This window comes from Gorilla gorilla, chromosome 1 (assembly GCF_029281585.2).
Source record: "Gorilla gorilla gorilla isolate KB3781 chromosome 1, NHGRI_mGorGor1-v2.1_pri, whole genome shotgun sequence".
NCBI classification, from domain to species: domain Eukaryota; kingdom Metazoa; phylum Chordata; class Mammalia; order Primates; family Hominidae; genus Gorilla; species Gorilla gorilla.
This window is the reverse complement of record NC_073224.2, coordinates 69,754,063-70,042,420: the sequence shown is the minus strand read 5'-3', so window position 1 is coordinate 70,042,420 and position 288,358 is coordinate 69,754,063. Positions and strand designations below refer to the sequence as shown.

Genomic DNA, 288,358 nt, shown 5'->3' with positions numbered 1-288,358 from the left:
GGGAAGTGATATAGTGATATAGTTCAGTGATATAGTTTGAATATAAGTCCCCACCAAATCTCATGTTGAATTTTAATCCCCAATGTTGGAGGTGAGGCATGGTGGGAAGTGTTTGGGTCATGGGGCCGGATTCTTCGTGTCATGGAGCTGTCCTCCTGATAGTGAGTTTTCCCGAGATCTTATGGTTCATATGTGTGTGGCACCTCCCCCACCTCTTGCTCTCTCTCTTGCCTCGGAAGACACTGGCTCCCACTTTGCCTTCCGCTGTGAGTAAAGCTCCCTGAGGTCTCCCAGAAGCCAAGCAGTTGCTGGCACCATGCATGTACAGCCTACAGTACCATGAGCCAATTATACCTCTCTTCTTTATAAATTACCCAGTCTCAGGTATTTATCCATGTTTAGTTAAAAAAAAGTTGGGGGACAAGGTTAGGAGTAGATTACATTTAAAATGGATTAGTGCCAAATACAACCATATGTTGTAATTGTTTAACATTTTCCTGGCTTTAAATCTTGGCTCCACCAGGTCAGGAGTTGGTCACCTTGGACAAGTAGCTTCTCCTTTTTTAGCCTTACTTTACTCATTTAAATTCTTCACCATAATCTTATGAAATAATTAACTGTCAATTTATAATTCCTTTTTATTTTTGTTTTTGCAAAATAAGCCTTCTTATAAAGTAATGGTTTTAGTATTAAATGTGATGATGCATGAAAAATACCTGATGCATAATAGGAAGTCAAAGGATGGAAATACATGTTCTTTTTTCTCAAATACTATTTGACTTAGTCAGTTTGGTACTGAGGAGTAAAGAATGGGAGGAAGTAGCATGTTCCATATTCTGAAGCCAGAATCTTTAAGACCAGTGTAGGTAAATGCGTGAAATAGAAACTTCAAGAGACACTCTGAAGCAAAAAGGTTTTGCTCTGGTGAAATGTTATAGTAATTTGTATATCATCTCTTTAAGCTCAAATTTCCATACAACCCTGATTCTTGCCTTCATTTGTACTCATGTTTGTTTTATTTTCCCATAGCTATGGTCTAAATGTTTATGTTCACCTGCTCCAAATTCATACGTTGAAATCAGATCTCCAATGTGATAGTATTTGGAGTTGGGGTCTTTGGCAGGTGATTTGGTCATGAGGCAGAGCCCTCATGATTGGGATTAATGCCCTTATTAAAGAAGCTCAAGAGATCCCCTTGACCTTCCATCATGTGAAGGAATAGCAAGAAGGTGTCATCTAAACCATTACAAAACCACAGTGTGTCAGATACTCTTCTAAGGGTTGGGGCTATATAAATGTAATGGTGGATTTGAAGTAGTTTCAGAACTTCTGGAACAGGATGAATGACCCTTAGTGAAAAGTTGCAAATTCAGGGCAGGAGTTTTGGGTGGGGTAGGGATTGGAGTTGCAGGAAACAGATTTGAGCATACAAAAGTGAGAGCAGCTTTGGCTAACATATATGTGAGAGCAGATTCACTAAGGGACACAGGCAAAATCAAGCCTCCGAGCCATTTGTGTCTTACTCAAATTTCAAATGATAGCAAAAGATTAATATCCACACTATATAATAATTCCTAAATATAACCAAGATCGATAACTCAATAAACATACAGGCAAAATAAATAGACATTTCACAAAACAAATACAAATGGCCCATATATATGTGAAAGAAAATGCTCTAACTCTTTAGTTATCAGGTATATGCAAATTACAAACCCAATGCCATACCATTTTACAGTCATCAGATTGTCAAAAAGTCAATGCCTTGAGAGCAAAAATGTAGAACTAATCTGTTTGGAATTATAGAATCTGAGTCTGTAATTTGATTTCAATAAAAGCCACTAAAATATCGAAACAAATAATTTTGAAAACATACTGTTTGAAATAAACAGTTTTGAAAACATGCTGTTCTTACATGCTATTCACTACACTTTTTGCCACTAGAGCAAGATCTATTTCTGTTTTGTTTTGTTTTATGTTTGTTTTTGCTGTTTTATCCTTAGCCTTTGGTACAATCCGTACACATAGTGAGTGCTCAATAAATCTTCATTGGATGTGTAGTTCACAAATATTAGCTTCAAATGAAAGAAGCCCAACTTTACACATTTTGAATGGTAATGTGGTACCTCTGCGAAGAGGTTTTTCAACTAATCTGTATTTTTCCTTTCTTATTTGAACATAGGGAGAACATGGAAAGTGGAAAATTCCAAATCTTAGGAAATGGATTTTTAAAAAAATCATTTGATTAATAAAATTGCATGCTTTTAATAATCTCAGTCAAAAATTTATTGTTATACCAACATGTTCTAGAAGTTCTTAATAACAGTTTATGGATTAAGACAAACTTTAATAACAGATTGTGGAAAGCAAATGGTTTCAATGTAGTTCTGTGTAATTGCCCACATACGATGTTTTGATTTTTTCATTCTGGTATAGTACATGCAGCAGTGAATTATATCTCACTTACATGCCCCTGTCAGAAATTTCTGTGTAACTTCGTTTACTTAACTTCTCTGGATCTTTGTTTTCTCAAACACAAGATGATGTTGGACTGGTGGAAAAAAACTTGTCTATTGTATACTTATTGTATAAAATGAATTTAGTTGAGTTTTTTTTTGAGGCCCTTAAGACAGTATTGCAATAATTAAAGGTGTTTCTAATAATAATTTAGATAGAATTCTATCATTAAAGCACCCCATCCCTTCTAAGCATCCATCCTCTGAGTTTCCATTCATTTTAAATCACCTTTTTGGGCCCCTGAGGAAAATTTGGGCCATTTAGGCCTCCAGGTATTTGTAAGTGTTGCCTCTCCTCTTACGTTAAAAAATTCTGCAATGAAAGTTTTATTGAAGTCAAAATGTAAATTTCCAGTTTATTCATTGGTCTATGATACATCTCTGATAGTTTTATTTGACATTGTCCAACTTTCTTTCCTGCTGCCCCCACCTAACCCAAATTTATGTGTCCTTTAAAATTTGACTCATATGTCACATTCTGCTAGAATACTTATCCCATTTTGCTTTCTGCTCTTATTTCTCCACTGACATTCTTTCATGTGACTTTATTTTTGTGACCTGACCTGTCAGCAATCATTGAATTGAAAACTTCATAAGGGCAGATGTCATACCTTGTTCACTGTTCAATTCCCATATCAAATGCATTCTGACACATAATGAGCACTCAACAACGTTGAACGGTTAAATTAATGAATGAAACAGGCAAACTGAGTCTTTGTTGTTTAAAGAGACTTTTCTTTGGTACTCTTCTCTTTCCAAATACTGACCGAATGTGCCCTTTATTTCTTCTAGGCCCTATAATTTTTACCTATTGGAAAGACAACTCTGCTAAAATTAAAAGGTAAAATTTATGTTCCAGCCCAAGGTATTTACGGAATGAATGAATGAATGAATGAAACAACCAGTCAAACCTTTCTCTAAATGCTATGACACTTTTAAATTTCTTATGTCATCTGTTCGTGTTTTATTACTGAATTACAAGCAAATGACGTTGGGATGAACGTGGTCTGTTCTGAATACAATGAGGATTGTGAATTTGTTTGGGTAGCTAACTAGTGTTAATGAGCACTCCAACCTCTAGGGGGAGCTCATGGAAACATAACCCTCTTCTAGGTCTGGGCTTTTTTTTTTTTTTTTCTGAGAAAAAAATGTTTAATTGATAGCATAGAAGTAAAACATTGTGTGATTAAACTGGCAACAACAACAAAGGTGAAGTTCAAAATGAAGTCAATTGTAAGTGTAAGAAGTGTAGCAAGGGTACAAAATTAGACATTTGGGAAAGGGAAATATCAAATTCCCAAATTTTTCCATTTAATTTAGCATGTGGTTGAAGTCGTTGTAGCTAAATGTTTAAATATGGTTAGCACATTTCAAGACAGGAAAAGGAACAGCTTGATTGGAATGGGACATATCCCAAAGGCTGAAAATCATCTAGTAACAGGCTGGAGTTTGGGTTATAGCTTTATTACTAACCAAAATATTAATTCTAGTTGGAAGCTTAAACTCCAATAAGACACAAGCCTGAATCTACTATGGTTGCTTCTGGCCCTAAATTCTTGTTCTAGTCATCATTTTTGGTTTAAGAGAGTGACTCTCATTGTCATGCTAAGGTGAAAAAGAACATTCGAGTATATTGTGGTGTAGCAAGAAAAGCATATAAAACCACTATTCTAACATCATTTTAACTACTACCTTGCCAGATGAACTTTGGGAAGTCTGCCTGATCTTTCTGAGCTCCTCGTCTTTTTTTTTTTTTTTTTTAAATAAAATGAAAGTAATGTTCCCGCTTTCCTGCTTAATTCAAAAAATCATTATGGTATAAAATGAGAGAATGGAATGTGAACACCCCAACTATAAGCTGTTCAATAAATGAAAGGTATTAATCTTTTCCAGGCCAACCACACTTTTAACAAAACATGGAGAGACTTCCCTGATGGAGCGGTACAAACTGAAGATTCATTGTGTACTAATTAATGGGCTGGCTAAAAGAGTGAGAGTTTCAGTTTATATGATTATTTCCTTTTTAAAAATTTTTTTTATTGTACTTTAAGTTCTGGGATACATGTGCAGAACATACAGGTTTGTTACACATGCCATGGTGGTTCGCTGCACCCATCAACCCGTCATCTACATTAGGTATTTCTCCTAATGCTATCCCTCCCCTATTCCCCCACCCTCCAACAGGCCCTGGTGTGTGAAGTTCCCCTCTTTGTGTCCACGTGTTCTCATTTTTCAGCTCCCACTTATGAGTGAGAACATGCGGTGTTTGGTTTTCTGTTCCTGTGTTAGTTTGCTGAGAATAATGGTTTCCAGTTTTATCCACGTCCCTGCAAAGGACATGAACCCATCCTTTTTATGGCTGCATAGTATTCCACGGTATATATGTCCCACATTTTCTTTATCCAGTCTATCACTGATGGGCATTTGGGTTGGTTCCAAGTCTTTGCTATTGTGAACAGTGCTGCAATAAACATACATGTGCATGTGTCTTTATAGTAGAATGATTTATAATCCTTTGTGTTTATTCTCAGTAATGGCATAATGTCAAATGGTATTTCTGGTTCTAGATCTTTGAGGAATTGCCACACCATCTTTCACAACGCTAGAACTAACTTACACACCAATAGTGTAAAGGCATTCCTATTTCTCCACATCCTCTCCAGCATCTCGTTTCCTGACTTTTTAATGATCGCCATTCTAACTGGCGTGAGATGGTATCTCATTGTGGTTTTGATTTGCATTTCTCTAATGACCAGTGATGATGAGCTTTTTTTTCAGGTTTTTTGGCTGCATACATGTCTTCTTTTAAGAAGTGTCTGTTCATATCCTTTGCCCACTTTTTGATGGGTTTTTTTGTTTTTCTCTTGTAAATTTGTTTAAGTTCCTTGTAGATTCTGGATATTACCCCTTTGTCAGATGCATAGATCGCAAAAATTTTCTCCCATTCTGTAGGTTGCCTGTTCACTCTGATGATAGTTTCTTTTGCTGTTCAGAAGTACTTTAGTTTAATTAGATCCCATTTGTCAATTTTGGCTTTTGTTGCCATTGCTTTTGGTGTTTTAGTCGTGAAGTCTTTGTCCATGCCTACGTCCTGAATGGTATTGCCTAGGTTTTCTCCTAGGGTTTTTATGGTTTTAAGTCTTATGTTTAAGTTTTTAATCCATCTTGAGTTAACTTTTGTATAAGGTGTAAGGAAGGGGTCCAGTTTCAGTTTTCTGCATATGGTTAGCCAGTTTTCCCAGCACCATTTATTAAATAGAGAATCCTTTCCCCATTGCTTGTTTTTGTCAGGATTGTCAAAGATCAGATGGTTGTAGATGTGCAGTATTATTTCTGAGGCTTCTGTTCTGTTCCATTGGTCTATATCTCTGTTTTGGTACCAGTACCATGCTGTTTTGGTTACTGTAGCCTTGTAGTATAGTTTGAAGTCAGGTAGCATAATGCCTCCAGCTTTGTTCTTTTTGCTTAGGATTGTCTTGGCTATGCGGGTTCTTTTTTGGTTCCATATGAAATTTAAAGTAGTTTTTTTCTAATTCTGTGAAGAAAGTCAATGGTAGCTTAATGGAAAGTCAATGGATAGCATTGATTCTATAAATTACTTTGGGCAGTATGGCCATTTTTCACAGTATATATTCTTCCTATCCATGAGCATGGAATGTTTTTCCATTTGTTTGTGTCCTCTCTTATTTACTTGAGCAGTGGTTTGTATTTCTCCTTGAAGAAGTCCTTCACATCCCTTGTAAGTTGTATTCCTAGGTATTTCATTCTCTTTGTGGCAATTGTGAATGGGAGTTCACTCATGATTTGGCTCTCTGTCTATTATTGGTGTATAGGAATTCTTGTGATTTTTGCACATTGATTTTGCATCCTGAGATTTTACTGAAGTTGCTTATCAGCTTAAGGAGATTTTGGGCTGATATGATGGGGTTTTCTAAATATACAATTATGTCATTTGCAAACAGAGACAATTTGACTTCCTCTCGTCCTATTTGAATAACTTTTATTTCTTTTTCTTGACTGATTGCCCTGGCCAGAACTTCCAATACTATGTTGCATAGGAGTGGTGAGAGAGGGCATCCTTGTCTTGTGCCGGTTTTCAAGGGGAATGCTTCCAGTTTTTGCCTATTCAGCATGATATTGGCTGTGGGTTTGTCATAAATAGCTCTTATTACTTTGAGATACATTCTATCAATACCTAGTTTATTGAGAGTTTTTGGCATGAGTGGGTGTTGAATTTTGTCATAGGCCTTTTCTGCATCTATTGAGATAATCGTGTGGTTTTTCTTATCGGTTCTTTTTCTGTGATGGATTATGTTTATTGATTTGCATATGTTGAACCAGTCTTGCATCCCAGGGATGAAGCTGAGTTGATTGTGTTGGATAAGCTTTTTGATGTGCTGCTGGATTTGGTTTGCCAGTATTTTATTGAGGATTTTCGCATTGATGTTCATCAGAGATATTCACCTGAAATTTCTTTTTCTGTTGTGTCTCTGCCAGGTTTTGGTATCAGGATGATGCTGGCCTCATAAAATGAGTTAGGGAGGATTCCCTTTTTTCTATTGTTTGGAATAGTTTCAGAAGGAATGTTAACAGCTCCTCTTTGTACCTCTGGTAGAATTCAGCTGTGAATCTCTCTGGCCTTGGCCTTTTTTGGCTGGTAGGCTATTAATTACTGCCTAAATTTCAGAACTTGTTTTTCGTCTATTCAGGGATTCGACTTCTTCCTGGTTTAGACTTGGGAGGCTGTATATGTCCTGGAATTTAATGATTTCTTCTAGATTTTATAGTTTATTTGCATAGAGGTGTTTATAGTATTCTCTGATGGTAGTTTGTATTTCTGTGGGATTAGTGGTGATATCCCCTTTATCATTTTTTATTGTGTCTATTTGATTCTTCTCTCTTTTCTTCTTTATTAGTCTGACTAGCTGTCTATCTATTTTGTTGCTCTTTTCAAGAAAAAAAAAAAAAACGGCTCCTGGATTCACTGATTTTTTTTCAAGGGTTTTTCGTGTCTCTATCTCCTTCAGTTCTGCTCTGATCTTTCTTAGTTATTTCTTGTCTTCTGCTAGCTTTTGAATTTGTTTGCTGTTGATTCTCTAGTTCTTTTAATTGTGATGTTAGGGTGTTGATTTTAGATCTTTCCTGCTTTCTCTTGTGGGCATTTAGTGCTATAAATTTCCCTCTAAACACTGCTTTAGCTATGTCCCAGAAATTCTGGTATGTTGTGTCTTTGTTCTCATTGTTTCAAAGAACTTGATTATTTCTGCCTTAATTTTGTTATTTACCCAGTAGTCATTCAGGAGCAGGTTGTTCAGTTTCCATATAGTTTTGTGGTTTTGAGTGAGTTTCTTATTTCTAAGTTCTAATTTGATTGCACTGTGGTCTGAGAGACTGTTTGTTATGATTTCCATTCTTTTGCATTTTCTGAGGAGTGTTTTACTTTCAATTATGTGGTAAATTTAAGAATAAGTGCAATGGGGTGCTGAGAAGAATGTATATTCTATTGATTTGGGGTGGAGAGTTCTGTAGACGTCTATTAGGTCTGCTTGGTCCAGAGCTGAGTTCAAGTCCTGAATATCCTTGTTAATTTTCTATCTTGTTGATCTGCCTAATATTGACAGTGGGGTGTTAAAGTCTCCCATTATTATTGTGTGGGAGTCTAAGTCTCTTTGTAGGTCTCTAAGAACTTGCTGTATGAATCTGAGTGCTCGTGTATTGGGTACATGTATATTTCAAAGAGTTAGCTCTTCTTGTTGCATTTATCCTTTTACTATTATGTAATCCCCTTATTTGTCTCATTTGATCTTTGTTGGTTTAAAGTCTGTTTTATCAGAGACTAGGATTGCAACCCCTACTTTTTTTTTGCTTTCCATCTGCTTACTAAATATTTCTCCATCCCTTTATTTTGAGCCTATGTGTGTCTTTGCACATGAGATGGGTCTCCTGAATACAGCATACAGATGGGTCTTGACTCTTTATCCAATTTGCCAGTCTGTGTCTTTTTTTTTTTTTTTACCTTTTTCCAGCTTTATTGAGGTAAAATTGACAAATAAAAATTAAATATATTTAAGGTATACAACATGATGTCTCAACATATGTATACATTGTGAAATCATTACCACAATCAAGTTAATTAACATATCCATCACCTCACATAGTTATCTTTGTATGTCTGTGTGTGTGTATGTGGTCAGAAAACGTAAAATCTCCTCTTAGCATATTTCAAGTGTATGATACATTATTACAAAATATAGTCATCATCCATTGCATTAGTTCCCTAGAAGCCATTCGTCTTATAACTGAAAGTTTGTACCATCTGACCAACATCTTCCCATTTCCCCCTCCCCTTTGACCCCTGCTAACCACCTTTCAGTTCTTTGTTTCTATGAGTGGGACTATTTTAGATTTCACATAGAAGTGAGAATGAGATCAGTCTGTGTCTTTTAATTGGGGCATTTAGCCCATTTACATTTAAGGTTAATAATTTTAAGTGTGAACTCGATCCTGTCATTATGATGCTTGCTGGTTATTTTGGCTGTTATTTGATGCAGTTTCTTCATAGCATCAATGGTCTTTACAGCTTGGTATGTTTTTGCAGTTGCTGGTACCAGTTGTTCCTTTCTATGTTTAGTGCTTCCTTCTGGAGCTCTTGTAAGGCAGGCCTGGTGGTGACAAAAATCTTTCAGTATTTGCTTGTCTGTAAAGGATTTTTTTTCTCCTTTGGTTATAAAACTTAGTTTGGCTGGATATGAGATTCTGGGTTGAAAATTATTTTCTTTAAGAATGTTAGGCCAGGCGTGGTGGCTCACGCCTGTAAGCCTAGCACTTTGGGAGGCTGAGGCGGGCGGACCCCGAGGTCAGGAGTTTGAGACCAGCCTGGCTAACATGGTGAAACCCTGTCTCTACTAAAAATACAAAAAATTAGCCGGGCATGGTGGTGGGCACCTGTAGTCCCAGCTACTCAGGAGGCTGAGGCAGGAGAATGGTGTGAGCCTGGGAGGCAGAGCTTGCAGTGAGCTGAGATCAGGCCACTGCACTCCAGGCTGGGCGACAGAGTGAGACTCCGTCTCAAAAAAAAAAAAAAAGAATGTCGAATATTGTCCCCCACTCTCTTCTGGCTTATAGGGTTTCTGCAGAGAGATCCGCTGCTAGTCTGATGGGCTTCCCTTTGTGGGTAACCCAACCTTTCTCTCTGACTTCCCTTAACATTTTTTCCTTCATTTCAACCTTGGTGAATCTGACTATTATGAGTCTTGGGGTTGCTCTTCTCTAAGGGTATCTTTATAGTGTTCTCTATATTTTCTGAACTTGAATGTTGGCTTGTCTTGCTAGTTTGGAGAAGTTCTCCTTGATAATATCCTGAAGAGCATTTTCCAACTTAGTTCCATTCTCCCCATCACTTTCAGGTACACCAATAAAACGTAGGTTTGGTCTTTTCACATTGTCCCATATTTCTTGGAGACTTTGTGTGTTCCTTTTCATTCTCTTTTCCCTAATGTTGTCTTCATGCTTTATTTCATTAAGTTCATCTTCAAGCTCTGATATCATTTCTTCTGCTTGATCGATTTGGCTATTGATACTTGTGTATGCTTCATGAAGTTCACGTGTTGTGTTTTTCAGCTCCATCAGGTCATTTATGTTCTTCTTTAAACTGGTTATTGTAGTTAGCAATTCCTCTAACCTTTTTTCAAGGCTCTTTGCTTCCTTGCACTGGCTTAGAACATTCTCCTTTAGCTCGGAGGAGTTTGTTATTACCCACCTTCTGAAGCCTACTTCCGTCAGCTTGTCAAACTCATTCTCTGTCCAGTTTTGTTCCTTGCTGGTGAGGAGTTGTGATCCTTTGGAGGAGAAGAGGCATTCTCGTTTTTGCAATTTTTAGCCTTTTTGGACTTGTTTCTCCCCATCTTCGTGGATTTATCTACCTTTGATCTTTGATGTTGGTGACCTCTGGATGGGGTTTTGGTGTGGACGTCCTTTTTGTTGATGTTGATGCTCTTCCTTTCTGTTTGTTAGTTTTCAGGTCCCTCTGCTGTAGGTCTACTGGCGTTTGTTGGAGGTTCACTCCAGACCCTGTTTGCCTGGGTATTACCAGCGGAGGCTGCAGAACAGCAAAGATTGCTGCCTGTTCCTTCCTCTGGAAGGTTTGTTCCTGAGGGGCACCTGCCAGATGCCAGCCGGAGCTCTCCTGTATGAGGTGTCTGTCAACCCCTGCTGGGAGGTGTCCCCCAGTCAGGAGGCACGGGGATCAGGGGCTCACTTGAGGAGGCAGTCTGTCCCTTAGCAGAGCTTGAATGCTGTGCTGGGAGATCCACTGCTCTCTTCAGAGCTGGCAGCCAGGAACATTTAAGTCTGCTGAAGCTGTGCCACAGCCATCCCTTCCCCCAGGTGCTCTGTCCCAGGGAGATGGGAGTTTTATCTATAAGCTCCTGACTGGGGCTGCTGCCTTTCTTTCAGAGATGCCCTGCCCAGAGAGGAGGAATCTAGAGAGGCAGTCTGGCTACAGCAGCTTTGCCAAGGTGCGGTGGGCTCCGCCCAGTTTGAACTTCCAGGCGGCGGCTTTGTTTACGCTGTGGGGGGAAAACTGCCTAATCAAGCCTCAGTAATGGTGGATGCCCCCTTCCCCCACCAAGCTGGAGTGTCCCAGGTTGACTTCAGACTGCTGTGCTGGCAGCGAGAATTTCAAACCAGTGGATCTTAGCTTGCTGGGCTCCATGTGGCTGGGATCCACTGAGCTAGACCACTTGGCTCCCTGGCTTCAGCCCCGTTGCCAGGGGAGTGAACAGTTCTGTCTTGCTGGCATTCCAGGTGTCAATGGGATATGAAAAGAAACTCCTGGTCTGCAGGTTGAGAAGACCATGGGAAAATCATTGTATCTGGGTGGGAATGCACCATTCCTCATGGCATAGTCCCTCATGGCTTCCCTTGGCTAGGAGAGGGAGTTCCCCGACCCCTTGTGCTTCCTGGGTGAGGTGATGCCCCACCCTGCTTCTGCTTGCCCTCTGTGGGCTGAGCCCACTGTCTAACCAGTCCCAATGAGATGAACCAGGTACCTCAGTTGGAAATGCAGCCTTCTGCATTGATCTTGCTGGGAGCTGCAGACCGGAGCTGTTCCTATTCGACCATCTTGCCGGCAGCCCCCGGGTCTGGGGCTTTTAGCAGGGTTAGTAAAGGAATTGTATAGAGGACTGGGCTGGGATCTTTCCCCCATATATTTCTCTTGCACTTTTGTCTCTTGGAATTCATCTTTTTAAGGCAGCTATGGGTAGGTTCCTCTTCAGATTAATCATTCACTTTCATACAAAACTGGGAAGGAACTGAAGCAGAGGCCAAGAAAAATACTGTATAGACCTGAGGTAGCCTAGGCTAAACAGAAGTTCAGTAGGCAGTAGGGTAGAACTAGATTGGGGCTTGGAGCCAAGGACTTGAGCTAAAAATAAATAATAGAATGGATTTTTTTTGACTATATGTTTCTTGAAGATTTAGCTGTGGCGTCATTCATTTTTGCAAGTCAAGGTTTAGTGGTCTTGGCCTTAACTACTTCTCCCAGGAAATATAACTACCAGTAGGATGCCTTGGTAATTTTTTTGGATTAAAGAGTGATACAATAAAAACAGTGTGCTGTGAAGATTAGTTTCCTAGCAGTGTTTATGGACAAGTAAAAGAGGACACTACTAGGGCTGGGAAATCAACCAGAGATCTGTACTGTTTATGCAGAATATGGTAATGAGGAACAAACCAGCGAATTCATGGGAGTGGAGGTTAGAAGAGAAATTAAAAGGGCACTGTGATTACATGAAACAAAGAAGAAAAACAAAGACAAATATTATTTCATGTAATTTACCCATTACGCAACAGATGAGAATGCAGACAGAAAATTTATTTCCAGTTTATGGAAAAGTTTGAAGAAGTTTGATAATTATCCTATTTCTCTAAGTCGAATACATAAAGCACATTTTCTTAACTTACTATGTTTCTTAATTTTAGAACCTTTTCTTGCTACATTAGAAAATCTTGTTTTATCCAATGTTAAGATGAAAATACAGGTTAATTTAATAGGAATTTTCAATCAGTGATTAGTGTAGCTTCATAAGGTTGGGAGAAGAAGATGAAAAAAATATGTACTCTAAAGTACATAGTATAGGAGATGGCATAGAGTAGGTAACCTAGAAATGTTATGTCTCCTCATGCTTGTCCCTTTTGAAGGCGCTATTACATTGGGACTCAGTATGTCTCCATTTTGTCTGAGACCTCAAGCAATAGGGCAAACTAGCCCTGCATTCCAAAATGAGAAGTTCATTTCTTTTCTTGCCAGTTTTCAAAATAAGTGATATAAAGTAGTTTTGCTATTCTTAGCCCCTACTCCCATTCAAACACAAAATGGTTGAAAGTGAAGAGGCTTGGAGTTGCTAGAAACTAAGGGCTTCTTCTATAAGGAAAATTGTTGCATTATGAAGCCCACCCTTGCCAAGGCAATGGTATGAAGGCTCTTTCCCTTCACCGTGAGCCTAAGGAGAGAGGATTTCTAAAGATCACTCAGAGTGCTTTGAGTGGGACCCTGGATTAAAGGGACATAGCCATGTCTGACTCATTCATGAATAAAGAAAAAGGCCAGAAGCTGGCTAAAACATTCCATGGTGGAGGAGCTGAGGAATAGTGTTTGGAAATCATCCCTCTGAGGATGGCTCAAAGACGTATGATGTTTTAGGAATCAGATATGGAATATGAAGTAGGAACTTTGTCCTGGAATTGTTTTGGAAAAGATTCCATTGAAGAAGGCTTCTCATAAGAAGCCAGGCAGCCTCAGCATAAAGATCCTAAAATGAAGCTTTGGATGCAGAGGGGGCTCACACATCATCAGTGAAGAGTGTTGCCTAAATCCAGGGAGGGACAGTGCATGGGGCCAGGCAGGAGACCCTAGGATAAGCCCACTAGAGTGTCCAAGAGAAAATGAGACAGTTTTAACATTGACATCACACAGAAGAAACCAATAGCAGATAATATTGGTGTCAGTTAAGTACGACTTTTCCTACCTTTTGCCCCAGCTATCTCTCCATTCCTTCGAAAACTCTAGACAAATGAGAGGCAGCCTAGTGAATGGGTGAAGAAAAATTAAAATTCTAGATAGGATGTTCACTTCTAGTAATGGTGGACTAGGAAACAGAATCAGTCTTTTCACTGAGAATGAGAAAGCATGGTCAAAATGTTTTTAAATTATCTGCTTAACAACATGAGAAAGATAACAAGGCATTGGAGATGCAGAGACCTAATATTTGGGAGAAGATGACCACTGCAATAAAGTGAATATAGCGATTAAATCAGTCACACAATTTAAAAAAATTTCCTCAGTCCACAAAAAGATACATTTACACTATACTGTAGTCTGTTAAGTGTGTAATAGCATTATTTCTAAAAATGTTCATTCCTTCATTTAAAATACAGTATTGCTAAAAAGCGTTAATGATCACCTGAGCCTTTGATAAGTCATAACCTTTTTGCTGGTGGAGGGTCTTGCCTCAATGTTGATGGCTGCTGAGTGATGAGAGTGGTGGTAGCTGAAGACTGAAGTAGCTGAGGCAATTTCTTAAAATAAGAAAATAAGAATGTTCACTGCATCGGTGGACTTTTCCTTTCAGGAAAGTCTTCTCTGTAGCATGCAATACTGTTTATTAGCATTGTACCCACAGTAAAACTTCTTTCAAAATTGGAGTCAGTCCTCTCAAACACCGGTGCTGCTTTATCAAATAAATTTATGTAATATCATAAATTCTTTGTTGTCATTTCAACAAAATTTACAGGGTCTTCACCAGGAGTAGGTTCCATCTCAAGAAACCATGTTCTTTTCTTATCCATAAAAAGTAACTCCTTATCCATTGAAGTTTGATCATGAGATTGCAGTAATTCAGTCACATCTTTAAGCTCTACATCTAATGCTAGTTCTCTTGCTAGTTCTACCACATCTGCAGCTACTCCCTCCACTGAAGTCTTGAACCCCTCAAATAAGCCATGAAGGTTGGAATCAACTTCTTCCAAACTCCTATTAGTGTTGATATTTTGACCTCCTCTCATGAATAGTGGATGTTCTTAATGGCATCTAGAATGATGAGTCCTTTCTAGAAGGTCTTCAATGTACTTTGCCTAGATCCATCAGTGGAATCACTAGCTATGGCAGCTATAGCCTTACAAACTGTATTTCTTAAATAATAAGAAATGAAAATTCAGAATTACTCCTTAATCCATGGGCTACAAAATGGATGTTGTATTAACAGGCATGAAAGCATTAATTTCCTTGTACATCTCCATCAGAGCTCATGAGTGATAAGATGCACTGTCAATGAGAAGAAATATTTTGAAAAGAATTTTTTTCTGGGAATTAGGTCTCTTAAGCAGACATAAAATATTCAGTAAAACATGCTGTAAACAGATGTGCTGTCATCCAGGTTTTGTTGTTCCATTGATAGAGCACAGGTAGAGTAGATTTAGCATAATTCTTAAGGGCCCTAAGATTTTTGGAATGGTAAAAGGAGCATTGGCTTCATATTGTGTCATTAGCTGCATTATCCCCTGGCAAGAGAGTCAACCTGTCCTTAGAAGCTTTGAAGCCAGGTGCTGACTTCTCCTTTCTAGCCATGAAAATCCTAGATGACATCTTTTTCCAATGTAAGACTGTTTTACCTACATTGAAAATCTGTTGTTAATGTGGCCACCTTCATCAATTATCTTAGCTAGATCTTCTAGATAACTTGCTGCAGCTTCTAAATCAGCATTTGTTGCAGCTTCTAAATCAGCACTTGTTGCTTTACTTTCCTCTTTATGTTATGGAGACAGTTTCTTTCCTTAAACCTCATCAGCCAACTTTTCTTCTGCAGCTTCCTCACCTCTCTCAGCCTTCATAGGATTGAAGACAGCCAGAGCCTTACTTAGGATTAGGCTTTGGTTTAAGGGAATGATGTGGCTGGTTTGATCTTCTATCCAGACCACTCAAACTTTCTCCATATAAACAATAATGTTTCACTTTCATATCATTCATGTATTCACTGGAGTAGCACTTTTAATTTCCTTCAAGAACTTTTCCTTTTGATTCATGAGTTGACTACTTGGTACAAGAGGCCTACTTTGAGCCTACCTCAGCTTTCGACACGCCTTCCTCACTAAGCTTAATTTTTAGCTTTTGATTTATAGTGAGAGACATGTGATTCTTTCTCTCATTTGAACACTTACAGATAATTGCAGGGTTGTTAATTGCCCTGACTTCAATATTGTTGTGTCTCTGGGAAAGCGAGGCCCAAGGAGAGTGAGAGAGATTGGGGAATGACTGGTTGGTGAAGTAGTCAGGACACATATAATGCTTATTGATTAAGTTTGCAATCTTATATGGGAGTGGCTCATGGTGCCCCCAAACAATTACAATAGTACCATCAAAGATCATTGATCACAGATTACCAGAACAGATAATGAAAATAGTGGATGATAATAATGGAATAATAATTATAATATCTTAATAATAATAATGAAAATAATGAATAATAATGAAAAATTGTGAAATATTGCAAGAATTTCCAAACTGTGAATCAGAGACACAAAGTGAGCATGTGCTTTTTGAAAAAATGGTGCCGATAGACTTGCTTGCTATAGGATTGCAGCCACCTTTAATTTGCAAAAAACGCAGTATCTGTGAAGCAAAATAAAGTGAAGTATGCCTGTACCATTCTGTGGGATATCCTGTATTGATGGAAATATTAGATTATTTGCAATGAAAAACACTGATCATGAGTTGCCATGACTCACATGCTGAATCATTGAGATGAGTCCTGTCATGTAGACTTTGCATGATTTAGAATAATTTTAGTATGAATGTATTTCTGGTAAGAAAAAGAGGAGACTTCTGATAGCCCCTCCCAACCACACCTTAAGGAGCATCTCTTGGGTGATTAGTGAGTGTCTCTGCAGTCTTCCGCTTTATAGGATGAAAAGCCAGGGGGAAGGGTGTTTTGATATTAGCCAATTAGAGATGCTGTGTTTTTTTAATTCGTAGATACCTATTGTTTTTCTTGATTAAATTTGGGAGGATTTTGTCTCAATTATTCCTTTTCTATTACCTCCACTCAAAATTCTATTACTTAGTAATCAGTTCTTTGGCCCAGGCTGATCTTCCAAATCTTCTATTTTATGTTATACTCCAGACAAACTGGAGCACTTTGTCTTTTCCCATCTTTTTCCTCAACTTGCAATGTCCCTTCATCCACCCCTGCCAATATCAAGCTCAAGGGCAAGCTAAATACCACCACCTCCTTAAAGCCTTCTGTGTTTCCTACTTTACCCTCAGTAGAGATCCTCCCTCCCCTCAACTCATGTCATACTTTAAATCTCTCTACTGACTTCTCAGATATTCTATTTGGATTTTGTGGCAATGTGACTGCCTATCTTATTGCCTCTGTTAAATTACAAGCTTGTTGAAAACAAATCATCTCTTACTCCTCTTTACATTGGACTAGGATATTGACTTGTATATATTTAATGCTCAGTAATATTGTTTAAACAAATGAATAAGGAAAATAAATTAAAAAGATTGTAAGGTACTGGCACTTTCATGTAAATAAATGAGGACATAGGAGGAACATCATCACCCTGGTTAATTGTTTTTTTTATTCATAGATAATTAGCTACAGTTCCTAGTAACCATAGAAAGTATTAAGTTACTTGAATTTCAGAAATACCAAAAATATTCAGATTAGTTTTAATTTACTTAGAAAACAAGATGTCAAATAAATGCATTTGGTTTCACTGAATGAATTTACTGAAATAGCATTCTTTATATTTATGAGATTTTTGAAAAATTTTACAGAAATAGGCCAGAGTATTAAGATAATGTACAATTGCTTTTTATGCTTGGGTCTGCCAGAATCATTCATTGAATACTTGCTTCATTTTTATATTTTTACTGTTCATTAAGCATCTTATTTTTAAGATATTTGCCACATAACTGAAATAACTCATGTGTACAATTCCCACTGGTTTCTGCATTTTTTTTAAAGGTATGTGAATGTTTTTAATTACACAATCATTGAAAGAGCAGCACCCCTTTTTAAGACCAGTATTCTACATTTTCCTTTTTTTTTCAGCTGCCTTTTACATAAAGATAAGAAAAAAAGGAATAATTCCATTAATTACATAAGCTCAGAGCAATTAACCTTTTAAGTAGAAATTATTCATTAGGTGACCACTGTCCAATTAAAATCATTCACAACTGGACTGTGAGATGGTACACTGGATTGTGACATACTTGAAGACAAACTTCATGTCCATATTTGCCTGAATTCCTGGTTCCTGATGTAAAATTGGTGTTCAGAAAATATCTGCTGAATCAACCAGGCATGAGTGAATGAGTAAGTGAATGAATGAATGTCATGCTTCCTGCCTGCTCTAGAATTGGAAGTGACATACCTGTCGGTAAAATAAAACAATAAGCTTCATCTTCAACAGTTAGACTAAAATTAAATTCAAGACATGAGAGGGCCTGTGTCAATTAATTGCTCAGTGAATTTTTATAATGTATGATTGGTTTTAAATAAGGAGAAATTTTACTTGTATGCTTCACCCATCCTCCACTCCCACCTATTCTAGTTGTGTAGAGACTGTTGTTTCCACCTGGGCATGGACTTTTGGTTGATGATGATTCAGACTGGCACCCTTAGCTGACTCAGAGATATGCGCTACACCTGGGTGATCTATCATTTCAGAATACCTTTTCCAATTCGGACACTGCCCAGTTTTGTCTAGAATGTAAATCCCATTAAATCACAGGTTTTATGGCTACTGGCCAGCAGGAATTTATTAATATTTATTGTACATGTAAAATTAATTTATAAAATTCAACTTGACCTGGAAAAGCCAGAATTGTTAAAGATATGAGAGTTTGGCAGGGTGTGATGGCTCACTCCTATAGTCCCAGCACTTTGGGAGGCCAATGCAGGTGGATCTCTTGAGCCCAGGAGTTTGAGATCAGCCTGGGCAACACAGTGAAACTCTGTCTCCCCTTTCTCTCACTGTCTCTGTCTCTGTCTCTGTCTCTGTCTCTCTCTCTCTCTCTGTGTGTGTATATATATATATAATGACCCTTATATATTTTATGTATATGATATATATATCATATATATGTATATAATGAGAGTAATTAATGGACTATCATTGTCACTGTCACCCATCCCTTGATGTTATTGGTCATCGGCCATCCACTATGACATAGTCTTGTATTAGGAGATGACAAATATAAATGCTACTTTTGAGAGAATTGAAATCCATTCAGGAACATGTGACGCAATACAAAAAAAAAGTGAAATTAGCAAAATATTTATCTTTATATTCAGCTATAAATGAATGTGTCTGTGGAGTTAGCTGTGAGAAGGCAGTTGCTGAGATCTCAGATGCTACATTCAACTAAGACCAGTCTTATAAACGCTGTGGGCATTTTGATGAGTAGTCTCAACAGACTGTTACAATATTGAGTTTCTGGGCCAAGTGTGGGTAAAGTCTTGCTACCTTGAATACTGCTGCCTGGATGCAAGGGTTGTCATTAGATAGGAGTCACCTCAAATTCTGATCTTATATTTATGAAATATCTTAAACCTATATACTTTCCATCCCATCAGTGGAGGGGATAAGTAACTGACTTTTACTTCCTCTACTTTCACTTCAGATCCCAGCCTCTCTTTCCTAACAAGGAGCTTACTTCTCCAGTTTCCTGCTCCTAATTCCCTTCTCTCAACATTTAGATTCACTGAAGTCAAATTTTTCTTCTAAAATAAGAAAATCCCTCTCGACTCCATAGCGCTATTTATCTACTGTAATCTTTTGCTTTTTTCTCCACTTCAAAGAGTAGTTTTATTCTCTCTCCATCTGTAACACTTATCAAAGCATACTGAGCTGATCTAACCCCAAACTCTAAAGAAACTGTCAAAAAGATTACCAATGATCTTCTTGACACTTAATCCAATTAATATTTTTTAGCTTTATCTTACTTAACCTCATGATAACATTTAACATTTTGTATTATTCCCTTCTCTTTGAAGCAGTTTTCTCTAGGTTTCCATTATAACGGCATCTCCTTATCAACATCTACTTCTTCTTTTATAATTAACCCAGAGTTTTTTCAAGTATCAGGTGGCACTGCATTCCAGGAAAGTAACCCCAGTTTCCACTGTGAGTAACTGCTTTAGGGGAGGACATATGATGTAGTTCTCACTAATAAGGCACAGGGAGAGCTCAGTTAGAGGGCTGTGGCAAACTGTCTTAGTCCTTAAATGAGTTGTATGAGGAAGTGATGTCTAAAACTCTGATAGCCATCTTATAAGTAAAAAGAAGAAGCAGTATAACATAGTGATTAAGAGCATGAACTCTAGACTCTGATGTTCAAGTTCCAGTTCCCTGGCAGGCTTTCTTATGACTTGAGTAAATTACTTAATCTCTCTGTGCTGACATTTCCCCATCTGTAAGCTGGGAATAATGATGATAACAATAGTAACGCTTTAAGAGGGTTATGATGAGGTTTAAATAAGTTGATTTTTCTGAAGCATTGAGCCTGGTGCAGGAAAAATGTTTATGTTTTTCCTGGTGCAGGAAAAAAATAAATACACTTGAGAACAAAACCCAGTAAAGTGAAGTATAGAACAAGGGAAAGAATCTGTGCTCTGGAGACCTCATTGAGCCATTGAACTGACTACTTCCCGGTAACTTGTCTTGTGAATAATAAATCCTTACCTTTAAAGCTATTTTTAGTAGTCTATTCTTTTATTTTTGAGACAAAGTCTAGCTCTGTCTCCCCGGCTGCAGTGCAGTGGCATGATCACAGTTCACTGCAGCCTTGACCTCTCAGGTTCAATTGATTCTGTCGCCCAGCTCCTCTAAGTGGCTGAGATCAGACATGTCCCATCATGCCCAGCTAATTTTTGTATTTTTTTTTTTTTTTTTGTAAAGACATGGTTTCACCATGTTGCCCAGGCTGGTCTCAAACTCTCGGGCTCAAGTGATTCACCGGCCTCGGCCTCCCAAAATGCTGGGATTACAGATGTGAACCACCATGCCAGGTTGTATATTCTTTTATTTTATTTTCAACTAAAAGCATCCAAACTAATACTTCTCACTCACTGGGTTTTCTTTTATATGTATTTGACTCCTTCTTTGTCACATTTGAATGTGCATTAAGTATTGTCCCCACCATTGGCTTATAACTGCTCCATTGCTAGGTCCACTCCCCCGTTAGCTCAAGTTTTATGGTTTTAATTACAACATACTCGTAACTCCCAGATGTAAATGTGCAATGCAGTTCTCCCTCCTGAACTCCAAACCCACATAGAAAATGATTGTTGTATTTGTTTAGGTGTCTCAGAGGCAACTAAAATTTAACATTTTAAAAACTTGGCTCATTCTTTCTCCTTTTAGCAATTCCAAAGTCAGTATCCCATCCATACTCTCTTTCTCAGTGAATACATTACCATTCCCTGAGTGACCTAAGCTGCAAGTTTAGGTGTTATCCTAATTCCATCTCTTCGTCATGTACTCATATCTAAATCAATTATTTGATCTTGTCAACAAATTCCAGGAGCAGTGCAGAGACCACTATGGCTGGAGCAGAGTGAGCAAAGGGGAGAGACAAGAAGGAGCTTAGGTCACAGCAGTAAGGTATAGTCATAGCACAAAGGCTTCACAATCTTGGGCTTTCCTCTTGATGAAATGGGAAGCCACAGAGATTGTGGGGGAGGTGGTACTGAAACAAAAGCATAACATGACCTGGCTTCTTTGTCAATACTAGACTGATGACAAGGAAGGACAAAAGTGATCAGACAAATAAAGTCATTAAAATAATGTAGACAAACCATGAAGGTGGTTTGGGTTGGGGTTGTTGCAGTGATGTTGGCAGCAAGTGATTGCATTTTGGATATATTTTAAGAAAGCGTCTATATGATTTGTTAATGTAATTGTAATTCATTACATGTACATTCATACATGTAATGTAATGTAATTGTAATTCACTGAGTTGAAAGAGAAGAGAGGAATCAAAGACTACATCAAGGTTTTTGTTCTGAGTAATTGAAAGTGCCAAGTTGCCATTAACTGACATCAGGAAAGACTACGTAAAGAGATTTTAGGAGTAAGTGTTAGAAATTTATTTTAATATGTTCAGCTCATAATGTCTATTAGTAACTCAGGTGGAGAGTTTAAGTAGGCTGTTCGGTAGAAACTTCTGGATTTAGAGGAGACAATCAAGCTGGAAATATAAATTTGGAAATCATCAGCACATAGATGACATCTAAGACCATAAAACTGGATGTAAATGAAGGGATTGAGAGTAGAGAGAAAAGAGAAATAGTTCAAGAATTGAGCCCAGAGGTACTCCAATATTCTTGAGAGTATCTGAAGAACAAAGGAGTCCAAGCAAAGGAGACTGAGTGAGAGAGATAGCAGGAAAGCCAGGAAAGTATGATGTTCCAGAATTCAAGTGAAGAAAGCTTTACAAAGATGTGGAAGCAAGCAACTGTCAAGGCTTCTGATAGTTCAAGTCAGATGAAGATTGAGAATGGAAAATCAGATTTAGCAACATAGAAGGCAATGGTGATTTATGCTAGTTAAATTCTGTTTACTTTAAGATCACTATTTGGATTTTATCTTCTCTGGGCAGTTTTCTGTGACTGTATAAAGCCGGATTTAAAAACTTTCAATGTAAACCATATAACACCTGTTATTTTACACTCATACTAATGTTTTGAAATTGTCCTTTTACTTATCTGTCTCCTCTAAACAACATATGCAAGGGCAAGACTTGTTTGATTACTGCCGTGCCTTGCACAGTATCTGGCAAAGGGTAGGGGCAACCTTTGCCAAATGAAATTTAATTGAATTGTCTGTCATCTGTGCCAGATGTCCACCCCTGGCTGGTTAAAAAGAGAGAACAAAAAGACGGTGGATAGGAGGGAGTGGCCAGGTCTAGGTGGTATTAGTGATGCATCCTTTGATGACAAAGACTAATGTTGCTACCTCATTTGGTTTACTTTAGGTTTAGAGAAGCTTGTTAGGACAATCCAAAATGAGCTTCTGATAGAATATGTAGGTGTGCCGGTTACCTGAGGGCAGGAGAACAGCCCAAAATCAGCTAAGCAAGTTAGTGAGCAGTTGTTATTAGTCAGCCATGCCCACTTCAACAAAATTGTATCAATGGATAGCTTGTAATTTTCCTACAGTTTTTATGAAAGAGCTGGTAACAAATGGAATGAAATGTGCATAGCTCAATTCTACACATTTACTAACTGAAAAGTTGGCCAAGGGACACCAAGTCTTTTTTTGTTGTTGAAATCAAAGATTATGAATTGGTTTCCTTATCATTTATGAAAATTTATATTTTTTTCATATTTCCTTTTAGGGTAGAAACATTCCTAAAAATAGGCTATAAGACTAGTTATAGCAGTTAAGATAGTAATTATGTGATAATATTGTTAATATTTACATGATTAAATAGTAATTATAGTAGGTTATTTTAATTTCAAGAAAAGTAAATGGTGTACATTAATGATGAAAACTAACTCTACAGGTTTTGTTTACAGGATTTTTAGAAGACTAGTTAAATTTTTTTCTAGAGGCAAGAGTAGACCTCTAATTTTTAACTTTTATATAATAAGTTAATTTTATATTTGTAATGGGTCACACTTACTAATTACTAAGTTACTCTCTTAAAAAAGCATCTTCAACATACTGAGGTTTACATTTCATATCTGTGCAACTGTGCCAATATCTGTCCAATATTATATATAAATAACATAATATTAGAGAGATATTGGTGAATATAAATTAAAATTAGACTGAGAAGCTTTTTGGCTAGAATTCACTTTAGGATTTATATTGCTTATATTACTCTTCTTTTTCAGGACTTGTGCCATAGCACAGAGAAGTGGAGAATACAAGAACAGCAACATCCAGAAATTAAAACACAAACAAACCAAAGCACCCACAACAACTCAAACTAGGCCCTTATTATCAGAGTTTCAGTCAGCCAACATAAAGTAGGCTCTTTCTACACCCACCTCTGCTTTATTATCTACAGTATTTTTCAGTCTTACTTCTATCAAAATCATCTAACTTATTGATTTGTTTACTTGTTTATTCTCCATTTCTGTGGTCCTAGTTTTCTTTTTCCTAAGAGTTGTTTCTTCATAAAAGCAGGTGACCTCTGCAACTTATCTTGTCACTCTCTACCCTTTGTACCCAGAATAATGCCTAATATATACTAAGTGATCAACTCTGATATCTCACCTTTTTCCCCCAATGTCCCTTTCCTCTTTCCCTTTCTTCCATTCCTAACTTCCTCCCTTGAGTCAAAACCTTTCTCTTCTATAGCAGGCAACAGATTAAAAAAATCTCATCAGATTAGAGGAAATAAATTCCAACTTTATAACTGGAAAGAAAGAGTAATAGCTTGATTTCTATTGCCTACGCTTACTACAGGAAAATTGAGCAAACATTTTTTCACAAAACACTGAATCCTCCCTTTCTTCTTGAGTATAGGCTGGATTTAGCGAGTTGATTCCACAGAATAGAGTATAGCAAGGGGTGAAAAGTTACTTTGCGGTGCAGAAAATTGGCAGTCACTATCTTAATGAAGTGATCAAAGTTAACTTTCCCAGTGATATAATTTTGATACTATGTACCCTTGATATGATGTGATGAGAATGCCACTTCTCTGATGTGACATTCTTCCCCAGACCAATAGCCACAGTCTAAGAATAAGAAAAGCATCTGACAGGGCCGGGCGGGGTGGCTCACGCCTGTAATCCCAACACTTTGGGAGGCCAAGGCGGGCTGATCACGATGTCAGGAGATTGTGACCATCCTGGCTAACACGGTGAAACCCCATTTCCACTAAGAATAACAAAAATTAGCAGGGTGTGGTGGTGGGCACCTGTAGTCCCAGCTACTCGGGAGGCTGAGTCAGAAGAATGGCTTGAACCCGAGAGGCAGAGCTTGCAGTGAGCCGAGATTGTGCCACTGCACTCCAGCCTGGACGATAGAGAGAGACAGTCTCAAAAAAAAAAAAAAAAAAAAAAGAAAGAAAAGCATCTGATAAACACAGAATGAAGATCATTCTACCAAACATGTGCCCAGTGCTTCTCGAGCCTGTTAAGGTCATCAAAAACAAGGAAAAACAATCACAGACCAGAGAAGACTAAGGAGGCATGATATCCAAATGTGATGTGGTACTGTGGATGGGATCTTGCAACAGGCAAAGAATATTAGAGAAAAACTGGTGGAATCCAAAAACAGTCTAGAGTTTAGTTAACAGTAATATACCAATGTTGGTTTGTTGTGATGAATGTACTGTGGTGTTTATGTAAGATGTTAACTATTAGGAAAACTGGATGTGGAAACTCTGTATACTATCTTTGTAACTTCTATGTAAATCTACAACTCTTCTGAAATAAAAATATTTTATTTTAAAAAAGCAACTAGGAAATTCTAGCTTGATGTCTCCTCCAACTTTGTAGAGATTTTGCCAAAATATTACATTCTTTTATAATCCCATTTCTATGGGAATAACAATTTTAAAGTCTGGTTTTTGGTGGCATAATAACGCATATAAAAATCTAGTACACATATTTCAGCAAATGAACTTAATCAGCAAATTAAAAAATTCTACGAGAATTGTCATTTTTACTATTGTCCCCGTTTTGTATATTTTTCTGATAGCTGCCATTTCTCCAGCGACTATTAGGATATCATTAAAATCCTGAGTTAACATGTTATTTGAATATCTCTTACATACTTTGACACATTAATTCGTAATGAACAGTGGTAAGCCAATGACTACATTTATTGATGGAGAGGAAAAAGGAAAATATGGATGACCCTTGAGCAACTCAGGGATTAAGACCACTGACCTCTGCATAGTCAAAAATCCACATATAACTTCTGACTCCCCCAAAACTTAACTACTAATAGCCTACTGTTGGCAGAAGCCTTATCAATAAAACAGTTAATGAACATGTTTGTATGTTTTGTTTGTTTTTAGCTACTGGAGTTACCTAAGTTTAATTTAGGAGTGATCACAGCAATTCTTAGTTCATGAGAGAGCTAAAGCAGCCAGTTTATTCCCAAATATTTCAGGACTGCTTGGGAATCTTGGCAAATGGCTTTGCTCATCTCAAGGTATTTCAGAAGTGAGAAGTATTGACAATATGATAAAGTAGTCAGGCTTTGATCTGAAAGTCAAATAGTATTTTGCTTCTTATGACAGGGAAATTAAGATGCATATACTGTTTTCTTACAAGAAAACTAGAGAAAAGAAAATGATATTAAGAAAATCATAATAAAATGTATTTACTATTTATTAAATGGAAGTGGATCATCATAAAGGTCATCATTCTTACTGTCTTCACATTGAGTAGGCCATGGAGGAAGAGGAAGAGTTGGTGTCTTGCTGTCTCAGGGGTAACAGAGGTGGAAGAAGGGAAAGAGGAGGAGAAGAGGTAGGCACACCCAGTATAACCTTTATTGAAAACAATTCACATATAAGCAAACCTGCACAATTCAAACCTGTGTTATTCAGGGTCAACTGATATTAGCTCTTCTTTATTAATTTCTCTGTTGTTTGATTTACTACATAAATTGTATTTTTAATGAAATATCGCTAATTCAAAAAAGTTGTAAAGAAGGGTTATCAGTTGAGATAAAATTGAGCATCAATGGACATTATACTGTTGCTAAGCAATAACAATAGTCTGTCTGTTTTATAGGGGATTATATAATGAATAAATACTGTAGATATAAGAAAGACAATTGCTTAAAATGGACATTTATAAAGCTCTGTCTGTGAATTAATTGAATAGATTCACAGTGTCCTAAGATGGTACAAGTTACTAAGATTTTGAACTTCAATTTTGGCCTTAGTTAATAAGTAATTTTTTTGCTACGTCAGTTTTTTTAAACATTTTTTCCATTAGCATGAGCTTTCAGAGGAACAATTATTTATGGTTTTAAAAATTGCTGGCTTGCTACTATTTATATTCATTAACTGCTAAACACTCAGGGACTCCGTGCCTCAGGGAACTGGGGTAATTGTCCATGCTAACCAAGTAGAGTGATAAAGCGTTTAACAAACAAAACTTTCCACTTCTACTTCCCTTGTAGGAAGTTTATTAACATTTATAACCACCATGATGTTAGGAATCAACATTTATTAAAAACCACTTTGTGTGACAGTACTGCCAGCTTCGTGCCAACTCTTGAGACTGAAGAGACTATTTGGCAGTAAGCATGAATGAGCTTTTTTCTTAGCTACTGGAGTTTCCTAGACTTTAATTTAGGAGTGATCACAGCAATTACTAGTTCATGAGAACTACAGCAGCCAGTTTATTTCCAAATATTTCAGGACTGTTAGTGAATCTCAGTGAATGGCTTTGCTCATCTCAAGATATTTCACAAGTGAGAAGTATTAACAATGATAAGGTAGCCAGGCTTTGATCTGAAATTCAAATGGTACTGTGTCTCTTATGACAGAGAAATTAAGATGTGTTACCTTCCTTTCCCTGTTACACAGCAGCTACATATATGTACTTGATATAATATCTTTTACCATTGATTTAAAGGAGTGTAGAAACTTGGGAAAGTCATTGAGGCTTTCTGATTATTGTTCACTTCATCTCTAGCAAATGGGGAAAACAATACAAATCCCATAGGTCACTGTAAGAAAAAAAATTTTAAATGTATATAAAAATGCTTTAAAAAATGTAAAGCATGCTGATATGGTTTGACTCTGTGTCCTCATCCAAATCTCATCTTGTAGCTCCCATAATTCCCACATGTAGTGGAAGGTACCTGGTGGGAGATGATTGAATTATGGGGGCAGGTCTTTCCTGTGCTGTTCTTATGATAGTGAATAAGTCTCACAAGATCTGATGGTACTATAAGGGGTAATTTCCTTGCACAAGCTCTTTTTGCCGGCTACCATCCACGTAAGTTGTGACTTGCTCCTCCTTGCCTTCTTCCATGATTGTGAGGCCTCCCCAGCCACATGGAATTGTGAGTCCAATTAAATCTTTCTTTTGTAAATTGCTCAGTCTCAGGTATGTCTTTATCAGCAGCATGAAGATGGACTAATACAGTAAACTGGCACCAGTAGAGTGGGGCTTTGCTGAAAAGATACCTGAAAATGTGGAAGCGACTTTGGAACTGGGTAACAGGCAGAGGTTGGAACAGTTTGGAAGGCTCAGAAGAAGACAGGAAAATGTGGGAAAGTTTAGAACTTCCTAGAGACTTGTTGAATGGCTTTGGCAAAAATGCTGATAGTGACATGAACAATAAGGTCCAGGCTGAGGTGGTCTCAGATGGAGATGAGGAACTTGTAGGGAACTGGAGTAAAGGTGACTCTCGTTACGTTTTAGCAAAGAGACTGGTGGCATTTTGCCCGTGTCCTAGATATTTGTGGAACTTAGAACTTGAGAAAGATGATTTAGGGTATCTGGTGGAAGAAATTTCTAAGTGGCAAAGCATTCAAGAGGTGACTTTGGTGCTGTTATAGGCATTCAGTTTCAAAAGGGAAACAGAGCATATAAGTTAGGAAAATTTACAGCCTGACAATGCAATAGAAAAGAAAATCCCATTTTCTAAGGAGAAATTCAAGCCAGCTGCAGAAATTTGTGTAAATAATGAGGTGCCAAATGTTAATCCCCAAGACAATGGGGAAAATGTCTCCAGGGTATGTCAGAGGTCCTCACAGCAACCTCTCCCATCATAGGCCCAGAAGCCTAGGAAAAAAAAATGATTTCATGGGCTGGGCCCAGGGTCTCCATCCTGTGTGCAGCCTAGGGACTTGGTACCCTGTGTCCTGGCCACTCCAGCTGTGACTAAAAGGGGCCAAGGTACATCTCAGGCTGTTGCTTCAGAGGGTGGAAGCCCCAAGCCTTGGCAGCTTCCACATTGTGGTGAGCCTGCAGGTGCACAGAAGTCATGAATTGAAGTTTGGCAACCTCCTCCTAGATTTCAGATGATGAATGGAAATACGTGGATGTCCAGGTAGAAGTTTGCTGCAGGGGTGGGGCCCTTCAGGGCAGTGTGGAAGGGATATGTGGGGTCAGATCCCTCACACAGAGTCCTTATTGGGACCCCACCTAGCAAAGCTGTGAGAAAAGGGCCACAGTCCTCCAGACCAGAATGGCAGATCCACCAACAGCTTGTACCGTGCAACAGCTTACACCTGTAAAACTGCAGACACTCAACTCCAGCCCATGCAAACAGCTGGGAGGGAGACTATAACCTGTAAAGCCATGGGGCAGAGCTGCCCAAGACCATGGGAACCCACCTCTTGGATCAGCATGACCTGGACATGTGACATGGAGTCAAAGGAGATCATCTTGAAACTTTAAGATTTGACTTTCCTGCTGGATTTCGGACTTGCACTGGGGTCTGCAGCCCCTTTGTTTCAGCCAATTCCTCCTATTTGGAATGGCTGTATTTACCCAATGCCTGAACCCCCAATTTATCTAGGAAGAAACCAGCTTGCTTTTGATTTTGCAAGCTCATAGGTGGAAGGGTCTTGCCTTGTCTCAGATGAGGGTTTGGACTTGGACTTTTGGGTGAATGCTGAAATGAGTTAAGACTTTGGGGGACTGTTGGGAAGGCTTGATTGGTTTTGAAATGTGAAGATATGAGATTTGGGAGGGGCCAGGGGTGGAATGATATGGTTTGGCTCTGTGTTCACACTCAAATCTCATCTTGTAGCTCCCATAATTCCCATCTATTGTGGGAGGTACCTGCTGGGAGATGATTGTATTATAGGGGTGAGTCCTTCCTGTGCTGTTCTCATGATAGCCAATAAGTCTTACAAGATCTGACAGTACTATAAGGGGGAGTTTCCTTGCACAAGCTCTTTTTGCCATCCACATAACTTGTGACTTACTCCTCCTTGCCTCTGCTGTGATTGTGAGGCCTTCCCAGCCACATCAAACTATGAGTCCAATTAAACCTTTTTCTTTTGTAAATTGCCCAGTCTCAGATATGTCTTTATCAGCAGCTTGAAAATGGACTAAAACACATGCGTTGTCTTTTCTTTCTGATATTACCCAATAGATACACGAAAAGGATGAAGAAAGAGATTGGCTTTTCATCTTTTTTTGTTTTGTTTTGTTTTACTACTTTTGCCACTTCACCCACATGAATACAATATTAACAAAAAATATAGCTAAATTGTTTCTATCATGAACAAAATCATCCATTGTTAATTTCTTTCAAGAAAATGGAAACAAATGAGTCAGTAGAGACCTCTGTGTTTTCATTATTTGCTTTGGTATATAAAGAGTGTGGGTTTGCAAAGATACCAGATTCTAAATATTTAACTTAATATAAGACATTTAGATGTGTAATTTAATTCAATCACTTCTGCACACTTGGTGCCTAACTGGTTTTTTTATTACATAATCATTTCTCCATTTAGATCTCAGAGTATAAACCAAAACCTTTCTTTGGTGGGTGTTTGTGCATGTCTGTGTATGTCTGTGTGGGCTTGAATGTTTTACAAATATTTGGTACTTAGCAGATTTTTTTTTCCAAGCAGATGTTCATCAAAGACTTCCATGAATTTGTACTTACAGTGATTAACATTAAGAACAACATTTATGGATGAAAAATAGACATCTTTATTATTTTAAAAAATGGCTCGCTAAATTCCTTTTGAAAAATTATAGTGTTTTTAGTCCTGATGAGAACATATAGACTGTATAGAAGTTTATCAAAGTCATTATTCTGCTGACTTTATTTAACAAGAGTTTCAGATAAGTAAAACTTTAAAATGCTAATTAACTCAAATTCTGCATCTGCATTATGCAATTATAAATGTGTATTTTACTCCTCAAGTGTTAAGCACCTTTTATTCATCAATTACAGACTGACCAAATCTCTATATTCATTTCGTCTGTTTAATACAGGTGAGGCATATGCATGTTTCCTGGCTGGAGAACCACTTATTTGTTCAATATTTATTTTTAAACTAAAGAATGAAGAAAATAAATTTCAAAACATCAGAGTCCAAAAAAAATGTGGCTAAAATATGTACATAAAATACTGTACTAAAACAGTCCACAGTCATCAGTAAATGCATATCCATTAACGGGTAAGTTACCAAATTCATACCACTCAGCAGCATTGTAATGCTGACTAATAAAAAATCAGCATTTTTAATAAGCATTATGGTATTCTCTGATCTGGCATGAAAGTAATCAGGTGTTCACATGCCTAAGGTGAGGGCTAATAGGTGCCTCCCAAATTATTGCACCACCTTTACTTCCCCAGGGAAAATATCACTAAAAGTTTAGAAATGTAGAGGAGTGCAATGTAATTTGAATTTTGAATCTCCTTTCCTTGTCCCTTCATAAACTGAAATCTACCTGTGGATCCTCATTTGATAAATAAGTTGAATTATGACTTTGAGGCAGCTGATCATCATGTGTGGAGTCAAACTCAAGTCCTAGTTTAAGTCAAAACCTTTAAAACTAGTGACTGGTTGAGAAAATGAATAGGCTACTACAGCACATTGAGAATTTTAAGCAATTCATTGATTGCTTAATGAATAGCATGTGTCAAGGCCAGATTAAGAAACATGATATTCTAACAGGGAATCCATGTAACTGCCTTTAGTCACTAAGTATTGGAATTTAGGCCCAGCCCTGTTGTCATCTCTCTGAGGAAAACAAAGCAATAGGAGGCATGATTCTTGCCCTCAAGTGCTAGCTTCACATTCACAGGGATGACACAACAATATGTTTAAGACTGAAACTGCATATTTCTCAAGAACAATCAGTATTTGAGAAATTGAAAGATATATTTGGGAAGAGTACGAGAAAAAGCTTCCTGAGTAAGTTGGCTCTTTAAGGGGGTCTTAAAGAGTGAGTAAAAATTAATCAATAATTCTTAGCCCTGGCTGTACATTAGAATAGTCTAATCTTTTAAACACTACCTGGGTCCCACCCTCAGAAATTGTGACCTAATTGGTCTAGGGTGGGGCCCATGATTTTTTTACAAAGTTCCCCACTGATTTTAATGTCCTGGCAGGGTTGAGAACTTTGGAGTAATATAATGAAGAAGGGAAAGGGAAGAGGAAAAGTAAAAGTTTAAGAACATGTAGCAATTCGTTCAATAAAAACATTTATTAAGTATCTACTTGATGCTAGTCATTGAACTAGGTGGTGGGTAAAATAAAAATAATTCAGAAGTGATGCTTGAAGTTTTCTATCTAGTAGAGAGAATCACGGATAAACAAGTTATTACAATGCCATATGATACTTGTATATGTGTGTGTATATGTCTTTTTCCTGTGCTCCATAGCACGTTACAGGAGAATGATTGTTGTATTTTTTGTTGCTTAGAGCACTGGTTTTCAAAATTGGTTACAGATTGGAATCACCTGAAGGGCACTAAAAAGTACTGATGTTTGGGTCCCACACCCAGAAATTCTAATTTGATTGGTTTTGGAATCAAAATTTTAATATAAAAATGAAAACAAACCCCAAACCTCCCTAGGTTATTCCAATACACAGCACTGGACTAAAGATACTGGCCTGACAGAAGTGAAAGGTGCATTTAGAAGTCAGGTTGCCAGGCAAAACAATATTGAATGAAGCCTTGATCCAAGCAGAGATCTGGGGATCCCTACACTGAATGAGTTGCTGTCCTTGATGGTTCTCTGTGATCCAATGAAAAGGGAATTTTTAGAAGTATTCTCTGGCAACAAAACAAGGAATAGAATATGGGAAGGTGTTGCCAAAAGTGATTTGTCCATTAGGCACAATAGCCATAGTGCCTAGGGGCCCAACAAAATGTATTAATGTTCTTTAAAATCAGAAATAACAACTTCTAGGTAGAAGAAACTGTCTTATATATAATAGTAGCATATCGATCTTTTTAACCAACACAATAGTAAAATATAATTTTTAGTGTGTGTTTGTATAAAATGGAGGAAGGGACCCACAAAGGCAAAAGTGCTTAGGTCCAATGGAAGTCATACCACAGCTCTGGATTAAAGGAGAACCTAGTCTCAACGAATTTCAATTTCTATAAGATATATTATTTGTACAAATAAGAAGCATTTGCTTTCTTATTCCTTTGAATTTTTCCACCTTGATTTCTCAGAAGTGGAATGCAAGGGCCAAGTCTTTTGTCTTATTAGAATATCTAGTTCCATGTTGGAAGGAACTAATTGAATGAAACAAAACATCTGGTTCTGAAAGGCTATATACTGTCAGAGGACACATGATGGTCCCTGTCTAGATACTCTTAACCTCTTTGTCCAACCTTAGACTCCTAGTTTTCCTTCAAAACTTACCTAAAACTTTTGAGCTCTGCGTGTAACTTTCTCTACCTTGTCCTAAAGTAATCTGCCTAAAGTAATCACTGTGATGTCCATCCATCATCATTTTGTTCATCCATTGTTGCACACTCACTATGCATTATGGCGAGTCAAGTGTGGGTCAGTCTCTTCCAACATGACCCTCAATAAACCTCATTCTGGTTTATTCACTCTTGTGTTCTTAGGCTCTTTCATAATTCCTAACATATAATAGGTGCCCCTAAATATCCATTAATGTAGTAGATAAATATGTTATTAAATGTAAAACTCTATAAATTTGGACTATTCTTTGGAGAAAAATGTAGCAAATGGATTAAAGTTCTGGTCAACTTTTTTTTAACAAAATGAAAAGAGGTTACTTCTCAGACAATTTATACTTCAATAATCTAGGACATAAATAGATGAAGAATATTAATTAAAATCTTACAATTCTTGATAAACCTCAAATAATTTTTTTCTCTTTAACAGTTACAATTTATCGTTCCAAAATAGAAAGGCCCTAGCAAGAACCATCATTCCTTGAACTTTTATTTTGAATAAGATTTTAGACTTTGCAGCATGTGACACACTTATTTTTCTGCCGGAGCTGGAAGATATGTAGACCAGTACTGGCCACACATCTAAAGAAACTTGAAGAGTGTAAACAAATTATTCTACTATCAATGATAATCTTTGTTCATAAACTTTAAAAAAAAACATCCGTTCACATTTAAAGTATGTTTTCTTTATCTCAAATATGATCGGACTGAAGATCTGGCTGCTTATTTGTATTTTCCAGAAAGCACTGAGTTTCAGACTGCTATTTCAGCTGGGGCACATATGTAAAAACTGATTCAATTAAAGGAAGAGGAATATTTGAGTTATTTTTAACCAGTGGGGAAGCTATTTTTAATCTAGCCCCTAAAGAGCAGTTGCACTGACTGTAAAGTAATCCACCACACTTGGATCTTAATGTCAATTATGCTAGTTTCAACTCTCTAGAAAGTATGCTGCTGCATTTTACAGCGTATACATAGCTTGAGGTCAAAGATGATCTCCTCAAAAAGTAGATACTAAACTGAGATCGAGGAGGCAGGAGAATTTGTTCGCCTGAGTTGGAATCTTCATGGATTGCTAAGGAAAGGTCTGGAGAAGGACATAATGGAAGAATAGATCAGATAAAATAATAGAAGAAAGATATCATAAGAGGAAGAGATGGGGAAAATAGGAAAGATTTGGATGATCCAAAGGAAATGCACTTGAACACTGACTAAGTGTGACAGGCATGTGTGTCATCATGGAATTAGTGGACCTCCAGGCTCTAGTTGAAATTTGGTATCACAGCAGGTCTAGCTTGGTGAATGGTGAGGTTTTAGGTGGAGTTGGAGTAGAGTGCCTAAGCACTTTTGAAGTGAGCTCCAGAGAATATTAAAACAGTCGATGATCACAAGAGGCTCACAGTCTAGTAATAGTGATTGCAAGTAAAACTGACCATTCTTATGATGAACGACCCCCAAAAAAGGCAGGGGAAGAGGAGGGGCCCAGTAGATCCATTGACACAGTATTGTCTAACAGTGATATGAGAAATTAAGGCACTATCAATGTCAAGGGAGAATTTATTAGCCTTCTGTGTAGGGAATGAATCAGATCCAAAAGCATAGAGACTTAGAGCTAAAGGAGATCTTGGCGATCCTTATACCAACTTTCTCAGTGTTCAGGTGACAAAGGCTAAGTTGCTCCAAAGTGACTGCATTCATTTAATGAAGGCCACAGCTCCACAGCTCCACAGTCCCTGCAGTGGTTAGTAGCACAGGCTCTGAGGTTAGACTACCTGGGTTCAAATTTGAATTCCAAAACTTATTAAGTTACTTAAGCCTCTGTATCCCAGTTTCTGCAATAGTAGAGATAAGATATGGTGTCTACCTACTTGTGAAAATTCTATGTGTTCACACAACTAAACTGCTTCGAACAGTTGCTAGTATATAAAAACTATTCAATAAATGATAGCCATGCTGATTTACAGCTGCAGAAATTGGGATAGACACTGGCAATTATAGACTTATTTCCAGATTTCCTCTTTCCCACTCTAGCCTTGTTGGTGTTTATATATCAGTTAAGTAATGGAACTTTAAGTCTTAGCCCTGATTTTGCTTTTTTGTTTGTTTTCTGGTTAATTATATAACATAATTAACTTATTAGAAAAATAACTAAAAGTTGTTCAATAAACTCTTAACTTTATTTTAAAGAAGACTATAAAAGCAATTACATTTGTATTTGTGGCAAAAGCAGCCGATGTACTGAAGTCTGTGGATGTTAGAAGGCCTTGACTATTAAGCTTTACTTTTTTGGAACTTCCTCATAACTAGCAGAAATGGGACTTCTTGCAAGGGCAACCTGGGCTCAGAACCTCTTAAGAACCGTTGACCTGCCAGCTCCTGTCTCTTGGGCTCAGAATTTCCTGCCTTCTTAGCAAATGAAACAACTGAATATTGGCTCTAGACCCAGGGATATATGAAAGAAGGGATCCCCCACCTCATACATGCACTATACACTCACAAACACATGCACTGACATCTGTGAGCTGAACTCTGTGTAGGAATTGTCACTAAGGAGACATCATTATAATTTGCATATCATCTGGGTCCTAGTAAAGAATAGATTGCACAAAGTGAGTCATTTAAAGAGAGTTTAATAAAGGGACTATTTACAAATATGTGGACAATGTTTCAGAAAAGTAAACAAAAGTTAGTGCAATATTCTGGGAAGACTTTATCATCTTTAGCCCTGAAGGCAGGGTTAAACGATGGAAGGAATTATCAGGACCCAGAGAGAGAGAGAGTGATTTAGAGAAGCCTCTTGAGTTTATTAAGGGAATGCAATCACCTTGGGGCAACTTAGCTGGGAGGAAACCCGAGAGGAAACTACTCTAAGCTCACTTTTCTCATGCCTTTTATATCTCTGTCAGTGTTTCCCAAGGGCTGAATCCAATTGGCCTTATTGGACATATTGCTTTGGAAGAAGTAGGATATATACTTTATCTATAGGGTCACATTCCAAACCCTTCCACTCTATTCCTTTTTTTTTTCTTTCCATCAGTCTTATGTAGGTAAAAAAATTTACATCCTTAACTCTTGCGATAGGCAAAGTCCTACTTACTACTGTGTCATTATCAGATGATGTCAATTTTTGTCATATTGTCACCTAAAACATAAAATATTAACCACAATCAGGGCTTTTCAAATAAAGTATTAGAAAAGAAAAGGGAAATGGGTGACAGTGAAAAAAACAAAGAACATAAAACAACGACTATTCTTGCTTCTGTAGCTGGCACAAATCTTAACTTGATTAATTATTGCTTATTTCCTCTACCACTTATGTCCCGCTGCCCGGACCTAAGCTGGTCAGATCACTTCATCTAATGGGTTACCCAAGCCTTCTTTCCAATAGGATCTGAATTCTCAGTAGATCTATCTTTATTGGGGTGCCATAATTTCCACTGTATTTCTGGTAGGAGCCATCCTGTTTATATACTGGGACTGCAAACCCCTCTGAGATGGTTCCTGAGTGAAGGGTGCATGGGGTGAGGCTGGAATATTCTTGGGCATAAGCCCATTGTGCATTTTCTTTGCTGTTAAGATGTGTTTTCTGATTTTACACAATGTCCCCCAAGACAACTGATAAGGTAATAGGTAAGACATTCTCTAGATTTGCAAATGATACTAGCAGAAATGCTTTAGGAAGAGAAAACATTTTACACCAAGAATATGTGTCTACCTCTCCATGATGGGGGTGGGTTCAATATAAGTAGTCTGCCACCATGTAGCCAGCTGATCACCTGATGAGTGATGCTGTATAGAAGCCCTGACATTGGTGTCTCCTATTGGCAAGTTGGGTGCTCAACAATGATAGCCCAATTGACCTTCGTGAGTGGAAGTCCATGTTCTTGACTCTATTTATAATGTCCATTTCTGCCATCCTGGCCACTTTAGGCATGGACACTTTGAGTGAAAGCTGGTGTTGTTGGGGAAAGATGTTAGCTGACATCATGTTTGGCCCATTCTTCTGGTGGGTACGGAACACAAACAAAAATTACTCTGTGCATACCTGAGATGTGCATTTTCTGACTGTCTTATGACAAACTTCCAACCTTGCTCCTTTTAAAGTCTCTATCAGTTAACTAACCTCATAGTGGCTTGGCAGAAGAGTAGTAAAAAAATAAATATTCCAACTTCACTCTCCTGTCCTTCACTCTCCCGCTGGTGTCTCCTACTTGCTAAACCATCTGGGAGCTGGGTGGCAGGGATCGTATTGATGTAGTTCACATGAGTCAGGCACCCAGGGCACAGAGTAAGATGGATAAGGGGGAAGGTGCTATCCAGAGGGATTCAATTTACTTACGTGAAATTTAGTTCTAATGCCACGTACCACATTTAGACTTCCTTTGGGAAAAATAAACACAGACACACATATACTGCACCTTTTACACATTTATAGAGGTGAGAGATATAAATAACATGTAAGCCAAAGGAGCAAGTAGATCCATACATTGTATAGTTCTTGAAAAAGACCAAGATCTCAGGGTCACAGATGGAAATAAGATTTGGTGACACAGCACACGCTTTAGATTCAGGAGTCCTGGCTTGGAATTCTGGATTAAATATAAAATAGCTCAATGACCTTGAACAAATTATTTTCCTTTCTGGGCATCAGATTGTTAATATTTTAAATGAACACAATAATGACAAGGATTAGCGACATAAAAGTAGCTACAAAGTATTTGGCACATATTAAATGACAGCTACTATTATCTAAGAAGGCAGTGCAGTTCTAAGTGGAAGCATAGAGTAATTTAGAGAAACAGCCGTTATTTAGGCAGAAAAAAAACAAATGTGTCAATATAGTTTAAGATCTTAAGAAAAAATGTAAAAGAGGCCAATAAGAATAATATTGGCCTGGGTGCGGTGGCTTCTGCGTGTAATCTCAGCACTTTTGAAAGCTGAGGCTGGTAGATTGCTTGAGTCCAGGAGTTTGAGACCAGCCTGGGAAACCTGGAAAAACTCCATCTCTACCAAAAATACAAAAAATTAGCTTGGCATGATAGTGCATGCCTGTAGTCCCAGCTACTAGGGAGGCTGAGGTGGGAGAATTGCCTGAGCCAGTGGAGGTCAAGTCTTCAGTGAGTTGTGGTCACACTACTGCACTCCAGCCTGGGTGACAGAGTAAGACCCTATCTCAAAAAAAAATAATAATTAAAAAATTACTTTTCAGACTTTTTTTCCAGCTTCCTTTCAGCTTGTTGTTTGCCAGAATCATTCATGCCAGCACAGGGAATCTTGAGTGCTATATGTGCTTGTGTTCTGCACTTAGAAAAGTAGGTCAGAATGGGTTTATTAAGGTCAGGATAGCGATGGCTTGATAACTGGTGTGCTCAATGCACATTTGTCATAAACATCTGGATTGTTTTTTAAATTGCTGGGTTTATAAATACTAGTTTCAAAATTTGTCTTGTATGGCAGGTGATTTTTATATACGCAAACACTAGTTTGAACTATTTTACTAGTTTAGCATGCCTAATGATGTTAGTATATATTCAGAACTATGCAGAAAATTACAAGAGATGCTCCACAATGCATTTGTGAAGATTTTTAAAGAAAGGACCTGAATATCAGTATATAAAGAAATATAATTTTGACGTCTAGGATTAATGATAAAAAATCAAATAAAAACTGTCGAATAGCTTATTAACATATTTAAAATGCTGAATTAAAAAAAGTCATGAAAGACTTCTATGACCAGATAAACTATCCTTTGAAAGTAAGGCTAAATTGAGACAATTTCAGGTAAACACATGATGAGAAATTTTGTAACTAGCATGTCTACACTGTTAGAGACGCTAAAGGAAGCTGATGGGAAATGACATCACATGGAAACTCAAAGAGGAATGAAGAGCTCCACAAAGAGTACACTGTGAATTATGAAAGACTATACAACACACACGTGCACACACACACACACAGATTTCTTTATACACACATACCTAACAGTTTTCTTTTCTTAATTCTTACAAGATAAATAGCATTTCTGTTTGTTGTGTATGTAGATGTGATATGTATGGCAACGATGTCACTGAAGATGGAGACAGTAAATGAAAATCTTCTATTACAAGTTTTCCATATTTTAATGAGGTTAATTTGATATCAACTTTGATTACAATAATTTAGATTAGAAAAAAATTAAAGATGCATATTGTAATATTCAGAGAAACTGCTAACAAATAATGCATTAAACCAAAAAATAATTATGGATGTAGAGTACTAGAATCATTTGATTCAAAGAATACAAGAATGAAGGGATAGAGGAAGAAAAACAGGTAAGACAAATCAAAAACAAATAACAAAATGGCAGACATTAAAACAACCATGTCTATAGTTACACTAAATAAAATGTATTAAACATCTCAATCAAAAGGCAGACATTGTCAGACTGGATAGTATAGTGCAAATATGCTACCTACGAAAGATCAACCATGAATATAAATCCCGTACCTCTGGGTGATATTAATTCCTCTCCGCTTAGTTTAGTTGTGAATCTTTATGTTCTGGTGATCTATAAACTATAAAGGACAAGTTATCTATACTATTCTGTCTGGCTAATATACTATAGTGGATTAGGGAAAGTACAACCAGAAATAGAAATTCCCACCCAGTAATGAAAAGAATGAAAGACCATGAAAATTACAGAATTCTGCTGTGCAAGCTCTGTGAAGTTTCCCTACCCCTAATGGTGGGGAATTTTCCTTGATTAGAAGCTAATTTTACTCCTTTTGAAGCAAAGATTTTTTTCATTGTTTCCTGGCTCTGCCTTTCTAGAAGTTATTCCTTGTCCAGTCTCCTCCCTGACTGCCTCTGAAAGAAGTGTCAGACATGACACATTTCCCAGAGCATTCAAAGTCCACTTAATGTGATGCAACTCTGGATACCTGAAGATTGTTGTCGGCATTGAGCCATTGGAGGCATTTTTAGAATGGCCTGGCACTATAAACTAGTTCAGCCATTGTGGAAGTCAGTGTGGCGATTCCTCAGGGATCTAGAACTAGAAATACCATCTGACCCAGCCATCCCATTACTGGGTATATACCCAAAGGATTATAAATCATGCTGCTATAAAGACACATGCACATGTATGTTTATTGCGGCACTATTCACAATAGCAAAGACTTGGAACCAACCCAAATGTCCAACAATGATAGACTGGATTAAGAAAATGTGGCACATATACACCATGGAATACTATGCAGCCATAAAAAAGGGTGAGTTCATGTCCTTTGTAGGGACATGGATGAAGCTGGAAACCATCATTCTCAGCAAACTATCTCAAGGACAAAAAACCAAACACCGCATGTTCTCACTCATAGGTGGGAATTGAACAATGAGAACACACAGACACAGGAAGGGGAACATCACACACTGGGGCCTGTTGTGGGGTGGGGGGAGGGGGGAGGGATAGCTTTAGGAGATATACCTAATGCTAAATGACGAGTTAATGGGTGCAGCACACCAACATGGCACATGTACACATATGTAACAAAACTGCATGTTGTGCACATGTACCCTAAAACTTAAAGTATAATAAAAAAAAATGGAGATAGCTGGGCTCAAAGTAGGAAAAGAAAAAAATAAACTCAGAAGGGAATTTCTTGGCAAAAAAGAAAAAAAAAAAAGAATTGCCTCATGGTTCTCAGCTATGCAAGTCCCTGAAGAAGGTAGGCTCCTAACCAATTTGCTTCTAGTGGGTACCAGATGCTGTCAGAATTGTTAAATTTATTTATTTGCTTCCAGGCCCTACACCTTTGTTTCTCATTAATGGCAGCAACTGGGAGAACATCAGGCTTGGGGATGGGGGCAAGGAAGGCCAAACTCTTAGTTGAGATTTTTTTTTTTTTCTTCAAGCAGGGCTGAGTCTTACTATACCCTTTGTAATAAAAATCTTTCCAAACTTATTTTCCACTGCTTGAGTTCTAGAATCACTCAGTTTTTCAACACTCTGAGATCCCATATAATGGTACTCTATTCCTCTTAATATCTGCTTGCTAAGTAGCTACTTCTTGCCTGAGCTTATTTTTTTTACCTAACATGCTGCACATGGCCATTAATGACCAGCACACTTTCTATACTCTATTATACAAGCTATATTACAGCTACAAGTCTACCTCAGACCTTATCACCAGGCAATGGCTTTGCTAGTGTTTAGATGCCTAACCTCTAACTCATGCCACTGAGGTGGGGTTTTTGTGTGACAGCACCTGTACCTAACACCAATTTCCATATTATTTAAGAATGCTAGAGGCTGTGAAAGATAAATCCTGAAATCTCACAGACTTAACAAGTGGTTTGTTTCTTAGTCATGTAGAGGCCAATGTGTGACAGAGGTAGGGGTCCTGCTCCACGGAATCATGTCAATCGCAAGCCTGTTACTTTCTGCTTTCTTCAGTGTGTGGCATCTGAAGTCTTCCTGGGCATTGACATCCTGCTGGTTAATGGAGATAAGAATGGCACATGAAATTTCTGCCCACATTTAACAACCAGAAACTGAATTATGTGGCCACATTTAACTGAAAAGTTGTTTTAAAAAATGAGTCTAGCTGGAGAAAAAAAAAAGTTTAGTCTCTGTCAAATAGTTTAATGGTCTGGTAATAAATTAGATACGTGTTTAATGACATTCCTCCTAAAATGAAGTTCATTAAATGAAATTGTGTTGGACCATGCAAAAGCTAAAGTAAAATCAGAAAAAAAATGGCATCTTCTGATATTAAAATCAGTGAGAGTAAAAATACAAATGAAAGAGCTAGGCCTCCTGCAGGGATGATTTGCAAATGTGTTGGACACAAATTTTCTAAATTTACTCAAGGTGAAAAAGAATATCAGCCCGAAGATATAATTGTAGTATAGATCATGCAATAGAAAATGTAGCCTTAATTGTTTTGTAATATATCCTGTAGTTTGATGACTGCTTCAAAAGGGAAATTAAAGAGTAAAAATGTGTTAGTGTTTTGTATAGCACTAAAAAAAAAAGCAGTAAGAGGCCAGATATATCTGGTGGTTACAAATGTTCAAATCACTTAGAAGAATGTGTTTTCTGTAGTTAAAATGGTATAATTCTCTGCATTTACCATTATCTGTAAATACAGACACTTATCAACATTCTTCAGGTCCATTTTGCTGTATCTTTATTCTCATTATAATTCTGATTATTAATTTTAATAGATATTTAGGCCATGCCATTGAATATTTGTCACAAGTCACTCATTATTTTATGCTCTTTGAATGAGTTAATTTAGTTTTCTAGCAACTCTCAGTTTTCCGTTTCACTGACAAAGAAACTCAGAATCACACTGAGGAAGTGACTTTGAAAATGGGGCTACTAGAAACCCAGCCGATGAGTTGCAGGGTTGAATTTCAGATAGATTTATCTGATGCTGAATGCCTTGATCTTAGCTAATGCAGTATCCTGCCTCTCATAGGAAATAGATGCTGGTATTGGAAAGGGGATAGTGAAAAGTTATATCTTCAATTAAAACAAATGGATTTACCTTCTTTTATATATCCTGTGTGAGTTTTGTTGATTTTTGTGGTGTACCCTCTGTCTTTCAGGTAGAAAAAAAGTAAAGAAGATCAAAAGCCCAGTATTATGCATTCATTGTTGGTATGACTTATATTGTTGTTAAAAGATACTTCATCTCCTGTCCACTAAATATCAGACATTACTCATTTTTGCTTAAGAAACATTTCCCAGATGGTCTCAATTTTATTTTGTGTGCTTCCTAGATCTGACCGTATGTCCAAAGTCACCTGTTTCAAGAGTACAATGTGCATCTCTCTCCATTAGGAATAAATCACTGATCTCAACTTCAGTATTTTAAAGTAAAAAGATTGATACTCTTTGGATCATAAAATACTAGGACCAATTTAAATGAAACATGTGACATTTGCATAAATTTGTTCTTGCTTTGGTTTTGGTCTTCTCATTTTATTCAAACACAAAAATTCTTGTAACACTAATAATAAACTCTACTCTATCCTCACGCTGTCTTGCGGTTGCAGCTACTGGACCAAGATAGCTCTGGACTATCAATGCTGGTACCAGATACTTCTATATAAATTTTTATTATAACTCCAACATCTGAAATTTAATGGAGAGTGTAGTTCATTAATGTTACTATTCTCTTTAAATATGGCGCCTGTTTATTTCTACCTGTTTTTACAGAACACTCATAAGACCCTATTCTGTTTGGACCTGACAATTTAATCTGTGTGTTGTCTCCCTCTGACTGTGAGATTAATATATTTTGACCATTCTATGAATTGCTTGAAAATAGACCTTATACACTAGTATTTGAAAGTTTGTCTTGTAATACCTTGCAAAACTTCATACACTTTTGGTTATCATACTAACCAAAAAAATATAAGTGGAAGGGTAAAGATTGATAAATCAATTGGCTAAGTAAGTGATTGAGATTTCTGCTTCCTTTTATTTCTTCCCGGTTATAGATTCAAATTTAGAATTTCTATAGTTATATATGGAAATGAGGCCTATTCATTCAACAGTCATTTATCAGTAGTCACTGAATTTCCTGCCCTGGGAATCACAGTCTAGCAGCCTAAGCAGAAAGGTTGACAAAGTAAACAACTAGAGTGGAAAGTCTAATCAGACAACTTTGCTAAGGTGACCACTTTTAACTCTCTACCATTTTTAATTCATTCTTGTCTCTGAAGGGTGCTTGTGCAGTCACATCTATGTATTCTTTTGTAAAACAGCTTACAGGGGAAAAAATTGCTGACAGTGTTGTTCATTTACATTTAATCATATTTAAAACCAATCTAGACTAGCTTGGATATTAAGGAAATTCACTGATTTATATTATTCCATAGCAACCTGACATTAAAGAAAATATTAAACCAAGAAGCTTGTGTGCACAAATAGACTTGCCTTTGCATTGGGGAGTCCTAGAGAATTCCAGAAACATGAGCTGATCTTTTAGTAACCATAACAATGTTATCAAACACAAACATACAAGGCATTCTTTTCCAAAGTTGATCTGGAAACATTGGGATTTCCTACCTAAGGCTGTTTTCATTGGAGAGGGGTTTAGTAGGGTGAAAAGTTTACACAGTAAGAAGTAATGGAGAATGGGAGATAGAAGTCTCAATATCATATCCTCTGTTTTTCTTTTCTTGCTGTGATTGACTCATCTCATGACTACAGTGACTTATTTGACCTGTCTATGCCACAGTTTACTAACCAAACTGTGACACGACACTGCTGAGAGTTTGATTTACCATCTCTTTGTGTATTGTTGACATTCACCACTGGAGGATAAGTACTAAAAAACTATATTAGACAAGATTTTTGCGGGGGTCTAATCTCATTAATAAGAAATGTTTGGAAATGGCAAAACTATAGAGATAGAAAGCACCTCAATACTTGTCTGGGGCTGATGGTTAAACTGGAAAGTGACTGCAAGGGGGAAGAGGGAATGTTCTGAGGGGATGGGAGTGTCCTTAGAGGAAACTGTGGTGACGGTTGTACTGCAGAACTGCGTACATGCACTAAAAGCCATTGAACTCTATATTAACATCGGGTAGATGTCAAGGTATCTAAATTACACCTCAATAAACAGGTAACTTTCCTGTTGCTCCCACTTCAGTGAGAGAAAAGGCAGAGTCCTCACCATGACCCCAAGGATTGGCATGATCTGGCCCCTTTCCTGCTTCTTTGTTCTCAGCCTCCTCCCCTCACTCACCCACTCAGCCACCTCCTGCCTCTGGGCCTTTGCACTGGCTGTCCCTTTACCTTAAACAATCATCTCTGTATCTGTGTGAGTCCCTTCCTTTCCCCCTTCAAGTCTTCGTCCAAGTGTCACCTCCTGAGAGAAGGCATTCCAGACAACCCTACTACATTGCAACCTTCCCACCTATCTTCTTCCCCAGCTTTGTTTCTCTTCGTGGCACTTATCACCATGTGTGGATTTTTACATGCATACTGTACATTTTTCTTATTTGTCTGGTATACTGTTTGTCCCTGTCCATCTTCCACCTCCCTATCCTACCTTCAACTAGAAACCTGGGCTCCAAGAAAGCAGGGTCTGCTTTGTCCGTAGCCGTGTCCCCAGCATTAACACAGAGCCTAGCGTGTAGCAGTAGCTCAAAACACCTTAGTTAAATGAATGAATGGCAGAGCGGTGGGCTCTGTGTCTGAACCTCTGGATAAAGCAGGAGCAGGTGGTCTAGGGCGTGAGTCTGGGCCCAGGGACTGCCATATCTGTGCTAGTTTTCATGGAGGTAGAGGGGACGATGGTGGTAGCTGTGGACAGTGATGGCTAAGACACTTTCTGATCTTGGACCTGCATATCTCATCTCACAATTTCCAGGGACATCCCCTAAGGGCCCCAGGAGGTAGCCAAAACCATAACAGATGTACAGGGGCCACAGGAATCCAGGCTTTCTAGCACATCCTCACTGGTCATCTGAATATACCAAGAGTATCAGATAATCCCACCTCATCCCAAGATGTTTCACAATGCATTCATTACCCACGTGAAGAGCACCTGCTCTGTGCCTGCCCCTGAGCCTGATAGTGCTGAAGACAGCACTATTAGGGTGGTGACTGAGACAGTCCTGGCTCTGCCCTCCTGGGGCCCTCAGTCTGGTGTGGGGGAGACAGACAGATCAGTCACTGCACAGTGACCACCCAGAATGAGCAGGGCAGGGGTAGGGAAATCATAGCTGGGGCGGGGTGGGGGGGGGGGGTGCCGCGGAAGCCCAGAGGTGGCACCTGACCGTCTGAGAGGTTCAAAAAGGGGTTCCCAGGAAAGGGAACATCTGACATCTGCAGGACTGTTAGGATCCACCAGGCAAAGAGAGGAGAAACATGGGCAAAACCTGGGAGGAAAGAGATGGTGAGGCAAACTCCTGGAAATAAAAGAGGTTTGCAACGACTGGCCCTCCTCTAGTCCAGTGGTTTTCAAGGAAGAGGAATTTTGCTCCCTTGGAGACATTTGGCAGTGTCTGAAGACATTTTTGGTTTGTCACAACTGGAGAGGAGTATGTACTGCTAACATCTCATGTGTAGGGGCCAGGGACAGCTTCTTAACAACGAAGAACTTGCCAACCCAAATTATCAGTAGTGCTGAGGTTGAAAAATCCTAATCTGATCTGAAGAAGAGAGTCAGGTTATGCAAAGCCTTCATCTGCTAAAGAATGTGTACTTTATCCTGATGGCAATGAGTTTTAAGCAGACACGGGTCAAGAGTAGATCTGATTGTATATGGAAGCTGAAGGCTATCAGGGCAATCTGAGCTCTAGTCTCTCTCTCTGATCATCCCTTACTTCACTTATAATCAACAGCCACTAAAAAGGAAAGAACTCCTTTCAGCAAGACTGTGGTGCCCCTGAAGACAGGGACAGAGCCTTCATTGCAAAGCTTACTCAACAGACATTTCCTAAGCTGCCCCCAGGCTGTGCGCTGGTTGAGAATGCTGAAAAATTCAGACCAGGTATGTTGGGCTTTTTCTACAGATCTTACCCTTGTGTCATTTCCCGTTGATACTATTTGTCTCCTACAGTTCCTGGCATAGACTTTTGTCACCTCTAGTCTCCTCTCCCACTCCACTGATGGCAAGGACATGGCTAGAGACATCTTTGTGGCCCACCACGGGGCTGGCCCTCCTGTTCAACCCCTCCATTTACCACTGGAGAAATGAAGGCCTGCAGAGGGAGAGGAAATTACCCAAAGTCACCCAGAGAGTCTCCTCCTGTCTGACTAATGCTCCTCTCCCCTGTGCTACTACCCACATGTAAGCCACATCCGAGTGGGTATGTCCACAGCACTTCAATTCCTCAAGGACCTGAACAGTGGCTGCCTGAACTGTCCAATATGCTCTGCAGCTCAGTTTGGTTGACGAGGCAAGTCAGAAGTTATCAGCTCTTGGGGTGATTCCTCCATAGGATCAATTTATGCTCAAAGCACACCCATCTCAGTCCTAATCACCTTGGGTCAGCAATGTCTGCCAACTTCTACATGGAATGGTTCCCAAAACTAACCTGGGTGATCTGCAAATAGCTTAGTCTCTCTGTTCCTTGGATTCCCATCTGTAAAATGGGTCTGTTGACCTCCACAGCCTGTTCTCTTAACCCATGAAGATTACCTGACTTTCCCAGAGCTAAAAAACTTCCAATAAATCATTGCGCATGCCTCAGGCACTGCGAGCAAGGCTCTGAATGCCAGATTACTCTAGAAACCATTTTGGAGTCTGGAATTTTGGAGTTGAAAACCCAGGGTGCCTGTGCCACTGCATCCCTGGCTTGAGCAGAGTGCCTGGTGGCTGCTGATGTGAGCATACAAAAAACCCAGTAAATAACAGGGCCCTAGTATGGTACCATGCAACCTCCCTGGCCAGGTACTCAAGATGGTGCTCCAAGGCACTGGATTCCACACAAATGGAAAGGACACCCCAGTGGAAGGGTCCTCACCCAGGGTGGAGCAAACCCTTTACTCTTATCTCAGCCTGGGTGCCCTACCAGAGCCACCTACTGCACTGCCGCTGTATTCTGGATTGTTCAGGATATTACTTCTAATTAATCTGAGACCCTCACTGCACTTTGAAACATCAGAGCATGGTTGCATTGCTGTTCTAAATTTTCCAACTTTCCCTTAAGCAGTAACAGCCACATACAAGGATAAATCTCAGGATAATGGCATTAGAAATGTATTTTTATGGTTAGACAATTTTCCATATTATCTACCATTGAATTTTCAGAAATGACTTGCATTAAAAATAAAGTTGTTGTTATCCTTTATTAAATTTTTAAGATGTCTTTCACTAAAAATAAGTAGTCGTTTCTAAACCTATAAGTAAAGTGACTCCTTGAGTAATTGATTTAATAATAGGCCACTTTTCAGAATTTCCTAGCCTGTATCCTATGCTTAAACATAACTTTATCTTTTTTACCTACTACTAATAAAGCATCTTATAGATAATTCTCACTTGAGCCTCACACTTTCCTATAAAAAAGCAGGATGGACATTATTTGTTCTCATTTGAAAAACCAAGACATTGAAACTCATGAAATTTTTTGCATGTTCAAACAACTCACAATAATGGAGCCAAGACTACAATGTAGACTTCTGTTAGGTGTTGATAAAAATAAAATGGTTAGGATCTTGAATTCTGTAGTAAGAAGAAAATAGGTTCAAATACTGCCCCCATCATTTACTTGCTTTAGGGAACTGGACAAGCTATTTAATTCTTTCACTACTCAGTTTCTTTATCTATAAAATAGGGAAAATAATAATGTCTACCTCATAGTTTGGTTATACTAATTAAATAAATACCTATGTAAAGTATTTAATGCAGTGCCTGGTTTATAAGCCCAATATGCTTATGAGGCTCATTCAATAAATGATTGCTGTTGTAATCAGATTTGTCCTTCCTTTCTACTCTATAAAGGCATCCTCAACAAAGTGGCAAAAGCTTGGCTTTGGAATCAGACAGATGATTTCTGATTTCTGCTTTATCACATGACCTTTGTATGACTTGCTTAACTGTAATCTCTTCCAGCTACAGTTTTGTCATCTGTAAAAGCTTAGGGGATGTTATAAAGATTAAAGTCCTGACCTATAAAAAAAAAGATTTAATAAACGTTAAATTTCTTTCCTTCCATCATGAATCTTCTTAAAAAATTTGATTTACAAAGTACATATTTTTAAACTATGTTCTTTGCCACTTGCTTATGTAAGCCATCTTATTCAACAATATGTTACCAACACCTAGTAGAGTGGCTATATCTCATTAGGTGCCCAACAAATACGTACTTCATGGAGAGAGAGGGAGAATTCTCTGCAGCTTAGGATGGTCAGAGAAGCCTTAATGAAAGAGATAAGACTTAAGTGATGCTGGGCATTGTAGCTCATGCCTGTAATCCCAGCACTTTGGGAGGCCAAGCCAGGTGGATCACTTGAGCCCAGGAGTTCAAGACCAGCCTGGGCAACATAGCGAGATCCTGTCTCAAAAAAAAAAAAAACAACAACACTTAAATGAACCTTGAATAACATTTAGAACAGATGATCACTATATAAGAATAGAGAATGGTATTTAGGTGACCTGCTCATGACAAACAGCCCGTAAAACCTGAACTCTAAATATGAGGGAGAGTGATAGTACTTGTAGAAACTGTAGTGATGACATTCTTTAAGTCTGGCGCAGGGAGTATTTGGAATTCTAAGGCAAGAATGATATATATTCTGGGAGGAGCTTGGAGAAAAGTGAGTATGGTGTAGTGTTTTTTAGAAATGGAAAAGACCAGTCAAAATGGCCTTTTTTATCTCTTAAAAGTAGTAACAGAATGACTCATTAGGCTGTCTTCACAATTCTGATTTTAATAAAATGTAATAAAATCAGTTTTCCCTTCATATATTTTCTGAAATTTGATTCTAACTTTCCTATGGACTGGAATCATTCCATTACTTTTAATGATGTTAAACACATATACAAAAAGAAGCTTGGAAATAGTTACAAAACTGTCAGAAGATAATTTTTTTTAATAACAGGGAAAAAGTGCATAGGCATTAGTGCTTTCATTGATGTATATATTGCCACTGGGGTGTCAACACATTTGGCTCTTAGTTGAGGTGGTGGTGGAAAAAAGGCTGCAGAAATTTTATTGAGTTTTCTTCTCCACAGGGCTCCTTGACTACAGGTGAAAAGGATCTCACTGCTGAGGGAAGGCTGTGTTTGGCAGGAGTTAAAAGTGCTGAGGACATGGAAACTATATATAACACCAGAGGTTTGTCAAGGGTGTGGGTCCAGGTGTCCTGATTTTGAAATTTTCTTTTGAGGCTACCTCCCACTGAGTAGAGCACAATGATTTCTTTCTGTCTGTAATATGCATGCTTGAACTGGAACTGGATAAGGTTGATGTGAGAGCTTCAGATTACATTTTCACTACTTGTTAAAAGGGCTTCACCTATTTATAAGCTTTTTCACTTCCTTATTTCTTTTGTGAAAATCTCTTATTTTCATTCCCAATGACCACACTCTGGAGCTTGTCACCATCTAGAACTGCAGTACATGAAATCTTAAACTCAGTCATTCCACTCTCTGGCCATAATGTCTTTGTCAGTTACATCCCCACCACCTGCCTTACCTCAAAGGAACTTGTAATTCCAGAACCCTTTTCCTTCATTCTTACTTATCAGTTTTTCAGTACTTTCAACCTTCCTTTCCGGATGTTGTTCTCCTCTCACCAATAATCTAGATTCTAATCTATTGTCACAAATGACCTGCAAAACCTGAGACATGCTGAATCCAACGTTTCTATCACTTATGAAGTGTTAGATAGTTGTAGATAAGTGCCACTGGAGAAAATGTTGTGACCTCCCCGACAGAGCTATCCCATGTTTGTTTGTTTTGTTTTTAAATCTCTAACCATAGCAGTAACCTGCAATTCTGTCCAGAATTTCTTCATATTTCCTGATCAGCTCACTCTCCTTCTCTAGAGCTATTACCTTAGAGCTTTTACAAAGTAAGCTTCTGTCCATTGCCTCCTCAACTTCCCTCTTATTCTTAGAATACCTTCCTACTTAATTCTTAGAGAAAATGTAAGCCATCGAAAAAGAGCCTCTCAACATCGATCTCTAAATCTAAAGACTCACCTGTATCCATACTCACTTTTCTTTCCTCTCTTAAAAGAAGCAATGTCTTTCCTCCTAAACCTCTTTACCTGAACTCTCTGTATTTCTATCCACTTGACCTCTCAAGGAGAGGTATTTCTATCCACTTGTCTATTAATGATCCCAACTCTCTCAAATTCATTCCAGATTTGCTCCTTCCTATCAGCATTAAGCTTGCTTAAATCTCTCCTTTCTTAAAATCAAAAACTTTCCTTGACTCCATATTTGCCTACATTTATTCTCATGTATCTTCTCCATTAAGGCCAACCATTTGAATGAGTTATCAATTCTTACTTCCCAACCTTCCTTTAGTCTTTATATCTTTCTATATGTCTATTTTTCTATACGTTTACAAGTCTGTTATTCTCACTAAGGGTTACACTTTCTCTGTAAACATTTCTTGGTGGCTGTGACTCTATATTCTTTTGTTTCATTTCTCCATTTTTCCATGCTAACTCTTCTTACCCAACTTTTTTTGCTAGCTTATCTTCCTTGCTCATTTCTTAAATACTGATGTTTCTGTGAGCTTTATTTTTAGCCTTCTCTTTGTTACATATAAGCTCTTGGTCAATCTAATTAGGTTCCATGGCTTAATTTTATTCCCATGTGCTGATGACTCTTAAATCTATATCTCCATTCAGTGCCTCTTCTGAATGTTGATTCACATATGTAGTTCCTCTTGGGGTTCCCACAGATCTATGTCTGTTTTTGCTTGCTCAGGCTGCCATAACAAAATACCATAGACTGGGTGGTTTGCACAAAAGAAATTTATTTTCTCACAATTATGGAGGCTAGAAGTTTGAAATCAGGGTGTCAACATGACTGGGTTCTGGTAAGGGCTCCCTTCCTAGCTGCAGACGGCTGCCTTCTCATTGTGTCCTCACATAACAGATCTCTCTACTCTCTCTCTCTCTCTCCTCTGCCCCCTGACTCTTTCTCTCTCTTCTTATAAGGCCATAGACCTACTGAATTAGTGTCCCACCCTTATGATCTCCTTTAACCTTAATTACTTCTGTAAAGGCCCTATCTCAGGATACAGTCACTTTGGGGGGTTAAGGCTTTAATATATGAATTTGGGGGGAACATAATTCAGTCCATAGCAATGTCCATGATTGAACTCATTAGATCTACACTAAAACCAGCTCAATTTCCTGTGTTCCCAATTTCAGTGAATAGCACCAGAGACCGTACAAAGTAGTGGTGAAGAAAACAAATCTTTCTGGACTAAAATCCAGGCTCTTATTACTAATAATTTACCCTTAGGCCTCAGTTATTTTATCTGTAAGTGGGCTTAGTAATCTACCTTATAGAAATATTGTTAGGATTAAATGAGATGATTTAATTCTTAAAGTAGTGCCAGATGTGCTTTTTTAAAACAGTACTCATAAACATCAACTATTACTATTGCATCCACCTAATTAGTTAAAACAAACACCTGCAAGTCACCCTTGAACTTTACCTCTCCCTCCTTTGTAGGATTTATTTAATATCCAGGTTCAGTAGTTTCTGTTTCTTTACCATTCTGGAACTGATTCACACTCTCTATTCTTTTTCTTATTACCCAGGCTCAGGCCAATAACTACTACTTTTTTGGCTTATGAAAATAACACAATAGATCAGACGTATTGGCTGACACCTGTAATCCCAGCACTTTGGGAGGTCGAGGCAGGCGGGTCACCTGAGGTCAGGAGTATGAGACCAACCTGGCCAACATCGTGAAACCCCATCTCTACTAAAAATACAAAAATTAGCTGGGCCTGGTGGTGCATACCTGTAGCCCCAGCTACTCGAGAGGCTGAGGCAGGGGAATCACTTGAACCTGGGAGCCGGAGGCCGCAGTGAGCCGAGATTGTGTCACTGCACTCCAGCCTGGGTGACAGAGCAAGACCGCATCTAAAAAAAAAAAAAAAAAAAAAAAAAAAAAAAAGAAAGAAAATAAAAGAAAGAAAAAAGAAAATAACACATTAACTAGTCTTTCTTGCTGAATTCATTCCAAACTATTTTCTCACTGCATCCAGAGAGGTTTTCTAGAAATGCAAATCTTTTCATGTTTGTTTCCTGCCTGAATCCATTAGATGGCTTCCTGAAAAAATACTTATAACAAGTAACAAGATTCTTCACGATATTTCCATGCCTAACTGCATATCTTCATTTCTCCTCACTTACCAATTTTCACTCAATGCTGTAGCCACATCAGCTACTTTATTTACTCTAAGGCAGTGCTTCCCAAGAACCTCTTTTACTTCACAATACACGGAAAATGAGAATAAATTCATGGTACACTGGGGTAAACCAGTAAATTTGGTTGTGTCTAGAGCCAGTTGGCCTAAGATCTCACATACTCCCCCAAGCATAAAAGAATCAATATTTAAACATGTCTGTAACTCATTCACAACACAGCAAGATAACTAGGGAACATTAGTTTGTAAGCCCTAGTATACCCTGTGTTTTCAATTGCAGATTGCCATGACCAATGCCATGACTTTCACTATCCTTTTCTAAAGCCATCATAACCACTACCAAAACTCCTCTAAAGAGCAAGCTAGTCATTTACATTTACATCCCAATTTAGAAATCATTTCCTCTAGAAGCCTTCATATACTTTTTTTTTTTTTTTTTGAGACAGAGTTTCACTCTGTCGCCCAGGCTGGAGTGCAATGGCGTGATCTTGGCTCACTGAAACCTCTGCCTCCTGGGTTCAAATGATTCTCCTGCCTCAGCCTCCAAAGTAGCTGGGACTACAGGCACACGCTACCATGCTAGGTTAATTTTTGTATTTTTAGTAAAGACGGGGTTTCACCGTGTTGGCCAGGTTGGTCTCAAACTCCTGACTTCAAGTGATCCGCCCACCTTGGCCTCCCAAAGTGCTAGGAGTACAGGTGCACACCACAGCACCTGGCTAATTTTAGTATTTTTAGTAAAGACAGGGTTTCACCATGTTGGTCAGGCTGGTCTCAAACTCCTGACCTCAAGTGATCCGCCCGCCTCGACCTCCCAAAGTGCTGGGATTACGAGTGTGAGCCACCATGCCCAGCCTCACCTATCTTTTGTGTTTGGGTCAGATATTTTTCTTGTGCTCCATATTGCAGCCTGTAACTCTCCTTTTATAGCTTATATAAAAACATGTTCCTGGCTGGGCATGGTGGCTCACTCCTGTAATCCCAGCACTTTGGGAGGCTGAGGCAGGTGGATCACCTGAGGTCAGGAGCTCGAGACCAGCCTGGCTAACATGGTGAAACCCCGTCTCTACTAAAAATACAAAAAAAATTAGACAGACGTGGTGGCGGGCGCCTGTAATTCCAGCTACTCGGGAGGCTGAGGAAGGAGAATCACTTGAACCCAGGAGGTGGAGGTTGCATTGAACCCAGACAGTGACATTGCACTCCAGCCTGGGCGACAAAAATGAAATGAAACTCCATCTCAAAAAAAAAAAAAAAATGCTCCTGAGTAACTTTTCAGATACATTGACAATACAATTATGAGTAAATACATAGGATCCAGTAAGAACATAGAAAAACATGCAAAGCAATGATAAGGATGAAATACCAATATAAAATTAACACTCAATAATGCCTAAAAGTTCTTACCAAATGTTGTCACTTCTTGTGTTTAATTAGGTAGATTTTTCATTGGCATAATAAAAATAAACACTTTTTAGATAGTAAACCAACTCCTCTTTTAGCTAATGTAGTTGCCTGCCTTAGGTACTAATATAAACTAGCAAGCTAATTGCTTTCCTCAATTAGGGAAGATGTAGCTTTGGGTATGACGGGGTTTTGGCAGCAGCACTGGAATAAATATAAATAAATGATTAGATATTTACATTGTTATTTTTTTTGAAATATTTTAATGCACCCAAGCATCAGAATCTCCTATATACCAATGTAAATTTCCCCATATCTTCTAGAAACAAATGTGCTTTAAATGCATGATTAATTTACCATTTTAGAGTCTTGACTCAATTCTGTTTCAAACTGTGTAAAAAAATTGAGAATTAACTTGACATTTTAACATCTCAGTTCTTGAAATAGCATTGGTTTTATTAATTCCAAAGTGCTTTTTAAAGATAAATCCAGTTTACTTAACATTTAGCCTAAATTCTGTTTGATCTTTAAGACTGATACTATATATATACTGTATATATACTGTATATGTATATATACAGTGTATATATAGTGTATATATACTGTACATGTACATATACAGTATATATAGTGTATATATACATATATAATATAAATTAATCCCTTATTCTTCCTTTAAGCTAATTTATCTAATTTTGAATTGTGGCCTATCTTTAAACAACATTTTTACACAAGAGGGACATATCAGATATGAGAAAAGTGGTTACAGGAATTTAGGATTGTAAAGTAAATCATTCAAAACAGGAAATTTGGGGGTTTTCTGCTAATAAAACTCAAAACCGTATTATTAACTGACCTATTCATTATGAAAATAATGTCAAAGGGAAATTTAGGAAAATCTGTTAGGTAAGAGATTAAAACCAGCTGACTATTTAGCAAAGTAGCTTTGAAATCTATTATTATAACAGGAGTTTGGTTTGTTTTTCCTGGAAGAAGAGGAGGTTGACCAAGTAATATTCCGAGGCTCTCCCAAAATTGTACTCTTACCCTTCTTCATCTCTCTTTGCATTCTTTTCTGTCAGCCTGTCCCGCTTTCCTCTGTGTTTTCCTATTTTTTTGACTCCTGCCCCTTAATTGCTGACATGTTCAAATGAACCAATCATCAAGATGAAAAACAAAACAAAACAAAAAAAAAAAAAAAAAGAAACCCTTGGCCCTGTCTCCTCCCCTGGCCACAAATCTATTTCTCTTTTCTTTGTTTCAGCCAGACTTATTTAGGTGGCCACATTTTTCTGTCTTCTGTATTTCCTCAACTTCTTTTTTATTCTTCCACATGTTACAGTCTGTTTTCCACCTGTCTTCCTGTTGAAACTCTGTTCAGTAACTATAACTGAGAACCTTTTATTAATGTATGTAGGTAATTCATCTCAAACTTCTTTGTGCTCCCAGCAGTACCTGATACTTCTGATATCACCTCTACTTCTTGACCCTCGCTGTCCTTGAAATGGTAAAACTGAGGCAATGTCTTTGTATTCAGGCCCATCCAGGAATGGTGGGAGAAACAGTTGCTGACAAAATAGAACATTCCAGTGGAATAAGGACTGATGGTCTGTCCTTAGGGCAGCAGCAGCTACTGCTCATTCTCAGATTGATTTCAAGTTCTCAAAGGAGATAACCAAGAATAAGAGGGAAGAGAGCCTGGGTGATGAAAAAGAACAGAGAAAATCTAACAACCACTTGTAATTTATGAGGTCATTCTCTGTTCTATTAGACTGGAGCCAATAGTATGCTCACACTCCAACAGAATGCCACTTGGCAATAACACAAGCCCATATGGTAGCTGTCAGAAAGTCATGGAAATCGCATATGACCCAAGATATTTGAATTATCTTCTTTAGTAAATTTATTCCCACTGCCAAAAACTTCCTTCTGCCCAAGACCACATTATTTCTGATTTCTCGTTTAAGACTTCGCTGTAAGTTGGAGAGTTTACTTTGCACTTGAAACTGATTTACTGATTACAAATGATTTCTCCTATTACTCTTTCATACTCTTATTTATTCTAACTTTCCCTTAATTATTTATTTTTCTGCTCACTCGTATTTTCCTTAGAGTCTTATTATCTTTGTCCTCTTCCTTTCTTACTTTTATTGGTCAATCCAGATGAGCACATTCTATTTATACTAAATCTATGTATTCATTCCAGGCCCGTTTTCCAAACTTCAGACCCATATAGCTCACTAAACTATTGAGCATTTCCATTTGTATTTCCGATAGACCCCTCAGGCAAACATGGCCAAAAGAGTTTTCCTGTACGTCTGTTTCTGATGACATAGCAGACTAGGCTAATAGGGAGCCCTTCCCATTACCAAAAAAATTAAAAAAAATAATAAATGTGTCATAGAATATAAAAATACATTCTCATATACCTATATGCATATGGACATGTATGTACATACATGCACAACTGTGCTCAAAACAATTTTTTAAAAAGTGCCAGAAATGAAGAGGGCAGTTAGAGTTGGTAGTAACAAGTGTATGCCTCCTCCCTCTGGCTTCAGAGGCTCTTGAACCTGAATATTTGCTTTAATGTCTAAGTGGTTGTGGTTTTCATGTCTATGTGAAGAAAGCAGACATGGCTTGGGCATGCAGAAGGCAAGCAGTTAAAGTTGAGATGCCTGCAGATAAGCAGACCATCAAAACGGCCACTTCCTCAATGAGGAGAGATAAAGCCCTGAATGGAGAAAAAACAAACAAACATGGGAAATCAATACTTGAAGGCTCTGCCTTCATATTTATGGAACGCAAATTGTGCAGTAAAACCTTAGCTGTATACAACAAGTAAAAACTGGTTCTAGAACAATCAATCAGGAAAAGATTGCAACATTTATAACACTTGGGGTATGTTGGACTCCTTAGAAAAAAAATCTCTTCTGAAGATGATTTCACAATAAAAGACACAAACCACAAATTGGTGGCTCAGGATTCAAGCTTCATCTGTCTTAGAACACTGCCATCTTGGAGCCCTTTCTTCCAACTTTGTAGACAGGAGTAAGAATGGAGAAAGTATACCTGCTCTTAGTTGCCATAGACTGGGAGTGACACATAACTTTCACTCACATTTCACTGGTGATAATTAATCAAATGACTCCTCCTGCATATATGGGGCTGAATAGTTTGGTCTGTCAGCCTGGGCGAGACTCCATACTCAAAAGAATGTAACAGCTTAGTGAACATATAGAAATTATCTCTGCCATATTTTCCTGTCAAATCAACCAGGAAGAGTTATCAATTCTGCCTCAGATATCATTGACAAATCCAGCTTCTTCTCCTTCCCAATGTATCCATATTTGTCTAGGCTGTCATCATCTTGAAACACTCAATAGCCTCCTGACTTGTCTTCCTATCCCCTGTTTCTTCCTACTACTGTTAGAATCTTTTGATTGTAAATGACACTAGCTATAGCTAACAGGATGTCGTCTTATGGACTCCAGAAGGAATCATGAAGTTAGCTCAGGAAAGACCTGGAAAAAGAAATATGATGTGAATATCAGGATTGCAGCCAATTGTCAAGTTTTGACCTTTATCTTATTTGGTCTCTCTTCAGGAGAATTTTTCTTTCTCCTAATCCTCAGTGGTGTTTCCTATTTTTATGTTGCAATATAGTATTCAGTTACTTTTCTTCCAATATGATACCTGCCATAGACAACATTGACATGTAAGTATTTTCTGTACCTTCTTTCTACAAGGGTAAGAACTACAGTAAATCTTCAACTACTTTATGTGTCCTACAGATCCTAATGTGAAATCTTACACAATCTAAGCAGAGTGAGTACTCTACAATTATTCAACAAATCTATAAATGGCCAAAAAGCATTATGACATTTTATTCTACTGTGAGCATATTGTTAACAATTGCTAACCTAGAGAGTTCTTATACTGGTGCAGACTGGTGCATCTTTCATTGTTCTAAAAGCTATCTCATGATGTCTAAGTATCTAAGCAGAGGGAAAAATTGATCCTTCATTTTCTTAGTGCTTGATAACCTACCTTATCTGGTTGTGGCATCATAAATAGCCTACATTATGTCCAATATTTGATTCCATAGTAAAGCTTTGTGTCCTTGCTATTCTGTAGCTCTCTGTAACTAAGTTTGCAAGGTGCTTTTGCATACATTAATTACTTTGATTCTCAAAATTGTCTTGTAAAAAGTGGATATTATTACTAGAATTTAGCTCAGTAGATAATTGTAATCGAGTATATTAGAGATTATAAAGTGGTTTTAAATGACTTAATGCATTTTTTCCTTATGATTCCATAAGCTAGATAGGGATGGAACTGGCATTTTTTCCAAAGCATTTTCCCACTGTTATTCTCCCCAAACTCAAAGTTAGTAATTTATTTTTGACTAATATATATTTGTTAATAAAATCCTACATCCATATCACTGTTTCATGTAGCTTTTAGTGACAGTTCTCCTTGTAGCAAAAGCAATTGTGTTCAAGAAAAGATGGAATATGGTAAGGAGGCCGCATAGGGTGGTGGCAACAAGGGTGAGTGCTGAAGTCAGACTGCCTAGGATCAAGTTGAAGTTTACTAATTTCTTAGCTGAAGTGCTTTAAGATATTAATGCATCCATAAAAATGGATATAATTGGCTGGCATGGTGTCTCATGCCTGTAATCCCAGCACTTTGGGAGGCTGAGGCAGATGGATCACTGGAGGTCAGGAATTGGAGATCAGCCTGGCCAACATGGTGAAACTCTGTTTCTACTAAAAATATAAACATTAGCCAGGAGTGGTGGTGCATGCCTGTAATCCCAGCTACTTGGGAGGCTGAGGCTGGAGAATTGCTTGAACCCAGGGAGGGTAGAGGTTGCAGTGAGCTGAGATTGCACCACTGCACTCCAGCCTGGGCAAGACTCCATCTCAAAAAAATAATAATAAAAAAAGATCTAATAAAGGTACCTACTTTAGATCTTTAGACACTTTAGAGTTTCCAAGTTTGTGGAAAGGATTAGAGTATAATACGTGAAAAAAATACTTAATATAGTGCAAGTTGCATAGTAATCACACAATGCCTGCTGTAGAGGCTGCGGAGGGTATTGGCACAGAGCCCACCTCTGGACCCATGACAGTAGAATTTGTATCACAGTCTTTACATTGCCTGTGTGATCTTGGGCAAGTTAACGTAAATTCTCTGTGCTGTAGTTTCCTCCTCTATTAAAATTGGGACAACAATAGTACACACCTCATAGAATTGTGATGGATAATGCATGAGCTAATGCCTGGAACATGTTCAGTAAAGTCATTAATTGAAAATTCCTTTCTGTTAGGGGAGACCCTCACGATTTTTTCCAATGTTGAATTCTCAATGTAGTTAAGTCTGGTTAATTTTGTTTTTGTGTTCTTTAAGTTGGCAAGTCAGCACCTGTGTATTTAAAAAACACTCATGTTTCCAAATACATTCATTATTTTTTATTGTTGACATTTATTAAATTTAATTTAAACTTACTGTGCTTGCTCCAAGCAAAAAGAAGCAGCAGAAGGAAACCACCTAACCTCTAAACAGGCATTAACAGACATCGCTACTTGCCCAAGAACTAGTAGGTGTATCTTTGTTTCTAGGGAATGATACTTTCTATTTTCCTATTCTTGAAATTGCTGTTTGAGTCTTTGAGGCATCAAATAGATGCTGATTAGTACATCCCAGTTTCATTTAAAATGTTGCAGATCTGGTGCCTTTGTTCTTTTACAATCTCTTCCATTGTGACAGGTAGGTGAACAGATATCTGCTGCTTTGGGGTATTAGAAGGCAATAGATAGTAATGCCTTACTCCACTTGGGCTGCTATAAGGGAGTCCCTTACGATGTGTAGCTTAAACAATAGACATTTCTTTCTCACAATTCTGGAGGGTGGAACATCCAAGATCAAGGTACTGACAGACTTGTTTCTTAGTGAGGGCTTGCCTCCTGGCACACAGATGGCCACCACCACGCTGTGAGCTTTCATGATCTCTTCTTTGTGTACAGGCAGAGAAAGCTCTCTGTCTCTTTCTGTCTTTATGAGGGTACAAATCTCATCATTAGGGTCCCACTTTCATGGCCTACTCTAGACTTAATTATCTCCCACATGTTCTACCTCCAAATACCATCACATTGGGGGTTAGGGTCTTATCATATGAATTTTGGGGAGACATAACTATTCATCTCATAACAGAGAGATGATTGGTAGACAGATCAAAAATATTTTCAGCTCTGTTAAGCTACTTATGATGATTGAATGAACTTCCTCTTTCCCCTTTCCCAAATAGCTTTCCAATTTAACACATAAATTTAAGATTTCAGCGAATGCTATGTTGATCTGAAGTATTGCTTTCCATAATACATGTCTGTTTAGGTGCAATGATTGCTTTTACAGAGTGATTCCTCCAGGGATTTAGGTCAATGTAAATTATATTTTCATCGTGTGAATTACTTTTGAATTTAGATCTTCTTTTCTATTATTCTTCCTCTCTCCTTTTTCTTTGCTCCCTCCACTCCAGTCACACAGGTCTCCTTTCTGTTCCTTGAACAAACCACACCTGCCACCTTAGATGTCTACTGGTGAACTCCCTTGCCTCTTTTAAACCTTGGCTCAATTTTTATCATTGAGTTTACTTGAGATTACTCTGGAGATTCTCTTAAAAATTACCTGCCCCCCACATCACACTCATGATCACCCTTACCCCATTCGGTTCTAATTTTTTTCCTATAGCACTAATTATCTTTGCTGGGGCTCAGAAAATGATGTGATATATTTTGGCATATCATTTTCTGAGCCCCAACAAAGATAAAGTGACATACTTTGGCATGTTGAGGTCTTTTAACTAAAGGCAATCTGAAAGCTTCAGAAAAGCGTCAGAACAAAGCTCTATCTGATCTTTTCCTGACCGTCTGTCTCTGGCCCCTCATTTTCCCCCAACGTGAGTCATAGAAAACAGAACTATTCTTCCCCAAAGCAGGGTAGAAACGAGAACCTCTTTTCCCCAAAGCAAGCTATAAAAACTGAAATTATTGTGTACTCTTTCCCTACCTTTCTGTGTAGAAATTGGCCATAAAAAAGTTCGCTGATGTACCATGTCAGATAGGAGGTCATAAGACCTCATTTCAAAGGGGTCTTACCCATAGCTGGGAGGAAGAGATGCTACAACAAATAGGCCAAAAAGAATCTGAACAGACAAGCCTTGCTGGGTTTCTCTACTCAGTCTACTAGTATTAGACCATATCCTTTTTTGTCCATATTTTTATAAGGTCCTCTGTTCTTCATTGAACCAACACATAAAAATGTATCCTTGGCCGGGCATGGTGGCTCATGCCTGCAATCCCAGCACTTTGGGAGGCTGAGGTGGGCGGATCACCTGAGGTCTGGAGTTCGAGACTAGGCTGACCAACATGGAGAAACCCTGTCTCTACTAAAAATACAAAATTAGCCAGGTGTGGTGGCTCATGCCTGTAATCCTAGCTACTCGGGAGGCTGAGGCAGGAGAATGGCTTGAACCGGGAGGCAGAGGTTGCAGTGAGCCGAGATCGAGCCATTGCACTCCAGCCTGGGCAACAGGAGCAAAATTCCGTCTCAAAAAAAAAAAAAAAAAAGTATCCTTGGGTCTTCATTCTAAAGGATCTCATGACACATAAATTTTGATTAAATAAATTTGTTTTGCTTTCCCCTCGTTAAGGTGTCTCTTGTTATAGGTGTGTCAGCCATGGAAAGGTTAGCACACCTTTTCACTCCTACATCTTCTACATACTAAATAAATACTTGTTATATCTATGGTTATTGACCATCTTTTCCTATTCAAATGAAAGTTGCATGACAGCAGGAATCTTTGTTTTGCTCACTGCTGTACCCCAAGCATCCAGCTCATAGTAAGCTCTTGGTAAGTTTCTCTTGAATAAATCGGCAGAATAAAACATATAAAGAGCAAGTAGCTTACTGCTAGTCTAGCCAAAATTGGACAAATATACTTCTCTGTGTTCACAAATGAATTGTGTAAAAGCAATGTACTTCTCTTGTAAAGTATTAAATTGGAAGATACGTATAATTCATTTTACTTTATTCTAAATGAATTATTGTTGCTTTTCAGGCCAGATGTAGCTAAAATCAATCCTCAAACTGTTGCCTTTTTAAACAGTAAATATGGAGAAAAAAATCTTCATCAAATTTGATATTGTTAGTTAGAATAATAAAAGAGATAATTACCTTCCAAAGTAAAAAAATTTATTTATAAATCAAGTGAAAGCTTGGTGATGTTAAAAAAAAAAATTATTAGAGATGGAGTCTGGGCACAGGTTATTTCTTTTGCCGCTTTATTTATCTTGGTAACTTGCTCTGTAGCTTTCTGTGCCTCAGTTTTGCTCCCTTTGTTTTCTAGTTTGCCAGATCTCTTCTCCATAGAGTTGAAACTACGTAGACCCTCATTTCATCCTCGTTGTCAGTAAAAGGGACAAAAGAAATAGCCTACTCATCTATCGCTTTCTGCTGGCGTTACTCTTGCGCTTGTTCCCATTCTCTGTAATAGTCTTCTGCTGTGATCCAGCCCCACTGCATTTCCAAATTCTGGCAACTTCCAAGTGCTGAAGTCACTTTGGCTGAGAACTTCCTTTGGTCCTCCCAGTTTCCCTCTCTGGGTCCTCCCAGTTCCCTCTGCCTGAATCTGACAAAATGAATGTAGTGTATCAGTCTTCCTTGCTGAACTTCCAAGTTACACCTCATCCTGTAGGTATCTAGTTCTGTGTGCTATGTCAGACTTGGGAATAACAGCCGTTTCTTCCACAGTCGATTCTGTCTTTTTACTGCTTACCTTTGATCTATCTCCTATTTTTCTTTTGCCATCTATTTTAGTTTTTTGTTTTGTTTTGTTTTTTTACCTCCCAGGTAGACTTCCTACTTGCCTCACTCTAGTACATGGGGAGAATTACAGCTTTCGGCCATTCAAAGAGTGCTGCATCTTACTATAATTATCCACAGTGTACCTGGCTACATGTCAAGGTATGAATTATCTAATCTTTACATCTTAAAAAAATCAGAATAGACTATGTAATTTGCAGTCTTTTTCTGTCCTATCAGAGTTTATTACATGAATTTGTAAACTTAAGCAGCCAAACATGTCATCGATTTGTTTATCACACGTAGCAATAGCTAAGCCAAACTTAAGAATGAGGAAAAGACACAATTTTGCTCATTTGTGTAATACAGGGCCTGATACAGACTCCATCCACAAGATCTTCTTACTTGAAAAGCATTCATTACATTATTCAATATCAATAGAAAATATAGTGGTTGAATATTACATTATTATTAGAGTACAATGAAACTGGAACTAAAAATATTTAGGGGAACTATTTGGGCAGCATATTTGGAAAAGAGGATGGAAAGATTCCGTCTTAGGAGAACCAATACAATGATACTCTGTATAGGGAGTTGATTGTACTCTCACTATGTCCTGGGCACTTTTAAAACACTCTTTGGACCTGCTGCTGACTCGGAAGAAGGGATGCTCTCCTTACAGCCCTTGCTGTTTTGTGTGATTTCTTCCTGCTTTGCCTTCTCTGCAGTGAGAGGCAGGCCCCCACAGCAAGTCACAGGTAGAGATTCTGGGAGAAGGCTTCTTGTACTGCCAGTCATCTGGAAGTGCTCTGGTGTGTGAGCATGAGTGGGTTCCCTTGACATGGGAGAGGTGTGGACTGGCTGATCCATTGCCACATCCTGATACAATGTCTATGATTCAGTGTATGTGCATGTGCTCACCTTAAGTCCACAATACGTGCTTTTTTTAAAGCTTCTTACTGGGTTTTAGAATGGAAAATTTACTGAAATATATAACTCATAACTGCAGTACAAATTAAAAATTATGTTATTTACATTACAATCTCATAAGATAATTTCAACAGAATGCATACCCAAAAATAGGATAGGGTTATGCAGTGAAAAAATCTTTTGCACAAAAAAGGAGCCCATACTAATAAATGCGGTTCCTAACTTGGATTGGTTGTCAGCTATGTTTTTCTTAAGACTGGTTGCAGCCAGAACTCTGAACTGCCAGGCTGCATCTTGCCCTGTCTTGCTTTCTAGATGCTGTGGGTAAGCCTTCTATCTTGAGGAATCTTAGGAACTACATACAGTGCTAGAAACAGACTGCACCTTCAGTGCAGAAAGTAGCTGTGGTGAGGCTCTGCGTTTAGGAGCTAGAAAGGAATCTTAGAAGTCATTTGGTTAAAATCCCCTGTTTTTTAGGTGAGAAAATTGAGGTCTGGAGAAGTTTGAGTTTCTCAAGATCCCATTGAAAGTTGTGGCAAACCTGAGGAGACAGGCCTACTTTCTTTACTGGAAAACAAATATGTCTCTCAGTTTGCCATTTTTCTTTACCCATTTTTCCATAAAGATTTATCAGCTGGCTTCACAATTCTAAAAGACTGAGCTCTAAAATCAGCAACCAGTTTTATTCATTGGAAAATCAGATTAGTAGCCAGACTGGCAGAGCTGAACTGTATAGATTCCATAGTAAAATCCGAGCACTTGTACTTACTAGCTTGTGAGCTTTGGTAAATAAACTTCTCCCTATAAGAACATATACATGTATAGTATAAATCATATATAAAAACTCAGATAGTATTTATGCCTATTACTGAATATGAAATATTTTTTATTTCTTCCCTTCCCTTTGTTTCTCTTCACAAAGTTTCATGTCTTTAGTTACAACTTCTTTATAACAAAAATACACAAAAATTAGTTAAATATTATTATGAATTGTTTTTTAATGTCTTCTTTTGGGTGCAAATTAAGGGAACTTAGATAAAATGCACATGTAACAATTAATGCTCATTTCCATTTTAGTCTAGGCTGAAAGAGAGCATCCACACTTTATATTTTACTGGAGATTTTAGTATTAGTGACCCAGAGTCTAGTTACAAACAATAACTGAAATGGTGCGATTACTCAGATAAGAAAACAAAATATAGCCTAGATTTCTCTAATTTCATTAATAAGCTCATGTCTTGGGGAGACCTTGCTTCTGTTCTCAGAAAAAAAATTAGCAAGTTGGAATCAGTTTTGTCTGCCTCTTTTCTATAAATATAGCCTACTGGTCTTCTTATTTTATAGTTTGAAAGGAATTTGCAGAATTTAAGCCTTACTTTTTTCTGTGCAGTTTCTGCTTGTTAAGAGACCAACTCACTCCCTGTCTTCTTGAGGCCTTCCTTTTCTTTGTTCAATAAACTGGCCTTTCTGTTTTCATTTTCTTTCTTCCACTTTGTCTAGAAACATGTTAGTGTTTCTCTCAAACTAAGCAAAAATAAAATTTGAACTTTCTTTTTCATTCACATATCATTCATACTTATCTCTTTCATGTCCTTCACAGCTATAAAAATATTGGATTTTCCTACTCTGAAGCTGACCTCAGCTTCAAACCCTCCATGAAAACTATTCTTATTAAAAGATGTCAAAGACATTACTATTGCCAAAGTCAATGATTCTTTCCAGTTCAGAAAAATACTTAGTTTCTCTTTATGCATTTGATACTGTTCCACATTGCTTAATTTTTTTAAAACACATTTTTTTAAAACAAAAAGTAGAATCTCATTTTAGAGAATTAGAAAGTACAGAAAAGTACCTAGGATGAACTACTGAAAACAGTTGAGTGTGTATCTTTACACTAACACATGTTCTTATTATGAGCATATATCCTCATACATACACTCACAGTCTCCCTCTCACACATGAGAGAATGCTATTTATTGTATTTCATAACCTGTTGGTTCAATAATGTATTATGAACATTGTTCCATGTCAAAAGGAATAATTGTACTTTTGTCAGCATTTCAGAAGTGTTTATTTTATTTTATTCTTATTTATTTTAGAGACAAGGTCTTATTCTGTCAGACAAACTGGAACTGCAGATACATGCTACCATGCTCAGTTAATTAAAGAAAAATGTTCGTAGAGGCGGGGTCTCACTGTGTTGCCCAGGCTGGTCTCCAACTCCTGGGCTGAAGCAATCCTCCTGCCTTGGCCTCCTAAAGTGTTAGAATTACAGGCGTGAGCCACTGTGGTTGGCCCAGAAGTTATTTTTAAATGAACTAAATAACTCTTAGATGTGTATCTTACAAATCTTTTCTAGCCAATTGTATAGCATGCAAACAACAAGCAAAAGAAAGCTCATGTAGCTATATCAATATCATGTCAAATACTATTTTAAGCAAAAACATAGCTAGAAATTAAATAAGTTCATTTTATAATGATCACAATGAATTTCCTGGTTGAACTCACCGGAAAAACAATGTTTAATTTGCCTCCAAGTAAAATTATAACCCCAAAATAGATAAGACAATGCTGCCAGAACTACAAGGAGAAAGAGAAAATTTCACAACCATAGTGGGAGATTTCAAAACACCCCTTTCAGTAAGTGGTAAACCCAAGAGGGAAAACAGAGAATCAGTAAGGGTATAGAAAATTTTAATGGTAAAGTTACAAGTTACCTGATGTACAAATATGGAACGCTATGCACAGCAACTGCAGAATAATACATGCTTTTCAAGTACACATAGAACATCTACAAAAAGTTTACTTTACAATGGGCCATAAAAGGAGTCTCTAACAATATAAAATACTAACTTACATCCTCTGACCTAATATTAACCATATTTTCTTATTATCAAAAACAAATGATAGTTGTAGAAACTCTATATATTTAGAAATATATTTGGAAATATTAGTAATAAAGCCATATATTTTCAAAAATATAAATGAAAATCTTCATATATTTGCAAATATCAATGATGACTATAGAATCTCCATGCATTTGGAAGTTAACTTCTCAATAAACCATGAGTCAAAGAAAAAAAGACAATGGAAAATATAGAAATGACTAAACTGAATGTAATAAAAAATTATAAATTAAAACTTGTGGAATATAGCTAAAGCAATATTTTGAGGGAAATTTACATCTTTGAATGCACATAATAGTGATAAAAGACAACGATAGTTGTCTTTCATATTTATCTTAATAATTACCTGTAATTACTTCATCTAATCTTTCATATTCATCTCAACAAATTACAAAAAATATAAAAGTAAAATAAAGGAAATAATAAAGATAATATTCAGAATTAATGGAGGAGAAAATAAACTGAAAAGGATGAAAGTAGTTACATTGCTTCTATGAAAGTGGTAGTAAATTTTACAAATCTTTCGATAATTGATCAAGAAAAGAGTTAAAGAACACACAACAAATTAAAAAAATGAAAAGATGCTGCAGACATTTTAAATAAATAAGATATTGTGAACAATTAATAAATTTAGATGAGATGGGCCCATTCCTAAAAAAGAAATATCAAAATTGACTCATGAAGAAATAGAAACCCAATACTAAAATGATTCACTAGTCAAAATCTAAAAATGACATTTTTATATTCAGTTTGCTTTCTGGAGATTTATATCAAACAGTCAAGTAAAAAATAATTCCAGTTTAACAAAAACTTTTCCATAGAAGAAAAACAATGTGGAAAACAGTTTAACTCATTTTTTTGGAGCAAGTGTGACCTGATAGCAAAATCAAAAAAAAAAAAAAAAAAAAGAGAAGAGAAAATTATAGGCCAATCCCAATTGTAAGTATAGATGCAAATATTCTAAACAAACATTATCAAATCAAATTTGGCATTATGTAAATAGAATAATACATTATAACCAAGTGGGCATAACTTTTTATCATCAAGGTTCTACCAGAACACATTTAATCAATAACTTATTTCTAAATATTTTAGACTATTTCTCATGTTTGTCCACGTATTTCTGTGTGCATATACATGTGTATGTGAGTAAACATGTCTGATTATCTTAGATTGGATTCTTTGAAGTAGAACTTTTGAGTCAAAGACTTACAACTTTCAAAATTTTTTTACCAATTACAAATTTTTTTTTTAGTAAAGTTGTATGAACTTTTACTTTAAAACAGCAATTTCATAAATATGTCCTCATCAACTCCTAGTATTCTTTTAAACATTTTTTCAAACTATAGATAAGAAATTATCTAGCTTTTCAGTTTGCATTATTTTGATTACAAGTAAGGATAAAGTTTTCAATCTTATGATTATTGATGATTTGCCTATCTTCTGAAAAAAATTTTCATGAATAACTTTTACCCATATTTCTGTTGAGTGCTTTTTATATTGTTAAATGAGTTCTCTACATATTAATGACAAGAATCTTTCACACTGTAGGCTGTAATCATGTTTCAGTTTATCACTGATTTTTTTTTTTTTTTTGAGACAGAGTCTCACTCTGTTGCCTAGGTTGGAGTGCAGTGGCTCGATCTCAGCTCACTGCACCCTCCGCCTCCTGGGTTCAAGTGATTCTCCTGCCTCAGCCTCCTGAGTAGCTGGGATTACAGGTGCATGCCACCACACCTTGCTAATATTCATTTTTTTAGCTGAGATGGGGTTTTATCAAGTTGGCCAGGCTGGTCTCAAACTCCTGACCTCAAGTGATCTGCCCACCTTGGCCTCCCAGAGTGCTGGGATTACAGGCTTGAGTCACCACGCACCTGGCCTGTCACTGATATTTTTGACATACAATTTTAAGTACCCCCGTTTCTACATGGTTTCCTAAGGTGGTGTGAGAAACAAATGCAGCATTTGAAAAGCAGATTAAGACTATCAGGGCATGATATGCCAAAACTTATGTATGATGTTGGAAAGTGTAGCACATAATAGACAAAGTCTTTTAGCAACTGAAAGCTTTAAACACTTCACGAATAATTCAAAGTAGGAATATATTGCATATGAAAAAACACTGGGTGTAAAGTTGGAATTTCTGAGTTTGAATTGCAGGTCTGCTGTGTGAACTTGGCTAAGAAAGTGCCTCTCAGAGACGGAGTGCTTTGAAAAATTGCTACTTAAATGTAAGCTAATGTGTGTAGTTTATGAGGTCTCTTTCATTTCTTTAAACAATAATTTTGTTTGACATTGAATTGTGTAGAAAACTTAGAAATGCCAATGTTACAATAAGTTTCAATGCAATATTAATTTCTAATGTGTGTAAACAGCAACTCTCTGGTCTTTTTTTTGTAATTGGTGACAAATTTTTTCTGAGTGACTTTAATGTATCTTTAGGACTTGTATAATTAGAATACTTTTCAGGAAGAAGCTATTTTAAACCAACAAATGGTGACATTTATTATACCAGCAGAGATAAACTTCGAAAGCAAGGTGCTTAAATAATGTGTGTGTTGTGTGTGTGCATGTGTGTGTGTGTGTGTGTGTGTGTCATACTGATCTTAAATGTGTAGCAGAATTTAGAATTTCAACTAAACATGAAAGACACACCCCCCAAATGAAAGAGGAATATACTTTTTAAAAACATATATGGCAAGACTGTTACTTCTTATAACTCATACACTCATCACCATTACCCAGAACTAGAGTTCCTGGTTGCAAAGGTAGGAGGCTTTTTGTAAAGTTCTAACTAAAAGTAAAAAAAGAAGATAAAGAATAATAGAAGTAATGTTTTTCACCTAATTTTATAAAGTTTGTATAACTCTGATACCAAAAGAACTAAAGACATTACAACAAAAGAAAAATTACAAATTAATATTTCTTATAAACATATACACAATTCTCAACAAATTATAAACATATCAAATACAGCAATACAGAAAAAGAATAATACATTTTTGGTTTAACATTAAAATCAAACAATGTTATTTACATATTAATTTAAGGAGAAAAAATTGTATGATAATTCAACAGGTGCAGAAGAAGCGTTTATCAAAATTCATCTTCATTTCATGATAGGATCTCTGCAAAATAAAAAGAAGGAAAAATTCTCAGTCTAATAAAAGGCATGTACAAAAATTCTAGAGCTCATGTCATTCTTAATTGTGAAATGCCAAACGCACTTCCTCAAAGAGAAGAAACAGGCATGGTTGTCCACTTTTTAAAAATATACTTTATTTTTTAGAGTAGTTGTAGCTTTATAGAAAAATGGAAAGAAAGCTACAGAGATGGCCGGGCCAGGTGGCTCACGCCTGTAATCCCAGCACTTTGGGAGGCCAAGGCGGGCAGATCACGAGGTCAGGAGATCGAGACCATCCTGGCTAACACTATGAAACCCACTCTATGCTAAAAATACAAAAAGTTAGCTGGGCGTGGTGACGGGCACCTGTAGTCCCAGCTACTCGGGAGGCTGAGGCAGGAGAATGGCGTGAACCCGGGAGGCGGAGCTTGCAGTGAGCCAAGATCAGGGCCACTGCACTCCAGCCTGGGCAAAAGAGCGAGACTCCATCTCAAAAAAAAAAAAAAAAAAAAAAGCTACAGAGATTTCCATATACCCTCTGTCCTCACACATACACAGCCTCCCCCATGATCAAAATCCATCACCAGTGGTACATTTGTTATGACTTTGGAATTTACATTGACACATCACTATGACTCAAAGTCCATAGTTTACGATTTACTGTTGTACATTCTATCAATGTTGGCAAATGTATGTCATGTATCCACCATTAAATTATCAATTATCACACAGAATAGTTCTATTGCCTATTCATCCCTTCCCCTCAATCCATGGCAACAATTGATCCTTTTGCTGTTTCCATAGTCCTACATTTCAACGAATGTCATATAGTTGAAGTAATGTAGTATGTAGTCTTTTCAGATTGGTTTCTTTCACTTAGTAATATGCATTTAAATTTCCTTCATGTGTTTTCATGGCTTGATAGGATATTTCTTTTTATCACTGAGTAATATTCTGTTGTCTGGATGTACTAATTTATTTATCCATTTACCTACTGCAGGATATCTTGGTTGCTTCCAAGTTTTGGCAATTGTGAATAAAGCTGCTGTAGACATTTGTGTGCATATTTTTGTGTAGACATAAGTTTCAATTCATTTGGGTAAATACCAAGAAGTGTGACTACTTGATTGTATGGTAGGAGTATGTTTAGTTTTGTAAGAAACGGCCAACTCTCCTCCAAAGTAGCTGTAGCATTTTGCATTCTCAGTAGCATTCTTCTTGTTCCACAGCCTTGCCAGCATTTGATGATGTAACTGTTCTAGATTTTGGCCATTCTAATAGGTTTGTAGTAGTATCTCATTGTTGTTTAATTTGCCTTTTCCTAATGACGTGATGTGGAGTACCTTTTTATGTGCTCATTTTCTTTGGTGAAGTGTCTGTTCAGGTATTTTGCTCATTTTTTAAATTGGGTTGTGTGTTTTCTTATTATTGAATTTTAAGAATTCTTTGTGTATGTTGAGTAACAGTCCTTTGTCAGATATGTCTTTTGCAAATCTTTTCTTCAGTATATGGTTTGTTTTGTCATTCTTCTAAAGGGTTCGCACTTTTACAAATTTTATTCAAAATTGTGCTAGAGGTCTTATCTAGTACCATTGGCAAGAAAAACAAATAAAAGACTTACAGATTAAAAAGAAAACAATAAAGTTGCTTTCTTTTGTTGATAACATAATTGTACATGTAGAAACTCCTGAGTAATGTATAAAAAAGATACTAGAACTAATAAATATATTTAGCAATTTTTAGTATAAAAGTCAAAATACAGAAATAAATTGTATTTCTACATTCCCAAAATTCAAACATTAGATAAAAAATAGCATTCCAATAACATCAAAAAACATAAAATACTTAGAAATAAATTTAATGAGTTGTGTAAAATCTTTATATTAAAAACTATAAAATATTGATGACAGAAATTAAAGAAAGTGCTAATATATGGAGCGACATACCATGTTCCTGAATTGTAAGACTCAATATTGTTATAATGCTCAATTGCCTTCACATTGCCCAAATTTGTCTATTGATTCTCTGCAATCATAATCTTAGTCAATTTTTAAAAAGCAGAATTTGAGAATGTAATTATAAAATTTCTATAGAAATTCAGGAAACCTTGAAGAAACAAAACAAATATTTAAGAGAAGTTTGTTTTAGTTTTCAACAGATGGTGCTGGAACCAGTGAACATATACATGGAAAAAATAAAAGAACTTTATTTCTGCTTCAAGTCATACACATATGTTAGAAATGAATAATAGGCATAAATGCAAAAGTCAAAACTATGAAGCTCCTAGAAGAAAACAGGATCATATATTTGCAACTTTGTGCTGGGAAAGCATTTCTTAGAGTTGACACAGAAATAAAGCTATACTTAAAATAATAACAAATTTAATATCAACATTTAAAGCTTCTGCTCATCAAGAGACATTATTGATAAAATGAATAAGAAAGCCACAGACTGGGAGAAAAATATTTTCAACACATATATTTGAAAAAAGGGGGCCGGGCACTGCGGCTCATGCCTGTAATCCCAGCACTTTGGGAGGCTGAGGCGGGCGGATCACGAGGTTAGGAGATCGAGACCATCCTGGCTAACACGGTGAAACCCTGTCTTTACTAAAAATACAAAAAATTAGCCAGGTGTGGTGACGGGCGCCTGTAGTCCCAGCTACTCGGGAGCCTGAGGCAGGAGAATGGCGTGAACCCGGGAGGCGGAGCTTGCAGTGAGCCGAGATAGCGGCACTGCACTCTGGCCTGGGCGAAAGAGCAAAACTCCGTCTCAAAAAAAAAAAGATGATATTTAGAATAAACAACAAATTTACACTTTTCAATGATTAAAAGACAATCAATCGAGTGAAAATACGAATAAAAGACTTGAACAGATACTTCTCAAAGAAAGATATACAAATGCCCAATACATGCATGAAAACGTGTTCAATGTCCTTAATCATCAGAAAACTTCAAATTAAAACTACCATGTGAGACCACTACACATCTACAAAATGGATGGATAAAATGAAAAAATGTCTAAAATGAAACAAGAGTGACAATCACAATCTAATGTTGACAAAGTGTAAGGTGAATAGAACTGTCATATATTTCTGGGTGGGAGTGTAAAATGATACTACCATTTTGAAAAACTGGCAGTTTCTGAAATATTTAAACATACTTCTCCCCTGTGACTCACGTTTCTTCTTTGGTTTTTATTCAAGAAAAATAAAAATATGTTTATGAAAATGTGTACAAGAACATTCACAGTGGCTTTATTTATGATAGTCTAAACCTAGAAATAGCCTAGCTTGCCTTCCACAAAAGAATGAATAAACAAATATATAATGGAATAATACTCAGCTATCAAAAGGAATGAATTATAGACATACAACAAAATTATTCAGAGTGAAGGAATTCTTATAGTAAAAAATATATTCATATGAAGTCATAGAACAGGAAAAATTAATCTATTATGGTGATAGAGATTAGAACAAAGTTGCTCCTGGGCAGATAGAGGTTCCTAGAAAATGATTTTTTCCGGTCATGACAATGGTTTTTTTTGATAGGATGCGAGTTATAAAAGTGTATCCATTTGTCGAAACTGATGATACTGTACCCTTAAGATGTATTTAATTCACCAAAGTAAAATAACCCCCAGTAATTTTTTAAAATAATACAGAGTAAATATTAATGGGAAATTAATATTATATATTCTACCAGGCTAGCGGACTGTCATAAAGGCTTTTTCTTGCCCCTTACCACCCCAAACCCTTCAGGATCTTGTTTTTCTACTCTTTGCATGCAGTGGGAGATTCATGTAGAGCAGAGAATGACTGATACCGATGGTAAAGGTTCATACACAGTCTACCTTAGTAAGTCAGTGGAAAAGTGGGGATCACCTCCTTTGTGCTAGTGTATCATTATAGGCTAACCTCAACTCTGATTCAGCACACTTGTATGCAATTACAAAATAGAATTTCCGGATATCATTCAGGGATTGGTCACTGAGTCTTTATTGCTAAGGTACATTTCTTCCTGTTCTGTAGTTTACTCCTCTTTTGTGGTCAGGTCAAAATGATCTTCGACACGATGTATCTTTTGCAGTAAATGCTAAGGTCATAAGACTTAGATATAATCTGTGGTGAAGGGTTTTTTTCCCCCTCAATACATTTTTGTCATGTTCTCTTTGATTTAGTTGCACGCAAGGAGAAATGATTGGCAAGCTTTTAGTTTCCTAGGTTACAACAAAAATTCCACTATAGTATCCTATTGTGTTTTGCATTGTTTTCCATGTTATTTACTCATTGCCCGAATAGTACTAATAAGTAACCAGTAGTAACATAGAAACTGTTTCCTAGGCTAGTGGTGTGTATGAACTCTAAAACTTACAGTCTGAAACATTTTTTCACTTTATACAGAAATATTCTATAAAGGGAAGACAAGGAATCTGCAAATTTCTTGGTATAATTTCTGGATATATGAATTGATAAAAGAGGTACTTTAATTTTTTTTTCCTGTGAAAGCTTGAATGTGGTAGCAAAGTGCTGAAAACTGCAACAATTTTCAGAAGCCACTTCCTGTCTTTAGTGTGCTGTTTAATAATGTTTAGGTTTCGAGTAAGTGAACAAGCATTTGGAGACCTGGATTATTTTGGTTACACAGTGAACAAGATAAGTGAAGTGGATTCTAACATCTACTCATTCAACATCCTGTGAGAATAAAATGTTGTTTGAGGGGTTCTTGTCTTTTGGCAATTCTTGTGCTTGTGAGTCTGAATAGAGAAAAAAATACATCATTGAATAAACTCAGGTGTAGTTAAACTGCACTAGTGCCCTTTATTAGAGATCTGGCTGTGGAGATTGGATTTGCCTGAAGCTTAATCTCTTGAGATTGATATGCTTGAGAGTTCTGGAACATATTTTCCATTCAAAACTCAATACAGTAATTATTGTTTAATATTTATGTATCTGGGCAGCCAAAGCCTGACAGAACTGACTCTCTACATGTTGACAGGTAAGGTTGGGTGAAAGACAAGTCATTCATGATTTAACATCTCTCCCATGAAGCCTTACCTGTCCCAGCCCTTTCCCAGTCCATGCCTCTCCAGCATGTTGTACATGTTAATAGCTTTGCACTTATTAGTACCTTTCATTTGTTTTTTATAGTAGTTTTATTGAGATATAATTCATGTACCATGAAATTCACTCCTTCAAAGTGTACACTTCAGTGGTTTTTAATATATTCCTAGAAATGTGCAACCACTACAATCTAACATTAGAACATTTTAAGCACTCAAAAGAAATCCCATACTCATTAGTAGAAACTTTCAATTTTTATCCTCTCCCCAGCCCCTGATAACTACTAACCTAATTTTGGTCTTTATGGATTTGCCTATTCCGGACATTTCATGTAAATGGAATCAGACAATATGTGGTCTTTTGTGGCCAGCTTTGTTTCACTTAACATAATATTTTCAAGATTAATTCATGTTGCAGTATGTATCAGTACTTTATTTATTTTTATTGCCAGATAATATTCTATTGTATTGATATACCACAATGTGTTATCAGTTGATGGAAATTTGGGTTGTTTCTGTTTTTTGGCTATCATGAAGAATGCTGCTATTTACATTATGTGCAAGTCCTTTTTGTGAACATCTTTTCCTTTCTCTTGGGTAGATATCTACGAGTGAAATTTCTGAGTCATATAATAACTCTATGTGTAACATTATGAAGAATTGCCAAACTGTTTTCCAAAGTGACTGCACCATTCTACATTCCCACCAGCAGTATATAAAAGTACCAATTTCTCCACCTCCTTGCCAACATTTGCTATTGTCATCATTTTGATAAGTCATCCTGTTGAATATGAAGTGGTATCTCATTGTCATTTTGATATACGTTTCCCTAATAACTAATGATTCTGAGTGTTTTTTCATGAGCTTATTGGCCATTTGCATATCTTCTTTGGAGACATGTTTATTCAAATCCTTTGTCTATTTTTAAATTGGGTTGTTTGACTTTTATTATCAAATTTTATGAGTTCTTTATATATTCTGGGTGCAAGTCCCTTATAGATATATAGTTTATGAATAAACACATTGTATTTTAAATATTCTCATCAGTCATAATTATGACCTCCTGGGTGATAGAAATGATTTTTTTATTTCCCCCACTTTTTCCATATATATGTGATAAACAACTGTTATGGAATATGCATAACTCCTAAAAGACAGTTGCTCTCAACACAATTGAAAAGTTTAGGTAAGTTATGTATATTGTTACTTTATCATCCACTGAACTTATATCTTTCTGCTTTTCTACCTCTGGGATGACACGTTTAATACCCCTCAGGCAATGGTTACTTAATAGTTGCTTCCCTGGTGTCACTCTATTTTTACTCTGATTCTCTCATCCCTAGGATGGCAGATATCTGTAGGTGCTGTATTTGTTTTCCTTCAAAATCTGTCTCTCAAGAGTAGGAATCATTTTTTTATTCTCAACAATAGTGGAAATTTCATAGATGCTTGTTGGGTGCCGTCATACTCTTTCCCAGACTTCCAAAGCATCCTGTTTTCCTGTCTGCATTAGAGTTCTTGGTTGTAAGCAACAGAAACAGACTCTGGTAAATTAAGTAAGGAGAAACTTATTGCAAAAACAGGCAACATCCCCAGAATCAATCAGTGATGGACATTTGGGTTTGGCAATGTATAGGAGCAAAGGAGATCTGTCAAACTGATGAACAGGAAACAAAGCCGCCATCTTGCAGTCGGAATAGTGTCTTCAGGGTGACACTCTAACACTGCTATCCAGATGAATGACCTTCAGCCATTCTCTTTGCCTTTGTGGCTTGGATTAGACAGTGCTCTCCAGAGAAAGGGAGCCAACAGGATAGATAGATGGTTGGATAGATTGACAGACAGACAGACAGATTATTGATTGATTGATTGACTGATTGAGAATAGAATAGAATAGAATAGAATAGAATAGAATAGAATAGAATAGAATAGAATAGAATAGAATAGAATAGAATAGAATAGAATGGGGGATTTATTGTAGGAATTGGCTCACATGATTATGGAGGCTGAGAAATTTCACAATAGTCATCTGCAGGCTGGAGAACAGGGAAAGTAGGTGGTATAATACAGTCTGAGTTCTACAGCCTGAGAACCAGAAAAGCCAATAGTGTAACTCCCAGTCTGAGGTCAAAGGCCTGTCATCCACTGGTGTGAGTACCAGAGCCCCAGGGTCCTATAAGTAGGAACCTCGAAGTTCAAGGGCAAGAGAAGATGGATATCCTAGTACAAAGAGAGAGAATTCATCCTTCCTCTGCCTTTTTTTCTACTCTATTTGGGCCCTCAACAGATCAGATGGTGTCAATACCCTGCATTGGTGAGAGCAGAACTTCTTTACTCAGTGTACTGATTCAAATGCTAATCTCTTCCAGAAACACCCTCACAGACGTACCCAGAAATAACGTTCTATGAGCTGTATCTGTTCATTCCTTAGCCTATCCAAGGTGTCACTAAAATTAACCTCCAAATCACTCTTGCTTAAGTCAAAAATCTCAAGACTCTAATTTCTCAAGCTTAGGCTATATTCTCACTCCCTGGCTATACCATGGAGTTGGGGGAAAAAGATATAGACTCCCCAACTCCCATAATGAGAGAAAACCTCCCAGACATATAGTCACGTATAATCACACACAGTAAAGAAAAGATAAATTCCCCAAAGAAGAGGATGCTCTCAGAAAAGGTGAATACATTTGGAATAGGAAGAGTAACTGCAAATATTCTCTGTGTTATTCACTTATATTCTCTATACCATTGCAACAAATTCCATTCTCTCAGGATCTTTCTTTCTTCCTGGGAAATGATTGGTTTAATGACTTTAGATATTTGACATCTGAAGACAGTGTTCTTTCTTTCAATCATCCATCCATCCATTTATTCATACACTCTTGATTCATTCCACAATACATTTGAGTACCCAGTATTTGCTAATCATTGAACTGAATGATCAAGAGAAGAACCGGCAAAAACAGAAATAGTCCTTGCCCTCATGAAACTTATTGTGTGGTAGGTAGACAATACCCAAGAAAGTACATAGATAAAAAATAGTTTTAAGTGTCACTAAAGACATAGGAATATGGTCCAATTTGTCAAGAGGAGTAACATTTCTTGAGGAAGAGCTGTTGGAACAATTTGAGAGAAAATTATAAGTTATTAGGTGAAAGAACATGTAAGAGATGTCCTAGGCAGAGGAAACAGTAAGTGGAATGGCCCTACAGTGAAAGCATCATGATATATTCAAAATCTGAAGGAAGCCAGTACATTTGAATAAAGAATGTGAGGAAGAAAGTTGCAGGTAAGTAGGCTAAGGCAGAGGTGATCCAGGGCTGCCTCACTCAGAGCTTCAGAGGGCATGTTAAGGAGTCTGTTCTTTATCTGAAGAGCTATGCATTACCTTTTAAGAGTTTTAAGAGGAGAGATAATTTGATGAGGTTTGTATTTGAGGTAGCTCACAAAGACTGCTTTATGGGAGAATCAATTGTAGCAAGCAGGGCTAGTCTTGGAAATTGATCGAAGGCTACTGTAGGAGACCTTGTTATTTGAATTAAAGTGATGACAGTGGGGAGAAAGAGACAGAGAGATGTACATAGATTTAAAAAGGTACTTTAGAGGTAATATCAATGGCTTAGTGATGGAGAGTGTCAAGGGATGAGATGTCAAGGATGACAATCAAATGCATGTGCCATTTACTGAGAGAGGTGACACGAGGAGAGGACCGGGTATGAGATAAAAGTTACAGTTTTAAGTACTGGTCATAATCAAATTCAAATTGATTTTGTGCTGGTCAAATTCAATATGACCAGCACTTAAAACTAACTTTTATCTCATACCTGGTCATCTCCTGGTGTTACTTCTCAGTGAATGGCATATGCATTTGATATGGCATATGCATTGAATTTGATTAATTCAATATGGTGTAAGAGCATGTGAGAGATGTCCTAGGCAGAAGAAACAGTAAGTGGAATGACACTTGAATTTGAGACTCATATTGAGCCTCAAATTCAATATGACCGGTCCTTAAAGCTGTAACTTTTGTCTTATAGCTGATTCCCTCCTGGTGTCACCTCTCTCAGTGAATGACATATGAACCAATTCCCACAATAAATCTCCTCTTCATCTATCTATCTATCTATCTATCTATCTATCTATCTATCTATCTATCTATTATCTGTCCATCATCTACCTAAAGATATTTAAGTGGCGATGTCAAGTAGAGAAGTAAGTGCATAGGCCTGAAGCTTGGAATTTTAGATACCTTCAAAGATCAATAAGGGAGAAAGACTTTTAACCTACTAAATCTCATAAACGGGAAAAAAATCCCTGTTTATTACAATGAGTAATTACTGTGTCAAAAGTAAATACAAGACTAACTGTAGCCATTTACAAAATTATAATAAATTTTCTGGACTTTCATGTTAAGGTGGAAGAATAAAATAAAAATTCCCCAATTAATACTTCACTCCTTCATGAATCCTGGTCAAAGTTGTCTTTCTTTTCCCATTCACGTCAGTCACTGCAGTAAACAATTCCTTTGGCTTCTATTGCCGACCTGCTAATTCTTTCCCTTTCTGCTCATCAAATATTTTTGTGAAGCACTCCAGAGCTTTAGTCATTTATGAGTTCGTGTGTGGGTCAGGTGTGTTTCTTTGTATTTGTGGTTTTCTACATTTTTTTCCATTATATTATGAACTTTTCATGGAGTAGCAAAGGTGTTGTTATTTATTAATGAGATTATATAATCATAAATAGGAAACAGACCCTTGAGTGAAAAAATTAGAATTCCTCAAACACAGTAAATCAAGCCAACAGAAAATCCAATAGCTCATGTAACTAAAAAACCTTAATGTCATATTATTATCATGCTCGTGTTATCTACCCACTCAATAGGCTCAGCTTGCTTTCCGGTTTCCAAAACATCAGTAAATATTTACTTACCTTATTCATCTTTGTTAGCTTTTAAATCTCTTGAGAAGAAAACTGGTCTCTTTCAAGTGATTATTTATCAAGACCAAAGCCTCTGTGGGAGTTTGAGTAGGAAATCATAGCTCATTTTAAATGATGACATTTAGGTATATAAAGGAAACTCTTGACAGTGTCTGGCAGTAGGAAATGTTACCAGTCTCAGAAGCCAAACTTTGATTTAGGCAGGAGACACTAGTGCAGTATGCCTTTGAGCTGTCATATTTGCTATTTTGGAAGGCTTCTTTATACTGTACACACTACCTCAATTTCTAGATGTTTTTAGAAAACAGCTCTGAAACCTCTAAAGTCTTTGCATACATGTTCTAGTCATCATCTCTGTGAAATGCACCTGGAGCCACCACTTTGTATTTCTTCTTCTCTGTCACTGCCTCTACCCAGTTCCTCAACCCTTTCACCTACAATGCTTCAAATTTTCTTATACTAAAGCTTATATTTCTTGATGCAAATACTTTTAGGAATGGTGATTAATAAAAACCTAATCCTTGAAATATACCTTAGTGTGACTATATGAATCAGATAATTTCCTAACAGAAGTGTCTGACCACAGTAGGGTAAAGATATATATATTGTGATGATGAGCAAGCTGGATCAGAGAAGATAGCATAATAGATGAGGAAAAGTAAGGAGAGGCTCAGGAGACTGGAGGCAATCTTTGAAGGAAAGCTTGCCTCAAACCAGGGCTTTACATTTCTTATACAGATGACTTCCCACAAGTGTTTTAACCATTTTGTCATTTAAATATCTCAATACTCCAGAACCTTCAATTTAATATCAGTCTTACTGTTAACTCTATTGATAAAACAAATGCAGACACACTCTGTACAAACACTTCTTAAGTATAACCTTGTAGATACTTTGGGGTGAAACAAGTTTCCCATTTTAAAAATGCAGGACATTTTGAGTAGATGGTTTATTATGAGAGGAAATCACAGTCAAATAACTAGAGTTCCTAACCATTAATTCTTTTTTCCCAATTGATTTGATAGGGATAGAAATGTCTTGTAAGCTAATGAGATATTGTACGTTTTGGCTGTTGATTTAATTCTGCATCGATGACCTGAAAAACATGTTCTTCTGTTAGAAGAGTAATTAAATAGAATAAGAAGTGGAGTAAATAAAGATATTAATCTGGAGTGGTTGATTATATTGCTGTTAAATAATTAAAATAATGCCAAATGATGCCAGTGATTACCGAGCTGGGAAATTCAGGGATCACCTAATCCCTTTTCAACTCTGAAAGTCCACATTAGCCACTCAGTAAATAATACATTTTTATTTATTCATAGTATTATAAGGTTGAATAAAGTTAGGGCCCTGTTTTTAAAAAGATCACTGTTGTTCATCTCTGGGTTGTCCTATACCATTTTTTCTTCTCTTTCCCTTCCTTTCCCCTGTCTGCCCTCTTTTCTCCCTTCCTGAGCTAACTTTACTCTTACAATCACAGTATAAGTCAAATTATTCGTCTACTCATAGAATCTTACTTTTTCTCCCACACTTCCCCTTCTCATACTTAGAAAAAAATCATACGTGAAAGACATTAATAAAGAGAGAACTTTTTATCTGTATTCCAGCTTTTCGTTTTGTAAAACACGATTATTCTTATTTGATAAATTTGCGTCTTACAATGTAAGCAAGAGTGTAATAATCTAATGAGTTTACAATACTTTGGCACAACAAATATATACAGGTACCCTACAAGTATAATGTGATTGATAGAAAATATTTTTTTATTTTACAGGAAAAGTGTGATTGTGATATGAAATCTTGCATGATATTCAAAGCGTAGCAATGTATATTGTCAGGAGAGGCTTTGATCAACATCTCTGCAAATCTTTGCTGTGTATCAAAGCATGACAAAGGCTGGTTCACTGCAGTTGCTGCCAGTGTTACTGTTAGTTACTGCTATGAGTACAATTTTACCTCAAATTACAGCAAATGTGCACAGATTTTTTTTGTGTAGGTAAGATGCCATCATTTTGTTCACCTAATTCTCATTTATATCCTCCAGCCCTCTTTCAAACTAGTTTTATAATTTCTCATGTCCTCATTCCTGGATTCACACCTTTCACTCCAAGCTGACAGTCTGAAAATGTTATCGCACTTATTCAATTCAATTTGAAGTATTTTAAAAAATTATCTCTCATATTTTTCTTGCTCCTGGCAGACAAGATCAACATACCATCAGCCAAAAAAGTACAAGTTAAAAGTTAATGAATGTGAAATGTGAAATTTGGACAAGGAATTGTATCTTACCTTCCTCATTTCAAAACCCCTTTCTCATTAACTCTGGTTCAAAGCAGAGACTGTCTGTTTCAAGGTAGGATTAGAAACTGAGCAAAGAATGAATTCCTTAGAGTATTATTGCATTGACTTTGGTCTTTTAGTGATCTGGAAAGAGATCTGATTCTTGAAGTAAAGTAGTGTCCTGAATATTTCAGACCTTGAAGACTATGAAATTATTTTAAATAAGGGGAAAAAAAGAGCAATATGTTTAACAAATACTACTTAAATAAGGAACAAGAAAAACAAGAGAGATGTAATATCTCTCTCTCTCTCTCTCTCTCTCTCTCTCTATATATATATATATATATATATATATATGATACACACACACACTTTCATCTTGCATCTGAAATAACTAAAACAAAATTTTGGGCAAAAATACCAAATGTTATATTTTAATATAAAATTAATATACCATAAAACATTAAAATTATTTATTATAATTTGTTTCTTGGATGCCCTGCTGGAGTCAGAACAAGTCCAGTGTTGGACAATAAAATAAAAAGAAATATTACTAAATGTAAAACTTATGAAATATGCCTGGTGTAACAAAAAATAATTTTTAAATGTCCAGTCTTAAAGTTAAATACAAACATATCAACAATCAGTGACCAATGAGTTGAATCCACATAGTATATATATATTTTTTATTCTTTTTACTCTTTTACTAATAAAAACTTGGGTGGAGAGGAAGTCATTGCAAGCAAAACACACGCAAGAAATGTTGAAATAGAAGTACCTACGTGAGCTTAGTTGCAAAATACCAAAAGACACTGATGATGAATTCTCTTTTCATTCTGTAGTTGGCCCAGTAAACCCCCCCCCAAAAAAATACTTACCTTGTGATGTATTTATGCCAAACCTGTTTTTTAAAGGAATATTGTTCACAGAGCAAGAAATTCCATTCTCTTTACTGAACCTCAAAAGAATTTATTTGCATTTTGGATATCAAAATATCAAGAACTCCAAGGAAAAAAATAATCAAACAAAAATTTTTTTTTACTTTTACATTTTACTTGAGATAAAATTAAGACTAATGATCAAATATAACCCACTCTGATTCCTTAGCTCTCTGCCTGTGAGGCTGTTGTCTCTGTTGGAGAGGTTCATTCTTATGAAACCTGTTACTTTTATGTTACTCTTATGAAACCTGTTTCTCATTTGGGGTTCTGAGAGGCAGAGCTTCTTGTCTTCTCTAATAGAAATGTTACAAAAGAGCAATCAGTGGCAATTTACAATATCCTGTTTGTCTATGTGGTAAAATAATTGTCATTTAGCAAATGACCAAGAGGCTGGACCTGCTACATAGGATTTTCTAAGGATCTTTGGTAGTATCCCCCAATCCAGAAATGTAGAAAGAAACCAGATATTCCTGGTTGCTAATGTTGAGGAAATACCTCCTGTTTGGTTTCCACGTTGGGTTGAGCTACCCTCATTTAAGGAAGTTTTCAAAGAACACTTGCATCCCTCTGTACTGTCTCTTCTGTTAGGAAGAAGGTTCTACTCTGAGTGTCTAACATGCACTGATTGGGTTGCATTTTCCCAGTGAGTGACATCAGGGTGCAAAGGATATTTGCCTTGTGTTTGACATCACTTGCTTCTTTTGCTTGTGAATTTCGTGCACTAGACATGTATGACAAATCCTTCCCTACTTCCAGCCCTGACCCCTATTATGCAGAATAGGCAGTCATTTTCACTGTGCTCCACCTATCTGTGACCAAGTGGCTGTAGGCATGGTGTTCGTAGTTTAGGGGAGAAAGAGTTCCAATCTGGGCCTCAGTTGTGGGCTCTTATAGACCGTGCTTAGTAACTGTACAGATTAGTAAAACTGCTGCTTTGTTTCTCACTTAGCTAGTGATGCAAATGTGTACAAATATGTATCATCTCTTGGTCTGAACTCCAGAAAGGAGGTAGAACAAACAACATTCCCTATACCTCATATATAACAAATTTAAAATACCAGAAGATTTTATTAATTATTGTAGTATTTTCTAAGTAATGGAAATGATGATTAACATCATATTTCTTTTTCAGCCGTGAAATCAATGATTTGAAAATGCTTTCAGGGTTTGACAGGCTGTGTTTAGATTCAATATTGTGTGTTAAGGGTTTTTATAGTTTTGTATAGGCTTGTATAAGGCAATAGAGGCTCGTTGTGGATTAAAAATTTTCATTGCCACATTTGTCACCAAAATGTGTCCTGTTTCCTTGATTTGAAATGAGAGAGTCAAGATATAATATCTTGTCCAAATTTCACATTAAAGCTGTGAACTTATATCTCTCCCATCAACATACCATCAGCTAAAAAAGTACAAGTTAAAAGTCATCAACTAAATAAAATCTTGTCTGCCAGGAGCAAGAAAAACATGAGAGATAATTTTACAAATATACCAATAAGTGTGATAACATTTTCAGGCTGTTGGCTTAGAGTAAAAGGTATGAATCCAGGAATATGGACATCAGAATTTCCTAAACCAGTGTGAAGGGTAGCTAGAGAGTATGAATGAAAATTAGATGAACCAAATGATAGTATCTTATCTGTGCAATAAATCTGTGTACATTCCCTCTAATTTGAAGTCTAATGTCTCTGTGTAAGGTGTCATAATTAACCCCTATTAATCTACCCATCCATCCATGCATCCATCCATCCATCCATCCATCCATCCATCCATCCATCCATCCATTCATCTACTCATCCTTTAATCAAAGTACATACTGAATACTTGGTATAACTCAGGTACAAAAATATGCAGAAATTTACCCAGAAAGCAAATATACCTGGAAACTCAGACATTTTTTCCAGAGTTCTCTCTTCTTCCTACCTTCCATATTCAGTTTCCCAGTCTCATGGGTTTTACGTCCTTAATTGTATTAGATTAAGTTCCCTTTTTCTTTATTCCTACTAACACCAACTGGTCCAGCTCCTCACCACTTACCAAACAGAATACTATACTATTCTGTAAATCAGAGTATATGACTCTTCAAGGAGGAAGCACAGATCAGACATGGGAGTGTTTTTAATGAGAGTAGACTTTGGATCCCAGCTATCTGAAATTCTTGGAAAAGAAGAGGTAGCAGGGGCAGATAGAGAGGAGGAAAGCATTGGCCTAGACATAACTTTTGTAGCAGTATTTGACTTATTTCATCCTACTCCCTTTACATTCTGCTTTTTATGGTCTATAATTACTTTTCAAAGAAGGGACTATCTGTATGTTAAATTGGTAACTCATAGAAGTTAAAAGGTTACTGTAAATGAGTACCTGTCCATATTCACTTATTTTTAAGCCTACTCTTTCTTTAGGGAGGGATAGAATTAGAAAATGTTTTCCTAGTGAGCACTAGAAGAAAGAATAGGTGCTACTGAAGGAGAAGGGATAATAACGAAGAAGTTGGAGATCCTGAAGTCAAACATCCAAACTTTAAATTCGATTATTTTGATTCGTACTGATTGTCATTATTTTCTAAAGAAAAAATTGGTTTGTGTCTGGTTCTTCTGAGATAATACTGCTTAAACCATGGTATAAACTATGAGTATAAGAACTTACTGGCATCTTGATGCTGGAAACTAATAAGCCAGATGTACTGGAAACTAATAAGCCATATATATATATATATTTATATTTCAAAACAGTCTATAAATCGAAGTATTTTTGAAAGCTCATAGGAGACCCCATTTAGAACAATAGAGCCAGACTACAACTTTGAGAGAGTGAGGTTTTACTTTTCAGCAGGGATGTCGAATCTTTTGGCTTCCCTGGATTACATTAGAAGAGGAAGAATTGTGTTGGGCCACACATAAAATACACTAATACTAATGATAGCTGATGAGCTAAAAAATATCGCAAAAAAAAAAAATCTCAGAATGTTTTAAGAAAGTTTACGAATTTGTGTAGGGCCACATTCAAAGTTGGCAGGCTGCTGGTTGGACAAGCTTGCTATTCAGTATGGGTGTCAATGTCCTAGATCCCCCAAACAGGATATTGCAATTTAAACAATTCCCTTGGGGAAAGGGAAATAGTCATGTTGTTATTCTTTAACCATGGACAAGCTTTGAAATAACTGAATAGGGTATTCAGAAACCTAATGAACTATGCTGTAAATACTATTGAAACTTCAGTTTCAAGGTGGGACATGGTTATTACGCAGTATTTTCTCAAGGGCATGCAAGGACACTAAAAATCTCCAATGCTATGTGTGTTCCATGTGCATACTGGATTTTAAAATACCACAAGGGGTTTGGATGTGTAGGTAGGTAATCAAGAGGCAGCAGTGTGAACTACTTTTAAAAGTAGTTGCATTATGGACAAATATATAATTATATGTCGCCCAGGCTGGAGTTCAGTGGTGCATTATGGCTCATTGCAGCTGAGAAATCCTGAGCTTAAGCAATCCTCCTGCTTCAGCCTCCCAAAGTGCTGGGATTACAGTTGTGAGCCACCGCATTTAGCCTATATGTTCTTTGTCATGTGAAAAATTCTATAGTTTTGTTTATTTTTGAGCAGATAGTTTTCTGTTTCTTTTGAAAAGCATGAGAAATCTGATTCAATCTTATTTCAAAATGGGTTGATTTTTTTTGATAGTGATAAAGACATGTTCATAAAATATAAGCTGAGAATTTGAAATGTGTATGTAGTAATATATTACTTTTCTACAGGCTTCTGGGAAGAGAAGCCTGAAAGTCAAAATAACACATTAAATGAATGGAGGAAACTAGTGAGAAGAGCTGCTGTGGATGTTTCATTTGAATGCTTTATTTAAAGATCTCTTCTACAGCTATAGGAGCTTATTGGATGACAACACAAAGGCTGGTGATGTGACACCCCCTGCTGACCTGCGGGAGAATGCTATGTCGTTATCCTTGAGCATTTACTCCCAAGTCTCCAGGCCTTTTCCATCAGTTATTATGACTGATGATATGTTATGTTTCTTCATCTCAGATCACAAGGAAAATTGGTAATTTCAGGAAAGCTTAGAAGTTGGTTTGAGAAGTTGGCCCATTCTTATCTTTTACTCTTAGCTTTTATAACGTCAAAGCAATTCCAGTAATGAATGTGTTGTCTTGGAATTATGTCGTCGGTCTTGGATTATACTAAATTATTTAGGCCAATTATATTAGATCAATTTTACAGACACAGAAACTAAGTTTAGTAAACAAGATAGATGAAATGATATATGCTAAATACAGTGAAATTCTTTTTTTATTTGTTGGGTTTTTGTTTATTGTTTTGACAGTCAGATTAGTGGGGTTGGTATACACTCACGTCTCTAGAGAATCTAAGAGCCTTTTCTATTTTTCCAATGCCTATAAGTAAGGACCAAAGACCAAAAATGGTGTCTTTCTGGCCACTTCCAGAAGGGAATGTCAGACCCAATAGCATTTTTGATAACTGTTGGCTTAGAATTTGATCCAGCTTTGGGTTTTCTTCTAATGGACAAAGATGTGAGATCATTTTCTGTCCTTTTAAATTCTTGTGTTAATTCTCTAAAGCTCCTAAAACTTACTGATTTGCATTATGCAACACTTAAAGAAAGTGGCAAAGCTGGAGCTACAATTTGATTCTAAGTTTACATAAACTTGAGAATAGGAACTAGATCTTCCTAAAAGTGCTATATCGCCAAGTAGGAACAATTTTTGCTAAAATTTTTGGTAAATTTCTTTGCCAATTGAGGAATTTGTGTTAAAGTCCCACAAAAATGTTGACTTTATTATAGATTGCCAGTGCATATCATTTAAAAGTAAATATTTTAGATCTCAAGTTACTGAAAGCCATTTATTCAATGTATTCTGTTGAAAAATATTTTAATATTATAATCCCTCCTCTATTCTCTCTTCCTTCATTTGGGACACATTCATGTTTCTTATCAAAGAAAAAAAGATGCTAAATTCAGATTAAGTATCTCAGCACTTACTCAGATAAAGTAACTCAGCACTTGGAGTAGCAGCTGGCACATGGGAAGGGACCATAAACATTAGCTATCATCAGAAGGCTCCAAAACAGTAGTTCTAAGAAGGTGATACGTGGATACCTGGGCAGTCTGCAAAATCTTATCAGGAGGTTCATAAGGCAAAATATCTTCATAATATTTAGGTATTATTTGCCTTGCCATCATTATTTACCATCGCTAGTAGTCACTGGACTCTTTATTAGAAGTACTGGTGCCAGTTTTAGTAGTCATTGCATATTTACCACCACACAATATCAATTAAAAAAAAGAATAGGATGCCCGTGAGAGCCAGGCATGGTGGCTCACGCCTGTAATCCCAGCACTTTGGGGAGGCTGAAGTGGGAGGATCGCTCGAGCCCAGGAGATTGAAACCAGCCTGAGCAACATAGTGAGACCTTATATCTCTCTCTATATTTTTTAATTTAGCTGGGCCTGGTAGTGTGCACCCATAGCCCAGGAGTTTGAGGGCTGCAGTGGGCTGTGATTGTGACACTGCAGTTCAGAAGTCAGCCTGGGCAACAAAGCAAGACCCTGTCTGAAACAAAACAAAACAAACAAACATAAAAAACGAAAGAAAGAAAAAAAATGCCCTTGAGAACTACTAAAAATTAGTAACATTATTAAATCTCAACTGTTGAGTACATATCCTTTTAATATTCTGTGTGATGGAAGGGAAGAATGCATAAAACACTTGCGTCACACTAAAGCATGGTGCTGTTTTTAGGAAAAGCATGTATGTAATTGAGCTGTGAGCCATCTTTTATGAAATACCATTTTGGAAGACCAAGTGACAGACAAACTATGGTTATTTAGACTTTAGTATTTGGCAGATATTTTCTCAAAAAGTAATGGAATGAGTCTGTTGTCACCTCAAGGAAACAACTAACAGGATTTGTTGCCAGTAATAACATTTGAGGTTTCACATGAAAGTTAGAATATTGAGAAACTTCCAATATTCCAATATCTTCCACTATGGTCTTGATAGTTTCTAAATACTTAAAGACTTTGCTGATGAAACTAGTAGTGATATTATCAAACATGATGTTTCATTTTCTGTAATAAAATGTGTAATTTCTCTTATTCAAGCAGCAGAGACAGAAAACAAAAAAAACCTGAAATAAATGAAATATGCCAATATTTTAAAGAGTTACATAACTAAACGAACCAATATTTTTCTTTTTTAAAAAATTTTATTATTATTATACTTTAAGTTTTAGGGTACATGTGCACAATGTGCAGGTTTGTTACATATGTATACATGTGCCATGTTGGTGTGCTGCACTCATTAACTCATCATTTAGCATTAGGTATATCTCCTAAAGCTATCCCTCCCCTCTTCCCCCACCCCACAACAGGCCCCGGTGTGTGATAGTCTACAAGGTAGACTAATGGATTCTAATGTAAAAAAGCACAAAAAGTTAATTGCTATTTGGTTTAAGATTCCACATTTCAGCTCACCTTTAAGAAATTGCCACTTGTCAAGTTTTGATTGGTATCAAAGAAGAGTACTGATAATTTTCTAAAAAGGCTGTTAAATACTTCTCTTTTTTCAACAGCATATCTGTGAGGTTGGATTTTCTGAATCATATACTTCAACCACAACAGTATATTGCAATTGACTGAATACAGAAGCAGTATAAGAATCCAACTCTCTTCTACTCAGCCACACAGGAAAGAGATTTGCAAAAATGTCCAATAATATCATTCTTTTCCCTAAGTCTTTTTTGTTTGGAAAATATAGCTATTTTTCATAAAAGTGTATTAAGTTTAACATACAATGGATTTATTACTGCTATTTAAAAACAAATATATAGACAATTGTTTTAAATCTTTCTGTCTTGATATCAACTATAGTAGACAATAGTTATAACCCATACAATCAAAAGCTCTTTTAAGGTCTCAATAATTTTTAAGAGTGTCAATGATTTTGAGACCACAGAGTTTCAGTAAATATCTATTGTGTAATTGTCTAGAACATAGTATCTCCTCAGTTTAGGACTCTAGAAAATAGGATGAGTACTATAATTGTGTGCAGAAAATCAACTGGAACATAGCAACAATATGATAATGGGAAATTTGTTATAAAAATCATTTGCTTTGAATTAAGGAGAAAGAAAAAATTGGTTGTGACTAGAGGCATATACTAATTAATGAAATTTTTTTAGAGGCTAGTTATGACTTAGTTTCAGCTGGAGAATTGTGAAGTTATTGTTTACTGTCTTGTCAGTGTAAGGGTAGTTATCAGTGGAGATATCCATGGTGAAATTTAGGAATATACATGCATTTCAATATGTTTGAAATTAAAAAAAATGTTTGAGATTATGTCTATGAAGCTAGCTTCATAAGAATAATTTCTTAGATTTCCTTCTTCACTCTACAAACCACAGTAGTTTCACTACAGTGTCTGTACTGAGGATATACAGACTTTTTTCTTGTTATTATTCCCTAAACAATACAACAACAATTTATATTGCATTTACATTGTATTAAGTATTACAGGTAATCTAGAGGTTACAAGAGGATATGTGTAGGTTATATGCAAACATGACACCATTTTATATCAGTGACTAGAGCATCTGCAGATTTTGGTATCTGTGGGAAGTCCCGAAACCGATCTCCTATGGATCAGTGAGGGATGACTGTATGTAGATATATAGGAAGAGATTTATTATGAGAATTGGTTCACATGATTATGGAGGCCAGGAAGTCCCACAATATGCCATCTACAAGCTGGAGAACTAGGAAAGCCAGTAGTGCAATTCAGTCCAAGACCAAAGGGCTGAGTACCTGAGGGGCCTGTGGTATAACTTCCACTGCAAGACTCAAGGCCTGAGAGCTGAGGGGCTGCTAGTGTAAGTTCCAGAGTCCAAAGGCCCTAGAACCTGGATCTCTGAGGTCCCAGGGTGGAAGAAAGTGGATGTTCCAGCTCTGGAAGAGAGAGCAAATTCACTCTTCCTCCACTTTTTTGTTCTATTTGGGCCCTTTATGGATTGGCTGATCCCTGCCCGCATAAGTGAGGGCAGATCTTCTTACTGGGTGCTTTGATTCAAATGCTAATCTTTCCCAGAAACACCCTACAGGCACACCCAGATATAATGTTTTATTACCTATGTGGGTATCATTTCACAAAGTCAAAATCATATAAAATTTATTATCATACTCCATAAGAGTGTTTATTACTGGCCAGGGGCAGTGGCTCAAACCTGTATTCCCAGCACTTTGGGAGGCTGAGACGGTAGGATTACTTGAGCTCAAGAATTCAAGACGATCCTGGGCAAAAAGCAAGATCCCCTCTCTCCAAAAAAAAAAAAAAAAAAAAGGAAGTTGGTCATAATGGCCCATGGTAGTCCCAGCTACTTGAGAGGTTGAGGTGGGCAGATCATTTGAGCTTAGGACTTCAAGCCTGGGTGACAGAGCGAGACCCTGTCTCAAAAAAAGTGTGTTATTTTATTATTATCTTTATTATTACAACTTTTTTTCATAGATTTGTGTGTGTGTGTGTGTGCACGCGTGCGTGTGTATTTTTATGTCCTCAATTAGTTTATGAACTATTGGAAGGGAAGTGTTAAGTCATTCTTTATTTTGAATACTGCTGAGTAATTACTGTGTAATAGAGTTGAATAAGGCTTATTGGATGTAGAAGTGAATTTTCACAGAAAGAAAAATGAGGAGGGCTGTGGTAACCCATGAGTGATTTTCGCTTGTTTTGTTAAGGGAAAAACATACAGGATGGCGAGTTAGCAATGTGGAGAGTAATGCTGCTCTAACTGAGGGATTGTCTCACAGTGACGAAAACGTCTTGCTACTGAAATCTTTTAAACCACAATAATTTTTAAAAGATTCCAAGATAAATAATTCTTATGTCTTAATTTAGAATGAGGCCAAAATTCTGCAGGGAAGGAATGAACCAAAAAAGAGAAGATGTAAGTATGAATCAACATGAAAAATGAAACTGTATTAGAAAATAAGTTTGGCTAAATTCTGGGAAGGTATCTTGCCTCTCTCACACACACACACACACAAAACCTTATTGAAGAGATTAAAGGCAAAGTCATCTACATAGTTCAGTTACTAACATTCAGTGATGTAATCTATATAAACTGTAATATTCAATCAACTGAAGGATTAGCAGTTTATAAAAAAAGATTGTGGTACTACATAGAAACCACAATGAGATTAATACATTGCCAGAATAAGAAATGCTATTAAATTTCCAATAATAAAATGCTGATGCAAATCAACATATACTATAATAAATTCTTATCCAATGAAAATGTACATGGTTAAAAATAGGCTGAAATAAGCTGGCAAGAAAAGAAGTATAGCACCACACGTATGTACATATGTGGGAAGAGAGAAATACAGTAAATGAGCCTGATAAACAGACGACTCAAATGGGTATGATGAAATCTATGAGTGCACCCAAGAAGATGATGTCCTGCCTGTCTCCTTGTTATTGTTTTTCTCCAATCTTTACACCTGGACCTACTTGACCCTGTGTACAGTACTTGGCTTTGTTTCAGATGCTGGAACCAAATCAAGGAAATGTAATGAGCCCTAAGTTAAGAGTTCACTCGTCCAACCTCAAGTAAAAGCTGTTACTAATTCCTCTCTGACTTTGAGCCTTACCTAATTCTCATCCTCTGCCTCTTAAATGATGGAATTGAGTCAGTCCCTCCTTTGTTTTCTGATTCTTTTGTTCCTAAGACGTGGCTGCTTTAGCATCCTGCTCAGGAACATATCATTTTCACCCCTTTCCTTCTTTGCTACAACATGCAATCAATTCTTCTAAGTCTAAACGCACAACCAATTCTTCCTTTTGCTTTGCTACCAAATATAGAAAAATAGATTACAAGGCTTTGAACCATGTAAATTGAAAAAGCACTTAAAATATTACAAATCAAATTTTCTTTCCATTGAGGAAAGAATGGACATTCTGCAAGAACAAGCAAAAGAAAGTTAAGAAGAATGTTGCACCCTTTACATCTCGGTACTGAAGCACAGGGTCCACAGCAAACCCATCTGCACCTGACCATTGAGCCAGCACTTCAGCATCACATTCCAGGCTACTGGTGGAGTGAAAGATCTACTGTGCTCCTTTGGATACCTTTGGAAACACAATTAATTTACTTAGGTCTTCAATAGAGTTTTGTTAAACCCTTGCAATATGCCAACCAATGTGTTAGCTATTAGAGAGTCATAGATGAATGAGCTGTGATTTTTGCCGTCAAGGAGCTCACTGTCTTGGTTGAGGAGAAGAGAAGGAGTTATGCTAATACATAATTATTGAGGTGGCTTTTGCCTTCAAGGAGCCCACTGTCTTGGTTGAGGAGAATAAAAGGAGTTTCTTTACATAAGAAATACATGCTAATACATAATTATTGCAGTGAAGAGGTGACGAGCTTTGGGATTTGGTGAAATTCAGACACTCTGATTAGTCACAACAAAGCTGTATAATGTCAGTCATAATTGGAATACAGTTTTATTTGAAAGTGTTTACTTTTTATCTCTTGAGAAGAAATCATGAAACTATGAGGGAAGATAAATATAAGGATTAAAAAAATAGTAATCTCTAATTTAAAACTCTTACAGTATACCAAGGGAAAAGAAATATCTATGTTCGGTGACGTTAAAAAATAAAATCAACACTGTAATAATTACAATTTGGTTCAGCTTGAATAAACTGATAAAGGGCCTAATGACAAGAAACTGTTCTTAGAAGGTGGTTAGAGAAAAATGTTGAGAATAGTGGAGTTTTAAACCAGAACCTTAAGGTAATAATGGAAATAAATTATACTCCTATAGCTAAGTCTAGGTAATAGTTTATGCTATTAGTAAATTTGGTTGAAGGATGACAATTAAACATTGTTAGCTAAAGTAAAAAGAGGGTCAAATTGCTGATCAATAAAATATGAGTTAAGAGTTGGGATGGAGAAGGTTGAATTTAGGCTCGTGTGGATGTAGGGACTTGTGTGACAACCAATGGGCAGGTCTTGAGATTTTAAAACTAAGAGTCTAGTGAAACAGAAATCTAGTGGCTATGAGAGTCTGAAAGGCAGAAATTTAGGAGTCAGCTGCCAACGTAGAGGTAGTGATTCACTTATTCATTCATTAGTCTAATGTTTATTGATCATTTATTATGTTCCAAGAAGTGTTCTAGGCACAAGAGGTGAGGCCCCAAACTGTATATAACTTATATCCTAGCAGAAGGAATGAGAAATAAACAGAGAACAAAGAAACAAATGAGAAAATCACCATATAACAATTGCAATGCAAAAAATGAAAGTGAATAATAATGGAAGAAAGAGACTGACTTGTTCTTTAAAATTTGGGGGTGAGGAAAGAAAAGTGGGTAGGGAAATGCTCTTTGAAGAGGTGGCATTTAAACTGAGACCTGAAGTCATACACACAGGGGTGTGTGGTTGGGAAGGTCCTACTCTGGTGGAACTATTCCCAGAAGACAGGCTAAATTCAAAACCCTGGGAGGCCAGTGTGGTCAAGGAGAAGACAAGAAACAAAATGGGTAAGCAAGCAAGATGAATAAGGAACCCAAGAAGGAAGGACTTCAGGAACTTAAAACACAATTCTGAGGTATATAGAAGCTGAGAACTAGCTCAGAGAGGAGAGCACCAGGGACCAAGGTGTGGACATAGTTGTAAGGACTCTGTCACAGATAAATTGGGGCAAAGTTAGAATTAAATACACAATTTGCTGTAAGTAAGGTAACCAGAAGTTAGCTTGGAACTGAGCAATGTTTTCTGATGTAGGCCTTTAATAATTAATAATGATAATAATGACTATTATAGTATTCTATTCATCTACTTGTGATAGCCTTCTGTTTTCTTTCTTTGCCTTCATAGCTTTTACTCATCTTTGCCCAATGATTGAAATTCTGTTCCATCTTCCTTGACCCAGCTCCCAAATCTTGGCAGTTTAGGAGTCTTTACTCACCAGTCCTCTAATACACAGTGTATTGCTTTTCCTAGATACTCACATTGCTTTCTGTTTGTATTTTTATATGTTGTGCCTATGTGAGGTTTCTCAGGGAGAGGGCCTATGTCATATTCTTCTTTGTATCCCAATTAACTAACATAGTGTCCAAAATGAAAAAAGTACTCAGTGTATGTTTATTGATTGCATAAATGAATGAAAGTGTATGTAGTTAATAGTTTACTCAAATCCTTTGTGAAATTAGGCAGAGCAAATATATAAAATAGTAATAGTTAAAATGTACAAATATATATAATATATGGCAGGTGCTTTACTTAAATTATGTCTATTAATTTTCACAGTAAGTCAATGTAGTAGAAAATAAACACATATACCCTTTAGATATGAATAAACTTGAGCTCAGAATGGACAAAAGGTAGTAGCAAGGTCATACATCTGATGATAGGCAAGGATGGGAAACAATGTTGAGGTCTTCCCACTACCTACATAGTCTATCCAATTTGCCAGTGCACAGAGTGGATGAGGTTGAACACATTAATGTGTGTGAAGAAAGGAAAATTTCCTGTTGGAGGGCAGACAGTTCTTGATTGCTATGAACTTTTTTTGATTTTGTAGGCAATGAAGAGCAATGTAAGCTTTTGAGTGGTAGGATAACTGTAATATATTATGATGAAAATGATTATTGAGATAGTTATTCTTACTACTCTGGCTACTTTCTACAGGCTGAATTACAGAGAGACCAGTGAGGAGTTTATGACATCCCCCAGTTGTGGAGTTGTGAAGAATAGAGTGGGGGCCCTGGAAATAGAAAAAAAATAATTTAAGTGATATTGAGTGGGATAAAATAACGGAACTTAAAATCTCATTAGATGTGAAATTACAAGGAGAGAGTTCATTCAAATATAGCTTCAGGAATATGAATGGATTTCAAAAGCATTAGGGAATTTGGTGCAGCATCTAACTTGAGGAAGGACTAAACCCTGCTTAACGTTCATTACAAATTTTAAACATTCTAATGTCCATTTAAAAATTGTGAAATGGGTGAATGCAGATCAGTGCACAATCCATGTCTCAGTTCCTCACCTTACCAGTAAACTGGTAAGAGTTTTCTTAGTGATCTCAAGGATCATTGTCCTCTCTAAATTCATAAAATTCTTTGAATTAGAGCCACTTCTTTCCTCTATCTAACCCTCTCTTTCCTTTCATCTTCTTATTTCAAAATTGGCCCTGAAAGAGACCATTTCTGGATGCACAAATGTGTACATATGTACATAAATGTATGTGTATATATACAAGTATATAATTAGAAACCTTTTCCAGATTTTGTACATACAAAGTGCATTTTTTTTTTTGTTTTCAAGGCCTGGAAATGTTTGTGACTTTGCTTTTTAGTTTCAGTAAGCATTGCTCAACATAACCACCTGATATTTTTTAAATTGCTTAGGATGGGGCTGATCAGTTTTCTGTTGTGGTTTCCTCTATAGCAATCATTTGATAAAATTCAACTGTTTACCCTAATTTTAATGATTTCAGTGTGTCACACCCTTCATAAATGGCCAAGAAACCCTGCTGTCCTCAATCATCAAGTTCAAGTATGTTACAGAGTCTTCAAAGTTCATTCTTAAAATTGATATGATAAATAGCAGCATACGAGTTGATGTTAATTATGACCCAGAATTCAAGCATCATGCTTTATCTTAAAAAAAAGCTCAACCAGAATTAGGGAGCATGATTGGGTAACACAAAGGAGAAGCATTACAGGAAAGCACATCATCATATATTAAATACAGAATACAGCTTTGGAAATTGTGGTGTCAATTCATCACATTGCCTTTTGAATTAATTGAGATGAACTATTGAGTCTACTATCCAGAATTTTAAAACCACAAGAGGAAAAAAGGACTTACAATACTAAGTAGAGGGGATTCATTCATTTGAAAATATTTATTAAATATCAATTATTAACATGTGCAGACATCATGTTGGGAATTGCTTATATAACAGAGCACAAAATAGTCCCTTCCCTCCCAAAGCTTATTGTCTAGTCTATAAAACTGGTAGGAAATGTAAGTGTTGCATAAGTGATGAGAAGGTTTAAGATGGAGAATTACAGGTGAAATGGAACAAAAGGACAGAGCTAGACTTTGGGTAGAGGAAAGGGGGATGTTGACATGGTAAGACCTTTCAGGAGGAAGTGACTTTTAAATTGAAAACTGAAAGTCATGCAGGCATCAGCAAGGCAGAGATGGTGGGAAAGGAATGGGCTATGTGTGAAAGTAATTAGATAGGAAAGAGTATGGGATGCTCTTGAAATTGAATGAAGTACAGTATTGCCTTGGAGTAAGGAGAAACAGGCGAGGCTGACTTGAATCAGGATGGGACCAAATATTTTGAGACCATGTTAAAGGAATTGGCGAGCCATGGAAGGAAAGTGACAAGATATTTGTGTACTAAAGTGATGATGACCATATTGCCTACTGTTAGGAAAAGATATGGGGAAAATGAGGAAAAGAGGGGAGCCCGTGTGTGTGTGTGTGTGTCTGTGTGTGTGTGTGTGTGTTTGCGTGTGATGAAAAATATATCGGATTGCGCTAAATCTGGGCAGTAAGGGAATGCTATCTGGCAGATTGTATTAACTGAAGAGACAGCAAATGGAAGTTTGGGATAATGATTTATCACATTATTATGCAATCTAACAAAGTCTTCCTTCTTGATGATCACACTCCTTAAGAGGTTGAAAACATTTGTACTGCAAAAAGAGTTTTAAGAGAGTAAAAGTTTCCAGCTCTTCTGAAAAAAAGGTTTTAAGCCACGAATCCCAGACTTTTGGATATCAGGGATCAGGAGATCTCTTCCCTCCTTCACCCAGTAATAAACAAAAACAAAGTAATTCATATACACATTTGGAATGCTATTTTAACACCAATGTTTAAGTCCATAATCTCACAGTAAATGGTAAACCTTAGAATTCCTCTGAAAGGACAGTTAATGTCATTATTGTATATAGGATTTTTCTCATTTTTCTAGTTTGTCCACAAACTTACAACATTTTATCACATAAATAATGTTACAGATACTAAATTTTGTAGACCCAGCTCTAACTATAGCAGAGATGGGATGAAAATTGGTACAGCCTTCACCTGTGAACCAAGCACCCCCAAAGTCACTTAAAGAGCTTGAAATATGCCTTAATTCCACAGCTGAGCTGTTTAGGATAGACTAGACGGAGGCTTAACCTCCCTATTCATGAAGAAGCCATATTATTAGTAGTTGCTTATTCATTAAAAGAGGGCAGATGTTTCTCAGCGAGTATTCCTTTGCATGATGGCTGTTAGCTCTGGAAATATACCCCAGCAGAATGCTTTGATGACCACTCTCATGAGTCATTATGTTTTCATAAAAAGATGCTGAACGTGGCCTCAGAATAGGAACAGAAACTGAAAACCTCCTATTTTAAGACTTTCCTGACTTGTAATTTTTCTAAAGAACATACACATAAAATAAAATGGCTGCGTATATGTTCATTTAGGTTGAAACTATTCAGAAAATAATGATCAAGTGAACATTTCTGAAAACATGTTTGTTTCATATAGTAGGCACTGTATTTTTGTCTTTACAAATAGAAGTAAAGAGAAGTAATAGGTTATAAGAAAAGTTGATGAGTAATGATTCCCTTTTAACTTTATTCCTCGTTCGTTCCTCTGGTGGAAGAGAGCTTTGGTAACAGGAAAATGTAATGCCATCTCTGCGTAAAGCAGGTTTAAGAAGGTTTGTGAGTTTAATATTAACCTGGAGAAGAGTAAGACAAGCACATCTCTTACTAGTATAGCAAGAAGAGTTTTTTTCAGAAGCTTAAACTTCTTGCTTCCTTCATCATTCGTTACATATTTTAAAACTGCATGAACACTGTTATTATTGAGTTAAGTCCTGCTTACGCAAAATGGTGAAGGAAACAAGCAAACACGCACCATGGGCTTTGAAATCAGGAATACTTGAGTTTAGATCTGTGTTTTAACACTTTGTAAATTAACTTAGGCAATTTGGTCATTTTAGGCCTCATTTGTACAATGTAGGTAATAACTTGCTGCAGTGCAATTAAAAATTAAATGAGAATAAATATGTTTTCCAGACCATTAATAAATGCTTGCTATTCTCCTCTCACGTTCATTCTCCCTGTTCTTGCATCCAATCCTCCCTTTCTACCCAGGTTCCTTTGGATGTCCAGAATCTTCTTCCATCTGCGTGATCCAGGCTGCTTTTTACAAGGAGACGTAAAAATATTAATGTTCTAATGACTTCTCACATTGAAGTTTGCCTTTTATTTTTTTTCTTTCTTTCTTTCTTTCTTTTTTTTTTTTGATGAAGTCTCGCTCTGTCGCCCAGGCTGGAGTGCAGTGGCGTGATCTTGGCTCACTGCAATCTCCGCCTCCCGGGTTCACGCCATTCTCCTGCCTCAGCCCCCTGAGTAGCTGGGATTACAGGTACACACCACCACGCCCAGCTAATTTTTGTATTTTTAGTAGAGACGGGGTTTCACCATGTTGATCAAGCTAGTCTTGAACTCCCAATCTTGTGATCTGCCCCTCTCAGCCTCCCAAAGTGCTGGGATTACAGGCGTGAGCCACCACGCCTGGCCTTGCCTTTTCACTTCATTGCGGACTTGAACTGAGATTGTTAAAAAATGTTTATCAAAGTTTTGTTTGCAAAAGTGAAAAGGTTGAAAACAGTATAACACCTTAAAATAAGTGATTCTTTAATAAATTATTGTGTGTCCACACACTGTAAAATTACACAACCATTAAAAATATTTTATGGTCTTGGAGATGTTTCCAACATACTGTGAATAGAGAAAAACAGCGATGACAGAATAGTGTATAATCCTATCAAAATTATATCTACCAGCATAAATTTTTTAAAAAAATTATAGACAACAAAACGCTAACCGTTGTTATATTTGGGTGGTGGGATATGTGATTTTTAAAATTATCTTTCTCTTGTGTAACTAGATACAATGGGTATGACTTCTATTCTATAGCACTAGATTAAGAAATGCCAGATTTCTTTTGATAAGTCAAAGTTAAACTGCTCCTAACCCCCAACTGGCTAGGAAGTTTAGTTTCAGGCATTATTGAAACTTCTTTCCCCTTCAGTTTCTCCAAGCTGTGCCAGTGTCCTGTGGATCTTGTAAAGCCTCAAACATTTGAATAGAATCTTCTGGTTTAGTAATACTCTAGTTACTAATGGTAGATCCATGCTCAAGCCATATCATGCCTTGAAATTTAAGAACTATTCTCCTACCTCTGCACCAAGCTTGAGTCTTGGGAACTCCTGCAAATATAGTCCAATGTTACCATGGACACCATGCATTTTGTAATCCAAAATCTCTTCATTTCTCCTCAAATAGTTCTTCAAATTTTCATATGGTAAAATTGTTTCCCAGTAAGAATAAACTGACTTTCCTAGTAAGGCATTATTTTATAAGGTAAGTGGCAATTTGAAGATTAAATATTTATAAATCTTATTAAATACATACTTAATATGTATTTCTATGTTATATTTATGCATTACTATGTATTATGTATTACTATACATTATGTATTCCTATATATTACATATTGCTATGTAATATTATGCATTACCGTGTATAAAGCACTAAATTCCTAATTCTAAATCAAGTATCTGTTTCATCAATCTTATACAAATTATCTTCTACCATGTGGCCAGGTAGCCATTCCTCAGAAGTCTTGCTACCTGCTGTTAATGTGAGGAATGAGGGTTGCTGATACCGAGTCTAAATACATGAATCGTCTGAATCCTTCCTACCTTGCCTGAGTGTTTTGCTTCTTCTCATAATTCTCCATAAGAATTTGGGCTATCCAAACATAAATGGGAAGGACGATGGTGGGAAGTTGGAAGGAGAGTGTAATAATCTCCATGTTTTGTACAGGGTGCTGCAGTAGTTGTACAAACTAAAAATATTCCTTGACAATGGAACATAAAGTCATGATTTGGAATGGAGGAAGAAAAAAATACACATAGACACAAGAATGAAACACAAAATCGGTACATTCATTTTCAAAATGTTTAACAATGAGTTTGTTACCTTTCTAATATAAATTTTAAAAAATCTTATCAGGAAACAAAACAAAGTACAGGTAGATAAAAACTCCTAGCTTTTATTTTCCATTTCCTATTTGCTTGGAAGCTTTGACTTCTAATGCTCAATTAATTTATTTGTGAGTAGGCAATGGGAAATGGCTATAGAAAGAGATAAGTAAATTGAAGTCAAAGGCTTGGTTTGTCCTCCTCTGATGTTTAATTTTGGATGAATCACCTACCTTCTTAGAGCCAATGTTTTCCTATTTTTTATAGTGGAATGGTAACACTGCAGGCTGTGGCCATGCTGCCAGGACCTGATCTCTATAACCCTAGCTTATCCCAGAAGTCACACACAGTTCCAGTATATGTCACCCATATACTAGGAGGACTTCCCTAAGCACTCACATCTGACTCTTTGAGGACTTAGAAGCAGAGGACACATTACAAAATTCTAAAGGTTTTCCTATCACAGGCCTTTAAACATCACTGTGAATAAATGATCAAATAAATGAATCATTTATTGGGTGAATGGGTAATATTTATTAAGCAAATATCATATCCAAAGAGCATACTGTGTGAGAGTTGGTGGAACATTCCAAAATAAATGGTCATACATAACCTAAACCTTGCTACCCATGTTTAATACAAATATCAGAGTGGCTATTAAGGAAAATGGAACTATTTAGAGAGCCAAGTGAAAGGGAGTTTGTCATTTTAGACTGTGATTTAGAGGAAAAGAATCATAAACTCTTTTTAATATCTTAGCTATAAATCACAATATTATCTGACATTACAGTGCTTTCTTTAACTGCAGCAAGTTATAAGCAAAAATGGATAGGCAACTTTTAGGATATTCATCTTTTATCTTAAATTCAGTTCTTGGACTATCTTACTGTTTTCTGGGATGTAAAAATATCTCAATAGGTGTATTAGTCAGGGTTTTCTAGGGAATCATAACCAATAGAATATATATATTCATAACCAATAGAATATATATATACACACACATACACATACACACATTCTATCGTAACCAATAGAATATATATGTATATATACACACACACACACATAAGAGGAGATTTATTATGGGAATCAAGCAGCAAAGAGCTTTTGAAGCTGCTCAGTCATTGGTTTTATAAATATAAGTATAGGAATAGTGTTATTATCTTAGCCCTAGACAACCAAATGTTCTGTAAAAATTCTCTACTGACATCTTTCAGAGTTCAGCTACATGGGAGGCACTGGAAATTCACTTAGCAGTAATTCTTCCTACTCAGGATTACCTCAAAGCAAAAGACACAGGCTCTGCCTTTCTCACTGTCGTCAGTACATTTAAATTCCAAGAGCACAAGTATTTTTAAAACCCTGCAAAGTGCCTGCCAGTCAGTTTCTGAGGTGAGTAATTGAGCTCGTGCCCATTCCTACAGAATTACTAAAACTAGACATGCATTTGCTTTACCAAATTTAGAGGACTCTTAGAGAGCAGAAAACGATGTGTGAAATTATTGCCACAAGTAGGTAAAATGAATTAGGACAACTCAGTTTTATCAAAAGGTCCTGAACATGGTTTGTCTGTAGCCAAAATTTTCTAATGTGTGTTGTCATATTTATTGTTGACAGTATGACTATTTGTAATTTGTGATAAAATCTGAGAGTATTCTGATTTAATTTTTACTTCTACATCATCTGCAAAAGGAAAGAGGTATTTTTAAAGTGTAGTAATATAAATCAATAGGTAGTACAGAGAAGTGGATGGTATGGGTAGGGTAGTGAAATGACCTGAATTGTAGGAATGTCTATCTGTTAGTGAAGGCTAGGATGATTTTAAGACTGAAAAGGAGATGCAGGAGTAAAGATCATATGGTAGTATATGTAAGTAATAGTAAAGCAAGAGTACAAGTTAATATTTTGATAGTAAAATAGACAGGAAAATGCAGATATAAAAATGTGAAGATAGAAACCAGAAGATAAATAAAGGAGTTGGGTGGGTTGAAGGAAGAAAAGGGGCAAGACTCTGACCATTGCTGATGTGGAAGAGAATAGTAGAAGGTTCCTAGCCTGGGTGCTTAGGATAATGGAGGCTTTAATTATCTATTAGTAACTCCACTACCACTGCTCCCTAACAGTCAGAGATTTGGTTGACTTGGGACAAAGCTGAAAATATGGCCAAACAAAACTTGCTATGAGACAGTGTGATACACTAGAAAAATTGTGGGCTTTGGAGTTGGACCGACTTGATTAAAATCCCAGCCTCACTACAAATTTTATATGCTTACTGAATATCGAGATTCTAAATAAAGAAAATAATGTCTCATTTCATGAATATAATGGTTAGTGATACAACAAATGCAGTACTAACACAAGTACCTGGCCCATTATAGGCTCTATATAAAGAGTAACAGTCAATCTTAGTAGTACTTTATTTGTTATAGTTTTCCTAATGTATTAAAAAAGGAGGGAAAAGTTTAATTAAGCAGTAATAATTTGTTTGATGAGTTCAATTCAAAGTAAGAGAAAAGTATTGCTTCCGTTGTTTAGGTCAAAAGATCTTTGCAAATGTAGGTGTAACTACTAGTAGACATTTAGCTATAAAATATAGGTCTTATTGTTCACAGATACACTCTCCTGAAAAATGTAGTTTCATCATAACATCTGATTTTTAAATTCATGGTAAATACATTTTAATTAGGGTCCATTTCACCCTTACTTCTTGTTAGTTTTATATTGTCAGTAATTTATCAGTGTGTGTGGATTGGAGGGTATTAAAAAAATAAAACGTCTATTCTTTAGTAATGATGGAGATGGCAGTGGCAGGTAGAGTGCTATTTAGGTGTCAGATTTAAGATATCTTTGACCCTGATATCATGTAAAACAAATTCAACAAACATCCATTGAGCTCCCAATGTGTTATAAACTTCAGGTGAAAAGAGGGTTTATTAAAATGAAGAAGACTTGCCTTGTGCCCTGATGGAATATAAAATATTTTTTTTCTTGTATAGCCAAGTATAATACATGATCAGTGCTCTAATGAGCATTCTCATACAAATAGAACAATGGATTCTGCTGGACAGGGAAAAGTGTAGGGAAATTTTCCAGACAAGATAGTACTTGAGCTAAGCCTTGCGGGTTGAGTAGGATTATTCTAGTGGAATTTAGGGAAACGATGTGCAAGGAGAATAGTCTCTTAGTTTGAATGAAAGGTAGAGGTCAATTAGTGGGATGCCAGAAACCTTGACAAGGTGAGAAAATCATTTTCTGTGACTTGCTATTTTACTAACCTGATTGATTTTGTTAATACCTAAAAAGAGAAATGATTCATGTTAATTATATTCACAGATACAAATAAGTAGCAAAAATATCAACTTATTATTTTACTATAAATACAGTTGGACCAGAAGACTCAAGCATAGCCTGTGGAATAGAAGGATACATTATTATAAGTAAATTAGTTGATTGGTAGCCATTTTCTGATTTTACCTGCAATCTGGATTAGATTCCCTATTCAACTCTCTCTTAGTACCCTATGCTGGCTAATCATCTTCATTTCTATCCAGATTTAATTCTCATATACTATCTCATTACCCTTGCTCAAGTTTATCAGAAACAAAGCAGTTTCATATAGTTAGAGCAGAAGATAGGTGAATTGGAAATAGTAAAAAAGATAACAGAAAACAACTCCGCATAAAGAAAGAAAAATCATTCAAAAGAAGACATTTATGCAGCCAACAGACACATGAAAAAATGCTCATCATCACTGGTCATCAGAGAAATGTAAATCAAAACCACAATGAGATACCATCTCACACCAGTTAGAATGGCGATCATTAAAAAGTCAGGAAACAACAGGTGCTGGAGAGGATGCGGAGAAATAGGAACGTTTTTACAGTGTTGGTGGGAATGTAAACTAGTTCAACCGTTGTGGAAGACAGTGTGGCAATTCCTCTAGGACCTAGAACTAGAAATACCATTTGATTCAGCCATCCCATTACTGGGTATATACCCAAAGGATTATAAATTGTGCTACTATAAAGGCACATGCACACGTATGTTTATTGTGGCACTATTCACAATAGCAAAAACTTGGAACCAACCCAAATGTCCATCAATGATAGACTGGATGAAGAAAATGTGGTACATATACACCATGGAATACTATGCAGCCATAAAAAATGATGAGTTCATGTCCTTTGCAGGGACGTGGATGAACCTGGAAACCATCATTCTGAACAAACTATCACAAGCACAGAAAACCAAACACCCCATGTTCTCACTCATAGGTGGTAATTGAACAATGAGAACACTTGGACACAGGGCAGGGAACATCACACATGGGAGCCTGTCGTGGGATGAGGGGCAGGGGGACGGATAGCATCAGGAGAAATACCTAATGTAAACGACGAGTTAATGGGTGCAGTAAACCAGCATGGCACATGTATACCTATGTAACAAACCTGCACGTTGTGCACATGTACCCTAGAACTTAAAGTAAAATTTAAAAAAAGAAAGAAAGAAAAATCAATCTTACAAATATCAGGGTTCCCCCTCCCAACCCCCTGGGGTTTTTGAGCCATGGCTTTTGACAAGTAGGTGTTCTTTGTTAGTTAATTTGGCCAGTTTTGGGGTTGTTCCTTTTGATTACTTATCTAGTTCTTAGTTTATTATTCTCTTTCTAAAATTTTAAAGATGTGGAAAATTACTAGCAAACTGCATGAGACTTATTAGCTGGAAATAGTGCAAATGGTAGAATTGGATTCAAAGAAGCTGCTATGATATTGCTCAGTTTCAGATGGGTCCCAGATGACTAATCTTTGTTGATGGACAAATCAAGTGAAGAGGGGTCTTCAGACCTAATTGATGCTATAGACTGAAGCACGCTATGGAAGTCAGGGCCTATCTTACCTAAGGTGGAAGCAGAGGTTTTTGAAGCCAGTAGGTCAATGCTGAAAATATTTTTGGAGGAAATTGGACAAAGTGAAGACGGCAAATCTGAACTTGTACTATCCATCTAGGGGTCTATGTGAACAGTGAGATCACAAGTAGTGAGCCAAAATAGATGAGATAAGGAGGACATAGAACCACAAAATGGGTAAATGGGATTTGGTCTGCACTGATTCCAGAGAGGAGAAGACATACCTGCAGCAGCCTTTATTCATTATAAAGGTGGAGATAAATCAGCCTCATTTAGTAAGGCGGGAAAGAGACAAACTTCTCCCCGTATATTTTAACCCTAACCATGACATATAATGACAGTTTCTTTAAAAGCGTTTAAATAATTTTTTTATCTTTAATGCATAACACACTATTGGATATCATCTGGAAATATTGAGAGCTACAACTTTTTGTTATCAAAAAAGCACTAGAGCACTTTTTTTGTGCTCTATAAGCAAGCACTGTGAAGCTGCTTTTCCAGGGAGTCTTTTTTATCAGAGTCTTAGAACGAACATGCCCTGCAGTATAGATTCTTTCTTTCACCAGTTGTGTCTGGGGGAAAGAGACGAAAACTACCAGTGTGCTCTCTGCTCCTCTAATTAACATACACCTCCTTTCTAGAAATTCAGGGATTTCTTTGGAAAGAGAAATTTTTTTTTTTTTTTTTTGAGACGGAGTCTTGCTCTGTGGCCCAGGCTGGAGTGCAGTGGTGCAATCTTGGCTCACTGCAAGCTCTGCCTCCCTGGTTCACGCCATTCTCCTGCCTCAGCCTCCCAAGTAGCTGGGACTACAGGCGCCCGCCACCACACCCGGCTAATTTTTTGTATTTTTAGTAGAGACGGGGGTTTCACTCTGTTAGCCAGGATAGTCTCGATCTGACCTCGTGATCCGCCTGCCTTGGCCTCCCAAAGTGCTGGGATTACAGGCGTGAGCCACCGTGCCCGGCCGGAAAAATTTTTATTATAAATCTATCCTTCCTAAAAAAGACATTACTGGCTTTTTTTTTTTTTCAAAGAGAGATTTATAATATGCCAGGTTGAATTTAGGGGAAAAAAAATAAAAACAAGAGTTGAATGTTGGGCTACAGAAAGCAGATATTCCAGAAGATTTAGTGAAATTATATTCTTTGAAAATATTGTAAGAGAGTTAGGAGAGTGAGTTCAGTGTTTAATTAAAGGCAAAAACAAGATTCTGTGTTTGAAAAACAAGATATACTAAATGAACACGTCAATCTTTAAAAACATGAATTGATTCTCATGGAATTTGGGTACATTTAAACAGTGCACCTTCTTCATTACAGTGCTATAAGGTATTTGGATTTACATTGCAAATTTGGAATTCAACCTGATTTCATTTTCTTCCCTAAATCTCAACGCATATATTACATTATTTGGTATGCCTTTAATCTTAAATTTACAAAGAAATTATTATCAACACAGGTGTTCTGAATCTGGAGTGGAAATATTTAAACAGATTTGATTTTTAAAGTGGTCTGATACTCATTTTAAAAAAATGTACATTTTTACATTTGGGGTTTGTTATAAACTTTGCCTTTTTAAATAATGCAAAAATGCTCTAGGTTATTCACTGTCTTTTCAATTTTGTTCTCCTTTGGAAAAAAGGAGGAAGTAGTTACTACTTAAGGACAAGTAGCAATTTCAGACGCGCGCACGCACACACACACACACACACACATCACACACACAGAAATCCACAACAGCACTCATGGAATTTAGGACTGATTAATTTACATATTATTTAAGCATATTTTCTGACTTCAAACTCCTGGTTCTAATAACTAAGCATTTACATTTACAATATTAGCTTCTATGAGAAGAGAGCGTTCTCCCTCTTCCCCTTTAATTCCACCTTAAAACATCTGCAAAAGCGCAAGGAGACCAGCCCACATTTTAGCCCCTCCTACCCAGGACAAGACTTTCTCTAAGCCCGGAGCTGAAAAAGGATCCTGACTGAAAGCTAGAGGCATTGAGGAGCCTGAAGATTCTCAGGTAACTCTGGGAACTGTAAGCAATATATTTATTCTTCCTCTGCTCCACTTCTCTCTCCCACCTTCCTTAGCTTTTACTTGGTAATTTACTTGGAAGGAAGAAAGGACGGAGGGGAAACCTCGCTGCTTTAAAAAGTCAGCATGTCCTCTGCCTTTTGAAGTGAAACACGGATTAGGGACCTCAATTTTCTTCAAACCCACGCAGATTTGCCTTCCTGGATCTAAATGGACTGTGGAGTCAAAGATTAAGGTGTTTCTTTGGGTTGGAGTCCCGGAAAGTTAGCATTCAAAACGGCGGTGAGGTGGCGCTTATTAGCGTTCCACGTGATGACACCCAATGGTTACTGATCCCCAAACTTGAGCAGCAGCATGCTGTGCTGTTTGACAGCCCTAGCGATCTTTAGCGAGAGACTTTGTTGACTCACTTAACTTTTAATTTCTAAAAATTGGTCATTTTTGTTACTTATGGGACGCTTTCCTGGCTAGTCAATATTTTGCAGAATTATGCGAAAGAAAGAGGATTATTGAAAAATTAACTGTAAACGGACTGGTGTTCTGATGATCTACCCTTCCCCTAAGTTACTTGGCTTGCCAGGAGAAAAAAAAAAAGCTCAAAACTAGATACTAGAAAAGATTTGATCAAATTACATAGTTAAATTTTGAGTGTGGATATTTCAGTAATTTTGTTTCCAAAAAAACAGAAAAAAAGGTATTTGATTTTAAAGTATCAGTGGATGAATGTATCTGTCTCCTACAATTTATAATCATTTTAGTCTTAAAAATAAATTCACCTCCAAAACCAGAACAAGAAATACTCACATGGGTTGATGATGTCAGCATTTATTTAGCTAAGGCAGATGGAGGGTATTAGAGGCGTACTGTCTGAATGGGTGTCAATTCTAAAGTTATATTTGCCAATATAATTTGAGTTCAAAGAAGATTTGTATTTTTGTTTCTCTTTGTTGTTTAAATTTGGAATTGTGGCTCAAGGGATATTTGTAGAGGACTGCAGTGAAACAAGCTCTGTTAAGAATTTTAAAGTTACATTCTACAGGTTCCTACACCTTGCCAATCAAGTTAGAGGTTGGGATAAGAAACAGGTATTTACTTCTTTCATTAGCTCCGGAAGAGTTAAATTTTAAATTAAGCAATAATTGTGAAATGCATAGAGAAGTGTTTAATGTGCATTTGCTCAAAGGAGTTTTACAAACTTCCCTTAGGGGAAGCATATTTTTTGAGATAAGACATTGCATCTTTTTAACGTATTTTTAAAAAGTAAGTTATTCTGGCTGGGCGCAGTGGCTCATGCCTGTAATACCAGCACTTTGGGAGGCCCAGGCGGGTGGATCACTTGAGGGCAGGAGTTCGAGACCAGCCTGGCCAACGTGGTGAAACCCCATCTCTACTAAAAATAGAAAAACTAGCCGGACATGGTGGCAGGTGCCTGTAATCCCAGCTACTTGGGAGGCTGAGGCATGAGAATCGCTTGAACCCGGGAGGTGGAGGTTGCAGTGAGCCAAGATCGCGCCATTGCACTCCTGCCTGAGCGAAAACAGCGAAGCTCTGTCTCAAAAAAAAAAAAAAAAAAGTAAGTTATTCTGAAGTGTTTTGCATTTTTGCATTTACATTTAATTAGGAAGATAAAAATTATTAAATAGATTTTTAGCAACTGAAAATGTTCATTCCATAGAGGTTATTTGGCTTAGGTTTTTAACCCATTATCTTTTCTAGTGCTGGTACTTAGAAAGCAGTCATAAAATCGAATCATCTACATATTAAAATTATGTTCCAGGAATAAAAAAGAGGAAGACAGAATTAGTTGTGGTTCCCATTCATCTTGTTTGCTTTTATTTACCATCAGTTTTTTCCTCCTTCTTGCTCCAGATTGCATAGCTTTAGTTATTTTTTTCTTTCTTTCTTTCTTTCTTTCTTTCTTTCTTTCTTTCTTTCTTTCTTTCTTTCTTTCTTTCTTTCTTTTTCTTTCTTTCTTATTTTTTCTTTCTTTTCTTTTTCTTTCTTTCTTTCTTTTTCTTTCTTTCTTATTTTTTCTTTCTTTTCTTTTTCTTTCTTTTGTTTTTGTTCCATCAAAGACACTTTTATAATCTTGTGACAGGTATGGACCCCTCCCTAGAATAATGCACATTATGCCATTCCAACACACACAAATTTAAAAACACCTTTAAGAAGTTCACAAATCCCCAAAGACAATTCATATTACATGAAAATGCAGTATTTCTTAGAACTTTGGAGTTTTCTGATAATATAAAATGATTAATTAGAAAATCATTTTACTTATAAGTAAGGAACTAACAGTGGATATTATAGCACCCACATAGTCATTTATTCATTGGTATTCTAGAACTCCAAGCAACTTGGTATAATGGAAAAAACTGCTTGCCTGAAACCAGGTGACCTAGGTTCTAGACTCAAGTCCAATAATAATTAACTGTACAATATTACGCTTGACATTTTTCTGTAACATCTGTTGCTTTTATTGCCGAATGCAGTAAGTGAAACATAATAAGAAAATCAGATGCAAGTTATTTTTTATTGGATTGTGGGGTGTCTATATTTACTACTTTTATTCCAAAATTCCTAATGACATTTCCCAGAATGATTAGTTTTTATAATACTGTTGTTTATTATAAAGATAAATTACACTCACTGCTTAAAATTTCATTAAATATAGAAAATTACAAGGAAGAAAAAGAAAATATTACCTATTATTTCCCCCAAGGTACTTTTAAAATGTAATTCAATCACTAATTCAATCAACAAATATCTATTGAGTACCCAGTATGCATCAGCAAAGAGACAGACAAGAGGTTCATGTATATACATGTTTATACGTCTAGATATGTTTCTATACATACATGTAGTTTTACAAAATTGTGATCACACTGTTCATGCTGTTTTGTAACATGCTTCTCCCTCATTCATGAGATGCATTGTTAAAACATGTTTTTTTAAATAATCATGCATTACTTTGTATTCACATATTTAACAAATATTATTAAGTCCCTACTGTGTGTAATGCAAGTCATGGCAATCTATCCATGAGCAAAAGAGTATGGTTCTTACTATATGAAATTTTTCATCTGTATATAGGTTGTACTGGCCAATTGTATCTTGTTGGATATTTAGATAGATTAGTTTTCCACTATTATAAATAATTGTTGGATATTTAGATTGATAACAGTTTTCCACTATTATAAATAATATTTCATCTAGGACCTTTTTTATATATGTTAGTATACATTTTTGTTTATTTCCTTATGGTAGATTCTTAAAGTTTATTTTCTAGGTTCTAAAAAAAAATTTATTACTTACAAGTTGTGAGATGATAATCCAATTACTTTATCTCCTTAAAATGTTGTCTTCTCAATTGTAAAATAGAAATAATAATAGTTGGGTATTTTGAGGATTCTTTAAAATATTTAGCGAAATCTCATGGAATGCTAGTGATTATTTTTGACATTTTGCTCTTGAGGAATATGGTATTCATTTATGAGCAATATAAAAGAGTAGAGTTTTCTATGTCAATACTGGGTGCCATCATCAAACAGAGCAAATGACAACAAATCCAACAACTTGGATAATTGATATACGAAAATAGTATCTTGTTTAAATTTACATTTCTTTGTTGAACAAAGTTGAGCAATTTTCATGGTGGCCACTTATATGTCTATGTTTGTGAATTGTCTCTTTCAATGTGATTTTAAAAAATTTTCTCTTTCAATTTCAAATATGATAGATATTAACGGATATAACTTACATAATCATAGCCCTTTTGGGGTCCTCAGTAATTTTGAAGAATATTAAGAGTCTTAACAATATAGATGAAATTTTGAACTGGAAGTAGAAATTCTATAAACATTGTTTTTCTCATTTTTGGAGGGTTATTTTTAGTGTTTCCTGAAAGCTTTCCCTTTAAAATGGGTGAGAATACATAGAAAAATGAGAGCAAATTATTTTTTATTCTCATAGACTAATAGTTTACAAATGATGGGAAAACTGGAGGGTTCAGAGATGATGGCCAAAACCCAGCACCAGAGACATCCTGGCCTGAATAATGTAAAGAAGATATTGTTAGGACTAAGGGTGGTGTGATGACTGTTTAAGTTTTGTAAGGCTGGGTGCAGTGGCTTACACCTGTAATCCCAACACTTTGGCAGGCTTGAGCCCAAGAGTTTGAGACCAGCCTGGTCAACATAGCGAGATTAATTAAAATTTTATTAAAAATTTTGAAAAAATCAGCTGGATATGGTGGCATGTACCTGTAATCCAGCAATTTGGGAGGCTGAGGCAGGGGGATCATTTGGACACAGGAGTTTGAGGCTGCAGTGAGCTATGACCACACACCGCACTCATGCCTGGGTGATAGAGCAAGACTTTGTTTCTTATTAAAAAGAAAAGTTTTGTTAGGAAAATAATATTCTTGGTTGTGAACAACCAATTTAGAGAAAATGAATTTCAGTTCTGGCCAACTCTTTGTCTTCTGCCCCTTGACTATTAGGGCAATAAATAGTTGGGGGAACCAAAAGTTTGGTTCTGGAGTTCTTTCCAAAGAAGACAGTAAATAGAGCAGAGGTTATTCTGGTCCTCCGATACCATTACTTGCCTGTTAATAAAGGATGCGTTATATGTATTTGCTACTTTTGCTGTGTGATTCTAAGTTTTTTGATTCTTTTTGTGATTCTTAGTGCAAATCTTACAACACACCTTGAAAATACAGTTTACCTTTCCTTATACAAAAAATGAAATAAGCATAAACAACTCAATGCTCACCATAAGCAGATTTGTAAAGCTACCCTACCAGTCTAATCACTTATCAAATGAATTCAAATGAGCTTAGAGAAACTCAGCAGACACCTGACGCTGAAAGTTATCAGTGTTAGAGTTTAGCCATCACTCTCCATTGAAGATAATAGACCAAATTGGCTCTCATTTTTCTTCCCACTCCTTTTTGGCATATGCAGTTGTGAATCAACTGCTTCCTTTTCCCCAATCTTCCTCTTCATTTGCTTGACTTCTGGAGTCTTCAGAAAAAAAATCGGTATTTTAGGCAACAGTGTGCTTTGAATTAGTAAACAAATGTCCATAATATGTATTCTTCTACAGTACAGAAAACTCATGTATTTATGATACTCAGCTTATACTTGCTTAGGTTTTTGTTTTGTTATTTAATTTACAAGCTGTTTTCTCACTATCTAGTTTGAAAAAAAAATCAGAGGCCCAGTATTTTTTTATTTTCACAGGCTTTGTGGTTGATAAAGAGATTGGTTATGAACTTTGTTTATTTCCACAATAACTGTATAAGTTAGCAGTACAAGTATGACTATCCACATTTTACAGATGTGAAAAAGAGCTGTTGAAAAGTCAAATGCTTTTTTTCTTTTTTTTAATGTCTGCCTTATGATTCCATTTTGATGTATTTAAATGTTTAAATATATTGGTTTATATTTTTAGTTTTAATGTGTATTATTTGAGGTTGTCACACTCTTTCTATTGGAGTTAACATCAGAAAAATTACTGGAGAAGGCCCAGGAAGTCCACTCTCCTGGTGCATGTTTCCATAATAACTCAATCGTTCTGCCCTTATAACTTGATTACTGATTGACGTAATAGGGGAGTTTGTGCAATTTTGGAACTACATAGTACTTTGTACAGTAGTATGTATACTACTTTAAGAAAATAAAATATGTTAATTTTATCTAAAAATACAAAATAAACACATTTCATGAGTTATGTAAAAAGTACTGATTTTACCAAATGTTTTGCTTTCAGGTTGGTTGTAGAGAATTTTCTAAGTATAGCCTACAGAACCTATGGCTCTTTCTGGCTCTTATTAAACCTGGCAGTTGGCATAAAGCATTTGTATCAAAATGGTTACTCTTACCTTGGATTTATCATTCGGACAAAAAAAATTATTATTTTACCTTTCCAAATAATTCAGTAGCTTATGATAAAGCAGATACTCCTTCTCAGGGGTAAAACCCAACATTAGTTATACGCTTGACTTAGTATACATACTATGATGTGGTAATAAATAATGCATACTAGGTCAGGTTTTACTGCTGGATGCAACTGTGCCACTAGAAACATTAGGTCAGCACATGGCTTCTGAATTTCAGTCAGTAAATTGACACACTTCTTATTTGCCCCATACTTTTATGCCCACAGTTTTGACAGGATAAGCAAGTTAAATGCAGTACACAGGCAGTAAACTGGGATGTTCACCCCTTATGGAAAAAAGCATTTTTGCAGAATTCTTGGATCTATAAGAAGAGACAGTGCCTGCCTAGGATAGTCTCGAGGCAGATAAATGGTGTTTTAAGTTTTGAAACAAAAAGGCAATTCATTTTGTGGACTTTTTAAAACATATATTTGATGCAATATTATGAAAGTATTGAAAAAAGTAATTTGGAGCAATTATGTAAGAATTTATTGAAAAGCAATCAGGGAAAAGTGTCTGAAGATGCACACAGTTATGGGATCATTCTGTATAGACTGCTGCGTCTATCATTATGATTTCTTAATATCCATTAGCCACTGTTGTGTCTACCACAAACCTCAAACAGGTTATCAACTTCCTTTTCATTCAACTGCCATGAAGAAGAGGTGGATGAATTTTAAATTTGCTGACGTCATGAACTTAGATCTCAAAGAGATAACACTAGGAAATTTCTGTAGTTCACTTTCAATGATCAATGGTAATACATGTTCAGATAATAACTTTAAAATACTGTTATATCCTTGGTTTTTAGAAGACAATGCCACTAACCCATTTTAGAAAGATTTGTCACAGCAACAATTCTAATTTAAAAGAGGCTTCTTGGTAAATTAAAGATTTAATTGCAAATCTGTTGGATGCTTACTTATAATCTATTACTTTGTACTTAATTTTTGAGCTGGTGACAACCAGAGATTTACATTTTATATATATAAAGCTTCACAATATTTACATGCATTTTTTCCCTCTCACCTTTATTACTTTCTGTAATGATGCCTTTGTTGTCAATGAAAAGCAATAAAAGAAAGAATCAAATTTGTGACACTCATTCACTGTTTGCAGAAATTGTTACAATCTGTTTAAAATATGTTTTAGGTTGACAGATTTGATTTGGTTGATCAATATATTATGTATTAATAAGTATTAATAAGCTATTTATATGAATTAATACCCCAGTATTAATATATAGCCTATGCATTAATATAATTAATAATCAATATGAATTAATTCAGGTAAATCATTAATTATTCAATACACCATATATTGCATATAATATACCTTAATAATAATATTGATTAATTGTTATTATATATTAATATGTACATAACATATTAATCAACCAAGCCAATTTGTCAATCTAAGATGTAATTTAAACAGATAACAAGAATCTTCAAGCACTTTTTATCATCACAATGAAAAGTATGCTTTCATATAAATTTTAAGTTTCTGTGAAAAAATAATTTCTATATACCATTTTATTAATACATATAGTATACTTAGAAAAGTAGTAGGAGTAGGAAAATGCAATTTTTTAGTACTTAGAAAAAGAATAGGTATTGTATGAAGCTATTTAGATAATATCTACTCTTTTTCACTTACCAATTTTGCCTCCTATATCAAGAAGTGCAGATGTTAATGTCAATCAGGAATTGTTGGTCACTGAGCAGTATGCATTTATTCCTTCGCTAATTCAGTCAGTTTTAATTAATAACAGCTACATGCTAGGTACTGTGCTACATTTAGGGCATACCTGGGTGAATAAAGCAGGTATAGTTCATTCCGTCTTAGTGGAGACAGATAATAAGTATACAAACAAACAGATAATAAATTATAAAAAGGAAGCAAATGGGCTTCAATGATAGAGAATAACATGGAAAGGCGGAGAATGGGAAGGGCTCTCTGAGGCATAGAATTGAAGCACAGATGTGACGGATAAAAAGCCATCTACAGGAGGCGGTAAGTGGAGTGAGAATGGCATGGCTCACGCTAGAGTTCCAGGCAGAGAGTGGCATTCGTTAATGAGCCTGCAAAGAAGCAACTAAGAAACTAAATGGAAAACCAGGGATTAGGGTGATGTTGTGGGAGCAAAGGAGGGAAAGTGGTTCTAGAGGAAAGAAAGAGGTTGAATAAGATGACGACGGAAAAGTGATTACTACATTTGGAAATTTGGAGATCATGAATGATCTTGATTAGTGCAGGTTCAATGGAGTGGTGGGAGTAGACAGAAGAAGGAAGAAGGAATTTACAAATGGGATGGGAGGAATGCGTGATGAGGATAGCTGGCTCCTGGATACGGGGTAAGCAAATAACCCTTCAGAGAAGTCTGTCAGTGAAACACAGCAACCAAATGGAGACATAGCAGGGAAAAGGAATATGGAGTCGACAGAGAGACTGTAACAAGTTTGCCAATTAGATTATCCAGTTGAAAGTAAAATTTGGGCCGGGCTCAGTGGCTCACTCCTGTAATCACAGCACTTTGGGAGGCCGAGGCGGGCGGATCACGAGGTCAGGAGATCAAGACCATCCTGGCTAACACGGTGAAACCCCATCTCTACTAAAAAAAAAAAATACAAAAAATTAGCCGGTCGTGGTGGTGGGCGCCTGCAGTCCCAGCTACTTGGGAGGCTGAGGCAGGAGAATGGCGTGAACCCAGGAGGCGGAGCTTGCAGTGAGCCGAGATCGCGCCACTGCACTCCAGCCTGGGCGACAGAGAGAGACTCCGTCTCAAAAAAAAGAAAAAAAAAAAAAAAAAGAAAATAAAGGAAAGTAAAATTTGATGATTCAGGAAAGAGAGACGTGACCATCAAAATAAAGTCCTTGAGGAGAGGGATTTTGCATCCAGAGAGCCATGGTGGTGCCAGGTCTGTAACAGTAGGAGGAACATTGCCTCCTTTGTGGCAGGGCGAAGGGGAACCCAAGTGCACCTGCAGGGAAATACGCAGATTTGATGGTGGGAAGATAAGAAACTTCCCTCTGGTGCTTTCTGCTTTCTCAGTGAAGGAAGATGAGGTCACCTGCTAAGAGTGGGAGTTGGGGTGGGGTGAGAAACTTGAGTGAGAGAAGGGAATAAAGTGACTTTTTCCGGTGGGAATGCAAGTCCACCAAAGAAATTTAGAAAGATGTAGTGTAGAGAGCCTCTGTGGGTTTTGAGAATATGGACTTAAATTAAAACTAGCCTTCCAGGGTATGTTGTTTTTCTGCAACATGTTTAAATGCTAAGAGCAAAGAAGCTAGATGGTTTCTCTAGAGTGGGAGTTTTTAAAGACAGAAAGAAAAATTGTTTTTAAAGACAGAAAGAAAAATCCATAAAATGGATAACCAGTGCACTAAGCAAAACAAAATAAAAAACAACCCAAACCAAAACCAAATCTAAACAAAACTTCATAAAAATGAATTAGTCTGTAGAACAGAGTTCCCTTATCTAAGGTAATTAGTGACTACTAGGAAGTAGTCCAAAATTGGCTGATTTCCAGCTCTAGTAGGTGGGAATTTAGCCTTTGTTCTTTCCCAACTCTTGGATTCATTACCTAGCCAGTTGCTAGGCCTCTTTGTACACTTCAGTGAAGCCCAGTTACCTGTTCCAGGAGCCATCATTCTGGAACTTTTTTTTCTTCATGTTCTAGTTGGTAGACTTGTTGCTGTTGTCCTTTGAAGTTCTGAATGATTAACTGTTTGCCTCCCTGCTTTTATTGGACTCCTAGCTGAGTACTTGTTTCTGGGTTGTAGCATACTCCTTGGTCTTTGCGCTCCCTAAGATAAGGGTTTATAGACTTTGAATCATTAGAATTCCACAATGTAAAGATGTGTAAAACATTTTGTGATAATAATAGACCATCCAAAAAAAGGATCTTTCACAGCCCTGCTCTCAGGATGTATTTCTTCACCCTGACATAAATCTTTCATTTTGCATCTAAAAGTCACTTCCTTTTCTTTTCCAATTCTTAGAATTTTAGAGAACAGCTGGTTACCATAATCAAAATGATATCTTTTCAACGACCAAAATAATATTATTGAACTATTGACTCATATTCCCTCAAAGTTAAAAAAAACCATTTTAAAATTTAAAAATCCGTTAGCCATCTCTCATAAATCCTCTTCACATAAAAATGATTTAGTTTTACACAAATGAAGGCCAGGCTCCTCCATGGATGAAAGCAGTGAGTCTGTGCAGGTCAAGTCAGGCAGCATGGTGAGAAGAGAGAGTGTTTTTTGTGGTCAGATGGATTTCAATTTGTTTCCGGCTGTGCCCTTCATCTACTTCTCTGCCTGACACTAAGTAGCTGCTTCTTTTTCCTCCTTTTTTCCCTACCTCCCGGAGACATGTCCTGAAGTGGAAAGTCATTCTGCATTTTATTCCTGGTCCTATCCATATTTGTCAGGCTATGGTTTAGCTGCAGTTGTCTAACTTCCTCCTGTCAAATTTCTCATTGGCAAAATGAAGGGGAGAGTATAACATTGTTTTTGTTAATTTTGTATTTTCCAAAGAACCCATTGAGGCATTATATCTCATCTGCAGAACCTCAACTGAAACCTGCTTATTGATTTTACTAATGTATTTTTGGCACAGTTCTCCAGCTTGTTATTCAAAGGTAGAGGCAATATAAATTTCATTTTGAAGCAAATGACAGCACTTTCAGTTCATTTCAACCTGAGTTTATTGTATGTAACCCCTAAATATTCAGGATGTGCTACATGTTCATTATGGTGCTAGCAAAAGTAGGTAGTATAAAAAGAACTTAAGATTTTCTATCATCATCTTACTCTTTATAGTGATGTAAGTTCCTCTCTCCTCAAAAATTTTACATGAAACTTTGGAACTATGTTGGAGTACCCCACAGAAGTAGAAGGGGAAAAATGTGCTGCAACACTCCAACGCACACATAAATATTATTTAAAGGGTCTGCAGACTGCCATGGCTACATGTATTTCAACATAATTGACTTCTTTTTTTTTTTCTTTTCTTTTGAGATGGAGTCTCATTCTGTTGCCCAGGCTGGAGCACAGTGGTGCAATCTTGGCTCACTGCAACCTCTGCCTCCCAAGTTCAAGCAATTCTCCTGCCTCTCCTGTAATCCCCTGAGTAGGTGGGATTACGGGTGCCCACCACCATGCCTGGGCAATAATTAGCTTTCTTTATAAACCGATATTTTATTTCATGTATTTTAAAATGTTATACTCTATAAAGGGGTCCCTAGCCTTCACTAGATTGCCAAAGGGGTCCATGGCACAAAAAAGATTAAGAACCCCCAAGTCTACTCCCTTCAAGTGCATACACTCCATTTACAGAGTTCTTAATCCTGCAAAAGACTAGGTTTCTTGTTCTTTTCAAAAGTGAATTGCCATCACAGTGTCTAAAATAAGATTTCTAAAACTTCTTATGATCTGAGAAGAAAATGGTAACCCTGAATTCCTATTACATGTTACCCAGTTCAGGAACTGTAGAATGCTGGTCTCGTATTTAGTGGCCGAACTTTACAGTAACACCTGGAAGCAGGTGTACACTCTTCTGTGCTTCCGCAACTCCTGATGATATAGTTTATCATCAATTTATTCCTCTTAAAGGTCATAGTAATTCCATATTTTAAACTGTCAGATCAATCTCACCAGCTGCCTGAAATAGTCATTGCTTTCATTGAAAAGCAAAGCAAGCTATGAATGCTAATAATTTTCTCCAGTAATAAAATGGCTCTCATTAAACGTTTAAGCCAGTTTGATGGTTTTCCTGGGTGTTTTCCCTGAACTGCTTACCTTAGAAAAAAGATATGGCTTTCCATGCTGTGGAAAACTTGACTGACTCTGTCACTTAAAAAAGGCAGCAATGGCAGCAATTAAAGAGGGAGTGGAACCCTCAACAAAACACAAATACTACCTTGGGGAGCATATTTGCAAAACGTCCAGTCTAGAGAGAAAAGCTGTAGAAGTAACGCTGTTGTCAAAACACACTTCTTTTCCTAGCATTTTGTGCCACCTTGTTGCATATATTTATAACCTGTTAACAATAAGTACATCACCATTGTCAGTCTCTTTTAAGTAGAAGTCAGAACATTATTCTTCTATATTTTCTGAAAATGCACATCATATATTTAACACCCATCAATGTGATATTATTTCATAACGGTCTGTGTGGGAAGAGGAATTTTTTAAACAATCTAATATTTGAAAATAAACAATTTATAACTATGATTCAAACCTAGAAAATTACAAAAGATGAAAGTGATTCTTTTTGAGCTTTATTGGACCAATTCCAAGGAGAAATTCAGTTATTTGTTTTCTTTAAATTCATATCTTGGATCTACTCTGTCCTTCCAAACAGTAACTTGGTAACTTAAGATTTTAGCCAAACTAAAATTATATATATGTTATTTTAATTTTGGCTATATTTCCTTTTTAGCCCCAGTGCATGTGGGGGGTGGGGTGGGGCAGGGAGGATGCCAGTAGGGTATAAAGAAAGAGTACCTGGTTGAAAGTGAATAGGTATGTTCAGTTTCAGCTGTTCCCCTTACTGGGTAACTTGGTGAGGTTTATTTATATCTTAAGGCCTCAGCTTACAAATTTGTACAATGAAATACTTTCCAGGTGGCGATTATGAATATTTCCTCCTTCTCCAATATTTCTTGACCTTAAAATATGGCCAGAATGGCCACTTGATTTTGACCACCAAGAGGTGAAAGAATGGAAAATAACAGCAAACCAGTGGTCAAGGAATGAAAACTAGAACACTGGCTTGGGAGTGAGGAGACATTCTTGCTTTGTTTGTAATGCATTATGTGAAACTGGGCTGGCCAGTTTCCTGATCCTTAAGATGGACAGGTTTATCTGGATTAGTACTTCCCAAATGTGAAGTGGTTAGACGTTATCCTTGTGCTTCGTTTATGTAGAATGTGTGTATGTATATGTTGGTCAGGGGTTGCGGGGAGCTTTTTAAACAATCAGATGAGGGTAGCTGCTCCATCTTAAAGGAGCTATGCTCTCTCCTTTATAATCTTCACCATCCTAGTTGAGATGCATATCATATCTTTTTTTTTTTTTTTTTGAGATGGAGTCTCTCTCTGTTGCCCAAGCTGAAGGGCAGTGGCGCGATCTCGGCTCACTGCAACCTCCGCCTCCCGGGTTCAAGCAATTCTCCTGCCTCAGCCTCCTGAGTAGCTGAGATTACAGGCACCCACCACCACGCCTGGCTAATTTTTTGTATTTTAGTAGAGACAGGGTTTCACAGTGTTGCCCAGGCTTGTCTCAAATTCCTGAGCTCAGACAATTCACCCGCTTCGGCCTCCCAAAGTGCTAGGATTACAGGTGTGAGCCACTGCGCCCGGCTGCATGTCATATCTTATATCACATCTGGACTTCTCTGGCCGATTTTCTCCCTCCCTCCTACAGCACCACTTTTCTCCACTAACAATTGTATGCTGCTTTGTTTAACTGCTGTGTTTATGTCATTAAAACCTGTTATGGGCTGAAATATGCCCCCTCCAAATGCATACATTGGACCCTAAATCCCAGTACCTCAGAATGTAAAAGTATTTGGGGATAAGGCCTCATTAAATTGAAAGGAGGCTGGTAGGGCATGTCCTAATCCAATTTGACTATTGTCCTTAAAAGAAGAGGGAATTTGAACACACACAGACACCAGGGACCTCTGTGCACAGGGGAAAGAGCATGTGAGGACACAGCGAAAAGCAGCTATCTGCAAGCCCAGGGAGAGAGGTCTCAGGAGAAACCAAAGCTGCCGAACTTTGATCTTGGACTTCCAACCTCCAGAACTGTGAGAAAATAAATTCCCATTGTTTAAGCCACTCGGTCTGTGATACTCTGTTATGGCAACCCTCGTAAACTAACACAAAGTGCCACTTTCATCATGCCACCTCCCTGCTAAGACTCGAATAACTCTATTGCTTATTGTATAATTTTTCAGAAACTCTGCATGTGCTTCAGGGTCTTTTGTAGAGTGAAAAAATGAAGTAGAAAGAGGATTCTAGGGCCAGATCAGCCCATGTTAACCCAGATGACCTGGGAACTTTTTTATTCTTCTTGAGACAGTTATTCTTTTGTAGAGATTGGTTGTGGGAGTCTACCTTAGTTTGTGTTGTCAGTTAAACAAATTACTTACCTTTCCAAATCTGTTTTTTTAATCTCAAAATTAGTGATAATAATCCCTATCTTGTTATAAAGATTAAATGAGATGGTATATATAAATCACTTAAAGTACCTCGTACTTGGGAAATGTTTAACAAGTGTGGATTTTCAAAATTAAGTGTTCATATTAGCAACTGCTAAGATATATTCCAGTTTCACATTCTAGATTCTATAAATGTAATCTACTTCCTCTTGATTGTTTCTTAAGAGTACATTTATGATCTAGACAGTTTTCTCCAGTACATCATGCAAATCCCCCAGTTTGCTTATTCATCCTTCAGTCAACAGTAATTGAATTATCACTCTGGGCCCAACAGGAATACAGGGAGAAGACAGAACTTCCTTTGTGCTGCTCACAGCTATGGGAGACTGACATGTGTATAATGGTAGTCTAGTATACAATATTGTGATAAGAGATTTCAAGGAAAGGTACAAGGGTCTTAATCTAGTAGATAAATTAAGAGATGACTGACTTTAGAGAGTGAATTTATGCAGAACCCTGAATGACAGGCAGACATGATCCTGCAGAGAAGGTGTGGGTAAGGAAAGCACCAGTTGAGAGCCTGAGGAGGATGGAGTATCTCCAACATCATGGCCTTTTCCTAGAGGAAATGTTTCCACTTCCTCTTACTATAGATCTAAGCTCTTTCACGTTTTCAAATGTCAGATCAGTTACTTACCATTTTCTCTGAAGCCGTTTCTACTTTAAACCACTGGAATCTCTCTCTTCTCTGAAACTCTAGTAGGTATTTCATATATACTTGTCTATGTAATTATAATGATCTTTGAAGAATACAAATTTGATAGATTAAGAAGCTGTGACTTAGGAATACAAATGGAGAGGGAAATCTTAAAAGGAACAGTATGGATATCAGCCATATGGCACCACCTGTTACTACTGTGGGACTTAGTGGCAAGTTCCATACCATTGGGTTCCGGGCTCAAGAAACAGACATAGTTAATTATTCTGTGCCTTTGTGTCTGGACGCATGCTTTTACATTTCCTTGGGAACAGGGAGGTGTTCCTGTCGTAAACTGAGAGTATGGTTTGAGAGACATTTTTAATATAAAGCATCTCATTTACCCATCTGAATTCCTATTGTTTCTTTATTCCTTTGTGCCGGCTGGCAATATCAAACTCTTTGTATAGCCTTAGTTTACAAAAAAAGCACCATCAAATTCACTTAAAAGCTTAAAACTTTAGTGATGCCTTAGTAACTATATATCATTATAAGAATGATGATGATGGAAACATGGTAATATAATGCTCTCTTTGCTTTTAGAATATGTTTCCATATCCAGTATAGTGGAGAAAGCTTTGAATTTGGCAGCGGACAAGTTAGTGTCCAAATGTGTTCTACTTTTAAAAATGTTGATGGATCAAAACATCAGTGTTTCTATTAAAAATTTATTGTTATCCTTCAGGTATATACCCAGTAATGGGATGGCTGGGTCAAATGGTATTTCTAGTTCTAGATCCCTGTTGGGGGAGCAGGGAAGGATAGCATTAGGAGATATACCTAATGTTAAATGACGAGTTAATGGGTGCAGCACACCAACATGGCACATGTATACATATGTAACAAACCTGCACGTTGTGCACATGTACCCTAAAACTTAAAGTATAATAAAAAAATTTATTGTTGTATATGAAAATGTACTTGGTGTTTATAAAAGGTGCTCAATAAATTTGCCTACTTGAATTTCTTAGAAATCTCTATAGAGGCCAGGTGCAGCGGCTCACACCTGTAATCCCCTCACTTTGGGAGGCCAAGGCCACACCTGATCACACTGTAATCCCCCAACTTTGGGAGGCCAAGGCGGGTGGATCACTTGAGGTCAGGAGTTTGAGATCAGCCTGGCCAACATGGTGAAAACCCATGTCTACTAAAAATACAAAAATTAGCTGAGCGTGACGGTGGGTGCCTGTAGTCCATGCTAGTCGGGAGGCTGAGGCACGAGAATTGCTTGAACCCAGGAGGCGGAGGTTGCAGTGAGCCAAGATTGCACTACACTCCATCTTGGGTGACAGAGTGAGACTCCATCAAAAAAACAAAACAAATAAACAAACAAACAAAAACTCTCTATAGAATTAAATACTTGTGACTTGCATGAGTTGAGGCAGTTTGAGGGGAATCATCACCAGTTTCATAAACAATAATAATAATAATGATTATTTTGTACATTTATGGCCTTCTAGGTACTGTGCTTGGTGATTTACATATATTTTCTTATTTCATCCTCCCACTGTCTCTGTGAGGATTAGGGGCGATTTTCCCCACTTACAGACAAGGAAACTGAGGGTCAGGATCCCACAGATAGAGAAAGGAGGAGACAGGCTAGAACTTGGGTCATTCTGGCTGCAGTCAAGAAGTTGCTGCCACTTAAATGCTCAACCTTTTAATATCTCCACGCGTCTATACAATGAGTTGGAGGGAAAGAGAAAAGAATCTTTTGCATTCCTATCCCTCTTCCCGCCACATGCCACAACTCTAATAATATCCCCTCCTTTTCCCCTTGTCATATCACTGTACACAGAGAGAAGTGACAAAACACTCTAGTCTGGGTTTTTGTTTCTGTTCACTTTTCCTGAGAAGTTCATCTTGCCTTGACAACATGACTAAACGTTTTGGAAAGACCACATACTATTAAACTTTCATTGAATGCCAACAGTTACATTGCATCGGGAAGTATCTGTTGAAAAGTCTATCCAAATTTCCCTCTCATTCATGTTCTGAAAGTTTCTAATTACAGGGCAGGGAAAGGAAAAAAAGAAAGGAAGAAAAAAACCCTGTGAGTTTCACATCTCTTACTTCAGACTTAAGAGACTTTGTACACTCACCAAGACTGGTTATTTAGCTTAGTTATAAGAAACAAAGGAATAGAAACCCTGCTATTTTATGAGTATTCATGAGAGTGGTTGTGCAAACTAGTTGCAGTAAGGTTTCCAGAACTGAGCTAATTCTGGGACAAAAAATTCCTACTGTTTCATGTGGTTAGTTGGACAGAAATGCCTTAATTTTGCAGAAACCTAAAATATCTGCTGCTACTATTAACAGTTACAGAGAGAAAAAACAAAGGACGGCTGCCTATTCCTAACTGGAATTGGACATGCAGCCACTGCCTGACAATAATGGCTAGTGATTTTATCCTGAAGGAAGTGATTCTATTTCAGTAATTTCTTCATAGGAGGTCTTTGTTTCTTCCCTTGAACATAACTGTGGAATAAAGTTTATAAATATAAATTAGATCTGTTCATATGTATTAAATTTTTTAAATAAACTTTATTTTGAAATAATTTAAGATAAGAAATTACAAAAATATTACAGGGCTCTCATGTACTCTTCATTTAGCTTTCCTTAGTGTGACATCTGACAACCATAGTACATTATCAACACCAGGAAACTGACATTGGTACAATGCTATTAATTAAACTACAAACCTTATTTGGATTCCATTAGTCTTTTATATACATTCAATTTTATCCAGTGTGACAACCTCTACTTTTTTATTAGAATGTTACATCACTCACATTTAATGTTATTGGAAGCATGGTTGGATGTTCATCTTCCATTTTGCTGTTTTCCATGTCTCTTTTTTTAAATTCTTCTGTTCCTTATATTAAATAGCTATTTTGTCATGGCCCATTTTAATTCCTTCATTGATATTTTAACTATATTTTTGAGTTATTTTCTTAGTGGTTGCTCTAGGAATTAAACTCTCTGCTTTAATTTGTTATAGTCTACTTCATATCAATACTATCTTAATTCCAATAAAATACAAAAACTTTTCTGCAGTATAGTTCTAGTCCCTGACCACTCCTCCTTTTTGCTATTATTGTTGTATACATTAAATAGGATTATAATTTATTGCTATGTAAATGCTATATCTTTTAAAGAAGTTGAGAGAAGAAAAGGAAATGTTTATAGAATATTTTATATTAATCTACATATATATTTATATTTGAACAATATAATATTTATAGGCTATTTTATATTAACCTACATATTTACTGTTACAGTTAAATACAAAAGGCTTCAGAGAAATGGTAAATAACTGGTCTGCTGTTTGAAAATGTGATAGACTTATTTACTGGTACCCTGTATTTCTCTCTGTAGGTTCAATTATGATCTGGTGTCATTTCCTTGGTCCAGTATACCTCCATTCCATCTCCCTTCTTTTGTGCTATTATTTCATACATATGTGTGTGTGTGTGTGTGTGTGTGTGTGTGTGTGTGTGTGTGTGTCTATAGTTGTTTGCAATAATTCTGCCCAGTTTTGTCAATGTGTTTGTTTTTCTGGGAGAGGATTTCCCACATTCCTCGTTCTGCCATTTTGTAAGCTGGTTCACCTATGTATTGGACTTTAAAGTAGAAGCTTTGGCCAAGACCTTAAGCCATAAGATTTAAGATATGCACTACTAAAATGGATAGTGAAACAGCCTACTCTTTATGTTTTAAAGAAAGCAGATGGACAAGGACATTTATATAATATATAAAACTTACCCGCTTCACAGTTATAAAAGCATTGAAATAGTAGAGACGTGGGAAGAGCTTCAGAAGAGTTTTGTTGTTGTTTTGTTTTGGAAAGCACTGCTGTGAGTACAGCCCCTCTTCCCTTGGGGTGGAGATCTGGAGAGGAATATGCCTACTAATTCCCAATCAAGAGAGGGGCTTTAAAGAGACCACTGAGAACGCTCATCAGAGGGTTTAACATTTGTCTTCTGCAGTAGGCTGGTGTCTTGTCATGCTTGGGAAATATAAAGGACACAAGAAGCAGAATAGTTCATTTAGGAAGTAATTGCATTCTCGGGGTTTGTTGGAAGAAAGAAAACATGTATGAGTATTGTCCATGGACTAAAGAGAGCCCTGGGAAGAATCTTAAATCCTATACAAGGCGTTTGCCTGGTAACATGAAAGAACCTCAGAAAACGAAAACTGGAAGTGGACCACAAGATGCACTGGGGCTGTGGAAAAAAACACAAGCCCCCAGCTGGAGTAGAGATGTGTTTGTGCATGTCAGGGAACACAAGGAAGAAATCTCAAAAACAGAGAATCTCAGAAGAATCCACAAAAAGCATCTATGAAAGAAAGACTCAGCTTTAACATGTACCAAGCCAAGAGATCACAAAACCAGCTTATAAAAGTACTGCTGAAGTAATATTTTTCTTGCCTCTATTCTCTCTCTCTCTGCATCCTTTTCCAACTATAAGGGTTTAAAAACCAGAGTTATCAAGCTTGGGAGGGTTTGACCGTAGGCAGGGGAGGGGAGAAGTCAATGACTTCATCCCCTTTCTCCTGCAACAAGCTCTACCTTGAGCAGGAGAGAGACTTTAACTCAACGAACCCGGCAGTGTCTGGGTTAATTCTTTTTCTCTTTTCCTTTTTCTTTTCTTCCTTTCATATCCAAGTTAACAGAAAAGTTCTGAGGCTGCCTGAGATTTCATCAGGGTAGAAGGAGAGTTAGCCCTGAATAGAATCAAAGAACAAGCCAAAGTTGCTTTGAGATTAAATGCCATGAGTCATGTTTGTTTACTCTCTAGTTATCTTGTAGTTCTTAACCTAGTGATTTTACACACACACACACACACACACACACACACACACACACATACACACAGAAAGGGGGCAGAGAAGGGAGAGAGAGAAACTAGACTTGGACAGTTAGCTATCTTAAGCATATTTCTTGCTTTGGATTTAATATCAGGAGAGTCTCTATCCAAGTCTTGCTGTAGGATACAGTAGTGGATAATAGGTGGTGAACAGAGTGGTTGTGAATGAAGTTGCTGGAAATGAGAAGAGGAAATAAAATTGCTGACATTAAACTTTGGATCCCAGCAACAGATTTCCTCTAAACATTTTGAGTACTAATTTCGCCCCGTCTGGAATCTCACTTGTTCTGCTTTTTTTAAATAAATAGAGAGCTAATTTAACATCATTTGACATTAAGAATTGTTAGGAATAAGAAAGAGAGACATCAAAAGAGGGGGTGGCACTATTCTGTGGATTCTTCATGCATCAACCTGGCACTACTTTGAATATCCATCCATCCATTGGACAAATCTTTATTCTGAACCTACTATATTTGGGCCATTGTATTAGGCACTAGGGATGTCTCTATTAATAAGATAAATATGGCCACTGACTTAATGCCTCTTTTGTTCTCCCAGGAAAGACAGACATTGCGTCAGTGGAATGAAAGGCTTGAAGGAGGAGTCTAGAGAACACACAGAACCAGTAACAGGCAGACCAAATATACTTTGAAGGTTACGGAAGGGTTCTCTGTGGAAGTGACGTTGAGACTGAATCCTGGAGAATGGGTCAGATTTAGCTAGGTAAACAGTAGTTGCCTAAGAGGTTCAACATGATCTGCCACTGCCTAAATTTCCAACCTCATCACAAGCCACTTTGACGTTTGCTCCCCATTCGCCAGCCACTTGTCTTCTCTCAGTTCCTCATACTGCCTGCCTGGAACGTTATAGTCTAAACCCACTCTCTCCTCACTCTGTATGGCTAGCTCCTTTTTAGTGCTCAGCCTCAATTATTCTTTGTTTCTGCATTTTACTTGTTTCCATCATTTTATACAACTCTATTTCCAATTGTTTCTTTTATTTTTTGGATTCCTTGTTTTCTGATTGCTTGCTAGAGATGGAATCTCCAAGAGGGAAGGGAATGTATCTAGCTCCTCACTTTTGCCTCTCCAGTCCCTTGAACAATGTTTGACACATGGTAGTTATGCCTTAAATGTTTGTTGACTAAATGAATGAATAGAAGAGGTAAGTTACAGCCCTGAGTGGGAAAGAGCTTGACTCATTTGAAGGAAAGAAAACCAGTATGGCTTTAGCATAGAAAGCAAAAGGGAAAGTAGTGGTTTGGGGCTGAGAAAGTAGACAGAAATTCAATTTTGCAATCTTTTGCACTAGTATTCTTCAAATTGCTGTTAGTGAGTCATGAAATCAATTCAGTGGGCTGTTACCAGCATTTAAACAAAAGTAATAGACTAAAATCAGAGTACATTATACTTAGTAAAAGTATCACATGAAACTTACTTCGATATTTTAAATATTTGTCTGTGTATATATTTATATATTGTATTGTGATATGCAAAGGTTTCTTTGTTTTGGTTTGCAGTAAATAGATATAAAAGCCACCATTGTAGACCATGTTAAGGATTTCTGATTTTTCTACTAAGGGAATAGAAACTCATTGATGATATTTTCCCAGAAGAATAGGTTTTAAGATTTCCTTCCAATTGGAGACATTAATCATAATAAACAGTGTTACTACTTTTAGCAACATGCATGCATGAAAAATCAGGCTAGCCTGCATTTATTGCTACCCCTAGATTGCCTCATTTTGTTTCTACAAGGTAAGAGCTATGTCTTATACACTATTGTTTCCCCAGTGCCTACTATAGACTAGGTAGATAGTAAAGATGTATTTGTTGAATGAACAAAGTATCTCCTATGAAGCTACTGTTTGTGAATTGAATGGCCGTAAGTCCCAGAAGATGCTCTTCTGCTATGCCATTCTCATTATTACAGTTTTTAACACAGAAAACTTTGGTGAGAATAACTACCAGAATCTTGTTTACTTTTTGAGGTTCCACTTGGAGAGTGTCAAGTATAAAGTCTATAGGGCCACAAAGTTTCATGGTATACACCTGTCTGATTCACCATTTTTTTGCTCCCAAGCACCTTGCATAGCACAAGGCATATTGTAGATATTTATTTTTAAGTGGCAAATATATAAAAAAAATTCTTATTTTCTACTGTCACAACAATAATTACAACAGATAGTACATCTTTCAAGCAAATATATAATGTTATTAGTGATAAGTCTGTGTAATGTTTATCTTAAAAGCAAATCATATGCATTGAATATTTATTATGGGCTAGGTACCTTTCACAGTACTGTTATTCACATTACAAGCAAGTAACCTGGGTCTTAGAATATGAAACTGGAACTTGAATTAAGGTCTTTCTAGATCCCATATCCAATGGTGTTTTCACCAAATTATGCTGCTTCAATAAAGAAAATAATTGGCTTTCCTTAATCCTTTGAATCCCTGATAGTACTGTCCTAGCATTGTCCTACATAGACATTTCAGCTTCTGGAGAGGGAGAACATAAGCTCTCAGGAATTACCACTACTGCAGCAATCTAAAGGCCTCATGCTCTTGGGCCTAGGAGCTTTATGTGGACCATCATATGCAGAGAACGCTTCATATTAAGAAATCACTTCTGAGGGGAAATGATATGAGGGAAATATGGATGGTAAAGATGAAAATGAGGCAGGTGATTTTATATCATCCATGAAAATATATTCCACCCACAGCTCTAGAGTATTAGCTGGATTCTGACTTGGGAATGGATGTAGTTCTCATACTTTGAATTTAGTTGGCACGAAAACATCAGCCATACTAGTAGAAAGTCATTGCTGATCACTTTAAAAATGTTGTAATAGAAATAGCACAGAAAATGCTGATAATGGGAAGTGCTGAATCGTAAGGATTATATCACTCAATATAGGTATATATTTCTTGTATTATAAATTTAACTATAAATACCAGAGTAAAAATTACTCTATTGTAGTTTTGCCTGTATTGTTTTATAATGTCATCCAATAAATATAAAATGTAGTTTCAAAAATACTTAGAGCCTAATCAAAGACACAGTACAGTATAGTAGTAAATGGATAATCATGTTTGTAAGATGTGTGTAATATGTAGTTAATTAGGGAAAAATAATAAGAGATAAAGGAGAAACTCATATCGATATTGATTAACAGTGTAAGACAGTATAGTAGAATAGAGGATGAGGGATGAGGGTAATACAACTTATGGATAAATAGAAAATGAATATCCCTTGACTTGAGCAAAATGCTTTAGCGTAATTGGGCTTGAAAATTATCCCTCTTACCTGTATATATATATATATATATATATATATATATATATATATATATATATATATATATATCTCCTATCATTCATTCATTATTTAACAAATATGTATTAAGGGCCCACATGTGCCTACACAGGGACTGGGAATTTCACAATGAATGAAACACACAAAAAACCTGCCTTCATAGAATTTATATTCTAATGAAGAAGGGAGAAGAGATAGTAACACAACAAAAACTACATAAGTGGATGTTAGATGGTCATAAAGCAAGAAAGCAGCGGTTTTGCCAATTTTAAATAATACAGTCAAGGAAGACTTCACTGGAAAGATGATATTGGGATAAAATCCTGAAAGTTACTAACAATAGCAGCCAGGTCCAATCAAAATAACAGAAATGTGAAATCTGAGTGCCTTAGTCTGTTTCGTGCTGCTATAACAGAATGTGACCCACTGGGTAATTAATAAAGTGAATAAATTTATTGGCTACAGTTTTGGAAGCTGGGAAGTCCAAGGCAAAGGAGCCAGCAGTTTTGGTGCCTGGTGAGGCTATTCTTTTCTTTCAAGATAGCCATTGTCCAGAGGAGAGGAAGGCTGGATCTAAAATATGGCAGAAGGCAAAAGGGCTAAGAGAGAGAGCCCATTCCATGAGCCTCTTTAAAAAGGCATTAAACCCACCCATGAAGGTGAAACCCTCATCATCTAATCACCTCTCAAAGGCCCCACCTCCCAATACCATTGCATTAGCAATGAAATTTCAACATGAGTTTTGGAGGGAATAATAAAACTATAGCACTAAAGTAGTTTATAATTGGTTAATGTTATCAGGAAACTTTTCTATTAGGTTTAAAACAAGAAAATGCAAAACAAAGATTATAGTAATTTATCATGATAAATTAGACTCATAGTTTGGCCTCATCTTTATTTAAAAAGTTGATTTAAAATGCTGTATACATTTTGAGCCTGATTAATATGCATGATAAGATAAAAGTATTTGTACTTTAGGAGCTTAAGAAGTAAGTGATGAAAGTAAATAGATGTTTTACTTTAAAAACATTTTTTTTCTTGTTGGTACAAATAATGATGGTTGATGCACCAGAATGAAGAACGGGGGGAATCCTTATTTTTTATAATTCTTAAATAGAGAACTATGGGTGATTTTTACCATTCATAAAATATTGCTTCATATTTTTTACAACCAAATATAGTGAAGAAAGTGAGTTTAAAAACTCAAGGGCGTGTTAGAAGATCCCATTTTTTTAAAAAAAAAATTTAAATCCTCTCTTTTCCTATTGCTTTAAGTATTAAGAAAAAGCAGTGAAAAGGCCTGGAAAGATACACATCATAATGAAAACGGTGATTACACTTTATTCTTTGTTCACTTCAGCAGTTTTTGTTTGTGACAATGAGCAGGAATCATTTTTATATATTTTTTTAAAGTTGATGTTTAAAAAGAAAGATCATTAAAAATTTAAAACGAATTTGATTTATTTTGAAATAAAAACATTTTAGAATTTACATATTAAAGATAAATAATAAAGATATTTGAAAAGGTATTCCAAATTAGATGTAACTTATAAAATGCTGAAATACAAGTGTATGTTGTTTATGAAATCTCAAGGACTTGGTATAATGGAATAGCAAAGATGTTCATTCATTGAATAGCTTTTTATTTGATTTTAAATAACAGAGTAAGTGTAGAAGAAAAAAGGAAAGTATAGAGAGTATTTTTCCATTAAAATATTTTTATTTAACTGCTTCCAAATTAAACTGGTGTCTTCAAATGAACAAACATTTCTTTAAAAATGTCATTACTAAAGTTCAAATTCAACATGAATGTACTTTTGTAATTCCTAACGAATAGCTAAGGTGAAAATATCTTTCTTTTTTATTGTGAATTTGTATATTGCTGACCCTACTGAGAAAACAATATGTGGCTTAATTATGATATAAACAGTACAAAAATAATTTTAAGTTTCCATAATTTCAACATATTTCTCATAAAATACTTGGCAAATGAAAAGCAACACAAGCCCTGTAGTTTCCTAATAATTATTCACAGTATAAATTTGAACAAGTAAATATGGAAAATAAACAGTATCATCCAAACATGTTTACCTTTTCTCTAAGTGATGTGTGATACCCATTCGTATACACAGGGAACTCAACCTATCTAGTGTCCTCGGGTAGACTTTTTCTTCCTAAGACGCATACTCATAATTGTTTAAATCTTAGAACTGCATCCAAGAGGAAGCTTAACAATAGTGATTGTTTATTTTGTAGGTTTTAAAGACGCTAGAGTGCCAAAGAAGACTTTGAAGTGTGAAAACATTTCCTGTAATTGAAACCAAAATGTCATTTATAGATCCTTACCAGCACATTATAGTAAGTCATTCACTGTTTATGAATTCTTTCTTGGAGGGGGACTGATATGTTTCTGTGAATATTGCGGGTGTTGCTAGTAAAGTAAAACTGTGACAACTTCTGCATTTGTTATTAAACTCATATGAACTTAATATGGTACAAAGAGGCTGTGGAACATAATAAAAATAATTTATCTCTTCATTTTATTACTGTAAGTTTCCAGAAAAGAGGAACTTGAAAGGAAAAAAATACCCAAACATCCGTAATAATAATGGAACAATAAAAAATGTTGTTATCACTTAGCAATCATCAGCCTGCGTAGTTTACACCCTTCACATGAGTTGGTGGAAAGAAGAATAAAAGTAAAAGAATTTCTGAGTTTAGGGCTATATTATGGTTTGCATTTTCAGGGCAATTAATTATATAAACTTTCCCTTAGTTAGATATGTTTAAATAAATTCTTCTATGGATGCTTAATTTTAGTGAAGAGTTAAGTAATTCAAATTTTAGTACGTAATTTTCCGAACTCCAGTGGAAGTATACATGCTCTCTTCTGGTCAATAAACAGAAGGGAGATTTCCTTACTGAATTCAACATTTGAGACTCAGGTTTATATGAAGTAGATAAAGGTTTTATGGATATTTAAGGAGTAATCCATAGCCTCATTTTTTACTTGAAATAAAATGCTGTTTTCTTACTCTGCATCCATTTCTAGATATCATCCTCTTTCTTGCCCTCCTTGGATGAAAAGTTTAATATATTATAATTATTTGTAATGTCTTCTTCCTGTCCATTCATAACTTGAATTATTGACCTGGACTCAGCCCTTCCACTTCACAAAAAGGTCTAATTAATTGGCTTCTTTGGTGTTAAATCCAATAAACTCTTCAGTCCCCCCACTCCTTCTACCCAACTCTGCTGCTCATTACTATTTTCTTGAAACTCTTCTCAGATTTTTCTGGTTTTGTTTCTTCTGTTTCCTTGCTGTTGGTTACTTCTCAGTTTTCTTATGCAAGCTCTTCTTTCTGTCTGACTCTCTTTTTTTAATAAATTGAGGTATAATATACAGAAAGTGCATAAATCTTAATTGTTAAGCTTGATGGATTTTTACATATGTATTCCACCCACGAAACCATCACTCAGATTATAAGTACTCAGGAAGACTTGCTCATATACCTTCTAGTCAATAACTTGCCTCAAAGGTAGCCAATATTTTACCTCTATTATCATGGGTAAGTTCTGATCATTTTTGACCTTCATATACATTTCTGCATTCAACATTGTGTCTATGAGATTCATTCATGTTGTTGTGAGTAGCACACTTCCACACTTTTACATTGCCATGTGGTTTTTCATTATTTGAATGTCACAAGCTATTTATTTAATCTACTGATAACCATCATATTCTTTTTGAATGGCAATGGTGATTTCCTATAAATCAGGCTACCATATATGTGTGGCTTCATTTCTTTTCTGTTTTATTAGTCAGATAGTCTGTGTTTGCCCCAATACCAATCTATCCTAATTTCTGTAGTTTGCGCCAATACTAATCTATCCTAATTTCTGTAGCTTTAAAATGTGTCTTTATATATGGCAATGTAAATCCTCCAATTTTTTCTTCTTCAAGAATATCCTGTCAGTTATAGTTCTTTGCATTTCCATATAATTTTTGGATTCATTTTGCCAATTTACACACACACACACACACACACACATACACACTCATGCATGCATGTACACGCACATGCACACAAAATTGCTGGGATTTTGGTTGGGACTGTAATGATTCTACAGAGGAGAGATAATATGATAACAATATTGAGTCTTCCAATCCATTAACAAACCATGAATCTCATCCACAACTAAACGTTACTTAATTTTATCTTTAACTATCTCAGTAATGTATTATAGTTTTCTTTAAGAAATCTTGTGTGTATATATATACATATTTTATATGTATTTTTTGATATTTGATGTTTTAATGTAATTGTAAAAGTATTTGCAAACTTTATTTTCCAATTAGTTGTTGCTTTTTTTTTTTTTGAGATGGAGTCTCACTCTGTTGCCCAAGCTGGAATGCTGTAGTGCTATCAGAGCTCACTGCAACTACCATCTCTCGGGTTCAAGCAATTCGCGTGACTTAGCCTCCCTTGTAGCTGGGATTATAGGCGTCCACTACCATGCCTGGCTAATTTTTTTGTATTTTTAATAGAGACTGAGTTTTGCCATGTTGGCCAGGCTGGTCTTGAGCTCCTGATTGTTTACGTTTAGCAGAAAAATATGAAAAAATTATTTATAATAACCATAAGATAATGTAAGCCTACAGTGTAAGGGCTCTGATAAGAGACAATGAAGATCACTCTGGAGTGCATAACAGGAAGAATTAATAACAGGAATCCTTCTGGAAGGGATTTCTAGGGGAGGTAAGATGTCAGCAAAGACCTGAAGGTTAGCAGAAATTTGTCAGTTAAAGAGAGAGAAAATGACTTTTCTGAATTGGAAAAAATAAGCATATGTGAAGTAGTCTGAAGGCGGGATATAATAGTACACGATTCAAGGAAATGAAAGAAGTTCAGTATGGTTGGAACACAAAACATTTCAAAAAATATGATTATTTTGAATGACTTTAACTCTTCTACTTGATCTGACCAGGCCTTATTACTGACTGCCATGCAGCCCCCACATGTGTCTTGCCGGATGATCTGGGGAACTGGCCATTCAGTTTCTTCTTTTAACATGGCAGTCATATATATTATATATTATATAATATTATATATTACATATTATATAATATTATATATTACATATTATATATTATATAATATTATATATTACATATTATATATTATATAATATTATATATTACATATTATATATTATATAATATTATATATTACATATTATATAATATTGCATATTATATATAATATAATATATATTATATATTATATCTATTATATAATTATATAAATATATTATATTTATATGTATTATATAAATATATTATATATATTATATATAATATATATTATATATAATGTATAATATATAATATATATTATATATATATTATTATATATATATAATATAATATATAAATATATAATATAATATAATATATAACATGTATAATATATATACAATATATAACATAATATACTATATATAATATATAATATAACTATAGAATATAATATGAATATATAATATAAATTATAATATAAATATAAATATAAAATATATTATGTATATTTCGTTTTTACATTTTTTAAAATTAAACTTTAAGTTCTAGGGTACATGTGCACAACGTGTAGGCTACATAGGTATATATTTGCCATGGTGGTTTGCTGCACCTATTAACTCATCATTTACATTAGGTATTTCTGCTAATGCTATCTCTTCCCCAGCCCCCCACACCCCTGACAGGCGTTGGTGTGTGATGTTCCCCACTCTGTGTCCAAGTGATCTCATTGTTCAGTTCCCACCTATGAGTGAGAACACTTGGTGTTTGGTTTTCTGTTCCTGTGTTAGTTTGCTGACAATGATGGTTTCCAGCTTCATCCATGTCCCTGCAAAGGACATGAACTCATCCTTTTTTGTGGCTGCATAGTATTCCATGGTGAATATGTGCCACAGTTTCTTAATCCAGTCTATCATTGGTGAACATTTGAGTTGGTTCCAAGTCTTTCCTATTGTGAATAGTGCCACAATAAACATACATGTGCATGTGTCTTTATAGTAGCATGATTTATAATCCTTTGGGTTTATACTCAGTAATGGGATTGCTGGGCCAAATGGTAATTCTAGCTCTAGATCCCTGAGGAATCACCACACTGTCTTCCACAATGGTTGAAATAGTTTACAGTCCCACCAACAGTGTAAAAGCATTCCTATTTCTCCACATCCTCTCCAGAATCTGTTGTTTCCTGAGTTTTTTATGATTGTCATTCTAACTGGCGTGAGATGGTTTCTCATTGTGGTTTTGATTTGTATTTCTCTGATGACCAGTGATGATGAGCATTTTTTCATGTGTCTGTTGGCTGCATAGATGTCTTCTTTTGAGAAGTGTCTGTTCATATCCTTTGCCCACTTTTTGATAGGGTTGTTTTTTTCTTGTAAATTTGTTTGAGTTCATTGTAGATTCTGGATATTAGCCCTTTGTCAGATGGGTAGACTGCCAAAATTTTCTCCCATTCTGTAGGTTGCCTGTTCACTCTGATGGTAGTTTCTTTTGAATGGCAGAGTATATTTAAAAATCAAACTGCATCTGGACATCTAAGTTTCAGCACGGGGACCTTTTCTTGAAAATTTTGTTAACTATAGCAACATATTTAGGCTATAGTAATTACCTATGTGGTAATATTATATTATACCATATTACAAAACATGAATAAACCATATATTGGTATCATGTTTTTCGTTAGTTTCTCCAACATCAGGCTTAGACAGCAACTAGCATTCTAATTTATAGCCCTTTTAAATGAAGAGATCTGTGAGCTTTACAGTTTTCTTTATTCTTCTTATTCTCGCTATGTGTATATGGAAAAAAAAACAACTGTGGGTGTGTGCGTGTGTGTGTGTGTGTGTGTGTGTGTAAATTGTTTTAAAAAAATTTCCTGCTCTGGTTTTCACAGAAAGATATTTTTCGAAATATATAAATGAGCAAGCACACTCAACACTGAATGATATTAGTGAAAGGGAAAGTTGAGTGAATCAAGCCAGCTTACTATTAATAGTAATGAGCTCTTGGTGCCAAACAGGCTAACACAGCTTTGGCTGCCTCAAGGCCAGGAGACTGGGCTCATTTTCACCATTCCTGTGATGCAGGGACATGTTGGAGAATCCTGTGGGCTGATGCAGCAATTTGCAGCCAGCAAGCTCTCTTGCTTCCAATGGTGCTTGGATTTTAAGAAGCTGGTAGGAAAACAGAGTGACAAATACATGACAGAATTTAGTTTCCTTATGTTTAGAATCATTACGAGGTGCCTTCCAACCTCAAGGATTTTTGTGCCTTCAGAATTTATTGAAGGTTTTTATTTTTTTGACCAGGAGCCATGAATTTTACAAGAAGAAGTCAAGTATAAAATATTTATAACATTTTCCATCTTTTTACTCTGAAAATGTGAGTCATATCCCTGAAGCGAAAAAATTCACACCTCTTTCTACCACCTATTAACAATGGAGGGGCACTGCCCCACATCACACAGAAACTAAGGTTGTCTTCACATTAGGGACAGTAAACCATGTGGATATGGCAGCATGATTGCATAGTAAAATACAAGGGCTTTCAAAAATATAATTGTAGGATGACTGGAAATTTTACCAAAAATATAGAAAGCTATTATTCAGATTATTACAGTAACACAGGAAAGAAAACCACCACTGAATAAGTAATCAAAGAACTAGTGTTCTGGTAGGAGTTCTAGTCTTAACCAGTTACATGATCCTGAACACGTAGACTCTGACTTTTACCTGCCTCATCTGGAAAACAGGGTATGAATAGGACCTGCTGTGTCTGCTTCACAGAGCTTTTATAAATAGTAAATTGTTACGTGCACAAAATTATTCCTTTGAAATAATGAAATAAGATATTTTCAGAAAAGTTAGATGATGAGATGTCGCTACTAGAAAATCATAAATATGAAAGTGGTAAAACTATTATTACAAAAGCACAGGACTGTAAATGAGTTAATAATGAATTTTTTGGTAAGTAGAATTTCTTTGAGCACTAAAAATCTAGAAAAATGAGGAAGAAGAAAGCTAGTGTATTAGGGTTCTCTAGAGGATCAGGACCAATAGGAGATATTAATTTATTAAGTATGTGGTATTAATTAGTTTATTATGACAAACAGGAGAAATTGATTAATTTATTGATTTATTATGAGACATTAATTAATTGATAATTAATTGATTAATGATTGGCTTACACAATTATGGAGGCTGAGCAGTCCTACGATCTGCCATCTCCAGCTGGAAATGCTGTAAAGTTGGGGTGTATTTTGGTCTTAGTCTGAAGGCCTGAGAACCAGGGGAGCTGATAACGTAAATCCCAATCTGAGGGCAGGACAAAATGCAAGGAGCTGTCTCAGCTCAGTGAGGCAAGAATAAATGGGGGTGAATTCTTCCTTCTTCTACCTCTGTTCTGTTTGGGCTCTCAACAAATTGGGTGATGCCCAACTGCATCCGGGAGGGCAATCTACTTTACTGAGACCACTGATTCAAACGGTAATGTCGTTTAGAAATACCCTCACAGGCACACCTAAAAACAATGTTTAATCTGGACAACACATGGCCTACCGAAATTGATGTGTAAAATTAATCATCACAGCTAATGGTAAATTTCTAACTTTTCCTTGATATCAGCCATGCCCTGCCACAAGCCTCCCTTAGGAGGCAAAAGTGCACTAATTCAAAGTAATGTCCATGTTTCTGCTTCTTTACCACACAACATAGATCAGAAATTCCTAGAAAGTCACCGGGTTTATCTTTCCGTTCTCAAATTTCTTTTTGGTTCTTTTTAAAATCTTCTCAGCCATTTTTTTATACTCCCAGTTCCATATAGTCATATTTCAATTTGACTTTCTTTTCCTTGAACATTGTAAGTATAGTATAGCTGATTAATGGATGGGTTTATTTCTGTGCCTGTTGATTAATTATGCTAGTTTGTAGTCTTGGTGACATGACTCGTTATATTCCCAGTTATCTTTGATTTTGTGTTGAACATTATGGTGAAAAATAGAAGTAATCCTTTAGAGAGAACTTATTTGCTTCCGTCAGGCCCCTGGGGACACTAGCAGTTTGGGACAAATGTAATCGCAGTTCCAGATAGGTTTTCTGGGCAGCTTGTATTACATTAAAATGGGTTACCAGTACATGGAAAGGATGTTCATGCTTAGTCCTATGTCACAGTCTATGGAGATTTTACTTTGAAACAGGAGTGTGGTTTACCAGCGTCCTTATCCTTAGAACGCTGAGGAGTCTCTCAAGGCTGTGCAGTCTCTCAGTTCTCTCCTCTTCTGGATCAGCAAATGCCCCTATGGCAAAACTGAGCTCACCTCTCTGGGTTTTTGTGCTCTTTTTCACCTTTGCTCTCTGTCCTGGTAGTTAATGCTTTCCTATCTAGTTAGTTCTTTCCTACTTTTAGGAAAATGTTTATTTTTAAAAAACTTTGTCCAGTTTATAGTTACTTTTAGTGGGCAATGGTTACCCAGATTACTTAATCTGCTGTTATCATGAGTGGAATTCCCTCATTACTTCTTTCACAGTCAGTCAGTAGTGCCTCCAGACAATCCCAAGAAGTTGGATAATCATCCTATTTTAAAGGAGTTCCACAGATGCTAAAGTCATCCCCTAAACTTGACATTCAACACTGCCCTATGTGAAATTCTAATGTTGGAGTCTGGATTTGTGCCAGGGAACCCTTGAGAAAATCCTGTGTTGTTGGCCAGACTGTTGGTTCTTCACCATATGACAGTTATTTTCTACATCTAGAATATGGATCTTCACTGCTCAGTAACATGAGATAAGTAAAGGAAGGACTCCTCCCCATTGAAGGCTGTGTGCTGAGAGTAAGAAGACATCATTTTACCCATGATATCATTTTACTTAGTGTATAATATTAAGTAAAATAATATATTTAATTTATATATAATTATATACCAATGTAATATATTATTATTAACATGAGTGTAGAAATCATAAAAATATTGAAACCTTTACTTTTCTATTTTCAGTTATTTATAGTCATTTAATTCTCAGAAAAATCATATGAAGTTGGTTTTCCGATTGCCATTTTATATATGAGGAAACAAAAACAGAAAATATGAGAGACTTTATTGTAAATGCCTTTCTGACTTATGTCTGTGTCTTTTAGTTATGAACTTTTTTTTTTTTTTTGAGACAGCGTCTCACGCTGTCACCCAGGCTGGAGTGCAGTGGTGAGATCTTGGCTCATTGCAGCCTCTACCTCCCGGGTTCAAGCGATTCTCTTGCCTCAGTCTCCCAAGTAGCTGGGATTACAGGCGTGGGCTACCACGCCCAGCTAATTTTTTGTATTTTTAATAGCGATGGGGTTTCACCGTGTTGGCCAGGCTGGTCTGAAACTCCTGACCTTAATTAATCCACCCTCCTCAGTTTCCCAAAGTGCTGGGATTACAGGCCTGAGCCACCGCGCCTGGCCTGAACCTTTTATTTGTTGCTTAATGAAAAGAACAAGTAAAGCAGGGAGGTTTTTAAGAAGTTCCTCAAAATAGGGATAAAATATCTAAAATAGTGTTTGTTAGCATATCCATATTTTCAAGTGTATTGGATCTATTAGCCTTAAGGTTCACATTTGAAAACCATCAGTGCAAAGATATCTTAGATCTTCATGAACATGACATATCATCTAGGGCAGTAATTCTAAACCAAATAAATATGACTTCCCCAAAGCGCCAAGGATGTGTGAGAAAAACTTTTCAAATGCACATGCTACTTCATGTGTTCTAATGAGCTCCTCTAGAAAGGTGAAGGTGCACCTGTTTTTCACAGTCCACTCAGTCACTGTTACTCCAGAAGAATGTAGATTTCCTCTTAAGTATTGAGGTAGGAAAAGGCTGATGTTCACACTTTTTTTTTTGTGATACTATAGATATTTAGTTACCATTGGACTAGAATCTATATTACACTTACAATTTAGGTGCTAGATATTTGGGCAGTTGTTTCATTTCAATGTTTTAAGGATATTATAGTCACTATAAACTCATGATGAATGTATCATTAAGTAAATATTTTACCATTTTCTTTTTTAAAGACAGGGTCTGCTATATTGCCTAGGCTGGCCTCGAACTCCTGGGCTCAAGCGATCCTTCTGTCTGAGCCTCTCAGGTAGCTGTAACTACAGGTGTACACCATGGCACCCAGTTAAATTAGAACTTTAGAACCAAGCTGTTAACATTAATATTTTCTTGTACTGGTTTTCACTGCTAGAGCAATCCCTGCAATCTTTTTCCTTTTTTGTTTGACACTTCACTTTTTAAAATTCTGTTTTTAATTGACACATAGTAATTGTATATATTTATGGGGTACAGTATGATGTTCCATTGTATTATACATTGTGTAATAATTAAATCAAGATTTGTAGCACATTCATCATCTCATACATTTATCACGTCTTTTTGGTGAGCACATTAAAAATCTTCTCTTCTATTTTGAAATATGCAGCACGTTACTATTAACCATAGTCATCCTGCTGTGCTATAGAACACCAGTACTTATTTCTCCTACCTAACTTTTTACCCGTTTACCACTCTCTCCCCATTTTCTCCTTCCTCCTATCTTCCCTAGCCTCTGGTAACCACTATCTTACTCTCTACTTCTATGGCATCAACTTCTTTAGATTCCACATATGGGTAGATGTTGTGCTATTTGTTTTTCTGTGCAAATATATAACTTTTTTTTGGGGGGGGGGGACAGAGTCTCGCTCTGTTGCCCAGACTGGAGGGCAGTGGCATGATCTCAGCTCACTGTAACCTCCGCCTCCCGGGTTCAAGCCATTATCCTGTCTCAGCCTCCTGAGAAGCTGGGATTACAGGTGCCTGCCACCACACCTGGCTAATTTTTTATATTTTTAGTAGAGATGGGGTTTCACCATATTGGCCAGGCTGGTCTTGAACTCCTGACCTCAGGTGATCCACCTTCCTCGGCCTCCCTCCCAAAATGCTGGGATTATAGGCATGAGCCACCACTCCTGACCGCAAATATGTAACTATTTAGCATAATGTCCTCCAGGTTCATCCCTGTTGGAACAAATGACAGGATTTCCTTCTTTCTTATGGTTGAATAGTATTCCATTGTGTATATGTACCACTTTTATTTATCCATTCATCCATTGATGGGCACTTAGGTTGATTCCACATCTTGATTATTGTGAATGGTGTTGCAATAAACATGGGAGTGCAGATTCGTCTTTGACACACTGCTTTCATTTCCTTTAGATATATGCAATAGTAGGATTGCTGGACCATATGGTAGTACCATTTTTAATTTTTTAATTTTTTTGAAAAACCTCCATACTGTTTTACACAATGGCTATACAAATTTAGTTTTCCACCAACAGTGTATAAATGTTTCTCTTTCTCTACATCTATGCCAGCATTTGTCATTTTTGAGGTTTTTTTAATGGCGATTCTAGTTGGGATGAGGTAATATCTCATCGTGGTTTTGATTTGCATTTCCCTGAGGGTAAGTGATGTTGAGCATTTTTTCATATACTTGTTGGCCATTTGAGTGTCTTCTTTTGAGAAATGTCTATTTAAGTCTTTTACTTGTTTTAAAAATCAGATTATTATTATTATTTTGTTATTGAGTTGAGTTCCTTATATATTCTGGATACCAGTCCCTATACTCGTGATTAAAAGAGGACTTAAAATCTTCTTACTGCAATAAGAATGCACTCCATATTTGCTTTTATTTTCAAAAATATATACAACTATAGGCCAGGTATGGTGGCTCATGCCTGTAATCCCAGCACTTTGGGAGGCTGAGGTGGGCAGATTGCTTGAGCCTAGGAGTTTGACACTAGCCTGAGCAACATGGCAAAATCCCATCTCTACAAAAACAAAAACAAAAAACAAAAATTAGCTGGGTGTGGTGGTGTGTGCTTGTAATCCAAGCTACTTGGGAGGGTGAGGTTGGAAGATCATCTGATCCACTGAACTCTAGGCTGGGTGATAGAATGAGACTCTGTCTAAATAAAATAAAATAAAAATATATACATATATATATATATATATAAAATATATTGCCGAACTTAATGTATATACTTGTGCAGGTGATAAGTTTCTTGTTCAAGGGGAGAAGAATCTCAAGTCATATTTCTGATTTTGATTTTCTTTTAGTGATGTCTTCTAGAGCTAACAAATTATGTTCCAAATTAGGTGTTTTGAGCATTGAGATAATTTCTGCACATGGCCAACCCATGTCTGATAATTTTTAAAACAAGATTAGATAGTATTGTTAGACTAAAAATAGATAATGCTGATCATTCTTTAAAAAGTGTAGGTGAATAATAGCAAAATGACTGTGCTTCATAGTTATATTAGAATGAAACTCCACACCTGAAAGTGAAACTGAAAATAAGTATCTTACCAAAAAAACCTCATGATTTATTAATGACATCAATGCAACCATTAAAAAAAATTTCTGAGAAGGTGCCTATTGCCAGTTATGGTGATCATAATCTCTGGATTCAGTAATAACATATCATAGTCTTTGTCATACTAACAGTTTTTAGTTTTAAAAATTAGGCAAAGTTAGGTTGAATAGAGAAAAACAATATTTGCATTCAGAATCTACTTTATTTTCCATCAACTTTATTTTATGATTGTTTCTTTGGTTCTTGTCTTATGACAGTAGAGTTTTAAATAGATTAGGAAGATCATCAAATTGATTTGGTATAAATTGGTTCTTTTTTTCAATGCCAATCATAGTTACGTATATCAATATACTTATCCAGAATGAATTTAATACAGCAGCTGTTTTCCTAATGAATAGGAAATTGTAATTTTGAAATGAAAAAGTGTCTTGGTTTTTACTATGGAAATGATTTTAAATGCAGAAAGACACTCAAAGTAATCCAAAACCTGAAGGCAAAGCTTAATCTTTGTGACTAAGTCGGATTGAGCTTAGATTTGACATCTCAATTGAAATATGACATCTCTCTCTGCCAACTACCAGCCACCATTGTCCTGAGTCATTAGTTTCCCTTGGAGAATATTGGTTGTGAATTCAGTAATATAATTTCCTCTGGCACTATCCGTGAGATATAACCAAACATCTCCTATCCAAGCTGAAACCTAGTGCAGTCTGGACTAGTTTGAAATTGCATGTGATAGTGGCCCCAGGAAACATGGTAAGCGATTCTAAAAAAGACTATTTGGATAATCATCGATTGAAACTGAACATCTTTCTCCAAGAATATGTGTTTACTTTATTATAGTTACTCTGTTATTAATCCTTAAAGCTCTTAGAAAGAGATGGGCACAGACACAGAACAGCAAGGCTGAATTCTAATAAAAGGTCACCATTTACTATCTATGAGTAACTGGGAAATTACTGAGCCTCTCAGAATCTCATTTTACTCATTTATAAATATAATCACACCTATTCTTTAGGGTTGTTTGGAATATTAAATGACAGTTGGTGTCTAGTAGAATGTATGACATATGGTTCACATTCAATGAGTCCTTATAATAAAAACAATCTTTTTGCACATGTTATTAATAACATCTAGCATATGAATATATTTGCAGCAACTTCAAAAATCAAATATTAAATAATGGATAAAAATATTGCTCATAGTTTTTATGATACAAAGAAGGTTCCTAGGTATTTGAAAACCCATGTAATATTAGAAGTTCTTAGATATGCAAAAAAGCATAGATGATTTTGGGAGGGGAGCATCATTATGTATAATAATTATTATTGAGATGGTTCCTTTTGTGGAGAAAGCTAATCTTTAAGTTAGATTTTCAAGAGCATTTTCTCATTGTATTTCAGGCCCAGTTATCATCTGTGTAGATTCATTTTCTGCACGTGGATGTCCAGTTGTTCCAGCATCATTTGTTGAAAAGACTGTCTTTGCTTCATTTTATTGTCTTTTCTCCTTTGTCAAAGATCAGTTGACTTTATTTATGTGCATCTCTATTCTGTTTCACTGATCTGGTTTGTTTGTTTGTTTTTTTGTTTGTAATTTTTTTATTGCCAGTATCACACTGTCTTGATTACTGTAGCTTTATAGTAAGTCTTGAAGTTGCATAGGGTCAGTCCTCTAATTTTTTCTTCTTCTTCAAATTCGTGTTTACTATTCTGGGTCTTTTGCCTCTGCATATGAATTTTAGAATCAGTTTCTCGTTTTCACAGAATATTTTGTGATTTTTATTGGGACTTTGTTGAATCTATGGATCACATTGGAAAGAAATGACATCTTTACATTATTGAGTCTTCCCATCCATGAATATGGAATATCTCTCCATTTATTTAGTTCTTACTTGATTTATTTCATATGAGTTTTGTATTCTTCCTCACATAGATCTTCTACATACATTGTTAGATTTATAACTATTTCATTTTGGGGAGTGCTAATGTAAGTAGTATTGTGTTTTTAATTTCAAAGTCTACTTGTTCATTTCTGGTATGTAGAAAAGCAATTGACTTTTGTATATTAATCTTATCTCCTGCAAACTTGTTATAGTCACATAATTAGTTCCAGGAGTTTTTTTTTAATTGATTGTATTGGGTTTTCTACATAGACATTCTTGTTATCTGTAAACAAAGTTTTATTTCTTCATTCTCAATCTATATGCTTTTTATTTCCTTTTCTTATCTTATTGCATCAAATAGGACTTCCAGTACAATGTTGAAAAGGGTGATGACAGGGAACCTCCTTGCCTTGCTCCTGATCTTTTCGGGGAAGCTTCCATTTTGTCATCATTAAATATGACATTAATTATAGGTTTTTTGTAGACGTTCTTTATCAAGTTCATAAAGCTCCCTTCTATTTCTAGCTCGCTGAAATTTTTTATTATTATGGATGGATGTTAAATTTTGTCAAATGCTTTTTATTCATCTGTTGATATGATCATGTAATTTTTCTTGTTTAGCTTGTTGATATGATGGATTAAATTAATAGACTTTTGAATGAACCAGCCTTGTGTATCTGACATAAACCCCACTTGGTCATGGTGTATAATTCTTTTTGAGACGGAGTCCCGCTGGAGTCCCAGGCTGGAGTGCAATGGCGCTATCTTGCTCGCTGCAACCGCTGCTGCCAGGGTTCAAGCAATTCTCTTGCTTCAGCCTCCCAAGTAGCTGGGATTACAGGCACACACCACCATGCCCGGCTAATTTTTTTGTATTTTTAATAGAGATGGGGTTTCACCGTGTTAGCCAGGCTGGTCTCAAACTCCTGACCTCAGGTGATCCGCCCGCCTCCGCCTCCCAAAGTGCTGGGATTACAGGCGTGAGCCATTGGGCCCGGCCCGGTGTCTAATTCTTTTTATATGTTGTTGGACTTGATTTGCTAATATTTTGTTGAGAACTTTGGCACGTATGTTCATGAGAAATATTGGCTTGTAGTTTTCTTTTCTTGTAATAACTTTGTCTGGTTTTGGAATTAGGGTAATGGTGGCCTCCAAGAAAGATTTAAGAAGCATTCCCTCTGCTTTTATCCTCTGGAAGAGATTGTAGATAATCGATACAAGAATTGGTATAGTTTCCTCTTAAATGTGTGGTAGAATTTAACAGTGAAACCATGTGAACATGGTGCCTTCTGTTTTGTAAGGTTATTAATTATTGATTCAATTTCTTTAATAGATATGCACCTATTTAGATTGTCTATTTCTTCTTATGTAAATTTTGATAGATTCTGTCTTTTAAGAAATCGATCCATTTCATCTAGGTTATCAAATTCGTGAGCACAGAGTTGTTTGTAGTATTTCTTCTGTTATCCTTTCAATGTCCACGCGATCTGTAATAATGTCCCTTATCATTTCTGGTATTAGTAGTTTTGTTCTCTCTCTCTCATCCTTTTTTTTTTTTTTTTTCTTAGCATGGCTAATGGCTCATTGATCTTGTTGATTTTTTCAAAGAACCAAATTTTGGTTGCATTGATTTTCTCTATTTTCTGTTTCCAATTTTATTGATTTCTGTTCTAATTTTTATTATTTTTTTTGTTTACCTTGGATTTAATTTGCTCTTTTTTTTCCAGTACCCTAAGGTGGTAACTTAGATTATTGATTTTAATTCTTTCTTCTTTTTTAATATATGCATTCAGTGCTATAAATTTCCCATTCAGTACTGCTTTCAAGGCATCATTCAAATTTTGACAAGGTGTACTGTCAATTTCATTTAGTTTCAAATATTTTTATGATTGATCATTTATGTATAATAAAACTTTGGCTACTCAGAACTCTTGGATGTTGAAGATATTTCTTTTTTTAAATAAAGTTGAATAAGCATTATTTTGAAAGATTTTTATGCTTCCCTGCCTTTTTAAACAAGGTATGCTCATTATTCATGTCTTCACCTCTTTGATGTTGTATTATAAATTGAAATATTAATTACATTATTGATGGATTGATTTCTACAGAAGCTATTGAGTGCTGTCTAATTTTTGTCCATATATTCTACTACTGCTGGTCCTTATCAATCTGTCTACACTTTTGACAATTTTTTTTGCCTCCTTGCATTTAGACTGTCACTGCTCACTTTTCAGTATTGTCAGTATCTGAGCCTATTTTTAATCAATTATGAACTTTTCAACCAGTTAAGCAAACCTACTAAAATTAAGGAAAGTGACCTCTCCTAAGATTAAAACAAGAAATGTTTGAGTTTTAGATAAAGACTTTGTAATCTTTTCAGTTGGTCCAAGAACTATGTGAGTTCCTGCTTCCTCATTCTGCTTTAGTGAGTAGAATTGTTTGATCACTGTTTCCCATTTAGGTGAAGTGTCTAATGAAGTCCTCTACCTGTTAATGTTTATTATGTTTATGCAAGGTGTTAGGCTAATAGCAAATTTTAGTATTCTTGCATATGATTTCTAACAAATGCATTACAATTAGTGCAATTTGTTTGCTGGTTATTGCCTTGGTTCCATAGGGTTTTGAAAGCTGTACTGGAAATGTCATGCAGAAAAGACTTTTGATTGACTGCTTCAGTGAACAGCAACAACAACAACAAACGAATCTAGAATGTCTTGCTCTGAGTTCACCTTTATAAGCCAGGGCTTCCTAGTCAACAAGTACAAAGCCTGATTGTGCTCCTAGAATACCTGCAGTCCTGATTTACATTTTTTACCAAGTGCTTGGTAAACCGGACTGCAAAGAAGTGCTCATAGTCAAGCTGTAGTGACATTTTAAGGCACAATCTAAACTCAATGATTCTGTGATGAGAGAGAAGAGAGTCAAAAAAGAAGCAGCCTTACATCAAAGAATGTTTCTGGTATGCATGCTTCTTGTTTTTAAGTAGAATATTTTAAATTAATCTCAAGGAAACAATGAGGTTCTATGTTGGAAGCTTATTTTAAATTTACTGTCATTTTATTTCCAGGTGGAGCACCAGTATTCCCACAAGTTTACGGTAGTGGTATTACGTGCCACCAAAGTGACAAAGGGGGCCTTTGGTGACATGCGTAAGTGCCCTTTTTTTCTTTGCTGTTAAACGTGTAATTATTGTTCAGCCTTTAATTGCTTGAGTTCCTTGACAAATTGGAGGTTCTGCCTTCTTCAAATGTGGTTATGTTTGTCTAGATCTTTGAATGATAGCATTTCAAACAGTTCTCTGATGCTATCTGTCAGATTAGAATTTTACCTGGGCCTTAAATTAGCCAAAGTGACAAAGGGGGCCTTTGGTGACATGCGTAAGAGTGCCCTTATTTTCTTTGCTGTTAAACGTATAATTATGATTCAGCCTTTAATTGCTTGAGTTCCTTGACAAATCAGAGGTTCTGCCTTCTTCAAATGTGGTTACCTTTGTCTAGATCTTTGAATGATAGTTTGAATGAACATTTTGAACAGTTCTCTGATGCTATCTATCAGAACAGCATTTTACCTGGGCCTTAAATTAGCCGAGATCACTTGTAGTCAGACAAAATGAATTTCTTGTGACGTACACATCTTGGGAATTCAAAGAAATTTTGTTTAATTTTGCTTCTAAAAGAATACTGAGTAAATACTTTAAACAAGCTGCCTCTGTGAGGTATTATGCATTTAGAATTTTTAAAATGTAGTTTTCCTCTAGTTCTTATGCCTTTGAGTGTGTTTATTTTGTATGGAATAGCCCTAGAAACTGGTATAGGACAGCCTGAAATGATGCGATCCACAGCCTGAGGATAATGCTGAATTAACTTGTTGACAGTATCTTTCTCCATGTTTTTAAAAAAGGCAATTTTCCTTGTAGAATCTTATTATTTAAATCGTTGGAATTCATGCAAGTGGGAATACAAATAATAATGGATACAACAAAGTATTATGATGATGAATTTGATAACATCTTAGATTTAATAATGTCTTAGATTTTTTTAACGTCTTAGATTGTTAATATGGGAATGGATAATTTAACTCTCAAAACAGGTTTTGGAAAAAGAACAGAGATTGCAACGTATCGTCCAGGAAACAGGTAGGGTTCCCAGCCCAAATGACATTTAAACTGGTACCTAAAGGAGAAGTATCTTGGTCATGAGAGCAAGAAGAAGTCCTAGGCAGAGAAAACAGCGTGTTCCAAAGCAAAAAGACCAGAATGCTTGTGAGGAGCTAGAACCGACCCAATATTACTAGAGAATAGATAACGGAGGTGGGGGCTGGAGGGGCAGATGAGACTAGGATGATAAGCCCTGGTAAGACAAAGACTTAGGACTGAGATTTTTTCATTAATGCAATGGGAAGAATTTGATGGCATTTAAGTAGTAAGTCACACAACTGAATTTTCATTTTTCAAAATGTTGTGATTGTAGTATGTTAAATATATTGGAGAGGAATGTGGAAAATAGGTTTTTCTTTTTTTTCAAAGAACAGGAGGGACTTCAGCCTGTTGAAATGGCAATGAAAATGCCAGTAAAGAGGGAGGAGTTAGATACTAAGAAAAGAAAGAATGTGAGCTTAAGGCTTATACCATCAGTGAATGAGGAGAGTCCAGGAAGTTGGTAAATGTCTGAAGCAAGGAGAGGATTGTTAGGTAGAATCTAACAGCAGGAGTTTTGGCTGAGCAGTGGTTTTCATGACAGGTGAGGAGAGCAATGGCAATTTCTTCAAAACTAGCTTCGATCAGATGTTTACATTTTAAATTTTATCTCAGACTTCAGTTTAACCCATCTAATCATCCCTTTATTAATATTTTTCTGAAGTTATTCTTATTTTGCTTTTTACAGTTCTTTTCATTTTCACCATTTTAAATGAGAATTTACTGAAAGAAAGGCCCCTGCGAAAGAGAAGCCTCATTAGAAGCTATTTAGTATTTAGACACTATTACCCACCATACTCTTAAGAAAAGGCATGGGTTTTACAACCAAAGAGGTCACGCTGTGTGTTGGAAAAGCCATTCTTAATTCAACTAAATTCTGTGTCAGTAGCTTGTCAGGCATGCAAAAGACAGAGCTAATTTGACTTTCAAAAATACAGTTATTATCTGTTAGATAAAGCAGCAGCAATCCCCCCACCCCTTTTTTTAAATCAATGAAGCGTTCTGTTGTGTAGAGACAATGGCTGTTATTGTGCTTAAGATGAGTCCAACATCAGTTCAAACTTTATACTCCATGAGTCTCTTTCAACTGGTGTGGATCTGATTTTCTAGCAACTTCATGGTAGGCCCAGGCACTTTGGCAATGGTTCTTTATTATAATTAGAATAGGGAAAAAAGTAATGCTGAAAGTTTCATTTTAAATCTCTTTGAATTGATATTGATAATATTACTAGAAGAATGAACCTGAGATATTAATTAATCTCCTGGGACAGGGAACATTTAGGTTTTGGTTCCCCACAGTGTACATAACACAGATTAGACTCTTAATTTTAGAAGCTTCCTTTTTAAAGTGAAGGACCCATGGAAGGAATAGCCACTGAAGATTAATTGCTGTGGCAGAAAGGACAGTGTTATGGCATTCTGTTAGAATTTTTATTCAGCATTTGTAATTGGAATTTTTTTTGAATTGTTACTTTTTTGTGTGTGGGGGGAGGGAGTTGTTGTCGACCATTTATATCACCTTAATGAGTTCACAAGAGTCAGGAAGAGACAAAAAGAACATGAAGGAGTTTTAGAGAAATAAATATAGTGATAAAGTTACTATGGAAAAGTGAATAGATGATATATAGTGCCAACCACTTTATTTTTGAAAAGTTGTGGGAGACTCTGGTGAGAAAAGGCACAGGTATTAGCCATCACTTTCCTGAGAGGAATTTTGATGATATTTCTTGGAGAGCTTGATCTATACAAATTACCAAATAGCTGAATTTGGGGTGTTTGTGTATAGCAGTTCTTTAAACATAGACAAGAATAGAACTATAAGAACTATTTTTAAAAGTCCTAAGATCTGTGAAGACCAGGATCGCAGAACTCTACATCCTCTTCTGTTGTTGATAGTGTCTGCACTTATTTATAAAGGTAGAGTTCCATAAAATTCTGCATCTTGGTAAAGAAGAATGATGGATTACTATTGGAGTTTTCTGCCTTGCTTGTGTGTCTGAGTGCTTTCTCAACGGTACCAAGACAAATAAAAAATCAACTAGTTAATTCTTGGTAAAATATTCATATCTCCTTTTAAAAAGGATAGTGCTAAGGTTATATCTATTTTTTATTTTGTCCTTTGATAAATCATGCTACCCTAACTACCTACATTTAGAAATATGCTTCTGCACTGTTAAAACCTCAGAATAAAATCAGCAACACCCAATAAACTGTCTTTTGAAGAGTCAGAGATGACATTTTAATTTATAGCATCTCTTTCATTCCTTGTTTTCACTTGAGGGCATTGACAAGCCAAGAATAAGACAGCTGCCAGTTCCTTCCCAGACATGGTTGCTAATTTCAGTGTTACTCAAATGCAGCATTTATACCCAGTGCTCTAGTGATGACTCCTTCTGCATTCTTATGTTTACAGTTCATAGGAAGAGGCAGTCTGAAGTTCACATTTACACCTGACTCAAAATCATCGCTCTATTTTTATCTTTGAAATAAGTAGCTTGCACTAATTTGGCAATATTAATGTAACTTTTACTTTTAAACCTACAGGAAGTTGTTGTAGTTGTGATATGTAACAAGCTACATGTCAGCATCATGTTGGGTGCTAAATGTTGGGTTAATGTGTGTTAAACTCTATATTCTACATTGTCCCTTTCCTCTTTTAACAGAAGATATGTTTGCAGAATGGCTGCAGTGAGTGTAGTATTTCAATTGGTCGTAGAATTTTCTTTGTGCCTGTAAGAAACAGAACACACAACTCTGGCCACAAACTTCATTTTATAACCAAATGAAATAGCTGACACAAATGCAATAGCTACCTTACTGAATTTCTGCTTCTTTTAGAAAGTGTTTGGGAAAACACAGATCCTGAATGATATGGAGGCTAGCCTTAGAATTCAGAACTATTAGAGCCATGTTTCACTCCCTGCGATGAGATTAGATAAGAAATGCCATAGTGTTTTTTAAGTGATTAAATACCACAGAATATTAGGGTTTAAGAACTATCCTAATTATGGATATATATACTGAAGATTCTTTCCTTGTCTGGTCCCTTTATTAGACACATAAACTCTTTTTCTTTACAGAATTAGCATCATAAACATTAGAGCTTCCAAGAACAGATGTAGGATTGCAGGTGGATCTAACTTTACTTAAGTATTCAGATGACAACAGTGTTTAATGCTCACATTTAAACTCTAATAAAAAATACATATGCTTGGGAAAATTATGAACTCATTGTATTCAAGCCAATTTTATAAGATCGTATTAATATCTTAACATACTTCTTTAAGATTTTCTTAATAACCTCAAGCTCTTAATATTCAAAAAGTCTGTGCCTGTAGGTAAGTGATATTCTGTTTCTGATAACTTCCTGGCAAGATTTGGATCAAGTTTCTAATTTTAAAGGGTTGTGCCATTTGCAGTTCTAAGGCTGGACCTAATCTTCCCCAAACAGTGCTTCTTAAATTTTAATGTCCATATGAGTCACTGGGGGTTTTTATTCAAAATGCAGATTTTGATTTTGTAGGTTTGGGGAGTAGATTCCGAATTTCTAACATACAGCTGATGTAGACATTGCTGACCCATGAACCACATTTTGAAAGACAAGGTCTAGACAATTTCTTCTAGTTTATGTTTGCTTACCCTGAAATCTATAGGACTTGTGAGCAGAGCAAAGACTTTAAAAATCCATGATGGAACAAAGATACTAAGACTTTTGTTTTTTGCTGATTTTACTTTTATAAAATGAAATAATCATGAATACATTAATACTGTTTATTTTTGAAATTCTTATAAAAGGATGCTTAATTACATGACATTACATTATCAATGAGAATGATAGAAATAAACACAAATACCTTAATACCAAAATTACAATGTTAAATTCTGAAATTATTTTATACTAAAATCATGAAAATACCGGATTACAAGCCATGAGAAAACAAGAACATATATTTTTGTTGTTTCAAAAGTCACAGTGCTCACTTCATATTAAATGATTAATGCATGAAATGTACTATACACACACACATTTACAAATATAGTCTTTCCCTCATACATATAAAGATACCTTCCATAAATAGTTTAATATGTAATTCTCTTTCAGCTTAATTGGTGATTGTGTGATATTTGACTGTGTGATATTTGATTGTGTGATATTTGTGATCCATCTAAGAACCCAGGCAGCGTCACTCTAGGTACCCTGCTTTTAACCACTGCAGCGTGGTAAAATACTGTTTTATTCTCTCCTGCAAAGAGCTTTGGTTCCGATGTGGCATCCTCGTGGTGTAATATGTTTCCACTGTATGAAGTTTAGGTAAATCCTTGCTGCTAGTGAAAATATGGCTGTTCTCCCAAAGGGAAGATTAAACTTTCACCTTTCACACATTGTCAGAGAATGTAAGCACAAAACCAGGGTGATTCCAAACAGAATGAAAAAGTTTTTTTGAATGTTTTAGACCACGTGCTTTCTTGTGGGGACTTGTGAAAACTTGAGTTTGTTCTGCCTTATGGCCTTGAGGAAAGAAGGAACCCACTGTGCCTTTGCCTCTCCTTTAGTGGAGATGTGTTGTCTAGGATGAGTCAGCAACAGTTCTGATGTGGGCCTTGTAATGTGAGGGATGCATGTTGAACGTTTATAAGAATCGTGAAATAACTATGAAAGTTTTTTTAACAGTTTATTTTGACAGTATGCTCATGCATAAAGTAGATATTCTAAATATGTGCAAATGTTCAGTTCTTTTTAAATCATGCTGTGTTGCTTTTCATGTCTTTGAAGTCCTGTGGAAAAATTTCTAAAAGTGAACACATCACCGTGTAAGGGTGTGGATAGTCTCTATGTTCTTGCTTAGGGCCATGAAATCTCCCCTTATATGATTTTTCCAAATCACATTAATTTTGATTGTGAGCCCTATTCCCTAGAGAAGGTGGGGGAACTCAGTGATCTCCCTCACTCCAAGGTCCTACAGGAATTCTAGGCATTTATAATTGCCTATAAATTAGGAGTAGGGCTTGCATAATCTTTGCTGTTTGCCATCACTGGCATCAACCCGCCTGTTAAATGTTGTCTTCATGGATTCTGGCCATCCACTTTTTGGCAGGCACTAAAATGCCTTTCAGAGCAGTCTTCCCCAGCGATCACGCAGCACACCAGGGAGATCTTACTGCTGTTCTCCGGGTGATGGTGTTTAGAGTTCAGACTCCATGGCCATCCTGTAGTCACCATGCAGTGTACAATGCACAAGAAGCATGGGCTTCTAAAACTTGTAGAAACTAAAGAAAACCCAAATGCATAACATTTTCCTGAAGGGTAACCCTCTTTCCTTCAGCTTTATCTCTCCAAAGTTGCAGCCTCAGTCCTCTCACCTGTAGGGCGACCTGCTTAATCCTCTTCAGAGGTCCCACCTCTCAATACAAAGTGTTAATCATTCCCTTGGAAAAAGGAGCTTAGAACTCAATCTTCCTATTTGTAAATATTGGGGTGAGAAGCAGGGTGTTGGATATTTAGGGAAACATTATCTATTTAATCTTTTAAGAGTCTTATTTAGCAATAAGAGCATGTAGGAATCAATATGAAAATAAATGATCTGTTTGGTAGCTATTCTTGAGTTTCACAGTGATCAGAAGCTCCAGGAAAGATGGAGAGGGCAGACTACTCACGTGTCCTGTGTCCTTGGGCAGATTACTTCTCCTGTCTCTGCCTTCCACTATCTTGGGAGACATTGAGATACAGAACGAGTTGACATATGCAAAGTACTTATATGCCTAACACACACTAAGTGCTCAATAAATGTGACCCATTATTATCACAGTTATTTCGAACACAATTATGAAAAGACATCTATTTCTTCAACGTCATCTTTGTATGAACCAAGAATATTCTTTTGGGTAGTCTATGCATTTGACTAATTTTCAATTTTTCACCTTAGAGACAAGAAATGTCCATTATGAATTTCTGTGTTGAGCAAATTATTGGACCCTTCTTTCTCAGCTTGAGAGAACAAAATGGAGAATGGTATCTCCATTGTTAAACGCTTTTCCAAAAACACTTGGATACATTTCACTCCCTGTGCTCCCTCAGCAGCTGTCTAGATTTCTTTGTAACACTTGTCACATGGGAGTATAATCATGCACTTTTAAGACTAAGGACTGAGGCTTACTCACAAAAAAAAAAAGAAAAAAAGAAGCTTAATTCTGATTCTGGCATAGTAGTAAGATCTCAGGGAATGTTGGATGAATGAGTAAAATATATGAAAGTGTGTGATTATTACTTTTTTTGATATTGCTTCCTTTTTTGCTTCAGTGAGACAGAATTTTAGAAAACAATTTTATACTTCACTTTTTAAAGATTATAAATGACTCTTATTTCTATCCACTACTAACTAGAATTTTTCTGAGGTTGCATGCACAGGAAATTTTACAACACCTTTGAATGAATTTAATTAATCTTTTTTACATTAATTATGGAGTTTCAAATCTTATTTTTTATAAATGACATTGCTGTTGGTCTATACTTTGGCTAAAGTATATACTAAAATATATCTTTTCTGATATATTTTATATATATCTATATAAATATATCTTTTCTGATATATTTTATATATATCTATATAAAGATATCTTTTCTGATATTTTATATATATCTATATAAATATATCTTTTCTGATATATTTTATATATATCTATATAAATATATCTTTTCCGATATAAATATTTCCTTAAATCAGTCTTCAGATTATGACTGAACATGAGTTTTAGTTTATTAATGGTTTTGGAATGTTTTAGAGTATCCACCCAAGATTTTAAAAATTCTAAGTATAATGAAATTATTTCCCAATGGTCTTTTCGTGGAAGATAATTTCAAGATGAGTAAAGTGTTTCATAACGCATGTCTCTCTCACATCTCTTATCTTGTCTTTTCTGTGTAGTGGAGAAATATAATGTGTTAGTAAGGCACTGTTGTTCCTTCTTCATCTGCTTAGAATGTCAGGTAGTTTACAAAGTTGTTAAGTGGTTTTATGAATACAGTTAATCCTTTCCGTCTCTGTACTTTATTAGATTTTTTTGTTTGTGTATGTGTGTATTCATGTGTTTTAGGTCGGATGAACACAGTGAATAATATTCTATGATATTTCAATAATGTCAATTGATCAAAAACCATATGCCACTTCTGTAGAGAAAGTATGTGATTAAAATCTAATGGAATTAAATTTAAACAGAGGCTAAATGTTTCTTAAATTACCAAGGACAAGTATGTTCTTAAAGTTTTTATGTCTAAGAGAATACCTCTGCTGCTCTAAAAATTTAAACATTTATGTGAAAATGCTTACTATATGTTATTTTAGTATATCTTAATATTATAAAATCTTTCTTAAAAATAAAAATTAGGTAATGTAGAGACTGAAATGATGGATTAAACTTAGCTGAGCTGTGGTCTGATGGTGTCTGTAAATTTTACTGGCTCCTTGGATGCACTTTTTCATTCTCACTCCTCACTTAATATATCAATATATTTTAATGAAATAATTTAGATAAAATTCCAGACAAAAATATTTTTTAGTTGATGTATAAGAATAATGCAAATCTCCAGATGCAAAACGAAATGACAACGCTGAGATTTTAACTTTGAAATGAAATATTAAAGAAATATAACCCAGCGCATATTCCAGCAAGGCCTGACTAATGTCCACATCAGTAATTGCTGAGTATGTGCTATGTAGTTAGTACTTATTTAGTACCTTGAAAATTACAAGAAAAATAATGATAATATCTACTGTGGATAACTTTATAGAGTGTGTAATTTATAACAAAGAGGAAGCATTGTTTAGTGGTTTAAACAAGGACTCTGAAACTGTCTTGCTTGGGTTCAAATCTTCCTTCTGCTACTTATTAACCATATGAACTTGGACAAGTTACTTGGCTGTTTTATGTCTCAGTTTCTTCAACTGTTAAATGGGAGTAATAATCCTACTATTATCTATGAAGCTTAAATGAAATTATGGCATAGTATGCACAATATAAGTGTTTCTTAAATAAACAAAAATCCTAAGCAAAGTTCTTAGGACTTTACATTATACATACTTTATGTATTCATTTCAGTGATACTTTGAGATATGTACTGTCTTTATTTTAATTTTTTTATTTTTATTTTTGTTTATTTTTATTTATTTATATATATATTTTTATTATACTTTAAGTTCTAGGGTACTTGTGCACAACATGCAGGTTTGTTACATATGTATACATGTGCCATGTTGGTGTGCTTCACCCATTAACTCGTCATTTACATTAGGTATATCTCCTAATGCTATCCCTCCCTCCTCCTCTCACCCTACAACAGGCCCTGTGTAAGAACTTTGGTTAAAGTTTAGTTAACATAGTCCAGAATCACAGAGCTGTTATGTTTTGGGGCTGGAACTCAAACTTGCCTCACTTCAATGTTTACTTGTGCAGCAGCTTTGCCTGTGAGCAGCGTGTGGGGTAAGTGGGAAGATGAAATGGGTTTAAATAACCCTTTGGAAAAATGCTGCCAATAAGAGAAGACTTTACAGCTTGAATGTAGATTGAGATGGGCTTTATAACTTAGGTAGCCTTTTAATATATGGAATGGGTAGGGGGCGCATTTCAATTTTGGAAAAGAAAATCATAAGAACAATATTTAAAGTGAGATTGACATAATCTGTCCAATATATATTATTTAGGGAGCTTAGCTATTTTTTTATGATTTATGCTAGTGAATAAATATCAAGAATTATGTCTTGCTTTAGTGCAGTGGTTCTAAACTGGGAAACAATTTTGCCTCCTGGTGCACACTGGGCAATATTCTAGAGACATTTTTGTCAAAATTGGGTATTTCTATTGGCATCTAGCAGCTAGAAGTCAGGGACAACACCATAGAGCAAAGAGTTACCTGGCCCAAAATGTCAATAGCATTAAGGTTAAGAATCTCTTTTTAATGAAAAAGAATAATTTTTCTTGCCTACAGTAAGTGGAATTCATATATATTTAAATCCATATAGCTAAAATGAATAATATGAATAAATTAATATGTTTTATCATGGTATATAAGAATTTCTGGAGAATTACTCTTTCTATTCAATCTAGAAAGATTCCAAGAAACATCCGTACATTCTTAGCATTTAAAACATTCCAAGCATAGATACGGATTCCAAAGATATGTTTTTTCCCTCCAAGAAGATATCACAGAAGTGTAAGTAAAATGACACTGCAGGCAACAACAACACTTTCAATTCTGTTTTAGATCTACATTTAGTCTTCTTTGTGTTGTTTTGGCATATATTTCTCCCTATTTTCCCATGAATATCAACATCTTTGCAATAAATTATTTTTATTGTATACCAACTCTCAGTTAGCTATTCATTAATGTACTAAATCAATTGCTAGTACGAAATGTACCAAGTTGATCATGAGTGGATACTATTGTGCTGTCTTGCTGACATCCATTTGGCTGATGGCACTTTCTGATAGTGTCATGCTCCTTTACACTCCCTTACAAAAGGAAATGTGACTTTAGAAAGCACTATTATACATATTCAGCCTATGAGAAAAAAGGAAATGAAATGTACAACTTAACTTGGAGACTGCCTAATAAAGGGATTTCAACATAGTGTTAAGAAAACTGCATTGTAATTTCAAATGAGGGAAAGGCATTCCATATTTGAGTTCCTAGACAATGCTCAAGTTGTTGTAAAATCTTTACTCCTTTCTCCCCACAGAATTACTGCCCAAGTTCTATTTACTAAACCACATTGGATTCTTCACTAACTTTTCCAGCTTCTGCACTCCCAGCAATTCCCAGGAATTGTCTTTCAGCATCTATAGCCATAACGATTATAATTTTGATCTCTTTCTGGAGGGAACAGGGGCTGCTACATGTAAACAAGTCCTGTGGCACTCTGCCTATTCCTTGGAGTTATTATGAAGGGAGGTAAGCTGAGGTTCAGGTTTTTTTAATATAAAATTAATACTTAGAAATAAAGGTTAATTACAAATATACTTGGAAGAAATGACTGACATTGATTTATATTACAATCCAAATAAACAGGTTGGGGACAAACACCAGGAGGGTTGAGACCTATTACCAAAGAGTAAAATGAAGTTTGAGTGGAGACCGTTGTGCCTATGATAAAGGTGACCTGTTCCACAGTATCGATCAGGGTCAGTCCATCATCCTTTCTTTTAGTAATGTGTATCATGTTCCTATATCTCAGACTTTATGTGAGACTTTTGGACACAGGAGTGAATAGGAAGGCTGTGCTCACTGCTATCATGGAGTTTACAGTTTCATAGAGACAAAAAGAGGTAGAAGTTATTAGTACTGGAATATTTGACTGAGCAAGAACTCTGGTTTCAGAAAGACTGGGTTAAAACCCCAACTCTGAATGAACTTGCTCAACTCACTAAATGCCTCTGAGTCTCAATTTCTTCACCTCTGATGGAAATAATAATACCTAATCAGCAGATTGAAGCTTTATGTGGAATTATTTTTATTTTATGCAGATGTATCTAGATAAAACCTCTGGGGAACTTGATTTAAAGTTGCCAGTTTCACCCAATAGGAAAACAAAACAACTAGTTGACTAGGGAAGTGGGGACTAGATAAGGAAAGAATGGAGAGAACATCTCATTCCCCATATTTCTTAACTGTACCGTCTTTGGACTCTTATCTTGGATATTCTTAGGACAAGAACAACAACTTGAATAAACTTTAGCTATCAGCTAAAACGTCAAAAGAAAACATAACAACATGTACAACTAAAAGTACAGCAAAGTTCTGTTAGAATGAATATTTCTGCCATCAATATGCCTGTGTGGAATGTTTGAAATGTGTAGATTCCAAAGATGCCTCTTTGCCATAGAGTGATGTTCCAGTGAATGGCTGAGAAGGGTCACTGACTAGAAGGAGAACCTTGGGTTTGATGGCGGCTGGGGAGGGAGCCTTTAAGTCTTTCTCACCATATTTAGGCCTGACTTGGTAGGCAGTGAAGGTCAAAAGTGTGTTTCAGAAGGATAGTTGTGGTTGCATTATAGAAGGTGCCTTGAGAATAAGCAACTAAGAGATTATGGTAATAGTCTATGTGAGAGGTGGTGCTTAGTTGAATTGGGGCAATTATTTTGAATGCAATGAAGGAGTCAGATGTTAACATCATTTTACAAGTGAAAAGCCAAAACTTAGAGACAGATTGGATATTTGAATCATGAAGAAAAGACAATAACTCTCGTGTTTCTAGGCCAGACAGTTAGAAAAGATGACATCTTTAAATAAAATAGGAAAGAATGTGAGGAAAAATAACAAGTTTTTATTTTAGTTTTTTTGTTTTGTATTAATTTTTGTCTTACATTTAGGAAAAGAATGATGAAAATAAGTTTGCTTTGTAAATATTGAGTTTGAGGTATCTTTAAGGTATTCAAGGTATTTTTGAGGCATTTGAGAGCAGATTTAAGATTTCAGAATGGAGGTAGGGCTCACAGATGTAGATTAGGGAGACACTGACATTTATGTGCAAGGCAGAACCAAAGGAGGGTTAAAGAAAATCCAGAATTGATTCAGAGTAACTAAACAGGATTGAACTATTTCAAAATATATTACTTAAGAATAGATTATATGTTAACATATAATCAAGAACCTCATATTTGTCATGTTTATACTACTTCCCCCTTGTAGCCTTGAGGAAATGAAGGAATGCATTGTAGCTGCCATTTAAACCTTGAAGATAATCGACTTTAAAGGATCTGAGATTAACTAGACTACACAATTAATGCGTGCCATGTGATATGAGGGGTGCATATTGAGTGTTTTCAAGACTATATAAATAACTGCGATCATTCCTTTGCAACCTGGTTTTGACTACATGAGCAATACAGTGTTTAAAGGCCTCGCTTCCTTTTGAAGAATTCTAATAAGAGATTTGTAAGGACACAAGAAGAAAGTCCACAGTTTAGTGATGAGTTGAGGTGGAGAAAGCTGGTGAAAGATATAGAGGAACTATTTAGAGAGGTAGGTAGGAAATCACAAAATAATGATATATTAGACACAAAAGAAAGATAATTGCACCAAGGATGTTGCATATGTGTCAAGTAAAGTGAGAAAAAGCTCACTGAATTTGGCATTGAAGTTAGGTTCAAGAGAATGAACTGATTAGGGTAACAGAAGAAGGCAGAGGACAGTAGGTTGGAAACTTATGGAATAATGAGATTTAGAAGCAGTAAGTGTAGACTATATTTTTCCAAAATCTTTGATGTAGGAGAGAAAAGATCTGGAAGAATTGTAAGAATTAATGAAATTTTGTTCATTTTTTAAGGATGCCCAATATTTGTTTATATTTATAAGTTGAGAGAAAGTAGCTAAGGCAAAACCAATATTTACAGATTAAATTTGAGGCTGGGGATTAAAAAATAAGAAATATCCGAGAGAAGCGGGATTGAGAGAAGAGTGTAAGGATACTTTTACTTCTAAGATAATAGAGGAAGAACTTAAATATGAATACATTATTAAATTATAAACATATTTTTTAAATTGTGAGATATAGGGAAGGAAAATTGAAAGACTACATCTAATCCTCCCCTTTTGTTTTTTTTAGTGAAGTGTGAGTCTGAATTGTGTCCTCAGAAGTAGTAAGTAGGGTAGGTGGCTTGAAAAAAACAGTACATGTTTTAGCAGCCACGTGGAGAATGGTGGGTGGAGGGGAAGGATAGGGATGATTATAGTTTGGCCAAGTTAGGAACTAAATGGTCACTGAAGTATGCTAAAGTGACTAATAGCAGTGTATTTACTTTTCCTAAGAACAACTTAGGAAACACATATTAAATTAATTTTTTTAAATGTCTAGAGGAATGAAAAGCTGATGAGTAAACTGTGACTTGAGGGACTAAGATCTCAGAAGAGAAATAAGCCAGGCTGGGCGTGGTGGCTCACGCCTATAATCCCAGCACTTTGGGAAGCCAAGGCAGATGAATTGTTTGAGCCCAGGAGTTCGAGACCAGGCCTGGACAACATGGTAAAACCCCGTCTCTACTAAAAATACAAAAAATTAGCTGAGCATGATGGTGTGAGCTTGTAGTCCCAGCTACTTGGGGAAGGGGGCTAAAGTGTGAGGATCACCTGAAACCAGGAGGTTGAGGCTACAGTGAGCTGAGATGGCACCATGGTGCCACTGCACTCCAGCCTGGGTGACAGAGTAAGACCCTGTCTTCAAAAAAAAAGGAATAAGCTCATATTCTGCAAGCCACATTTTCCCTCAGTCTATTAGTTAGCTGCATCTAGGTAGGTTGGAGGGGAGTGATAGGGATATGGGAAGTAGCCAAGCAGTGAAGAGGCCAATAATCCAGCAGAGCTTTGTCAACCTCAAAGGACTTGGGGTATAAAGACTGGATTTTAGGACAAAATAAGTTGATTTTGAGAAGCCAAGTTCCTTGAGAGAAAGCCTAGAGAAGAAGTATGCCTGACAGCCAGCACCTTCATCATGAGGCACTAGCCAAATTCTTGATTCATGCAGGGCGACAGTCTGAGAAGCAAAAATAAAAACCTGAAAAACAGGACAAAGATATTGGCAGTCTCATAAGAGGAAACAAACAAACAAACAAACAAGGAGATCAGAGAGACCAAATTAAAAGGGGCCTAATAAATACCCTTGACTTTAAGTTGGGAGCCTTAGAGTGGGAGTGAACAAGAGGTAGACTAACCTTACAAAGAATGAAATCAATTCATTTGTTAAAATGTAATAGAGGCTATCAGTCCTACTTTCTCTGCCTGCCAGAGAATAAAGTGGGTCATCTGTGGACGTAGATCTAGCTCTTCCATAATTTGTCATAAAAAAGTCTGGCATTCAGTCAAAGGTTGACTGAATCATAAATATTCAGTGGCTTATACAATATGAGTGTAACAAAAATAAGATCAAGAAACAAACAGATCCACAAGTATTGGATACGGATCTTAAAATAACTAAGAGTAATATGTTCAAGAAAATAGATGCTAAGATGGAGGATTTTACCAGGAAACCATATATATACAAAATAATCAAATGGAAAATTTTAAACTGAAAAACACAAGAAATTAAGAACTCAGTAGATGGTTTTACTGTAGTTTGAAAACAGTTAAAGAGAGAATTACTGAACTGAAAAATAGGTCTATAGAAAATATCCAGATTGACACACAAAAGACAAATAAGGAAATAAAATATAGAATAAAAAGATAAGGAATATCTGGGGTATGACAAAAAACATTGGGAAGAGAGAGGGAATAGGGCAAAAGTAATATTTGAAAATATAATGTCTGGGTATTTTCTGTAGCCAATAAAATATATTGAAAAGCAAATGACCAAGAGTGGATTTATCAACAAAACAGAGAGGAACCATAAGATATTAGTTGACATCTTTGAGGTGTGGAAATAAAGTAACTGCCAGTATAATCCTGAAGATATTGAACAAAGTTCCAGGACTTAGACTACCTGATATTACAATTAATATAAAAACATTATAATTAAGACAGTTTGGTATTGGCATGGTATAGATGCAAGCTTAAATGATAGATTAATGGACTAATAGACAAACGGAAGTCCAGAAACAGACTTACACTTTTATGTGACCACTTGGTTAATGCAAAGTTTATACTGCAACGCAAGGGCTAAAGGCAGTATTCCCAATAAATAATGCTGGGTCTATTGGTTACACAGGGAAAAAGACTGAATCTTAACTCCTACCTCATACCTCAACCAGCTTAGTACATGGGTAGCGAAAAGGTTGACAATCATAAAAGCTGCTCTAATATCTCTGTGTGTAATTAGCAATGTTATTATATCATAAATATATCAAAGGAATGACCACATCTGAGAATAGTATTCAGAGGCATTTCGTTCAACAAATTTTCATTTAAGTTTTGGTCTTACTTCTTCTCGTTTAGTCATTTCTACTTTGTTGATAATTGAAGCATAACATTTGAACAGCAGTCCATCACCTTAAACAGATTGCCAACTAACACACCCACACTTAATTTATTCTTGGATTTATTTTCTCGTGGCCATTTGAAAATGTATTTTATGTCTGGAGAGAAATAGAAGTAAATGACTGGACTGGGCTTAATCTAGTCTATGGGCAGAATAACTCCTTGACAGAAGACCAGTAACTTTGTTGCCTTCTCAATGTCAAACTGTTTGTAATTTTTCTGTGGGTGTTATCATACTCCTGTTCTTTAGTTCCTCATAATATTATACCTTAAGCCCCTGTTCTTCAAATGTGTGAATAATAATCACCTGGTCAATTGTCAAAATGCAGATTTCCAGGCCCATGCTGGAGAATATGATTGAAGGTGCTAAGGTTCTGCATTTTTAACAGGCACTGCAGATGAATCCGTGAAGGTCATGGTATTTCAATGGACTACATTTGGGGAAACACTGTTTTAAGCTCACTGTCGTTGAACCATAGCTATTCAGAATGGGCCATATTTTGACTACACATTTGGGAGGCCTTTCCCCTTTGGGATTTTTTTTTCCTATTTATCACAAGAATTGTAACAAATTACTTGTAATCTGTTTTTCAAACAAGAGGTTTAAGTTGCTACTGACGAAGGGGAAATAGGTAAATAGAGAATATTTAAAATAGAACTAGGAGTTTAGAAGCTGCCATGAGTTCATGAATCACATGATATATTACTCGGACAAAGCTGAAATGACAAATGGGCCTGTTATGACTTCAGGCAGGCGCTCCTTAAACTCCTGAAGTTTAGTAGTAAGTTTTACCACCCTGAAGCTATTTCTGGTGCATGTAGTTTCATGTCAACTTTATGGGAAGAAAAAAGATCTGTATTCCACACCCCCGACATTTTTTGTTTGTCAAGATTTAGATAAAAGGATGAGATGTAAAAGGGGTTTTTGACCACATATTACATCTTTGCTTCACCACATGTTTGGCTGAAAATAGTGAAGATGAGGCTGAGTTAGTGACTCAACACGCAATTGCCCTATAGGTGTTAATTCACAGAGCCATGAAATAAGTATAATGTACAGGAAAAAACAAATTCTACATTTAACTTTTTCTTTAATTCATTCCTTGAAACTTCTCTAAAGTATTGGGCTGTGTTTACTGTCAAAGTGGGCTGCCTTCCTTTTCAAATCTTCTAATTCTGTTTGCTACCATGCCAGTGATGATTATAGATTATGCAAAGAAACTGAGCTATGTGATTATTGTAATCCAACTTTAAACTAGCCTCTTAAAACTTATTTTTATCCTATCTACCACTGTTATAGATATTTCTTAGCTTACAATGATTAGAGCTGATGCAGATTGCAAAATCAAAGTGTGCAGTTTTGGTAGTTTTCCACTGTCCAGCATCCTTTGACATCTTAACTCTGAAGTCTCTTGCTAAAGAATCAAGAGGAGAAATTAGAAACGCTGCCACTCTTGACATACATTTTAGAAAGCTGACTTACTTTCAAAGTAAAATTAAATAATGCAAATCCAACATGACAGCTATTAAACTGGATTCTGATTTTTTTAACAAAGTCTGTGGATGTTTTAATATATAAACATGGTGTGGGTATTGTTTTTATGGTATTTTCTTTATCATTTTGTCAGAATTAGAATTTGTTAAAAATATGACCCATTGAGAATCTAAAATGGCTGAGAAGATGGGTAGATAATGGTTTGACTCATGGTGCTTCAATTTGTCCCTTCCTTTTCCCATCTGGTGCCTTCCAAGGAACTTCACTTGCAGCTTGCTCCTTCTTGTTTGGGCCAAGAAGACCTCACCCTCCTCTTTTCCAAAGATTCAAGTAAAGATTAAGTCTGAAAAGGCAATTTCCCCACCTACGATTTGACCTTATTTGTGTGTAATAGTCTGGGTGACTGAGTTACTAGTCACTGGGGTAGTGTAACTGCTTATCTTCAATTTACCTTGCCTCTAAAATTAGGCTATTAACATTTGACTCACTTCCATAATCCGAATTTTCAGTTTAGTGTTTGGCTCCCTATCAAGGCTGAACTGCTTGTGAATGAGAAATGCCTGGCATATAGTAGGCACTCAGGTATTTGTTGAATGAATGAATGATGTTTGCCATTTGCATGCCTCCCTTTCCCACACACTCTTGTATTCCACGTTGGTTTTTGCTTGGCTTTGTTTTTTTTCTATTACTTCTTGGAAAATGGTTAAAAAAAGAGCATTGGCCTTATGAGAAAAATCTGGCCCTATGAGATGATGTAGGGCTATGTTTTGTAACACATAATTTGAAGCATTAATTGAATACTTTCCTTAAAATTACATATTTTTCTTGATAATTTTCTACCAACTGCTATTCTAAATATGGAGTTTTACTTCTGATTTGCAATCCTGAGCACTGGTGATATGGTAGAAACATGGTTAAGGAAAAGAAGCAGTCACCTCCTGGTTGAAAATGTGATAATATTACCCTATGACATGTTCTCTTCTTCTTTGGCCCATTTCACCTTATCATCCTTCCCACTCAATCTTTTTGTTTTCTAATTTGTATTCCATGGTCCTGTTGAGAGGTATAAGCACTGAGTTAGAAATGAGAATGACTGGCTTTCCCCTTTTGTCTAAAATAGGATATCAAAAGTGTGACCAGAAGATGATCTACATCAGTGTCAGCTAGACTATTTGTTAAAAATTGCAAGCCCTTAATTCCACTACAGATATGCAGATAATGGGTCTTTGGGGATGAAGGTCGGGGTCTATGTTTTTACAATAACCCTGGGCATTTGTGTTGCACTCTCACTTTTGCCCCACTGCTCTTTACCAATGATGTATAAGGTCCAAGCCGGAAAATTAAAGGCAGCCTCAAAGGCTGATACCTTGTTTGTAGATCCTCCCGTTTTATAATAAAAACCACCAAACATACACATGCATCTAAAGAAGCTGATGACTACATAAAGAACCAGGAGCAATACTGAACAATTAAGTGAAAGACATTGATTACGTTTTTTGATGACCATAGCTGTTGTTGACAGACAACGTCTATTTAAATTTTTTTGGGGGGGAAACCCAATCAATAAGTCAGAAACTATTATTTTTGCTTTTCCTTTATTTTCAATTGTTGGATCTTTTTGTTTAGACCTCTGTACTTCTTCTCTCCCCCCTCCCTCACTCTTGCGCTCACCCTCTCTTTCTCTTCCTCTAATTCCAGCTCCTCTTTCCATAGAATCCATATCCTGTAATCTAATTTTTGTTACTGAGGAGCATGATGTAATAAGAGAATGATTGTTGTAGTCAAATGACCCAGGTTCAAGAACTTGACCTGATACTTATTAGCTATGTGATATTGGACAGAATGCTTAATATTTCTCAGTTCCTGTTACTTTAACACTAAAATAAAGTACTTACATTATAGCGCAATTGTGAGATTTAAATGAGACTAATGTGTGTAAAGTACTTAACACAGATCCCTGTAGTCATTACTTAGTTATTTGTTGTTTTTGTTATTAATTATAATGGCCACATGGAAAAGCACCTGTTAAACGGGAAAGTCAAGTCGTTAGGTTAGGAAACCTTAAATATTGTAATTGTAGCTTTCTGTTGTTAGCTTCTGAAGATGTACAGCTGAGGAAGACAAGATCTTTGCCCTCAAGTTGTTTATAGTCTTGTAGGAAAAGACAGATAGATGTATAATTTCATCCATAAAGTATAGTGTGTCCACTGCTGTAAGACATTAAAGGATTCGGTGGAATCCTAAAAAAGGAGTGATCAATACTTGCACTGTTTGGGTCACTCGCTTTGTTGCTAAGTGTATATGTAATGGGAGGAAATTAAAATAATTTATTTGCAATTGTTTTGTTCTATTTCAGTGGGCACACATATCATACCCTGATTCAAGTGGGTATTTATGTGAAATAGTAAAAACCGTTACTGGCCGGGCATTGTGGCTCATGCCTGTAATCCCAGCACTTCGGAAGTCTGAGGCAGGCAGATCAGGAGGTCAGGAGATCGAGACCATCCTGGCCAACATGGTGTAACCCTGTCTCTACTGAATATACAAAAATTAGCCGGGCATAGTGGCATGTGCCTGTAATCCCAGCTACTCTGGAGGCTGAGGCACGAGAATTGCTTGAACCAGGAGGCTGAGGTTGCAGTGAGCTGAGATTGTGCCACTGCACTCCAGCCTGGCAACAGAGCAAGACTCTGTCTCAAAAAAAAAAAAAAAAAAAAAAGGAAAAGAAAAAAATTGTTGCTTCATAGAGACACCTCATTTCCATCTGAATATTGCCATAATAAATACATGTTGATTTTTAATATGAGTGCCACCCCTTAAAGTTGTTCAGTGCACAACCTGTACAACCACACAAGGCAACTCTATAACAATAAACAATATTCTTCTCACAATGACTTCCATTATTTTATCTGATAAAGTAACCAGGATGATTTTTCTAACATTGACAAATATAATCTTTTTTTTAAAAAAAGTATTTTTCAATTTTTTTTTCTTTTTTACTTTTTACTTTTACTTTTTAATTTTTATGGGTACATAGTAGGTGTATATTTATGGGGTACGTGAAATGTTTTGATATAGGTATGCAGTGTAAAATAATCACATCATGGAGAATAGGGTATCCATCCTCTGAAGCATTTATGATTTGTTGCAAATAATCCAATTACGCTCTTTTAGTTACTTTTAAGTGAACAATTAGGTTATTATTGACTATCGTCACCCTGTTGTGTTATCAAATAGCAAGTCTTATTCATTTTTCTATTGTGTTTTTTTTGTATCCATTAACCATCCCCACCTCCCCTCCAGCCCCCTACTACCCTTCCCAGCCTCTGGTAATAATCATCCTTCTGCCCCCTCCATGGGTTCAACTGTTTTGATTCTTAGATCCCACAAATAAGTGAGAATATGTGCTGTTTGTCTTTCTGTGCCTGGCTTATTTCACTTAAGATAATGACTTCCAGTTCCATCCATGCAAATGGCGAGATCTCATTCTTCTTTATGGCTGAGTAACACTCCATTGTGTATCTTTAACACATTTTATTTACCCATTCATCTGTTGATGGACACTTAGGTTGCTTCTAAATCTTAGCTATTGTAAATAGTGCTGCAATAAACACAGGAGTACAGATATCTCTTCAGTATACTGATTCCTTTCTTTTGAGTATATACTCAGCAGTGGGATTGCTTGGTCATATGGTAGCTCTATTTTTAGGTTTTTGAGGAACCTCCAAATTATTCTCCATAGTGGTTGTGCTAATTTACTTTCCCACCAACATTATACAAGAGATCCCTTTTCTCCTCATCCTTGCCAGCATTTGTTATTGCCTGGATATAAGCCATTTTATCCAGGTGAGATGAGATCTCATTGTAATTTTGATTTGCGTTTCTCTTATGATTAATGATGTTCAGCACTTTTCATATGCTTGTTTCCCATTTGTATGTCTTCTTTTGAGAAATGTCTATTCAAATCATTTGCTCATTTTGTTGGTTACATTATTAGATGTTTTTCTACAGTTTTTTGAGCTCCTTATATATTCTGGTTATTAATTTCTTGTCAGATGGGTAGTTTGCAAATATTTTCTCCCATTCTGTGGGTTGTCTCTTCATTTTGTTGATTTTTTTTCCTTTGGTGTGCAAAAAAGCTTTTTAATTTGATGTGATCCCATTTGCCCATTTTTGCTTTGGTTGTCTGTGCCTGTGTGGTATTGCTCAAGAAATTTTTGCCCAGACTGTTCTCCTGGAGATTTTCCCCAATGTTTTCTTGTTGTAGTTTTATATTTTGAGATCTTAACATTTAAATTTTTAATCCATTTTTATTGATTATTGTATATGGCAAGAGATAGGAGTCTAGCTTCATTCTTCTGCATATGGAGATCCAGTTTTCCCAGCACCATTTATTGAAGAGACTGTTTTTTCCCCAGTGTATGTTCTTGGCACCTTTGTCAAAAATGAGTTCACAGTAGGTCTGTGCATTTGTCTCTAGCTTTAAACCTATGATCTTGTCACTGTCACAGTCCTGGGTGAAGGTCATGTTGGCGTTAGCTGGGTGACATTGTTATCATCCTGTAGTAGCTTGACTGAGATGTTGACTGCTGTGAACCTGTCCTCTCTAGATAGATGGGGGAATTCTGAATAAATCACTTAATAAACAGTTCCCTCTCACAGGACTATTATGAAGGACAGCGACATATGTAAAAAGTATCTACCCTATGATGTTTTTCTATTACGTGTATATTATCTTGTCTCAGACATTTAAATACATCACTACAGATTCATTGAGAATAAACTGACAACATATATTAATAAAAAAATTAGGAACTATGAATCACATTTCTACCTCCTTCTTGTTTGTGTTTACTATCTGTAGTTGATACTCCAGATCCCTATGTGGAACTTTTTATCTCTACAACCCCTGACAGCAGGAAGAGAACAAGACATTTCAATAATGACATAAACCCTGTGTGGAATGAGACCTTTGAATTTATTTTGGATCCTAATCAGGAAAATGTTTTGGAGGTAAGTGAACCATTTGGATGCTGTTAGATGGTTGTGATTCATGTTGAGAGACATGCTTGAGTTTGTCCTTTTACTGCCTTTTTGTTCCTGTTAGCTATAGTTGGAGTTAGACTGGGCAGCTTGGTAGACTAGAATCTAAATGGTGTCTGTCAAGTAATATGAGTGTCTATCAGGACATACAGGAGTTAGGTAGGGTTGGGAAAACTGCTGTCCTCCCCACGTGCTTTGAAGAAAACATATTTTCTGCTATAAGGAGAGAATCCCAGTATAACAGAATAAAAATATTTTAAATTGCCTTTTTAAAAAGTGAAAATTAATTTTTCCCAAATATTTGTATCGATTTTCTACATTAATATCTTTCTCATACTCCAAAGTAGACAGGAGATAAAGTTTCGTTTTCGAAAACATGATAATTGAATAAATCAATCAGGAAAATGTGAAAAATTATTATCTTATAGCAAACACAGTACTCAGAAGGAAAAGATTGGCCGGGCACTGTGGCTCGCCCCACAGCATTTTCAGAGCACCAAGGCAGGCAGATCACTTGAGGTCAGGAGCTCGAGACCAGCCTGGCCAACACGGTGAGACCCTGTCTCTATTACAAATACAAAAATTTGCTGGATGTGGTGGCGCTTGCCTGTAATCCCAGCTACTCAGGAGGCTGAGGCAGGAGATTCGCTTGAATCTGGGAGGTGGAGGTTGCAGTGAGCCGAGATCCCGCCACTGCACTCCAGCCTGGTGAGTGAGACCCTGTCTCAAAAAAAAAAAAAAAAAAAAGGAAAAGATAAAAGTATTGTTCCTAATTAAATATTGAGATCTTCAAAGGACTCTTAAATATCATTTGAGAGCTTCATTTTTTTAAATGTGGTGGAAATTATAGATGTCATTTCCAAAGATCCATGGGAAATTTTATTTTTGTGCTTTACATTTTACTCTGTAGATTACGTTAATGGATGCCAATTATGTCATGGATGAAACTCTAGGGACAGCAACATTTACTGTATCTTCTATGAAGGTGGGAGAGAAGAAAGAAGTTCCTTTTATTTTCAACCAAGTAAGTAACACTGCAGAATTATATTCCAACCTTATGTTAGATAAAGTCTATTGATTCTGGGAAGTTGGGTTTAACACTTGGAAAATTGTATTTATTTGTTTATAGAATGTTTGCTTTTTAAAGAGAAAATTTTGTTTTTCTTTTTACTTTTTGTCCTAATTTTAAAAATTATTCTGACATCTATAAACTTTGGTTGAGGTATTATACCAAACACTACTAAGGCTTTAATCTCCTTTGTTGCTCCAAATGATGACATCGGGATTCAGCAATGCCTTTGGACTCCAATGGCAAAATTTAATACAAAAAATTGGGGAGGATAAAAAGACATGCAAAATCTGAGAGCTGGGGGGGGGGGAGAGAGAGAGAGAGAGAGAGAGAGAACAAGTAAACAAACTCAATGGAAAATGTTAGGAAATTCAAACTATTCCAAAACCACATGTTTAGTAATAAATCTCTCTGGGGGAATATTTCTGTCTCAGAGAATCCTCAAGTAAATAGGGACAAAGCAGTGAAAGGCCAGAAGGATTGATGGGAGGTTATTATTATCTTTGACTTTCTAGGTTTGCTGCATTTCTGAAATTTTTATAGTTTATTTTGGAATGATGAAACCTTAGGTAAATAATTTTGTACAGAATAAACTCATTGGATTTTGAATTCTGTAAGAAACTAATTTAGTAGTTTGTAGTAAGAAATGTAAACAACTGGTGGGCCTGTATGTGTAAGGCTGGTTACCATACTAATTTCTTGTTGTTGGGAGAGACAATGTGTTTCTGCGCATCTTTAGAATGACTTTCCAAGTCCCTCCATTCACCTCAACCTACCTCTCCCTTAACTCTCAGCTTCTCCATGTTGCCTTTCCTGTTACTATCCCAAATGAGTCTTCCTCCTTTGAGCCTCCATGATAATTATCTGTGGTATTCATTGGGACTACATTATTTATACTGTTCAATTTTTCATTTTCCTCTTGTAAACGAAAATCCTCTAAGTCAGGAAACTTGAAATACTGATTAAATGTGCCTACAGAATTAATTACATAGATGACATTTATGGAATGAATGTGTACCTATTTAGAAACCAACTTAGCCCAAATGAGCTTCTTGACTAGTCCATGCAATCAGAATGGCCCAGGTACCTTGAGGATGCTCTGGCCCATGCACTCCTTGGTGCTTCCACCTGTTGCAGAAAGCATTTCTTCTGTCTCATGCCGAGAGATGCACTCACCACAATTCTGTCGACCCCTTTTAAAGCTATTTCATTCATTCCTTTTACAAACATTTATTGAAGATCTGCTGTGTGCCAGCCATTGTGTTTTGTTCAAGGAATATAGAGAATAAGGTACAGGAAGTTCTTCCCTCAATTATCTCCCTCTGGGAAGGAGGTGAGTAAAGGTTGAAATGAGAAGTGGAAGTAGGGAGATACATACGTGTGATAAAAAGAAATCCCCAGACAGTGAGGTAAGTACCAATGAGACATGTATAGAGTGCTATGGGAAGGCAGAATAAAGAACGATTGTGTTGTGAGAGGAGGCTAGGGATGCCTCCATAGCAGTAGCTGATTTTGAACAAGTTGAACAGTGAACTGTGGTTAACACTTTGGCATTGAAAGACAGGCTGTTTGGTGTTTAAATTCCAGTTCTGTTCCTTGCCATCTGTTTTATTCTGGGAAAATAACACTTAACTCTTCTGTTCCTCAGTTTAATCATCTGTAAAATGGAAGTAATATTTTCTAAGGGAATCATTATGATTAAGCAAGTTAATTTTATTTATGTATATATAATACATGTATATGATAATATATAATATAATGTATATTACATATGAATACATTTCATTATAATTTGATATATTTTATTGTTCAGTATATACTGACATATTATTTAGTTTATATATTAAACATATAATTCAATAAGTGATTGAAAGTGATTAAAAGTATGTTAATACTATAAAGTAATTAAAATAAGTGATTAAATATATCGATACTATAAACATATAGATGTGCACATGTATACATACAGGGCTTAGAACAGTTTCTGGTACATATTAGGCACTATATAAATGTTACTTGTCATTGTTGCTGTTATTACACCTTAAGAAAAGAGCAGGATTTCATCAGTAAAGTAGTTATGAGCATTCTGGGCAGAACAGATTGCTGAAGGCCAGAGTCTTGAAAGAAGAAAGCAAGCTGGGGCATAGCAAGATAAAGGGCTTGGCAGATCCATTTTGCTGAATCATAGGGAAGAGAGTGTAGAGGTGGTCAAAGGCTAAAATCTTCAGGCCTTAGCTATTGCATGTTGCTAGCATAGGCTCTCAGTAAATGCCTGTTGAGGGCTTTGGAAGCATGGATTGGACCTCCTGAAATCATTTTTCTTTTCTTTCTTCACTTTAGTCCATGATACAAAGACTGTTTTTGAGAGAAGATATTGTGGACAACATTCATTTCCTCTCCTCTGTCATTTCCTATGGCTAGATGTGTAATCCCTAGGGCTCTAAAAAGGCTTTCCACATTCCTGAATTTAAAGAAGATTATGTAACTATTTTTTTTAGCGTGCCTGAGAAAATAGTTGTCCAAGCAGGCTTTTCTTCATTACTCTGTTTTCAGACTTCTTTGTAGTTTTATCTGAATGATAATCCTTTGAGCTGCAGGGGTAGTTGGGACAGAAGTAAGCATGATGGCTAAGGGGAGAGTCCCCTGCTTGTTCCTCAGATCATGTGGGAGTGCCCTGTGCCAGCCACCCAGCTATCCAGCCTCTGCCCTCAGCTTGGAATCCCAGTCTTCCTGATGATCTTTCTACAGTGTTTACAGAGGTTGTAAGACAGAGAAGTTGGTGAGGGAGCAATGGGAGAGAAGAGATGTAAGCCTTGAAGATGGTTATGGCAACACAGTGGAGGAAAAACAGCACTTAGATTTGGTGAAGAGTAAACAAATTCTTCAAGGCAAAATAGTATTAGCAAAAACTCTTTCATAGTTTTGTCATCCAAACGTTAATACTGAGTCAACATAGAGTGATTTCTGTGTCTAGGAGACAGCTGGAGAAATAACAGGAGCTTCCAAATGGAGATGGGCAGATTCCCAGGGCCCTGCTTTATTCACTTGGAGTCGAAACTGGGAATTGAGAGAATGGACCCTCGTTTTGTCTCTGTCATTCATAGCTCTCCAGAATGTTTGAATTGTTATCCTTTCTTTCTGAGTCTTATTTTCTTCATCTGTAAAATGAAGGGTTGGATTAAATTTTTCTAAGCTCCTTTCTAATTTGTAAAATTCTATGATCTAGAAAGAATACTTCTCTTCTTTTAAAAATATTTTATTTTTATTTTTATTTATTTTGTGAGACAGGGTCTCGCTCTGTTGCCCAGGCTGGAGTGCAGTGGTACAATCTTGCTTCACTGCAACCTCTGCCTCCCAAGTTCAAGCCATTCCCGTGTCTCAGCCTCCCAAGTAGCTGAGATTACAGGCACGTGCCATCACGCCTGGCTAATTTTTGTATTTTTAGTAGAGACGGGGTTTCACCATGTTGGCCAGGCTGGTCTCAAACTCGTAACCTCAAGTTATCCTCCTGCCTCAGCCTCCCAAAGTGCTGGGATTGCAGGCATGCACCACCACACCCAGCCTGTTTTATTTTTTACGTTAGGTTCAGGAGGTACATGTACAGGTTTGTTATATGGGTATGTTGCATGATACTAAGGTTTGGGCTTCTAATGATCCTGTCATCCAAGTAGTGAACATGGTATCCAATAGGTAGTTTTTCAACTCTTGCTCCTCTCCTTCTCTCCTTACTTTTGGAGTCTCCAGTGTCTATTTTTCTCATCATTATGTTCCTGTGTACCCAATGTTTAGCTTGCACTTATAAGTACAATACCTTATTTTCATTTGGCCTTCTTCACCCAAAAGCTTCCAGTTCTTCTCATTTTACAGATATGGAAGCTAAATGATAATAATGCAAGAATAAAAATCTATCATTTATATAGTATTATATAATTTAAAGATACTAACTTGAAAATAGATTGTGTTATTAATATGAGAAGAATATAAGCCTCTATTGTGCTCCTAAAATGTTGCTAAATATTTAAAAAAACTGCACAAAAGTACAATTTTCAAGGAACTAAGAATCTGTTTGGAAAGTATACTTTCATGTGTAAACTGACAGGTAATAATAAGCAGTATCATGGGGTATCTATTCATTGATTTACTTGAGAAGTATTATTAAACAACTGTTATGTTCCAGGCAGTATTCTAGGTGATAGACAGTATCCTGGGAACTCTCCAGGGAGCTTGCATTCTAATAGGGAAAGTAAACAGGCAATGATGAGCAAAAGAATGATGGACACACCATCAGCTAATGAGAAATACTGTGAAGAAAATAAAGGTATGCAACAGAAAACAGTTGGTGGGCAACTGAAATTTGTATAGTCAGAGGAGACCTCTCTAAAGCATTATTATTCTTTAAATTTTATTATAAAAATGTTCGACATAGAAAAAGTTGAAAGATTTATACAGTGAACATCATATAACTGCCACCTAGATTCTATAACTACCATTTTACCAAAAAAACTTACTTTTCTGATACATTTAAAAGCAGGTGGCCAACAACAGTATACTTTACCCCTACAAACTTCAGTGTATCATTAACTAGAGTTTCATATTTATGTATAATAAATGGACAGTGCAGGCAATGTGTGCAGTGAGTCATAAGAAGAAATTATTTATTCATTAATTCATTCATTTGACAAATAACTATTGAGCCCTCACTATGTGGTAGACACTCTTTAGGCACTGCCTATTTCAGCAGTGAACAGAATGAACAAGAATCCCTACCCTCAGGAAACTTACATTCTACTTAGCGAGACAGATGAAAAGCAGATGAAAAGGTAAATATGTAAAAGATACTCCTGCCAGATGATGATAAGGACAAGTGCTAACTAAACTAGGGGCAGAGAATGGGACAGTGTGTATATGTGTGTAAAGGGGTCACAAAGGCAGTTCCAAAAATTTAGTTAAGAAAGGCATCTTTGAGGATATCTGAGGACAGAAGGCACTCCAAGTAGAAAGGCTCTGAAGCAGAGTTGGCCTGGCAAGATGAGTAACAGCAAGCAGGAGAGTGTGGCTGGAGCACAAGGAAAGACTGGGAGGGAGACCGGGAGGAGATAAGGTCAGAGAGGTGAAGACAGGGCTGGGGGAGCAGGATCATTGCGGGTGACAGTGGACATCAGTGGCTTAGGCATGTCCTTAAAGAAAGGGTGTGGTTGAGGTGGTTGGGTCTCTAAAGGGGCAGAAGGTAGTCCTGGTGAAGAGAACAGCCTATTTGAAGGCACTGGACTAGAAAGGACAGAGCATGTTTGGGAAACCGTGCCTAGACAAGTTTGATGGGAACAGATCATCCATTCATGAAGGAAGAAGAGGTACACTGGGATGAGACCATGGCAGAGCAGAAATGTGAGATGTAAGAGTTCTGATGTTATCTTACTTACAGTAGTGGTTTATGGAAGGTTCGTGACCAGGTAATGGGGAACTGAGAGGGAACTTCTGGCTTTTTCCTCAGAAGCATTAGCAAGCAAAGTTAGCAGGTAGAGATACCAAGAATGTTGATACTGAAAATGAAAAGGTGGGTGCAGCTTACCACAGACTGCTTCTGTGGAAAGTGACTAGAATGGCGAGTGCAGGGTGACTTGAGGAAAGTCACACTTGGCACAGCTTTAATGTGTCAAGTAGAGTTGAATGCAATGATTGCTTGGAAGCAGTGAGGATCCGCTGAAGGTGGAAAGCTGAATTACAGTGAATTCAGCTCTTTCTTAGACGGTGATTTTATCACTCAACTTTTATAACTTTGTTTTTTGGAGGAGAAAGACAATTTTAGGGCTGCCATTGATAAAATCTGGGTTAAATTGTATTTGTTGGAGTCAAAAATTTAGAACATCGGAGTTGTTGTTTGAGAGATGCTGGCACAACCTGCTGCTTTTGACTCAGACTCAGAGTCAGATGGCCACTTCCCAAGATGGAATCATGATTCTCCTACTTATTAACCATGTGATGGTGGACATGTTATCTTTTCTGCCTTTGCCGTGCATCCTCATCTGTAAAACAGGGTTACATGTAGTGCCTACCTCTTAGGTTGTGGTTATAATTAAATAGGTTAATGCATAAAACATATTAAGATACTTCCTGGCCCATTAAACACTAAATAACTATTAAATATTCTCACTCTAATTATAATTGACCAGATTTAACTAAATGTGTGTCATGTGCTTTATGAAGCTGATTTAACTGGATATCAAACATACTTATTTGTTTGAACTTACTGACCAAAATGAACTTGTTATTTAAATACTAAAGGTAGAGCTTATCAATGCAGTGATCATTTATTTCAGGATAGTTCAGAATGTGCCAGTCACTCATGACTGAATATGTCAAATGTGGTTTGGGGTTATAGTGGCCCATTTTAAAGTGGGAAGGTCTAGAATCTTCAGAATTTAGAGTGTTTTGTGTAAGGAAAGTAGCCCACTTCAAAAGAATCATGGAAATGCCTAGGCTTAGAAGCAACACAGATAAGATTATGCTTCTTTATTTCTCTGGATGAAATTAGTTTGTTTTGGCCAATACTTTGAGGAAAGTTGTCTCTAAGTTGACCTTGTGTTTTAGTTTGCCATCTGTATTTAGAAGTTGATGTTAAAAATAGCCATTCCTCGTGGCTCCTGTGGCATCTATCTGATTTTGGCTGATTGCTTTCTTTGATTGTTGCTTATTCATGAGTGCAACTTGAAAATGAATAAGATAGTTCCATAGAAGAGATAGTGATAAAGCTGAAAAAAAGAAGGGAGTTTTTATGGCTGAATTCAGAATGTTGTTAGTCTCAGGATGATGTCATTGGAAAACCATGTATTGATGTTTGAAAACAAAGACTGCAATTTACGTAAGTTATTGAGACAAAGTGGAGTTTGGAAGGAAAACAAGAGAACGATGTAATTTTGTGAGAAATTTGAGAGACCTTTCGCTAAGATGTTAAAACTGTTAGATATTGTTGCAGGACAGAGTTCAAATGTGGCTCAAGTAATTCCTGGCTTTAATAGAGAATGCATTTTTATTTTGGGTCACTAACAATTGAAACAAGTGAGACTTTTATGACTTTTATGACAATTTATAACTTTTAAATTTTAGAGTGTTTCAGAATGCTCTTGCATTCTTGGGATTCCTCTGTTGGATGGTAAGTTCTACCATGGAGTAGAACGTGACTAGCTTATTTACCATTGTGTACCCATCCTGGCACACATTAGGCACTTGAATCATTTTTGGATGAATGAATATATGAATTCACTTACAGAAGGTGCTATAAACCTGGGAAGTGCTCAGACAGGAGTAGTGAAAGTAATGAAGTTTAAAAGAGAAAAGTTAGTCTGAGAAAAAAGAGGTAATAGAGTGGTTTGGTAGTAATGCTTTAGGAACTCTGGTTTTATTGTATGAAAGCTAATGGTTACCCAGATCTTCAGAATTTCCACTGATGTCCATGTAGGAAAAAGGACCTTAAATTAAGCAACATGAGATTATCATCAAATGTAAGGAGGAAACTATGAGAGTGTGGAATGTGGCCACAGGGAAGACAATGGTCTTTAAAAGTCTTTCAAGTCTGTTAAGAACAATTTTTTTGTGTGTGTGGGTTTGGGGGGTGGACACAATTATCCTGAAATCTTGGGTAATGGATTAGATGATTCACGGTAGGAAAAGCTAATTTGTTTTACTAAAAATATTATGTGTAGCTATATGTTGCTTAACAGTGGGGATACATGCTGAGAAATGCATCCTTAGGTGACTTCATTATTGTGTGAACATCATAAAGTGTGCTTACACAAACCTAGATGGTACAGCCTGCTATACACCTAGGCTATATGGTGTAGCCTATTGCTCCTAAGCTGTAAGCCTGTATAGCACGTTACTGCACTGAATACAATAGGCATTTGCAGCACAATGGTAAGTATTTGCATATGTAAACAAACATATCTAAACGTACAAAAGATACAATAAAAATATAGCATTATAATCTTATGGGGACCACTATTGCAAATATGTTTCATCATTAAAACATCACTATGCAGTACATGACTGTATATTGAAAAATGATTCTCAATTCATACAAAACCACATCCAGGCCATCACCAATCATTCTATACGACAACTGCTCCTTCTAACAACCCCACAATATCACCCCTTATCACAAAATCTTTCTTCAGTTTAATCTCTCCCACTCTAGTTCCCATGCCGCCCCTAGTCCCGCTCGAAGCAGCCCTGAGAAACATCGCCCATTATCTCTCCATACCACCCCCCAAAATTTTTGCTGCCTCAACACTTCACCACTATTTTGTTTTGTTTTTCTTATTAATTGCACGTATACATCCAGGTAGCCTGAGGCAACTGAAGAACGACAAAAGAAGTGAAAATGGCCAGTTCCTGCCTTAACTGATGACATTACCTTGTGACATTCCTTCTCCTGGACAATAAGTCTCCGGAGCTCCCCACCGAGCACCTTGTGACCCCCGCCCCTGCCCACAAGAGAACAATCCCCTTTAACTGTAATTTTCTACTATCTACGCAAATCCTATAAAACTGCCCCACCCCTATCTCCCCTATCTCCCCTTGCTGACTCCTTTTTCGGACTCAGTCCGCCTACACCCTAGTGCTTAAAAAGCTTTATTGCTCAAAAAAAAAAAAAAAAAAGAAAAGAAAAAGAAAAATGATTTTACCAGTGTCTTATTCAACTTTTAAACATGCAGAATTTATTAGATGTGAGTTTGCATGTATTGATAGGGTTGTAATTTCTGCTTTGCACTTGGATTTCCTCCTTGTCAGATCCACATCCTGTTCCTTCCTTACACGATTGAGGTACAATGTACGGAAACATGATTCTAAGTAAAATTGACCCTTTAAAAATGACTTTATTTATTATCCTGCACAGGTCAAGTAAATATGGATAAAGCAGAACATACTATGTAATTCTCTTGAAAGATGTGAATAATGATTGAATCAATATGATGATTAATTGCTGTTTGTTTCTACCTAGAAAAAAAAAAAGAGTAAATTAGGGATCAGAATTCAAAATAATGTTTTATTGAAAGTAAATGTTGTAAATATTGGAGTACATAAGGGAAGTCGTAGCATATTTGAAGAACCCTTTACTAATAGGATAGATTCTCAAGTTTGAAATTATTTTGCTATATGCATCTTTTTTAATAATCATTTTAAAGCAGGGGTCCCCAACCCCTGGTTCTGGTCTATGGCAAGTTAGGACCTAGGCTCCGCAGCAGGAGGTGAGAGTTGGACGAAGGAGCAAAGCTTCATCTGTATTTACAGTAGCTCCCCATCACTCGCATTGCTGCTCCGCCTCCTGTAAGATCAGCGGTGGCATTACATTCTCACAGGAGCATGAACTCTATTGTGAACTACAAGTGTGAAGGATCTAGGTTCATGCTCCTTATGAGAATCTAATGCCTGAGGATCTGTCACTGTCCCCCTTCACCCCCACATGGAAGGCTTAGTTGCAGGAAGCAAGCTCAGGGCTCCCACTGATTCTATGTTATGGTGAGTTGTATAATTATTTCATTATATATTACAATGTAATAATAATATAAATAAAGTGCACAATAAATGTAATGCACTCGAACCACAAAACCATCCCTGCTCCTACCCCGCCACCCTGGTCCATGTTAAAATTGTCTTCCACAAAACCGGTCCCTGGTGCCAAAAAGGTTGGGGACTGCTGTTTTAAAGCACTTCCTTATTTTCAGGCACTATGCTTGTTGCTTTAAGCTTCATTATTTCAAAATGACTCTGGAGAGTTTTCAAGATAATTAGTGGGTTAGATCCTTTAAAAATTATTTGAAAGGCTGAAATGGCTTTTAGTTTTTATAGTTTGTCTCCTCCAGTTCTCCACACTCTCCTTTAACTGAAAATCTCCAGTTGTAAACATCTAAAATTGCTTTCCACTGGGGAATTTAAAGATGACATTGCTGCTTTTCACAAGAATACATAATGGACACAACCAACTTCTTCCTAAAAAAGGTGGAGTTCTAATTAGTTCTAGCTCTAAGCTAAGTATTAGGGTGTTGGGGGAAGCCTGGAAGAGGTGATCATTCTTCTTTCTAATTGCCCTAATAATACAAGCAGCGTGGAAGCCTGTAACGCAGAGATGCTTTATGCCGTGTGTGGGAAGAAGTTTACAGTAATTGTTTAATGCCTCACAGGAAGTACATGTTTTTATCTGAATGACATGTTCTAGGTAAAAGGTGCAGAGAGATTACAAATATCAAGCTTATCATGCATAGCATGTCTGAACATAGTGCACCAAGCAAGAGGATTTTAAATTTCCTCCTGGTTGTGGGTGACCCACTTGGGCAATGTGGAAGTGAGGATCCTAATCTGTGTGACAAGAACCTTGGCAGCACAGCCTGTAACATTCAAAATGGCAGAAAAATCCTGTGCCTTCTCTTCCGTTATCCTGCCTTTGTTTAAAGAGTCTTGTCACTCCATCCAGGATCATGAATGTCTTAGCCAAGAAATGTTGGTAGATATACAAAGTGTGTGCTAATGGAGAAGACAAATTTGACTATAAATGCAGCATTGTTGATTTTCCTTTTATTCATGGAGCTGTCAGAACAAACAGGCATGGATATATATATATATATTTTTTTTTTGAGACAGAATTTTTGCTCTTGTTGCCTAGGCTGGAGTACAGTGGCGCGATCTCAGCTCACTGCAACCTCCGCCTGCTGGGTTCAAGTGATTCTCCTACCTCAGCCTCCCGAGTAGCTGAGATTACAAGCATGGGCCACCATGCCTGGCTAATTTTTGTATTTTTAGTAGAGATGGGATTTTGCCATGTTAGCCAGGCTGGTCTCGAACTCCTGACATCAGGTGATCCACCTGCCTTGGTCTCCCAAAGTGCTGGGATTACAGGTGTGAGCCACCACACCCAGCCAAACATTGGATATGTAATTAATAAATTGCTTGGAGACCTGCCAGCTGGGAAACCAGCATTTTCTTGAGCACTTTCTGTCATGAGACGGCACAATGAAAGAGGCCTTGAATCTTTCCATTTATTAGAAAACTCTACATAGAGTTGTAATTGTTAATGTTATTTCCATCCACTCACGATGGCTTTACCCTCTGGAGATAAAAACATTAAATCTAGTATCATTTTAAGGGCAATTTTTGTGTATTTCTTGAAAAAAAAAAAAAAGACCATGCTTTACCCATATCTTGCTTTCTTCTAAATTGCATTGTCTGTTTGGTAGCCAATCACCCTTTGACTTTACATTCATCTGAACATGCATTATTCAATTTGTCCTGGGATTCTCAATTAGTTTATTAACTTTAAAAATATGTATATGCTTCTTTGATGAATGAATGCTCATAGAATTCTATATATAGGAACTGTTGTCTGGGTCAGACCATCCCATGATTTTCTCCCCAATAGTAATCAGCTATTTCTTGACGAGAAAAGATTGCCTGATGCACTACTCCTCCTCACACACACACACACACACACACACAAACGAACAGTAATTTGACAAATATGTGTTATCTGTTGTATGCCAAATACTATACAATGGACTAGTAATAGGAACCTATATAAGACAGAGCTTACAGTTTAGTGAGAGAGGCAAATTTTTGTATAGATGATTTCAATACCTTTTGCTTACTCATAAAATTCAGCACTGAGAATCAATCATCTATGAACTTATTTTAACCTTTTGGAAACCTCCTTCTAGTCTGTGTTTTTCCCTTCCTTGAAACTCAAGAGGGTAAATCTAATAATCTATAGCATTTTATGTTGATTCTAAAAATTTCCTCTTCACACTTCAAGAGGTATATCCTAGTTCTGTTCTACTTGAAGTTATTGAACAAGTTAGCTCTATCTATGTTCTTATGGTAACCTGATACAATAAAAATAATAACACATTTACAATTGTATAGCAACTTTCAAAGCATTTTCTCGTTTGGTTCTCATAACAATCTACAATTACATTTTTCATAGCTAACACCAGGGATAATATTGAAAAGGCCTTTCTGTACAACAGATTTACAGTCTCTGGAAAGACAACTCTTAATATCTTAAGTGGATGTTAATCATTTTCTTTTCCTTTACACAAAAATTGTCTCTCTGGCAGGATGTCCTCCTTCAATATGTTTGATAGGCTCAAATAGTGTTGAAATAAATAAAAACCAGAGGCTCCAGATCTCATTAGTAGATGTTTCCCGAGTCAACTACGGTTGGCTGGATCCTAGGTCCTACTGCCTGCCATGAATGGGTGTTGTATTTTCAGCTTACTACAGCCTGCACTTGTCTCAATTACACATGTGTGAACTTTCACCCAGGTTGATTCTAACCTCTGGGCCATTACAGCTTCTGATTTTGTGGCCTGAGGCAGCTCCTAAATAATAGACACAACATCTCAGTAGTTTTTATATCTCAGGCACTTTTTATATTTTGCAAATAGTAGTTGTGGTGAGCTACTTTATTTTACTGAGGGAGGAAAACAACCAGGCAGAGATAATTCTTGTGTTTGCTAAAATGACATACTAAGTAGACTTACAAAAAAAATACCAAAAAGTTGGTTTACTGAAATACGCCTGTAGTTTAGGGTCTTCATGGAGCTGTGTTACTTTTATCTTTAGGGTTTTGTTTTTTTGATTAAAAATAATCTGGCACTCAAAATTTATTTTGAGTTTGTTTCCATTATATAAAACACATATCTACTTTATGACCTAATCTGATTAACATGTCTTTTTTTAGGTCACTGAAATGGTTCTAGAAATGTCTCTTGAAGTTTGGTAAGTGCATTTATTTAGTTGGATGAGAAATATTGTGAGTGATCCACTAATTTATTTTAATTGTTAAGGAATTTTTTTATAAAAAATTCTGCAGCTGTGAACATATAGAAGTGCATTATGTTTACTTTGCTTTTCTTTAGTTATCTGTTAATAGCTACAAAATCTTTACAAACATATTCTTATATTCATTATTCTTATATTTTAATATGCTTTGCTTATTTTTCCAATAGTTTAGGGTCATATAATCATGTCAGAATAAGTGCTTTTTGAAAGAGTCCTCCTTCTAGTCGTACATCTATTCCCATAGAAATGAATGCAGTTATTTAAGCGCATCTTCTATTGTTGATTCAGGTAGATATTCAAAAACATAGAAGTGAACTTAAACAGAAACTATATAATAATTTTTAAAATTGAGACTGATTTTATTCATAGTGACCCAGCCGGACTACTACTAATAATGTTCCATGAAGCATACTGCTCTTTCAAAATGGCCTCCAAAACTGAACGTTAGGGAATCGTACTTATTTTCAAACGGAAAATTTTAGGGGAGGCAAGTCTGCCTTGATCTAAGTGATCTCTAATGTAATAATGAGTTCCCTTAACCCCTCTGCATCTCTTTGAACTTCCCTGTTGAACTTGATTTGACCAAAGTTATTAGTACATATTTTACACAAATGCCACGAAAACAAATTGAACATTTTCACATCTGGTGATTTGGCAAATGCATGATAATAGGTACATTGGGTTTAGGCATTTATTTATTGTATTTTGATCCCTGGAACATGTGGATTTGACTTAGCAAGTGATTGGCATAAATGTCCACAACCTGTTAATATATGTCAGCAAATATCAAAGGATAGTCCAAGTTATTGTGTTGCATTATTTTGTATTAAGTTCATTCTTGCTTAAAAGTGGTATATTTTGGCATGAGATTAGAAACACTTGTTATTTGACTGACTATGGAAGTAATGCTTTTGTTTAGTGGGGAATAGTCTTCACTGAGGTAATTAGGACATATTTTTATAATATTAAAAACTTCTTTTTTTGTATGTTAATTTATGTCAGCTCTAGAATAGAAATTGTTTTCAAAGAAAAATTCAATTTATTCAAAGAAAAATTTTCCATGTCATGCCTTCTATTAAAAGTAACATAAAATCAAGAAAGAATTAATTAGAAAGTTAAAAATAATGCATAAAAGTAAATTAACCATAATTCTACTACTGAATTTATAAAATTACTCAGAATTTTTTGAATTTTCATCCAGATTTTGAAAACTGACATCTTTAAAACATCTAGGTCATTATACTGTTCAAAAATTTTTTAAAAATCATGATTCTTTTTTAAAAATTATGTATAACAGAACAGTATATTACAGAGAACATGGCTTCCAGAATAATAAGACCTAGATTTAATTCTACTACTTGCTAATTATGTTAGTGATTGATAGATTTCTAATCACTTTTTTACTCACTGGTAAAATAAGAAAAGAATACTTTCTAAGCATATCACTGTGATTAAATGAGGTGTTCTTTCTAAAGAGTACATATACAATAGGAAATTTTCATACACGTATACCACATGTTAATAGTGGTGCTGCTTGTAATAGTTTACAAAACATTGGAAATTATTTCAGCGTTTATGAATAAATAGATTATAGTATACTAATATAATGAAATACTACATAATAGTAAAAATGTTTGAATTACTTTTTATTTATTCAAACATTTATAAAATAAATGTTTGAATTTATTTTATTTATAAGCACAGATGATTCTCAAAAAAAGCGTTCACTGGAAAAAATAATTTGCACTGATAGCATTTATAAAAAAACTAAAAACCTGCAAAATGAATACCTTATTTAGGGACATAAATATATATTGTAAAATTATAAACATATATAGAATGATGAAGATTAAATTTAAGTAGTGATTACCTTTAAGGAACAGAAAAGGAAATAAAGTTGAGGAGGTGTCATAGAGGCAACTGTACAGGTAAGATTTTAATTTCTTTTCTTTTCTTTTTTTTTTTTTTTTTTTTTTGAGACGGAGTCTTGCCCTGTCACCCAGGCTGGAGTGCAGTGGCGCGATCTCGGCTCACTGCAAGCTCTGTCTCCCAGGTTCACGCCATTCTCCTGCCTCAGCCTCCCGAGTAGCTGGGACTACAGGCGCCAGCCACCACGCCCGGCTAATTTTTTTCTATTTTTAGTAGAGACGGGGTTTCACCGTGTTAGCTAGGGTGGTCTCGATTTCCTGACCTCGTGATCCACCCACCTCGGCCTCCCAAAGTGCTGGGATTACAGGCGTGAGCCACCGCGCCCGGCCTTTAATTTCTTATAGTGTTTAGAAGATACCTAACCTAATATGTCATTATAAAGAATAGTAATAGAAAAGAGTGTAGCCCAAGATTAGACTTAAAAAATGTTCATTCAGCTGGGCGTGGTGGCTCATGCCTGTAATCCCAGCACTTTGGGAGGCTGAGGTGGGTTGATTACCCGAGGTCGGGAGTTCCAGACCAGGTTGACCAACATGGAGAAACCCTGTCTCTACTAAAAATACAAAATTAGCCAGGTGTATTGGTGCGTGCCTGTAATCCCAGCTACTCGAGAGGCCGAGGCAGGAGAATTGCTGGAACCCAGGAGGCGGAGGTTGCAGTGAGCTAAGATTGTGCCATTGCACTCCAGCCTGGGCAACAAGAGCGAAACTCCGTCTCAAAAAAAAAAAAAAAAAAAAAAAAAAAGTTAACTCACTGTCTTATTCTTTTCCCCCGTTACATAATTTCCAAAATCAAATTTAATAATTGTATAACCCAATACTTTTATATACAGTTCAACAACCGTTTCTTTAAATGATCTTTAAAAAGTTTTAGGTTACTTCCCTTAAGATAGGTATCCAGAAGTAGAATTATTAGGCCAAAAGGAATCTATGTTCTAATTATTTTTGAACATTCCATATTGCTAATATGCCAAATTTGAATATTGCTTAATTGCTTTTTAACAAACTTATATTCCCAAAATGGATGCATGAGAATATTAGTGTTATTTTTCCTTTCTAGGACTAGAAAATAAGTATTTAAAATATTTTAATATCAATTATTTTAATAACAGTATCATTTAAATTCACTAGTGAAATTAAACTTTTTTGTTATTAATTCTACTTTCTCTTTTGTGAGGTACCTATATTTGTCCTTTGGGAAGTAGTAATTAAACTATTATTTGTAATGGTCAAATATAGCCATAAAGAACATAGCTCAGAGGCTTGGTCTCTTTCTGTATTTTACAAGGAAAAAATATACTGAACTAACAGAAATGAGATTTAAAATTGATTTACAATTAAGGTAAGGATTTTTATGAATGGTAAAGAGACAAATATTTTATTGGTGATAATTCTTGACTTCTACTTTTTGGATTTATTCACACTCCAACATAGGCTGACAGATTTTTAAAAAGTATTTTTAAATTCAGTAGTTGGTATTTAGACTTCAGTATTAAGATATGTCTTATATGTTGCATGGTGAAAGTACATCACATGTTTACTCTGTGATCCTAACCTCTCAGGGCATTAGTTTTCTAATTTATAAAGCTGCAATATATAATAATATATTGTATAATAATATGTAATGATACTCCCATCGTTCTTGCAATGATTCATATGTAATACCTAATGTGACTTCTGGCATAGTGTAGAGAAATTGCTACTGCCTTCATTAGCAAGATAAAGTGTATATAATTTAAGGGTTCTAAAGTCCTCTAGTGGTAAACTCATTTATGGTTATCTCAAGTTCTGTGATTAGAAGTTCCTTTCTTTGTCAGAGGGGGGCATCCATTAGACAAGGCAATTAATTAAGACAATATTTCTGCAAGTATGTTCCTCAGAATGCTGGCTCTTTGGGATGTTAGAAAGTAATTATGATGGTGGAATAGTGAAGGGTGGAGAGATAAGGGAAGGAATTCTTGGTCAAGTAAGTTTGGGAGATCCTGTGCCAAACAAATATAAACAGGGTTCTTTACTGAAGCACTTCCCAGTCTTTGTTATAATATTCAACTTATCAGAGGCTGTTTGTTTGCTCGTTTATTTTATCTAAAGCATTGGAAAGTCCTTTTTCTCTGAAAACATGCTGTGGAAAATGCTGCTTTAAGATAGCCATCATTTTGTCCTCTTATTTTAGGTCCCTTCTTAGGAAATGGCTTGAGGGAAGCAGTCAGCATATATCACTGTAGCTCCTAGGGACCTGGAAAAGCTAGCTGGATGGAAAACCAGACCACTGGGAGCATTGGCTCATGACTTTATCTGTTTGGTATTGCAGCTCATGCCCAGACCTACGATTTAGTATGGCTCTGTGTGATCAGGAGAAGACTTTCAGACAACAGAGAAAAGAACACATAAGGGAGAGCATGAAGAAACTCTTGGGTCCAAAGAATAGTGAAGGATTGCATTCTGCACGTGATGTGAGTTGGAAATTTTTCAAGTGTTACTATACTTTAATAATAATTTAGCTTGGACAATTTCCCCAATAATTTTACCCAAATATGGCAATATTGAGATTGAGCATTATTCCTTTAGTTTTTTTAAGGTAAGGTAAGTGATTTGTAAATGAAAACTCTTTGAGGAAGGTCATCACAAATGGTGCCCTAGCTGGTAATATTTATCAGCTATAGTTTTTAGTTTTATTTTTACTTGATATTTTAGAGCAGTGTTAAGTTCACAGTAAAACTGAGCCAAAAGCACAGAGAGTTCCAATATGCTTCTTCTCCCTGCACAACCTCCCAAGTTTAGTCAGGTTCTCCAGAGAAACAGAACCAAAAGATATACACAGTAGATATGAGGAGATTTATTATGAAGCTTGGCTCACATGATTATGGAGGCCAAGCAGTCCCACGATATGCCGTCTGCAAGCTGAAGAACCAGGAAAGCCTGTGGTGCAATTTAGTCCAAGACAAAGGTGCACCAGTGGAGTAACTCCCAGTCAGAGGCTGGGCAGTTGGAGGGGGAGGTGGGAGTCTTGAAGTCTGAAAGTAGGAGAATCCGGAGTAACAATGTCTAAAGGCAGGAGAAAAGGGATGTCTCAGCTCAAGGACAGAGAGACAATTGCCCACCTTCCACCTTTCTGTTCTCCTCAGGCCCTCCAAGGATGGAATGATGTGCGCACCCATTGGCAAGGGTGGGTCTTTACTCAGTGTGCTGATTCACTTGTTTTTCTTTGGAAAACACCCTCATTAGCACCCCCAGAAAGAATGTTTTTCTAGTGATCTGAGTATCCTTTAGTCTGGTCAGGCTGATAAAGAAAATTAACCATTATACTCCCTAACTATCAACATCCCACACCAGAGTGGTACATTTGTTACAATCAATGAACCCACATTGACACATCATTATCATCCAAGTCCATAGTTTACGCTAGGCTCACTGTTGGTGGTCTACATTTTATGGGGTTTGGACAAATGTGTAATGACATGCATCCACCATTATAGTATCATACACAGTAGTTCACTGTCCTAAAAATCCTCTGTGCTCCACCTATCATCTCTCCTCCCTACCCCTGGACCACTGATACTTTTACTGTCTCCATAGCTTTGCCTTTTGTCAGTTTGCCTAATGTAGTATAGTTGTAATTATACAGTATGTAGCCTTTCCAGATAGGCTTCTTTCACTTAGTAATACGAATTTAAGTTTCCTCCATGTCTTTTCATGGTTTGGATAGCACATTTCATTTTAGTACTAAATAATATTCCATTGTCTGGATGTACCACATTTTATTTACTTATTTATATATATGTATATTATATACATATATGTATATAAGTGTATGTATATATATGTATATTATATACATATATGTATATAAGTGTATGTATATATATGTATATAATATATATACGGCGTACTTACACATAAAAGAGTGTTGATTTTATCAATAGGAAAAGTTTAGTCTCAAATATAAAAGGATTAAAATTATTTAATTTAAATGTAGGCTAAAATTAAACTGTGGAAATCATCATTATCGAACAAGAAGAAAATGCCATAAATCTTGTTAATGATAATGCAATTAATAAATGCAGGCAAATGTGATGGGGAGAAAAAAGAAAATATTCCAAATTCTTTATATTTTGTAGTAGAATTAAACAATATTTAAAATTGACCAAATTGAAGGATCGTACTTTCAATATTTGTTTATATTTGTATTCTATATTTCTCTATAATTAGGATTATAAAAATCATTAAGTTGAAGAAATGATTTATAATCCTAATTATGGAGAAATACTGGAATATAAATATAAACAAATATTGAAAGTAAAATCCTTCAATTATAGTTTTTTTCTTTCCTTAAATTCCAGTAAAATGTAATATCCTTTATTACTCAATCATATATCTTAAAATCTACTTTTTGGCTATCTATCCATTCATTTATTTCATCTATGTATTCATCAATCACCTATCTAATCTGCTTATCTATTTCTCTCTTTATATATCTGTCCATCTTTCTATCTGAAATCTACAAAGATTAATTGCCGCAATGATGCTCATCAAATGATAATGAAGTTTCTTGTTAGTGACGTATCAGGTAATTATTTACTTATTTATTTAGTTGAGCTTTCTTGTTAATTGAATATGTCAAATGAATATAATTTATTTTCATAAAAATAATATTTTAAATACATAAGTAAACATATATGTGCATAGTCTTGTACACTCTTGAATTATTTCTTGTAGGAATTAATTTTATTAAGTTTTTCATAAAATAATTTCATAAATAAATAAATTTCTTGGAATTCATTCTTGTAGGAATTTGAGATTATTGCAAATTAAGGGCAGGATACAGTTGGAAATGAGACATAAATTCTGAGTAAGGGAGCCAAATGATCACCCCTGTCCCACATGTGGTTGCAGATTTGCAAATATGTTTTAGGTGGGGGTAGGGTTCAAAAGCCAACCTACTGATGCTATAGTGACTTGTGTTGTTATGGGAGCAGACTCCAAGATGAGATGCTGCTTAAGGGGAATTTTTGCTTAAAGAAAACTAAGGAAACCTTCATTTAAGTTTATTTTTAAAAGAGAGACTTCTCTTCAATCCTGCATCTTTTGTTTTGTTTTGTTTTTTTGGTTTTTTTGAGACAGGGTTTTGCTTTGTTGCCCAGGCAGGAGTGCAGTAGCACAATCATAGCTCACTGCGTCATCAAACTCCTGGGCTCAAGTGATCCTCTTGCCTCAGTCTCCTAAGTAGCCAGGACTATGGGTGCATGCCACTACACCCAGAAAATTTATATATATATGTTTTTTTTTTCTTTCTAGAGATGGGGATCTTGCTATATTGCCCAGGTTGGTCTCAAACTCCTGAGCTCAAGCAATCCTTCCACCTCTGCCTGCCAAAGTGCTGGTGTAGCAGGACAAGCCACAGACAAAACCCCTCAGACACCGAGTTAAAGAAGGAAGGGGTTTGTTTGTCTGGGAGCATTGGCAAGACTCCTGTCTCAAGAGCCAAGCTCCCTGAGTGAGTAATTCCTATCCCTTTTAAGGGCTCACAACTCTAAGGGGGTCAGCTTGAGAGGGTCGTGATCAATTGAGAAAGCAGGGGGTACATGACTGGGGGCTGCATGCACCAGTAATTAGAACAGAACAGAATAGGACAGGGATTTTCACAGTGCTTTTCTATGCAATATCTGTAATCTATAGATAACATAACTGATTAGGTCAGGGGTTGATGTTTAACTACCAGGCCCAGGGTGTGGTGCTGGACTGTCTGCTTGTGGATTTCATTTCTGCCTTTTAGTTTTTACTTCTTCTTTCTTTGGAGGTAGAAATTGGGCATAAGACAATATGAGGGGTGGTCTCCTCCCTTATATCCCCCCCATTTGAGACTGTCACTCAATAGTGGGAGTTCTCACTTTCATTTTTACTACCCATGTCTTCTTGCAAGACAGATCAATAGTGATTCATATAGTACACTTGTGCTGAAGCATTTTGGTGAACTAAGGTAGTGATGAAGCTTTTTATCATTTGAAGAAGTACAGGTAGCAAACAAGGGAGCAGTAAGCAGGTTCCTATTACTACTATAACTCTTATTATAAGAGTTTTAAATCCTCCTAGTGCTGGGAACCATTTTCCAAACATGGCCCCAGGATCAAATCCATGCCACACTTGTACGGGCATGTGTGCCAGTTTTGTCATATCTCTATGTCTTCAACTACTTGCCCTTGATCATCTATGTGTAGACAGCAATTAGTAAGGTTAAATTTCCCACAGACCCCTCCTTCAGCTGCTAGTGAGTAGTCGAGAGCCAATCTATTTTGACAGATAGCATTTTTCATCTGAGTTTCTTGCCGGGCCAGAATAGTCAAGGCTCTGCCGGTTTTATTGGTGATTATTTCTAAGACAGCTTGTAACTGTATGATTCGGTTGATCATGTAAATGGGGGTCCGGTATCCCCACGAGCCAACTTGTGCCCAAGTAGCAGGCCCATAATATTGTATGATTCTCTCAGGGGGCCATTCATTATCTTTCTAATTTTTCATAGCTATGCTTCTCTTTTCACGGAAAGCATAGACAGGGAAGCCCAAGTGTTTGCCTGTTTTTATGGGCAGTAGGAAGAAAGATGGTTTAATAGTTTCAATAACACAACTACCTGCCCACTGGTAGTTGTACTATTGGAAGCTGTATGCCCACATATCCAGTATAAGGCAGTGGGGGCTGTCCAGTCCCAGTGGGACTCCGGGTGGGTCCACACGATTTGCAGCTTTGGAAATTTACTAAATGGATTCCTCTCTGTGTGATTTGAGCTCCACCAAGTGACTGTTTTTGTGGTACCATTACACAGTTTCTGTCCCAGACAACTAAGTCATCCTACGGGGTGAGTGAATTTTTTTCCTTCTCTAGCTATGCAATATTGTCCAGTAATTGAGGGTTTTAGGACCCAGAGATTATCAGGGTAATTCTTTTGAGCCGGGAATTCATCAGGAACTGGGTCTATAGGTACTAATTCTCGGGCTTTCCATGGCCATTGATATCCCATTACAGTTCCTCCACATACATAACATGAAGTGACATTGAGAGACTGGGCTACACACTCGGCTAGTTGCAAAAACAAATTTCTTGTTTTTCCTGGAATTTCTGGTACTGGCACATTTAGTTCATCATAGAAAGTTTGAAACACTGGCTCAGGAGGGCGTTCGTAAACTTCTCCTCGAACCAAGATATTTACTCGAGGATCCAGTCTGGCCCTGTCGATTCCTAAGGTCACACGCTCCCCTTTTTTCCAGTGAGGATTAAAGGGATTGGTTATTACTAGCTCTAAGGGGTTACATTGTCCCTTAGTACAGGAAGGGTCATTCTTTCCTTTCTGAAGGTGGACTGGATCCTTTTCATTTTTTATCCAAGTGGCCCAAATGACACAAGACCAGTATCCACATTCATTTCCACACAGTCCTAATTCATGACAAATGTACTTATTTTTGGTCATATAGCTTTTTTCCCAACTAAAATAGCCACATCCCCTTCCTAGCTTATTGCTATTAATGATAGCACAGGCATCAAATTTCAAGGTTATGTGTTTGGGCACCCCTTTTTCTTCTGTTCTGGCTAATACTTTACTTGTATCATTTATGAGTCCCCACCAGTCTTCAGTCCTTAATCTTATTTCAAAAACTGTGGACATGGGAGGCTCAGAGGGGTCATAACACACATCTGGTCTGTCGTTTCCTGGGCTACATACCTGTACTGAGTGCCATTATATAAACATGTTCCTTTTAAAGTTCCTAGGCATTCATAGTAACTATAGAACAGAATGATTGTTTTAACTTGTTGCCCTACCTCGGTAACCTGATGTATACACTGAGAGCAGTCCTCCATGCGGGGAAAATCAGTGAAAGTGTCTACTATACAAGTCCAAATTATAAGGAAAATGAGTCCCATGATGATTCTCCTCATGCTTTGGCTGTGCATAGACCAGTCAGCTTCTGGGCGTGACTGGAGCAGGGCTTGTCGTCCTCCTCAGAGTCACTTCGCAGGGGTTGTCCGGGCTCGGTTTTGCCTTCCAGGTTTCAGCGGCTGCAGGTTTCACACGGCTGTGGTGGATCCAGGGTGGGATTCCTTCTACCTTTACAGCTGTGGGGGTGTTCAGGATGATGGTCTGAGGTCCTTTCCACTGTGACTGCAAAGGGGCTACGTTCCAGTCATTGATTCATACGCGATCATCTGGAGAGAAAGGATGAACTGGGGAGAATAAGCTGATGGGACACCTCTCATTTACCCAAGTTGAGATTGTTTGTGTAATTTTTCCTAAAGCCTGTAGCTGTCGCTGTAATTCAATTCACCTAACTCTTGGGAAGTGCCTGGAAGCTCTCCTAGTATAGGAGGAGGCCTATGATACAGTATTTCTTAAGGGGAGTATCCTGTTTTCTTAGAAGGAGTGCATCTAATTTTAAACAATACCATAGGAAGGGCCTGTATCCACTTTAATCCTGTTTCCTGACATACTTTCCCTGAACTATTTTTGATAGTCCGATTCATTCGCTCCACCTTTCCGGAACTCTGAGGTCAGTAGGCGGTATGTAGCTTCCAAGTGATTCCTAATGCCTTTGCTGTCTTCTGTACCAAGTGAGCCACAAATGCCGGCCCGTTATCTGAGCTGATTCATAAGGGCAGTCCAAACCTAGGAATAAGATCTCGGAGAAGCACATGGGTTACCTTGTAGGGCTTTTCAGTTCGTGTTGGATAAGCCTCCACCCACCCAGAGTAAGTACACATAAGAACCAGCAAATACTTGTTACCTCCACATTTTGGCATTTCTGTGAAATCCACCAGAAGATCCTCAAAAGGAGCTGCTCCATAAGCTTGTATGTGGGGCGAAACAGTGGGGCTTTGCATTGTGCTGTCGGCATGTAATGCACAGTTGTGCTACTGCTTTGGCAAGGGCTGGCAAGTGTGAGACGTAGAAGTACTGGCCTAACAATTCTTCAAGTGACTCTTGCCCTAGGTGAGTGGTTTTGTGCGTGGCCAATACGATTGTGGCTCCCAGCAACTGCAGCACAGCTACCCTCCCATCTGGCAGTCTGATTCATCTTCCTTTTATTACTTGCCCCCTGTCTGGGTGGAAGAAGTCTTTTTCTTCCTTAGAATAGGTAGGTACCAGGTCAGGTGTTTCAGGGAGTAAGGGGGCTGCTGTCGATGCCCAGTAAGGGGTAGATGCTGCTTTTCGAGCTTTTGAATCAGGTCGAGAGTTTCTTAAGGCCACTGAGGTGGAGGCTCGCTGGTGTCCCCTGCAGTGCATGACTGCCACCTTCTGAGGTTTCCACACTGCCTCTAATAATTGTAGAATTTATTGTTGATATTTTATGTCCTTTCCCCAGGGTTTAACAGGCCCTTTTCCTTATATAATGCTCCATGCACTTGGAGGGATAGAGAGGCATATCCAGAGTCAGTGTAGATGTTTACAGTCTTACCTTCACTGAGTTCTACAGCCCGAGTTAAAGCAATGAGCTCAGCCTTCTGGGCTGAAGTGCCCTGTAGCCACAGTTTGGCTTTAATGACAGCATCCAAAGTTACCACCGCATATCCTGCACGTCTTTCTCCTTGTGAGTTGATGAAGCTGCTCCCGTCCATGTATAACTCCCAGTCTACTGATGCCTATGGCTGGTCCCGAAGGTCAGGTCTGCTAGAATAGACTGAGTCCAACACCTCTACACAGTTATGCTCGACCGGGCTCTCTGATACTGGGAACAGGGTGGTGGGATTTAGGGTGTTACAGACTTCAATAGTTATGTGGGGATTTTCACATGGCAAGCTTTGGTACTTGGTTAATCTAGCATTTGTTAGCCAATGATGTCCTTCCGTAGTCATCAAAGTTACCACAGCATGGAGGGCCTTTATATTCAGGTTTTGTCCAAGGGTTAGTTTATCTGCTTCTTGTGCTAACAGGGCTGTTGCTGCCAGGGCCCTTAGACATAGTGGCCAGGCTTTGGAAACCCATCTAGTTGTTTTGAGAGATAGGCCACTGGCCTTGGCCAGGGCCCCACAGTCTGGGTTAAAACTCCAACTGCCATTTTTTCTCTTTCTGACACATAGGGTGTAAAGGGCTTTGTCAAATCTGGTAGTCCTAGGGCTGGGGCCGACATAAGTTTTTCCTTTAACTTACAAAAGGCTTGCTGTTGTAGAGGCCCCCATTCAAAAGGCTCCCAATCGCCCCTCTTTGTAACCCCGTACAAAGGTTTGGCTAAAACTGCAAAGTTTGGAATCCATAATCTGCAAAACCCCACAGCTCCTAGGAATTCCCCTACTTGCCTTCTGGTTCCAGGTTCCGGTAGGCTACAGATGACCTGCTTTCTTTCTGACCCCAGGCTGCGCTCCCCTTTCCGAATAGTGAATCCCAGGTAGCGTACCTGCTGTCTGCAGATATGAGCTTTCTTCTTGGACATCTTATACCTACAGTCCTCCAGGTGCTGAAGCAGGACATCCGTCCCTTTTGCGCACCCGACTGCCGTGGAGTGTCCCAGCAGAAGGTCGTCCACGTACAGGAGCAAGATGCAGCCTAGGTCTTTGGCAGGAAATTTTTGTAGGTCTCAAGCCAGGGCCTCCCTGAACATAGTAGGGGAGTTCTTGAACCCTTGGGGAAGCCGGGTCCAAGTGTACTGAGTAGTGACACCTGACTCCGGATCTTCCCACTGAAAGGCAAACAGCTTCTGGCTCTCAGGAGCTAGTCTGATGCTAAAGAAGGCATCTTTTGAGTCCAGACAGGTAAACCAGCTGTCCTTAGCCAGCAGCAGCCCTAACAATGTGTAAGGGTTAGGAACTGTTGGGTGCAGAGTCAGTGTAGCTTGGTTGACCAAGCGTAAGTCCTGTACTGGCTGGTAGTCCTTGGTCCCTGGCTTAGGGACAGGCAGGAGGGGGGGTGTTCCATGGAGACTGGCAAGGAACTATAATTCCATAGGCTTTCAAGCACCTGCGATGAACCTGGATTCCTTTGAGAGCTTCTCTGGGAACCGGATACTGCTTTTGTCTAATTGGTTGGGCCCCAGGCTTAACGTCTATGAGCACAGGGGCTTGGTTGACCGCCAGTCCCGGAGGATTATCCTCTGCCCATACTCGGGCCATTGCTTAGCTAGAGCTGGTTTTATCTCTTGGCCTGGCTCGGTTAGAAAAAGTCTGGTAACTTTAGCTGTAAAGAGCCCTGTTTTGTAAAGGAGATGGTGGCTCTCAGCTTGCTAAGCAAGTCTCTTCCCAGCAAGGGCAAGGGACAGTCAGAAATACACAAGAACTGGTGAACTATCTCATGTCTCCCCACCGAGCAGGTCCGTGGTAGGCAGAAAGCCTGCTTAGTGGAAACTCCTGTTGCTCCAATTATATCAAAGGGGGCGACTGGGGTGGTCACTACTGAATGTTCAGCACCAGTATCGACCAAAAACTAAATGTCCTTGCCCCCAGTTGTAATCCTAACCGTGGGCTCCTTGGGGGCGCTTGAGCCCTGTCCCCTTCAGTCCAGTAGCCCTTCAGCCAGATTGAACAAAACTCCCTCATCTTTATCTGAGGTCTTTTGTTCCAAATCACCTTGCTTTTCCTTCAGTTGGGGACACTTATCTTTCCAATGTCCTATTTCCTTACGGTAGGCGCATTGGTTAGGTTGCAAGCGTGGGTGATTAGACTGGGTATTCTTCCCAGAACCCCCCTTTCCCTCTCCTTTCAGGGGAATTCCCCTAATGGTCGTGGCCAGTAAGTCGGCGTTTCGCCTAGCCTGGCATTCACCTTCTTTATGGCTTTCTCTGCGGCTTGTTGCATCTCTATTCACAAATACTTGATTGGCTATTTCCAGTAACTGTGAGGTATTCATACGCGCAAACCCAGCCTGTTTCTGCAATTTTCTCCTGATATCTTCCGCGCTTTGACTAACTAAGGCCATGTTAATCATGTGCTGATTTTCAGGGCTATTTGGATCAAAAGGAGTGTACATAGGGTAAGCCTCACACAGTCTTTCATAGAATTGTGCTGGACTCTCCTCTTTTCCTTGGGTGACCTCAGAGACCTTATTTACATTTGTAGCCTTTTGAGCCCCTTTCTTTAGACCTTCTATTAATGCCTCACGGTACCGTCTTAGCCTCTCCATGTCTGGTCTCTTGTTCAGGTCCCATTGGGGGTCTGTTCCTGGCAGCTGAATTCTTACATATTCTTGGGGGTTTTGGTAATCAGCTAGGACGTGCTCCTGTAGCCACTTAGTTAGTTGCCACCTGGAGCACCCTTTGCCTTTCATCTGTGTTAAAGAGTTACATGAGCAGCTAGTGGCAATCAGCACAAGTAGGATTACGAGTCTGTATAATAGTTTGGAGCAAGTCAATTAAAGCTTGAGGCTTTTCAGTGTAAGATGGAGTATTATTTTTCCAATTGAGGAGGTCAGCAGAGGTGAAAGGTTGATACACAAAGGCACGCCTTTCCACCATGTGTCTGTCCTCATCTACCCCAGTATATTGCTTCTCTCTCAGGGGCATTTGGATTCCAGCCTTGGGCCATAAGCAAGCTGTCAATGGAGGAGTTTCTCCTGTGGCTTCACTTCCTCTTTTGTCTACTCTGTGTGATCTGGGGGTGTGGTTATCTGGTGGAGGTGTAGGTGCTGTGGGCTCAGGAGTGGGGAGCCCTTCCTTTTGATAAGGAGGGGGTACTGCTGGTACCAATTCCTGCCATGATTCTTCTGGTGTTGCATCGGACAGGACTTTTGGTGCCGACTTCCCTCAGTGGGTGGAGGGAGAACCTTCCTTAACTAACTGTCCCTTTGCTACTAGTACTGCTGCTGCCTGTCCTCTTAAGCACTGTGGAGGGTCCAAAACTAGCTGTAACCAAGAATTTACATATGGGAACTCATCTGGGTGCCCTGGCTTACAGGTTACCCTGTGCCATACCTTTGACACAAGGGACCTGTCCAGGCTTCCTTCTGATGGCCAACCCACCTCCAACCCACCTGGCCAGTCTATCTCACACAAAGTTTTAAGTTTTCCTGTTGTCATAGTGACTCCATAGTCTCCTTTAAATCCCTTTTTGAAATTTTTCAACATAGTTCCTAGTGGGGTGGGCTTACTTTGTGCCTGACCCGTGTTTCCTTGAGACAAAAGACCACGCTCACACCACACACACATCACAAAACAAAGAACGGGTAAAAAGGGCACACACACACTTTTACAGTTTACACCAAACCAGAATCAAAACCAAAATCAGAGTATCAAGAAATCCAAGTCAGGTCAAAACCAGACCCAAAGTATCAAGCAATCCAAGTCAAGTTGAAAACAAAAACCAAAGCGCCGGTACAGGCATGCCGTGGGTGATCAGGCCATGCTTCCACTCAAATGGAGTGGGCAAGTTCCAAAGACTAGTCTTACCAAGTTTCAGTTGTCCAGACTCCAAGTGCCAGTTCCTTCCTGGTGTTCAGCCACTGTGTTGATCCTTCATGGGGGCCTGCCACGTGCTGCTCTGGTGAGGCATTCCACCGGGGCAGTTGCCTACCTAGGAGTGCTCTCAGGATCTGCGTTGCTCAAGCTGGCCAGAGTCCCCCGCAGGAATGCTCCACAGGGCAGGCCTAAGCCACCTAAGGAGCTGCCTCAACCGTCTGTTAATCACCTTGCTTCCCAGTCAGGGAACCAAGAAATGTAGCAGGACAAGCCTCAGACAAAACCGCTCAGACACCAAGTTAAAGAAGGAAGGGGTTTATTCAGCCGGGAGCATCGGCAAGACTCCTGTCTCAAGAGCTGTGCTCCCTGAGTGAGCAATTCCTGTCCCTTTTAAGGGCTCACAACTCTAAGGGGGTCCACTTGAGAGGGTTGTGATCGATTGAGCAAGCAGGGGTTACGTGACTGGGGGCTGCATGCACTGGTAATTAGAACAGAACAGAATAGGACAGGGATTTTCACAATGCTTTTCTATACAATGTCTGTAATCTATAGATAACATAACCGATTAGGTCAGTGGTCGATGTTTAACTGCCAGGTCAAGGGTGTGGTGCCAGGCTGTCTGCTTGTGGATTTCATTTCTACCTTTTAGTTTTTACTTCTTTCTTTTGAGGCAGAAATTGGGCATAAGACAATATGAGGAGTGGTCTCCTCCCTTACTGGGATTACAAGCACAAGCCACCATGCCTGGCCAAATCCTGTATCTTGCTTGTCAATATAATAGACCCTTGTTAGAACTTGTGGTTGTTTATCATGTCAGGCTAATTAGTTCTTGAAAAAACTGTCTTCTCCATATATTATTCAGAAATTTATAGCTTCTCTGAAGTTTTTAGTGTGTGTATGTGTGTTTCTTTTAATATAGAAAACTTTTTGGTAGCAATTCTACAACATTTTTCTTTTTGTCACCATCCTGGTATTGGTATACCCTCAAAACAGAAAAATGATATTACAAATTCTTTTCATTTCTAACATTTGTAATTTATTGAGATACTGTGCTAGGCACTAGAGAAGAATAAAGCTGAGATGGCTAGCCCTGAGGAGTTACCTTCCTTAGTGGTTTTAAAGCCTTGTTTGGAAGAATGATATTTAAGCAAACAAAACCAATGATGTGTTAAGTTCTTAATAAAGAGGTGTGAACTGAGGGATGCAAGTGATTGCAAGAGGATGACTCACTCTCTGCAGTAGAGATGATAGAAATTTCTTTTAGAGTTGAAGACTGTTGGCCATGCCTTGAGGTATGAGCTTGCTAGAAGAAAAAGGAGGAAATTCATATTTCTTGTAAGTCATGACTGTCAACTTTATTTGGGAGAATGTGCCTTGCAATCTCAGTTTCCCTGCCTAATTGCTTTCTACTTATTTGCAACAATTATTTTCTTTACTGCTAATGGCTGACTACTTCCTGTTCCCCTCATGACAGATAGACTTGTCTCCTAATGATAGAGAAGTAAAAAGTTAGGAGATGACAAATCCTTCATTTCTTGCTATAAAATTGACATACTCCATAACTGATGCCTGTCCTTTGCAACCTCCCTCATAGTTCAATAGAGAAAATACTCCCTTTGCTTTCAAATGCAGATACCCATCAGATATGGATCCTAAGCTCCTCTTGAATACCCCAATATATCTATTATTCAGATTTTCCCAGATCACTCTCAACCTGTATTGTCAGTGTCTACCTCCGTGTGGATATGTGCTATAAAAAATATAAACATGTTCTAAACTCAGTTATAAAAAGAAAATAAAGAACAAAAAACATTTTCTGGATTCTGGATTCTCTCCTCCCTTCTGCTCTATTTCTCTCCTTACCTTCACAAACGTCTCCAACATTTTCTATACAAGCTCATTCTACCTCCTTTAGACACCAGTGCTAATAAATGCACAGGATCTTGTTCTTGCCCTATCTTACCTAACCTTGCAGATGCAAATGAAAGATGTCTCCTTACATTTTGAAACATTGTCTACTCTTCACTTACTCCCTTTTCATGGTCTTTATCATGCCTCTTTGGTGTTCTTTACCAGCTCTTCTTCATCTGAGCATTCCTTACATATAGTAATTCCTCAAGTCATAGTCCTAGGTCCTCTTTCTCCTCATTCTACTTCTTTCTTTCTTTTTTGAGACAGGGTTTCGCTTTGTCATCCAGGCTGCAGTGCAATGGCACCATCTTGGCTCATGGCAGCCTTGACTTCCTGGGTTCAAATGATCCTCCTGCCTCGACCTCCCAAAGTGCTGGGATTACGGGGTGCATGCCACCATGCCCCATGAGAAATACGTTTTTCTAGGCAATTGGGATTTAAATCCAGGATTCTCAGTCAGGGTGTGGTGGCTCTCACCTGTAATCCCAGCATTTTGGGAGGCCAAGGTGGGAGGATCAAGACCGGCCCAGCCAACATGGTGAAAACCCATGTCTGCAAAAAATACAAAAAAATTAGGTATGGTAGTGCACACCTGTAGTCCTAGCTGCTTGGGAGGCTGAGGCAGGAGGATCACTTGAACCCAGGAAGTAGAGGCTGTAGTGAGCCAAGATGGTGCCACTGCACTCCAGCCTGGGTTACAAAGTGAGACCTTGTCTCAAACAACAACAACAAAAAGAAATTTCTCTCTAGCCTATGATGTCGCCCAACAACTGTGTGCTAAGGACTTTCACATGTATATCAACAACTTAGAACCTCTCTTCTGAGCTTCAGACCTAAATATCTACAAACTTACTTGATTTCTTTACGTGTATTCTTGCCAGCATCTCAAACTTAGCCTATCTAAATCTGAACACAAAGTTTTGTCTCTTTCTGTGCCTTGTATAGAGAGGACTTACATATGTTTGTGTATTGAGAGGACTTGTACTTGTCTTCCCTCTTCCCACTTTCTTTTTACAACGAATTCAGAGTGAATGTTTCAAAACAGAAACCTAATTCGATCCATCCCAAGTTTAAAATCCTTCCACTGCTCTTAGACTGTTCTCCACAGCTTCTTTCTAGCTTCATTTTTGCCAGTTTATCCCAAATTTCTATACTCCCTCCCAGTAAGCACCTCTTAGTTCTGTGTCTCTACAGAATCTTTCCCCGGTTGGAGGTCTCCTGTACAGCACTCCCTCTTGCTGCAATAGGCTTCCCCTATACAATCCCTGTCTCCACTTCACCCGCTTTTTAACTAACACTCTCCCATTCTTTAATGAGCACACAGGTAATTTCTTCTGAGACTCTCCCAAATCATCTCCTCCCTCTTTACCCCTAAGTCTAAGCTAGTTCTCTCAGTTATACTCTCTTATGGCATATATGAACATTCTCTTCTCAGCATTTCCCATGGTTGTACTTAAAAAAATTCTTGTAAAAATATTTATTTGGTGACTGTGACTGTTTTCTCCATTAGAATTTAAGTTTTATGAGGGCCAGGACAATATCTGTGTTAATCATCTCTATATTTCAACCACCTAGCATAGTTCCTAGTATGGTAGATCCTTGGTGAATATTTTGTTGCGTGCATGAGGGCACAGATTTAGGCATTGCATGCATGGAGTAAATTTGCTAGAGAGAGAGGTCATGGTTTTGAAACAGGAACACAAGTATCAGGTTGCTAGGGAAACACGGGTTAAGGAGAAGGTTTTGATGAGATCTTGGCTTAGACTCTTGAGTTAGAAATTTATGTAGGACACATTGGTTGGCATTTTTTCTTAGGTTCTTCTTTTCAAAAAGTAAGTTTCTGCTGCCACCTCTAGTCACTCCTCCTTTTGTGGAAAGGATTAGTAAGTCTTCCTGGGAAAATATAACTTTGCTTCATGTTCATACGAATGACAGTAAAATAACTTTTCTGCAACAGATGGGGAATGAGGTAATCATGGTTTTTCTCTGGGCTATCCTTCAAACAAATATTAAATTCATGTGTTTGGAAGTCATTTATAGAATTAAAACTTCTGTTGTTGCTTTTTTCGGTTTCAGCCCGCACTGTTTTTTCTTGGCAGAAATAATCAGCTTAGAAGTTATCAGTACCACCCATTCCCATAACAAAAGTAACATTTTTCTATTTTTATGTTACATCTTGGATCTCTTAACTTTCCACATCCTTTGTCCCCTATCAAAGTCTTCACTTTCTGTTCAGTGCTGGCCAGTTGGCCTCCTTAATGTATGGAAGAGTGGGCTGTTGTGGCAGTTTGTACAATGAACAAGAACAGTCCTATTCATCTCAATACAGACAGTATCCAGTTTAGACCTCAACGTTGAATTAAATGTTGAATGAATTTGGGTAGTATATATTTGGGAACATTGTTTTACCTTTGTGCGTCACTTGTAAAATGATGATAATGTCTCCTGTTGTGGTAAGGGGATAAGTACAAATGCTCATAAAGCGTCCAGCAAAATGTATAGGGGCACTTAATAGTTACTCAGTAGAACAGTAATATTATACATATTCTTGGGTGCTGCCATTCTGTGGCATAACACTCATGGTCAATAATTGTTAAATTTACCATGGCCTAATTTTTAAATTAGTTTTCCTGGCTGTATAATGAACTAGTCAAATAGTTAAGGTTTTTTAAAGCCTAAGCATTTATTCTCTTAAGTACTAAGATTTTTGAAAAAAATTATTGATTTTGATTATGTAGATGGAAATCTTTCTGAAATGTGTAATTTCTTGCTCAGACTGAACCAATTTGGGCATTCTCAGGCCTGCTTCCTTTGCATTCAGCTGCGATTGTTCTGTGTCCTGTGTTGGCTGCTTGAAGTGATTTCTTCACACTGCCCTTTTCTCTTTCAACTTTGTTGCTCTGGAATTCAAATCTGATAAGCAAACTTGCTGTTAGAACAGTGTCTCTAATTAATATAATTTCTTTATGAGAAGAGGGCTGAGATCTTTTCTTTGAGCAAGATATATGACTTTGTGTATGGGGATTTTTGGTGTGTTTTGATAGTTCAGAAGCCACTTTTTAAACTTTTCTTGTTCTAAAATAGTTTCTGGTCAGATAAAATTTTCAGATTACAGTTGTGTCTGTGAAATGAAATGTTACTATCCAGTCTCTATGTCCCCTAAAAACTAGCCGTAACATAACAAGGTTGGTTGGGGGAGTAAAATCTGGAATTAGAGTAGTAAAGAAATGAGAGAAGAAAAGATTCTTCTTGTCATCAGAGTGTAAAAGAGATAATGCTTTTTCTTAAGGAAGACTATAAGGACCATATTTCAGTTTAAACAAATAGACAGCTTTGAATGAAAATAGAAGTAAAATATGGACCTTAAGTAATTAATTCTCTGAGTGCCACTTGGTACTTGTCATATAAGTTAAGTGAAAGGCTAGAGAAAGAGAGATCATCTAGTCGTGGAGGGAGAGGCAGAGCAAGACAGTTTCTTCTGAAGGAGATAAGAGAAATCAACCTTGAGTTGTCAATAAGCATTGCCATTCCTATGTTTCTGCTGTTTCCTTCATCGGGAATATTTCCCCGCCTCTTTCCACCTTCATTCTGACAATGGCACTTTGTACTATCAATCTTTATTCTTCCTTCAGTTGGTAAAGGTCGAAAGGCAGGCAGTGGAGGGCTCCCTTTAGTGGAGTATAGGAACATGAACTGAGCAGGCCTGGGCTTGCAAGGGTCAGGTTTCAGGAATCAAGAGGTGGAGCTGAATTTTTCTTATCTGAGGAAGTGGTGGGATATAAACAGCCAAGGAATAAAACAGAGCTGGAAACTGGCCTAACTGGTCTAGAGAGCAGGTTAGATATCCAAGGGACCCAGACTGCACTCAGCAAGGTGGTGCACTCTGAGGGGCCCAAAGCTCTTGACCGCTGAGAAATATAAGCTGTGAGGGAAACAGGGTCAGGGAGAGGCAAGCAAACGTCCCATATCAGAAGCAGTGGAGAAGCATATAAGACCAAGTGCTAGATTTGCTGCCGGTGTTCTTGCTTACTTTGAATAAGCAGATTATCCTTACTGTTATAATGTGGGTGGGCCTCATCCAATCCGTTCAAGGCCTGAATATGACAAAAAGACTTGCCTCACTGAGCAGGAGGGAATTCTCCAGCAGACTTCCCTTGGACTTCATCTGCACCATAGGCTCTCCTGGGTATGAAGCTCGCCAGCCCATTTTGCAGATTTGGACTTGGCTGGTCTCCACAATGGTGTAAGACAATTCATTATAATAAATCTCTTTCTGTATATCTACTCATCCTGTTGATTCTGTTTCTTTGAAAAACCCTGACTAATATGGGGGGCCAAGGAGAGAAATGTTTTTATGTAATTGTCTATGAAAAACAAAAATATTCTTGAATACTTCAGAATTTTCTTTTGAAAGGGAGGCAATTAATAATGTCAGTAAGCTTGCGTACCAGGATAATTAAATCAAAACGCAAGGTTTTTGGTAAATGAAAACTCATTTCCTGTAATCATATGAAGGAAGTATGAGAAATATTTATTGACATCATTTATATCTAAATACTAGTGATATTAGGTCCAAATATAACCCCAGACCTTCTCAGCAGCACTTATTTGATTCTCTTAGAATTAGAGCCATGACTAACAGCTGAACCTTATAACTTTCGTGTTATTTCTTTGAACATTATTTCAGAATGAGCAAGACTATTAAAACTCCAAACTTAGTCTTTGTTTATTACATAAAATTGTCCTGACATTATTTGAAGTGATACATAATTTGAAATATAGTTTGACCAAACATCAGTGGTTTCTCTCTGTAAAGGTTACCCCTTTCTTTCTGAGCAATGATAAAGGAAAGAGCAAGGAATTTTGATGCCAGACATACCTCAGTTCAAATCTTGATTGTATTACTTATTAGCTATCTATCTATGGACAAGGTATTATCCGCACTCCTCACTTGAAAAATGAAACAAACAATGACTTCCTTTTGAGAGTTGGGAAGATTAAATGAAATAAATTGTGTGAAAGTGTCCGTGAGAGAGTGCAAGGCACATACAACATGTTCTTGACACATCTAATTTCCCATTCTTTTTTATAGTTCATAGCTACAATTTTATAGTTTTATAATTCATGTTTCTGTAGGTGTTACAGAATCTAGAATGTTACTAGTTGCTAAAAGCTTCAAGATCAATATTTTTATATATCAATATATCAAGATCAATATTCTTATATATAAGTAAACTGAGCCCACAGAGTATTTTCTTGGCCTTAGGACACAGCGTTAGTTGGGGAAAAGCAGGGGCTATTTGTTTGGAGAGACAAAGTAGAGCATAGTGAAATAATAGCTTTGTTATGTGGTAGACCCAACTTTGACTCCAAATACCACTTTCTAGCTTTGTGACATTGGGAAAAAAAATCTTCTTTGTGTTTAAATTGCTTTATTTTTAAAAATGGGGTTATAGGCCCAGTGTGGTAGCCCATGCTTATAATCCCAGCACGTTGGGAGGGCAAGGTGGGCGGATCCCTTGAGCCCAGGAATTTGAGACAAGCCTGGGCAACATGGTGAAACCTTGTCTTTACAAAAAATACAAAAATTAGCCAGGTGTGGTGCACCTTTAGTTCCAGCTACTTGGGAGGCCAAGGTGGGTGGATCCCTTGAGCCCAGGAGTTTGAGACCATCCTGGGCAACATGGCAAAACCCCGTCTCTATGCCACTACACTCCAACCTGGGTGACAGAGACTCCAGCTTGGGTGAGAGAGAGAGAGACCCTGTCTCAAAAACAAAACAAACAAACAAACAAACGGAGTAATAGTATGTACTGATAGGTTATGAAAATTAAATGATATAATGTAAATGCATGCTTAACAAATGAAGGTAATTATAATCTGCACAGCCAATTATTTGATTATTCAACTTTACATACAAATATCTGAACATTTTCCTTCCCCTGATGACAACAGAAGTATCTGAATTAAAACCCTGACCTGAAAACCTCCTTCAGAATTACTTCAAAGCAATAATGAGAACAGTAGGTTACCTAACATATGAATTCCAGTTTAATAGGAGGCTGTTTCCAGAAAATTCCAAGCAACGTACCATAAGCATCTTCAGTATGTGTCGGGCTGTTGGCATTTGGAGAAGGACATCTGGGAAGTTGTTTTCTCAGGATTAGAGAAGCTCTTATGTTCATTTTTCCAGTTTCTCTTATTAAATCTCTTGCTGAATAACAGTGCAGGCTGTTTGCTGTGTGTTGAAATGAAGAGTATAATCTGTTACTAAGAACTTTTTTTCTCTATTCTAAACTACGTGATTTGTATTGGGTTGGTTATTTTTAATAATACAGTGCTACAATTAACCATACCTATAGACTCAAATGCCCCCAAATAATTTTTGAATACGAACAACCTATCTTTTACAGTATTAATCTTGAAATTGTTTTTCCTCAATGCCCTTCGTAATCCTATTTTCCTAACTCCCTAATATACACCTGCTACAATACTAAGACCCCAAGTATTTTGGTACCCAAATTGCATACCCTTTCCTGCTTATGCCTATCTTGGCCTGAACCTTAGGCCCAGAACTGAGCACATAGCAATGTTAAATGTTTGCTTTTATTGTTATCATTATTGTTATTATACTGCCTGTAAACTCGACCCCCTTTCAAGGCTGAATTCAAATCCCTCCTCTTCATTCTAACTTTATATCTAGCTTCCTTACAACTACTGCTGCACCTAATACTTTATTGTACTCTACTCATCCTCTGTATAACCTACTTTAGTTTCCTACCTTAACTTTATTTACCCCTCCAGACAAGCTTTTAAGGACTTACATATTTTACTTTATTTACAGTTTTAAAATCTTTGTTTGAGAGCTTGGTATTTATACAAACCCATATACATCTATATAAAGATACATAAAGATACACACACATACACACACATATACACATATATACACACACAGATTCAAAGCCATTTAGATCCTTCCATTGCACTGCACTTGTAGAGTGTGCTTTCATTACGAGGTTTCAAGTTTGCATGTAGTTTGATGCCTAGTGTTTTTTGATTTGAGACCACTTGTTAGAGTACAGCTCTGGGTTAGGAATTTAGTCCTAGGTGTTCTACTGTTCACTGCTCTAACTCTAATAAGATCTGGCCTCTGCAGATTTATCTTTCCCAATTTAAAGCAAAAATGTTTGCTATTATTACTATTATTATTATTATTATTATTATTACACTGCCTATATACTCAACCCCCTTTCAAGGCTTAATTCAAATCCTTCCTCTTTGTTCTAAATTCTTATCTGGCTTCCTTACAACTACTATATCTTATGACTATACAATCTTTTTGGTCCTTCTGGTTGTAAAATAATCATTCCATGAATATATGTATACATCATATTGGTAAGTGGCCACTCAGGGATCAGGTGCCAATACTGGAAACACAATGCATTCATGTTGTATATTCAGCATTTGTAAGACTGAGTGCACTGTTTCTTCCTTCACCTAACTTCATGCCTTGGGATCCTTGTTCTGGGTAATGATAGCATCATCTGCTTAAGAGCAAGGCTAGAAACCCTAAGTCTGACCACCCACCTTCCTCTCTTTTACTGCTAACATCAGATCGGTCACCAGATGTTAAAGATGCTCTCTGTAAATGTAACCTGAAGGCAAGGTGCTTACTCAACTATGAATTACCAGCTAGTAGATCTTACACAAGAAACATCATCATTATATAACTTTCATTTGCAAAACCAGCAAATACTTTCCTTCTGCTCACCTTACATGATTTCTGAGAGAGTTAAATAAGACAATGTCCCTGAAAGCAAGCCAAAAATTTGCAAAATGTTGAACAAATATAGAGTATTATTGTTATTAGAGTAAGTTGGTCGTTTTAATAATATCTTTTTTCTAATAGACATTGCTTTTTTATTTTCTTATATGAAACATTCTTTTCTTTTTCTTTTTCTTTTTTTTTTTTCTTTTTGAGATGGAGTCTTGCTCTGTTGCCCAGGCTGGAGTGCAGTGGCACGATCTTGGCTCACTGCAACCTCTGCTTCCTGGGTTCAAGCAATTCTCCTGCTTCAGCCTCCAAAGTAGCTCGGATTACAGGCACCCGTCAGCACACCCAACTACTTTTTATTTTGTGTTTTTAGTACAGATGGGGTTTCACCATGTTGGTCAGGCTGGTCTCGAACTCCTGACCTCAGGTGATCCACCCACCTTGGCCTCCCAAAGTGCTGGGATTACAGATGTGAGCCACTGCACCCGGCCTTATTTTCTTCCTTTAAAAAATTAGGCATTACTAAAGTATGAAGTTAACTTACACTTCTTTGTGACAAAATATGGGATGTATAACATAAAGATTGAGACTAAAGGGAGCTGTATTTTATGATTTTTACTTTGCATACAAATCTCTCTGTTGCATCGTTTCAGGTGCCTGTGGTAGCCATATTGGGTTCAGGTGGGGGTTTCCGAGCCATGGTGGGATTCTCTGGTGTGATGAAGGCATTATACGAATCAGGAATTCTGGATTGTGCTACCTACATTGCTGGTCTTTCTGGCTCCACCTGGTTAGTATACATTTTTAATTTTAGTTTTATAACTTTAAATATTTAGGATTTATCTAACTCAAGCACTAGAAGAGAAAAGGGGATTTAGAAAGTTGATCATTAAATTACTGAAACTTTCCAGTTTGATGCCACAATCTGCTTTAAAAGATTTTTTTAAAGACAAATCCATACTTAATAATAACTTTTTGTTGCAAATTTACTTCTTTTAAGCCACTTTGTAACTTAAAATGTAGTTAAAACATAAAATAAAAAAGACTAATTGAAAATAGTTCTAGATAAAAATAGAAGTGGAACAACATACTCCACCCATAATTAATTTAATCTTCTTATAATTTGCTGATTTGTAGTCCTTCAGTGAACACGTCTAAGTCCATATGATTCACTACATATTCATTTTCTTCTTTAGGGCAAATAGAATAAGATGCAAGATACCATAGTATACAGAACAAAGAAAACAATTTTTTTGAATATAGAAATATAATATATTTCATTGATTTTCATCTAACTAAATATGAAATTAGTCTTTTAAATTTAGGTGGAGACTTAAAGCATCCACATGTATAATACTTGTACCCTGTAGGTTTTCACAAATATATTTATAAAACATTTTCCAAGAAGATATTACACACTTTTTGGTTTGCTTACCTCACATAAGTACATTGAAAATCAAATGAAAAGTCCTTGCTCACATGTCTCAAATAAGAGTATCATCTTATTACTAAAGATCTGTCTTGGACTTACAAGGCCTTTTTAGTCATTCAGCCATGGCAAACTCATCTATCAGAATATCGTATTATATATGTCTAGCATTTTAAAGTTTCTGTGTCATTTTATCTTGTGAGATGGGTATGAATTTATTCATTTTAATGCTAAAGAAAATTTGACTTAGAAGCCAAATGATTTGTCCAACATCACTAGTAGAGCTAGCATATAAACTCAGGCTTTTGATCTGTCATTCTGAGTTCTTTCTACTAAACCACACTCTTTTCTGGGACATCTATATATTTTACAGGGAGTTTCACATTTAAATCATCCACAGTTTCTTAAATGTTTTGAATCAGATTTAGTCATGAAACAAAAACTTAGAGCCATCATTGCCATCTTCTCTATATGTACCCTCAAAATGATTTATTTCTTCTGAAGGAAGGGTGTAGCCCATCATTATTCTTTCCCTTGAAGGAAAGAGCAGGCATCTGCCTGTTTAAAGAGTAATGTGTTAGAAAATCTTGGACCCTTACATTAGTTCACCTACTCAATCATTTTGTTATTATTCTTTGAGTGGTGTTCTTTCTTTGTACTCACTGTTTATTACATCCTGTTGTCCATCACTGACAACTGGAAGAAGCTTACTTTCTTAAACTCATCTAATAAAGCAAGACTAGACTTTGAGTGCTGATTTGGGGATATAATTGTGTATGTGTGTGCTTGATTAGAGATATAGTCATTGCTTTGGTTATAGATTTGGTGCAATATCTTCTCACATTCCCCTGTCAGTAAACAAGTCCTGTAAAATGTAATTAAAAGGATTTTAAATGTGCACATATATATATATATATATATATATACACAGTAATTAAAAGGATTTTAAATATGCATATATATATATACACAGAGAGATTAATTAAAAGGATTTTAAATGTGCACACACGCACATATATGTATACTTCTACTCTATCTTTCACAGTCTTATTTCCATAAAGATCAGCTTTTCCCTTTTTATTTCATTTCCTTAAAAGGCTGCTCACTCCTTGTAGTAAATTTTCACTCACAGACCACTTAATTTGCAAAGTTCTTATTTTCCTTGACTTCTCAGTGTATGTGGGGTGGGGGAGGGAGGGATTGGAGATTGAGACATTTCACACATTGATTTATGCTTCTTTCTAATTGTTCCTATCATGCCTTTTCAGTTTTATTTCATCCTCTCTGATTGGCCTCTCCTCCATATATTGTCCCTACCACTTCCACAATTTCTCTCCCTAATGTGGGCTTTCCCTCAGGGCTTCTCTTTTGGTCTATTATATCCATATGTCCTCCATAGGTAATTCCACCAACTTCTGCCATTTTAGCTATTACCACCAAGAATTTAATTCATGGAACCCTGTAACACTCCAAAACTTCATAGATAAAAAGAAAATAAAACCCTAATGGAGACTGCAAATAAGCTGTCATAGAGGAGAATCAAGTAAAAGATGGTATCTAGAGGGAAGGATGCTTCAAGAAGGAGTGGGTGTTTTAATAATGTTGAAAATCTGTGAAAAGCTTAGCAAAGGACTGGGTTTGGTTAGTGGTTTTAGCAGGAACCACTAGTAAAAGTAATTAAAAGATACTTTTAAACATGAGATTGTAAAAAATAAGAAGTGAATAAAACATGAGAGTACAAAAAATAGGCATATGAACCTCATAAAAGCCATCTATTATTTCAAGTACTTTGTTTGGAAAGGGAAGGAAGGAGCTCGGTCATTGTTTGAAGGGAACACAGGGCCCAGGGAAGGGTTTTTGTTTATTTATTTATTTTTTTCAGAATTTAAGAGAGTTGAGCATTTTCTAGATGTCTGAGATGTAGGAAATAATGTAGAGGCATAGATGGAAGATAAAGAAATAGAAGATACTAGAAGATAAAAAGAAGATAGAAGATAAAGAAAATAGATAGAAAATAGATAGAAAAAGACTCCTGCAGAGACAGGACACAAGATTGAAAGCACAGGTAAAGGTGTTAACCAGGGAAAGAAGAGATGCTCCCTTACCAGAAGAAAAGGTGGCCAGGATGATTCATGTTCACAGTTCTCTCTTAAAAAGTACAGGTGAGAAGGCAAAACGTTCGAAGGAAGGAATTCGGAAAGACTTGGAAAAACACATTACGCTTCTATGTTGTGTAACCTTTTATGTTCTGCTGATACACGGCCATTATTTGGTATAAGTGAGGTAATACGGAAATATGTGGAGAAGCCCTGGACCTCCCAGAAAGTTTTCTGTGATCACAAAAGAGAATTTTAGGTAGGACAAAGCTTCCCTTATACCTGCTACTACCTTTATGGTAATTACTTCTGAAATCAATTTTGGATGATAGTTGTGATTCATTAAATACAAGTATTAGCCAACCTGGAGACCTGAAATGAGTGAACTAAAAAAAGAGGACAGTAATCCTGTGTTCTTTTACTCAGGATTAGTACAGCTTTCTTCCTCAGCTGTTCTTTTATAGCATCGTAAGGGGCTATTGGATGTTGACTGCCAAGTTTGTACAGTATTACCATCTAAAAAGAAATCAGAACAGCTCTGCATCTATAGACAGTATGGTCCAATTTATTGAACTAACTAAAATAGAATTTGAGAGCGAGAGCTTTCAGTTTAACAGTACAAAAAATTCTTAGAACAATGAAAGAAGAAACAATATTAACAGAAATTGTCACATAAGGTGTGACAGGATCAAAGGTCAAGATATGTGTTAGAGAAAATTTGTTGTTTAAGAGCTAAGTTTGTCTTGTTCCCTAATGAATCTCTCTTACCTAGCACAGTGCCTGACTTTCCTTAGGTCATAGTTGCTTAATCACTGAATGAAGAAATGTGTTAAGTGACTGCATTTTATGGGAAAATTAATTTAGGGGTTTTTAAAGCGTTTTAAGATATTTCCTTAACAGATGTTGAGGGTCTTCTCAAGTCATTCCAAATCTCAGTTGCAGATGAGAATCACTTCTGCTCTTTTTTAAGCACAAAAATTCTAAATGTTTAACCCTAAATGTTTACCCCAAAGGTTTGGATTCAGCAAGTCCTGGTGGTTAGCTACTGATATTTTAAAACATTGACCATTTGATTTGGAGACAAGCATTGAACTGAACATCACTTCCTCTCTGGCATGATTTAGATTTAAAATGTCACAAAATCTAAAATGCATATAGATAAAAAGAATGAGGTGTCTTATCATATAAATATGTTGAAAAATTCGAGGCAAACATTTCCAGATTTTTATATAAATAAACCTAAGTCCCTTTCACTCATTAATTAACTAATTTATAGAGGCCCTGCTATGTCTAAGCTACTCTCTTTTTGAAACTTGATTGGTATAATTGGGAAACATTATTGGTAAAGAGATGAAAATTAAGGCTTAACTATAGAGTTAAAAACTGGGGTGATACTTTTATGGTTTTTTTTTTATTTTTTGAGATAATCTCACTCAGTTAGATGTAACTGCAGGGACACCATGAAAAGATTATCCAACTCTCCTTGTGAATTCTAAGGAATATGTGTCATAAATGCTGAACAAGCAGAGACCATTAACCCAATGCCAATGGTTGAAGTATTCTAGGTTTTTCTGTTTCTCGCCAGGGTTTGTATTTCCAAGCCAACTGCTTCATGAGACGGGAAAAGAGAGAGAGAGAGAGAGAGAGAGAGAGAGAGAGAGAGAGAGAATACCAGATTACTTCAATCTTCAGAGAGTACATTGTGCATTTATTAAAAGTATGAGAAGGTCCAGAATATCATATCTTTTTTGATTTGGATGAATCACATGGTAGACTTTGGAATAACTATAGGAATAAATGAATTGTGTATCTTTCAAGTATTCAAAGCTGCATTTTTATAGATATTTCGTGATTATACTAAGTTGAGTTGAGCAAGTCTATTTGATTTATCATTATCACATGTTGAGGGAACTGTTTCAAATTCAATTTGTTGTACAAAAATTGCTTAAAGCCTTTTTTTTCTGCACATGTGTTCCATGGTGGGTCTGTTACCCTCCATTTATTAACTGATTATTATTCTCAGCTTGTCTCCAAGGAATTCAAACCCAATAAGGAATTATAATTTATTGTGAAATAGGAATAGTTTGGTCTCTAAAAACTGAAGTCTTGTATAATAGACTAAAAAAAGAAGCCTATTGGGGAGAGGACAAATTTTGAATTCCAGTTCTGCTGTTACAAACTGGGGAATATGAGCATGTTATTAAAATTTCCCAATGCTCTTTTTCTTGATAATTAAAATAGAATATTTGAAAGCCACCGTGAGTCTTCAAGACAACAGCTTATGAACAATTAACCAACACAGTGCCCAGAATATAGTAGGGGCCTAAGAAGAATTAGTTTTCTCCCCTCGAAGGGACGATAACCATTATAGTAGACATTTTGATTTGAATCCCAAGGAAATAAGAGATTAAAACATGTGCTATTTTCTCCTTGGTTGGATGAAGTGATGGAATGTTTACATATTCTATTTTTATTTTGTTCTGTGAGTTTCCTAAGCTGTGCTTGTCATATGCCAGACATTAGCTAGTCACTGAGGCTAAAAAAGATGAATAAACAAAGTTTATTTCCTGAAGGAGGAGGACACAATTTCTTGAGGGAAACAGATAAGTAAACGAGTAATTAATAGTCAGCATGGGATCTACCATACTAGAGGTATTGGTTCACAGGTAGGAGCACCATAACTAAATATTTATTATCTAGATATCAAATATCAAGGCTCATGGTGATTTCCAGTTTTACCAGAAGTGGCCAAATGGCTGGCAGACAAGAGGCTTCATAAGAAAGCATTTACTTTAAAGGCTTTATTTCTCTTTAGGATTTTGCCTTCAGATTCATATGTTCAGAAATTTAGAGACCTACAGTTGACAAGATTTGAGATTTTTGTCTAGTTGGCCAATGGATAATTGAGGAGAAAAAAGCATTTTTCAAGGGAATTAGGAGTTTACAATAGTTGGGACAACACATTTTCTACCTGTAGATAATCATCATGGAAATTTAGATGATCAGATTGCTTGACTAGTCTTGGAGCCAGACAAGTCAATTCATTTACATGACTCAGATGTGCTCTGTCATCAATCTCTAATACTCTGATAGAGATACTCCATTCCTGGCACACCAGACAATGGACAGTAGTCCTAGTAGGGCACCTTCTCTCTTGGACTGTGGATGAAAGTTCAGTGTTTCCTCTGACACCTCTTTTTTTCTTTACCTTCATGGTGGACTAGCTCCTTTCTGATTGACACATTCTTTTCTTAAATGTTTTAATATCTGCAATCAGATAATGAAGTTAACCAAATATGTCCACCATGCTTTATTTACAGAGTGTGCCTTCTTTCTTTGGAGACTGTTGTGTAATGCCCTTTATCTTTACTGATTGTGTTTTGTTTTCTGTATAGGTATATGTCAACCTTGTATTCTCACCCTGATTTTCCAGAGAAAGGGCCAGAGGAGATTAATGAAGAACTAATGAAAAATGTTAGCCACAATCCCCTTTTACTTCTCACACCACAGAAAGTTAAAAGATATGTTGAGTCTTTATGGAAGAAGAAAAGCTCTGGACAACCTGTCACCTTTACTGATATCTTTGGGATGTTAATAGGAGAAACACTAATTCATAATGTAAGTTACAGTTCAATCTACATTGCTTTTATAACAAGTAGACAGAACATATTATAATATTATATTTTAAATAAAAGAAAATGTAATACATTTTATAAAAGTCAGTGGACTCTACTTATTTGTCCAACTATGTGTACTGAGCCCATTCTCCCCACCAGAGATTATAATTCTTCTACCTTTCAAACTAGTGCTTACTAATTCATTTCAATGATGTAAAGATTTTGAATGTGTGAGGAAGTGCTTTTGTATTCCTTTTCTCTGGAAAAAAAAAAAATTCACATTTTAACCCTTAACTGCCCATTCCCTCCAAGAATGGTAACATTTTTAGATGAGGAAGAATGAAGTTTGCCTGAATAGAGTCAAGAAAGGAAGGGGATCACATAGAACCGACCCGCTTGATGCATGATTGCATTGATGTTTCGTTGAAGATAAAGCAGAGGAGCACCTGTGACAGGGAGTCCAGGGGCTAAGTTTCTTCCAGGCTCCACAGTTGCTAATTCATTCTCCAGTTCAGATGTAGACATATAATCTAGAGTTATGATTATTTTTTAAATGAAGATAGTTACTTCCATAGAGCTTATTTTTTGTTGTTCATTCAGGACCTAGTAATTTCTAGAAGTAATAAGACTTATTTTTATTATAAAATTATAAGATTTTGATTGGAAGTACTATTTTGAATAGCATTCTTCCTGTATCTGTTTATAAATTTAAAGTCATCTTTTTCTTTCTTCTGTGGACAGAGAATGAATACTACTCTGAGTAGTTTGAAGGAAAAAGTTAATACTGCACAATGCCCTTTACCTCTTTTCACCTGTCTTCATGTCAAACCTGACGTTTCAGAGCTGATGTTTGCAGGTATGCTGTTTCCTTTCTCAGAACACTTCCTGGAACCTCTGAATTGCAGTTTCCCATGGTTTTCCTTAGAGGAAGGTCATAGGCAATTTCAGTTGTTTATTTTAATGTATTTTCTGTAACATAAGACTTTGAAAATATAAGAAAATATTAAGTGAGATGATTTCCTGGTTGTAGAGAATATTCCATGAAACTAGTAACTAATGTATTTTCATTTACTATAGTAAAATAAAAATCATGGATACAATCAATCAGTATAGTCAATTAATTATCCACTCCTCAGTAACTTTTGACAAAATAATATGCCTAGTGCTTTTAGGTAGTGCAAATTGTTTTACTTGTTGATTATCTTTTCATTAATTGGGTAATATGATCTACAGTCCTCCCTTGGTACTCATGCGGGATTGGTTCCAGGCCCCCCTGTGGATACCAAATTCAGTGGCTGCTCAAGCCTCACATACAAAATGGCACAGTGTTTGCGGGTAACCTACACACATTCTTATGTATACTTTAAATCATCTCTAGGTTATTTACAATGCCTAATACAGTGTAAATGCTAGGTAAATAGTTGTTATATTGTTAGGGAATAATTACAAGGAACAAAAGTCTGTACATGTTTAGTACAGATCAAACAGTACATGTCAACAACGTTACATTTTCTGGAATTTTTTAAAAATATTTTTGATCTGCAGTTGATAGAATTTGCTGAACTCATGGGTATATAGAGCCAACTGTATGTTTGCCATTCAAAGTGCTGTTGTAATTTTTATAATTCATCACCTAAAAAGTTCTAGTGTATATTTGTAGTGGTTGATGAACAAATGCTTCATTTTGTTAAAATCTCAGGAGTGAACACTTGTTTCTTCTCAAGCTTTGCTTCTTGGATACTATAAAAGTGCACAACACTACTCGGGAGGCTGGGGCAGGAGAATGGCATGAACTTGGGAGACAGAGGAGCTTCCAGTGAGCCGAGATCATGCCACTGCACTCCAGCCTGGGCCACAGAGCGAGACTCCGTCTCAAAAAAAAAAAAAAAAAAGGCACAACAGCATACTTTTGGGGGGGCCTCTGTCAGTGTTAGTCTGCAGCACAACGGCATTTCTGACTATGGCTGGTGGGCTTCATTCTATTTTTAGGAAAATTATCTCAGTGACTTCAGACACACCATGAGCTTAAAAAACCATCATGAATGGTGTGTAATTAGCATATATATATCCAGAATCCTTTTGTAATTTTCACTTTTCTCTCAACTGCCTCTCAGACAAAAATTTTGAATAGTTTACAAAAATTAGCACACATGGGATCCATTCATTCAAATGTTTATTAAAATATTGGCTAAAATGTTTGTCATGCTTATGGTTCAGAAGGCACTTATCACATTTGCTATTTTATTCCATGTTTCCCACAACTGGGGAGTAGGTATTTTTAGCTCTGTTCAACAGAAAAAAAACGAAAACCTCATAAAGATTAAATAATTTGCACATTGCTGCTTAGAAAGTAATTAGCAGTGCTGAAATTGGTTTCAAAAATCCTTTGTTCTTTTTGTTTTACCATACTAACTTCTGATGTGTACATAGTGATTACTGTCTATATAGATTGCAGCAGTCTGCCGGGCGCTAAGGATGAATTCCTCTTTCCTCACCACAATATATTGTCCCTACCCTATAAGACCTTATAGTCTGTTTGGAAAATTTACAATAATTATTAAAGAAGTTAAGGCACAAGAGAGTACAGAACTGTTACTATACACTGTCATTTTGACCAAGCTATATAATCTATGTTAGACCCAGTTTTCTCAACTGTTAACTGAAGATGAGACTTCTCACAATGTTTTGCCAAAAAATGAGACAAAGTATGTAAACAATGGCAGGCCCTAATAATAAGTTTCCAGTACATTTTAACAATTTAGAATGTTCTGTGAAAGCTGTATAAGAAAAGTCAGAGGTCTAGATCTTAAAGATTAATAGGATTTGAATATGAAAGGCACATTTAATTATTGGATTGTGGAAGGGGGCATGTAGTAGGGTCAGGGATAAATCAGGTATGCTCAGTGGCAACAAGGAACCACACATCTTGGGCTATAATGGGGTTCATAGTAGAGAGTTGAGACTTTATTACATAGAAAAGTAAGCGCCATAATGAAATTGCTTCCCCCCACCCATAGCTATTATCTTGTGGAGCTTTGAAATTTTTGGAATTGTTTGATCTATAACACTTGCATGCTAGTCGGATTTTTGCATGGCCAAATAAATCATCCTTCACCCAGAAAGAATTATATGGTCAAAAGAGCACTACATTCTAATTTAAAAGCCTTGTCTTACAATACTTCTAAGCTGAATACCTCAGGCTAGTCATGTAATCGCTGATTCTTATTTTCCTCCTTATTTAAAAAAAATATATTAACCCTAAGATTTATCTTCCAGAGCTATTAAGGCAATAATATGAAATATGCATAAGATGAGACTGAAAACTATAAAGAGGCATACAAATATAAAAGTTTGTTTTTATTGTCATGATTGTTCTGGACTTTTCACAGTGGTTGTATTTTATTCTGAATTTTCAGTCAATAGCCATTTTCAAAGAAAACCTAACTAAAATAATTAAAGAATAAATAATATTTGGATGAGTGGATATTTGGGTTCTTTTAGACTGAAAAAATGCTGTTTTATATTCAGTTAGTAATCTTTGGACCTGGATGTGTCTTCTTTTGACATCTGCTTCACTGCAGTACTGCTACTGAGATGAGTGGTGCATCACTAACCTTCATTGTTAAGCTTCTGTCATAAGGCGGTTTGAGCTGTGTCTTCCAACAGATTTAGACAAAATCACTAAACATTAATTATATGAATCTTGTACCCAGATAAGACATCTTAAGGTACATGTCTTGAGTGTTCAAGTAGCTTTACTTGAGTTACTGAGAAAAAAAGAATAGAGACACATCTGTAATTTATTCTTCTAATATATGCTTAGATTGAAAGTGGCTGTGTAGAACAAAAGTTGAGATAGTCTCTGAATTATATTTTTAAAAGTCAAATAATCAAATTAGCTTACAGAAGCTTTAATAACAATTTTACTTCAACAATACCGGATAACATTTTCCCTTCCTCTTGGAATAATTTTAAACACACCTTTCATTTAGAAACTTCTTGGAAATTTTCAACAAATAAACATTGGTGTTTAAACTGTTAGAAATTCCTGACTCCTCCACTACATCACATTGCTGAAAGGACTTAAAACATTCATTTAAAAATTTCCACTGGTGAATAAACTGCATTTATGGATTACAACTTATGGTTATGAACTTAGCATCATGCTAAATTTTTTGACAGACACTTTAGAAGTACAAATATAGTACTTTTCCTCAAGAAAGTTATAATCCTATTGAAAGAGACAAAAATAAAGCATGGAAAAATTCCTATAATATACCTAGACCTGACATAAGTGTGTAGACCTGACATAAGGGTGAGATATCATAGAGATTTAGTATAGTCGTAAGAAAGGGTGATGAAACTTGGATTTAAGTCGAATGTAGAAGGATCTATCAAGTACAGGTAAAAAGATACACCTTTGTGTGGAAACAATATGAGAAAATGCTCAGAAGGGAAGCCAGAGTTATGTTTTGGGCATCACTATAAAAAAAAAAGCAACTAGTCTAGGACTTATGCACACATTGGTGAAGAAAAGGTGTTGTATTTGGAGGCACCATTAGTCCCAAGTTATGGAATGATTTTAATTCCAGACAGAAATATTTTTATTTGATTTTGATGATAATGGAAATAGTTAATGCTTTTGTGCAGGGCAATAAAATTATTCATGTAGTGTTTTTGAAAAAGGCACTTTGGTGACCAATAAAAACAGAATGGAAAGGAATGAAACTGGAAGCAGAGATATCACTGTGCTTTTGTGATAAGGCCCTGGAACTAGGGACATACTGATAAGAAAAGAATAGATGGATATGAGAGGCCTAAAAGTTATCGGTGTGATGCAATGATGGATTTGATAGAGTGATAGCATGGTTTACTGAAATAGGTAAGCTGGCCCGGGAAGAAGGGTGATGAGTTCTTATCTAGGTAAGTATAGTGGGAGGAGATGACAGAATATCTGAGTGTAAGGGCCCCAAAGGAAGTTGAAAGTACATGGAGGTGCAGGAGAGAGGTTGGAGTCAAAAGGTAGAGTCACCAGCAGGAGAGAATTAGTTGAAAACTAACACCGTGAGTTCTTCAGTGAGGGGTGCAGAGCTCATTTTAGGTTTTGAGAATGCCTATAGTTACTGTGTGCCCAGGCCACGGCGCTAATCAAGAAGAGATCGCTAGAAAGGCAGGAACCAGGAAGTTGTTATGCCTCAGTTCCCATGATAGGGTTGTGAAATTGAGAGATAAGAAATTACTTGTATGAATACAGGAATTTTCCTAACAGCCTCTGATTCATTGCTAGTTATGTCTCACAAATTCCATGTAAATCGTTGTAAATCACACCACTTTCTGATGAAGAATATATGTACCATTTGGCTTTGACATATAATGAATTACAATGTTATCAAAATTGTGATTTCATCACTTCCTTCATGAAAGGAAGGTGTTGTGACCTACCATTGAACAAACAATAAATATAGATCCACAATTCCTTTTCCAAACCTTTGGTGACATGTGTTTTAGAATTCAAAATGTTTGGATTTTAGAGATATAAAGATACTCACATTGTGTATCACCTAATACCCCAGTGGGTTCTTATAATCAGTGATATTTCTCCAATAGGATATATAAATAGCCACATTGCGTGGGATAAATGAATTATAAGAGCCCCCACTAACATTCAAGCCTGATTTCTCACTAAATGAGTTCAGATTAGATTTTACAAACAAATGAGTAACAAAGAAGCTTATGAATTTTTGAATTGTTTGGATTTTGTATTGTTGGATAAGATGTTACAGACATATTATAATTTCAGAAAGAGAAAAGCTAGAAAAAAAATGAAGTGGGATAGAGAATTATGAGTTGGGCAGGGGTGGATGATGTTGGGATTTTAAAATGGACCATCAGCAAAGACCCTAAAATAAAGATTAAGTAGGAGCAAGCATTATAACTGCAGAAGGGAATAGCAAGTGTAAGGTGCTGAAGTGGGAATGAACTTGACTTCTTTGAGGAACAGCAAGAAGATCTGTGACGTGTGGCTGAAGTGAAGTGGGATACGCAAGACAAAATGTGATAGAACATTGTTAGGAGGGATGTGGTCACATCACGCAGGGAGTGGGATCTAGGCCAGGACGGAAACTTGTCGGCCCTGTTTTTATTTTCAGTGTAATGGGAAGCTTTCAGATGACACTGGTGTGCTGTGATTTATATTTTTTAAGATTTATTCTGCCTATGGGATATCAAAAAGATAATAGGTGAACAGAGTAGAAGCATTTTAGGAGGCTATTGTGGAGGTCCAGGAGAGAGAATACAGCAATTTGTATCAGTATGATCACAGTGGACAAATGGATAAGTGACCAGGTTCTAAACATACCTCGTGATAGAGCCTACAGCACTTGATTTTTCTTGTGTAAGCTATAAGGGAAAGAGAACCGTCAAGGGTAATCCTAAAGTGAGTAGTGGCATGAATAATAGTACCATTTACCAACAAGAAGAAGAATGAAGGAGTTGCAAATGTAGAAAATGGGAATCAGAAACCAGGAGTTCTTGCTGAAGACATCAAGATGCAGATGATTATTAGACATAGTTGTAGCCATGGGAATACATGAAACATAAAGTGGCTACTATTTATTGAGCAATTAAAATGTGCTATGTCCTCTTCTAAGCTCCTTACATTTCTTAACTCAGTGGATCTTCAAAACAATCCTACACACTATCTACTTGTGATATATGATTTTATTCACATTTTATAGATTAGGGACCTAAGACAGAGAGAATAATACCCAAGTCAGTAAGCACAGCTCATAAGCAACAAAATAGGATTTGATCCCAGACAGTCTGGCTCCAGAGCCCCCGCTCTTAGACAGTATACATCTCTGGCACTATTACCATGTTTTTCTAAGGCATTCAACCTAAAAACTTTGTATTGCAATCTTGTGGAGTTAGAATAGACAGTTAGTGAGCAAAATTGAAATGAAGGTGAAGAAAAGATAAATGTTAGAAAACATTTTATTTCATTTTAATAAACTGTTTGAATTGCTTAAAAGAGTTTAATTTATTCTGTATGCTCCATGAAATTTATATCTAGTTAGCAGTTTTCAGTTTCCTATTCTATAGAATGAAAACTGACTTCAAAAAGACATCTGAGTTTTTAAATAGAAAAGTGCATCTAATTTCTGCAAATTAGAAGGGATTTTTTGTATCGTCTTGTCTTATTCACCTCTAAGCGTTTTTCCCCCAACTTCTACACAATGTCATATACATAATGGGCATTTGGCTAATGTTTTCATTTCGATATTTTAAATAAGTGAATGAGAATAAGCATAACATTATTAGAGTGATCATTAATTGTGCACACCATGCCATAGCATTTTCCTATTAATGGATTGCCTTGTTTTTAAAATACTTTCAGATTGGGTTGAATTTAGTCCATATGAAATTGGCATGGCTAAATATGGTACTTTTATGGCTCCTGACTTATTTGGAAGCAAATTTTTTATGGGAACAATCGTTAAGAAGTATGAAGAAAACCCCTTGCATTTCTTAATGGGTAAGTGATCAAAATAAAAATATATCATTGACTTGCTTGACTATTTTGAAACCTGGGATATTTTAAGTTATTTTCTGTTTCTGTTTTATTTTAGGTGTCTGGGGCAGTGCCTTTTCCATATTGTTCAACAGAGTTTTGGGCGTTTCTGGTTCACAAAGCAGAGGCTCCACAATGGAGGAAGAATTAGGTATCCTAAAGATATGCTTACATTGATACAAATCTTGCTACATTGATAAAGTTTATTGACATATATAGAAAGAACATTAAATCTTTGTAAATATTTCAATTATTCTAAATTTATTAATAATTTGGTTGAATCAATCTAAATATTTCCTAAAAATAATGTTACTTCTTAAGTATTATTTTGACACTGAGGTTATAAAACTCATAAAAATCATTGATTCCTAAGAGTAATTTTTAATAGAACATATCTCTATTCCTTTTTCGCATTATACTGCTAAACATACTATTTTTATTAGAAAGTCCTCTTTTTATCAAATAAGAATAGCTTTTTAAAGATTAGATTCACCAACAGCTAAATACAATGTAATACTGAAGCTTATGCTTGTCACAGTTTATTTAACCCTTAAATATTAACTCACCAGAATTCTGTTAGCATCTTATATTAATCTATACCCAGAAGAAGGAAAAAAATCTAATCACCTCTAGTACACTTAATGATTTTCATTAAATCTAACCCATTGGCCTATAATAAATTACGAATATTTACAAAACCTGAGAAAGTAGACAATCTCAATTGGGGACCAGTGGTTTTCATTCATTATAGGAATACCATAGAAACATGTTTTCTTAAATTAATAAATTTGACTTAAAGCAAACAAAAAATTTATATTCAGTTTCTTCCAAAAGCCTTGCCACCTGTGTTTTAATCAACATTAATTTTTGTGTTGACTGTTTTGACTGATAGCATAAAGAAATGGTGGCATGCTAAATCTGAATTTGGAGCCATAACAGCAGGGACCTGGGAGAAGTGCCTGATGGACTATCAACACAACTACCTACTATCTCTTCTCTATCTGGGAAGTGGCACAGATCTATCTGAGAACAAAGAAGTCGACAGAATAACATTGATGACTTTTTAAATAATTAATTTATTTGAAGAATGCTTGCATGCAAAAAGCTTCCTGCAGGAATTTTAAACAAGCTGTCCTTGGTTATCCCAGGCAATGTCAGTTGATTTAATTAAGTTTACATGCAAAAGAGAATACAATTGTAACATTAATTAGAACATTAAGTTGGCTTATAAGCAGTATTTCCACTGCTCCTACAATTGATTTTAGTTATTTGATAATTTATTTAATATTTGTATTTAGTGTGGTAAACTCCTGTAGTTCATAATATTTTCAAGAGTGTCATTTGTATTTTTGTTAGTTCTTAATGAATAATGGAAAAGTTATCTTATAATTTCATTGGAGCCAAAGATTTTAAAATAAAAATAAAAACAAACACACAAATAAGGCACCTTGTGTTTGTTTATTTTCTGTCCTCTGATCATCACCCAGTTAATGAGCAAACAAGGTAGGTGGCACCCATGAGCCTGCTGTGACATTTACCACGGGGCACATTCTCCTAAGAGTAACTGCAAGGCAATGTGTATAATGATAAAATGATCTTACTTGATTTCTTTTAATGAACATTACATCCCAGATGAATGTCCTGTTCCCAACTCTTTGTGGAAATAACAAACCCTTTCTCTAAATTATGTGAAGATTTTAGAAAAAAAAAAAAGAAGAAGAAAGAGAAGATCACATATTGAGGCTTGCTTCCTGTGCCCCTCTGTTGAATAATCCAGATAACCTAGGGTTTGTTGTTTTTTCTTCTTAAGGCAGGAAGAGAATAGGACTGAAATAACAGATCTGAATGTGGGTGAGACAGTGGCTAAAAGCCAAGGAAAAGGAGGAGGTTTATACTAGGTAGTTTTGAGAAGGTTCTTTGTTGAGAAGTTTCTTTAGAGGCCGGCAGTCTGGCAGCTTATTGACTCGGACTGTGTGTCAGACTGAGGGGGAATATCGTGTATGTGTGATCCACCAGTCGGCAGGAAGCATGTTACCTCAGATTAAGTAAGGATTTCCAGAAATGAAACCAGAGAGGTGACCAAGAGGACTCTGAGGACTCCTGGTGACTACCCTATCCTTTGGCTGACTGAAGTCTATCTCCTAAAGGAGTGTTCAGAGATGATTTTTACTTTTTTGTTTTCTTCCTTCTGAAGAAAGACTTTAAGGTAAATTGGGCTACAATCAGGTAACTCTGAATGAAATTACTTACCCTCTAAGGATTTTTGAATGAATGTGAAAAATTTACACTTTTGAGAGATGGAGTTGTACATTATACTAGGATGGAAAATATGTAAATTCAGAATAGTTAGCTATTCATATCATGAAGTCTTCCTTACAAATAAGACAGTATTTTGGTGAACTATTTTCTTAAACTATCATATGTGACAGAAAGAAAGAAGAAAGAAAGAAGAAAAAGAAGGAAACAGAAAGAAAGAGAACGAAAGAAGGAAGGAAGGAAGGAAAAGAAAGAAAGAAAGAAAGAAAGAAAGAAAGAAAGAAAGAAAGAAAGAAAGAAAGAAAAGAAAGAAAGAAAAGAAAAAGAAAGAAAAAAAGAAAGGCAATAGAAAGAAAGAAAATACTTAAGGAAGGAAAAGAAAATAAATGTAGGACTAGAAACACACCTAATGTATATGGCACCTGGGATAGATCATTTCTTAACATCTCCCACACCTCTGTGTAACAAAATTACTATTGATGATAGCCATGAAATGAAACTAATAATATTAGCTTGTGAACATTTAATCAAATTTTTTATGTATAATCATGCCAGTAAAAACTTAAAAAATAAATGTCAATCCATTGCCTTAAGCATTTATTAACCCTTCCATTACTAACTCTTGCTCATTCACGCACATTTTACTTGAAAAAAGACAACTAGTCTGGGCACTGTGGCTCACACCAGTAATCCCAGTTCTTTGGGAAGCCAAGGAAAGATGATCACTTGAGTCCAGGAGTTTGAGACCAGCCTAGGCAATAGAGTTAGACTTCATTTCTACCAAAAAAAAAAAAAAAATTAAAAAAATTAGCCATGCATGATGGTCCATGCCTATAATCCCAGCTACTCAGGAGGCTAAGGTGGAACGGTTGCTTGAGCCCAGAGGCAGAGGTTGAAGTGAGCAGAGATCATGCCACTGCAGGCCAGCCTGGGTAACCATTTAAAAAACATAAAGAAGAAAGATAACTAGTTATTATGCTAGAATTTACTGCTGTCTTTGTTTTAAGGATTTCTGGTTGTTATTTTAGTTTTTATAACTGCTCTCTTAATATGTTCTGCAGGAAGCACTAATTCTTGACACCAAAAGGTGAATTTCAACTGACAATTTTCAATATTATTGAAAGTCAAAAGATAATTTATGTTAGTATCTTTCATTCATTTTAAGAAAACTGTTTGGTAGCTCACCTGTAGATTTTGGTTTTATCCTTTATCTTCATAAACACCACTTAAAAATATCTAATAAAGAAAAAGGCATATTTTTTGGTATAACAAGGAGCTTCCTATAATCAAGTTGTTATTTTTGTCAGAATTATGATAAACATAAAATTATCCTCTTTAAGTCATGAATTAATAAATATAAACTAATTTTTCATGTCCCAGGAAATTTTGTTTCCTGTGAGAAATCTGAGAACATGATTAAATCTAATAAATCTAGAATTATTAAATGGATTTAAATTTATACTAGTAGAGCTAGTAGATCTCACTCTGTGGTTTTGCTTAGATTACATTTTTATAATAAATTTAATTGTTAATTTTGACACCTGAAATGCTTCAATTTTTTTGTTTTCTTTTCACAGAAAACATTACCACAAAGCATATTGTGAGTAATGATAGCTCGGACAGTGATGATGAATCACACGAACCCAAAGGTGAGTGAGCCGGAAACTTTTCTGGCCCAGATCCATGAGGAAAGGATATGAACACTCTGTCTGATTTTCTCACTCAAGATGCTGATGGTAATCTTCACTTCAGACACGGGAGTGATAAAATTGTAGCTTTCTATTGAGAGAGAGGATTGCATGTTGCATGTCTAATAAAATAGGCAGCACATATAAATCCCTAATTTATTTTGTTTTAATACCTCAATAATACTATAAGTTGAACAAATGAACAGATCCAAGATGGTAGAAATGCTGAATTATATTTTAAGTCTGATTAGAGCACTAGGCTTCTCAGCATGGTTACTGTGATTTGGGAACCTTTTTAGATGACTTTAAAAATTAACATTTTGTCTTTCAGAATTTTGTTATTAAGTAACATGAAAAATTATACTCTCCCTACATTCCTGACCCTTATCCCACTGGCTACACCCTCCCTCTTGAGAAGGGATTAGTGATGAAGCGGGGTAAAAGTATCAAGAACTTGATACGTATATTATTTCATAGTATAAATGAGCCCTTTTACATTTTGACAAGGTAGTTTTCAGTTTGGTGTGGATTATGATAGTCAGTGATGGACTTGGGGCAGAGATAAGGTGAGGATCAGATTTGTAACAAATATGAAAGTCATATTTGTTGTAAATGTTTTGTGGTAAAATAGATTATTTTGACACAGTGTTTTGAGACAGCCATTTATAAAAATGTTCCCAATAGTTAAAAAAAAAGCCAACAAACAAAAACAAAAACAACAACAAAAAACAAAACAAAGGGAAGGCTTTATAAGAACTGGATATATCTGTCCTATTACAGTTTGAATATGATCATCTAGATTTTAGAAGATATTAAATGCTTTCTGGTCCAAAACTTAATTAATTCCACTAGGCATGGAAGAGCCTGTTTTATCCTTGCTTAATTATTACTAAAATTAAAATTCTTTTTTCATAGCTGGGCTATTACTTCCTCAGAAGATGTGTTTGTGTAAATTAAAGAAAAGCTGCCTTCTCTGGAGAATGTAGCTGCACAGGGCCATGGCTTGGCTAGTGTATGTTGTCTTGCGAACATTAAAAAAGAGGATTCCTTCCCTGGGCAGCCAACGCTTTCATCTGGGCACGAGGCTTGGCTAGATGAGTGCAAGTTGGGTTCAGCCCTGATTTGCCCCCCTATCCTGCTGCGTTATGTAGCCCATGATCTGCCTAATCAAATAATGACCAGCAGCCCTGATCATTATGCAGGAACCCCAAAAGAACCCTGTCCTGGAAGCAAGCGAGTCTTCATCCTGGCTCCTTCATTTTTAAAATTTAAAATTTATATATATTTTAGTTGTTTAAGTCCTTTTTGTTTTGAATTTCCTTTTAATGAAGGAAGCTAGCTATTGTAAAGGGATAGCTATCACATGCCTAGCATCTTTAGAATTATTTGTGTATTGATTTAGGGACTACCGAGGAGACAGAATAATGGTTTCTCCATTATTAAATATTTCTATAGATGGTCAGCACATTTGATAACCCCTACAGTACTAGCTGAGTCTTAAGGCTGAGAAGTTCAAGGACTGTTGAATATGGCTGCTTTGGTTTTAGGATCAGCCTTGCTTACAGCATGATATTTAGTATGCGGTTAAGGTTTTCTTTTCGGCTCTTAGTATTTATTTTTTCTCTTTTACATAGAGTTTTTAGAGCAATTTTAGGCTCAAAGCAAAACTGAGCACAAAGTACAGAGTTCCCATATGTCCCCTGTCCACCTTCCACCACCCCTGCCTCTCCCACTATAAACATTCCACACCAGAGTGGTACATTTGTTACAACTGATGAACTTAAATTGACATTATTATCAGTCAAAGTCCATAGTTTACAGTAGGACTCACTGTTGGTGTATATTCTGTGGGTTTTGACAAATATGTAATGACATATATTCACCATTATACATGTCACACACACTAGTTTCACTGCTCTAAAAATCCTGTCTCCTGCCCCGTCCCCTGCTCCCCCAACCCCTAACAAGCACTAATCATTTTACTCTTTCCATAGTTTTGCCTTTTCCAGAATGTCATATAGTCAGAATCATACAATAATGTAGCCTTTTCAGATCTTTCACTTAGTAGTGTGCGTTTAAAGTTCCTCTATGTTTTTTCCTGGCTTCATAGCTTATTTTTTTAGCACTGAATATTCCATTGTCTGGCTGTGCCACAGTTTAGTTATTATTCACCTGCTGAAGAAGGTGAACTTGGAAAACTTGAAGTTTGCTTCCAAGTTTTGGACATTATGAATAAAACTGCTAGAAAAATCTATGTTCATGTTTTGGTGTAGACACAGATTTTTCAATTTATTTGGGTAAATACCATGGAGCACAACTGCTGGATCATATGGTAAGAGTATATTTAGTTTTGTAAGAAACTGCCAAATGGTCTTCCAAAGTGGCTGTACCATTTTGCATTCCACTACCAGCCATGAATGAGAGTTCTTGTTGCTCCACATCTTTTAAACATTTGGTATTACCTATGCTTTGGATATTGGTCATTCTAATAGGTATGTAGTAGTATCTTTTTATTGTTTTAATTTGCATTTCTCAAACGACATTTAACTTGAAGCATCTTCTCATATGCTTATTTACTATCTGTATATCGTTTTGATGAGGTATCAGTTCAGGCTTTTGGCCCATTTTTGGATTGGGGTCATTTTCTTATTATTCAATTTAAAGTGTTCTTTGTATGTTTTATATTACATGTTTTAAATCAAATATGTCTGTTGCAAATAATTTCTTTCAATCTGTGGGTTATCCTTTTATTCTCTTGAAGCTCTTTCATGTTTAGTCATATGATTTTGAGCAAAGTTTTAGGCATTTTCAGCTTTAGTTTCTTCAAACCTATCCTGGAACCATTTACCTTCTCTCACAGAATTGTTGCAATCATTAAATTAGCAAATGCATACAAAAGGGCTCTAAGTTGTAAAGGGCAATGCAAATAGAAATGTACTATTACTGTTACGATTAATAAGCAATAAGTATCATTTATATGTTGACTGTTGGGTTTGTCCCACAAGTGATGCCATTATCAAAGGTATCCTGGTATGGAAGTGAGGGCTTATTGAATAATAAGAAGAAAAGTAAGAAGCAACAGCCCCAAAATCTTTGGAAATAATTGCGTATCCTATTTATATGCTGTGTAACTAGAGATAGAAATAGTTCACTTTAAAGCCTGAATTGTTCTAGTAAAAGACATATTTTGTCCTGTTTGACATTAGAAAAGTGTAAGAGTAGAAAGTAGTGTATTTGTTTTTGGTGACTATATAGTCATCTGGACTGGTTACTGAATGGAAGATCTCTTCATTTACTCAGCTCAGTTAAACAAATACCTGTGAAGATAAGGATTATAAATCATGCTACTATAAAGACACATGCACATGTATGTTTATGGTGGCGCTATTCATAATAGCAAAGACTTGGAACCAACCCAAATGTCCGTTATGATAGACTGGATTAAGAAAATGTGGCAAATATATACCATGGAATACTATATAGCCATAAAAAAGGATGAGTTCATGTCCTTTGCAGGAACATGCATGAAGCTGGAAACCATCATTCTCAGCAAACTATCACAAAGACAGAAAACCAAACACCACATATTCTCACTCATAGGTGGGAATTAAACAATAGAACACCTGGACACTGGGTGGGGAACATCACACACTGGGGCCTGTCAGGGTGTGGGGGGCTGGGGGAGGGATAGCATGAGGAGAAATACCTAATATAAATGATGAGTTGATGGGTGCAGCAAACCAACATGACACATGTATACCTATGTATCAAACCTGCACATTGTGCACATGTGCCCTATAATTTAAAGTATAATAAAAATATATATTTATTATGGTTTTATGTATGTTTAGTTTACATTTATTGGAAATTATGAAGCTGACTATAGAATCTCTTTTTTTCTCTTTATTTCAACACACACACACACACAATCACACACACATACACACACAGTTTTATAAATGCGTGAATATTTATATCAGGGTTTCTAGAAATCAGAAAAAAACGGGGTTTAGGCAGGTGAAGTTATACACTACCATAAATTATTCTTTGATTTTGATTATGAATAAATAAGATAGATGATTATGATGCTTCTGCTGCTGCTGCTACAACTGTTTCTGCTGCTAGCTAGTGTTTATTAAGAATTTAATATGAGCCAGGCATTTTTCTAAGAACATTACATAGATGCACAAACACAGTTAATTCTCACAACTTTAGGAGGTTTATCAGTGAGGAAATGGAGGAAGAGAAGGAGAAAGTAACTAGAAAATAGTGGAGAGAGGGTTGACACCCAAGGATTCTGACTCTGGAGCCAGTGCTATAAATGACCATTCAATATAGTTTCCCAGGAGTAACGGTGTATGCATAGGTGGTAAGGAAAAAGTCATTTAAAACTGCTTCTTTGGGGTGATTGCTGAATTTTAAAATGTTTAGGCATTTGTTTAAATTAAAGGCTTTTAAATCCCCAAACTTTATAAACAAGGATGAAATGACAGGTCATAAGATCAATAGGTCATAAGGGTGTTTATTTAGTAGCAAATATATGTTGAATCCTTTAGCTCTCTCTCTTCATTTTGCAGAAATCCTGAATGTTTGTTAAACAGGGTAAGATTTCTTAAGGTAACTTAAGAAATGTAGAGGATAGAATTAACCACTGGATTTTCTGTGTGTAAGTTATATGTGTGCATGCAAGTGCGTGCACTTGAAGCCAGAGAAAAAGAAGAAAGCAATTCAAGAAAGAAGGAAGGGGGGAAAATGAAAGAAATTTACCTGGAAATCTGAGCATAGACCAAGTGGCACTGTCAAGAATATACCCCTTACACGCACTATAGGTAAAAGGAGAACTAAGAACTTAAGAACAAAAATGATTAACTGCAATATTAATTTAGGCAAATAAACATGTTAAACCAAATATAGAGCTTCATTGTTAATTTTAACATTCAATTATCCAAAGAAGATCCCTTTTTTTTTTTTTTTTTTTTTTAAGACAGAGTCTTGCTCTGCCGTCAGGCTGGAGTGCAGTGATGCAATATCGGCTCACTGCAACCTCCGCCTCCCGGGTTCAAGCGATTCTCCTGCCTCAGCCTCCCGAGTAGCTGGGACTACAGGTGCACGCCACCATGTCCAGCTAATTTTTTTTTTTGTATTTTTAGTAGAGACGGGGTTTCACCTTTTTGGCCAGGATGGTCTCGATCTCTTGATCTCATGATCCGCCCGCCTCGGCCTCCCAAAATGCTAGGATTACAGGCATGAGCCACCGTGCCCGGCCCAAAGATCCCTTTTTAAACATGCATTGTGGAGTCTGTATGGTGACCTTTTATTTGTCCCTAGGCACTGAAAATGAAGATGCTGGAAGTGACTATCAAAGTGATAATCAAGCAAGTTGGATTCATCGTATGATAATGGCCTTGGTGAGTGATTCAGCTTTATTCAATACCAGAGAAGGACGTGCTGGGAAGGTACACAACTTCATGCTGGGCTTGAATCTCAATACATCTTATCCACTGTCTCCTTTGAGTGACTTTGCCACACAGGACTCCTTTGATGATGATGAACTGGATGCAGCTGTAGCAGGTAAGTGTACAAAATATAATCAGTGGGAGCTAATGCAGGAGATCTTTATTCCTTCTCTGGAGAGAAGCATTTTAATTATTATTAACACTTACTCATTTATTATCAGTTATTACAACCTGCATTTAATGTGTGAAGGGCTTCAAATGACTAGGGTTTTTTTTGTTGTTGTTTGTTTGTTTGTATTTTTGAGACAGGGTCTCACCCAGTCACCCAGGCTGCAGTGCAATGGCACAATCATGGCTCACCGCATCCTTAATTCCTGGGCTGCAGCAATCCTCCTTCCTCAGCTTCCTGAGTAGCTGGGACTACAGGTGCACACCACCATACCCAGCTAATTTTTGTAGTTTTTGTAGAGACAGGTTTTTGCCGTGTTGCCCAAGCTGGTCTCAGACTCCTGGGCTCAAGTGATCCTCCTACCTTAGCCTCCCAAAGTGCTGGGACTGCTGGGACGGTGTGAGTCACCGTACCTGGCCTGGAATTTTTTTTTTAAAGAAAAATTTACATTGGATAGGAAATGGCCTAGACATGTCAGTATAGAAAATTTTCATTAATAATATTGAGGAGGACGGCCGGGGAGCAGTGGCTCACTCCTGTAATCCTAGCACTTTGGGAGGCCGAGACTGGTGGATTACCCAAGCTCAGGAGTTCGAGACCAGCCTGGACAACATGGTGAAACCCCGTCTCTACTAAGTAATCCCAGCTACTCAGGAGGCTGAAGCACAAAAATTGCTTGAACCTGGGAGGCAGACATTGCAGTGAGCCAATATTGCGCCACTGCACTCCAGCCTGGGCAACAAAGTGAAGCTCTGTCTCAAAAAAATAAAAAATAAAAAAAAATATTGAGGGAGATGTTAGATCTTCTCTGTACTGGTCACAGTTCAGTTGCAGAAATTTGGAAACTATTTCCTATTTTCTGAAAGGGATTTAAAGAAGGGAATTAGGTGCTTATAAAATCGTTCCAAACCTTCAGGGAGCAAGCTTTAGGCTGAGCTTTCAGGAATGGTTCAAAAACCACTTCAGAATCATCCCCACAAATGTGTTGGCAACTGTGCTTGGCAGCAGAAATAGTGGAAATGTAGCTTCTGTCTCATTTTCTTTTTCAGATTTTATGTGACTGTTTCTCTTTGGCAGAGGCCAGGTCTCAGGAGAACTGGAACTGCAAGGGAATCTGGCAAACACATTCTTAGCCTGACTCCCTAGTGCAACATAGGGCTTGAGTAAGCCAGCCTGTAGTGTTCACTAGGCTATCGGAACTATCTCTCCAGTTCTCAGAAAGGTTAGGTAACTTTCTTAAAACTGCCCAGCAAGAACCTTGTCACTTTCAGGTTTGTCACTTAGCCAGATCCTCAAGAATAATTCCCTTTGGTTTTCAGTTCCATGCCTGTTATAAAGTTAAATTTGCTTTGGTGACCAATCAATACACAATAATTTTTTGGTGATAATTCTGTCATCTTAAATTTTTATATTTCATCACACCATCATCTTTTCCTTAATGTCCAAATGTCATTCCTCAATCATTTATGTCTAAGGACATTTTGATTAGATGCAGTAAAAACTTAAATGGGATATTTCCAAAAAATTTTTCTACTGCCTTTTGTTTAAGCATCATACCTAGAACATACTTGTGAAATTTAGGATATAGCTTTGGATTTTGTTGTTGTTTTGGTATTGTTGTTTCTATGTGTTGCTTGACCCCTTAAAAGGTATTGCAGAGGCAAAAATGACCCCTGTTGTTTAAACAAGATTAGTGCAAACTCATTATATTTTGTGTTATGTTTATGGCATCAAACTCTAGGATATGAGGTATGTCTGATTATATACCGGTAATCCCAACAGGATTCACTATGTTATATAGCATATTAACTATTATATTAACTATAATGAAATTCTAATTGTTATAAAGTCAATATCTCTTTTTAAATTCATCCAAAATAAAAATACACTTAACCATACATTCAGTGACATTATTTTTCTTGTTTAGTCACATAACTATGCTTATTGCCATTGCAATACCAATTAAATATGTCTCTTCTAGAAACGTATGCTTTATAGATTAATGATGATGAGCTTAAAAAAACTACAAATTCATAGAGCATGTCGATATATAGAGAATCTTCAGTTATTTTACTCTATAGAAAGCGAAGATCAAAGAAGATAATTCTGTCATCTTTGCCTAAAATTTCTCAACAGAGCTGAGATTGGGACACAGGTTTCTTGACATTGCTTCCAAGCTTTTCCCTTGGCCACATACCATTCCCCTTAGCCCTTGGTTTTCTTAGTCATCCACTTGCTTATGTAAAAATGGAAGTTTTCTTTGTGTATACTTTATTCTATTTGTTTTACATTATTACTTGGATTGCACCAGCTCCTTATATAGTTTTCACAGCATGAGGTCTACACTCCACATTTTAACAACTTCCTGGAAGTTTTGCAATATTTTATGTAGATTTGGTGGTGTGGGGTTACCAGATAAAATACAGAATACCCAGTTAGATTTGAATTTTAAATATGTATATGAATAATTTATATATAATTTTTGCAGCATTTAGGACGTACACTAAATAATTATTTGTTGATTATCTGAAATTCAAATTAAACCGGGCATCCTGTATTTTTTTAGCTAAATTTGGCAACTTTAGGATGTATGCCTCTTCCTTTTAAACTATTTTAGAAAGTTTCAGTGAGAGAGGAGGAATTTTCATCTTCCTTCTGTGTTTTGTTCATTCTTTCATTCACTTAGGTTTACTGAGTACTTATAATGTGCTTGGTTCTGCACTCCAGCCTGGGCAACAGAGCCAGACTCCATCTCAAAAAAAAAAATAAAAGAATATGAGTTGATTGCGGGTGTTCGCATTTGGAGAATAATAGTTGTACACCACCTTGTCGACTCCTTTCTTCATTTAGTACCGTTTGAAAGAAGGGTTATAGACAGTTTTCATAAAATAACATAAGGAAATATAAACTATCAATCATCCCCAAATATGGCATTATATAGACCAATTTTTTTGAGATACCTGAAAATGTTCTAAGCTAAAATTATTTTAAATTAATGACGTTTGGAAAGAACTTTACATTTTATTTCATTGTGTGTATTTCATTTAAATTATATTTTATTCATTTTTACGTATTCAGTTGAAAAATATATATGGGGTATTGATTTCATTAAAAAATTTATTTCAGTCAGTTCACAGATTCATTCAACTTTATGCTTTACAGGCCAACATTGCTAAAAATAATTTCATTTTAGACTGAATTTACTGAATGAACTAGTGCTTTTTCAGAAAGAGTCCTTACAAAGATAGATCTGATTTACTTCCCTCTGGTTGTTTCCAATTTTTAGAATAATCATATGTTTGGAATGAAAAGTTAAAACATTTATCACAAATTGTGATCGTTTTGGTTCATAAGGTCCTCCTTAAAATTCCTATTTTAAAGAATGCCAACTAAAACTTTCAGCCACAACTTATTTAAAACATTAATTAAGCACATTTCTTTTTAAATTTTGCAACCCCCATGCCAAAAAAAAGATTTTTATCTAATCTAGATATTAGGTTGGAAAAATGTTACATTTGTTTAACCTACGATGATTTTGTTTATATAAATTAAGATGTGGGTGTTTTAGAATTACAGCAATCTCTCAACCTAAAATCAGTAAAAGTGCGCTATTTTTGTGCCTACTACTTAATCTTGTAGACTGTATTTTGTAAACAGAAGAAATTATAATAGGATAAAATTCCACTCATGTGTTTACTGCAAAATAGTTGTGTACCTGTAGAAACAAATTTTGGAGAGCTTTTTATTAGTCATATGACTTCTTTCCTGTTTACTTTTGTGTTTATCCTACTTACTGTGACACACCATCTGGAAATAAGAAATAAAGACATGAGTTAATTTAGGCTAGAGTTCAAAACACAGACATCCAAATATTTGTACATTGAATCTGTGTGATGTATTTATAAAATGGTCATTACAAATATCCAAAGCTGACCTGCTTTAAGGAAATGTTACATAATTCTAAAACAGAGTTATGTTTCCACAACCGCATTAATTCATTCACAAGTTTAGAAACCTTGTATGTTTTAAATTATAGGAGGATATTCTTCCATAGCGGCATTTATCCAATACTCTATGACATTTTAATAGATGTTATACAGTAAATTGGGTTTAAGTTCAAATAAATTTGGGAACATTTACAACTCGATCTCCTTCTTCAAATACAATGAGATACCCTACTGAGTTTAAGTCCTACTTAAAGCTGCTTGAGGATAGTACTTTAAAAGGAGACTAGCTTATATTTGAATCTCAGTTGGACCCTTTACTAGCAGGCAATCTTAGGCAGTCAGATCGCATAAGCCTCAATTTACTTATAAAATAAAAATAACAATGGTACCCATGTTATAGAGTTATTTGGAGGATTGGTTAGCATTTTCATATAAAGTGCTGTTAGTGGAAGCCATAGGAAGGAGAATAGGGAATGCGCAATATAATTGGCTAGTACTTTAAGCTGTTGAATTTTGTCTTTCTCAAGACATGACCTTATTTAATCATGGCACTCTTATTTTGTATATGAGACATCAGTTTATATCTTGCACAACTATGCTTTTTGCAACACAGTTAGGAAACACTACTTACTGGTTTGGCTTGGTTTTTTTGTTTTTTGCAACATGGGTGAACTTAGTGGATATTATACTAAGTGAAATGAGACAGACACTACATGATCTCACTGTTATGTGCAATCTAAAAAAGTTGAACTCAGAAGTAGAAAATAGGATGAGGATTACCAGAAGCTGGGGGGGATTCGGGGAGGAGGCAGTAGATGGAGAAAGAGGCGACCTTGCTCAAAGGGTAGAAAGTTTCAGTGAGAGAGGAGGAATAAGTGCTGGGTATCTATTGCACAGCATGGTGCCTGCAGTTAATAATAATGTACATTTCAAAATAGCTAAAAGAGAGGATTTAGATGTTCTTACCACAAAGAAGTGATAAATATTTGATGTTATGAATATGTTAATTAGCTTGATTTGATTGTTCCACAATTTATGCATGTAATGAAACATCACATTTTACGCCATAAATATACACAATTATTATTTGTCTACAAAATAAAAATTGTTTTAAAAATAAAATAAAACAATAAAAGGAACACTACTTACCATCGATTTATCTTGAAGATGGAAACAATGGTGTTTAGCTACAGACTAAAGCTGGGAATTGGTCCACATGATTTTCCCCTCAAATGCTCTCACTCTTGGATTTAAGAAAGGATAAAAGGATACTACCAGTTTACTGATGATAAAGGGCAAACCAAACAGAATATGAGAGAAATCATCTGTTTTTGGTTACACTTTGAGCTAAATTTTTTTTAAAAAACTGAGTTTATGAAGCCAAAAAAATTTTATGAATTATAATTATACTTTCATTAGATTAGGGAAAATCACTGCATGTAAAATTAGAGTAATCTTCCTCCCTTATTCAAGGTTTCAGTTTCCTCAGTTTTAGTTACCCACAGTCACCTGCTGTCAACCACAGTTTGAAAAAAATAAAAATTCCAGAAATAAATAATTCAGAGTTTTAAATTGCATGCCATTCTGAGTAGCATGATGAACTCTCATGCCTTTCCTCCTGAGATGCAAATCATCTCTCTGTCCAGGCTGCATATGCTACCTGCCCATTAGTGACTCAGTGGCCATCTCAGTTAACCAGATTGACTGTCACAGTATCACAATGTCTGTATTCAAGTAACCTTTTTTTTTCCTACTTAATAATGGCCCCAAAGTGTAAGAGTAGTGATGCTGACATAGTGTTATAATTGTTCTCTTTTATTTTTACTGTTGTTAATCTCTTACTGTGCCTAATTTATAGATTAACCTTTATCATGGGTATGTGTGTGTAAGAAAAAACATAGTATATGTAGAGATTTGTACTATGCACAGTTTCACACATCCACTGGGGGGTCTTGTGGCATATCCCACCAAGTAAGTAGGGACTACCATACTCCCATTATTGTGTTTTTAAATGTTAGGTTCAATTGCGATTAAATACACATATTAATGTGGTTTTAATAATTGATAGGATTATGTGCTGATAAACTCTATACTTTGTAGTTATTTTATATTTATTTATTTATTTATTTATTTATTTATTTTTGAGATGGAGTCTTGCTCTGTTGCCCAGGCTGCAGTGCAGCGGCGTGATCCCGGCTCTCTGCAAGCTCCGTCTCCCGAGTTCATGCCATTCTCCTGCCTCAGCCTCAGAGTAGCTGGGACTACAGGCGCCCGCCACCGCGCCTGGCTAAATTTTTGTATTTTTAGTAGAGACGGGTTTCACCGTGTTAGTCAGGATGGTCTCGATCTCCTCACCTCGTGATCCACCCGCCTCGGCCTCCCAAAGTGCTGGGATTAACAGGCGTGAGCCACTGCGCCTGGTCACTTTGTAGTTATTATTTTTTATACTATTCATTTCAAGCCCTCTTAGTTAGTCATGCTACTTTCTAAAGTAATAGTGTCACACCGTGCTTAGGGCTTAGACCTTGTGAACCTGGCTTGGAATCTTGACTCTCACTATCTGTTTGAAAATAGACAATTTATTTTACCTCTGTGAGCCTCAGTTTCCTTATCTTTAAAATGGCTACCTCCTTTGTAAGATTGTTTCCTTGTCTTTAAAATGGCTGTCTCCTTTGTAAGAGTCGTATAAGAATAATAAATCTTATATATGAAATTTCTGATACATAATAGACTCAGTATAAATGAAGTCATCATTAGGATAAATATGAGTAACCAACTAATGAATTATAACTTTTTAGTGAAATATTTAAAAATAAATTTAAGCCAAAGAATATTTTTACCTGTAAGATGTTCACATATGTAATTGTTAAACTAAAAATTTCAGAAGAATAAATATTAAAATTGGGCTCGACAGTTTATATAGCTCAGTCTTACATCTTTACATTCCAGGTTCTGTGATAGATAGTCTAGTATTTTGGCTGATGACAAAGTGCATTCTCACTACTGTTTGTAAATACTTATTAAGAAAACAGAATTGAGCTACAGATAATTATTTAAAGAACTATTTCTCGTCTCTCTCCTTATTGCCCTATAAGTTAGCCTTGGACACAGCCAGCCTTTATTATTTAGCCATATTACCTTATCGTTGTCTTTAAAAATAGCTTTATTTTTAGCACATTTGGTTTTATTCAAGACCGTTATTCACAAATTTCCTCTTTGCTTCACCTGTTCTGGGCCGTATGAATTGCCTCAGCCATAAAATTTATTCTTCTTTATTTATAAGCATCACTAGTAAGCGTTTGTAACATTTATTTGTTATTCAGTATTTTAGAAATGGGAATTTTTAATAGATGTAAGGAAACGGATGACTTTGTTAACTGTAGAACGTTGGATATTAATGTTTCTTTAAAGTATTAATAACTATGCCAAAGTCTTATTCTTTCACTTTACACTGAATAAAATATTATGACTGTCTCATTGGTGTTTTTACTTCAACCTTTATTTATAATGAGGATTATGGATTTAATTGGACAAGAAGAATTTAAAGATTTTCTTTCCTTTTTGATTTCATGCTCTTAAAATCTAATAAGTAAAACTGACTATAGGAGAATTATAGTATTATTCTTACTTAGAAATATATGAAGGGAAACTAACATACACTAGGTTCCTACTGTGTGCTGAGCATGTATGTATGTACATAGGTATTAAGTCAGAGATCCTTATTCATATCTGGTGTGACCATCTTCACTTTATTCTACTATCATAGGCCTCCCTCTGGGGCTTTGCCAGCCTTCTTCTAACAGCAGGAGGAAACGAGAGTGTGGACAAGGGAACAGAGCACAACAGCTGTATGGCATTTTATCCAGTTCAATTCAAACCAGTTCAATTCTGGTCATGTTTTATTTTCCTGGCAAGTGAATTAGGAGCACCACACATAAATGTGAAGAGTAATGTGTTATCAGTATTATTTTTTCATAAAATTGATGATCTCTAGGTCCTCTTTGTCTTCAGACCCCTTGCCATCTCATCTGTTCTCCTCCCATACTGTCCTCAGACTGCAGGCTCCTTGCTGTCCTCAAACACACCCAGCCTGATTCTGCCTTGGGACCCTTGCTCTAGCTCCTCCCTCTCCCTGGTAACTTCTGGATCCCACCCTCCCAATCTTTAGGTGGCCTGTTCCGTATCATTATTCTTATTTCAGTGTAAGGTTTTCTTCTCAGAGGCATCTCCCCTGACCATCCACCTGAAGTTACTTACTCCTTATTACAGTGTCCTTGATCATTTTCTTCATTGCATTTATCACGTTATGAAGTGCCCTCTTAATACATTTATTTACTTATTGGCGGTGTACTCGCAATATGAGCTCTATCAGAGCAGAGCATGTATCTATCTTGTTCAGCATCTGGAATCATATCTGAATGGTAGTAGCCAACATATATTTGCTGGGTGTGTTGGCTGGATGATTTCCTTGAACTCCCACCTTGTGTTGGAATGCACACTCACCCTCAAGAGAGGCAGCCTGGGAACCATACAGAGTCTGCCACCTCCCAGTTGTGCCACCTTCGAGATGACTCTTCATTGGCTTCACCCTCCATTTACAGATGTCCTTTGCCTCACCTGTCTGTTATAAGAGTTAAACAAGATTATGCATGAGGAAATGTTTAGAAACCTGTAAAGACCTACGTAATGTAAGATAATACTATTAAAGTGATCATAGCTTAGAGTTAATACCAGGACCTGAGCTAAGTGCTTTCCATGCCTTGTCCCTATAAATCCTCACAGCAACCTTATTTGATAATTACTTTTATCCTGATGTTGCAGATGAAGAAACTAAGACTTAAAGGTAATAATTACAATTGCTAAAGTTGGTTTCATGCCCAGCTCTATTTGTCTCCAAAGCCTGAGGGCCTCATCATATGAAATTCTTTCAAATTTGAAACCAACATTTTTAGATGATAAACACTGATGAATGATCATTTAATTCATTCTTGTTTTTCTTTTATGTTTTTAAGATCCTGATGAATTTGAGCGAATATATGAGCCTCTGGATGTCAAAAGTAAAAAGATTCATGTAGTGGACAGTGGGCTCACATTTAACCTGCCGTATCCCTTGATACTGAGACCTCAGAGAGGGGTTGATCTCATAATCTCCTTTGACTTTTCTGCAAGGCCAAGTGACTCTAGTCCTCCGTTCAAGGTAAGGATACATAATACAGCATTCCATTCTCTACCACATTCTCTTGCTTGCCTTATAGATCTCTTAGTCCCTTTGACTCCAGTTTCTTATTCCTTTAATGTATTTTCTACATATTTATGAGTAATAGTTCTAAAACGCAAACATGATTCAATCAGTCTCCTGCTTAAAGAAACTTTTAAATAGTTCTAATGAGCTCAATAAAGGTCAGAGCCCTGAGCAGGACAAGAATAATACAGTGGGTCTGAAGTTTAGAAAGGAAATGAGGCTGAGATTTGGGAGTTAGCAAGTAAATGATCGTTAAAACCATGAATGGAGAGGGTACACCCTGAGAAGAGAAGTGGACATAAATAGTACTTTCAAGAATGCTATCAAGGGGAAAGGAGGAGAACAAAGGAAGTGTGTAGTATTATGAAAACTGAAGATATGTAACAAGGGGGTTTTTTGGTGAACTGGACAAGGCCAGTTTGTATAGGGCTGTGAGGGCAGAAATCAGACCAGAGTGGTTTGAGGGATGAGTGGAAGTTAAAAAAAAAAAAAAAAAAAAAGACATCATTTATGTAGATGGTTCAGGGAAGGAGATGGACTGTATCTGTAAGAGGATGTGGGGAAGAGGAAAACTGTGTGTGTGGGTGGTTGGGGGTGGGTTGTTAATAGAAGAGACAAGCATGTTTACGCACTGATGGCTAGGAGTCGTTAATGAAGAAGGTATTACTGAAGAGAGGAGAGATGAGATATAGGATGAAGTCACATCTCTGGGAAGGATGTAGGGATGGGAAGTGGGAAAGGAATCAAGGACACAAGTGGGGAACAGTATTGAAATGTCCACGCTGGGGGAAAATGGCAGCAGATGAAGATTTATCATTAGGTATGGAAAAAGGAAGTTAAGGAAGTATTCATGTGATGACTTCGAAGTTTTATAGGAATTAGGAGTCAAGGTTAACTTGTGAGGATAAAAATATGGAGGTAGTGGAGTCAGGCATGTGGGGTGAATAAAAGTCCGCCTCTGTGAAGAAAAGAAAAGCTTCTGAATGTGGCAATATGGAAAGATTGCTGGGCTGCACTTTGGCCTCACCCTCAAATAAACATGCTTTGTTCCCTCTGCCTGGAATACTCAAAACATTCTTTAGACACAGCTCAAGTGTTATCTTTCTTGACTTCCACATATATGGTTAAAGTGCATAGGACTCAGTCAATTCATCTAATACAGCAATTATCATAGTACATTGTATGTTTTTGCTTACATATATATTGCTTTCACTGTCTGTGAGCTCCTTGTGACTAGAACTCTGTTCTCTGTCTGTGTTTATTTTGTTTTAATCATTTGGTCCTAATTGTCATTTAGGTGCTGGCCAAAATATGAGTATGTAGGATTTTTTTGTAGGTGAATAAATGAAATGCTATGAGAGAGATGGAGTTATTATTTTGATTTTATAGATTAAGAAGTGGCAATTCATAATGATTAAATGGAACAGTTCATGATCTCCTAACCAGGTGGAATCAGTGATAGCCCAGGTCCTCTGACAGCATATCTGTTTTTTTCTCTATCATATGATGATTAAACTGCTCTCAAGACCAATAATGGTTGTTATAATAACTCTTAAATATATAGAAAACCTTACATGTTCAAAGTGCTTTCATACTTTATCTATTTTTGGGGTAGTAAAGGTATTCAGACAAAGAAACAAGTATCAATGAGATAAAATCTTATCAACAAATTAAATAATATGTGGAATGAGCACAGCCCAGGACCTGGCTAGGGAAGTGCTAGTTAAGAAATGGTGAGATGGGACCAGACTCCAAAGCTACAGAATGAGAATTTCTTACCCTTTACCAGCTGCCTCCTTTGTGCACACTGTTCATGAACTCTTTTCTGTGTAGTGTGCTGTGTGCAGCAGTTAGTGGGAAAATACAGTTCCTGATCTCCCATAACATTTTGGTTTTTTGGGGCAAAGACTTTTATTCACAAGAGCCACTTGGAGGGGAATTGAGAAACTTACTATTAAATAGTCATTGATATAAGTTTATATAAGTATGTGTATTATAGGGGATAAATATAAGAATAGATTGGTGCATACTGGAGTTGATGAACAGGGTAATAAATGAAATAGGGTGAGAACAGCACAGAGATGGCAATGAGCACATCTAAGGGGCGGGAGTGATCTGATTAGAAGTGACAGATATTCAGCTCCCTTAGAAAGGCTTAAGGAGAGAGTTTAAGACAGGACAATAGGAAATGGAGAATCGGTGGAGGATTTTAGCAGACAAATGACTTCATGAAATTGGAATTTTAGGATGATTAATCTGACAATGGAAAGTAGGATGAGTTGGAGAATGGAAGGCAAGGAATTAACGTTAAGAGACATGTATTGTAATCCAAGCATAGGATAATGAAGTATTACTGCACCAGAATGGGTGACTATGAATTTGATGACCTATGAGAAACAATGGGGAGGTGGGTTTCAATGGATGACTCTAAGATGATAGCTTAGAAGCTGGTTCTAGTGGTGGAAGACACTGTATTATTCATTTCACCAGTGGGGGTATAAAATGTCAAAGCCATCATTTTATATGTGAATCAGGGCTCCACCACCTTAATGAGTTGGAGGAGGTTTTGGAATATCACTTTGTACCTTTAAAAAGAATCATTTTACTTTGCAGTAGTTTTTAAATGTTGACTCATTATTTGTGATTAAGAATATATACTTGTAAAATGTATGAACATTTGGTTTATAAATGCAGTACTTCCAGACAACAGCTGTTAATATTTTGGTATTTTCTTCTAGTCTCTTTTCGCGGTGTGTGTGTGTATGTGTACCAGTGCCATGTAGTTTTGCATTCTGTTTCTTTCTACTTATAACTGTATTATGAGCATTTTTTCATGCCATTAAACATTTAAGAAAACAATTATAAAGACATATAATACAATAAATATAAAAGAGATATATAAGATGTTTATAAAATAAAATAAAAATATATACTATCTCTGTATACAGATACGTATTTATTTAACAATGCTCTATTTTCAACTTTTAGATTATTGCTATCTTGCCACCTTTTTCTGTAATCATTATCCTTGTACATGAATCTTTAATCACATTTTAATTATGTATTTAGGTTGGTTTCTAGATGTGTATCATTTTATGACTTTTAGTAAATATTTTCAGATTGATTTCTAGAGAAGCTTCATCAATTTACATTACTATATCAAATTATATATGTGAGTCTCTGTTTTACATGCCTTTGCTGGCAGGAAAAAATATTAAAGACAAAGTAAAAAAAATTTTATACAATATGATGGGGATAAAAAAACCCACATTTATGCTTCAGTTTTCTTCCTTTGTGAGACTGAATGGTTTGTCATGCTTATTATATATTGATGTTTTTAAACTACTTTTAATTGGATTATTTGTGATGTTCCTATTAATAAACATTCTTTTTATGTCTTAAGAATATTAAAGTTTGTCTTATTTTTGCAAATATGACCTAATATGTCATTTGTATTGGGACTTTAGTTGTTGATGATTTTATTGTTTCAAATATTTATGTAGGAGCTTCTTCCACTGTTTTTATTCTTTCTTATAATTTAAAAAATTTTTTACACTGTGTTTTCTCTTTTTCATATCAGTTTTTTAAATTTTTATTTTTAATTATTTATGGATGCAGAATACTTGTACATATTTATGGGGTACATGTCAAATTTGATACAATCATATGTGGAAAGATCAATTAGGGTAATTGGGATATCCATCCCCTCAAGCATTTATCACCTCTTTGTGTTAGTAACATTCCAATTCCATTCTTTTAGTTATTTTGAAATATATAATAAATTATTGTTAACTATAGTTACCCAATTGTGCTACTGAACACTAGATCTTATTCCTTTTATCTTACTGTATTTTTGTGCCAATTTTCCATTCACTCTTTATTTCCCCTTTCCACTAGCCTTCCCAGCAGATGGTAACCATCATTATACTTTCTATTTCCATTAATTCAACTGTTTTTAGTTCCACATGTAAGAGCATGTAATGTTTGTCTTTCTGCGCCTGGATTATTTAACTTAACATAATGTCCTCTAGTTCTAGTTCCTGTCATGTTATTACAAATGACAGGATTTCGTTATTTTTTTATGTCTGAATAATATTCTATAGTGTGTAGGTATCACATTTTCTTTATTCATTCATTTGTTGATCAATGCTTACATTGATTTCATATTTTGGCTATTGTGAATAGTGCTGCAATCAGCATGGGAGTACAAATATCTCTTCAATATACTGATTTTCCTTTCTTTTGGATATATACCCAGTAATGGGATTACTGGATCATATGGTAGTTCTATTTTTAGTTTTTGTAGGAACCTCCATACTGTTTTCTGTGGTGGCTGTACTAATTTACATTCCAAGCAACCATGTAGGAGGGTTCCCCTTTCTCCACATCCTCATCAACATTTGTTATTTCCTATCTTTTGGATAAAAGCCATTTTAACTGGGGTAAGGTTGAATCTTTTTGTAGTTTTAATTTGTATTTCTTTGAGGATTAGTGATGTTAAACATTTTTTCATATTCCGGTTGGGCATTTGTATGTCTTCTTTTGCGAAGTATCTATTCAGATCTTTTGCCCATTTTAAAATCCGATTGTTTTTCCTGTTGAGTTGTTTGAGCTTCTTATATATTCTGTGTATTAATCCCTTGTCAGATGGATAGTCTGCAAATATTTTCTCTCATTCTGTGGTTCGTCTCTTTTCTTTGTTGATTATTTCTTTTGCTGTGCAGAAGCTTTTAAGTTTGATGTGATCCCATTTGTTCATTTTTGCTTTGGTTGCCTGTGCATCTGAGGTCTTATTCAAGAAATCTTTGCCCAGATCAGTGTCCTGGAGTGTTTTCCCAAGGTTTTATTCTAGTAGTTTTATAGCTTTAGGACTTAGATGTTACTCTTTAATTGATTTTGATTTGATTTTTATATATGTCAAGAGACAGCAGTCTAGTTTCATTTTTCTGCATGTGGATATTCAGTTTTCCCAGAACCATTTTTTGAAGAGACTGTCCCTTCTCCAGTATATATTCTGGGCAACTCTGTTGCAAATGAATTGAACTGCAATGGGTGGATTTATTTCTGGGTTCTCTATTCTGTTTCATTGGTCTATATGTCCGTTTTTGTGCCAGTATCATGCTGTTTTGGTTACTGTAGCTTTGTAATATAATTTGAAGTCAGGTAAGGTGATGCCTCCAGCTTTGTACTTTTTGCTCAGGATTGCTTTGGTTATTTGAGGTCTTTTGTGGTTCCACATAAATTTTAGGATTTTTTTTTCTATTTCTGTAAAGAATGTCACTGGTATTTTGATAGGGATTGCATTGGATCTGTAGATTGCTTTGGGTAGTATATTCTTGAAATTCATTCTTACCAACATCAGTTAAATGTGGATTGATATTTTAATTTTTATATTATTCTTCTAAATATATTTAACTCATTAATCTTTTTGAATACATTGCATTTGTAATAACACAATCCCCCATAGACTTTTTTGGCATTATTTTGTTATACTTATTATATCATATACTGTATGATTATTATAGGGCACAAGGATATTTTGTTTTAATCTTTTGTGTTCCATTAATCCATCTGACAATCTTGCAGTTCTTATGTCAGTACCATACTGCATTTTAATAACTGTAGCTTTATTATATGCCTACTATAATAAAAAGCATGTCTCCAATCACTCCTTCTGTAGTACATATAGGCATTTCTACCTGTGCATTCTCTTAGATGTGTTTTAAAATCATTTTGTCAATTCTTTTCTTCCCATGCCTTTCTCCAAATTTATATACTTCCTTTTATTATTTATTTAGCATAACATGAAACTTACCATTCTGGAAATAATGAATTATATTTTCTGACACTTAATATAAAGTAAATTGCAATATATTACACATAATATAGTTTTTCTTGTCTCTAGGTATGTACTTCAGCAAGTTCAAAGTAAACAAAATAATCTTTTCAGGCTGAGTTGGAATATTAAAAGTACCTTAAACCTATAAGTGTTGTTATCAAAATATGTATTCCTAAATTAGTCTAAAATATTGCCAAAGTAGAATTGTTAAATTGATAAAAATATTATACTATCAATACTAAGGTAGAATATTTGTTTTACATATAACATAATAAGATTTGAAAATTTGCGAGGAGTCTACATAAAGTTCTTTTGATAGGAGGGGAGAATCCCTAATGTAATAATTGGATATATGCAATATGATTTTATTAAGGTAATTAAATAGCAAATAATTTCCTATTTTTGAGACTGAAATATGGATACTGCCTTTCACAAAATATTAGAGCATAAATGCTGGGCAAAAAATTAGAACTATTGACTTTGTTTCACATTTGCAGAAAATTCTATCACTTCGTGTAGTTAAATGTCATATTTTGTCAAGAAGATACAGAAAGATGGAGATCATGTCTTTTGATAAAAGCAACCACAATTTATGTTGTTGTATCTGTGTTGTAACTGGCCTTGAAAGTTAATGACATCAGTGTGACACTAATTTATTTAGATTACTTAGCACACACCCTAGTAGTAGTCCAATATAAAGAGTTCATTATTCTAAATATTATTACTATTAATTTATCTAACAAAAGCAACTTTGTGTTTCATTTTGTCAAGTTTCTTTTTGTTAACCATTTAATATCTTAGATGTATAATATGAAAATTTAGTGTACCATTAGAGCTCATCTAAAGACAATCAGTGAGATTGATTGTTGGTCATGAAAATAAGCCAAAGTCTTCATACTCAAGCATGCAAAATTAACAGGCTGTGAATTTAGGGGAAAATGAAGGGACTTTGGGTTTTATCGGGGAGCAAGAAAGCAAGGAATATAGAAGAATTCAGAGTTTACTACTTGAAATTATTTTCTCCTTTATCTTACTAACTTTAAGGGAGAGTAATAGATTTTAGTTATTATGCCATAAATTAAGTTATATTGTGTTGCCATACGTTGGACATAAATCTGGCTCAGTTTTTCAGTGCTCATTTAAATGCTTAATGACAAGAGGCCAGAACAACGGGTTAATTCTCTTAAAAATTATTCAAGGAAAGAGAGAACGAGGAAATGAGGGAAGGAGAGAAGGAAGAAAGAAGAAAGGAAAATCTGAAATGAGGCAGTCTTCACAAATGATGGAAGTAATGTATCTAAATTAAACTGATCTGCCTACATTTCATTTAGGGTCAGAATTCCATTTAAACCCACTAATAAAGGAAAAAGTATCTATATTTTTCCACAATCACCTGATTTATTTGTTGAAATGAGGGCATCACCTGTTTTAGAATCTCCACATATTATTCACTTATAATGCTTAGGTTGGCCCACATCACAGCCAAATCAGTCCAAGCATTAGCTTTGTGGGCACCAATCCACAACGGCTGGTGAAGGAAAGTGCACAGCATTTAATGTAGTACTTCCAGTTTTATCTCTTGTACTAGTTTCCTGGAACTTCTGTAACAAATTACCCCAAACATGGTGACTTACAACAACAGAAATATATTCTTTTACAGTTTCGGAGGGCAGAAGTTGAAATTAAGGCATCAACAGGGATGTCGTCTCTCTAAAGCCTCCACAGTAGACTCCGTCATTGCCTTTTCCAGCTTTTGGTGGTTCCAGGCATTGCTCGCCTTGTGGTTGCATCTCTCCAATCTCTGCCTTCATTTTTGTATGGCCTTTTCTTTTGTGTGCATGTCTTCTCTTGTATCTCATATAAGAATAATTGTCATTGAATTTAGGGCCCACCTACATAATCCAAGATGATCTAATCTCAAAATCCTTCATTAAATTACATTTGCAAAGAGTCTTTCCCCAAATAAGGTCGTATTCACAGGGCCGAGGGATTAGGAAATGGTATTTTATATGGAGCCACCATTCAACCAACTACACTCATATTGGTCACTCACATTGAGAATCAGACGTTTTGTGATGATATTACATTAAGTTGACATTAATTTCCCTTTACGTATTTTGTGAGTTTATGGTAACATCCCTGTGAATAACTAACCAGAATTACAAAGTGCTGTGTAAACTCTATACAACATTAGATATAGAAAATTATTTTCATGCCTATTGCATTATAAAGCTCTTGAAGCCTAATACTAGCATGCCTTTTATTAAAAGTAAGAGAGACTATAACTGTAAAATAATTAATTCTAACTTGTAGTTTCTATCTGTTGTATTTTATATTACTTGCTTCAATAATTTTTTAAGATTCTGGAGGTTTACCTACATGCTTATATGCCATCCTTCTCCCTAATCTTCTCCCTAATCTTAAAAATAGGTTTTATATAATGAGAAACATTGTAGAATAGAAAGCACATATTCTTGGTTTGCATAGAGACAAAAGAAATCTGACTTCCTCTAATGACAAGTCAATTTATTATTTTATGTATATATATATATGTGTGTGTTCGTATTTTTATAAATAAATGTGTTGTTTCATATATTTAAAATATATATTTATATTTTTTACATGTAAATGAATGAAATGGCATATATATGCTATCATACTGTGTTTTGAATATATTTCTGTAATTTAGAAATAACATTTATTTATAATATTCATTTCTATGGTATTTATTTGTCATTCCTCTCCTTCAAGTCTTCTTAGTCGTGTTTCAGTACTCAAAAATGAGGGCATCCAGCCTGGCCAATATGGTGAAACCCCTTCTCTACTAAAAATACAAAAATTAGCCAGGTGTGGTGGCACACACCTGCAGTCACAGCTACTCAGGAGGCTGAGGCAGGAGAATCAATTGAACCTGGGAGGTGGAGGTTGCAATGAGCCAAGATCAGGCCACAGCACTCCAGCCTGGGCAGCAGAGCGAGATTCTGTCAAACAAAACACCAAAATGAGCACAGACATCTTACGAAGTATCTCTTTGAAGGATACTGTCAAATTTTTATCCCACAGAAAGTCATTTTAGTTAATACTATGTAAGTTTATCTTAAGTTAGTCTATGGAAGTGTGAAGTATCTGAGGTGTCAAACAATAACCAAAATGGATAGTTATCATAGAACACAATTCCGGCATATCGCTGTAATTTGTGGAGCAGCAATTTTTTTGTTCACTGAAATCTTTTAAAATACTTTCTAAAAACTATTGCACTTTACTCATAGTCTGTGTCATTGTTTCTCAGCTTTCACAGAGAAAAACCAGACATCAGAGAGGAAATGGTTTATCCATGCTATAATCACTGTATTTGCAATCATCTGTTTTTAATCTTTTCCACATCAGGATCACATAAGGAAAGGGAAAGTTTCTATCTCTTCCTGATTCTAGCGTGAAGTGAACTATCTAAAAATAGCCTCACTGTTACCTCATGTATTTCCCTTTTCATTTTACCCCGAAATCCACACATCATTGGTCATACCCTTGAGTCATGTTTGTAAACACTAGAAAGCTCTTTCTTTTCTTTGCCCTCACGCAATTGCTCCACAATGTGAACTTTTGGTTTATTTTGATGTTGAATAATCACGAATGAATAATTGTGAACAGTGCTGGACAAGAAATAACAAGCTGATTAATTTAGCTGAATAGAGGGAAAAAAAGAAGAGATTGGTGATAAAAAGCTTTCTCAAGTTTCAAACAAGAAATTATTTACATACATATGGGATTTTCAGTGAAATGTAATTGTATTTAGCATAATGGTTTATGAAGCAAATGCTTTCATATACATTAAATCCTTTGTTCTCCTAGATTTTTATTCATAAGTGGTGTTGAGAGAGTTGATCAACATAAAATTCATGACATTCCAGAAGCAAAAAGAGCAGTGAAAGTTCAATGAAAAGTGTATTTTTCTCTGAATGTAAGCCTGTATGATAAAGTACTTGTTTTCTTCTAATGTAAACTACTGAGGTCTTTATACATTTTATCATTTAATCCTCTCAGCAATCCTATGAGAAAGGTGATAGTATTAGCTTTATTTTACAGAGGTAGAGAAATGAATTGCTGAGAAATAAGGAACAGATGAAATAGAGATGAGATGGGATTGGGAGCCTGCTATGTCAGGGATAGTGAATAATCTAGTCTGTGTTTGTTCCTTCCTCATTATCTCTGCGTTGCCTGTAGGGGAGTATCACTGTACACTGCAGCCACCAAAAATAATTTGTTTCTTGTTGAGCTGTGGTGTCTAATTAGTTTGTCTCAGGTCATCCAGCTAGCAAGTTTTAGGATGTCTGTCTTAGAGCTGGGCCTTTCACGCTGCACAACCCAGGCCCACAATCGTGCAGCACCTTCCTGCCTTTATCATACTTTACTATAATATCTATTTATCTTTCCTGTTGATTTATAAACTCCAAATCTTCAAGGACAGCCTATCTCTTATGCTTAGAACATAGCTCACTGATAATTGTTGGATGAATTAACAAATACTCTGAGGAAATTGTCCAGGTGTACTGCAAAGTCTCACCTTGTATTTTTTCCTGGCATTTATCACAGTTTTAAGCACAAAGAGTTATTTGATTGCTATCTCTCGCCCAACAGGCTATAAATCCCATAACAACAAAAACCATGAATGTTTTACTCACTGTTATGTCCCCACTTCTAACATGGAACCTAGTCGACCACTATTGATTGCTGTGGAATGGATCAATGAGATGACAAGAGTTGTTAAAAAGAACTTAAGATTCTAGTGACAGTATCCCCAAAACTTCCCCTCTCCAGGAATTTTCCTCTCTAATGTTCCTATCTCTCTTCCCTTTCTTTATCCTCTTTTGTTTTCCTTACTTTTTTCCTTCCATCTCTTTTCTTCTCTTTACTGGCATTTATTTATTAAACATTTGCATAGCACTTAATATGTAGTAAGCACTGTTTTAAGCACTATAAAGTATTAATTTATTTAATTCTAATAGCAACCCTATGAGATAGGTATTATTTATATCATCCACATTTTAAATCTGAGATGGAAACATTGACTTAAGAAACATGTCCAAGGCCATGGAGCTTTCATTTGGACTCAGGCATCTGGTCCCAGAATCTGTGCTTCTCCCACTATGATATTCTGCTTCTTATTTATTCTGCTCTCCCTGAAGATGCACATAATGGAAATGAGGTCTCTTCACTGCATCTCTCCATATTGATTTATGTTCTCCAGTTTAAATTTAATTTTGGGGGTGCTTACCCCAGTGAGTTAGCCTGCTTTGGTGCAGAGACAAACCAACCTCAAATCTCCGTGGCTGACTGCGAACATGTATTTCTTGGCCGCTTACAAGCCAGCAGTCGTAAATCACCCGTGGAAGCTCTGTTCTATTTCTCTTCTCATTCTGGCGGGAATGTATAATCAGCTTAGCAGGAAGGGAGCTAATACGTGGAAACCATCATACAATTTGCCACGACCATTAACTAAGCTCTTGGTACATCTGTACAGTCCTCTCTTGGCCATTACATGTAATAGCAATGCTCTGAGGCCAAAGGTTCAACTTCTGTTCACAAAAAGAAGACAAAAAGCTGATTCAGAGTAACTCAAATATTTTTGTATACATAAAATGAATGAAGTTTTGGTTGTACCTTTTAACACTTTGGTGGAGATGATACAGGTAAAAATCCAGTAACAGGATTCTTCTCTGCATCATCAGATTCCTTTTTTACTCCTAAGGGTTAAAAAAACTTTCACATGGTTATAAATTCTCTGAATCCATAATTTTTTTTCTCTAGCAGCTTCTTCAACATAATTTTGCTCAGTTCAGTTTATCAATAATTTTTCAAATGCCTGCTGTGGAGCTAGCCTTGTGCCAAGAATTAACATAACAATAGTGAGTTTGTTTTCAATTTCTTTGAAATTAATGAACTTCCTGAGAACAGGGTTGTGATTCATCCTAGCAAGGAGTACATTGCTGGCACACAGTAGACACCTAGTGAACATTGAATTATGGTCAGACCAACTGAATCAATGAAAACTGAAAATTTCCAAATTCATCTTTCCATCTTTCCTATAGGAACTTCTACTTGCAGAAAAGTGGGCTAAAATGAACAAGCTCCCCTTTCCAAAGATTGATCCTTATGTGTTTGATCGGGAAGGGCTGAAGGAGTGCTATGTCTTTAAACCCAAGAATCCTGATATGGAGAAAGATTGCCCAACCATCATCCACTTTGTTCTGGCCAACATCAACTTCAGAAAGTACAAGGCTCCAGGTAAGTAGGGAGTAAGCTGTATTCCATAAAATAGAAATTAAGTAGGGGACGAAACTGACATTAAACTGTTTCACTCTGTCACTGCTGTACCAGCTATTACACTATTGAATGCTTCCCTTACCTTGATAAACAGATACTATTCTGAGACCTCAAGTACTTCTCCTCTTTCTTACCCCAAGATCCCCTGACTTGCTCACAGTTCAGAAACTGCAAAGTCAACAACTAGTTTAGCAAAAATCTCTGGGACTTTACTTCAATACTTTGAATTATGTTTGTTCTGATTGATTTTTAATCAAATATTTTGACTATCACCCTTGTAAGAAAGCCCTTATTTCAGAAAAATCATGCAAATTTCTGGGAATTTTAGTTGACTACAAGATTAACGTAATCTAGCAGTACACAATGGCTAGCAGTTTCAGTTTGCCATGTTGTATTTCATAGAAAACAAGAATCAAGTTTGAGGCATAGTCTTTTTTGTTTTATTTTATTTTTTTAACCATATCCAGAGGAGTCTCTCGACTCTTGTGTATCCTGGAAAATGTTGATTAACCAAAGGAGATCTAAAGATTTACATGCAGGGTGCTTAAGGCTCCAAAAACCATATTTTAGGACCAGAAAATGTGTTTTCCATTTTATAAATGGAAAGACACAAAAAATAGGGAGGATGAGTAATGGGAATATGCTGAGAAAAATGGTGTTTTTCTAGATTTCTCAGGAAGACAAAGAAAGGATTGATAGGAGTGAAGATTATTGTGAAGCATATAGTTCAGCATAGGAGAAGGTGGAAATCTGACATTTTTAGTTATCAGACACTAGAGCACATGAAACCCAGTGAATTTTCTATCACTGAATTCTCAAGGAGAGGCTCACTGAGCAGTTGGCATGTGTAGGGGATTTCCATGGCATAAAGACAGCCACATAATGTTTTAGTTTGGGTTCTCCCAGAAACTAGTTCTGAGAAAAGGACTCAAGTGCAAATAGTTTATTTAGACGAGCTGGGGAACACTCTAGTTTATTAGTAAGGAAATGGGGAACTGGTAAAGGGAAGGAAGGCAGACAACAAAGTTGCATTAGCAAGCCAGCTACCGCAATGGGAACTTGATCCGCTGGGAAAGACTACAAAATGGAATAGACCTGTGTCCCACAATCATGCTTCCCACACGCACACCAAAAGGCAGGGGAATGGAGTATTTAGATACTAACTCCCTAGAGTCTTTGGTTGACCACTGCCTGGGGAACAGTGTTATTTAACAGAATTTCCAGCCTGCTGTGAGTGGGCCAAGCAGGCTTCTACAGTTGCAGGGCAGGATAGAAAGCCCTCAGGCACACAGATGTCAGATATTGGCAGTTGGATGTCATCTGGCCAGAACACACAGACACGATAAAAGTCAGAGATGCTACAGAGTACCCGGCTCTGTGGGGGCTCCCACTGCTGTCTTTATGTCTGTATGTTTTATTCCTTGGGTTTTAGAGATATTTTGTAGTTTTCAAAATAACACCCTTTGTGACTCTTCTGGTATTTAGGTGTTCCAAGGGAAACTGAGGAAGAGAAAGAAATCGCTGACTTTGATATTTTTGATGACCCAGAATCACCATTTTCAACCTTCAATTTTCAATATCCAAATCAAGCATTCAAAAGACTACATGATCTTATGCACTTCAATACTCTGAACAACATCGATGTAAGTATCTCCTATGGCCATTGACTATGTCAAATGACTTCCATAACATATAAATACACCAATACCTCTTTTCAATTAAAAATAAAAAAATAAGTGTTACGAATGACACCACCCAAAATATGCCACTTTACTTTTCATGAAATATTTTGCTAATCTTCAGAAGAACTCTACAAAACTGACAAATAAGGAAACTCATTTTATGCTATTATTTTATTGAATGATTGGTTAATACTCAGTTTCCATATATTCTATATATTTATTATATGATATAACAAATTATAAGTAAGGAAGAAAAGTGATGAAAAGGAAATATGAGTATGAAAGTGAATGGAACCAGAAGTGTAGTTAATCTGCAAAAATATAACATTAATTTTAATAAATACATTTATGATTTTACATGTTTTCTTTTTGTGAATTTGAGAGCAGTATCACAAAACGTAACAGCCTTTCCTTTTTTTTTTTTTTTTTTTTTGAGATGGAGTCTCGCTCTGTCGCCCAGGCTGGAGTGCAGTGGCGCCATGTCGGCTCACTGCAAGCTCCGCCTCCCAGGTTCACGCCATTCTCCTGCCTCAGCCTCCCGAGTAGCTGGGACTACAGGCTCCTGCCACCACGCTCGGCTAATTTTTTTGTGTTTGTAGTAGAGACGGGGTTTCACCGTGTTAGTCTCGATCTCCTGACCTCGTTACCCGCCCGCCTCGGCCTCCCTAAGTGCTGGGATTACAGGCGTGAGCCACCGCACCTGGCCAGCCTTTCCGATTTTTAGCCTTTGAGATGTCAAGTATGCTTTGCTTTAGAAACAAGTCATTGTCTTCAGTATCAATCCCTTCTATCATTAGTGTATCTTCTGCTAAGATTCTGTGTCTAGGTGAAATTCTTTCATTTTTAACTTACCGTATAGGAGCACTATTCTGTAACTGAAATCATTGACTTGTGGTTCCAAATCATAGTGTCTGACAAATGATTATCAGTTGTAAAAGCTTAAGTTCAGTGGCCTAAATGGATTTTGTACATTAGAAAAACAGAAAAAAAGAAATTAAATGGAGAAGGAAAGGCATCATGTCTGATTTACCAGTCTTTTTGGTGACTGTAAATGGCGCAAAGGAACTCAGAATATGTGAATGAGTGTTCTGTTTATACGGGCTCTAATTAGATTTTGTGAGCTAATAGAACTCCACACATCTAGTTTGCTTGCTTGTTTCGTTTGGCCTGAGACTAGTAATATCAACTGTATGCAATCATCACAGTTGCACCATAATATATTTGTTAATTAATATCTTTAATTTTTGTAAATGTGTAAAATTTTCCCCAATAAGCTTTGATTCTTACGACTCTAAAATTCTTTTTTTCAGCCTTCATTTACAAATAGATGATAATTCATCTAAAAATGCTTATCAAAATATATAGCATATGTCATTTTCTCCATAGATTTGTTTCCTTTTTAGAAAAAATATTTCAAGCAGTGGACATCTGAAATCCAAGTGATACATTATCTCTATGGTGATGGCAAAAATTGAAATGTTAAGAGATAAACGATTAATCTCTGATTTGTAGGGAGTGAACATAAATTCTCAAAATAGAGTTAGTTGCATTTTATAAAACCTCATGCTACTAAAACAGAGGTAAGAATTAATATCACAGTCACCCTAGTTTTCCAGTATGAGCCAATAAACTCAAAACTACACATTCCTTGGGATGAAATGTATTAAATTTGATAAGTCTTTCTCAAATGGAAAAAACAGATTGTAGGAATATACAAATACCATGTTGGACTTGGGAATAGATATACATATGTGTATCTTAACCAAGTACATTTGTCTTGCTGTTCTAGTTTATATAAAGTCTGCTAAACAATTTGCAATAAGGAATGATACAGTTTTATTTATATATTTTACAAACATTCTTCAAAGTAGTTTGTTTGACACATAGATGTAAAAGTTAGTGCCTGAACAAAAATAGAATGAATCCCAGAACAACTGTCCCGACCTATACACCTCATCAAATGCTGATTCTTCAGAAACCATTAATTTAGCAGTTTTAAAAATATGTTTTCACTTTTTATTGTTCTAAAATATACAAAACATAAAATTTATCATTTTAACCATTTTTAAGTGTGCAGTTTAGTGGCATTAAGTACATTGCATTATCGTGCAACCAACCCCACCATCTATCTCCAGAACATTTTACATCCTCCCAAACTAAAACTCTGTAACCATTAACTAGTAAGTCCCCATTTCCCCTGCATTTTTAGTAACAATACCATCAGGTTTTCATAGGAAGATTGATAAACTCATTAAAAAATAATATGAAAGTGAAAAGGACCAAAGTAGGCTAACTCATCTTGAAGAAGGAAAGCAAAGTTAGAAGACTTACTTTACCAAATAGAAAGACAGAAAGATAACATAATTAAGAAAACATGACATTGTCCAAGGACAGACAGTAGCACTAAATAAAATCATCCTTGAATAAATTGTGACTATCTGTAATAAAAAAAGTGATCAGATGATTATTCACAAAGGAAAAAATTAAATTTACCTCTTTCACATTATCAACAAAGCCAATACCAGATAGACTGTAGATCTGAGCATAAAAGTAAACAAAGCTTCTAGAATACAACACAGGGGAGTATCTTTATGACTTTGACCCTGGGAAATATTCTGTAAACTTGACGCTAAAAGCATTAGCCATAAAGGGCAATCTTTCCTGTATCTCCAAGTCCTTTAGTTCTGAGAATTAAGCAGTTTTTAATTGCTTCTGCTACTGTTTCTGGCACAGCATGTACAGACAAGGTCATGGGCGTTATATCATCTTTAAATCTCTTACATGCGACTTTGAATAAGCTGCTTAAACTTTTTGAGCCTCCACTTCCTCGTCTCTGAAACAGGTGTGGTAGGATCTATAATAATTGTAGTAGTGAATGTTTAATTGGGTGATGCATGATTACAGAAGCTGCTCAATAAATGAGAACCTTACCTATACATGTCCTTATCTTGTACCCCTGAAGGTCCATGGGGATTACACCCAAAGACCTTTGCAAATGCCCCAGGTTAACAACATAGACAAGTTTGTACAGGTAATGCCAGCTTAGGCAGTCAGTATATATTTTCTGAATGAACAAATGAAGGTAGGCTTTTTCCTGAATTATATGAACATTGAGACTCATGTTCAAGTAACTCCTCTTTGTGTGTGTGTGTGTGTGTGTGTGTGTTTCATAAACAGATAAAATTTTCAGTTTTCACTGACATTTTGTCTCGCCTTAGTGATTCCCTTCTTCTCCACTTTAAGAAAACACATTTTTGGGGCCGGGCGCCGTGGTTCACTCCTGTAATCCCAGCACTTTGGGAGGCTGAGGCGGGCAGATCACCAGGTCAGGAGATCCAGACCATCCTGGCTAACACGGTGAAACCCCGTCTCTACTAAAAGTACAAAAAAGCAAAATTAGCTGGGCGTAGTGGTGGGTGCCTGTAGTCCCAGCTACTAGGGAGGCTGAGGCAGGAGAATGGTGTGAACCAGGGAGGTGGAGCTTGCAGTGAGCCAAGATCGCACCATTGCACTCCAGCCTGGGTGACAGAGCAAGACTCTGTCTTAAAAAAAAAAAAAAAAGAAAAAGAAAAGAAAACACATTTTTATCAGAATCACAATTTTGTAAATGATGGTACTTAAAGAGCAACAAAACTCTGCTGAATTAGCTAACTCTCTCATTCCCACACCATTTGAATAGAGTAGGATACCGATTCACACTTCAGCAACACAGCATATGTTTACTGCTGTAGACCATCAGAGTTCTTTGTAAATGGTGGCTGGACATTGTGAATATAAACTCTTACAATGCAAAGTCACCTCTCCGCCAATTACATAGACAACAGTTTTCAACTTTGCAACTGCGACCACTGTGGCTTAGGGCAACGTTTCCTCTTCAATTCACTCTGACCTCAGTTTTTGCTCTGAAGAGGCCATGCTGTGTCAGCCAGCTGCACCCTCCTATTGCTTCATTGTATCAAGAGATTCTAGCTTGCCTGCTTTGCCAAAGCTAAATTTCAGTTTATCTTTAAAGGACTTCTGCTCTGTTTCTGCTCACGTCATGACAGCAGCCTGGGTTTCTCATAGCATCAGGTTTCTGCTCTTACTCAATTCTCCCAAATTCCTTTTCACTGAACATTGTCTCAATGTTTGTACAATTACAGTAGTATTTCATTTTTTTTCCTTCAAAAACTTAACGTATAGTGACTTACACTGGTAGACATGTGATGGCGGCGGGGCGGGGGCGGGATGCAGAGGCATTGGAGTCTGACCAAATTGGGTATTCAAATCCTTGCTCTGCGGCCTCTTGGCTGGGTGACATTGGGCATATTGGTTAACCTTTCTAAATTTTGCTTTCCTATTTTGTAAAGGGAAACGATGGTATATATCATGTAGGATCAGGATGGGGATTAAGTAGAATAATATAACTTAAGGGCTTGGCATGAAATAGACACTCAGTAAATTGAAGCAGCTAATATAATTATTAGTGTTCATAGTTTTTGGCTTTTAATTATAAACCCCTTAAAAACAGTGACTTGCTTTATTTACCTTGTATTCTGTAGACATACTGATCACAATGCCTGACACCTAAAGTAAATATGCAGTACAATTTTCATGATGGGTGTTTAAAATTTCATTGACTTACTGTGGGTAGCAAGTGTCAGGATACAAGGTGCTCTTGGTGGGATGGAGGCAGAGTTCCCAACCATGGGGAATTTGTATATAGTACATGCCTGCCCACATAGTATGGCTGCATACTCTATCTACTCTTAAACCATCACTTCCATCTGGAGGGAATATGTCTTCTGAGATTTCTTTTCTAGGACCAGTTAATTTGCTATCACAGGAAAATATATGGTTTCCCAGTCTCACTTATTCAAATTATTAATTTGATAGGCATAGTCTTAGAACCAGTTATGTGTCACATTATTCAGCATATGCCAATGATGCAAAGTAATGAGCTTTTTTCTTTCTTAAATAATTCTACAAAGTGCTAAACATTAAATGTTAATTAAAATGAGGATACATCCATATCCAGAAATACTGGTACTCATTTCTTAATTCGTTGATATTTCTTCATCTTGATAAGGGTGTGTAGGTACAAGTAAAAGTTCTATCTTTTAAAAATAATTTATAAGCTTACTATTATGTATTATTGCCTAATATATTAGTGCATAACTCATCTATTTTTAATGCTGCCTATGATCTCTTTCTGTCTCATTTATTTATTAATTCAATACATATTTATTGTTTAGTGTGCCAGAAACTGTTTTAGAAACTAGGGGTACAGCATGGAAAGAAGAATTAAAAGTTTTGAGTGCTTCATATAAGCCAAATATTTTCCCCCAAATATTTAACACTCAAGACTAGCCTATGAGGTGGGATTTTAATTTATAAGTTAGGAAATGGAGTCATGGATTACTTAGGCAGGTTACTGGAAGTCACGATGATGTGGGGGAGCTGAGATGAGGCTGCATGTCTTTTCTCCTTCATTCCTTACTTTTGAACCACCTGTCTCTCAAGCAGCCTTCTTTCTTAGTGTTCCCCAAACACAGCCTTCATTCTAGCCAGGCCAGAATGAATTTCCAGATGTCTCTGACGCATGCCACAGCCTCCCATCCTCAGCCTTTTCATATGGTTATTCTTCTACAGAGAATGCCCAGTCTTCTGCTCCACTTAAAAACCCTGCCTGTCCTTTAACTCAACTGGTCTCACTGTTCCTCTGAACTGAATGCTGCCCTGTGTCAGTCAACCTCTAGTGAGCACCTTCTGTGTATTTATTAATTTTGCAAATATTTATTACGTACCTTCCATGTTCTAAGCGCTGGGATAAAAAAAAAAAATGGCAAGCCTGATGAACTTTCTGCCTTCCTGACATTTCAGTTTTTATTGAAAAGGCAGGCATTATCCAGCAAATTTACAGTAATTTTACACCTAAATATCTTCTCATGTTCTCCTATATTTGTAATTTTTACTTCTCTAACAAAATATACTTAACTTTCTCTCTTGGGCTTATTTTTTATTTTCTATTGTGATAACTCAATATTTGTTTGTAGATTGCTTATAATCTCACCTCTACAAATTTGTTTCTTATGTGGAAGGGGAGATTACATTTTATGTGCTTGTTTTTCTTATTCTCTGCCAGATTTAAGAGATCTGGTTCAACAATAGGAGGCTATTGAATGGCACAAGTGAAAGATGACATGGGATAGGTGGTGAGGCTGGAGAAGGTTGAGATATGAGGGCTTTTGCTGGGATAACACTGAAGGGAAGGATTTGGAATCTCAATGAATTTCAGGGAAGAATGAAAGAGATACAGACACCATTTAAGATGACTTCTTGTATAATAATGAAAAGAAAGGTTTAAATTTAACATAATGCCTTTTTGAATATATGTAGTTGTATCATGTAGGATGCCAAAAGGTTTGAATTTAGTAACTGATCTAATACTGGGCTTGTTTTTTTCTATCACAGAACAGTAACTCCCAAGAACAGGGTATTTTCCGCAGTAATATGAAAAACCTGGTTAACGGTTTCATGGTGTTAATATGCCACCTAGTGGATCAACTTGCACATTCTAACTTGGGGTTTTCAGAGTTGGAAGTGTTCATTTTCCTTTATCAGAATGGCTTGCTCACTAGGAACACCAGCTGAGGTCCAATTACGATAAATCCACTAGTTCCTGATGTTGATATTGCTGATTTTTTTTATGTTCAAGAATTCATTATGAGGGAATTGATAGCAGCAATCATTGTCAGTTTAATTTTTTTGTATGGTCTTTTTTTATTTTAAAGCTTTTTAGGTGTTTAGAAAGCAAATAGTTGGTTTTTATTTTATTTGGACACTTTTATGCAATTAGGGTTGATGTTTCATGGATTGCTGTGAGAAGGAGAAACCAATTGATAAATTTGCTGATATAGATCTCTAGAAAGGCAGGGAGATTTTTAAAAGAAGATGTAGTAGAATACTTTGAATAGCAGAAACGATTTGCTGACTTACACAATATAATAAGCTCATTCTTGGCTATACACCTGGGGTGTTTATTTCTTATAAACTTTATAGCTTCACTTCTAATTTAGAGTTCCCAATTTTCATCACATACTGTCAGTTTAAACATAACAAGCGTAACAGCTGTTGTAGAATGTTTATGTACCAGGTATTGTGCCAAGCACTTTATAGAAATGATCTCCAATCCCCACAAAACCCCAAATTAATACATTATTTCCATTTTAAAGAAGAAGAAATGGGCTCAAGTATTTACACTAATTCCCCTCCATCTCACACAGCCAAGAAGTGTTTGTGCCTGGTGGCCTTTGGTCCAAGTCTCCTTCATAGATCTGAAGCATCTTTTGTCATCACAGAATTATGTTTCCCTATTCTTAAGAAAAGTGGGATCAGCAAATATCAGCTTTACCTCAACGGACTCATTCACATTTGAGCCCATTTCCCCAGAAGATAATTACATATATTACGTTTTAAAATAAGGCATATAAAAGAACCACATTCCTGTGATAGCTCCCTTTTTCCAAAATCTGACTGTGTGTTTAAAGCTACTATTAGAGAATAGAGAGCCTTGCTTGTTGGGTGTCTGTGACATAAAGTCACAGGAAAATAATTGCATGTTTGCACCATTTAGATCTCACATGTTTAAGTGGTGCAAACATGATCTCCTCCAGGCAATGAGCCATGCTTGCCCAGTGAGCTTGCACGTGGTAATGGGAGAATCCCTCTGAGCATGCATCTCCAAGGCCAAGTGGGCCACAGCAGTTGTGAGTGAGAGGAGGCCATAGCATCCTAAACTGCTCAGACTTGCCAAGTATTCCTACCTGTGGCAAGGGGCTGAAAAGCCCATGGACTGTACCTTAATGTTGCTTAACAATCCCTGAGGTAGAGAATAGAAGGAATTGTGGAATAACTCTGTGACTTGCCTCCTGTTTCCTGATGCCCAGAAACATCTATCTCATTGGTCATCGAGATGAAATGAGGACTGTCCTGGGAAATGGAGTCTTCCTGATTTTAACAAGGTTCTGAAGCAGAAGCAGAGACAAGATTTACTATTCAGGCCTTCTTCCAAAGCCCATTTCCATTGCTCTTCAATAACTGCATCTACCAAATTCTGAATGTTCTCTTCTTTCCCCAAATTCTAACTAGGTTAACTTCATACCAAAACCAGTGTATGACAATTGAAATAGCAGTTCTTAGAGGTTGTAGTTTCCTGTGTTTTCTTCTGGTTACCATTAACATGGGTATATGTAAAGAATATATATTGGATATAGGTATGCTGAATAAAAAGTAGTAATTCATTTTCACCAATGAAATCACAGAGCATGATGTTTCCTAGATATAGGAGGCTCATGTTTTATAACTGTATTGTTTCAGTTGAGGAAGGAAGGCAATTCTCCAGCAATGCCTTCTTCCTCCACTAGAAAAAGCTTTTACTTTCCTGGTGGTCTTTCATTTCTACTTGCCCACTAATTATAAAGAACATAAATTATAGATTCAGTAATCACTTGTTTCTTCCCTGTTATCCCCCTTTTGGCAAAGAGCAGAACCAACATAACTTTACCATGCTACCACTCTATTCCCAAATTTAACAGCATAAAATCTAGAACATTTCCAGAATCCTTCTTTCCCTGGTGAGGGAAGGAACAGTAGCTGAATATAAGCTTAACAAGAGTGCAGTGGTGGGATGTTGAATTTAAATGTGTATGCATGACTCATAGATTTCTATTCATATATGTCAAAAGGAATACTCTAATAAAAAGATTCATTCGATTTTTATTTTAATAAAAAATATATAAATGAGTTCATAGCAGCGCTAATTATACAACTTCTGTCTCTATTTGCAGGTGATAAAAGAAGCCATGGTTGAAAGCATTGAATATAGAAGACAGAATCCATCTCGTTGCTCTGTTTCCCTTAGTAATGTTGAGGCAAGAAGATTTTTCAACAAGGAGTTTCTAAGTAAACCCAAAGCATAGTTCATGTACTGGAAATGGCAGCAGTTTCTGATGCTGAGGCAGTTTGCAATTCCATGACAACTGGATTTAAAAGTACAGTACAGATAGTCGTACTGATCATGAGAGACTGGCTGATACTCAAAGATGCAGTTACTTAGCTGCATGAGAATAATACTATTATAAGTTAGGTTGACAAATGATGTTGATTATGTAAGGATATACTTAGCTACATTTTCAGTCAGTATGAACTTCCTGATACAAATGTAGGGATATATACTGTATTTTTAAACATTTCTCACCAACTTTCTTATGTGTGTTCTTTTTAAAAATGTTTTTTTCTTTTAAAATATTTAACAGTTCAATCTCAATAAGACCTTGCATTATGTATGAATGTTATTCACTGACTAGATTTATTCATCCCATGAGACAACACTATTTTTATTTATATATGCATATATATACATGCATGAAATAAATACATCAATATAAAAATAAGCATGAGATAACTGAGTTTTTTGTTAATTTTTAATGAGATATTGGACTATTGCTATGAAAGATTCTCATATTCACTGCTTTCAAACGCAAAAGGTGTTCATCCTAAACTCAACTGTGAAACTTTTAATTTAATTTAATTAATTAATTAATTTATTTATTTTTTTGTGAGACAGAGTCTCGCTCTGTCGCCTAGGCTGGAGTGCAGTGGTGTGGTCTTGGCTCACCACAAGCTCCACCTCCCAGGTTCAAGCGATTCTCCTGCCTCAGCCTCCCGAGTAGCTGGGACTACAGGTGGCCGCCACCACACCCAGCCAATTTTTAGATTTTTAGTACAGACGGAGTTTCACTATGTTGGCCAGGCTGGTCTCAAACTCCTGACCTCTTGATCTACCTGCCTCAGCCTCCCAAAGCGCTGGGATTACAGGTGTGAGCCACCGCGCCTGGCTGAAGCTTTTAATTCTAAATCATGGGGTTTTTTTTCTGAAAGATGAATATATAATTTTTTCAGAAAATGGTATATGTTTATTCATTAAGTAGAAAATATATGTGTAACCACTTCTAATGTAACATTTCCCTTGGCTAATATTATCCTGGACTGCTTATCCAACAACCAGTGTAGCTGACCTCAGAGAATAATCCAAAAAAGTGGTAAGGGCTGAATCAAGCTTAATAAGTGGCCTACCTCTTGCATCTGCAAGATTTGTCTTGGGAACACTGTATGACACAACTGTGGCTGCAGTTGCAGCGGAACTGTTATGGTTCAGAATGTTCCAAAGCTCAGGTCTTCCTCTTCTTAACTGTCTGCCATTCTTCTTTCCTTGAATTATCTTTCTTTAAGCTCTTTATTCATTTTTATTTTTATCCTCTCACCTTTCACTTTTCTGCCTATGAGGAAAGACAAAAAACAATAAAAGGAAGCCTTGAACGTTCATTCTATTGTTCACTGATTTATGCCTATGGCAAATGAGTGCCTATTGCATGCTGTCAAGCATGTTGCAGGATCTCAGGATCTAGGGGCACAAAAGTAGAGGATCTGGGAGCAGTGATACTCCCAATAGCAATGAGCACAGCTGGACACAGCAGTTGGCTTTCAAATCCCATCATATAACAACAGAAACCTAGGATCCTCAAGGAAGTGGCTGATTCTAGGTCGGACAGAACAAGTATAAAATGATGCTAGACCATTTTATTTTGCCACAGTACAGAAGTGCTCAAAGAATTATAAGGGCATGTCAAAAAGACACATAAGCCAGCTTGAAGGGACACCTACTGGCTCTTTTTGGAAAAAATTAAACATTCAAATAAATAATGTTGGTAACAGATTATGATCCATTGAATAATATAGGAAACAATGACCCCATTTGATGTAAATAGATAAATAGATTAATAAGGAACCATATATTTACATAATCTCAAAATACTTCCTCTTATAAAATACTTAATTACAAAGGGAAAAAAGTAACTTTGTAGTAGAGAAACCTGGCAGACTAAGTAATCAAAATTGGTGTTCTCAAAAGTGAGGCAAACCAAAATTGCCCCACCTGGTAGAATGCAAAGAGAATGTAGCATTGCTTCTGTGATAATCCTGCCATAGATGCAGCACCTGAATCTAATCACGAAGAAGTGACAGGCAAACTCAAATTGCAAGAAATGTCAAGTATAGCCATCTGTCATCTTCAAAATTGTAAAGATTAGGCAAGTCAAGGAAAGACAGAACTGTTCCAGACTGAAGAAGACTAAAGAAACATGACAACTGAAAGCAAATGGGATTCTGACCTGAATTCTTCCATTCATGTTTCACCAACTGTTCCACTGACAGATAAAAGATGCCAGCAGAACAACTGGTGAAATATGAATGGGCTCTGAAGAGTTGGTCATAGTAATGTATCAATGCTAATATCCTGATTTGATGCTTATATTGTGGATAGGTAGCAGATTATCCTTATCTGTAGTAAGCACACATTAAACTATTCAGGGTGATGGAACTTCATGTTAGTAACTTATTCCTAAATGGCTCAGAGAAGAAAAACATCTCTCCTATCACATTTGCAACTTTTCTGTAAGCTCCACAGTGTTTCATACTGTTAAAAATTACTTAAAATTAGCAACAGAATTTCAGCTGGAGGATTCTCTGAACAAATTAAAGGAGTTTACATCAGTGGCTCCCATTTCATATCCATACTCTTTTAACTCTTTTTTCTACAGCTGATCAATGTAAATCCTACTATTTATATATTTAATAAAAACAAATAAAGAAAATAAATCACCAGCTAAAAATTCCATAGAACCGCTTTCACCAAATAGTTTAAGGGTTAGAGTTTTGTGACATCCTAGTGATTTTTATATTTCTTCTATTACTGTACTACCAAATTAAAAATCCAATTAATTAATGCCATCTTTCGCTGTATAAGCATAAGAGCGAAACAAGGAATAGCCAATAATAAAAATGTGGTGAATAGAAGAGTTGCATTTTGGTTGAATTCTCTAAACACTACAGATCAGTAAGCATCTATTGTGTCTTATACATGTAAGATGCCACACTTGATTCTGGAGAGAAACTGTAGCAGGTACTGCTGTTGTTCTGTCCAGATCCCCTTTCCTGGTCAGACACTCATCTCCAAGCTGCTGTGAGTATTGGCTGCTAAAAGTCTACAGCTGCATCCTTATTCTGAGAATTGTTCTCAGCTGATGAGATATGGTTGGTTTTGCCTTCCTCCTGAGGAAACCTGCAACCAGTGACTGACTGATGAGGGGTTACAAAGAGCTCTGAATGCCTGTAATGTGTATTTATTATAAATAAGGATAATTCTGTGATGTTTTTCATGCTCAAGAGTTTTCCCTGGGATCAGGCTGAGATAACACTTCAACTAAACCCATTTCTTTACTGAGGTTTTCTCCCTCTTTTATCTTTCTTCACTCCTCATCAGGTTCATCATCGCACACTCCTTCAACGTATTACATGAGAACCTTTATCTCAGTCTTTTTCTGTAGAACCTGACCTAAGATAGATACCAAAATACATGAGACTTGATTCTTCTTTCAAAGAGTTTACAAACTGAGTCATTAAAACTGGGGTAATTATGGGAAGTTTTCATGGAGAATTAGCTTTTAGGCTGAATATTAAAAGATAAGTAGAAATTCAAATAGGATTTAGGAGACAGGTGATTTCTCTCCTGGAGTGAGCTTATTACCTCCTTGTTGTGGATTCTATATTCTTCAATGAATTTTAATATTACTTTAGGATTTGTTTGGCATCCATCCACTGACATACATTATATTCAAGAACTCTTAAAACCTCAAAATATTTTGGAAAGTAATTTAAAAATATATGTTGCAACAAGCTAACTCTAACCAGATAAAATTTAACAGGAACAAATGGAGAACCCTGTACTAGAATTCAATACACCAATAGTAAAGAGGGAAAGAAGATGTAGAACATTAAAATTTTAAGGTAGGCATTGTCTAGAATGTCCAAGAAAAAAATGACTCCTAGAGGGCTAGCAACAATGTCTTAAATCCACTCAAAAGACTTTTATTAAGATTAGGCTTTGTATTAGGCATTTATGTGGGAACCATTTCACAGCACAGATGGTAGAGCTATTATAGTTGTCTTCAAATAGTCTCAGCTTGGAGTGAAAAACATATCACGCAAGTTGCCACTTTCCCTTCCAGAATTCCTGGCAAATGATTCCTGAATCATTTATTTTTCGTTGATGAATCTGGATGTAGTTTTAGATTCCTGCTCAGCCAAGTGCCCCACGTCAGTCATACCAATTGATTGGAATTGGCAGAAATAGGAAACCATGACTAGGTATCTAGTGGAAGAGGAATAAGACACTGTGTGAGTCCAAATAAGGAAGAGGTTTCTACCAACTAGACTGTTTAAAAATGAAATAAAATCCGTGATGCAAATAAATTTTTATCAGTGTGGTTATTCACATATTCACAGAAGATGAGTTCGGGGGATTCATTTATTGGTGAGTAGTAGGGGCCAGTTTAGATGGTTCCATGGCACTTTATTACTCAGAGTATATAAGCTGTGGCTCTGTTTCTATTTTAGATGAGGATTTTTGCTAATATATGATAATAAACCTACGATGATATTTTAAATTGGATAACTAGTTGGAGAGGGAAATATTTTAGGGAAGATTCAACTATTGCTGTGCTGAAACTCATTATGTAAATTATTGTCTGAACCTCTTGAATATATTGCCTGCTGCAAACAAAGCAGTTTTTAATAATAATCCCTTTTCCCCAGTGTTTTAGTGTGAGCTAATTTCCTCTTACTCTACACTGAGTGAATACAAACACGATGGCAAATATGACTACATATGGAAAACACTATGAACGTACCACGGTTAACGTATAGTATGTTTAAACATACCATGGCTTACAAGGCCCTTCACATCTATTGCCTAGTCTACTTTTAGTCTGATTTCCTTTCATCACTTCCTCACTCACCCTAAACTTCAGCTACGTCTCTCATCATGCTCTGATCATTCATTGCATTGTGCCCTTTCACAATTCCTTTGTGCAATTTTTCTCTTCTGGTTTGTTCTTCTAGATCTAGTTGAAATATTATTTCTTCAGTGAAGTTTCAAGCTTCCCTCTGCAGAGTTAAGCATGACCCTTAGCCCTAAGTGTGCTCTAACCACTGTGTCTCTATGCAGTGACAGCATTGATACTTTCAGAGGAAATCACAAACCCATCCCAGTCCTGGTTTCTGACTTTCATCAGCTAAGTTCTCATTCAATTAGTTCCTGGTTTAGTTATTAGCATTTGCATTGCATCTACTTGCAGCAAAATGCTATACTAAACACTAAAGCATAAAAGGAAACAGTGATGATGTTCAACAGCTCCAAAAATCATGACGAGATGAGGTTAATGGAACAACCACATAATTATATTAAACATAGAAAAAAAAACTAGAAAAAGAAACGAGTCCCCAACAGAAGCCACATTAGAATAAATTCTAGGTTGAATGGAGTACAGGAGTCCAGAAGACTGTTCTTACAGATCTCACTTAAGACTGAAGCAAGTTTCATCAACCTCCAATTTGGCCCCTATATTGTTATCAGAGTCTCCTTTCAAAAATGCAAATTGGATTGTCATTTACCTGCTCAGAAGCTCTTAATGGCTCTTCATTCACTGAAGGAAAATAGTCCAAACTCTAAAGAGACATATATTGCCTACTGCTATCTAGTTTCTACCGATTTCATTTATCATGAATTCCCTTCCCTCTCCTATTAAACTCATATCCCTCTTGCAATTTATATTCCAATTCACCACTCTACATTATTCTCTCTCATAATTACCTGCCTTTGTATTTGCTGGTGACTCCATCAGCAATGCCTTTCTCATCCCCATTCCACTGACTTAAAAACATGCCTCCAGTAATCTATAAAACACATATCCTTCTCTGGAGTCATGGAAACATTACTTTCTCTATTACACTGCTCTCTCACTTTCTGAGGCTGACTGAGGAGTTCATTCCTAGAATAGAACCTGGCACGCAACCAGTGATAATTCTTTTTGAGTTGATTAAATGAGAGAAGAGTTTCAGAAAGTGGTTTAAATTGGCCTAGTGACATGCTTTTGACAGAAACAAAGAGGCTACTAGCCTCATCTGTTGCCATGGTATCATCCAAGTTTGTGGAGAGAGTAAATGAGCAATCCTAATGGAGTCTGTTTTTGTTTGTTTGATTTTTTCAGCTTCCTCAATTCCTGCAATATATGTTGTTTCTGTTTTCCAGTATTCACTTAATCATCTTTAAGTAGCAAGAACCCAACACCCAAACAGATGACCAGCACACACACACACACACACACACACACGCACACACACACCCCACAGTGGCCATGAAAGACTCTAGATGCAACATGCAGTCAGCCAACATGACCAGCTTCTGTGTCAATTGGGTCATTACTACAAATAGTGCCTGTGCTACTCTGCAGCTTTAAACCTACACTTCTCATAAAATGCAACATCATCAAGGTATAATTTATCAAAATGAGTTATTGGCAACACAATGAATGTTCTCTTTGTGTGAATTATAGCAGCTTTTGTTAATTGCCTGAAATCTGCAAAGCTGCTGGAAACATTTGCAATAAATTGATTTTTCCAGACATTGCCTCTGTAATAAATAAATCCTCCTGGTGATTAATAAGTACTCCTTTTGATTTTTGTCCTCTTTTAATTAAAAAACCTAAAGACAATCAAGAGAACTCTCAAAACCATATCTGCCAAAATATCGTCGTAAGAACACAAACCAGAGCTGAGGCCCCAAAATTGTTTTGACGACAGCCTCCACTGTTGAGACCCTTTCTGTTGCAAATGATAAAATCAAGATTTAGATAAGGTTAGCAAATTTAAAAAAATAGAGCTTGTACAACTGAGAATGAGTCTAGTGTCCGGTTTACTTGGATCACAAATATGAAACATGTCATCAGTACCTTTCTATTCTTTTGAAATCTTTCTCAAGAGCTCCCTACAGTTGACAAAGATATGGCCACTAAAAAAGAAAAGTCCCCTGTTACTACATAATTCCTATGTCATTCCTTTAACTTGTGGGCCCAGAGAAAGACTCTTTCCTAGATTCTGCATATCAACGTTCAGGGCTGCACACTGAAGTGTAAGTTGAATTTACACACTTAGGATGTGGGTCAAGGTGGGGTTAGTGTTCGTGAGTACCTACTATTTGCCAGGTATCGTCCTAGGCAGTGGGAATAAAATGGGAGCAAGAAGAATGAAACCTCTACTTCTGAGGTTTGCATTCTTTTGAGGAAGTGGGAAGTAAACTAGGCAACTGATGATCTCCAATACTACTGCTACTACAATAATAATAATAATAATAATAATAATAATAATAATAATAATAATTTTATATTGTAAGTGGGCTTTGAAAAAATGAAGCAGGTTATGGAGTAAATAATTATGTGGCATTGCAATGGTGGTGTCAGTGGCTGTTTTAGGTGTTGAGGTCAAGAAAGGACTTCTTGAAAAGAGGTAACATCTGAGTAGCAACAGTACACAGCTCCATGGATTCTGTTGTGACTTCTTGTTTACCCTAGATGAAAATCTAGAAGGACATTATTTGACTCTTGGGCTCTCAGGAATATACATTATAAGAAATTTTTCAGACATGTAGGGTTGGTTGTGTTAAAAGACAGTGTCAGACATAAGAAGCATGATTTTTCTCTTCCTGAAGATGTGGCACCTTAGGAAGATATTTAAGTTCTTTGGATTGAGCGATATAGAACTTCCAAGGTCCCTTTCAGCTAGAAAATTCAATGATTCTGAATTCAATCTCCAAGTAATTCATTTTCATATTTTTTTTAACATTCAATAATGTCAGAATGAATGATGCAAGGAGGACAAAATTGAATTGCAGAATCATAATTTATATTAGCCAAATTATACAAGGACATTATAAATAACCTTATCTAAGAAAGCTAAAAGTTTTATTTTTTAATGACTTGTGTGTCAATATTTGTAAATGCTATTAAATAACTTTAAAAATGCCTAGTGACATCGAGTAATTATTATTTTCTAGCTTCAGAGCAATTTGTGATTAGATTAGATTAGCATTTTTTGATCAGTAAACAGCCTCTGAGTATAGTTGACATAACCTTGGCAGCCAGTGGAACAAATATTTAAAGAAAAACAATTCTAACAGTTTTCTATTTTGTTCCTGTTAGTACTGGTCCTATCTGATTTAGTGAGACCTAAAGAAATGCCTACAGAAATGTAACCTATGAGAAGCACTTTCCCTTATTTATCAGTCATGCTTACAAAAAAAAGATACGGATAACCACAATAATAGTTAACATTTACAGTGCAGTTACTATATGGCAGTCAGCTTTCTAGGTGCTTTACATATTTATTTATTTTAATCCTCTTGGCAAGCCTATAAAATGCTGCTATTATTACCTTATTTTACAGATGGAGGGGTGGCAGCATAGGAGAGGAAACTGCTCTAGCTCACACCCCTGGCTGATGGCAGAACAAAGTTTGAAATATAGGTATGCTAGATCACAATTGAAGTTCTTAACTGTATGTGATATTTTGTATATTTTTCCATCCAATGAATGAAAAATAGCATTATTTATCTTGGTGCAAACCTAGCTTAAGAAAAATTGGGAAGTGGGTGACACAGATGTACAGCCATTTCCTATTTCCTCTTGTCTTGCTCTTTTCCTCTCTACCCTGTTGCTCATTGTCCATCCTCCTCCTGCAACCCCCAGGGGCTCTTTCTTTTTTCTCTTTCTTTTTTCGAGATGGAGTCACCCAGGTTGGAGTACAATGGTGCGATCTCAGCTCACCGCAACCTCCGCCTCCCCGGTTCCAGTGATTCGCCCGCCTCAGCCCCCTAAGTAGCTGGGATTACAGGTGCCCGCCCCCATGCTCAGCTAATTTTTGTATTTTTAGTAGAGATGGGGTTTCACCAGGTTGGCCAGTCTGGTCTCAAACTCCTAACCTCAGGTGATCCACCTGCCTCGGCCTCCCAAAGTGCTGGGATTACAGGCGCGAGCCAACGTGCTCAGCCCAACCCCCAGGGGCTCTTTTGCTCTGTTCTATCACCCTCAAAGTCTGTGAATCCCCAAATAAACTAACATTAGTTATTCACAACTTAGTATCATCGTAAGTCCATGGTTTGCCTGAAATAAAATTATGTTTTATATTGTATCTCTCACAGAGAAAGAAAAGGCTTTGTTTCTGTTAAAGAGATTTCAGATTTAAGCAAGTGGATGGGAGACATATCTCCCCATCTGGTGAGGCATCTTGACTTTCCAACTTTGAAATCACACTGCAGGAGCAAACCTTTACTCTGTTTATTTAAATGGTTTCCCAGTGTTTGACATTGCAGGAAAGGGTATTTAATTATATTAAGTATGTAAAATTATGAATGAGCCAAGGGTGGCACAATGAATTTGAAATCATCCCCCAGCATGATCTTAGGCTGTAATATATATCACAAAGCCTTTGAAAAGAGTTAGAAGAGAAAAATAGAGTCAAATTCCAATGGTTAAACTACCTTCCATTGTATCATGAGATATATAAAATGTTGCTCGTAAGAAAACCAGACTACGCAGCTCGCCAGCTAGATGAGTGCTTGTGGGTAAAGAGGATGTTGGATTGTCAGGCAAATGGGAAGACCATTTCCCTGAGGAACTGCGTGATCACCTCGGGTTTTCTTATCTGTGTTCCCACATTCCAGGCAAGAGGGGAGATGCTGAGCCAGACCAGGGCTAAGACAAAGTACAGTACCAGTCAGTTACTGAATTTCTCATATCTGGCTTATGAGGTATCTGCCTGGGTATTTTCTATTTATTTGCTTCCTTTACCTTCTGAATGCCATCTGCTCAACCATCAGTTTTTGAGTGAGAAATCATAGCGTCGATGCTGGGCTTTAGGAGAGATCACAGAGAAGCAGTCCGCAAGGCTTCCACTCTCTTCTTCTTTTTCCTTTTTATGTTTCTTTTCCCGACCTCCTTGCCCCCCTGCTTCCCTCCCCTTCCATCCTTTTGCCTGCCTTTGTTCTAACTAGGGCTCTGGAGCCCAACTGCCTCCTTTTGAATTCTGGCATTTGTACCTTCTTGCTGCATAATCTTGGGCAAATTCTCTGTATCTATCTTCTCTATACTTCAGTACTTACCTCGCAGGGTAGTTTGAAATACTAAAAATAAATAAATAAATAAAAATAAGTGTCAAGAACTTCGAAATAATTTCTGACACTAGTGGATAATTCAAATGTTAATCATCGTCATCATCATTTTTTCCATAAATATTTACTGAGTCCATATTTATGTTTTAAATGCTGTACTAAATAATTAAGGTAAGCAAATGACTAAAACATTTCATCTGAGATCCTTTGCTCCTAGGAGCCAATGTTCAGGATCTCCCAAGGCAGGGAATATGTTTCCCACACTGTCTATTCCCTTAGTTTCCTTGCTCTTTTCCCCATCAAATCACACTTGTTTCTGTTTTCAAATTTCTTGGAGAATGCTCTCTCCCAAGTGGTAATAGGTAGTTAAAATGAGTAAATACCTGCATATAGAATGTTAATTTGAATCCAGTAAATACGCAGTTGCTTCCAGAAGGAATTAACCTTGTGGCCACAGTTTCCAATACTCAGTCCTATTCTTAGGACCAAATAATTTTATTCCATTTAATCAGTCAATCACACTCAAATTACACCCTAGTCTACTAATTAGTTTGCCTGTGCATATGGACAGCTCTTCCAGCTAATTTTCTTTAGCAATAACACAAAGTAGATAATATTAGGGGAGGAGGAGATGTTTCTACTTGTTCTTCTTGATCTTTGCTTTTTAATCATAGGAAGTACTCAAAGTTCTTTTTGATAATTGTTTTGTTTAGAATTTATGCCGGTTTATTTTGGCTCCTACTAAATAATAGTTCTTGAAGCACCCCCATGCTTCAAAGCTCTTTTTATCAGATGAATGAAAAAAGGAAGTTTATAATCCTGTGGCCATTTTGTGTGTCCCTTCCTGGGTTATTTATGGTTATGGCTTCTGTACTAAAAATGATCACAAATAGATATTTGCTTGTAGAAAATGTATGTTAATATTCTTTTAGGTCACTTTCATTTAAGTATTCACAGATAAGAAAGTATATATTTTAATTTGCTTATCTATCTTTGATTTGCTCATTGACATGCAGTAAGTGTGTGAATTTCCAGTCAGTGACGTAAGATGTGTTAGACACACTTTGGGTTCATCTCTATAGGGGGTGTTTATGCTGGAGGGTTTTTTTTTTTCTAACTCTCATCTACTTGTCAGATATCAAAGTATCTAATTCCGGCCCCTGTTTTACTCAATTCACTACAAGCAGCACTTAGGCAGAATGACGAATCTGGCAGCCATGCGAGGTTTTACCCACTAAACAGAAGCAGCCACTGACTAAAAGAAAAGGGCAGGACAAGAGAGAAATATTACAAAGACCTACTCTAAACACATATGTTTGATTTGAAGGCTGAAATTAGCTTGTCCTCCTGCCTTTGGGGGCTCTGCCTGTGAAAATTTTAAACAATTTATAAAAATAGATTGTACTGGAAAGTGGATTACTCAGGCAAGTGGGTTTACATAACTCACAATCTTTCAGCTACACGTTTTTGACAAAGTAATTCCAGACATTTTCTAAAGTGATATTACATTCCATTTCACTCTAATTTTTTCCTTTGATTAGCAAATCAATTTTGCGTAACACGCCTGTGAGTCATGTCTTAGCATGAGAAGAGCCCTGCCAAGATGATGACAAATTACAAACCATGTGCTAATAGGGTCATTGTGAGGATTAAAGAGATGAAACCTGCAAAACATTTAGAACAGTGTGTAGCATAATTTTAAGTACTCACTGCTTGTTAGCTATTAATAGTCTTACCCTTACTAATAGAAATTACTCTGGGCTCACCCTACCAAGCGGCATTGCCTTACAATTATAGAAGCAAAAACCAATATGAACACCACGTAGGAACCCAAAAAGAATGATGATTTTAATATTAACCCACATAGTTCTCTGTCACATATAGTGTTCTACCAAAGCATCGAAAAATCTTCAGATCATTTAAATTGATTGTTACTTAACTGTTATAATAGTGAATGTGTCAGGCAGTAAGATAGGCATTCTGCGTATATCATTTTTATGTATTTTTAGAACATCTTTCTTATCTTTTTGATGAGAAAAAGCAAAGGTCAAAGAGGCTCTAATTACCCAAACTCACACAGCTAGAGAATGATAGAAGTGGTTCTACTTTGCCACACTGGCTTATGGAAAGTTTTGAAATGAACTCTTGATTATGAGATTCTGAGCTGCACATTGCCTACTAATTTCCACGTAGCTACTTTTGCATGTGATTTGTCGGTTTCAAACTACTGATGATTTCCATTAGGCACTTCATGAAATTCATGTTGATTTCTATTTCCCAGGAGCCCAGATAACACATTACTCTTCTTGTTGCTTATTCAAATAGTTTACCCTCAATGGCAGGTGGAATAATAGACCCCCAAAGAAATTCATGTTCTGATCTTGTGAATATATTAATCTGATGCGGGAAAAAAGGCTTTGTAGATGTGATTAAATTAAGGCTCTTGAGATGGAGAGGTTTCAGTGGATTATCTGGGTGGGCCCAATGTAATCACAAAGGTCCTTACAATTGAAAGAAGAGGGCAGGAGGATTAGAGAAGATGTGAGGACAAAACAGATATCAGAGTGATAAAATGGGTGGCTTCAAAGATGGAGGAAAAGGCCATGAGCCAAGGAATGCTGGCTACCTCTAGAAGCTGGAATAGACAAATAAATGATTCTCCTCCTAGAAGTAATGTTTATCTTTCCTGTTTCTCTGTTTGTTGCAGGCCAGGTCTCACTAATGCAGGCCTCCATGACAACTGTTTCTGTACTGACTGAGTAGTTAAGTTAAATAAGCAGAAAAAGCCAGTGCCCTGCTTTTTCTGCTTTACAAAGGCTGGAATGTAACAAAAGCCCACCGAAGAGTTCTGCCTAGGCCTTTCCTGGGCCTTAAAGCATGACAAAATAATGAAGGTATTCCTAATAGGATCTATTTGGGATTAAATAAGTTTTATTGGGGGTCTGAAGAAACTCCCCAGGCCTCCACAAACAAGTTTATTGGGGATCTAAAGGAACTCCCCAGACCTACATAATTTAGAAGGAGACAAGATAAGGGTAATCGCCCCAGCCCCTGTACCCGTTTAGGTTAAGTTAATTTACTGAGGCTCCAGAGGAAGGTCTTCAGGACGCAGACCTTAGTTATAGAGCAGAAGAAGTTAGTCACTTGTATTTAGATGAATGCACACTTACATGTAGACATACAGCTTTGATGGTATATAAGCTAAGGAACACCTGTAATTTTGAGTTGGTCTGGCGATAATTTTCAGGCCTTCTCCCTGTAACCAGTTGGATAAATAAAAACTCTCTGTCTCCCCAGTTCATCTGCATCTTGTTATCGAGCCACGAGAAATAGCAGCCCCACCCTCAGTTTGGTCTGGGAACAAAATTTGGCAAGCCAGCCAGGAGAGACGGGGATGGTCTTGTATTCAGTGGCCAGCGGCTTACAACGAGACAGTCTTCAGGAGGAACCCAGAAGCTGCTGGTGAGATTTTCCTCCTGTGGGCTGTCCCATGTGCAAAACTGCACGTCCCTTTCGCTACTGGGGAAGAACAGAGATCAGGGGCAGATGTGTTCAAAAGGTTGGTTAACTGGATCGTATGCTGGGAGCCTGGACTCGTTGAACTGTTTGTCCGGTACCACCAAGGGAAGCAATAGGAGGAGCTCATACACCCACTTTGCATTTTGGTTGAGACCAGGTTTTGAGTTGGTTTTGAGTCTGTTTTGCCTGCATCCAATCCCCCTTGTGTTGTCCAAAATTTGTCTCCACTTGTTTGTGTATCTGTCTTATTCCTTTTGATACCATGTGAACTTGGAAATGAGAAGTATCCGGTCCATTCCTGCTGAGAGGCCTTTGGGAAGGAAAAAATTTTTTTAGGAGCTCAATGGTTAAAAGTCAGCTTAATTAAAAGTTAACATCCAAGATGTGTATACATGGGTGTGCATGTGTGCATGTTTGTATTTAAAAGGCCTTCATGTTTTTGTTTTTGTTTTTGTTTATTTCTCTCCTAGGACCTTGTCTTTTTGAGCAAAAGCTTTTTTCTTCTCAGTTGACTCAATTCTGTTTTCTTCATTAACAGCTATTACAACAGAAGTTACACTGGGATTTTTAAGAAAAAAATGTAATTTAGACAGTTAGAAATGTCTCTGTTTGGAAAAAAATTTAAGTGCACTGTAAAAACATCACATAGTCTAGCCTCATAATAATTCTCCCTTTTTGAAAAACCCAAGATTCAGTGTGGGTTCTGCCCAGAGCTCAAAGATCCAGTTAAAAGACAGGTAGTCAATATCTAAATAAAGTTAATCTCCTTATACAGTCCTATGTTAAACTTCTATAATTTTATGTTTGATCTGGCGCATCCATATTTAATCTCCTTCTAGAACCACCAAACTTTTTTCTCTGTGTACCTTGAGATGTAAATCTTGCCATTTGATTTTTCACCTCAGAGTTATTTCCTTTAATATGCAGATTTAGGGCTACTTAGCTGACAAGTGCCAGAGTAATAAACCAGGTTATCAAGAGTTTGCAAGTCTAAGATAGGAAAAAGGAGGTCTTATGAATCTATAAAATAAAAATCTATTGGCATGCCTAATATGTCTATGTATTTATGTCTTGTGTACACCATGTTTCACATAAAAGTGTTCTAATTGGTTGTCTCAAAGAAAAACAAAAGCTCTTAAATATTTTAACATAAAAAAGGAATGCTTTTTCAAGTTTATGTGACTAAACTAAGATCTTCAATAAGTAAGCTAGCTTTAACAATTGTTGATACAATAATATTAGAAATGTCTTAAAAGTTGCCAGCATACATTTTTGTTTGCATTTATTGATCAAGCAATTTCATACTTACTTCTGCCAAATACTATAAGGTGTCAAAATTTGGCATAAAGGCTACAAAACTGTAACTCAGCCCCAAACGGACTGATCTTTGCTTGTGTAATATATAAAACATTAATATTGGTTTAATGAAGATAGCTTCACCTTCAATTATTTGGTAAAATACCCTAATTTCTAATCTTGTGACCTTAGGCAGTCTAGTCCACAGACATGAAGGAAGTTTGTTCTGGGAAAGGGCTGTTATCGTCTTTGTTTCAAAGCTAAACTATAAACTAAGTTAATGAACAAGAATAGCTTGGAAGTTAGACCCAAGATGGAGTAAGTTAGGTCAGACCATTTTCACCGTCTCAGTTATAATTTTGCCATGGTGGTTTCATAACTTTAAATAATGACTATCACAGTTTTTGTAAATAATCTAGGTACATGATTAAAATAAATAATTAGATAAATGTAATGGGATAAATACTTGTAAACAAATGTCACAATTTGGAACCTAAATTTATATTAAATTAAACAGATATCTCAGTATTTGGGTATTTTTCAATAAAAATATATTGTAGGAAAGCATTCTTTCTAAAAATTGTGTCTTTTTAAAAGGGTAACTAATTTTTGTCTAATTCAAAGCGTATTTAAAGTTTATATACAAAAAAAGGTAAAAGAAACCAGGAAATAAGAGAGATATAAAGAAAGTTATAAAAATAGAGTTTTAAAGATTATTGGTAAAATAAAAATATCTTCAAAAATGTAAACATTTGGTCTAAATTATGCAGGTTGAATATTAGGTTTGCTAAATGCTTTAGGTCATAAACTGCTTCTTTAACTTAAAAATTGTTCAATTTGTTTTGGAATGTTAAATTCTAGATAAGTCCTGGGGACATAGCCATTCCCCTAGCTATGCAAAAAGTTATTAAAGAAAAAAGATTTCATATAAGAAAAACTCTTGCATGGTAAATTCTTGTCCTAAAGTAAAATAACTGCTTGTTTAAAAAGAAGAATGTTTAGTGTAAGAATTTAAAAAAAGAGGAAAGAAACACAAAAAGTGGTTCGACTGTTAAAGACAGGTATATTTTAGAGAATAAACCTGAGAGGGGTTTTTGGCTGAGTTAGGTCAGAGGCCCTTTCTCCTATAGACTAACAGTTTTTAAGAATTCAGGGCAGGTGAGTTTATCAGAGGCTTGGACTGCTTCTGTGTCTCTTTGTTGTGCTTATCTGGAAGAGAGAGCTGTGTGTCTGTTCCCATACATCTTTGTGCAGCTGCAGGCATATCCTCATAGAGTCTGCTTTTAGCTTCCCTTTCTTAGCGCACCTGAAGGGAAAGGAACACGCTTACTAAGGCCCACTGTTTTACTGGACCCAATGTATGATAATGAAGTTTGGCAGTTACACAAGAGACTTCCCCTACACCTCCCTCTATGCCTGAGCTGTCTTATTGTGTCTGGAATTGGTTCCTTCCAGTGGGTTCGTGGTCTCACTGACTTCAAGAGTGAAGCCGCTGACCCTCGCGGTGAGTATTACAGTTCTTAAACGTGGCGCGTCTGGAGTTTTTTGTTCCTCCCATTGGGTTTGTGGCCTCGCTTGACTTCAGGAGTGAAGCCGCAGGACCTTCACAGTGAATGTTACAGCTCATAGAGGTAGTGCAGACCCAAAGAGTGAGCAGCAGCAAGATTTATGGTGAAGAGCAAAAGAACATAGCTTCCACAGCAGGGAAGGGGACCGCAGCATGCTGCCGCTGCTGGCTCGGGTAGCCAGCTTTTATTCCTTTATTTGGCCCTGCCCATGTACTGCTGATTGGTCCATTTTACAGAGTGCTGATTGGTCCATTTTACAGTGCTGATTGGTCAGTTTTTACAGAGTGCTGATTGGTGCATTTACAAACCTTTAGCTAGACACAGAGTGCTGATTGGTGTGTTTACAATCCTTTAGCTAGACAGACAAGTTCTCCAAGGCCCCAGCCGACCCAGAAGCCCAGTCAGCTTCCCCTCTCCTTATCTGTGTTTTACTGTCTACTCTTTCTGTCTGCTTGTTCCTGGAAGAGAAGTGATTTCCTTGAAATGTATGAGGCTAGCAAGAGAGCTGGAACTTAAAGTGGTGGTGTTTGTCCAAGATGATGGTGCTCCTGCTCTGTCATTTAGGACAAGTCAGAAAGTCAAGGCATGTCATAGCTTGTCTGTGAAAGTCATGAAATAATTTATGAAAAGGGAATTTATGCAAGAAATGTTGTACAACTTAAAGGTGATTAGGCCTTCTAAATGCTTTATCAAATGACACTGTGACTCTTACCTGTACAAATTGCGTGCTTTACAGCTAGATAAGGCCTGGGACACATGGAGTTAGATGCTGGAATAAGTCAAACCTTATCTGCGCTTCTGCCTAGGTCCTAGGCTCCACACCTAGTACATAATTAAAATCCCAAACTTACCAAGGTTTTCACCAAAAGTAAAGGTTGCTAAGAGTTAACAATGTAATGTGTATTTAAGACTACTGAAGGAATAGTTTACCTGTAAGGTGTGTAAGGAAAGTAAAATATACTTTTGGTAAACAGATTATAAGGAGGCATGAGAATGTGGATTTGTGCCTAGATTAAAAGTCTAAAGGATGGTTTTAAATTGGATAAAATAAAGATGAAAGTTTAAGCAAGTTGTGGAAGTTTGATTATAAAGGAAATTCTGTGTGTAAACATATTGGCTGAAGTTAAAGGGGTATTATCCAGTTTTTCTGTAAATTGAGCATTAAAATAAAAACACAACAGGTTTCTCTTAGGAGCGCTAATGTGCTCTTTAACAAAAATTGTAAAAGGTTATAAAAGGTCTATAAAAATCTTGCCTTATGGTCAAATATTAAAATTTGGTAAATATGTCTATAAGGCTTTATTAAGAATTGAGTTTAACATTAATAGTACACTAATGTAAAGGTGAAATTTGGTTTATTTGGTACCAAAAACCATACAGGAAGCATTGACAAATATAAAATGGGGTTTGGCTTTCTTTGGGCTGTATTTGTATAAATATATCATTAGTATGTGTTCCAAAATTGTGGGAAACTCCTACAATTCTATATCTCTTAGTGTATGTTATTAATAATTAAAATTTTTATGTTAAATTATTTTGTGCCACAGAGATAACAGATTTCCTTGTCAATTGTGTCTTTATGGCTACCCTAAAACTTTTTGTCATCCATAAACAATTGTTGTCTTGTTTTTGTCCTCTTTAGAGGGTGGCTTTATAATCAGCTATAAAGTTCTAACAGGTGCTCTTCAATGCAGGTTTCTGATAACTTTGGAGATTGTGACATCAGAATAAAGGAAAAACATTCAGGACTCCTGAAAAGCTAAAATATTCGTTAATATTAAGCAGGACAGGAATTAACTTCATGAACTGAACTAACAGGAGACTGAAATGATCTTTTTGACTTTTTGCTTAAAATGTTACTAATCTTTTATTTTGCTTTTCAGAGTCAATGAAACTTTTCTTTTGAGATATTAACAGCTTTTAACAATTAAGTAAAGTATACTCCACAAAATTTGAAGTGTATTTGTTTCTCTCTACCTGATTCTTCCAAAAATCTGAAACTATTTGTGAGTATTCTTAATTTATGGCAATATAGTTATTTGCATAAGTGCAATAAGAATCTGTTTTATTTTGTAACAGAACACAACTTTTTAAAAACTGGTTATTTTACCAAGGCTTTGATTGAAATGCTATGCTCTCTCTTAGGGAATCAAACTTGACTTATGGCACCAATAAAGCCCTTGGAAAACTGGCCTCATATTTTGTGTACACAGTCCCTGTACAGGGTTTCTGATCTGTGGTAAGTAAAGAATGTCACTTTCTTACAAGCCAGGAACCTCAAGTCATCTTGTAACCTTCAGAGGAAAGGAACTCACCCAACTCATAGGTATTTGATGGTACAAATCCATGGCAGGGCTCAGCTTTAAAAAGGTCTTATATCAGATTCCTTCTACAGAACAAAGTTCCATCAAAGCCAGTTTAAAAGGACTATGTGAAAAATAGTTATTCTTGCTGCACTGTATCCAAATAATTAGGCCAACTATAATAAAGTAAACCAGTCCTACTATGATTTGTCTTTTAATAAAAATGGGAAACTGAAGAGAGAAAAATGTTTCAAAAGCTATAGTATACCTGTTGTTAAATTCTAGGCTTGCCTGATGTTTTTCAATTTTTATTATTTTCTACAGTTTGGATTAAACTCTAATTTTTCTTGCTACAATTCTCCAAAATAATGTTTTCAATTTTTTCCTTTCTCTTTTCCTTTTCCTCCATTTTTCCTAATTGGAAATAACTGAGACCTAAGCTGTGCTTTCTTAAAGCCCTGTGAACTGAAGACTCAACAACTTAAACTTCAGAAGAAACCACCAGCAACCTATTTATGGGTTGCTGTTGCATACTATTATGCTTCAGCAAGAACTTCCTCTAAGCCCCCAAAACAGGGAGTGCTACCAGGAACAAACTGATCTCTTCCACTCCAGCACTGAGTTTGGTGCCCCATAGCAATGACCCTCTCTCAGCAGGAAGTTGCCAGAAAGACAACTCCCTACAATTATCACGGTAAATAAATTTACAAGCATGATAGAAATCATGCGCAAATTGACAGTGGGGATTGTTGCAGGCCAGGTCTCACTATTGCAGGCCTCCATAACAACTGTTTCAGCACCGACTGAGTAGTTAAGTTGAATATTAAAAGCTGAAAAAGCCAGTGCCCTGTAAAGACTGAAATGTAACAAAAGCCCACGAAGAGTTTTGCCTAGGTCTTTCCGGGACCTTAAAGCATGATAAAATAACAAAGGAATTCTTAACAGGATCCATTTAGAATTCAACAAGTTTTATTGGGGATCTGAAAAAACTCCCCAGGCCTCTACAAACTAGTTTGTTGGGGTTCTAAAGGAACTCCCCAAACCTGAGTAATTTAGAAGCAGACGAGATAAGGGTAATCACCCCAGCACCTAGACCCATTTGGATTAAGTAAGTTTACTGAGGCTCCAGAGGAAGGTCTTTAGGACTTAGACCTTAGTTATGGATTAAAAGAAGTTAATCACTTATGTCTTTAGATAAATGCACACTTAAACGTAGAAATATAGCTTAGAAGATATATAAGCTCTGGAAAACTTTGTAATTTTGAGTTGTTCTGGTGATAATTTCCAGGCCTTCTCCGTGTAACTTGTTGCAGAAATAAAAACTCTCTTCCTCCCCAGTTCATCTGCATCTCATTACTGGGCCACAGAAAATAGCAGCCCGACCCTCACTTTGGTCCAGGAACATGTGACTTTAACCCTGTAATACCTATTTCAGATTTTTGACCTCCACATCTGTAACAAAGTAAATTCATGTTGTTTAAAAAGACACTGTTTGTGGTAATTTGTTACAGAACCGAAAGGAAACTAATACATCTTCTTTGCAGCATTGACAAAGTGTCTCTCCTTTTATTTAAATTCTCCTACAAGTTAGAATAATTGGCTTTTTAGCTTCTAGAAGAGGTTTCTGAACAATTAGTTTGCAATGGTACACATGAGGTATTTAACTCATTGTCATCAGTAAAGAGGTTTGTGGGAAATGGATTCAGCTTATGAATATGAGAAGGAAGAATGGGGGATGGGAGCATAACCCATTAGAACTTGTGGGAGATTTTACAGGGGGGAAATGGCTTCAATTTGGGAGTTTCCCAAGCAATTCTGATAAGACCCTAAAAGGGACTTTTCTCACTCATTAAAAACCATTGACCTCGTAATAGGACTAGTAAGGATCTGAGCAATTCCAGCTAACTGCAGTTCTAAGAGCTCTACTTACAATGACTCATTTATTTCTCACAACAGCCCTGTGAGGTAGATGCTATTGATGATATCTCCCTTTT

At 36.5% G+C, this 288,358-nt stretch overlaps 1 protein-coding gene across 3 annotated transcripts; it reads left to right on the top strand.

The window, feature by feature from the left end:
- Nucleotides 1-108,159: 108,159 nt before the first annotated feature.
- On the top strand, nt 108,160-268,013 carry PLA2G4A (phospholipase A2 group IVA). Of its 3 annotated transcripts, none has more exons than XM_004028065.3 (18): nt 108,160-108,268; nt 133,599-133,700; nt 149,766-149,847; nt 172,209-172,357; nt 173,298-173,411; nt 186,187-186,224; nt 190,527-190,668; nt 211,921-212,057; nt 218,188-218,410; nt 219,151-219,265; nt 225,806-225,943; nt 226,038-226,130; nt 229,813-229,884; nt 235,252-235,494; nt 244,508-244,692; nt 256,663-256,858; nt 258,383-258,540; nt 267,408-268,013. In XM_004028065.3, the coding sequence occupies exons 2-18, from the start codon at nt 133,668-133,670 to the stop codon at nt 267,537-267,539; spliced, it is 2,250 nt and encodes a 749-aa protein (XP_004028114.1). In that variant the 5' UTR covers nt 108,160-108,268; nt 133,599-133,667; the 3' UTR covers nt 267,540-268,013. The 3 variants fall into 3 exon arrangements, with proteins under 3 accessions (XP_004028114.1, XP_055234046.1, XP_055234053.1); XM_055378071.2 differs by having other exon boundaries at nt 108,181-108,283; XM_055378078.2 differs by lacking the exons at nt 108,160-108,268; nt 133,599-133,700; nt 149,766-149,847 and adding an exon at nt 150,049-150,075.
- Nucleotides 268,014-288,358: the final 20,345 nt, after the last annotated feature.

Coding starts and splice junctions, on each gene's coding strand:
- PLA2G4A (XM_004028065.3), top strand. CDS start 133,668: ATGTCATTTATAGATCCTTACCAGCACATTATA. Junction 172,358..173,297: donor ATCAGGAAAATGTTTTGGAG/GTAAGTGAACCA, acceptor TTTACTCTGTAG/ATTACGTTAATGGATGCCAA. Junction 226,131..229,812: donor CACAATGGAGGAAGAATTAG/GTATCCTAAAGA, acceptor TTCTTTTCACAG/AAAACATTACCACAAAGCAT.